Source organism: Clarias gariepinus, chromosome 10 (genome assembly GCF_024256425.1).
Source record: "Clarias gariepinus isolate MV-2021 ecotype Netherlands chromosome 10, CGAR_prim_01v2, whole genome shotgun sequence".
Lineage (NCBI taxonomy): Eukaryota > Metazoa > Chordata > Actinopteri > Siluriformes > Clariidae > Clarias > Clarias gariepinus.
In genome coordinates, this window is record NC_071109.1 from 23354408 (window position 1) to 23642765 (window position 288358).

At 37.0% G+C, this 288358-nt stretch overlaps 1 protein-coding gene across 2 annotated transcripts; it reads left to right on the top strand.

Annotated features, from left to right (window-relative positions):
- Positions 1-41677: 41677 nt before the first annotated feature.
- Positions 41678-236987, top strand: pcdh11 (protocadherin 11). 2 transcript variants are annotated; one of them, XM_053506480.1, is made up of 5 exons: positions 41678-42246; positions 48990-51476; positions 126699-126758; positions 166733-166943; positions 233407-236987. In XM_053506480.1, the coding sequence occupies exons 1-5, from the start codon at positions 41707-41709 to the stop codon at positions 233796-233798; spliced, it is 3690 nt and encodes a 1229-aa protein (XP_053362455.1). In that variant the 5' UTR covers positions 41678-41706; the 3' UTR covers positions 233799-236987. The 2 variants fall into 2 exon arrangements, with proteins under 2 accessions (XP_053362455.1, XP_053362456.1); XM_053506481.1 differs by lacking the exons at positions 126699-126758; positions 166733-166943; positions 233407-236987 and adding an exon at positions 63124-64021.
- The last annotated feature ends 51371 nt before the right edge of the window (positions 236988-288358 follow it).

Sequence of the window (288358 nt, forward strand, 5' to 3'; positions counted from 1 at the left end):
GGTCACACAAAGTCCAGGCCCCAAGGGATCCGAGCTGTTCTGGTGCAACAAAGGGAACCTAAATTCTAGCCTTTTAATTTCATTGTGTTTAATCTTATGGCTGATCAGTGTACATACATGGATATTGTACAAAGACAGCTTTATAGAATGAAGTTACATATGGAAAATTAAAGGAAAACATCTGATGTTAGCTGTCAAGCTGCTAATTTGTTGTGGTTGTTGTTGCTGCTGTTTTTATTATTATTTCAATTACTATGAGAAGTATTCCATGCTGATATCACACTGTGTTATTTCTAGTTCAGTTAGTGGAGATAAACATACATTAAGCAGCCATAACTTGAAAACGTTGATATTTAAACTAACTCAGTTTTTGGGTTCCCCCTGTGCTATCGGTGCAGCTCTGGATGTCGGTCCACTTTGGGGGGATTGTGCTACATTATAGTGTCTGGCACCTGGACATTGGGTTGAGGGGTGTTCTGCTGAACCCCATGCACAGGCTGTGGTGCACTGGGTAATCTAATGTTTTTTCTTGTATGGGTAGCATTTACTTTTTTCTGTGCTTTGTGCCACTTTGGCTTTTTGGTGGGATTGAACCAGGTGGGCTGGCCTTTGGTCCCCACATGCATGGGTGAGGATTGAATGATCCTGTCACAAATTTGCTATTTTATTTTTAGTGATCAGTTTTGTTTTGCTCCCCTGGTGGGGGTAGTAAAGTTAAGGCTGATTGGTGTATATACTATATGATTTCACCATAATCAAATACCAACAAGGCATCAAATGTTGGACTGGAAGTTCAAGAATGCAATGCAGCCACACATGCCACAGTTGTATGTGTATGTATGGGATAAGTATATATAGGATATAAACTAATAGAATGAGTTGCTTAGTATGTTGCTTTATTAGAAATAGAACTATTATTTTAGATTTTAGAGTCTTTAGAGATCTAAAGACTATCTTTTTGTTACACAAGCAAAGAAGTTCCAAACCCTGTTTCCAGAGTACACTCTGTTCTGCATATTTTAGTGTGTTTCCTGCATCCATCACTCCTGACCCTACAAATTGGTAATTAGCTGTACTTTCTGAGTGCAGAACATGACCAGGGTAGGAAAAAGTTGTACTACTGAATAAGATCAAGTGATGCCATTTATGTTTGAATACATTGTATGTGTGTGTGTGTGTGTGTGTGTGTGTGTGTGTGTGTGTGTGTGTGGTATGAATACATTTTCGACACATCAAGCTATGTTTGCAAAGAGGCAATATAGAATTATGCAATAAATATTACTGAACAGTTGGAATTAACCCCTACCAAACCAGGGCCATGTTCATAATTTAAGGTACTGCAGAGCCAGGCTTTAACAAACAGTTCACCCTCACTAATTGGCATTTTTTTAAATGTCCCAAAAATTCATTAAAAAAAGAAGAACTGGTCATGCAGTTCTGACTTGGCCTGCTTGTCCCACCACCATCCAGAACTTTTGTTTAAAAAAAAAAAAAAAATTTCCAACTAAAGCTTTGCATAAATTTTTTTTTTTTTGGTTCTGTTTACAGACCATCTCTTTTATTACCCTTACAAGATGTGCCCTCCAGTTTGTCAGGGCCATAACAGTGACTGTTCTCAAATTAATGTGTTCTGTTTGAAGTGTGTATTTTTCACAAAAAGGGAATGGTCACATCGGCATGGTTTTGTTTCAGACATCTGCATAATATCCCCCCGGTCTGGCAATGAACGTATTGTGACTGGAGAGAAATTCGGATAGGAGATGGTGTGAAGGGGGGAAGGTGAACCTCGACTTGTCTCAGTATGAAAGAAGGGACTCTGTCTTGGTTGGTAAACAGTGCCCCAGGCACTTCTTTCCTTCTGTTTGCATAGTACTTGGGAGTAGCAGTTGTCCTTTTTCGATTCAAATAGTGTAAGCTCACTGAACTCAGCATACACAATGCTAATATCGATGAACAGAAAGTGCATATCGAGACATGAGCAAAGCCTGCATAGAAAACGCCATGTCCTTAGAACATGTCATGCTGGCACATTGATGCTTCTCACACATGTCTTAACCCTCATTCCCATCAAATCATAATTCTCTCACAATTATGCAGACAGTTTACACTTGCTGCATTAACAGTAAGAATTAAGTTGACCACATTGTATTTCCCTTTTTCACTCTTTTTTTTTAAAAAAAAGAAAACATTGTGGCTTTAAGCTCAAGGTAAGTATTTAAAACAATATGACCAACATGATGAAGTAATTATTTTCCCTGCGTGATAGCAAGGTTTTGTTTGTCAAGAAAAGCTTGAGGCTGATATTCACCATGCTCAATGCCCTAAAGCAAAACTCTGCAACACAAAAGCTTAAATTATAATATACACTCTTACCAGCTCAAATCCCCATCTAGTCGATCATAATGTGAATCGTTTGGGTTTAAAATTATCATTTTTTTGACATATTTTCCCATATCATACTTGGTGCAGTCGCAAGTCCTTAGCTCTGTCACATCATTGGTTATCATGATTAGCTGTGAACGATTTACAGTTTTATCTTCCTGACATGCCTTCAGAGTTACCGACAAGTTAAACCACACTCTTTTGACAAAAGTTTTCATGTTCAGCTTACCCTTCATCCTTAACTCACCAGAGAAAAGTACCTGCAATTTATCTTCATCAATCTATATGGACACTCCCCAAAACCCAAAGAGTGGGCTTAGGTGCATCCTGCCAACGGCACAATTTTCTGGAATGGCAGATGCAATTTTATAACTGTCTCTGAAGTATTCTCCAGCTGTTGCTCTATGTGACCTTTCACACTTTCACATAGTGCTACAGTATACGAGGCTTAGTTTCTGCAAAATTGTCTTTTCTGAAACCTGTGTCATATTTCAGTAGTAAAGAAAATAAGTATGGTAAAGAGGCTTTAGTGTTTTAGGTTAACTAATAATATTTAAATTAAATCTAATTTCAAGCCATATTGATTTGGAATGTCAAGATACATGGATAACATTAATACAGACAAAATGCCATGAAGTGCCTATATTATAGAAACTGGATCTTGAAACTATAATTAAACCTACAAACCTGTTTAACTTACTACGTTGTAAAAAGTACAACAAGTAACATATTTAATTTTCCTTGGTGTATGGTCATGGCTTTTTATCATTGGCATTACAACTGGATTAAGGTACAAGCTTGCTTCAAATATTTTTAATGGGTAAAAGATCTTAGTTGTGGGTAGTTAATATAATGTCCCAACCCCTTCTGCCATCCAGATCTGTCTGACTGATCCTGGTACCCACCTTCCAGTTGGAGTTCTTGTTGCATGGAAGCCTCTGGATGCTGCATGAGGATGGCCCTGTATGGTCTGCTAAGGTTGCATACAGTGACTGAGGACATTTCCACTTGATGACCATAAAGATGACCTTGGACTGGGCTAATGGAGGCAGTTTTTCTGTAATGGCTTGTGACTACAGTTGTTTAATAGTTTAGGAATTAAATTCTAATTAACAGTTTTGCCTCTATTAGTGAAAGTGGATTTTTAATAACTAAAATTGTTTTCTGGTATATTGAACTTTTTTTCATTTATAGCACACAGATATATCATGGATTGATTTATGGTCATACTATCTGATATAACGCCTTTGGGTTGGTTCTCTGGGCAAGTATATATGTATAGCACTATATAAAACAATTGTATTGAAATATGGTTTATGTGATAAATAACATGCTTACAGTATTTGAAGTATAATAATGTTCATCAAATGTCAAGAAGTCATGAATATATTTAACCACACCAGACACGAACAGACAGACAACATCAGATGCTTCCCCATTCTCTGTTATTGCCAGATATTATAATGAAAACAGGATTAACCTTTTATTTATTAACCTATTTTCATTGGAGCTGTCATTTTCTGTTGTCATTTTATATTTTTTTATTAGAAAATTTTATATTTTTGTCATTAGAAAACTCTTTATCAACCTACACTCACCAACTACTTTATTAGCAAGACTGCCATGTCATTACCCAATCATCTTATCATGTATTAACAGCTCAGTGCATACAATCACTCGGATAAAAAGCCAAAAACTGTCAGTAATGTTATATTTAACAGTAAAAAAAAAAAAAGACAAAATGTAGATCTCAGTAAGATGCCAGACAGGGTATTTTGTGTATTTTAGAACCTGTGATTCTTCTGGGATATTATGTCCAGCACTCTCTAAAGTTTATACAAAAGGATACAAAAATCCAAACTAAAAGCCTCAAGTACCGTAAGTGGCAATTCTAAAAGAGGTCTTAGGAGAATCACCAGTCGAGTTCAAATGGAGAGGAAGTCCACAGTAACTCCAATACATCTGTGGTGATCAGAAAAGCATTTTACAGCACACGACATGTTAATCCTTGAGGCAAGACCATGTCAAAGAATGGACTACAACAAGACAAAATAACATTGGTTCACTTATCTATTAAGGAAAGCCTTGAACAGGAATCTGAGGCTACACGGGGCTTATCTGGAGAGATGAAGACTTGACAAACTAAACTGCTCTTGTTCCAATCTTCCCCAGACAGGTGGCCCTGTGCCCACTGTAAACCTCTAATAAGATGTGGCCAGTGAGTGTATAATTCTACTATATGCGATCATTGTGATGGCTTCCTTGGGAAGCGTATAGAAAAATGCTGCTCTTTCTTTCAGTTTTATTAAGCAAACTCTACCAAGAAATTCACTAGAAAACGTTGAGCCACATTTTCGTTTATTGCACAGAATATTAAAAGTTTATTAATAAAACATGCAAAGAAAAATGATTTATCTGTCCTTCAGAAAGTGGCTGTGGTTGAAGTATACTCTATAAGATTCCTTAAAAGTACTTTCATAGATGCTGATAGCATGGGTTTCATACTTTTGTACAGGAGAAAATTGGAACAATGATCAAGTCCAAGTCCTCTGGAAATATCACTATAGTTTTACATGTAACACATTAAACTTGATTTTTACTAGAATATTACTGATGGCATGCCTCACATGCATTTGCACTGTGCTGATGTGCCATGATTTCATTGCAAATTCTTTCACAAAATCAAGCTAATACCTACAAAACAGTTACACAGCATTTTCATAATTTATTATTCATATATACACCCCTGATACTGTAGCTGTATTGCCCTTACTGGCAGCTGTGTTGCCTTGTACTTCCAGTAGTTGGGGGTTCAAATCTGTGTGCATGCAGTTTGCATGTCCTCCCTGAACTTGGTAAGTTTTGCTTGAGTATTCCAGTTTTCCCCAGTGTCCAAAAACATGAGTTGTAGGCTGATTGGCACTTCCAAATTGTCTGTGGTGTATGAGTGGGTGTGGAAATGTGTATGACTGTAGACTACAAAAATGTTGAGATTGTAAGCAAAGTGTTTTCCTCTTACAGCAATGAACAGTGGTATGAAATCATTGTGGTATGGACATTGTAGCCAATCATCATTCAGCAATGACAGAACAAAGTAGTTTTATTATTATTTTTGATTATTATTCAAAAAAGCCATGGTTAGAAGCACTGTTGTTGAGAATTTTACATCATGTTATAATGTGACCTTGCACTTACATATTCCTGCACTTATAATGTATACTGCTGAGATCTACATGTATTTACTATGCATTGCTCAATTCCAGAGGGTGACATGCCTGTTTATTTCAAAAGTACAATAAGTATGAACAACAAACAGAAAATGTTTTACTTCACGAGCAATCATAATTAGGGACATATAATAAAGCTCAGCAAAAAATACTCACCAGCCTTAATGTAACAATTTTTTCATAACGAATGGCAAGATTCAGACCATGTTACATGCAGCATTATGCATCAGCTTTAACCATTTACTCAATATTCATTTCACAAGTGCATGTAAGATGACATACATTTTAAAGCCACCATCATGGATTTTGCTGTGAGGCTAAAATTGTTGCCAGATTCACAGATTCACAACAGTGTCCCTGATGCAATGCAGCTGTGAGAGAATGCAATAATGCTTTGTTGAACATTTCAGAAATCAGTTTAAATCAATCATTGCTCATAAATGTAATATAAATTGTAATGTGCCTATTAACATTACCATGCTTTTTCATTTGTTTTAGATAAAATAGACTGATTAAAATTAGCAATGTTGCATTTTATTTTAATATGTACCCTTCCAATCTGGGGCATTTCTAGCATCATACTGGCAAATAAGGCTTTAGGTAGAGATAAGATTATAATGTGTGTGTGTGTTTTTTTGTTTTTTTTTTACTTCTACATACAGTATGTAACTGAATGAAATCCAACCACAATGCCTTTGTCTTTTCAATTGGAACTGATGCCTCTTGAAATAAAGTTCCACAGTAGCATCAGTAAATCAGAATGACACAATAGATACAAGCCATTGGAAGCCATTGTAATCAGATGGCACTCTATTCATCTGGGGATCAGATCATCATAATATTTACAATATGCAAATCCAACAAATTTAAGCAACCCTGAGATAGACACTAAGGAAACATTGGGTAGAATATGTATTGCTTTTCTTTTGTTTGTTCTCCTTATACTTACTTGTTTGTTTATTCCTTATCTAATTTCACGGGTATCATAAAAGTCTCAATACATAGAAGATGCTTGGATTACCATTTTTCAGGTTCTTCAATTGGTCATTGGAGTGGCCTCCAGGGCATCTACATTTTTACTTGTAGAGGCACATGAAGCCCCCAACACCTGCACACACCTGGCAATTTACATGATTTAAAACAAACCATGATTCATTAGACCAGGCCACCTTCTGACATGCCCACTAAAGGTGCTTTCAGCATGGGAGAGAGGGCACTGTGTCTTCACTGGGATAAGACCACACAAACTTTCACTCCCCAAGTGCTCACCCCCAAGTAAGCCTTGGGTACCTATGACCCTTTTGCCAGTTCACTGGTTTGTCCTTCCTTAGGCCTCCTTTGGTATGTTGTAACCACTGTATCTGGAAACACTCCAAAGACCTGCTTTTTTAGGAGATGCTTTGACCCAGTTGCCAACCCACCACATTTTGGTCACTACCTTTAAATGAGGTACCCTTATTACACTGCTCACAATGAGCCCTTCGACATCCAGAAGGGGTCACTATAAAATGTGCCACCGGACAGTGAAAAGCCAGCAAGGGGAGTGAGTCTTATCCAAAAAATAAATAAAAACCGGGGAGACAGTGTCATGTGCTCTAAGAGGGGAGTAAAGTACACTGTGAAGAAGGTGGGAGCAATGCCCCCAGTGGAGCAGGGAGGCAGAATGAGCAGGGAGGTAGATTCATATCCTCGGTAGCACAAGAAGATGAATTAAACCCTCTGCAGCACAGGAAGCAGCACAAGGAGACAGAGAGATACAACAGTATCTGCAGCACAAGAAGATGGAGTGATGCTAGCGAGCTAGCCGGCTGGTCATTTGTTATTACATTACATTATATGAGCTGCATTTAAATCAGAGCTTTAGGCAAATGTTCACAGTCATTTTACTTTATTCATTTGAAGTCTGCAAAACCAAGATATAAGGCCATGTCTAGAGAGTCCTGGCCTGCGACTCGCAGCTGTCCTCTGTATGGCCCCAGGACATAAAATCATCACTGGCAATTCTGCAGCAGCATGAGAGATACAAATAATTGCACTATACTGTACTTTGTTTATTTTTAGGGTAACTGACAGTTATACAACACATACAATATGTGCTGCAGTGCAAGAAGCCATGTCTACTCTTATGCAATTCACGTCAAATGTAAATGATTGTGCTTATGCCAATTTGTTTGCCACTCACTGTGTAAAACTCTACAAGACTTTAAATTGATGTTTATACAGCATACATTTTTTTAGTGATTATCAGGTGTGTTTACATTAACTGCTCCGCTCAAAAACCCAATGATACTTAAAAACTGACTTGCAAGTAAATGATGTATTTTTTTTGTTTTGCAAAACAGTGCACCGCACCTAGATCTAAACAGTGGTGTATTGGTTAGCACTGTCGCCTTACACCTCCAGGGTCTGGGTTCAATTCCCATTTAGGCTCAATTGCTGTCTCTGTTTGCATGTTTTCCCAGTGCTTGGTGGATTTCCTCCCACAGTTCAAAGATATGCAGGTTAGGCTAATTAGTGTTCCCAAATTGCCTGTAGTGTGTAAATGAGTATGTGTTTGTGCCCATGATAGATTGGCACCCTGTCCAGAGTGTACCCTGCCTCGTGTCCTAAGCCTCCTGGAATAGGCTCCAGGTCCCCGCGACCCTGAATACAGAATAAAGTGTTATAGAAGATGAGTGAGTGTTCTGTGATTCATTTACAAATACATGTGTGGCACTTTTGAAGGGTTATCATGAAGATTGTTCCACTGAGAAGTAAATTAATATGTTCATGGAAGGTAAAGTATTTAAAAGAGGGCTAAGGTGATGTCAGAAATAAGATGTATGGTCCCCACAGAGAATGATAAGTAGGTCTAACTGAAAAACCAGCACAGAAGCCAAAGAAAAAAAACTATACCTACAGCTGAATTATTATAGAATGACAAGAACCAAGGGAGTGCACGTGCTGTACGTGCTGTATTCCCTTGTTAGGATTATGCAAATAATTTAAAATAGAGTTCATGTATAAAATGGATAATTATCAAATCAGATATAATGTACAGTGGATAGATTTATTTATTTATTTATTTATTTAATTAAGCAAATATTGATAGATTTTCTGTGAGAAAATGCATTTTTGGAAGCAGTCTTCTGTGTCAGCACACAAGTCAGACAGGTTTATAGGCACTAAACAATATATAAGCTTTTTTGTATAATTAAAAAAAAATAAATAATGCACGCAATGATGCAGCTTCCAGCCGTGAATTCAAACTAGAAGCAAAGAATAGCGGAGCCAATCTACAAACAGAGGATGTGCCCGCCTCTAGTTTCTGATTGGCTGGTATTGCCCCTACTTTAGTTTCTGATTGGCCGGAATTTTGACAGCGTTTTAACACTGCTGCAGTCCACTTTTTGCAATAAAAAAGTCTCAAAACACATAGGCATCATTGTTTTTGTCGTGGTGGGGGTGTACTCAGTATTAGGCAGGTGGTCATTATGTTATGGCTAATCAGAGGACTTCTTACAAAAATATTTCTGATTTTTAACCATCTGTATTCCACCACCTAATTCAAGGATCCTCAAAGAAATGTCACACCAAATACTGAGTTTGTTTCTTTATGTACTGTTTTTTAAAGTCATCTTCGCTTTGCAGCATTAATATATGTATTTTCTTTTGCACACACACACACACACTCACAGTACAGTATATAAATATGAAAGGATGCAGCCTACCATTCAAGCCTGTGAAAGCAGTGTGAAGTGATCAGGTTCTGGGGTCAGGTCAAGTTCAGCAAAGTTATGAGCCCAAAGAATTATGGCAAAAAATTACGGCATCTCAGGTCGTATTCTCAGAGCCTTTACAGACCAGCTAGCACCTGTGTTCACTGAGATATTCAACATCTCTTTATCTCAGTTGGTGATCCCCACATGCTTCAAAGAACCCATCATTGTTTCTGTTCCAAAGAAACCTCATTCTGCTTCCCTCAACGATTATCGCCCTGTAGCCCTCACCCTTAGTAGTGAAGAAGTGCTTTGAGCACCTGGTCATAGACTTCATAATTTCTTCACTACCGGACTCACTGGACCCACCCGCCCGAATCGTTCCACAGACGATGCAATCTCTCATCTCCTTCACACATCGCTCACTTACCTGGACACTAGGAAAGGGAATTATGTTAAAATGCTCTTCATCGACTACAGCTCTGCATTTAATACCATAATTCCCTCCACATTCACCACCAAGCTGGATCACCTGGGACTCAGCTCATCTATGTGTCAGTGGATCTCCAATTTTCTGGCAAACCACAGGCAGTAAGGATGGGCGGACATGTCTCAGCCTCACTCACTCTCAGCACTGGAGCCCCCAGGGTTGTGTTCTGAGACCCACCGCCTTTATCAAGTTTGCTGACGACACTGTTGTGGTGGGCCTGATCACCAACAATGATGAGACGACTTACCTAGAGGAGATTGGAAATCTGGAGAACTGTTGCCAGAGGAACAATCTCCTCCTGACCGTCAGCAAGACAAGGGAGCTAATAGTGGACTTTAGTACAAAGCAGGTGAGGAACTTCCAGACCCCCGTCATCAACATGAGCCCAGTGGAGAGAGTGGACAGCTTCCGATACATGGTCCTGTTACATCAACACCGTAGTGAAAAAGGCCCAACAGCGTCTCTACCACCTCAGACGCTTGAGAGACAGTAGACTGCCCTCTAAGGTGCTCAGGAATTTCTACGCCTGTACCATAGAGGGGATCCTGATGGGAAACATCACGACCTGTTTTGGAAGTGCACCATCCACACCGAGCTGACTGACCTGCACTTGATCTACAGAAAGCGTTGCTGGACCAAAGCAAGGAAGATCGTGAAGGACCTCAGCCATCCCAACAATGGACTGTTTTCTCTGTTGCGGTCTGGGAAGCGATTTCTCTCCCTGAAGGCCAACACAGAGAGACTGAGGAGGAGCTTCTTCCCGCAGGCGATAAGGTCTCTCAATCACACCACCATACAGGACTAATAACATCTACATGATATCATCAACTCCCAACATTGACTGGACAATCATGGACAATCATGGACACATTCATACACACTTGCACTACATATTTATACATCTGGATCATTGCACAAGACACTTTAATAAGTCAATTTTCAATGCACAACCACTGTCACTTTTAAATTTATATATATCCTTTTTTTCTTCTATATTTCTATATTTCTATATTTTGTGATATTTTTATTATGCCTTTATTTGTACAGTTTATTTTACTAGTTGAATTTATTTTTCTTTAGTATTTCTTTTTATTCATATTTATTCCTTACGTATAAGTTTTTATTTTTTTAAGGGCACTGGCAGTCGTATAAGCATTTCACTGCATATCGTACTGTGTATGACTGTGTACTTGACAATTAAAAATTTGAATTTGAATTTAAATTTAAATTACTACCTAAATATACTGAATGATGTGGTTTTTTCCATTAATATAGATATTTTTTTCCTAATGGCATGGGCATATTCAAGATGGCGATACCAGGCTGTGTCGGGCTCAAATTGTAAAAGAGCGGTTCAGGGAATATGAGACATCATTTTCACACATGAATTAAGTACCACAGTTTAGACCTTAAGCACATTGAGAGTCCTTGGAACGTGCTGCAGGAGGCTTTATGCAAAAGTCTGACTTCCTCATCATCAACACAAGATACTGAAGAAATTAATGTGACTCTTGACAGAAATAAATGTTGTTCTTATGCTTTTTCGAAACAAAGCCATGGCTGTAATCAAAGTAAAAGGCAGTCCAAATAAATAAATAAATAAATAAATAAATGCCTTAAGTTTTAAAAGTATTTATTCATGGTGTCCTGAGGAAGAAAGTTTTGTAACTTTGCTATTTTCTTGTTCTTGGTACATTAGGCAGTCCATCACTATGCATTATATTCAGTCAGGCTGAGATGCACAAATGTACCAGTAATGTTTAAAAAACAGACAAAAATAATTTTAATGCATCAGAAAAGGAACACCCAGAACAGTGAGAACGTTTTTCATAAGCACTCTACCTGCTGGATTCAGTAAGCTGCCAGCTGTGTGTGAATTCTTGGCAGCTGTGTGAAAGAAGGCATTAATGCGGTTCAGATAAAAGAAACATTCACATTCTGCAGTAAGATGTTGGATCCAACATTGGCAAGAAAAGCCAGTTTACTGGTGTTATCAATGCCAAAATCAACCATAACACCTAGATTCAGAAATTTACACTTAATTTAAGGAAGCAGCTTTTCTCATTTCAAATTCTTTTTTTATTTGTCTCTTAAAAAAACATGTTCAGTAACTGATCAAGAGAACCTAAGGTTGGTCATGACATATAGTATATATAGCTGTGTATCTATGGAAGTTATTTCCATGGCCACAACTAATGCCTCTATAGTTACATTTACCTTATTTGTCTGATGTTTGGGACAGAATAAAACCCAGCTCCCACTCTACCATTATCACATGGAGATAATCCACGAATAGCCCTATGGTTTACCTGAGAGTGTTGAGCTTTAAAAATGCTCAATTAATTGAACTAGAACTCAGTAGGCATATCTGTGGTTATTTGAGGCCTTCCGGATCAGTCGTAGGCAGCAATAGCCATCATGCATATACAAACACATGCACACACTCTCTCTTTCTTGCACGCACACACTTTTGCACGCACACACATCCACACACTCACCAGTCCTTGTTCTTATCTGTGGTGGGGTCTTCTGTTCCCATAGCCCATCTGCTTCAAGGTCCAACAAGTTGTGTGTTTAGAGATGTTTTTTAGTATACCTCAGGTCCCCAGTAAAAAAAAAAGGACACTTTCATGTATTACAAATATATATTTAAATCGTCTATAGTATATTGCAAATATACTAACAAAAAAGTGTACTATCAGTTCAAATATATAAAAAGTATAACAATATCATGCTTTTACTAATTTTTGGAATTAAACTTTAAAGATACTTTATTTTTAAGATACTTAACTTTTAAGATACTAAAGATAATTGTATTACAGTACCCTTTCGAAAAATATACTTTAAGTAAAAGGTCAGTTTGAACTAATACTGTACACTTTATTCCAATACTAAGTTTGTCTTGTTCATAAAACAGTTTATGCTATATTTGTTTTTGGTTTTTGTGGGGCATCCTGAAGTTTTGTTAAAGATATATAAACTATACAGTAGTACTGTTTTTTTTTTTTGTTTTTGTTTTTTGGTGGGGGGGGGGGGGGGGGTGTTGTAACCTTGTGCAAATTAAATATGTAGAACTCATGAATAAAATCTGCCTCATCATTACTGATATAATGTGTTTCAAAAACATGTTATAATGTAAAAAAAAATGCATTCAGCATTTTTAAATGGTCCTAAAGTCTTTTAGTGTACTGGTAACACATTTGCAATACAGTATTATTGAAGACTGTTTGCACTGTATGATATAATAAAAGTATATTTTAATTAAAAACAAATTGTACTTTTTAGTATTTGTAATTGGCCAGAAGAACGGCATGCCACTGCAATAAGAATAAATCGGGCTACAAGTACACTTAAGTATGCTTTGGTATGCTAGAATTTAATATACTTAGTATCCTTTTTTTTTCATTTGGGTAACAAGATGTTATTTGAGTTACTGTTGCCTTTCTATCAGCTCAAACCTCAAACCAGTCTGGCTATTCTCCTCTGACCTCTAGCATCAGCAATGCATTTTCACCCTGAGAACTACTACTCACTGGATATTTTTTCTTTTTCATGTCTTCCTCTGCAAACCCTAGAGATGGTGGTGTATGAAGATCCTAGAGTAGATGAGCAATTTTGAGAATACTCAGCCCAGCCTATCTGGCATCAACAACCATGCCATGTCATCTTTCTTCTCTGTTGTGTTGCTGTTATCTCGACCATCTCTACATGCCTATATAACTCAACAGCTCGCATCATTACCAAAACCTCCTCTTTCCATCACATCACCCCTGTTCTGCAGCAACTTCATTGGCTTCCCATAAAATACAGAATCAAATTTGAAATTATTTTGCTCACTTTTAAGGTAATCCATAATCTGGCCCCTCCTTATCTACTTGATCTACTTCAAAGTATCACTTCCTCTCATGCTCTTAGATCAACCTCTTCCATTCGCCTGGTCGCCCGTCTCAGTACTATGGGGAGTAGAGCATTCAGTTGCTCTGCTCCCATTCTGTGGAACTCCCTCCCACCTGACATCCATAACTTAGATTCTCTCTCTCTTTAAAATCAGACTCAAAACCTGTTCTCTTAAGCTTATTCTCTTTGAATTCACTGTTTATTGGACATGCTTGATTTTTTCTGTGTTGTTTATATTTCACATTTGTATTGTTATTGTTGTTTTTTTACAGTGTCCTTGAGTGCTTATAATTGTATTATTATATGCACTGGGTTGCTGCAATATGATTGATTGATTATATACTGTGTTAAACGGCAGTTGAACAGGTGTACCTAATGAAGCTGCTGGTAAGACTATTAGACTGTATAAATAGTAATATACTCACTGTATGAATATTAATGTATTGAAACTCACTGTCCCTTTAAATGCAATGTCACCTTGCACTTCCATAGTCGGGTTTGATTGCTGCCTTCGGTCTGTGTGCATGTTCTTCCCATGCTTGGTGGGTTTCCTCTGGGTATTCTGGTTTCTTCCTACAGTCCAAAGAAAGACATGCAGATTAGGCTAATTGGCGTTTTCAAATTGCCCATAGTATGTGACAGTATGTGAAAGAGTGTGTGTGTGTGTGTGTGTGTCCGTACCCTGGCTGCTGCCCAAAGTCTCATGCAAAAGTCTTCAGGCTCCTGTGACCCTGTATGCAAAATAAAGCAGTATAGACAGTGAGAAAGCTGTACCAATACATCAATTATATGAAGGAAAATGTTTATACTTTTACATTTTTATTTAAAAAAATAGTTTTTTAATTTATTTTAACCTGTTTTTGATATATTTCTTTTATTTTTGCCGAATAATTTTAGCCGTTATATTTTTTTATCATATTTTTGCCATACAATAAATTTGTCATCAGTGTGATACTTATGCTTTTACCCATTTAAAAATGCACACTAAAAATGTTGATGTGCATCAATCAGTTTAAAGGGCAGTAAATTCTCTCACTTATTTGTACTGCCTTTTGAAAGCAAATATCTGTTGCATTTTAACACATTTTGAAGGAACACTTTGATCAACTACCCCTGCAATGCACTGCTGCAAAAGTGTCAATGATCTCAGAAATGATAAAAGAGAAGAAAAAGCATTACACTAGTCTGGATAACTATTCGTGTGTGTTTAATCAATCTGATGTCCAGTGCCAGTGTCAGGTTTATTAATGCTGTGGTGCATTACAAAGTCTTTTTGTGTTATGCCAGCAGTTCTTAGCCTTTGTTCCTAATTTCCATTTTCTTTGCCTTGTGTGTTTCCTATTGCCTTTAGCTAGTTTAGGATCAATGGTTTTCCATGATATCTCTATCTGCCAACAGTTTAAAAAAAAATTCTTCTGACTTGTAGACCTCTGTGATGATGAATTCTGCAGTCTGACTGGTCAAAAGCTGTGCGTTATTTTCGTATAGCAGCACAGCACAGACAGTAGTTCCAGTTGCAACATTGATGACAGATTAATGTTGATGCATTTATTCTAATATGTACTCTTGCTTGGTTATAACAACTATAGTAAATTGCTTTTATATTTCTTTAAAATAGTTTTTAAAGTGTGTGGTATACCAAAGTTTAATATATAATCACAGTGGGGCAAAAAAGTATTTAGTCAGCCACCAATTGTGCAAGTTGTACCACTTAAAAATATGAGAGAGGCCTGTCATTTTCATCATAGGTATACTTCAACTATGAGAGACAAAATAAGAAAAAAAATCCAGAAAATCACATTGGAGGAATTTTAAAGAATTTATTTGCAAATTATGGTGGAAAATAAGTATTTGGTCAATAACAAAATTTTATCTCAATACTTTGTTTTATAGGGCCTCCGAGTGGCGCAGTGGTAAACTGTTTGCCCTATCATCCGGAGATTGCTGGTTCGGTTTCTGGGTGAGGCTGTAACTTCTCGCAGCTGGAGGTCTAGAGCTCCGCTGTTGCCGGTTCCCAAGTGCTGGATGAGAAGGGTTTCAATTGAAAAAAAAAAAAAAACAATCGCTACGGAAACAGCGAAAGTCCTCTACAATGGAGAACTCTCGTTGCCCTCTGTGCTGGTGGCCTTACAGTACATACGTTGTTTTATACCCTTTGCTGTCAATGACAGAGTTTAAATGTTTTCTGTACTGTAAGTCTTCACAAGGTTTTTACACACTGTTGCTGTTATTTTGGCCCTTTCATCCATACAGATCTTCTCTGGAGCAGTGATGTTTTGGGGCTGTCGCTGAGGAACACAGATTTTCAACTCCCTCCAAAGATTTTCTATGGGTTTGAGATCTGGAGACTAGCTAGGCCACTCCAGGACCTTGAAATGCTTCCTACGAAGTTACTCCTTCGTTGCCCAGCGGTGTGTTTGGGATCATTGTCATGCTGAAATGCCCTTGCTAATGGAAGGAGGTTTTCACTCAAAATCTCATGATACATGGCCCCATTCATTCTTTTCTTTACACAGATCAGTCGTCCTGGTCCCTTTGCAGAAAAACAGCCCCAATGCATGATGCTTCCACGCTTCACAGTAGGTATGGTGTTCTTTGGATGCAACTCAGCATTCTTTCTCCTCCAAACACGACAAGTTAAGTTTTTACCAAAAAGTTCTACTTTGGTTTCATCTGACCATATGACATTCTCCCAATCCTCTCCTGGCTCATACAAATGCTATCTAGTAGACTTCAGACGGGCCTGTACATGTACTGGCTTAAGCAGGCGGACACGTCTTCTTCACACCAATCTGCTTACCTATTGCAGATTTAGTCTTCCCAGCCTGGTGCAGGTCTACAATTTTGTTTCTGGTGTCCTTTGACAGCTCTTTGGTCTTGGCCATGAGTTTGGAGTGTGACTGTTTGAGGTTGTGGTCAGGTGTCTTTTATACTGATAACAGATGCCATTGATACAGCTAATGAGTGGAGGACAGAGGAGCCTCTTAAAGAAGAAGTTACAGGTCTGTGAAAGCCAGAAATCTTGCTTGTTTGTAGGTGACCAAATACCTATTTTACAGAGGAATTTACCAATTAATTCATTAAAAAAAAATCCTACAATGTGATTTTCTGGATTTTTTTTCTTATTTTGTCTCGCATAGTTATATGATATATATCTTGTACAGTATAGCTATGATAAAAATTACAGGCCTCTCTCATCTATTTAAGGGGGAGAACTTGCACAATTGGTGGCTGACTAAATACTTTTTTGCACCACTGTATTCATGTTGTTAACAATTATAGAATGTAAAGTTTTTAAAGAGACCCCCCCCTTAAATTATAGACTGCATTTTGAGAAAGAGAGAGACACAAGGTAAAAGAAGCTAGTAGGGAAATGACTGTTTATCTCAGCTAAAACATAAGTAGGAGAACTAGTCAACCCTTTTCAAACATTAGATTTTAAAAAGCAAGATATGTAATTTATTGTTGCCAAATTCCTGTAAAATAAAACACTCCTGGCAATGCTGTTATCTGAAAACCTGTTTTATTCTGTTCCTTGGATAACATGTCATACATGTCAGTAGTGCCAAGTTTAATTTAATCACAGGTGTATATTAATGCACATTATTCAACATTCAGTTGTCTCCAAGTAATCTGATTGTATGAGATGCATTCCATGAGTGTTGATATAAATGGGACAGACAGTAATAAATTAAATATTTGCCTTCTTTCTGTTTTTTTTTTTTTTTTTTTGCATATTTCCTCTACTTAAATAATTTAGATCATCAAACAAATTTTCACATTACACAAAGATAACCTGAGTAAATACAAACATCAGTTTTTAAATAATGGTTTCATTTATTAATGGGAAAAAAGACTTTTTGAGTTTATTCGCCACACCCAGGCCTGTGGAATCAAGATATCACATAATAAAACCTGTCTGGCAAGGTAAAGCATGCTAAAAGATGTCAAAAAAGCAACACAATCTAATAATTAACATGTTTCATTCTGAAAAGGATTATCAAACTACTTAGCTATTTCTAAAACTTTTAACCTTTTGGAAGGTGTGCAACACAGTACTTCATGAAAAGAACATCATACCAACAGTTAAACATGGTGGTGGTAGTACGATAGCCTGGGGTGGTTTTGCAGCTTCAGGACCTGGTCAACTTGCCATAATGGATGGAACCATGAAATCTGCAAACAAATCTAAAGGAGAATGCTCAGCCATAAATTTAAGACCTCAAGCTTAAGTGCACTTGGATTATGCAGCAGGACAATGATCCGAAACACCCCAGCAAGTTCACCTCTAAATAGCTCAAAAAAAAAAAAAAAAAAGTCAGTGGAGTGGCCTTGTCAATGTCCAGACTTAAATGTAGATGCTGTGAAATAACCATAAACACCCCATTCAAAAGAATTCTGATAAGAGCACTGGGCCAAATTTCCTTCACAGCAATTTGAAAGATTCATTGTCGGTTTTAGTAATCTCCACTTAGGGTGGCACAACCAGTTATAAGGTTTAGAGGCAATTTCTTTTTGACCTAGGGCGAGGTACTGTAGGTTTGGATAGCTTTTTCCCCTAATAAATGAATTAATCATTTGATTGTCTTTGTGCAATCTTAAAATAGTTTGATGGTCTGAATTAATTTAAGTGTGAGAAATAAAATAAATAAAAAACAGGAAGTAGGCGAATACTTTTACACATCACTGTATGATATTTTTTAATTAACATATCTGGTCACATAATCTAAGGTTAATAATAAAGTGTGTGTGTTTTTGAAGCTTTACTTGCCGGTATGGTGACACTACTGTATATGCAAGGTGTGTCAAGTGCCAGCGCTTAAGGACTGAAGAGTCACTCTCCTCTTTCTTGGTTTTTGTAATATGACAAGCTGCATCTCATTTGCTCAAAAAATGAGCAATGGATGGCCTCATATAAGAATTTTGCAAGAACTAACATTTGTTGGAGTTTCACAACGTGTAATTATAGCCAAAAATGTATGCAATTTGAAATGTACTTTAATAAAGAAAACATTGTATTTTTAACTGGTATAGTGTAAGAGTAATAAAAGACTCTGAAACATGCTATTCTGCTGCAGGATTTCCTTAAGCAGCATGCTTCATTGTGTTTTATTACTTACTCATTTCACCATATATCCAGTTGCTCACGCTTGTTACTGTACAACAGACTGACCTAATACAGTATGTGGTTCTACGCTACCGCTGTACATACAATATGTCTGTATTAAGCTTCTGTTTGCATCTTTTCTCTCATAACTCAAAGAAAAATGTTAAATTCTGTTATCACAGTATATTTTGCATCCACCCACTCACTATGAAATAAAAATAGTGCAATAGAGTTGTTGTTGTTTGCTTGTTTTTTATTCTGTTGGAAAGTAAATTTCCATATTCCGTAGATAAGGGGTTATTAAAAGTATATATTTAAAAAACATAACCAAAACAGGTGTAGGAATGAACAGAGAGGCAATGTTTCAGACTACTGGTTGTGGTGGATTATGTCATTAAAATGGGCAAACTCCAGCTTGGTGTTTTTAATAATAACTAAAAATTATTGCCAAGAAACATTTATAACATGTTTTTTAATCTTTTTTGTTAATTCCTCATGTGTATCTTAAAACTATAGCTCATCACTATCCTCTAAATACTGTAGATTCCTATTAATAATACATTTATTTACTGTCAGTGAGTGCTTTCTATGGAACACCACACACACACACACACACACACACACACACACGCACACACACACAGGCAACACAAAGTGTTGGCCACTCAAACTACATTTTTTAATGCAATATATTTGGTAAAGTGCTGTAATAATAATTGCTTCAAGAGACTAATAATTATATAAAAGTACAGGAGGCAGATAAGTCTCTGTCGTGGGATGTTATCCAGCTCTGAAAAGGTTGACCCGATAAGAGGATTGTGCCTAATTTTGCTTTCATTAAATTGTTTATTCAAAGGAACAATGGGGGAAAGTATGAAATTGAATTGTTGGAAAAGATGATGACAGTATTATGCCGAAGCTCAGGGTTGAGTTAGGGTGTCATCCTATTTCTAGGTTAATTACATAGAGCCTTCATTTCAATTGTCAGAGGAGGAACATTGCTCAACCTAAATTACATAGAAAACCCTGAAGAGAAATTGTCTCATCCATGTAAACCAAAGTCTTTTCCCCTGCGTCATTTCACTGCTTGCCCATAAGCTCCATAAGCACCATTCCACCTCATAACACAGTCATTATGCGTCCTCCATCTGCACACAGCTCAGCTCAAAACCTAGTTCCGGTGACAGAAGAAAAAAATCAAAGTGTCCTGCCCAGACCGCCTCAGTCAAGCTCTGTCTTTGGCATCAGGCACTGACAGTTTACAAGGCATGCCTTCAATTTTCCTCATCAAACAATGGCTGTGTACACAGCTCATTCAAGGCTGTGAAAATGCAACAAAACGTGATTTGAACATCAAGCACTGGACCATCTGTGCAAGATTACCAGTGTGACTGGTTCTTCATTGTCCTAGTAATACTTGTTTTGTCTCACCTAAAACAGTACATCCCACAGAAACAGATTTCTGTTTTATTATTTTCATCTCACTCTCCTCTGGCTGTTTAGCCCTGTCATCTACTCTTTGCCAAAACTCGATGTCATCTACTCTGTTAATATTGCACGCGCATACGAGACATAGCCTGGACTTTGCTTGATGTAATCTTCACTTATGTATGCAATTTATTTCTCCTTCCTTTGTTAGCACCCGGGCCAGTCTAATCCCTAACCTTACAAGGGCTAGTCATTAAGATCGGTATCTTCAGCACATAAAAATTTATTTGAAATCAATTCTGTGACCTTCCTATGCAAAGACAGGTGATGTCAACTCCATCTAGATGAGACAGAGCAACATGCCACATTTCAACTATAACCTTAAGCCTGTCCTCTTTAAAAGAAAATCCTAAAACATGGGATTTCAATAATTATTTTAAAATTGAGTTGTTTTCCAAATTTTAAGCCTCCTTTTACATATGCAAGCTTTATTATCTTTTTACTGTTTGCAATGTTTTACAGTATGCTTTTATGACTCACAATATGTATGCTGCTGTGTATGGTCCCACAAAGATGCCATAAAAATTTTACTTTTTGAAAAGTATTTACACCCATAACTATTTTAGTAGAAATAAATAATCTCACTTATATATTGTAAAACTGTTTCTGTAATCATATACATTGTCTTATGGTCATCTCTATGTACTGGCAAGACGATTTTCTATCAGGCAAACCCTTCTGCAATTTAAACAGAAATAGTCCATCAGCAGCACAAATGTTGAGTGCCCTGCCTAAGCTTGGTTAGCTTTATCCAAATAGACCTGGAAGACAAACATTCAAAACAATCATTGAAATGTTCCCTACAAATGTACAAACTGCCATTTAAAACTTTAACTTTAAACTTTCTCTTAAGCAAATAACACAATGTTGTTTTTTTCTTTAACAGAGGGAAAGAATTTTGGTTATTTTACAATAACGTCTACTTTTAGTAGACAGTAATTATATATTTCATATGGCTTTAACACAACACATCATCCATCATTGAATTATCAAGATGACCTTGTGGAACAAGATAGGCAGCCTGGCATTGCTGTGCCCCATTCCCTATATTGTTTTGCATCCAAATATTAGACTTTTTACAATATTGATCAGCATAAAAGAATTCAGACCATAAAGCATGATTCATTTTCACATCCAATCATCCTTCAATTTTTTTTTTTTCAGAGCCAGCCTATCATCAGTAGTGACCCAATTCTCTGGGTCAGGATACAACCAACAATATGCCTGCTTTGGCATCAGATTTAGTCTTCAACTTCAACATCAATTTTTTACAATACATTATGTTTATGGCATTTGGCAGCCACCCTTATCGAGGACAACTTACATTTATTTTATTATACATCTAAGTAGTTGAGGGTTGAGGGCCTTACTCAGGAGGCAAACAATGGTAGTTTGATGTTGCAAGGGTTTGAACCTCTGACCTGTAGTCCAATGTCTTAACCACTGAGCTAGATTACGTATATAATACTCTTGATTATCATATATGATGTCTTCCAATTATTACTTACAAAAAAGTAAAACATCATGTATGGTAAGATGCATGAATTATTTTTACATTTAGGGACATCAGTGATTGAAAGCTGCATTTGGTGCATTTTTTAATGCCTCACAGTGTGACAAAATTTTAACTCTCTAACTGGTTAGACACATTTCTGCACCAGTATTCAGCATGGGAGCATCATCAGAAGGCAGCAACTATGCACACAAGCAGGTTAAATAGGAAGAGTGGCCCATGCCTAGACTATTTTTTGTATATACAATACAACATGTTTGACTTTAACCTCCCAAAACTGTTCACTTGAATACTTTAACTTAATTAGAATAAAACTTAAATAAAGTGCCCAATTAAAAATAGAGAACAACACAAATGGAATTTGTGATTTTACAAAGTAGTTAAAATAATAGTTAATTTCATAGTTTTAAAAATGCAAGAATGCTTACAGAATCCTTTCAGAATGTTGTGCAAACATGAAATCCTGAGTAACATTAATGTGGTCATAAGCTCTTCATCACACTGTGCATTTAATAGTAAATTTTGATGCCACCCTCTTTCTGACTCTGAACTTACCTTATGTTGACACTAAATCCCTAAATCCACTAAAATTTTCACATGCTCATAACTTTGGATTGGTTGTGTATAATGTGCATATAAATAATAAATGTAAGCAGTTCATTTGAAATCTCCAGTTAATACATTAAAAATGAAAATTGTTTAATTGTGTTGCTAACTAGGGGCCTAAATTCGATTTCCAAATCAATGGAAATATAAAACTGAACCAGAATTGTAGGAGTAACGAGTAAGAATTGTCTTGCCATGCCAAATACATACATACATACATACATAAATACATACATACATACATACATACTTTACATACATACATACATACATACATACATACATACATACATACATACATACATACATACTGTACATACAGAAATACATTACATACTTTACATACATACATACATACGTACATACATACATACATACATACATACATACATACATACAGTACATACATACATACATACAGAAATACATTACATACTTTACATACATACATACATACATACGTACTTACATACATACATACATGCATACAGTACATACATACATACATACATACATACATACATACATACATACATACTGTACATACATACATACATACATACTGTACATAAATACATACATACATACATACATACATACATACATACATACATACATAAATACATACATACATACAGTACATACATACTTTACATATATACATACATACTGTACATACATACATATACACATACATACAGTACATACATACTTTACATACATACATATACACATACATACTGTACATACATACATACATACATACATACATACATACATACATACATACATAAACACACATATTGTGTGTTTGAGAGAGAAAGAGACAAAGAGAGAGCGATAAAAAGATCCAGATCTACAGGAGAACCACATGATGAATTAGTTATGCATGCACACAACAAAATGTCCCTGCACTGTTATGTCTCAGAACACAGATGTTACATGCAGTGATGTACACGGGCAAGCAGCATGACTGTGACACATTAATATTATTTCTCATTCAAATGCAATTCAAAGGACAATCATTGTTTTTTATTCATAGCAAGATGTGCAGATAACTGTAATAAGCTGTATATTTGGCACTGCCTGGCTGTATAAATCATCTAATAAAACATTAAGCATTAAGGACAGTTTTATTTAGTTGATTTTTGTGATATGCAAGTCTGGTCTTTTGAAAAACATCTTATGTAATACTTGGCTACAAAACTGAGACTTGTTTAAATGACCAATTTACTAATTTGTAATAGTGAGAGTGGGTACTATAATATAAAGTTTCTTTATACAGTACAGTGCTGTGAAGTCAGTTCCTGGTTCTTTTTTTATACGTATTTCTCACCCTTAAATTGTAATATTACCCAAAGATAACCAGATTTTAAATGGTGACTTTATTTATTATGCCTGCCCCTGTGTGAAAAAATAATTGCCCCCAAACCGAAACCCAGACTTTTACTAGGAAACTCCAAAACTTTGTTTGTTTGTTTGTTTGTTTGTTTGTGAGCCGTTCAGGGGCAGACTTGTGTTTTGGATTATTGTCCTGCTGCATAATACAGGTGTGCTTGAGCTTAAGGTCACAAACGTATGGTCTGATATTCTCCTTCAGGATTTTCTGGTAGAGTTCAGAATGCATAATTTAAAAACTGCATTTTTTATTTACTTGTGTATGTTTGTTATCAATTAGTCAATGGATTGTGACAAAGTTTATGAAAAATAATTAAAAATAAAAAAATCAAAAGAGGCAAATACTTACACAGCACTGTACAGTAGTTGCAATGCTTAGTATCATAAACCTCCACTCACCATCCACTGGAAAGTCATAGATTGATAAAAGTCAACTGTAAAGTGTGGTTGGATTATTCCCATAATAGCGAAACCTGATGTGGTCTTTAGCTGTTGTAGCTATTGTGTATAGCATTTTCTGCTCACCACAGCTATACAGTTTTCATTTGATTTAGACTTCCTGTCAGCTTAATCCCGTCAGGTCATTCTCCCATGATCTATCTCATCAATAAGGACACACGAATTTTTGTTTGTATGTTTGTTTGTTTTTTTACCATTCTGCAAAAACACTAGAGCCTGCTGTGCATAAAAATCCCAGGAGATAAGCAGTTCCTGAAATACTTAAACCAGCCTAGTTGGTACAAATCCATTTTGATGTTTGATGTGGGCATTAACTGAAGTTCTTGGCCAGAACCTGGCTGATGCAATGCAGTGAGTTGCTGCCACAATGATTAAATGATTAAATGCCTGCATGAATGTTAAAATGGAATTATATCTCTTCCATGAAACTTGCAAATTTAGATTTTTTTTGTGCAAATTAAACAGGCACTGTTGTCTTTTCTTCATAAATAATTTTACAAAGAAGAAAGAGACTACAGTAAGGTTATTTATTTATTCATTTATTTATTTACATAGTGCAAAATGGAAGAAAATGTTAGATGTTTTTAAAGCTAGCACTTTATTAATTAAGTTTCACATTGCGTAAAAATGACTTGTGGCGACATCATTGTGGTAAGATTACATTTAAACAGTTTAACAGCAAAATGAGCCCCATTTTTGCCATTTTGAGAAAAGAATTAGCTTTTTAAAGGATTAAGAAGTATTGCAAACTGATGCTGAATATTTTGTGCATGTTTGCTTGGAGTCACAATAGCGTTACAAAGCATGAGAGCCAAAATATTGCGTCAAAATCATTTGACCTATAAATGTGAATTTTGTCTTTTTCTAAAAGCAATAACTCTATCTCCCACAGTTCTATAACAATGACTAAATCACCCTGCAGGTGTGTTCCTGGTAATTTATATATGCAATTTAGTCTCAATAATATGTTGGTTGAATTCTAATAAACAAATATAAAGCAATATCATGCTTTGATTGTGATTTTGTAGTAAGACAAAGAGTGGCAGGAAATTAGATTATGGGAAATGTTTTTTTTTTTTGCACTGTTGAGCTTTGTTGCACACAAAACTTTTTTTTTTTAATTACCACTGTTGTTGACAATCATACAAAACTTTATAAGCAATACAATATTTCAGTTTACAGCATCATCAGCCTTCTCCTTTACCAGTTCTAGTTTTGCTCGTACATGATGACAGCTCCCTGTCATAGTAAATGTATGCATCGTTTAACATCCATTCATGCATCAACCAAATGCGTGTCTGTCAGTCGTCCCCTAAGGTTTATAATATTACAGTAGCAGACAGAACCAGACAAAGTAAATGCAACAGCTTCCCAATATGCAGTGCGTGCATCAGCTTTCCACACGCAGTGCGTATCTCATGTCTCTTGTACACAAATCGCTTGTGGTTGTGGTTTAAGTTTTGTAATGTTATTTCTCTCCTTCGACACAGTGCATACACTACAGCATCCCATATAGTTTTGTTAAAAATATAGTACTGTGCAAATGTCTGGAGCATTTTGCAAAGTATTGCACATTAAATTAAACATAATGATGTAGCTTAAATGAAAGAAATAGGAACTAATGTTTTACTGCAACAGGTCGGCGAAGTCCCGAAAGGTACCGTACAATTAAAAAAACGGTTGTTTATGTAATAACATCAGCAGCAACCTTATTTTTCCCTTTCGTCTGCTCCAACCACTTAGCATTCAGCACCACCAGTATACTAATCACTGGCTTGATCATCTGTTATCATCTGTACCCATTTCTCACTAGTTCATGCCTTATGTAAAAAAAATTTTAAGCTTAAATGATTTATAGGTCACTGTGTGGTTTAACAAACAAAACCATTCATTTGAAACTGGTCAGATACAGGGACTGAGATGAAAATGAGAGCCAAAAATGAAAGCTGAAAAGTTCTTCAGGGGGCCAGGAGAACAATTCCATAAAAACACAACAAAGTCTGGATCATTAAATACAAAATACGGAGAAACGAGGAGTGGCTCAATACTTCTTCACAGTACTGTATAATATGGTGTTTGAACAACATCCAAATCACATAATGTCCTATTTTGCAGAATGTTTTACAGACGTTAGGCAATTCCTACCTGTAATTCATTACTGCTGGGGTGGTTGCAACACCAGTAATAGAGTGCAGACATCCCTTTCTTGGCCTCAACATTGTCCGAAAATCCTTTAAACACATTTAAACCACTTATGGCAAGCTCATGGTTGCACAGGACATATCCTTTCAAAAATCAGTTTTTGTGCTTTGCTCAAGTGTGGAAGTTTAAAGCTTATTAAATAATATAAGCTAATTATATAGCAGTTAAATTTGGGTACACCAGAAAATAATAATAATTTGCCAAAATGGGTAAAAGCTTGAAACTGGCATTTCTCATATTTCACTGTTATACTGTTTATATATTTCACATAATTGTGTAATTATGTGAATAATTTCTGATCATATACAGTATAATGTGCATCAGAGGTGCCTTTTATATGTTACAAAAAAAATTTATACAGTAGAAATTAGAATTTCAAACATCAAACAAACAAATAAATGAACATGAAAAAATGAATTATGTGATTATAAGTTTGGGTATGGGCAGAAATCAAAGTCCTTGTCATCTGAGCCTGGCATTATGGGCTCTATATGAAAATCAATGCAATTCTTTTTAGTACAACTAATTTATTTTACTTTTTCCAATAAAAAAAAGGCAAATCCAGAAGAACTAATACAAAAAACAACTTATTCTGATGGGGACTTGTGGCATTTTAGTTCAGTATGTATGAAAGTTCAGCTCAGGTCAAAATGATCATCTCTATCTGTCTGACCCTGTGACCTCAAAGATATAGCATTGATCCTCTGCATGTAAGCCTTGACCACCCGACAAACAAACAAATCTCTCACTCAGGTCATTACTCAGGTGACCACACTCACTCACTCATTGTCTAGATCGCTTTTTCATGTCTACAGGGTCACAGGGGGCCATGCAGGAGCCTATCCCAGGACTTACGGCACAAGGCACAAGGCGGGGTGCCAATCCATTGCAGGGCACACCCACATACACACACTCACATGCTCATTCACACACAACAGACAATTTGGGAACGCCAATTAATTTAATTTTCACCTTACTTAGGTGATCTATTGCTGGCAATTCAATGCAGATGCATTCATCACAATCTGTTTTCATGTCATTTGCCTGTGATGTCACATCATAGTCTGACAATGCATCAAACGCTGCTCCCACCATTCCCTAAATGATCTGCTTATTACCCATCACACTTACAACATCCACACCGGATGGCAAAACTTACTGACATTTGGAAATACGGATGAAACTACACTCAACATCATTTCTTTCAGTTTTTCCATATCTCTTTATTTTTCTCTGAAGTTTACGTGTAATCTGTATTACACCTACTGTACACAGAAGGCACATTAAGATAAAGCTATAACTAGTGAAGGTGACTTCATGTTATTTAATTTTATTATTATTTTTTTTAATCCAAAGCATACCTTTCATAAATGCATGGCCTGAATGCATTGAATATGACTATCTGTTTATGTTCTGCCGCTTCCTCACAACAGACGATCATCGTGCCTGAAGGGCAGTTGCTTTGAATGCCTGTCTGCTGCTGCACCATGAACCAAGGTCATGAATGTTGCATGTTTTGAAAGCAAAGGTCAAGATTTATAACTCCTTCGCCCCCTCAGACTCCTCCGCATCTTTGTTCATCTTGTTCAATAAGTGATAGCACAAAGGCTGCACAAAGGCAGCACATAGGCGGCAACTTTTCAATCTTCCCTAAGTTCCACTCCATATTGTTTCCATAGAGATTTATCTTGGCAAGTGATAAAAGGAGATGCAGGTCGACTGAGGTTTATTTTATCATGAAGAAAAATAAATGTGTTACACTGGTGGATTCACCCGCCTTGACTAAAGCAGATTTGCTTTTATTTGGGACTTAAATTAATGAAAAGTAGTTAAACAAACATATACAGGGGAGTCTTGGAAAGCACATTAGGTGTTGTTGCAGCAAAGTTTTGGAAAACGGCCAAAAATTCTGATTATGACTTGTCTGCCTTATGAAAATAAGTATTTAATAAAAGTAAAGTGGAGATGTTTTCACTTAGACTACTTCCTAATCTTGCCTTGGCTCTCTGCCTGCAAAGATCATGGTGAGTAAGGAGCAAATGTAACAAATGCAGTGGTCAGTCTGGCTAACTATGTTTAAAACTTTACTAGCTAGGCTAGATTTTTCTTACACAGTGGATGTCAGGCTTTGATCAAGTTGTTGTTCAGATAGCAGTTGCCAAATGCCTATAGACTTTGACCATCACTTAATGTGATGACTTAATGTTTACTAAAACACATTTTTAAAAGTTTAATGTAAGCAATTGCACTTTTGACTATATAATTATAGAGGACTATAAATTAATGATGGCCCTTGAGTCTGGTTCTTTTAGATTTTTTTTTTTTCAAAATCTATTTTGTTTCTTAAATCAAAATTTTTTTAAACCTGTCTTACTGTAGGTCGGTGAGAGTGCCAGTTTGCATGTTCTACCTGTGCTTGTGCATATGCAAGACAGGCATATTAGGCTGTAGTTTGTGAATGTGTGTGCCCTGTGATGGATTAGCACCCCGTCCAGGGTGTACCTCTCCTCATGCCCTAAGGACCTCCGTGACCCTGTATACAGGATCAAACGGAATAGACGATGAGTGAGTGAATGAGTGAGCCAATTGTAATTAAGTGAAATGAAATGGCATGGATGACTTTTAGCGCAAGTGATGCAACAGGGAATGATTTGAAGCCTAGGTGGCACGGCAGCATAGTGGATAGCACTATAGCCTCACGCCTCCAGGGTCGAGGGTTTATAGAGAGATTGGTGGGGAATGTCAGTGGAATTGAAAAAGTATATTAAATGTGCTTCTTTTTTTTATTATTATTTGGAGGGTCTTTACAATACTAGAAGTTTTTTAAGGCTGAGACACATGAAAAAGAGGATAATTTTTTTCCCCCACACAAACCACACATCAGTGTCTTTAATTGAGCCTGAAAAAAAAAAAAAAGTCGAAAATGTTGAAGATCCTTGGTGTAGCAGGACAGGTTTTGAGTGACTATTGAGCACCGTAAAGAAAGAAAGAAGCAAGTCTTTCTTTGGAGACGGATAGGATAATACACAGGCATGTATTATAGCAGGCAGAGATCAATCCTTCCTGAAAGAACCTGAATGTTAATACACTAAGGCACACCTTGCAATTTACCTCTGCAGCCCTTAGCGGCGATCCCTGCCCAGCTGTGCCAGACTGATAAGGTATATTAGTGTGTTCTTTTCTTCAATGTTTTTTTTTCTTCTTGCTGTTCATAATGACTCATGGATCAGGGAGCGGTGCCAACAGCATGCAGATTAAGGCATACAGAAAAGCCCATTTGATCATATCTGTAGGGACAGGAAAAGAAAGATTTGCACCAGGCTTACCTCACGGGTCTCGCGCAGTGTTGATACAGACATTTCAAAAAGCGCTGATCTACTGTACACTGCTTTTAATTATGTTAAAGAAATTATTTCAGCAGCGAAAGCATTAGTTTAGGTTTTAGTGCAAGAAGTGCAATTAGCTCACCATGTACTCACCTTGACTACACGTGTTGTTTCGATCTGATTGCCAATGAGAAGTCACAGTCTACTGCTTTCTACGCCAAGAGAAACCTCCATTCACTGCTGAATCTAATCTAAAGAATAGTGCACCCAGGGTTTGTCTAAATGAGTTTATTGACACAGATCAATCAAGTAAGACATGGAGAGAAAGAAACAAAAGCAACAAGTAAGGATGGAAAACACATTGATCACAATGTTACATTGTATGCTAAAAATTTACACACACACACACACGCACACACACACACACGCACACACAGACAATGCACTCTAGTTGCTACAGTATATATAAAGGCAGTGAAGAAATAACAGGCAAGCCATGTCATTCTTTTAGTTCATTAGGGAACATACAAATGGTAAATGAAGTTTTGTTTCCTGGAGAGTACTGGAGGGATTTGAGCAAATGAACAGTAGGGATATTGTCTTCCTTGTTAGATTTAGTGAATTTGTACAGTACTAAAACTGTCCTTCATACAATGCTGAGGAATCTAGAGGTACTATATTGAGTGTCACAAAACACCAGTACCTTGGCTAAGATAGCAGGGAATGTCTGTCAAAGCACCTATTGAAAGACAATCTGTATAGTTGAAACACCAAGGACACTAGCACTGATAGAAAAATATCGATCGAATAAACGTATACAAACGCTCCATGTTTGCTGAAGGCCATTTTATACGTAGGAGTTAGCATACACGTGCCATGTCTATTTCAGCATGACCTAAAGTAATGTCCAAAATAAAATAAAAAAAAGCTGCCACTCTGTTTAAGCTGTTGTGTGTGTGTGTGTGTGTGTGGGTGTGTGTGCTTGGTGGGGGTTCAATAACCCTATCACAAATGCATAACCAGTTACTATGAAAGTTCATTTTAAGTAGCAGAATAACCCTCTGCATTATTCATAAGCTGTTTTGTGCCTTTTACATTGCTTTAAGCCTTTCAGATTTGCATTTCTTTAACATGCCTCAGAGAAGTCCTTCAGTGTCATAAAGCATGAATCTTGAAAAAAATACAAAGTGATCAAACCCGTTTAAGCTGTGGGAACGGGATAACCACATGACCTTAAAACGAAACAGAGCTCACTGCTTTAAAATCCTCAAAATGTCAGTTTTCCCGCATAAGAAATTTAGGCATTGACTTCACAGTCTAATTTTATAGGAAACATTTTGCCAGTGAATATTATCATCAGCCCCCCACTGGGCCTATTGCTGTAAGTGGTTGATCATTGCTCCACATTAAATAGATTATGAGGTCAGTATTAAATTGATTCTTATCTTATGTTTAAAACAGTGACGGTTTTCAGTGATGGCAGAGTTTCAGTCGTTACGGTGATAAACTAGTTGCAGGTCATGCTGACTCACTATAACTGTCTATTCTTTACCTGGTTTTGCTCAGCCTTTTCTGTAGATACTGTGAACATTTCCACAGGCATATATAATCTCTACTGAGCTTTTAATTTATAATTTAAGAGCTACAGGAACACATATCGAACAGGGTACAGTGCACAACCCTGCAGTATAACAGGTAAATAACAGGCAGCTGGTGTTACCGAGGTTATAGCCGTTGCTTACAAAAGATGCTTGCGGCTACTTGTAATTGCTTGTGATTTGTAACATATTAGTGATGTCAAAATTTATGGCGTGATCAATGTCTACATGGTGAGGGAGTGACCTTTATTGAATGTAGAATCATGAGTGTCCTTGTGAAGAGTGCAGGTTGACTTTGTACATAAAAAAAATAAATAAAGGTTACCAAAAATATATAAAGGATACACTATGCAGTAAACACATTATTAGGATGGTCTATACTTCCATTTCAGATGAATCACATACTGTGTGCACACACCATCCCTTAGAGGTTACATAACCTCAATTTACAAATGGGTAGTGTTGCAGCCTTGAAGCCACAGGATCCTGAGTTCGATACTGATCTCAGTTTACTGTCTGTACAGAGTTTCACATTTTCTCTGCGTCTCTGTGGGGGTTCTTTGGTTTCCTCCCACTTTTTAAAAACATGCCGGTAGGTTGATCGCATATAAGTCTGTCAAGATGTCTGTGTATTATGGCCTAGGATGCACAAGTGTCTCATTTAGGGTGTATTCCAGCTTTGCATATGTTGTTCCCTGGTTAGGATCAAGATGCATTGACACTGAGCAGGATAAAACAGTTCTGAATATAAATAAATGAAGGAATAAATAAAAAAAATGATGGCTTGATCTTGGTTCCTCATGTTTTTCTCATGTTTTCTCTGGGTTCTCCGGTTTCCTAAAACCTCCTTACAAACCGATTCCAGAGCGTTTTCTTGTTTCTTTCCCTCCGGTTCTTCCCTAATAATGCTCGATTCATGTGCCCGTGACAAGCTACTGCAAATGGATGAATGGATTAAATAATAAAGGTGTATGGTTTGAATAATGGTAAAATGTTTAAAGGTGAGCGAATGACCTTTATTGATTGTGAGACCATAAGAGCTATGGTGCATGGTGCAGTAACAGTAACTTCTGCACCTCAGTTTCCAAATTGCTGGCATATTGCCACGGTCACAACTCTCAACATTCGATCCTGAGCATGGATTACGGTCTGTGTGGAGTTTTTACGTTTTTCTTTATGTCCATGAGGGCTTTCCTGTGAATTCTCCAGTTTCCTCCTGCCCCGCAAAAATTATGCAGCGGATTGGCTGTCCCGGTCAGAATGTATTCCTGATTCCTCAACTCAAACAAATGAATGCATTTGCAAATGTCATTGACTTCTATCATCAGGTGTGTGACTTTCCAAATAAATAAATAAATAAACAAATAAATCCTTACTTGTGCATGCTCATCCATGTACTTTAAATAACAAATGATCAAAAAGAGAAGAGGTAAGAATGTAGAAAGTGACCATTTATTCGCCAAACCAACACTGCCCCCTCTTCCACGGAGTGAGACACGGTCTCCGTCAGCAGTGCGGCTTTTACATGATGGAGGCGGAGACGTTGAGGCGCGAGCCCGCCCCGGTGCGCTGACGTCATTTGGAAACTCAAGGAGTCAGCGGGGCTGGGGGCGTGTCCACAAAGAGCCGACTGAGTCGCGCAACATCGCGGCGATTGTCAGATTGAGAAAGAGAGTGTGTGTGAGTGAGTGAGCGAGTGAGTGAGTGAGTGATGCTGCACCAAGGCGCACTTTCATCCTCCTCCATTGGGAAGCGAGAGCGCTGACAGCAGTCTATGTTCACATCCATTCTGCGTTTAACTATGACTCGTTCCGCCAAACAGTGAGCTTGCCAGGAGAGAGAGCGAGAGAGAGAGAGAGAAGGCGCTCGGCTATGTTCTCAGCGCACCTCAGTATAGTGCGCACTTGTGCGTCAGACACACTAAATTCACCCAAACCTTCCCCGTTTGTTTCCAGTGATGAGTTATTTTCTCTCCCTTCCTCAGTCTTATCCTTTCCTTCCTCTCCATTCAGAAGTGTTGCGTGTTGAGTAAGCGCCTCGGAGCATCACTGTGAGTGAGAGTGCAGTTGAAAGCAGTCAAGTCCATCCGTCTGAGGAAGAGGAGGAGGAGGAGGAAGAGGAGGAGGAGGAATTCCAGGGGAAAAGTAACGCGCGAAGGTTCCAACGCCGTTCTCACGGACCTCTGACTTTTCTTCTTTTTTTCTTTTTCTGTTTTTCTTTTTTTATTCTTCCTCTAAAGGACACGCGTCGCGCTTTTTTTTTTTTACCTGGATACACGCACACTCAAGCTGCTTGATTTTCTTCAGCGAAGAGATTTGTTCCCCTCTTTTCTATTTCACTCCACTTGAGTCTCCTAAAGCGGCGATGCTGCTGCGTGACGCGAATTAAGAAGAGTTTTTTTTTTTTTTTTTCAAAAAAAAAAAAAAAAAAAACCAGCAAAGGTAAGCAGCATCTTTTATATTTATTTGGGATTAATGACATTCTGAATAATCGGTAGGATTTGTTTTGGCGCGTGTTTTATCCTAGAAAATCTCAGCTCTCTCTCTCTCTCAGATCGACCGATAGGTTTCGAGCTGGAACGCATACAACCGGCGTCGGCGTGAATGTACGACTTTTTGTTTTGTATCTTCTGCATCTACGTTCGTCAACATCAGTACATAATGCACGTATATAATAATCTGATCCCACTAACGCTGTTCGATTAAATCTTAATCCAGGATGCCCAGAATTGAGACTGACTAAAAGCCGGTATTTTCTCTTGTCCGTTCCGTCATTTATTTATTTGTTAATTTTCTTTTCCTTTGTAGCCTTCTGAACTAGAATCGACTAGAATCGAACAAACCTCCCGCGTTTTTCTCCATTCTAGAGAAATCCCCCAATGTCCAGTGCTTCCCGTTTGTGTATGACATGAAACGCTATATTTGGAGGAAGACACATCGCGCACACATCGCCAAGACACCGGCACCCTATGGTGTTATTTGCAGCAGAGCAGAATAATCGACAGTAGAAATCGAAAACAAAGTTCAAGTGGCTTTGTGCGCGTGAACATGCAAGGGTTCGAACCCTGTGCACCTAACCTTATGCATGGGCAAAGTTTATCAACTTCCACAAAACAAGCAACAATCGATTCATAACATCAGGTGCATTCCAGGCAGCTTTCTCTGGAGAAATCAATAAATAAGAAAGAAATAAGAAGGGTAAAAAAGTTGCTACAATATACATCAAGAGTCTATCCTAGGGGCTTGTGGATGAATTTAGCCAAAATCACAATTTTAAAAGGCAATCACTAATTTTTATTACTTCTTGATGTAGTGTGCTTTAGGTTGTCGCTGAGGTTCATCCCTAAAAACAACCATTAAGCAATAAAATTGTGTGCAGTGTAGAATTAAGCTATGTAAGCTATATTTCTTAAGGAAATTCCGTGGTTAATATAGACAGCCTACTCAGGTGCCAATGATGCGTCAGTCTATAACCGGGACTGAGACTGAGAGTATTTTCCAGAGGATACAGATCCGCTCTCCAGCCCAAACAACAGCCCTTAAATATCATAACTTACATATGATCTTGTAATATTTTTTAAATAGAATATATCTATGCAAAAATTTTTTATCTGTTTTATTCTTGATTACTGCAAACCAGTGATGAAAGACTCCAGAGAGCACTGGAACAAACAATAATGTTTAAATAAAGAAAAAGATGCATATCTGCATTCTTTGAATTTCTGTTCTGTTTAGCAAAATTCTTAAACGATCGCAGCGCCTGTTAGTCGGTAAGGCAACTCAAATTTAATTTTTGGACTTCTTATTGTTAGATTAGACCCACATTTTAGATGTTTATCTAACAACAAATTTAATTGACACACACATTCACATTTGCATCTCCATGCTGGTCCTTTCAGTAATCAAGTGAAAATGTGAAAAAATATTATAATGAGCCTTAATATTATACCTGGAAAGTATAACCCAAGTTGTAGAATGGGAAACCTGTTGTTATTACCCCATCCCGCTATGCTCCTGGCTATAGAAGCTTGGGATGTAGCCTCAAGGGTATGTCTTTTGTACCAGAGAAAGTGAATGTAATGCACCTTTTAAAAGTCATTAAAGGTACATCTTTGTACCTTACGGGATGTGACTGTAAAACTTGTGCAATTTTAAGGCTACATATATGCTGTTATGCTGTATGAGGACACAAATGTACTTTATCTGTACAGTATCTCTTTTTCTGACAGCATCAATTTCCTTGTGTAACTGTATAAAAGAATCACATGATCACATCACACAAAATTACATTTTGTCTTCCACAGTGCAAAGATTGTTGTTCAACAAGGACAAGCTTTTTTTTAAAACATTTTTATTCATTCTGAAATTTCAGAAAGCTATAAACATTTTACGCATAAGTGCTGGGGTTTATCAAAACATGTCTAAGAGTTGCGTATAATGCTACTCAAAGGATTAATTATCAGATATATATTTTTTTAAACAGCTTTTATGACCGGAGCTGATTGACATTAATTATATAGTGCCATTCCAGTTCCAGCTGTGGTATGATACTTTGCATTGCTAAGCATGTTTTATGATTAATATGCTTGCTTTCATCTTCAAAGTTCTAAAATTTAACTATGCTAACCATGATCTCATCCCCACCACTTGAGTGCCCTCTACTGACAAATCTCTCTTGTCCCATTACGATCGTAAGTAGATAAATAGATAAATAGATAACGAAGGAGTATTCGGATGTTTTTTTTTTTTTTTTTTAATCTGGCAAATAATTGATTACATTCATGAATAAATAGTGATCGATGTAAATGAATTTGTGATGTTTTATCTATCTATCTATCTATCTATCTATCTATCTATCTATCTATCTATCTATCTATTTTTTTTCTTTTATAGGCCTAGAGCAGTTCATATCAGTCTTTGTAGGTCTTCAGGGTAAAATGAAAAAGAAAATGTTATCATTTATTTCGTAAGTTTTTCTATTTGGCCATAAAGAAACAAACAAATCTACATGTGTCATTTAAATCCATCCTTTATTTAAGGTAAAAAAAACCTCCTGTTTTAGAAATGACCCTTTTTGTGACAGTGAACAAAAAAAAAGAGCATTTATCCATACTGTACACTTTAGCTTTTTTGGGACCTTCTGCTCTTTTGCTTTCTCTGTCCAAATGAGTTTATTTCGCTAACCTGATATGTCATCCAGTTGACACCTTTTCCAGTTAAAGCTGCCAATGAAAAATTGGTGGATGCTGTTTTTTTTTTTTTTTTATGCATCAAACATTTATTTAGATGTAAGTTATAGGTCACATTAATACAGTAAAAAATCCTGACTGCAATTAATGCCTTGCCATAATGGGCAAACAAAAGTCCGTCTGCTGGCCGGTTATTGTGTTAGTCCACTCCATGTAAACTTTTGCACAAATTGCCGACACGATTCTTTATCTGCATAATTATTGGTGACAGCCTTAAATCGACTGTGCTGAATTTACCACGTCTGTTTATCCTTTTAGATTGACAGCCTATTTAGTATGCTGATACCACAGTATTGATCATACGCAAGCTTTCTGATCAGTTAGGCAGACCAACTTTTTAGTCGCACTTACGAAATACTTCAACAGATTTGACCTTATCTCTCTAGCAGAGGTTTTTTAAGGCCGTTATTTTTTGTACATCTTTACACTTTTGATTTGAAATGTAGTGAAATTAGTCAGAAATAGTTGTAACTTACTTTGCACAATATAACGTCCACTTAAATATACTAAAAATTCATAGCTGTCTCTACTATTTTCATAGGGTGTTAAAGCAGAATAATGAATAAAAAGAGTCACGCATGGATGTGAAGCTTGACATCCCGAGTAGAGAGAAGGGAGAGCAGGTAAGGGAGGCAGCTGGCAGGACAGAGAATAGCCTCGTGTTGCTGATGGCAGAAGGTTGAGGGTGAATTCAAATAAGATGCTGAAATGTCAAAGAAATGAGGTACATTCAAACCGATTGGGAGCGCGAAGCTCGACTGATAAAATGAACAAGTGAAGTGAGTGACACGCTTTAGGCACTTGTCCCAGATTAACTTCCATAAGCACCTTTAATAATTCTGTGCAACGCCTCCTTGGTTTAATTACAATTCTGACTTTGCTTGCTTAGATGTTATAATCTGTGAATATCATGCAGAATTCACTACCCCAGCTGCTGAGGCAGGAGACACCATACAGACAATTATTCAAAACAGCCATCCCATTGCAATGTAAGCTGAAATGCTCTGGGGCTGCGGAGATATTTTCTTCCTTGACAGCTTGGCTCATAATAAAAACAGGCAGCTCAGTCCATCACATTGTCATGTAAAGCGATCCGAAGTTGGTGTGTTACTCGGCTCTGGCTCCAGAGGGATGGGTGGCTTTTGCCTACCCTGTGGATTCCATGGTCCAGCGCTCAAAATAGATCATCGGAACCCATTGCAGGGAGAAAAAGCATCCTCAGTGACACATGTGATTTCTCTTGACATGAGCTCCCAATGCGCTGGCAAGCTGGAAGTTTCTCAAAGATTGAGAAAGTTGAACCTTCAAAGCTCTGCAAATCTATCTGGTGTGGAGTTTTGAGAGTTATTCCCAAGAGGGAATCTGAGTGTAAAATGGCTATACATGTTTTGGAACAAGATAAACTGTCCTAAATATGGGGAGGAATGGCATGTTTGCTCCCTTGTGGAATTGACTAATCCCAGCTCCATGTCCCCGGACTGAAAAGCTTCTTACAAAATGCTAAACAGTGCTCAGTGTTGAGCGTATGCTGTGTTATGGTGCATATTCTTTCTGCACTGTTGTGTTCTATTTTGAGCCTGTATTGTTAGCAGGACTGTATATGTCATTATTTCGGGATATTGTTGACTATATTGAGGACACAATCAATACTGAATTGTGTCACATCCTATAGTTCGCAACAGAAAGTTTAAGAGTGGTTTCAGTTATGTTCAGTGTATTTTAAAGGCTTTTCAGTGATACTTTTAATGCAAGGCAGAGCGATGTTCAAAAATCTAGATCATCTTTTCATCTTTTATTCACCACACTGTAATGTGTTCCTTCGCCAGCTAGTTCTTTTCATTATACATTTGGTGGGCACAGCCTTGGACTGGCTTTTTCAGGCTTATCATTGTACAGTAGGTGTATAATAATTGCTTCCTCTTGCTGGCCCAAAAAAGGTCAGAACTTCAAAGCCAAACGAATTATAAGCTATGTTTTTTATTTCTTTTAAAGCAAAGGCTTGTACCAAGCTACCAATTTCTAAATCAGTGTAAAGAATGAGATGCTCATTGATCACTGCCATGTAAATACTGTAAACAGAACTCTTCTATCCAGTGAACCTTTAATTAGTTTCTGAAGAGGACTGCTATGGAGCGCACATACAGAGAAACACAACATGCCCTGACATTGCAGACCTGAGCACACCACTGTTTGCGGCTCTCACACATCAGAACAGGCTTTGTGACCCTATATATGTAAAAACGTCTTCCTTTCAGCAGAGAGCTGATGGAATTCCGCAGAGAAATGTCATGCCCATTTCATCAACTTATCATGCATTTTTGATGGAGGGAAGACAATCTTCATGGCTGGACTGTCTGCTACCAAGGCCAGGAATATGTGACTCAGAGATGGACATATCAGTAGTCTCTTGTCTAGTCTGTAAGGATTTAATTCATAGAAGCCGAGACATGTAGGTTTCCCAACCCTAAAAATGCTTAACAAATGTTTTATATGATACTGTATGAAGCTCCGTTTACATTTATGCATCCTACATCTAACATCAGCTCGCGCAGGACCTAGTATTGGTGGAAAAAAATTTTACCCAGCAGGATAATTATTGATGAAATTAATGGATGACAGATAATTTGTTTAGAATTAGGGATGTTGAACAGATCCATAATTCCAGTCCACTGCTAAACCGTCAACTCTCCTGTCAAAAGTAACCTCTTTCAGTATGTGTTTTATTTTCGCCGTGCTTGGCCTATCCTTGCATATTAGAACCATTAATATGCTAAAAGTCTTTTTAATGCACCATTCCTTCAAAAAAGGCAATGCAAGAATCTATCAACTCTTGATGCAAAGCTTTTTGGAGTCGGGCGAATTAAAGATGCATAGATTGCACTTTTTAAACTTTTATATTGTTGCCATTGCTTTGATTAGAAGAAAGAAAACTCGACTAGAATGGCTTTTCAGTGCATCTGGGGAAATTACACAAATCACATTTTCTTACAGAAATAGCACAGCATATGAAACCATGTAGAGGAACAATACCCAGACTTCGGGAGCAGCATCTTTCTTACCAGTTTTCAATTACTTTTCCCACACATAGCAAAGGCCTGTGCACTCTGGCACCATTTATTTATATAATCACCTGATGGTGTAGCTAATTTCCAGGGAGAACAAAAAACTAATTCAGTAATTAAGTCAGTGTACTTCATAAACATGTCTTTGTTTTCTAGGGGGTAATTATGCTTACTTAGAGCAGAGGTCATCAATAAAATTTGATATTGACTAATTCTTATGGAGCAAATACATTTTGAGACTAGAGACGCTTTATACATCCAAATCTTCCTCGCTTACGGTAAATTATACTTTTCAAGTCACCTCAGTTTTTGTAAAAACCCACATGATTTTTTAGTTTATTTTTTACTTTGTGATTCTGATTATGCTACATGCCCCCCGCGACCCCCGCCCTACCTTTATCGTTGATTAGAGCACAAAATGTGGTGGCAGGTTCATGTATGAGAATAATTCCCCATGCTCCCTGAACCACAATTTCAGTCTTGGAATATGCATAGGATACCATCGGGGAAAAAAAACCCTCTAAAAGTGTGATCCTGTGTGTCCTGTTCATTCAGCACATTTAAGTCATCAGTTCACTTCATTTTATTTCCACCTAACCTTGCCATGTCTAGTCCTGACCAACTGAAGCAACCTCAGATCATAACACTGTCTCCAGAGGCTTGTACAGTGGCCTGTATGCACGATGGGTGCTTCGCTTCATGCACTTCCCTTCTCACCCATCGCTCTGAAATAGAGTCAGTCTGAACTCAACAGACCACATGACCTTTTTCATTGATCCAAATTTTGCTCCCTAGCAAAATTTAACTTTTTTTTTCTTCTGACCAGTCTGACCAACAAGTGATTTTCTTATGGCCACACAGCCATTCAGTCCCAAACCTGTGAGTTCTCATCATGTTGTATGCATATTATATATCATATTGTATGCTATGCTCTTACTTCCACTGTTAAGTATAGCTATGGTTTTTACTGTTGATATATATATATTTTTTTACCATGCAACTTAAGCAGGTAATTAAGGTAAATAATCTATAATCATGATTTTTTCCGACCACATTTTCTGCACAAAATTGACAGTTCCGCACTATCCTTCACTATCGCACTATCCTTCAGTGTTGAAGAGTTCTTAACTCAGTTCCAGTAATTTCTAATCTCCTTTGTTTCTTTCTTTGCTTGATGTGGGACAATAACTTCCACCCAGAAATGATGATTTATTTTTTGCCCGGACAATGTGTTGTGGGGCAGTTATCTCCTAATGTTTATTCAGATCAATTTTCCTAGGGGTCATAAATAATTCTAACACAACTTTAAATACGTTCTGTGTACAGTATGTTGTTGGATGGAGTGGAGCTTGAAAACAAAGATGAATAAAAAAAAAGCTTCCTTTTTTTTTAAACAGCTTGCTTTTGTAATAATTGCCCAAAAAGCCTTGTGCTTTTTTTACTGCTTCTTATATTGTTTTATATTCATGGTGCACTTTTGCACTTGTACTGTGAGTCTTATGCAAAAAATAAATGTCTAATTGTTGGATTTCCTATGCCTATTTGTTAGAGCCATTTAATTTGAAAATAGCCAAAAAATAAAAAAAAAGAAAAAGAAAAGGAAAAAAAAAGACAGCACTGGGCTGTACATTTGTTTTTTTTTTCTCTCAAAGTGGTTAACAACATTAATTAGGGTGGTTGTCAGAGTTAAGTGAGCCCATACCAGTTCCTTGTCCATACAGTCATCACTTGATGTGGAGCACCAAAGGTTAATTGTGTTGAACACCATTAAATGTTGATATGTCCAAAGATTTGATATGCAGCCCTTCTCCTCATTTGTTAAGATGTGAAAGGTCATTTATGGGAAAAAAAAAGAATAGTGAAAAGAACGCTAATTATAGCCAAATGTGTAATTGTGTGTTACATGGTTTCGTAATACAACAATTATCTTTTCCCCTTTTCTCGTCTTCCCTTATTACCATAGAAATTACAGACCATCCGAGACAAATCCACACCCACTCTGAGCATGGACTTGTTGAGTGAATCCCATGTGCTGGTGCTTTTCCTCACCTGCCTGGTGTCACTGTGCTGGGCCCAAGAAAAGGATTACACAGTGAAGGAGGAACAGCCGGAAAACGTGCACATAGGGAACCTGCGCAAAGACTTGGACCTAAACCTGGACCCTAATGTTAAGCTGTCATCAGCCTTGGAGTTCAAACCCGTCTATAAGTCAGGAGAAGTTCCTTTGGTGCGGGTGGAGGCTAACACGGGCGAGATCTTTACAACATCGAATCGCATCGACCGCGAGAAGCTGTGCTCCGGAGTCTTCAACGAGAAACGTTGCTTCTACGAGATTGAAGTGGCTGTGTTGCCCGACGAGATATTTCGCTTGGTCAAGATTCGCTTCCTCATTGAAGACATCAATGACAATGCCCCTCTGTTCCAGTCTACTGTCATTAACATCTCTATTCCTGAGAATACTGCCATCAATAATCGTTATCCGGTACCCTCAGCCTTCGACCCTGACGTTGGGCTGAATGGCATTCAACACTACGAACTTGTCAAGGTGGGTGCTCTGGTCTCCTGTGCTTTGTTTAAGTGCTACTTCCAATGAATAGATCTTTAAAGAATGTGAAAAGGTGGCACTGGTTTAAATATACTCAGGGTTCTGCAAGTAACTTAGTGTATTTATTAAATATTAACTGAAATATTGATTGCAGGGAAAAATATGAAAACAATATACAGAATATTAATTTTTCCCTGCCTGAATAATATCTTATTATGCTCTTTCAAACTTGAAACGCGTCCCTTTAAAGCACATAATATGATGGATTCATTCCATTCGTTCATTGAATTTATTCATCAGCTTTTTTTTTTCATTTCTGTGTATGATTCTGTTTACAGTATGTGTTAGATATCTTGTTTTTTCCTCCGAGTGTAGACATTTGCAGTACTTCTTAAAGCATAGAATCTATTCTTACTTAGCTAGTCACTGCATATTTACCTTGGCGTATTATATCGACAGTATAACAGGAAAGTTAATCTTGTGGTTTGATTAAGACTCTAATACACTTTGGAACAAAAAAGACACAACTGCCGGTAATATGTGAAAGAGTAATTTGTAACTTCTTGTGAGAATTAGCAGAATCCATGCCTTGCATGTCTGATTAAGTCACCAATTTGCATTTTTAGGGAGCTATAGCTGCCAAGCCATCTCTAGTGTAACACTCCATTGCATGTACTTGGAAAATGACCAAAGTAAAATTACAACATAGCCTCACTTAAGAATAAATATGTGTAACGTCTGCTTTCGGCTTGATAATTCAGTTTATTCTTTTTTTAAACTTGAGAGCAGGCTCTTAGTTCCAAATTGGATATGCAAGAATGAATCAAAGGCAAGTTTAGTCACGGCTGCAAAATATGAATGCCGAATCCAAGCGAGAGAATGGATGTATTTTTGTCCTCTGAGCTTGCTGCAAACATCACTTGAGTAGCATCTGACCATGAATAGGCTCCTTGGACTGTTTATGTTCCTGTAACAGATAGCAAGGGCTAGCCTGTGATCTCTCACACAGTCCTACTTTACCCAGAGAGGCGAGCTGGTCTACAGCACGGGAAGCTTGATTAGCATCATGGCAGTTTTTACACGTACAGCGAGAGGCTCTGCTCTGAAAGAGCTATGCCAAAGATCCCGCTTTTGCTGGTTGCTTGCTCACGGCATGTTCTGAAAAAGAGGAAGCCTTGACTCATAACACGAGTGTGAATTCCTGCCTAAGCCAGTTTGGTGCCACAAGAACTGTTAAATTCTCAAATATGATTGTAGGTAGGTGTTTAAAAATGTCCTATAACAGCATTGCGCTGTTTATTTATATCATGACATTATTATACGTTTTAGCAATTTATTAACTACTATTATTTTTATAGTAGCGGCTTATTCTTTTCAATGGCAGAAGACAAACATGTTTGATATGTTGAAAGTAAATATAATTATCTATTAATGAAAAATATTTTTACTCATTATTGAGTTAAGAAATTGTATTCAGTCGTATTTCATGCTGCTGTCGTGAGAAAAAGATCAAGTTTTAGGTGCTAATGCCACACATACCTTGTCGCCAATTATTTTCATAAAGCAGCACAGCTGCTGATGATTGTTTTTATATTTAACTGATTTACCATATTTATTGCGCAATCAGTATCAGTGTTGCTATGTCACCTGGAATGGTGGACACGTCAAGGTCAGTCTGCTGAAAGTAATACTATGCATTACTGGGGAAGAGCTTTCCATTAGACGAGATTTTATCACTTAAAGAGAGCCTTTTTTACAAGTTCTGTCTAGAGGCATGTGGATCAGATCAGGCTCATGGGATAAAATTATTGACTTTTCTGTTGTGGGTTCCACCCTACTCATTGTTATTTTCACTCCACCATTTAAGCACTCTAACCCCACATTAAGATACCTATCCCTCCCTTTCCACCACTTATATGACTCCTGGGGGACCTTTCACTATATGGTGGTTCTGTACTTAAATAAAATACTGCGAACGGCTTTTTTTATTATACGAGCAAGGATCTCATTACATCTGATGCTGTGTTAACATTGCTGGTGTGTTTAGACATGTTTAGTTAAGCTAATTAGTATGCATATTTAATTCAGCACTTATGCTGTTGTAGTTGTATCACCGGCAGCCAAGGAGGTGATGCTCTCATTAAAACAGTAATGATAAAGAAGTGACAAGTGAAGAAGGGACTGGCATGCCATGAACCCTTTTTTAACATTTCCATACCAACCTCGTTGTAATGAGCTGTCCTCGTTTTGAACAAACTAATTATCGAAAGGCTTAAAGCTGATCAGTCCAGAAGGTTTGTTACCTTGGGGACAAATAGGTTGTGAGAAAGAGCACTCGAGGTCTGTGGATAGTCATTAGCACAATGTGTTCAGAGCTTTTTTTTTTTTTTTTTTTTTTTTTTGCAGGGCGCTGTATGAGTAAACATACAAAATGGATCAGGCTTAATGCTGATAGCTGACTAATTTCTGTTAGTGCTCTGGACAGAACATAGGAGGCTTCCAGCCATACTGCACACTTTTATTTGGTTCCAGATATCATTTGTGGCTGAGTTTTGGCTGGGGGCTGGTCCAGTGAGACAGCTCTTGTGTTTTGGTCTTTGCCAGATGGTTTAAATTAGATCAGAATCGGTAACAAAACGGAAAGGGAAAACACATGGTCAGATTGGATAAGAAAGTGTTTAAATCTTTATCGCCTCTTTTGCTGGACTCTACTTGAGGACTTGCAGTGTATTTGTTCATATAATGCAATGCCATCTAATTGATCCATAATGCTAGTCTATGGGATACATTAACACTGTTGCATGTATCTCTTGTCTGTCTGTATTATAGGTTGTGCAATTTTCAGCATCTTCCGGGAGTTATACTCCTAAGAAACAGATTCACCTTATGTGTTTCTCTAAATAAGCTGCAGGTCAGTGAGTATAAATATGCTGAGAATCCCACCCAACATGCATATTACTTTCTGATGATTGTTACTTCCCTGGGGCTGATGATTCATGCTCTTTTGACTCTCTCTAAGCTGCCTGAAGGTAATCACAATCCCCCAGCCTCATTCGGTATGGGCTAAACTGGAACAAAAGTGTTGCTTGATAACTCATGCAGCCCTTGGCCACAGGAAAAAAAAGCTAGTTCTATTAGATCCAGTGGGTATTGTCTGTAGCTGTGCGTGTAAACATAACCAGTTATAGACTATGAAAATTTTGAGTGAAATATATTGCATTCACATGCCAAATAACCCATGGCAATGCCATGGAAATTGTGTACATAAAGACTTTATTTATTTATTTATTTATTCATAACTTGAAGAAATCAAATATATATTAAATTTCACATATTTAGTGTGTGTGTACCCTTAAATTGGCTGGCACCCCATCCAGGTGCCCTTAGTTTCCTGGGATAGATTTTAGACCCCCTTCAACCCTACACAAAAAAACATGATAAGTGTTATTGATAACAGATCAATGGATGGATAATATAATAGAATATCTACAGTGCATCATTACATCATTATATTGTATACAGTATATAACCAAATCTGTAAGATGTGCAGTTGTTTCAAATCTATAATGTTTTATTGTTTTGAGGATATCCTTTTGTAGATCCTGTGTTTAAAAAAAAAAAAAAAACTTGAAAAAAGTTATTCGTTGAAATAAGGAGTCCACATACTAAATATTTGAATGGCAGGATATGTGAACTACACTAAAACCCCATAGTAAATATAATCCATATTAATTACTGAGCATGAGGTTAATTTTCTCTGATGTGCATCGGCAATTATTTTTATAGTTCTATAATTAGATCTCTCAGCTCATTTTATGTTTATAGTCCTGAGCCATGTATACATGTACAGATTGCACAACCACAGTCTGTGCTGAAAGCCACCAGAATTGGTTACTTTTTTCACATTTACACATCTCTCTCACTGTGGGAGTCAGTTTAACATATAATATACTGTAAAATGGGAATGTAAAAAAAGGAAATGCTGCTAAATCACCGGCTTATTATTTAGCAGGCAATTAATAATCAGTCAAGATGACAGAAAGAAATATGCATATCCTCGTTAATATAAATATAAGCACAAGGAAAGTTAGAAAAAATCAACAAGGTCTCACGTCAAATAAGAATTTTGAAAAAACTGTATAGTGATGTAAATTTCAACAGCTCTGGCACAGTTACAGCAATTACAATAACGTATAAAGAAAAAGAAACACACCTCACCATGCTAGGCTACCCTACATGCACTGTGCTTTAAGCAGGGAAAATATCCGGGTGGCAACAGATTCAGCTGGGAACTTGGCACTACTGTAACAACAGTGCTCTTTATATATATGTGTGGCCACAACCAACTGACCTCAGGCTTCGTTTGTTTAAGAGGAATGCAACACATCTTTTTTTTTCACTCGTCCCCCTTTATTCAAGGTGTCCCTCAAAGACTTAATGCCTCCAGCTCCAGTCTTTTCTCTGTCATGCTTGCCTCTTTCACCACATTCTTCACATTTCCCCTAGTGTCCTTTCGGTCTCTGTTACCTCTATGTCCCGCAGTGTACCTTAAAATGATCAAAATAGATCAAAACCAAAACCCAACAACTCCGTCCTCCAATCTGAGCTTCTTTTTGATGGAACCTTTTCACATTTCCAGAAGTAGCTTTTAGAAGGTAATTCTGCCTCAGTTACAATAACAACAACGCCAAATGACAAAAAGCCGAATGGAATCAACCACCGTTTATAAGAGGCATTACAGAAAAACTGTGAACCGCGGTGGAATCAAAAGGAACAGCTTAAAATATGAGCACGAGTCGAGTTTTAGTGGCAAACACACTGCAAGTGCAGTGAACAAAGCTAAGCTGATGGACTCCCGGGCCAATCTGTAAAGTTTACCTCAAGTTTGTGTGGCTTCTTAGTAATGGGTACCATCTAGCTTGAGACTCTTAACACAAAAATCACTCACTGTTCTTAATATAGCTATTTTTTTTTTTACAAAAAAACATGTAGCGTACAATGTTAGCATACATGCTAGCAAGTATACTACCTGTGATAAACATGTAAATGTGTGTTTTTTTCATTACTTTGAAAAAAACTTAAATGTGGTAAGCATAAACATAAAATAATATATATGAATTAACCACTCTATTTAGCTTATTTACTTACTTACTCATCATCTACAGTATACAGCTTTATCCTGCGTGCAGGGTTGCGGAGGGCCTGGATCCTATGCCAGGAGACTTAAGGCACGAGGCAGGTTACACCCTAGACAGCATGCCAATCCATCGCAGGGCACACACATACAGTACAGACAGTCACACGCCTTTTCACACACTATGGGCTATAATTTACACTTCATCTACATATTTCTGGTGCTTGCGAAAAAATTACCCATTCACGCAATAATCTCTGTCACTTTTTTCTAGTTAGGCCCCACAGTTAAATCCTTTGCCCTGTGTTTGCCACCCTTATACTTTCCTATGTCACCTGTGACAAAATATGTACTAAAGAGATTAATCCGTTTTGGCATTAAGTGTGATGTGCAGCTTGTATGTAAATGCTTTTTCTTACTTTAGCTTGAATGTGTTTTTTTTTACTGAAGCTGCTTCAAAGAGGCTTATTGTTTCCAGCTATACTAAGACTCAGTAGCACTTTTGCCCGTGTTATCCCTGTTTGCTTTACCTTCAGAAAAAAGGGAATGTGTTGACAGCTTTTAGCGTTATGTAGCCTGATCTGTAATCATAAATATTAGTGCTTGCTTTAAAGGCAAGGCAATTACTTCGAACAGTCGAAGATGGCCTCTCATGGGGATTACATGTGCATTTCTTTTTTATTTTCCTTAGGCTTTAACCACCCTTTTAAGAAAATCTCTTTTTTAAAAAGCTTTTATTTCACTCTGTAATTTATGGTGGTCTTACAGCATATTTAAAATAGAAGCTTCATTTTCCAACTGTCTTTCTATGTACTATAAAGTGGAAGACCTGTTTTCGGTATACTCCATCAGCCTAATTTTAGAATGGACAAAAAGGTAAAACTGAAAGGTAAAGCTTTATTTTAGGTATAGCACAAGTGTTAACAGTGTGCTGAAGAGGGAATCAGCCAAACATACGGTATAACATATTGTATTTAAGCATCAGCTTTGTCTCTTGAATATCAAATACATACAACCATCATTAAGAGGAGAGAGGAAATGCAAATTACCTAAAAGGATATTTAATAAAAGGATGTGTTATAATGACAAAAGCCATTTCTGCATTATTTTCCATTTTTTATTTAGGTAAGCAAGCATTGGAGGAAAATTGAATTCTGTCTGTTTTTCCTTTTTCCATCTTAACTATTTTGATTGTTTACCATATTTTGGACTTGATTAAATTGGATATAAAAAGAGCACAAAACATAAATTGTAATTTACACACTTTATATAAGCTATCAGGTTTTTATAAGCCTTTATAAGTGGAACATATCCCCTGGTTGTGTTTTAAGTCAATACTAATAAGACCTTGTGCACTTTCTAATAGGATTAAAGAACGTTATCCTTAAGGTTTGTTGCTGCTGCCTGCATAAACATCTATTCAAAGCAACAATATATGACAGTCTTTCATATTTAAGGAGGTAATGAGTTGTGCCTGTGTGCATATAAAAGTATTTAATACATACCATGTTATTTCAGAAAATAGTGGTTTTGACTGATACTTTAATATGTATTTTCTTAAGACAACAAGCAGTGCATTCACAAGCATATTTTATTCTCCCTCTTTTAGAGTGTGAGCGAGTTTGGCCTGGACATCATTGAAACTCCGGAGGGAGACAAGTGGCCCCAACTTATAGTCCAACAAAATTTGGATCGAGAAACTAAGGACACTTTTGTGATGAAAATCAAAGTGGAAGATGGTGGCAAACCTCCAAAGTCCAGCACAGCCATCCTCCAGGTTACGGTCTCAGATGTAAATGACAATCGCCCAGTGTTCAAGGACAGTGAGGTGGAGGTGAACGTGCCTGAGAATGCCCCTATGGGGACATCAGTCACACAACTCCATGCCACTGATGCTGATCTTGGCTCCAATGCTCAAATTCACTTTTCCTTTAGCAATCAAATCTCTTCAGTATCCAGACGGCACTTTGCTATCGATAGTTCTACTGGTTTGATTACAATCAAGCAGCCATTGGACAGAGAATCTATCCCAGTCCACAAGCTTATAGTCCTGGCAAGTGATGGTAGCACCACACCTTCAAGGGCTACTGTCATAGTAAATGTTACAGACATTAATGATAATGTTCCATCCATAGATACTCGTTATATAATAAATCTTGTTAATGGGACAGTACTCTTGTCTGAAAATGCTCCTCTAAACACAAAAATTGCTCTAATTACAGTGACTGACAGGGATGCTGACCTTAATGGTAAAGTGACATGTTACACGGATCATGATGTACCCTTTCGGTTGAAGCCTGTTTTTAATGACCAATTCTTGTTGGAAACTGCGGCCCCGTTAGATTACGAGACTACTCGAGAATATGCAATTAAGATCGTCGCTTCAGATTCAGGGAAACCTCCTTTAAACACTTCTGCAATGGTCCTTATCAAAATCAAGGATGAGAATGATAATACCCCAGTTTTTCCTCAGCCAGAGATTCAGCTGTCCATCCCAGAGAACAATGACCCAGGCACACAGCTGATAAAGATCAGTGCCACGGATGCAGATAGTGGTTCTAACGCCCTTATTATTTATACCCTTGGCCCAGATGCACCTGAAGGATTTAACATAGATCCACGCTCTGGTATACTCTCCGTTAGCAAGAGACTGGATAGAGAGAAACAGGAAAGCTATTCATTTACAGTCATTGCCAAGGATAATGGTTCTAATCCTCTGCAAAGCAATGTCACTGTGAAGCTAATTGTCCAGGACCAAAATGACAACAGTCCAGCCTTCACTCATCCAGAATATAATTTCTATGTGCCTGAGAACTTGCCTCTGTATGGCACAGTTGGCTTGATTACAGTTACAGATGCAGATGCAGGCGATAACTCGGTTGTTACCCTCTCAATTATAAATGGAAAAGACAATTTTATTATTGACCCTAAAACTGGTGTGATTAAACCAAACATTACATTTGACAGAGAGCAGCAAAGTTCCTATACCTTTATAGTTAAAGCTGTGGATGGAGGATTAATTCAGACAACTTCATATGCCAAGGTTACTATAAATGTCGTTGATGTTAATGACAATCGGCCTGTGTTCGTCATCCCACCTTCCAACTACTCCTATGACCTGGTCCCCTTCACAACCAGTCCTGGCTCTGTGGTGACCCGTGTGTATGCCATTGACAATGACACTGGTATGAATGCAGAGCTGCAGTACAGCATTATTGGAGGATCACCAAGAGGACTTTTTGCTATTGACAGAACTACGGGGAACATTACTTTGCAGGAGAAGATTGTTAATGCTGACCAAGGTCTTCATAGGCTGGTGGTAATGGTCAAAGACCTAGGACAACCAGACCCCTTGCATGCAATTGCACTTGTTCACTTGTTTGTGAACGATACAATCTCCAATGCTACATTCATTCAGGAGCAAGTTCGCAAAAGTATGGAGACACCCTTGGACAGAAATGTTGGGGACAATGATGTAGTCCCTCAGACCAATAGCTATGTAATTGTTGTCATAGCCATAATTGCTGGGACTATGACCGTCATATTAGTAATATTTGTGACTGCTTTGGTACGTTGTCGACAAACACCTAGACACAAAGTTGTTCAGAAGGGCAAGCAAAGCGGTGAGTGGGTATCACCAAACCAGGAAGGCCGGCAGATCAAAAAGAAGAAGAAGAAAAAGAAGAGATCTCCAAAGAGCCTGCTGTTGAACTTTGTCACTATTGAAGAATCCAAGTCTGAAGACCCTACTCACGAGCACATCAATGGCACATTAGACCTTCCAGTGGAGCTTGAGGAGCAGACAATGGGAAAGTATAATTGGGCCACCACACCGACCACATTTAAACCTGACAGCCCTGATTTAGCCAAGCATTACAAGTCAGCTTCTCCCCAGCCTACCTTTCAGATCAAGCCAGAAACCCCAGTGGCTCCCAAGAAGCACCATGTCATTCAGGAACTCCCATTGGACAACACATTCGTAGTTGGCTGTGACTCTCTCTCCAAATGCTCCTCCAGTAGCTCTGACCCCTACAGTGTCTCAGAGTGCAGCTGTCAAGGGAGCTTCAAGGCACCTGGACAAATTCACACCCGACAGGTAATTCACAACTTTCTTTTTAACTTACTTTACTACTCCTGCTTGTTCTTCTAATCTAACTTCCCCTCTGTTGGAAAGCTTCTGCATGGAGGTTGGCAGGGGCATGGGCAGGGATTCAACCACACAAAAGCTCAAGCATGCATGAATGCCCATCAGCACAGAATACTAAGAAATCTGTTGGGGAAAAAAGCTTACACCTAAGGAGAAGGCATCTGTTGTACTTATGGCTGCTTGCTTTTATCAATCAAAAAAGCATTTCAGTTACACTAAAAATAAAAAGAAAAGATGCTGAGCTATTCATTACTATGCAGGATTAAGAAAACTGTCACAGTTTAGCTTAAACACCAGCTGTAAGACTTTAGGAATAGTACATTTTTTTTTATTATTCAGTGAAAGTATCAAAGTAAAATAGTATCATTTTCTTTCAGAGATGGATTACAATTATAAAAAGGATTTATTAGCTATAGAAAAGTGAGCGCAACGATCCTTTCAGCACTGAAACGGCTGAATATATGATTATGATTGGCATATCAAAACCAAGTGTGCTTGACAGCAAATCAAATCAAAGATTGAGATGCATTCCATGTGCACAGCTGAACAGATGCACATGTTTGAAGCAATAGTTCTTACAATTAAATCTCAAAGTAGTACAGCCATAGAAGGAGGTGTATTTTTGCCACCACAATTCAAAACAGTTTATTACAAGTTGTCTTAGTGGAGAGACATGCTCATTTGAATACTGGTGCATTCTAGCTTATTCCTTTAGGCCTGATATGTGCCAAATGCAAAGTGGCTTACAAATAAACACAGACAAGGGAAATAAATGGAAATATGAGGTGGTAGCCTTGCCATGACAGGTCCTGCCTTGGACAAAGACTGAACTATACAATGGTGTGTCAGAAAGATCAAGGTGAATGCAAACCTTTTAAACTCATAGACTTGAATAGAAGGAGCAGATTCACTAATAGTTCAGTGAAGTTCATTCTTCTTTTGTTTGGCTTTTTTTTTTTTTTTTTTGTATGAGCTTTTGTAGTATTGACTGATTTCAAAACCATAATCTATAGCAGGCTATTCAAAATTCTAAGTTCACTCGATTCTTATTCAAGCAACCTGGGCATTTGAAAAACAAATGTCATTTACAACATCTGTTTGTAAGTTGCTTTCACATTTTCTTAGTCTCTCGGAATAGTTTATTATTTACTTTTAGTGATTGATGTGACCAGAACTATTTATCACCCCTTGCTTTTGTCTTCTTTAATGGGTGTCCATGAGGCAGAAAATCCCTCTCTACATATTCCTTGCAAATTTACTTAGATATAGAGTATTACGTGCACGATGATTTAAGGTGACACCCACACACAGCTAATAGTACTTTCTTGCCATCAGCATTTCTTTCAGAATGTGTCTAAAAGCAAGGCTCTGACACGGTACATTATATATAAGCCTACTTACATGGTCAGAATACTAAATGAAGCATTATTTCTTCTCATAATTCCTTTAAGGTTTGTCGAGACATTGTAGAAACATGTGTCACAATTTATTAAATTAGTAAACATATTTTGTGATGCATTGACTGAAATCTTTCGGAAATGAAATTTACTACATAACTCCTGGTTTCAACATTGACTTGAGTTTTATGTTTTAAAAGAAACAATATAAAAGAAAAAAACAAAACATTTCTTTTAATAATTGCTACATTTAATTATTTTGTACGTTAATGTTAACCTCTTAATGTTAACTATACATATTATCCCTGCCACAAGCCCACTACGTCATCAAACCACAATAGAAATGGACCTTATTAAAATACTAGAAGCATGGCATAAACGGGAAAGATTTCTGGCGATGAAGTCATCATTGAGATGTCACTATGTTGTTGCTGTGTGTGTGGAGTTCAGGCTTGTGCTGTGACCATGGTTGGCCCTTGCCGTGTTGTAAAAGGCCGCATTAAGTTCATATAAATTGCTTCCAATGGTTACCATGTTTATGGTGCGCATGCAGCAGGTTATATGTCTATGCCATTATGTCTATATATGTCTATGTTACTTTCAGAGAATTTACTATTAAATATTACTGGATCCAATTCCTCATACCAGCTCTTTATTTATAAAAAAGCATTGCATGTGTCGCAGTATTTATACTAATCTGCCAGACGCAATAACAAAATAGTAAGTACATGATAAGTGCCTGATAAGAGCACGGTCTGATCCGATCGAAACAGTTATATCTTATTGGACCTGATTAGCATGTGATCATGTACGTGATAGGAAATTAGTGACATCATGATAGACACATTGAACCTTACAGGAATGTGGCTAGGAAGTACAGCAGTATGAACTTAATGAATGCACATTTTCCCATTCTGACCCCATTCCCACTGCGTTCTTCAATATATTTAGGACTCCTTGTGAGTTTTAGTCTTTTGATGCAGTTTTTGGAAGTGCCCTATATGCAGTGTTCCATAATAAGAAATAAGAATAGTATGGTGGAGTAAATAAACTGACATTGATATTAATGTACCAAAAAACAAGCAGAGAACAAGCTTTGTTTTCTGTCAGGAGATCACACTGGATGCAAATGCAGGTTTGTTAAAAGATCAAGTGAACGATCGAGTGAAGCTACTGTAACTCAGAGTGAAAAGCAGGTACACTTGTCAGCATTTGACAAACAGAGGACATTACACTAGAGCAAACTTGTAAACTGTGCATAACCAGAATGTCAATCAGAAGAGCCATCCCTGACTAACTTTGCACTTAACAGCAACCTCACAAAACAACATCAGTGATACATGTGCAAGATTCGTAAGCGTGTGACTTTTGTTATGTAAAAACATCAGGGGACATTGTCTTTAAGGGTTTACCATTGAATCGAAGCTCTTGGGAAATATAGTTTGTATTTTTGACTGATGAGTCGAAGCTGGGAGTGACATAGGCTCTTCGTTGGTTGTTTGTATGGTATGTTGAACACTGTTTTAAAGTAGCCTGTAAAAAAATGATGCTAGGACCATCTGGCCGACAAGAGACACACAAATTACGTAGCATGCAAATTTCCATGGACAATATTCCATGTTGTGATTTATTTTAATATACTGTAGGTTCCTAGCAGGTGCTTGGCCAGATAGCTAGGACTGCCAGATGTATTTATCATGGAGATTTACATTTGCATTTACATTGTCAGCATTTGGATGACACCCTTATCCAGAGCAACTTACTGTATATTTTATTTCATTTTATGTCTCAGTAGGTCGGGGTCAAGGGCCTTGACCAAGGGCCCAACAGTGGCAACCTGGTGGTGCCAGGGTTTGAACCTGACACCTTCTGATTAGTTGTGCAATGCTTTAACCACTGAGCTCCCCCCATTAAGGCTTTAACTTACAAAAAATATATAGATAGAGCCAGGATTACTGTATATTTAATCAGTTTTAAGTGGTGGTAACTATAAAGAACTGCTTGTCAAAGTATCAGGAATAATCAGGAACAGTACAGTAAAAGGTTTATTTGCTATATTCAGTACAGCAAGAACTTCTCTTTCCATTACACTCTTCCACGTACTCATCTCACTCTCATCTCTTTTATATCCTGCTCTCCTGGTTCAGAGCCGATGAATTTGAGGCCAATACCCCTGGTGATAGAGGAGCTTCAGTCGGAACACACACTTTCGGTTGTGGAAGATCAAATAAATACCAAGCTACTTGACTGTTCTCAGACAGAACTGTGAATATGCAGTAGAATAAAATCCAATAAGATTTTTGTTTGACCTATATATTCAGACTGGGGCTGTTGTAGAGATTAGTTTATTTCCCATTATAACCTCTTGTGACTTGTCTTAGTAGAGAAAGCTCCACGTATTGTCTCTATTTTTTTTATAATTTTGGGAGTTTGCACAACATTATTTCTTTTTCTTCTGTATCAAGATTCATTTCATTGAAGTCATCAATACTCAATCACCACTGAGAAAGATTTCACCCAAATCATTGTTATTTAACTGAGACTAAGACTGAAATTTTAGCCTATCTACAATACACTAGGGTACACCATTCTGTTTTATTTTAATTCTGTTGCTTTTCATTTTCCTGAGACTTGGAGTGTCATTAAATATAGCTCGCATATCTGTCTGAGGAAGTATATGATTCATGGTTTAGTAGGTAAAAAGGCATGCAACTGAAGTATCAAGACAACCTTATACCGTATATAGACATAGAACGTATATACACTGCCTGGTTAAAGGTCACACACAAAGATTTTGTTCGACCGCCTTTGGCTTTGATAAAGGCATGCAGTTTGTTGCCCAAGTCACATGTGAAGATGATTTCTCATGCTCTCAGAACCACTCTTTTACAGGTTGAATCCTGAAATATTCCTGGGGTGGAAAAAAAATATATTTATAGTGATACCCTGATCATTCGGAACTTTCAGTTCATCAACTGCCCTTATTTCATTGCCACATTATGTTGCTGAGTCTAGTCTTGACCAACTGAAGCAACCCCAGATCATAACACTGGCTCCAGAGGCTTGTACAGTGGCCACTTTGCATGATAGGTACATCAACACGCGCTTCCCCTCGTTAACTTACACACCCATCACTCTGGCATAGGGTCAGTCTAGACTCATCAAACCACATGACCTTTTTCCATTGCTCTAAAGTCCAATCTATATGCACAGAACTGTTTCATACCAATCCTGTGAGTTCTCGTTGCACTGTGTTATGATTTCTATTCTAACTGTGTTTCTATTTTTTTATGATGCAACTTCACTAAGCATTTCACTGATCTCATTCTTGATTTTTTTTTACCCACTCGTCTGTCACAAAGTTGATGCTTCAGCACTATTCTTGTTAGAGTGTTCTTAGCCCAGTTCAAGGCACTTAGAATCTTCTTAGTTGTTTTCATTGCTTGATGCAGGCCAGTAATTTGACTCTACTGAAATGATACCTGTGTGTGTGCGTGTGTGTGTGTGCGCGTCTGAACCTAGTAATGCACATTCTCTTTGTAATTAGTAATTTGTTTTCTTTTATTCTCTTTTGACACTTAAAGATCTCAGGCCAATTACCTGTCTTCAGTAGCCTAGGAGAAGATATTGTAATCAATTTATTATGACAGTACGAGGGTGATAGGGTAATCAGCAGATATTTTTAAATACCTGCAGGTACTGTATGTAGTTTTTAAATTCTAGGTACAGTTACAGGATGTAAACTCATATTCAAATTGCTGTGTGTGTGTGTGTGTGTGTGTGTGTGTGTGTCTTTTAATTCTTGAATGTAAATTGTTGAATAGAGCTGATTCTGTATGCTACCAGTCAAAAGTTTGGACACACATTCTAACTCAATGATTTTTGTTTAGTGATTTCTTTCCCTACATTCTCTTTTGAAAAAATACTGGAGATTTTAAAACTATGAAATTAAACATATGGCTTTAGGTAATTAAGTATCAACAACAACGACAGTCAGTAGTAATTTTAGGACCTGAAGGTCAGCTGTCATGGAATTTTTTTTTGCCAAGAACAGTATTGTCAAGTGCATTTGTAAAACCCACCAAGCACCATGATGAAACTGGCTTTCATGAAGACCTTTCCAGGAAAGCAAGACCAGAATCTACCTTTGCTGCAGAAGGGAAGTTCACTTAAGTTATGTAAATGTAGAAAAAAAATAAATAAATTGGGCCTCCAAGTGGCGCAGTGTTAAAGTGCTCGCCCTAACATCCGTAGATCGCGAGTTCGATTCCCGGGTGATGCTGTAACCTCTCGCAGCCGTAGGTCTAGAGAGAGCTGATTGGCCGAGCTCTCTCAGAGGGGAGGGATGAGAGGTACTTAGTGCTCTTAGTATTAATCATGGCTCTACAGCCAATCAGGGGCGACTGTGAGTGCTGTCCTCCGAGTGTGTTACGCCGCCACCAATGGTACGTGATCGAAAAGATGCAGACGGCTGCATCTGCATAGTCTTCGACCCTCCCGACTGAGTGGTAGTAGTAGCCTTAATGTGGAAGCCCCCTAGTTACAAGGAGGAATTGGACACGACTAAATTAGGGAGAAAATTGGGGAAAAAAATAAAAATCGGGAAGGACCATGGAATTACAAGGTGTGGCCAGACTTTTGACTGGTAGTGTGTGTTCAGAAAATCTAATACAACTTGACATTTTAACATCTTAGCTAAACGGTGGTTGTTGCTCTGAACACTATCTATTAGTTTTTACTGTCTATATCATTCAGTATCTTATTTATATTATTCATATCTTCCTTCATACATGACAAGGCAGCAACAATTATGTCAATATTTAATAGAAGAGTGTTATCTACAGTACTCTATCCATACTATTCCTATCAGAAGCAGAGTGGATTGGTTAGGAGGTCATTATCGCACTGAATGTATTTTTATATTTCTAGGAAATTGTGTGTTTTCTAGGTTAGTGTTGCATAATTTACAGTAAACTATGCTTTTATTTAGCTGTTTCTACCTTGCTGAGCATCAGGGTTATTGGGCTGATTCTTTCTTTCACACCAAAACAACTATTTCAAACTGAGAAAATGTTTCTTTGAATGTTTGCCATTAATGAAAGCACTGAGCAGTTGCTATGTTGCCTCCAGGTCCAAATAACCCATTTTCAATACGTAACTTGTGATTTTAAACCTATATAGTGCAGTATCTCAAAGATGTTCATTACTGCCATACATTACTGCTTTGCGTTTAATGCCACATGCTTTGCATCAGCTGGAAAATTTCATATGGATGTTCTGTAGACATCCTTGTTGATTTAAAAAAGAAAGAACCCCCCCCCACCCCTTTTTTTTTTACTGCTGTTCACCTTCGTGATTTTGTGAATCCTCTCATCTCTCACAAATATAAACTAGTCAACATTAGATATCAGGAACTTAATCTTCTGTGACTGAAGGGATGTGGGTATGAAACAAGCATTTGCTTCTTTCCCTTTTTACCCATTATGGTAATGAATTCTCGATAGAATGTAGATGACAAGTAAGTCATCTTATACTTTCCCTTTGCCCGTATGTTTGTGTGTGTGTGTGTGTGTGTGTGTGGTGTGTGTCAGTGCTTTTTCTTTCTTTTTTTTTTTTTTTTTAAAAGAATGGTATCAAACTGTGCAATCTTCTCCAGAAATAAAAGCTCATCACCATCATTAAATCAGAACCTCTTGTGTAACTTTTTAAGAAACTAGACACCTCAAGGCGTTTTCTAATATAACCATTCAGCATCCGATGTGCCCACAGCTTTAATTTAGTGCAGCAAAGCAGGCATGCAGTGTCTGTGATTCTCACTTACACAAGCTTGTGATGTGAATAGGCTCTGGGTATCTCAAGGTAGAGAGCCCAGATGTAAAAAATAAATAAATAAATAAATAAATAAAAGGACTGTGCTTTTGTTGACAGTAGTTCAATTTCACATGATGGTGATAAAATGTGATTAGTCGCACACAGAAGCAAGGTATTGTCAGATTATTGTTGCAGGACTTCTTCTTTGACTTTATCTCTAATGTTTTTTGAGGATCCCTGGTCTTTTAATAGAAAGAAGATTTTTATATCTAGCTTAGGCTTATTAGGAATACGTTTCAGAATAATCTCAGAATGTTAATTACTATCATTTTCAGCAGTGCCTCTGCTTCCACTGTCGGGTTTTGTTTCCAAGTTACCACATACTTTCTGTTATTTCTGCTCTCTGTTTCCACATTTTTTTTTTCCTGCTAGACCAGGCTCTCACTCTCACTTCGCTCACCTTCGCTATATTCGCTGCTGTGTCTGACTCAGGCGTCTCAGTTGAGCAAGCATTAATGTTAGACTTGCAGCTTCTAGTACCTGCTGCTATCAGTGGGTCTCTGACAATGTATTACTGTTCATTGCCTGTATATTTTCGGTTAGCACAATCGTGTGGCTGAGATATGAAATAACATGGATATTCTCTAAATGCTGCAAAAGTATACAAACATGTAATGTATGCAATTTATTGGCATACATATAAAACAATAATAATTGTGTAAAGGCCCAAGCCATGCAAGCCTACATTAAGAAAATAAATAATAATAATTATAATAATAATAAAATAATAATAATATCTTGGCTTGATCCTTGCAACAACTTAAAAGTAGGAACAGTATTATATGGTGCAGCAATAGTTTTTTTTTTAAAAATTCCCATTATAAATACCAGTTAGTTGCTAGATGCATTAGCTTTTCATATTGGCTAATCCTCCTGCATTCTTGCACTACACAATGTGAATACACCTCCCTTAATTTGATCTATTGTGTCTGTCTAAGCAGGATATTCATCAAAATCTGTTAGAAGCCCTTCCTATCAAATAACTATCAAATTAGTTACCTGATACTTATTGAATTTGGAGAGGACGCTTATTCAGTGTCTTTATCCCAGACTTGTTCTCTTAGAGTGCTAGGAAGCCAAGATATGACTGTGCAGGTTTATTCTCTAGTTTGTATTCAGCCATCTATCTACAGTTTTCCCACATATTGTCACGTTTATTTGTATGTTTCTGACCAATAGAATATGACATGTTGTGTCCTCAAAAATTTTTATTTAGCTTCTGTGTTGTATTTTCTTAGCACGCTTATGGTCCTTTCCTGGTCAGTTTATAGACTGTCTTTGCATTTTTTGGCCCTCTTTAGTTTTTGAAAAATGCAAACATTTAAATTGCTCAGCTAGAAAGACTGATTAGATTTTGGCTAATAAACATGCATCTGCTTCGAAAGCTACAAATAGGCTTGTAGCAATTATCAATAAGTATTACTTCCTATTTCCACATTAGTCAATTATGTAGATGCATCTGATATTTATTCCACCAGTGTAGCTTAATAAATTATCCATACAGTGCTGCCAAACATGTTCCATCTTTAGTATCTGCTTTTTTTCCTGGAAAGGGCTGCACTAGATCCAGAGCACGAGATACGAATACACACTAAGTGGAATGGGCAGTCCAGGACAGGACACAACACATACACACAAACATACACATAGTTTTTGTGTATTTTTGGCCCCTTCTTATTTTTTGCAAAATTGCAGATGTTTAAATTCCTCAACTTCAGAAACTACAAACAAACTTGCAGCAATTTTTAATAAGTATTACTTCCTTTTTCCACATTAGTCAAACATGATGCATCTGAAATTTATTCTCCTAGGGAAGCTTAATAAATTATCCATACAGTGCTGCCATACAGTACATGCTCCATCTGTAGAATCAGCTTTTTTTTTTCCTGAAAAGAGCCGCAATAGATCCAGAGCATGTGGTCGAATGAGCAGTCCAGTACAGGGCACCATACACACCCACACACGTATGCACATATAGTACATACACACACACACACACACACACACACAACTAGGGGCAGTTTAGAGCAGCCACTCGAAAAAACCCTGAGGAAACCAATATAAACACAGGGAGAAGATGTGATGTGAAACTTTGCTCAGATAGTAACATGAACTCAGGATTAAACCAGGGTTCCTGGAACACTACCCACGGCTCCACTCTGCTCAAGCCATGACGTTCGAACTTGCAGTATGAGGTTCCATTTTTTACTGTTCTACAAGTTAGCACAGGTTTCAGAAGGTCCCCAAAATATGTCTGTTGATGCTCCAGCTAAAATCCCCCCCCACGGAGAACAGCACAGCTAAGCAACAAGGTAGGGAAGAGGATCTTCTTATACTGTATGAGCTCACAATAGGGCAAATATCTCAAAGGCATGAACGGAAAAAGAGCACAAAAAAGCAGAAAATGTTAAAATTTTTATTTTCCTTAGTTAAATATCACACAAACACCTAGAATCCATATGAACAAAGCTACATTCCCAGATATGTTTGTCTGTATTTATCTTACCCCTATTTTAATCAAGAGGTCGCCAAAGCTGATTGCTGCCACTTTGGTCAATGCTTGCAATTCCACCAGGTGTGCTGTAGCAGGTTTCAAAAGCATTCCAGAAGTGTCTTTACGCCCTGCTCCTCTAAAGAAACACACCTAGTCTATTTTTGAAAGAAGATTTTTTAAAAGAGAGGCACTTTCCTCATGGATATTTGTACCAGGCCAAAAGTCAAGTCAAGCAAATCCACTTCTAAAATACTTCCAGTGGGGTATGAAGCCTTGCACAGGATGGAACGAAACCATGACAGAAACATGACATCCAAGATTTGCTATTGGTAAAAATATCGGAATGTCCTTTCTATTCAGTTTTTCTTTACTTCTCATTCTACTGACACACCAGTCAATGTACATGAACGGTTAAAGAACAGTATCTTCACCAGTTACCTGCTGCGATCTATTGTCTGTCATACTGGGCCACTTTTTATCCAGTTTCTTGACACCTAGAGCCCAGAATACAGGTCAGAATACTATGCTACTGGCCATCGAACGTAGCATTTGTACACTAGAACACATTTTTATGAGATGTAAGAGTTGCTTTTGGAGCTCGGCTTTTACAATAACGACTTGTACTCGACACTCAGCTCAGAGAGACAGATTTGAGACAAAGGAAAGTCAAGGAAATCATTTGGGATCTGTGCCCACGCGCATTCCTTATCGCTCTGCATGAAATCCATCTTGGGTCTGTTCTGCCCACACCATTCTGTAGTGGTCCGTGGACTAAAATTCCCCTTGTCACCAGTGGGAGCATCACAATTTCCACTAATGAGAGCAAGAGGCTGGATACTTTGGATATTATTCTTTCTTTGTATAGCAGTTTATGTGCCTCGCCAGTCCATCTTAAAGATGTCTTCTTACTCAGAAGCAATTTTTCTGCTGTAAATATTGCAAGACGCGGCTCAGGCAGGTAGCTTTTTTTTTCTTCTTCTTCTTTTCACCCTGAAAGAAAATTATATGGGTGTAGAATGCATTTTGATGGAGATCCACATTCTGCTCAAAGAAAGAGAAAATATTCACCAAATTATTTGGAATGAGTGACAGTCCCTAAGTGAACAGTTCCTTGTTCTCTCAAAAAACATGGTTTCATACGAAATCAGGCCTTCTCTCCATTAGGGAGATTTTGCCTGAAGGGAAGAGTTGATTTTTTTGACACGTGCAGTGGAAAAAAAAACATGACACCCCTTAAACCGTAATATGTGTCATTTTGAGATTGCAACAGTTGAAGAGTTACTTCCAACTAGCAGAACGTGAAACAAAATCGCCGATCAGCTCATCAGACTGCATGCTTCGAAATAAATTAATAAGCTTTATTTTATAAAAGTTGCCACGTTCTGGGCTCAAACCCTCATTAAGTAGAAGTATGCAACTCTAACTAGCTATCATGTGGGACAGGGCAAATAAAAACAAATTTACAGTGTTCCTGATGTCATCAAAGAATGAGCGATGCTGTAGTGTGGTGGATGTAAAAAATAAATCTGAATTAATTGGATATATAATACCTGCATGCACCCATTAATCTAGCTGATTGCACTGTGCAGCATTCTTCAAGGTAAATCTGCAAAACTGACAACAACGTGAACAAAAAACAAAACAAAAAAAATTAATTACCTGCACCTTGAAGAATGCTTTCTCTCTCTTTATGTATGCATACTATGTATATGTCCAGAAAGAGAGAGAGAGAGAAAGTTTATATCATATTACACAGTACATGCTGCAGATCAGCTACCCAGATGCTATTGTAACTACAATTCTCCCTATATCTGTCTGTCTCTCTATATTACAGGAGACGGCACTGAAACCACCACTCTATGGCACACTCTGTGGCACAGGTACAACTCACTCCCACAGGATAAAAATCAATCTCTAGCTGCCATATCCTAAAGAGAGGGAGAAAGAGAGGGAGGGAGAGGAAGGCACTGACTGAAGAGGGGGAAAACAATCGAATAATGTACACGTTCTGCAGCCTGAAACAGGACCTAGAGAGGAGAGGAGAGGAGAGGAGAGGAGAGGAGAGGAAAGAGGACGGCCAGGCTATTTTCACTGACACACATCTTGTTGCCTGCTTGAAGCTTGTCTGAATATCCGTTAGTGATTTTGTAGGAGATTTGAGATCCTGTGGTAAATCACTTTGTGCTCACTTAATAGCCTCCCTAACTAAGGCACAAGACAGCTCTTAGGAATAGCTTTCCAAGCCTGTTCAATCAAACGGCATTTACACTTTAAAACAATGTATAGCATTCAACGGTTCTTCAGTTGCCCCTACCCCCCTCACCTTAAACTTTCTCTGTTTCCACCCTACAGCAAAGGGTTTTCCTATTAGGATTACAAGTAGAACCCTGATTTGGAACCGAATAACTCTCGATATAAAAATAAATCGTTTAACCCGCACTCCTACAAGTCTATGTATTGAATGCATTAGTCTGTGGCACAAAGTATTTTTTCTTGGTAATAGAAATCATCAAGGCTTTTTAATTTACAATTTACAATGTACCAACTGTCTTGGTACTTGGAACCCTCTTGTGTTCCTAAAAGGTTCTATGGAACATAGAGGAATAATGGCCTACTAAAAGGTTCTGGTTTCCGAATGATATTTAGTTGAAAACACAGAGATTGTAAAATGTTAATTTGTTCAGCTAGTCTGATCGGTTGGATATGAACACACTAAACCTCATTTATGAATAGCTGCAAGTAAATTTAGATAAAATAATAAAAATAAAAAAAAATCTATAAGACATTACTGCTGTATAACAGTCATTTCATCACACTAAATATTCCATAACCCACTATTGAAACTTTATAAGTGGTTATAGAAAGGTGAAATTATAGTACATGACATTCTTCATTCATTGTTAATAATAATTTTTCAAAATGAAATTTTGATTATTTTTGATTTTATTTTTATAAAAGTTTATGTAATTAATATTTGATTGTTGTTCTGTAACAGTTCTACATGGAAACCTTTCAACAGGTCACACTCTGTTGTAGAGTTTTAGCTTTAAGGGTTCCCCAGGAGGGCAACTGAAGAATCCTTAGGGGTTCCAAAGTTTTGGGGATGTAACATAGTTATGTACAGGATATTTATTTCAAAACATGTTCATGTGCTAGAAATTCAGCACAGTCTTTGTTGTCTGGATATTTTTTTATTTGTTTATGAATTAGACAGTTCAGTGTCACTTTGATGTTCTGGGTGCTGAGCTTTTTTTTTTTTTTTTTTGTTCTTTTTTTTTTGGTGTTAACCAACCATTCAGTGATTTTGCTCGGAAAAGTGCTGACTGATGCATTCTCATGCTGCAGTCAGTCCATTTTCCACATGACCTCTATGATTATTCTGTACCTCTTCACTTTACCTGACCTGCTCCAGTGTTCGTCACCTATTGACGGGATACCGATGCAAGTCAGTAGAAAATGCATGACTTTCACTGCGGTATCACAGAGGTATCACTGCGAAACAGCTGGGTCATCCATTTCACATTTACCACATTTGAAGAAGAAAAAAAAAAAAAGCTTTTTTATATGAGTAGACGGACACAGTCAGATTTAAATCTGCTGTCTGTCATAGGCAGAAATTCTGTGACAGAGTCAGTATAACCTATGATGTGTATTTATTTCCTATAATATAGAAAAACCTCAGGCAGTCGATAATATGACTTGCTAGGCTTTAGGTCGAGTATCTACTCTGAAATGTGTCATCCTATTCTGAATCGGACGTGTTTATTCTGCATATGAAATGAGACAGAAAACTGTTGTTTCTTTGTGAAAAAACAAAACAAACAAACAAAAGAAAAAAAACAAAAAAAACAAAAGAATGTACTATTTAAGCTTTACATAAAAAGCAATAAAGTAAAACCAGGATCATCTGTGAGCTGTGATTTATTTATTTATTTTTTTTGTAACACTGAAAGTCTGTACTAGATTAGTACAACTTTTTAATATACCACAGCTAAGTTGATGTAAGGGCACCTTTATGCAGCGTAGTAAATCATTTCCCAGGGCCTATAGATTACCTTGATATTGACTAGAAAAGCTTTCTGGGCACAAAGTGTTAAAGTTTTTTTTTTTTTTTTTTTTCAAGGCAGAGGTGTCAGACGTCTTAAAGATATTAAATCTGTTTCTATAATGTAGAAAACATAATGCCTCATACATAAACTGTAGCACTGTGTAACAAATGGGTAGATTAAATTTTTACAGAAAAAAAATCAAGAGCTATTATTTGTGTGAGGAAGATGGACATTATCACTTGTCAAATGTAAAGTACAATATGCACCTTACATTTTACTTTGTATTTACTTTCTAATTTGCCAATGTGTAAACTGTATATAAATGTTTTGTTAATGTATGTTTGAGCTTCTGAACTTTATTAAAGTCTTTTGCATCGTACTACTTTGGCATTTTCACAAATCATTTGTCTTTCAGCTTCTCATTCAAGTTACCTGTGATACTCGAGCATACTGTAAATGGCGCCACTTTATTTACAGTGTATTATTATAGCGACTTGATTCATATTAGCTCTCTTTTATTTGAATTCTAATGGATTATGTGAAAACATTGGATTTTTCAATACGATATGTGGTGCGTCATGTTTGCATGGTATTTTATTCACAATTATCCTCAATATTAACTCCTTATAGTATTTCGATCACAGGTTATTTTCTCATGCAATTTGCTCAGGAGGAAATTAGTCATTACTGCAAACAGAGTGTGGATTTTTTTTTTCTTTCTGCTCATGAATTCCCTTTGCCTTGCAACTTGTTTTATATTCAAGGTGGTATTTTGAGTGCAATTATATTACTATTTATATGGTCAGATTAATATTCTGTAGCATCAAAGCTTTGACTGTAGCTCTGGGAATGGCTGCTTGTTTATAGTGACATTTTCTGAAATTAAATATTTATTTTTCTTTTTTTGGAAGGAGTCTCTAGTGTCAGCATTGTATATCAGTCAGGGATAAAGCTGCAGCATCATGACAAAAGTTTTGGGATACAATAAATAAAAAAAAAGGTGATAAATGGGAGATGATATAAGTAGCAATGTGTACTAACTTGATTTATGAATATTCCACAACATTAAATATAGCTCTATATAAATAAAAGGGTGATATTAACAATGCTAGTTTTTAATATTAAAAATATAATAATCTTTTTTTTTTTTAATAAATAATAATCTTTGTGGTAGTCACTAATTAATTTCCTTGAATGGTACACCAGTACTCTTTTATTCTGTATAATTTATTCTGTCTATATTTTTTCTCTATCAAAAATGGACAGTACAAGGTAACAGAGATGTTAAACCTAACCTACATTATTCGACAAAATTATATATAATATGAATTACCACAAACAAAAAGAAAGCTGTTCTTCGGTTGTTAGCCAACACAGTGTTGCCATTATTAGACACTGTATAATCAGTGCTTAGTTTAGAACCACATACTTTACCTCTGCTCTACTATTCCGCGTTTCTGCTATTGTGTAGCTGAATTTGATTGATGCAGCAACTTTACAAAAAGTGGCGTGCAAGCTACAATTTAGTGACATCTGTGTCCTGCATTTATCAGTAATTCTCAGAACAAGTGCATTGTCTTGATATAGCTGCTCTTCAATGGTTGGTGTGAGGCGGATAAGGAGCAATGGGAAACAATTTAATTGCTTATCAAAGTTACTCTATAATGCAGGACTGGAGAGCTAATCATTTCCCTTGGGGGAAATGTGTCCTTGGTGATTAGAGAAAATAGCGCACATGGTCGATGTTGTCTACGCTCATCTTTTTTCGCGAAAGGGTGTGCAAATGTCAGCCTACTTTTAATAGCTGAATGTAAACCTGAAATTGTCTCTCATCAACTGGCTCATGGCTTTCGCATAACTGTATGTGAACTATAAGCGGTACTGCACAAATAACACTTTATTATATGGGTCCATACCAAAAAATAAAGCAAAATTAAAAATTCGCAATGAAATTATACTTATTATTATGATTATTATAATTATGATTATTATTATTAATAACATTATTACAATTATTAATATTATTAATAATAATAATTGTAATTATTATTATTGATAATAATAATAATACTTTATTAGTTTTTATTTATTTAATTATTTAATTATTAATTAAAATATTTTTTTACATTTATTATTGTTTCCCTGGTGGAAAAGTGGCTAGGCATTTATTGCAGTGTTCCAGTTAAGGAACCAAATCCAGCCACTCATGGTTGCACAAGTTGTCCCAAATAAGTTGAAAAGGGTTACATTAAGACGGAGGAAAAGCATTTTTAATCATTATGATAATTCTAATTGTGAATAAGCATTTTATGGACCTTCAGAGATAAAATGATTTGATTTGTAAACGATATTAATAATAATAATAATAATAATAATAATAATAGCAGTGTAGGTGGTTAGCACTATAGCCTCCATGGTCGCATCTCTGGTCTGTTTGTGGAGTTTGCATGTTTGCATGTGCTTAGGTCGTTTCCTCTGGGTACTCCAGTTTCCTCCCAGTCTAAGACATGCAGATTAGACTAAATGGCAGTTTGTAGTGTGTGAGCAAGTGTATGTCCTTGTGTCCGCTGTGAATGACTGTCTCTCTGTCCGGGATGTACCCTGTCAAGTACCGCTAGTGCCCTGGGACAGGCTCCAGACTACCCAGGATCCTGTATAGTGGTATAGAGAAAGAGGGAGCAATAGATGAAGACGAAGAAGAAGAAGTAGAAGAAGAAGAAGCTGTTTTACTCCAGATTGGATTCCATCTGGGGCTTCTGGCAAATGTCTGTATCTCTCATTCGCAGACTCTGGCTCTTCATTGCTCTTTTTTCTTTTTTTTTTTGTGTGTGTACGGGAACATCCTGAAGATATGTAATTTCGCAATTATTGTTCGTCCTCATTTTAAATATTGTGTTACAAGAGAACAGAACAAGCGATCGGAGTTTTATCTGCTGTAAGGTGACTTTCAGAGGTAATCCAACAGTTGCCAGCGTGCCAATGGCTTAAAGCTATTCGAATGCTCCATCGCTGACATGGGAGTGCATTATTTATGAGGTCCATGTATAAGCTTTCATCGTCAGATGGTGTGCATGTAATATGCAGAGCCCAGATCTGTTGAATCTTTGTACATGCACTCATAATAAGCAAGTGCTGATAAGGAGACTGATTAATGAAGCCTATAATGTAATGGTTCAGATAATGGAGGAGGCTGCTTAGCCATGACCGCTTAGCCACACTGTGCAACCTTGAAAATGTTAATGTGTGCACTCAAATGATTGCAGCAGCAGTCAATTGAAATCCACTTTTTAAGATAACTGGAGCTTTGTGCATAAAAAGATACACACTGGATTAATGTCAGAATAAATCCCAAGACTTAATGCGCGACTTAACATACCTAGTCAGATAATGTCTAGTGTTTATTTTTATAGTTCATTGTAAAGTAGGTTTAACAATCCACGTTAGGTTAAAACATGCGGCAATAAATGCAGAGAAATAAGAAATAAGTGAAATAAAAGTGAAATCTAGCAGGGGATTGTGTTAACGACCTAATGTTTACTCCAAGCCTTTAGGAAGCTTCCTCTCAACCAGGTAGACATTGCAGCATAAATCGACGGTGCTCATGAATTAATAAATTGGCTGGGTCTCGCGATGACAAAATGCATCTCGAGGCTGGCCATCCACCATCAAACTGCTGAAAAAGTGCAACAAAACACATGTCCTAAGATGATATTCATAATTCATATTGATCCGATCCTGTATCCTCTGTGTTACACAACACAAATGTAGCGGAACAGGGCCGGGGGTTTTGTAGACCGGGCAAAGCTGTTCATTGTTATAAATGATCGGATGCATTGGGGAATTAGCAGAGCAGTTACTGCGGACTGAGAGTAATGGGCTCAAGCCTCAAAGCTTTGCTGATGGCTGGGGTAGCACTATTTATGCATGCTGTGTGTAGCAGTGCAGGAAGCAGGAAGAATCTCACTCCCTTTTTTTTCTGGCACTCAGGGCAATGCTGCAACCTACTGCTGCCAAATCTCTGCCAAACTGAATAATTCAATCATTCCTGTGCCGCTGTAGTGCACCTTTGTCTGCACAACAATCAGCAAGTGCTTTATAAAATTGGGTTGAAATGGTGCATATTGGTTAACACATGCAGGAATATACAAATTAATTTACAGCACACCGTGAAGGCTATTTTAGGCTGCATTGATTTCCATACAATTGCTGTATGATAAGGTATACAAATATATACATGGCATCTCCGAGTATAATAAATCAACAGTTCTTCGTAAATATGAATATTTGTTGAGGTAAGTTGACATTTGCACTTTACGATTGTGCTAATGCAAAGCAGTATGTGTAGATATTGGGGGGAAATCCATCGGCAAAAAACTGTACTTTTACCTCGGGGTTGACATTAAAGAACACAAAATCCTCGATTTAGCTGTTGGCGAACTCCAGAGATTACAGATTGCTTTTGAACACGATTGTCACTCATGTAGATTAAGGATCAAGAGGTTGCAGATGTAGTCTGTTCTCTAAAAGATAGGCCTCTTTAGGATGACAAACTCTTAAATGAGCGAGTGTTATTTGTGCAGAAGCTATTGAAGAAATACATTCCACTCAAACAAGGGATCAAAATTCAATTCGGTGAGCTTGTTTTGCTTTTTTCGTCAGACACGTTCTCTTGTATAGTTCCCTTACTGGAGTGCCAGATTTTTGCTATAGATTATTCAGTATTATAGATTTAGTTGAATGCTCTTGTTTATATTTATGCTTTTTATATTATAGCAAGCTTTTTTTTAACAAAAGAAAAAAAAACCTCCATCATGAAGTGTAGTGTCTTGATGTATCGTAGTGTCACTGGTGTTAAATATTTGAGATCATATCTTGATCTTTTCTTACTTTATAACACTGTATCTCTTCATGGTGAGCAGATGGGAAGTCTCTCTTAGCAGCGGCAGCTTATAACCATGTTTTGACTGACCTTGATTTGTGCTATAGGCTATTGTATAGTTTTTTTTTAAGTTACTATTTAAAAAGAAGGTATGTACTGTATCTGTCAATATTGAACATGGTTGCCAGATCTCAAGCCAAACAATCATAAAAAACAGAAAAATAAAGACCTGAAATTAGACCAATAAAAATTGGCCATTGGAAAATGGAGACAGATTTTTGTCCTTTTTATTTTATTTATTTATTTTTTCTCAGCCTTTGCGTGGGAAGCAAGGTCACTGATGCCCACGCATTTCTTATGAATGGATAATATGCACTCCAACTTTCTGTCTCCCAGTCTTTGCAACATATTGTACAATAAAATATTACTCTGCATCATATACATACATTATTTGCATAAATGCATGCAAAGTGCAAAATATTGGCAACTATAGGATAGTGTTTTTATTCCAGCCGAATATACAACCCAGCCATTTTTTTTTCCTGCTCCGCCCTGCAAGCATGGAGTTGTGTGGTTCTTGTCCCAATGGGCCCCTAGTTGGAGCTGTAGACTTTTCTTAATTTACTTTCGTTATTACTGTACATTTCACAAATGTTCATAATTGCTTTAGCTGCATTCGAAATGCATATAATTGTACTAGAGGACTTTTTAAAGGTTGATATTTGTTGAATGGATGATAAGATAGAATAGTATGGCCCTATGCATGGGTCACCACTTGTGGAGTTTTAACTGAGTCATTCATGCTTATTCATATTGAGTCTCTGGTATAATATATTGTAATAAAATTAAATATAAAACTACATTTACCTGCATATCTTAAATAAATTCAAGTGTTCTCTGGCAGCTCTGTTCTAAATAAGGCACACAGTGACTCTGTGTTTTTCTGGGAAGTGATAGCCAGCTGGTGTTTGAGAATATTCACACAAAAGCATGGGCACATGTTTGAGCATAGGCTTGGATTAAGGCAGGTTACAAGATGCAGAAAAAAAAGCCATGATTTTGGCCACTGTAATCTGGGTAATCCAGTAAAGAGCTCTTAATTTGCCTTCGCCCAAGAAATTGGGTGACAATAAGAGCACAGGCCCATCTTGGAATAGTTGGTAATCTGGTTTGGATACAGGACTCAAGACGGTTTATCAAGCCTAACATTTGCTCAAGCAGATGGTAGCAAGGGGGGTCAGCGCTACTGCCTTTCCTCAACTGACCATTGAAAGAAGGAAAACCAAAGGACATGGAATGATAATCAGAGTTGTTTATTTTACCGCTTGACTCCTTAAGTACTTACAGCCAGATTATAGGCTTTCCCGGGGATAATCAGAGGCACTGGACAATTGCCTTTTACGCACCCTGAACACATCAACCTTGCAAATGTGTAAGGGTGCACATAGGCTCTTAATTCCTGATTAGTCCTGATCCTAACCCTGCTAAAATTAACTGGTAGGGTGCTAATCACCACACCTCACATATAGTCTCCCAGCTCAGCTGGCTTCTGGATGTCACATGTGAGGTGCAATTACAAGAAATCTCACTCACTCACTCATCTTCTATACCGCTTTATCCTGTATTCCGGGTCGCGGGGACCTGGAGCCTATCCCAGGAGACTTAGTGCACAAGGCAGGGTACACCCTGGACAGGGTGCCAATCCATCACAGGGCATTACAAGAAATCAAATAAGAATACATTTTGGATAAACATTTTGCAGGCCTTATTGTAGAGGTATGCATATCACTTAAAACCAAAGCCAAATTTGAGCTTTCATATTCTTATTCAGTAACTGCCTTATTCTGGTCAGGGTTGTGGTGAATTCAGAGCCTATACTGGGAATACTGGGAATGAAGCTGAAACACACTTTTGGTTGGATGCCAGTCCATCCCAGGGCACTATGTGCACACCCTCACACCCACTCATTTTCCCACTCATTCACATTTTGGGGAAATATATAGCGCTGCCATTGTACTTTCTCAACTCTAAGAGGTGAAAAAGAACCTGAAAAAACTTTCGAAGTTGCATGGTTGAAAAAAACAACAACATTGAAAACTATAGCTATGTTTAATAGTGAAAGTAAGAGCATTTACACACACCCACACATACACACACACACACATTATGCAAACTCATATAATGGGACTAAACAGCTGTGTTACAATAACACACTTCTTAGTGAGACTAATCAGAAAAAAGGGTTTGAAGTTGCTATGGAGCATAAAGATTGGAATTTGAAGCAATGGAAGAAGGTCATGTGGTTTAATGAGTTCAGATTGACCCTCTTTTAGCGAGAGGTTGCACCAGGGTAAGCAATGCACTTATCATGCATTGTGGCCACTGTACAAGACCCTGGCAGTGTTACTGTATGATCCGGGGTTGCTTCAGTTGGTCAGGTCTAGACTCAGCAATGTTACTGTTATCTGGAAATAACATGAAGTCAGCTGATGACCTGAATGTACTGAATGGCCAGGTTAGGATATCAATGAAGTTTTTAATCCTGATGGCACGGGCATATTCTAGGATTTAAATTGAGAACATTTTCACACATGAACTGGCCACCACATTGTGTGCTGTAATCAAAGCCAAAAGCAGTCGAATGAAATCTTAGAGTAGGAGTTTGTACAGTCCAAGCAGTGTACATAATATGTGCATGTGTGTGTGTGTGTGTGTGTGTGTGTGTGTGTGCGTGTGTGTGTGCGTTTGTGTGTGTGAATTATGTAAATTTTTTGCCTGACTCTGTATATAGATATAGTCAAAAGTATACACACTCTAAATAAAGTAAAATAGTGTGATGTATAATATTAATAATATATTATATTATATTATCATACTATTAATCATAATATTACCATATATATTAATATCTAACATATTTCTCTTTTTCTGAAGTGTATATTAAATTTTTTGGCTGACTGTACAGTATATATAGTATCAGTCAAAAGTTTTGACACTAATTTGGATATCAGGGTATAAATAGGATATATTTTCTACATTCTAGAACAATGCTGGATTTTTTTATATGAAATAACACACATGGAAATAGATAAATTGAGTAACAACAACAGTCAATTGTTATTTTCGCCATGAAGGTGAGCTCTGGAATAGTTCATGCAAAAACATTATTGTCATCTTGAGCTAATCTTGGGTCATCCCTAATTTCTTTAAAACTTTAACTGTGACAGGCTTCAAAATGCCAAAAGATACAAAAAAATTTTTTAACAACCTTAGAAACAATCAAAATTTCTTTCTCTTCACTTACAACCACTCAGCATTCAGCATCACCAGTACTTATCTAAAACTGTTTCTCACTGGTTCAGTTTCATTTTTTTGGTTTTTTTTAATCCATGAATGAGTCATAGATCAGTGTGTGGCTTTACGAACAAACAACAAATATTTAATTGGACTGGAAAATGAGTTTAAAAAAATCCTTTAGGAAGGCTAAACCACAATTCTTGAAGACTACATTAAATTACAATAATGTCTGGCTCTTTGGGTGCAAAACATGAAGAAATGAGAGATGATTCAAGAGTTTTGCACAGTGTGGTAGATGTATAAAATACAGGGCTTGAAGCCTAATCTTGGATCGTTCTGTTCTTTTTTATCTTTTTTTTTTGTGTGTGTGTCACCAATGTATATTACATTTCATATGCATGTGAAAAATGGTTAAGTCTGCATACTAAAGTATGTTTTTGTGGGAATCCCCCTAGAACCCCCAAGGAACCCCTTTTGTGTAATGATGCTGACTACCAACAGAGATTTTACATTGTTGAATAGAATGCATTTAAACTTTCGCATTTCTTGTGAAACCCTTTTTCTTAACCTTTATCCCTCAGCAGTCATCTCTCAGGGAGTAGACATCTGCAAGAAAGGCATTTTTCCCTAATTAGCCCAATGCATTGACTAATTGGGGCTTCAAGCAGTGAAAAAAAAAATAGTTTTGAGTGAAGGATGTTTGCTTGTCATGTAGCCAGAAGGCGGTAATGATACACATGCAGGAAGATGAATCTCACTCTAGTAAAGCTATATTTTGTGTTAATTCAATTAGCTCATTCTTTAATAGCAGAGGAATGTTTGATCATGGATTGAAGACTGTTTCAATCAGGTATTTTTCCCCCTAGTATTCACCTTAATGAGCATCAAACCCAAGCTTCAGTAACAGAGGAATTACAGATGTTACAGAGGTTATTTGAACACCAATGTGGTGATCAGGGAGCATGTATTAGCCCTTTATGATTATTAAATGCATAACATAATGCCATTATCAGTGTCTGTACTAAGACCAGTGTAGTGCTCCAAGCTGTGTTGGGATTTAAACCAGAAGTATTTATCACTGTTCTTTCTTTCTTTCTTTCGTTTCATAAGATAAGCTTCATATCTGTTTCCTTTCTTGTGCCTATCTGTTTGGAACACATTTTCTCCTTCCAAATAATACCCCCTGCAGCCGGCGAACCATCAAGCAATTAACATCTAAGCACTTAAAGGGAATGGAGAGTTTTCTACTAACTGCACCCTTCATTGTTAAGTTCATTGAGGTAACAAAATGTACCTACTCTTATTAACCATGTCAGTTTTATTTGAAGATACGTAAGAGTCCGATTCCTTGCAGTAATTTAAATCTGCTTTAAGAACTTTCAAAACATCAGAACCTCTTGGTAATGAACAGTATGTTTTATTTTTATATCTTCTAATTTACTTTCTGCAGCTTCAGAAGCTCTTTGCTTGTAAAATTGATTACAGACTTGCGCCCAAATGTCCTCTTTTTTTTTCTCTGGAAATGGAAACTTTATATACAAAACCAGCCTTTTTAGCTACTAATTACGTATACTGCAGTTAAACTTTTAATAAGAATGTTACTTATGCAGTTATACACTTACTGTATATCTCTCTATTTTCACCATTGTGATTAAATCTAGCAGTAAGTATGGGTCTAAAGAAAGAAAAAAAGAAGAAGAAGTAAAAGAACGAGAAGAAGTGGTGGTAAAAAAGAGTGGTCTTAGGTATTATACAGCAAAACAAAATACCGAACAACTCATCGCAGGACACTTTTAGTAGCATTACATGTTCATAATATTAGACTTAGCTCCAGGCATGTGGTTGTTCAAAAAGCAGGCTTGATGTTTGGGTAAGAATGAAGAACAGCAGGCGTAGGCATACTGTTCTCCAGATTGTCAACCCCAGAGAGCTGCCCTACAAGACCCCAAATGCCTTTGCATGCCTTCTTCTTGCCTAGTAATCACTTTCTAAAGCTAGTATTTAAGTGCCCTACCAGCACTCTCTTTTATTCTTACGGTACTGTCTCTTGTCACACTTGATAGGTGTGAAAAATCTGATCTATTTCTAAAATCAATAACAAAAATAGCTACAATAAAATCAATGCACAGCCTCGATGTGGCTCTGACTCTGAAATAATGAATATTATGTTCCAGCAGTATGGCAGAAAGCCAACCAATAACAATTTATTAAAAATGTAACATGCCCACCTATACCGTATATGCTATGGGCAAATGCTGAAAAATAAGACGAACGGAGTGCAATAGTTAAAAATGAAAGCTTGAATCACATTATAGTAACAGTGAAGCAACAAAAACAAAGTATGAGGGAGGAGACTTTATATTGTGTGCTTTTAAATTATATAATTTTAACAGTGTATCTTACGTATCTTACACAACATGTATTTAACCATTTAAAAAGGGGTAACCCATGTCTGGCCACAATTTAATTTTTTACATGGTTTCTTTGCGAACAATGCTTCTATTTCTCTCATAAATGAGTTATAGGTATGCACTAATTCATATTTCCTAATGTTTAAAAGTGTATAAAAATAGATGTAATGTATTATCAAAATATTAACTATAAAAAAATTATAGTGGCCTCACACCTCCAGGGTCTGGGTTCAGTTATACTGTATATATGAACTTGGTTAATTGTAATCTGTTATAATGTCATGATGACGTTCAAAACTTTATAATGATTTACTACTTAAAATGAATTTGTAATTAAATGATTCAACACATTTTTGTAATTTTACAAATAATAATAATAATAATAATAGTTATAATAACAACAAATTTGTAAAGTATGCTTAAAAGGAAACATGAAATTCAGCCAACTGAAAAAAACAACAACTACAGTAAGTGGTGATGTAAAGCACAACAGTATTGGGACATTTAACTATATGATGTATCACTCAATGCCACAGGTGTTGGCATGAAAAAAAAAACACATCTGATAAGATTATGTCATCTTAAACAACATTTGGCCCCCCCTAGTAATTGCTTCTAAGTAATTATGTTGTTCTGTTCACAGCTAACTGTGAGAATCCCAAATTCCCATCTAAGTCCTGATCGAAAGCACTACTTGGTGTGTGGAACAAGGGATTTTACACCATATACGTAGTGCAATAGCTTTCCATTTAATGCTATTTGGCATTTAACTTTGGAACCTCTGAAGCTGGTATTCTGAAGCATAATAAGAGGATAATAAGGTAAAAGTTTCTTAGCCCGTCCACCACCTTCATTGTTTATTCTCCTCATCTTTTTGCTACATATTACTACAAAACTACTTTCATTCCTGGTAATTACAGTAACTGTCAGTCACCAGCTCAGTGTTAGTTCCACCAGTCATGGACGGATACAGTATGTGTTGACGGAGCGAAATAACTGGTTAAATAAACAAACAAATCATAATCTGTGGATAATTATAGCATTTCTAGAACTGTTGTATAAAAGCGATATCACACTCGAGGTCATGCTGTTGTGCTGAATATTCAGTGCAATAGCACTCATTTCCTCTTCTGTGATATTGCTTAAGTGTATTAATGTAACAAGTTGAAGTCATTTGTGGTAGGAAAGATGTTTGATGTTAGATGTTAATGGATTCACTCATTAATTGGGTACATTAATATATATATTTTTGTTATATTTTAAGATAACGGGCAGTTTATATGGGCTGGGAAATAAAAAAAAAAAAAAAAAAGATTTAAATATCATATGATCTTTGCCCTAGGTAGTGTATTCATTTTAATCACACATTGTATTGTTTCCCCCCGCCTCCTCTCCCCCTCCCTTTCCGCCTTACCCACTTTTAATCCCACCATGTTTTTAAGAAGCTTAGATGCAAATGGGCTTTGACTGTTCAGCAATCTGTCTGCATGGGCCCAAGCCTTTGGAATGCCATAGGTGGTGGCTATGGTGCATCTCAGTGAGCAGATGCCAAGCATATTCACAGCTAATTTCATTTCTCCCTCCGAACAATTACTTACTGTCTTAAGACTGAGTGAGCTGAACAAGTCTGGCAATTAAATTGTTTGAGACTGTTGTGAGCGCTGTCAAACAATTGTTAGGGACGAGTCACTCACGATCATGAATGATTAATGCACAAAGGCGGTGAAATCTGTCTCGGGAGGTGCACACATTCTTCAGATCAGTCTCATGGATTTTGACGTGCCACTTTCGAGGCAGTTGAAGACAGTGCTACTGCTTAGCTGCTTAGATGTTCATTATAAGGTGATATGCATTCATCTCAGGGTTCGCTGCCCTGGTTGTCACTTTACCTCAGTGACAATTTGATCTGTGACTGTGGTGCTGTCTAGTTTTCTCTGTACAGGATTCTCAGTGTGCATTTTTGATTTTTTTAAGAAGAGTATTAAAGAGTCGATGACAAAAATAAATGCATACGAAATATCTAACACCAAAATCTCGCTCATTGGGATGCATGTGCTTTCAATAGAAGACATGTGGATACATATATGGTCCTTTTGTAGCGAAGCATGCTGTGCTGATGAGTGAGTTTAGAGCCAATATGCGCTAATTAAAAAGGATGGGCCACAGAGCTGGCGGACTGTCAGCTTTGTCTAACTTGATTTAGAGCCTGCTAATTCCAAATCAACACTCTAAGGGCCAATCAGATGTACAATGTAAGTGGTCACAAATGGGAAGCTCTGCTCAAATTTAATTGTTTTGCATGCAAGCACCTGGACAGAATGAAAATAAATCCCAAGAAGCTCTTGTATGGATAATCTTAGAGGGTTTATCCTCTATTAATGTTATGTGTGTGTACCAGACAGACGTGAAGGCATAATGATTATCTACAATCATTTCATACATCTTTTATCAAGGCCACGGTAATCACCCACTTTAAAACAGGATGATCTCTGGCATAATTAAAGCTTATTTTGTAAGCATTTTTTGATCTGTGCCACCAGCATGTCTGACTGATCTCGTTCTCAATAGGGGTTTGATTCTATACTGTGCCAAAATGGTCTCCAGCAGCAACTGCCACATTTCTTTTGGCTTATTCACGCCACAGATTAGCGCATTACAGGACTGAGAGAAAGAGAAAAAAGAGAGCGAGGAGGCAAGAAAAAAATAAAGAAAGGGAGAGAGAATGCATGTGTTCGGTCCAAGGAGACAGGCAACACTGAAGTGTGTTGTGAGAACAAAGCTCATTTTATTGTTCGGATGATTGGGTTCTCCTGCCAGAGATAATGACTGTGCCCTCCTTTGACTTTGAGCCAGTGACCTGGAATAATGCCCCACTAGTGAAACTCGAGCCGACCTGCACCCGAAAGTGATTAAGGTCGCGCCATCACTGCGCATTTGCTTGACCTCGTGCTCACATCAACCACAGACTCAATTCATCGAGGAGTCTTTTGTGGTCCATGTCAGGATGCAAACACCAACACAAGCAGTATGCCACATACTTCAGGAGCGTGTGCTTATTGATGTGCTACTTATTTATGACCGCCTGATAATGGTGATAGTGGTTTTAAACATATATCACACAGGGCCTTCCAAAAGTAATATATTAATACCTAAATGGTGCTTTAATGATGGTACATTTATACATATCATGATGTTTTAGATATCAAAGTATAATGGTGTGTATACTTTAAGACTATATACTGTACTGAGCACCTAAATACTATTAATAATAATTATTATTATTGACTATCGAAATTGTGTTTACGCATACTGTAATTTAATATAATGGCTTACAATAGACAGTAAGTAAAGATTACTTTACCAAGGTATGGTCTCACTAGTCACAACTGGATGTTAATTGGGTGTAAAGAACAAATCAACACAAGCACTTGATAATATTTTCATGCTGTGACACATTGTTTAAGAAATGTCAGTACTATTGTACTGTAGTGTACTGAGAGACAATGAGTCTAGTTACAAGGTCTGTAGTAGTATTAGATCAAAATGAAATGCTAAAAATGAATACTTGTATTAAGGACTTAAAATAATAAAGCGTCCTAACCTGCCTGGAAGTCAAAATACACTCCTGGCAAACATGGTCAGTAGAAGTGCATTTTATAATACATGACATGACTTGTTGAAACTGAACAGTCAGTGAGTGGGAAATTGTCATCTGGTTTGACCCAGTGATGGTCAAAGTCGCTGATTACCCTTTTTTTTTTTTCTTTTGTTCTTTTTACTGATGTTTGATGTGAGCACTGATTGAAGCTCTTGATCTGGAGCTTCATGATTTAATGTATTGCACTGCTGGCATTTGATTGGCTGATTGGATAATTGCAGGGGTTAAGGTGTTACCACTTAACGGTGGACTGTGTGTGTGTGTATGTGTGTGTTATTGTCTCGTCATCATCTATACAGATTTATTCTTTATACAGGGTCGTAGACCCCTGGAGCGTATCCCAGGACACTTAGGGTACGAGGCGGAGTACATCCTGGACTGATGCCAACCCCTCGCAGGGCACACACACACACACACACCATGTTATCTATATATATCTATATCTATATAACTATAGTAGCCTAACCTACATGCGTTAGGACTGTTGGAGGAAACCAGAGCACCTGGAGGAAGCCCAGGGAGAACATGCAAACACCATGCACACAGACCTGAGGCAGGAAACGAACCCGGAACCTGGAGGTGCAAGGCGACAGTGCTAATCACTAAGCCACTGTACCTCTATTTACAGTATTTACACACACACACACACACACACACAAATACTTTCAGTATTTATAGATCATTTATATATATATATATATATATATATATATATATATATATATATAATCTGTGCACTATTTGCAGCATGTACCGAGCTTTCCCAGCTGAATACAGTGTCTAGTGGGAGATTTATGAGTCCCGAGCCCTGAGTTCACTTTCAGTACCAGTGATCCAGCTTGAAAGTCATGCATTTGTAACTTTCAGGTGTCCTGTCTGCGTTGGTCGAGCTGGAGTGGTGTAATATAACTGATGACTGTAGCACAATATCTCAGAGCTTTGCGTCCAGCAGCATTGTTCTCTCGGTGCTGACACCACAGGGCAATGTACTGCTGTCTAGATTACATGATGTAAGCCATACACACTTGACACCTCAGCTCTTCTGACGTAACCATAAATGTCAAGGTGGAAATTTATTGTTTGTAATTAACGGTGATTCAGCCTTTCGTTTAATTACCTTACGACTGATTCGGACCTCGCACTCATATAGCGGTCATATGCAAAGCTGATTTCGAAACGCATCCGTGCCAGTGTTCTGTTCACTCTGTACTTTTGATGGTAATTAATAATTTAACCCTCGAGTCAAAAGAGGGTTTTTTTTTTTTCCCTCTTGCTGTCTGATCTCATTGGCATGCCCCAGAATACTTTTATGCTTGAGGGAAACATGGATAACACGAGATCATGACCAACCCTTGAGACTGCAGCATGCAAAGAGTAGTCTTACAATTTCTAATCTTTGGCTCCCTTAGCTTGAGCGTTTCTGAATGGATTGGAGAGCCTTTACGTTTCTTTACAACGGGAAATGTGTTTCTTTTTCCAGTTTTGCCAAAAACCTGACATTTTGCTTCATTTATGTGTAAGTACATAGTCTGGGTGAATTTAGTATCCTTAAGTTGGAGATACCAAAAATGTCTTTCTTGCCTGTTGCTGAATTTTAAGCAGGTGACTAGATTATTTTTAGATGTAATGATAGTTATGACGGATCTGTGCCAAAGTACACCTTATCACTAGTCAGCAGGGTCATTTTTTTGCCCAGCGTGCTACATTGGTATTTTTTTCTTTCTCGCCACATTAAAGACAAACCAGCAGTGACCGTAGATCAGAACAACATTTTGATCTGTAGGAAATGTCACAAGTACACTTAACAAAATGAAGGCCCTAAAATATGCACAATTTTTTTTTTGATGAAAACAAACTATTGCCATATTCTTTTTGTACATTTTCTATTGAAAAGCTTTTTGTCTGTGTGCTCTGTAGTGTGTGTCTGTGTGTGGCGTGTGGTGTGTGAGCGCCTGTTTTACAGGTGTGGTTTGATGTCATTTACATTGACCACCAGTCCAAGTGGTTCTTTGTGAAGCCACACAGGTTTCTCCTGACCTAATAAAAACCACTGTCTTTTGTGTGTATGTGTGTGTGTGTGTGTGTGTGCGAGCACATCTGTCAAAAAATAATCTAGCACTCAAATTTTGGAGATTCAAAATCATCTGCCCTTGACCGCTTATCTTTAAAGAGTAGACATAAAAAGACCGAGCACGTCAGGACGCATTGAACAGCCTGGACTTCTGCCTTTTATCTATTTGATTTTGCACTCTGGTAATTTTTCTTTATTTCACACTTCAAACATCAAGGGACAACTGTGTTTTCATGTGCTGGAGGCTACGAGACCGAAACAAAATCATTTGACCAAGCACAGCTCAGTGGCGGGAAGAAGACATGTAGTAAGACGGCATATGGATGAGAAGGGGTTAGGAAGACATGGTTCGTTATATCCACGTCTTTCCAGCGCTTCAGATAATGATTGGCCCGGCCTTCATAAATACATTAAAAAGCATAATAATTAAGCATTGTGAGGTGGAGAATGAAGGGTTTTCATAGCCAACAGGTTTGTCATAAAGCTATTTGATAATGTATACAAATCAAGCAGATTGAAAGTAGTTTTATCCTAAGTTACATATGACACAGCTACGTGACATTTATTACAATACAGTATGAATCTTTGTATAATTGAAATGGGGATAATTTATAAGCTTCTCTCTGCACTTCTGTGATATTAAGATATTGAGTCAAGGAGTTCACTCACAGCAAGATCCTCATCATCATCATCATCATTCTTATAAATTATAATAATAAAAAAAATATATTATTATTATTATTATTATTATTATTATACATTTAAACATTTTATTGTAATTAACCTCTCACATAGATTATGTAGCATTTACTGTAACTAACATGCCTATGAAACATGTATCCCTTTTGAATGAATCTCCCCTATAATTAAGCTGTATCACACGAAGAAGTGCCGAAATTCAGTACAACAGCACAACCTTGAGTGTGTCGTTGCTCTCATCTTATGGTTCAAACACAAACATTTATTATCAACAGATTATCATTAATTTATTTGTTTATTTAACCAATTCATTTTCTCTGTCAATACATATCCTTCCACAACTGGCAGAACTAACAAAGCATCACTGGAGCTGGTGACTGAGAGTTAGTGTAAATGACAGGGATAAAAGTAGTTTTAAATTCTTACTCTAAACCATGGAGGTGCTGGAGAGTCCTGAGAAACTTTAAAGATTTACTTTATATTTCCACTTATTCCGCTTTAAAGTACCAGCTAGCTTCCAGTTTTTCAGGGTTGAATCTCAAATAGGGTAATACGGACAGCAAGTGCACTATTTAGGGTGTACAACACCTTGTTCCAGAAACGAAGTGGTGCCGCTGATCAGGGATTAGAGAGGAGTATGGGAATCAGCCTTGTGTTACAGTAGTAGCTAGTTATCTTTGTAGCCTAGAACAAAATTACACGAATGGTTCAGGGGCAATTCCCAGCAACTTAAAAGCAGTTGTTTAAGAAGATATAACGTTATTAGTTAAAAAAAAAAAAAAGCTAAAAGTGCTTTTACAATTAGTGTACTGTAATAGATTTAGTATTTGATCACCCTGTGATTTTGCAAGTTCTCTTACTTAGAAATCATGGAGGGGTCTACAATTTTCAGCATACTGTAGGTGCATTTCCACTGTATGAGACAGAATCTAAAAAGAAAAATCCGGAAATCACATTTTATGATTTTTAAACAATTTATTTGTGAATTACTGTGTCAAATAAGTATTTGATCACTTGCTTATCAGCCAGATTTCTGCCCCTCAAAGACCAGTTATTTTGCTTTTAAATAGTCCATATGCTTCTTACAGAGCCACTCCTTGGTTTTCCTGGCTGTGTGCTTTGGGTCTTTGTCATGTTGGAAGACCCAGCCACGACCCATCTTTAATGTTCTGACTGAGGGAAGGAGGTTTTTGCCCAATATGTCACAATACATGGCCCCGTTCATCCTCTCCTTAATACAGTGCAGTCGTCCTGTCCCCTGTGCAGAAAAACACCCCCAGAGCATGATGCTTCCAGCCCCATGCTTCACTGTAGGTATGGTATTATTGGGATGATGCTCATCATTCTTCTTCCTCTAAACACGGTTAATAGAGTTAAGACCATAAAGTTCTACTTAGGTCTCATCTGACCACAGGACCTTCTCCCATGACTCCTCTGGATCATCCAGATGGTCCCTGGCAAACTTCAGACGAGCCTGGACATGGGCTGACTTAAGCAGGGAAACCTTCCGTGTGATGCAAGATTTTAAACCATGACGTCTTAGTGTATTACTGATGGTAGGCTGGGCTGATTCTTCACCATTCTTAGCATCATTGATACCCCATGTATCTACTTAGACTTTGGCTGATTGTGGGGTGCACAGGTGTCTTTATGACAGCTAACAACCTCAAACATGTGCTAATAATTTAGAATCAAAAGCAGAATGTAGCTGGCCTATTTAAAAGCAAAATAACTGGTCTTTGAGGGTCGAAAATCTGGCTGATAAGCAAGTGATCAAATACTTATTTGACACAGTAATTCACAAATAAATTGTTAAAAAATCATACAATGTGATTTCCAGATTTTTCTTTTTAGATTCTGTCTCTCACAGTGGAAATGCACCTATGCTGAAAATTGTAGACCCCTCCATGATTTCTAAGTAAGAGAACTTGCAAAATCACAGGGTGATCAAATACTTATTGACCTCACTGTATATATATATATATATATATATATATATATATATATATATATATATATATATATATATATATATATATATATATATACTGTATGTGTCCTGTGATGGATTGCCACCCTGTCCAGGGCGTACCCTTTCTGAGTTGGGCTACGATTAGTGACTGTAACATAATTATTCATTAATTCATTTATTCATTCATCTTCTATACCGCTTATCCTGTACATTGTCATTGCGGGCTTGGAGCTTATCCAGACTTTGGTGCCAAACCATCACAGTGCACGCACACACGACAAGCAATTTAGAAACCAGCAGTTATTCTAATCTGTATGCTATTGGAATGTGGAAGAAAACCATAATACCCCAAGGAAACCCACCAAGCATGGGAAGAACATGCAAACTCCACACGTACAGACTGGAGGCAGGAATCGAACCCTCGATCCTGGAGGTCACAGTGCTTAACCACTATTCCCCAGTGCTACTTCATATCATAATTACGTTTTATTAATTTAAATCTTGGTTTTAAGAAACATCAGCCAAAATGTTATACTGTTTGATTCCTGCAGCTTGGCCCCTGCATGTGGCGTTGTAGACATATGTTTCTACGGTCTTTAAGTTATTCTGTGTAAGAAGGATGTGGTAGTGAATGGACAGTGCACCTGCCCTGTTCTGCACCGAGTCAGTGTTGCCTGTCTGTCTGTCAGAATGCAGCACTACTCTTGGGGCTGAAATAAACAAGACTCTCATCCTGTTTTTCATCTCATCTTTTTTGTTCTTCAGACCAAACTTGTGTTGTGAACAGGCTGTACTGTATGTTTTATTAGACATAGGCTTGCTTGGTTCAATAAGTTCCTATATATAGCAATTGATAAGATATTTAAGCTCTTTATTAGAAGGGCCCCTTGTGAATGCTCCACCCCTTCTGTGTTCGGAGAGTCTAGCTCCACCTTATTTAGTGTGCATATTTATACACTTCTCTGCCTATTTTTTTTCCCTGCACATTCTAATATGTCATTGGACAGCTTTTGCTTTGACTACAGCCCTAGCATCGTGTCAATAAGCTTATGCAATGTCACAACATTTATTCCTACCAGAGTCAAGTAAATTATTCTTTAAGATCTTTAAGTACTGATAATGGAAGATTCTGACTGCTGCATAAACAATTCTCTGGTGCGTCACAAAGATTATTAATAGGGTTAAGGTCTGGACTCTGTGGAAGCCAATCCATGCATGAAAATTAAGTCTCATGCTCCCTGAACCACTCTTTCAAATTTGAGACCGATAAATTCTGGCATCATCTTGGAATATGCCTGTGCGACTGGGGAAGAAAAAATACATCAATGGAAAAACCTGGTCATTTAGTATATTCAAGTCGTCACCTGACCTATTTTTTTGGACAGATAACATTGCTGAACCTAGCCCTGACCAACAAAAGTAGTCCCAGATCATAACACAGCTCCCACAGGTTGGGCAAGATGTGTGCATCACTTCATCCCCCTGATGCGGCCAACAGTCGGAAAAGCAAACTTGGAGGCTTTTTAACCTGACTGGCCTCAGTGAGAAGTGTTTTTTTTTTTTCATAAGGCTACACAGCTGTTTAGTCCCAATCCCCACAGTTTTCTTCGCATTGTGCATGTGAAATGATCTCACTGTCACCATTGTCGGTCTACTTTTTTATTTTTTTTATATTAATAAGTGGTGAAGTGGTGTAGTCTGGGTTCGATTCCCGGCCAGGTTCGATTTCCGTCTCTGTATTCATAGAGTTTGCATGTTCTTCTCGTGGTGGGTGGGTTTCTTCCAGCTACTCCAGTTTCTTCCCACAGTCATTCCCAAATTGCCCATAGTGATTGTGTGTGTGTGTGCCCTGCGATGGATTGGCACCCTGTACAGGGTGTACCCCGCTTTGTGCGTAAGTCCTGGGATAGGCTCCCAGAGGGCCCCCGCAACCCTGTATACAGGATAAAGCGGTATAGACGATAAGTGAGTGATTTTACTAAGCTTTTAAGTGTTCTCCCTATATAAATGAATCGTCTATATTAATTTTTCGATAACATGATGGGTTAACACTATACTTCCAGGATTGCTTTTAACAATCTTCTTAGTTTTTGTCTTTACTTGATGCAGTAATGTGTTTCCCACAACCACAGAATATGTCTTCTGACACACAATGTGTTTGTGTTAAAGCCAACTAAGAAATGCAAGAGCCCGCACAGCGTACACCTCTCCATCCACAAATGCTTACATGGTGCACTTTAACTGTTGTCTTGTAAATCTTTGATTAAACCTATGAACACAGCTGTTCAGAAGCAGTCCTAACACAAGCGCATGGTCTTTTTTTCTCCTTAATAAAAAAACATCAATATCCATATGTTAATAATTTACACAATGATTACATTGTTTTTTTTTTTTTTTTTTTTTTTGCTGCATTGGGTAATAAGCAATATTTAAAATAAAACAAAACAAATGAGGAAGTGGTCCATGCATTACAGTATTGTGTGAAACCAAGTGCCCTAACAAACATAGCTACACTGTAAAGTTAAAACAAAGAGTATGTGCGCTGGGGGGATTGGAAGATAAATGAGGATACCTCGTTTACAAGACAAAAGATGATCAGAGGTGTGAATGTGCTTCTCCGCTTTGCTCTTCGGTGTGTGTGTGTTTCTGTTTTAGGTTCCTAGAGGTGCATTCTTACAGTCAATTCAGTCTGTCTGTCTTTATAAACGCCAAGTTGGGGAAATCATGTTTGAGAAAACGACAACAACAAATAAACACTTGATCATTTGCGTCTGTGCTATTATGACCCATATTTATTATTTTCTCAGTTTAAAAAATGCTTTGGGTTTTAAGAACTTCATTAAAAGAACAAGGACAAACTTAGGAGGAGTGGACGGTGAGAAAGGTAGGGTGAGAAATCTCAATTAAGAATGTACTGACTTCCCCCACTACAGACTATTAGATGGTGCTACAGTAAGATGAGTTCTTTCAACCTGCCACGCGCAAATGTGTTCGTGTTAAAGCCAGCTCAGGCATACCTGATGAATGCAGGAGCGCACACACACCTGTGGCACTTTAACCGTTAGTGCATCAATGTTGTCTTGTAAATAGCTGATTGAGCCTAAGAACACAGCTGTTCAAAAGAAATACTAAACAGACACATGGTCTGTTTTGTCCGCAAGTAATATGCATCAATACATTAATAATTTACACCATGATAACATTAGTGCAGAAGGATCTGAGAAGACTTGTCTTTGTCTTGATTTTGTAATTGAGACCCATGGGCTACATTGAAATAATTTTTATTATTAGTAGTAAGCCAGGCTTTAGTAACCTGAGATAAATCACAATATACTGTAAGCCCTCTTTTGCGCACACGCTCTCTCTTTCACATACACGCACACACACAAACAGCACATGAAGTCGCGTAAAACCAAATGAAACTATGGCAAAAAAATATAAACAGTAAAAAATACAGTAGTATACCGTAGGTGATTCCTGTCCTGCGATAACGCGCACTAACCCTCTGGAACTGTTTAGTTCTTTTAGTATTGTTTTTAAGTGTGAATGTTTATGGGGATTTAATCTGTCTCTGCTGCCGCATCTATTCACAGTTGTGATAAGTGATTAATGCCCCATCAGATTTTTGATGGGAACGTTATGTATGGTTCCTTTACCAAAGATATACTGACTATCAGTGAAAAAAAACATCAGCAAAAACATTAAAATATAATGAAAACAAACCCAAGCAGAAGTTACATTTTGAGTTTACTTTGCAGCAAAATATTATCTACCAGTCTATTAAACGGAAATAGATAAAATACACTATAATGTAAAATACATAGCCTGCATTTATAATCCGTACCTACAACGATCGGTATAGATAAATTACAGATGTTACCGTGTCTTTTTATTATTAAGGATGTCTGGAAAAATATTGCAATAACTAGTTTAATTAATCAATGTTCTATTTCACCACTTGTGGAATGCCTCTTGTTTATTCAGTTTACTATTGTAGATTTGAACATATAACATATTTTATATTACACTATAAAATCTTCAAGTTCTTCACTTTTTTTTTTTCATGTTTCCATTTAGCATACAACATTACAACTTCGTCTGCTGTCATCTACATCTCTGTCAGTGTATCAGGCAGTGTATGCATTGCAGATAATTAGACAGCTGGTATTTACACTGTTTACTAAATGAATGCATTAGACTTGTGTCCATTTCACTATGGCACATAACGAACAACTTAATCAATGTGTGCCGTTCACTGCATAAGAAAATCACACCTAACAAACAACTTTCGCAAAATGACTTTTTCAGATAGACTGACTGTTTTTACAGCTGTGTTTGTTTAATTTACTTGTTTATGAACAGGCGAGGTTATGAAGTACATAATTTTGATCAAATTAATTATGCTTTCTTGTAGTAGATGTCACACTATGTTGTAGGCAGAAAAATGATTTTGGTTAAAACTTTTTTTTTTCTTTAATAATTCAGTAACAACAACATATGATGATTTTCCTAGACTGCCACAATCTATGTAATAAATGACATAAAATATCACACAGACAATAACTTGGGCTGAAAATCAAACCTGGATTTTTTGGTTCTTGGTTGTATGAGATGCGAAAAAAAAGAAGAAAAAAAGTGCTAGGACTCTTTGATATGGCAATCAAAATTTGGGTTTGGGTGGATCCTCTTTCGATCTGAGATATGGGATTAAAGCTCACCTTTGGCAAACTAAGTTGATTGGATCACTCACTTACTCTTCATCATTACTGCTTAATCCTGTATTTAGTGTCGCAGGAGTCTGGAGCCTATAATAATAATAATAATACATTTTTATTTATAATGCACTTTATATTTGAAACAAATCTCAAAGTGCTACAAATTAATTCGTCTGGGTCTGGAGCCTATCCCAGAAGACTTAGTGCATGAGGCAGGGTACACCCTGGACAGGGCGCCAATACATCACAGGGCACACTCATTCACACATTACAGGCAATTTGAGAACACCAATAAGCCTAACCTGCATATCTTTGGAGGAAACCAAAGTACCCAGAGGAAACCCACCAAGCACAGGGAGAACATGCAAACTCGAGCCTGGTCGGGAATCGAACCCAGACCCTGGAGGTGCAAGGCGACAGTGTTAACAACTACACCACTGTACCGCCCAGGTGATTGGATGTTATATGTAAACGCACTCCTCTGTATATATGTATATATTTCCTTTTATAATATATATTTAAAAGTGGATATCAGAAAGAGAAAGGAAATCAAGCCACGAAAACTCAAAAACGTGTTTGTGTCTTGTAAACCTAAATACATGTATACATTATGATCTCAGTAAATAAGAATAAACAGCGTTATTACAATAATACAGTATTTATCTTAGTGTGCACTTTAGACTTCCGTGAGACTGAAGTAATCTCACTACCTGTATGTACAACTCAAGGTAGCATCTAATACATTAATTATTGCTCGAAATACTCGCTTACAAGCTCAATGGCCTGGTAATTCCATGTGCGATATATATATAAACCCCAAAACATATGTTTACAAACAGCTGTAAAAAGAAACAGGAAGCTTAAGCCATTTTTCGCCCCAAATTGCCCTCAGACACATTTCACGCTTCTGCCTTCGTGACACCTCACAGCCATTTTGTTTAGGTGAGCAATCACATTGCCCTTGCAATGACACTCCACATAATTGCAGGCAGTTTGGTTTTGCTGGCCGAAATCGGTGTTTTAAAAACAATGTCATAGAAGAGATTAGAGGTGCTACATCACCGCTCATCTCCGGTGTTTAAAGCTATGGTGGCTCTCGTTCTTCATTTCTCTTAGTCGACTACATTCTAATCTGTATCTTCACCTCTTGTGGAACACTGAGCCATTTATTGCTAATGCTGATTCTGATTTTTAATGCTAGTACCCGGCTAAACCAATGTGTTTTTTTTTTTTTTTTTTTGCTTTTTTAGTGAGGGACTAGTTTAGTCTTCGCAAACTAGGAAAACCAAACTTTGTCTTTTATCCCAAAAGTCATAATTACAGCAGTCTTTTAGATTATCACATGTCACATTGCATGAGATGATCCCAATAAAATCTCAGCCAAATTCAATGACAGCCTGTGTGATAACTTGTGTTCTTCGTGTCAGATTATATGATGATCCTCTAATAATAGACCTACAATTAGAGAAAATTACTACATTCTACTTACGTCAATATGAGTGAGTTCCAGGCTCGTGCAGAAAAACGGGTCACAAAAATGTGCTTACGAATGATCTTAAGGTAATATGGGTATGTGCTGTTTATTAGAGTGTTTTGCATTGACCACTACTACAGTACCTTTTCAGCTGTACTGTGAGTTTTGTGTCATTCTTTGTCGGCTTCATTCGTATCAAAGGTGGTGCAAAAAAGGTCTATCAGATGCTTGAAATTGAGATAAGCATAGAAATGTTTCCCTCCTTATGCTTTAAATTGCAACATCAATGCAGATCAATGACATTTTTATGATACGGTTTCACCCCATTGATCCTCTTTTGTAGAGAGAAACCTGAAATTTTGCTTAACTCGACTTCAGAGGAGCATCACATTAATTATTGTAATACTGCCATCAAGTACACTTTTGTGCAGCGACAAAAAAAGGGCTGATAAACATACATTGTAATGCTGGCTTAACCCACAAGTACAAAAATTAAATCCGCCCTCTAAGTGTTGGAAAGGCACAATATAATGCAGCCTAATTGGGTGACAAATAAACCCACTTGCATCATACTGAGCAATGGGATCTGAGCTGTTATACAAAACTGACTAATGCACAGCTGTTGTGTGCCAGATGAGTCAACTTCAATCAACTTCCTGATCGTTAGTTTGCCTTAAAGATTCACAGGCCTGAGTGATTTTAAAACGAAATAACGGCAATTAATTGTCATTAAACTATGAAAATTGGTGCGTAGTGACCATTAAAAATGCAAAGACTGGTGTAGAAGTCTGTAATCAGATGTGTGCTGAGTGAAAAATAATTACAGTATATGGCATAGAAAAGGCTTCTGAGTCATTAATCTGTGAAACATACAGTAATTTAGCGAGTGAGCTTCAAACTACAGACGCCTCTAATATTCCTGGAACAAAGTTGCCTTATGCAGCTAATAACCTGCAGTGCAGTGCGAAATGTACAATATTGGATAGAAATGCAGGACAAACCATTTGCACTTTCCTTAAACCTAACAGACAGGAAGCCCTGTAGACCATCTGATTCAACCCAGTGCTTATAGCAGCACTCTGTCTGGAGCAGAGGCACAAATATTTCTTATGAATATTGTTTATTTGATATTGCTTATCAGATTGAAGGAGGAAGAAAGGCACATGGAATGTTTTCCTGTCTCAGATTTTCATCCATCCGTGAATATCTAATATATCAGTGCTGCTTAAACAGGCACGCTGTGTTCATTGGAGAGAGAGAGAGAGAGAGAGAGAGAGAAAGAAAACAGAGCATTATGCGACGAGTGTAATTCTTTGCACAACTTACTCTTCACTAGCCTAGGGGAAGAATAGAACAAGGAAGCTGATTCTTCCTTTTGGCTGGCTTTACAACAGTTATCTGGCTCACCCATCCTCTTGTTTAGCATTGCATTCTGTGCTCTGATAACGCTTTCTCGTTAATCCTTCAAGTGAAAAGATTCAAAGCAAGATTATGCACCATTTGTACAAATGCCGGGTGATGATTCACAAACGCTTGAAAGCATGTGCCAGGACTCGTTCGGCATCGCCATCAGTTTGATGTCAGAGCAGGAAGTTCAGGATTTCCCATTAGTGCCATACACACACAGGAACCAAGCACAACAAGCACAAAAAAAAAAAAAAACATGACTTTTTTGGGGGGATTTTAATGAATCACTCAGTAGTAAGGCGGCACCGTGATGCAGTCCATAGCAGAATCTGCTGCTTTGTAATTAATCTTTTATAAACCTTCCTGAAACCTGAAAATAGGCCAGAGTGATTGGCTGTGGATAGATGCAAAGATTGATGTCCTCCATCAGCACTTACTGTCTCAATGCTAGATCATCCACTTAAGAGTCCAGCTACCTTGCAAAGCTATGGAGCTTCCCATTCCAGTCATTCCACTTCATCCGAAGTCAACACGAATGCTCAATTCCCCCATATCAACTATGCATGAATGCATATAGCTTGATCTTACAATATTTAATTACTCTGCTGGATATTTTTCCCTTCATCGCATTATATGCATGTCATGGACTTGAGTGTGCTTTTTGGCCTAAGGCTCTTTCATTCACTTCCAGAGCGGGTGTGCGCGTGCTGAGGTCTCATCCCACCATCTTCCTTCAGCGTGCCCTGCAGATGAACTGCGGCAATCCTCATTGTGATTCTAAGCTCACGGTTTGTTTTTAGCTTCTTTACTGAAGCCCCCCACCAAAAAGGTGGATGGAAAGTAACACTGAGTCTTTAACTCAGTCACAATGATTTTGAAAAAAGCGATTAATCATTTGGCTGTTAATTGAAATCTCAAGGTGAGCAATTCTTGCTTTTATATGCCTTTCTCACCATGCAGAAGCTGGGTAGTCTGTTATTTCCCACAAGGCAGCTCCAGAATGCATTTATACACACTATATGGTCATGTTGGTTGCCTAGTAACATCAGCTGTCTCCGTAAAAGGCTTTTGTATTATCTTGTGTAATTTTATTTTATATATTTTGTTTTTATTATTTTTATTATTTTTTTGTAAGACCAATAAACTAAACCAATCCGAAGCAGTCACATCGAAAAGTCAGATATTTTTTTCAAGAGCTGTCATTGGTTATTATGGTTTGCTGGTTAGCAAAATACATTTGCAATTTGAAGAGCATCTCGAGATATTAGTGGCACCTAATTGCATTACCTGGAGGAGAGACGGATGGCGCCAGCTAAAATGGCTGGCTGCAGCTCAAGCTGTGCTGAAGACAAGTGCATCTTTACAGCTTTCACTCCAGCATCCAGCTGGGATCTTTTATTGTTGACTAAGTGTTTTTCCAACAGATTTTAGACACTTCCTCCTATGCTTTATCTGAACATGATCTAAGCCGCCAATCCCTGTCCTCTCAAGCATGTTAGCTGTCGTCTTGCCATAATTGATGGCTTTCAACCTGGCTTTGTTTAGAGGATGGTGTGGGAAATTAAGTTCTGATTCAGGTGTTCATTCATTATTTGTTACAGATTGAAAAGCAGGTCTCTTTTTCTCCCATGAGATATTGTTCCTGACGTGTGACGAACCTTATATCTGGAGCTTAGAGTTCAAAAGAATGTGTTCTGTATTATGTGCGGCTGTTTAAAGTAGAATCCAAGCAGTCTACATTGCCAGGGGTGAGGAATCAAGGTTGGAGTCATTTCAATTTTTATTGCAATGCAGAGTTTGCAAGCTTCCAGCTTCTAGCAAACATCAAATTACCTTTCTACATCTTCTTGTAATTGTTGACCTGTCAGATAGATTCACGAAATGGCAGTACAGTTAAATACCTTATTAGTTTTTAGTGAACATATTTTGAAAATTTCTCAGAGGCAAAGCATATTTTTGATATGTTGGTGTCTTTGAAATCTCTAAAAAATAAAGTTTCTGAGCCAGGGTTACTCTCTGCAAGTAGTTGTGCTTGTTATGCCTGTTTCTTGGTAGGTTTCATTCAGGTTCACTCGTATTCTCCCATCTTCCCTAACTGGCAGTAGATAGCTTAGATACAGGTAAATTGCCCCTAGGTGTGAATATTTATGGAAATGGCTAGCCTTCAATCCAGGGTCTACTCGTTTCCCATGGCCAGTGTTTCGGGGATCTGCTCCAGATCCACTGCAACTCTGTCCAGGATAAAGTAGATTCCACGGCTGAATGAATGAAACCATTGACCGAAATACTGTATATACCACATACGAATCTATCTGCCTCTTAAAAAGAAGCAGTTTTTCTATTATGAATAATAGGTTACGTTCACACCGAGACACCAGTCTGTTTCACTTTTCGTCAACACTGAAAGCCAAGTGCAATAACAAATTGAACCCAGTAGATGTGCATCTCCATATGACCTTCTGATAGCATAGCTCTTTACAATATTGAATTACTAAGCACCGAATACATTCTTAGAGATTTGCTAGTAATAAACTGGGCACATGTTTCATGGAGTGGAGGGTTATGTATAACCTGAAGACATAAACCTCATTGTTTATAATGCCAAATCCACTGGTGTTTGCAGCTGTCAGAAATTTGAATATGGGAAATTTATCCTTTTCTTTATTTCCTTGTGCACTCCAGACCATGTTGAGAATTGGTGTCTATAGTCTATTATTTAAGACCAACAGATATGTTTAATAGTTACACATGGAAAGTTGCTCGTAGTTGGGCTACACACAGGAGAATGCAGGTATTTCTGCATGAATATAGTATTATTTTCGCATTTTATAATATTTTATATATTGCTGAATGAAAAATCCTCATTTAAATTATGCCAATAATCAGAGTAAATTTTCTTCAACCATTATGCATCAGCACCCTAAAAAATAACATTTTATCCAGCACACATTATTTATTTTTTTTGCATTTAATCTTATACACACATGCATGTACTGTACTGCTTGCCCATTTCTTTTCTGATTCTAATACAAAATTGAAATACAAAATTTTGCTTCAGGGAGGGACAGGTGCTGCTGAATATATCCCACCCAATAATCAGAGTATTCATGGTTGATTGGTGTATATATGTATGTTTGTATGAATGTATATGCATAAATATTAATTTGTGCATTCATTCATTCCTTCATTTGTTGATTGACTGCTTGATTCTCCTATCAGAGGCATTTACCTTATGCCCAGCAGCTAAACAGCATTAAAATATATAATGCATGAGGCACAATGATTGCACTCCATTGATTAGCACTTAAATAAAATGAGGTGAAATTCCATTAACCAGCCAGGCATAAAGTGAGCTTAATGTTTAAAAATAGTGCCACATTCTGAATGTAACACCCTTGGCCTACTTGTGATATATTCAACACTATTAGAAGTGGCTAAGGTTTGAACAACATTCACAATTACTGAATAATTGAAGGCAAATGTGTTTTATGTGTGGAGGATTATATTAATTGAAAGGACATGATTTTTTCCCTATTTTTTTTCTGTTAATTTTGCGAGTCCATTAATTTAGACCTGATTAAAGATTGTTCATTTCTCCTTCATTTGGACGTGCACGGCTGGCTATTTTCTCTTGTTGCTGAATGAAACACATTTGTCCATCACGCTGAGGTTTCTTGGCTCCTCTGTTGTGGCGCCTGTCTCTCTTAGTCATCGTTCTGTGGGCTTTTCTGCCTGCCCGACTTCCCCCATGGCCAATCTAGCCTTCATTTCCTCATGCTTTTACATGTCCTTGCAATTTATACCAATTAGGGCTTCACGTCATTATGACAGCTGGTCTCCATCTCCCGAAATGTACTTGTAAAGTCTGTATGTCTTCTCAGTTCTGAGTTGACAAGGCCCTTCTGTATGAAGAATAATTAGGCCAATTAACTTGAGTGGAATAATGATCCAACATATGCGTTTATTATTATCTTTTTTTTTTATTTTATTTTTTTATCTCTGTGATTTGATCCGGCAGAGTTGTGTCACCCCCATCCCACACAGGTCTAGGGCTGACCCGAATTAAGGCGTAAATGTGTCTCTTTGCTCCATTCCACCTTCTCTATAGTGCTTAGCCAGTACACAGATCTAATAAAATGCTAATGATAATGACAATTGGTGCAGCAACAGCATTGTTTAGTTCCTCTACAGGGGGAGAATAGCAAGTTTTTTTTTTTTTTCGAGAGAGAGAAACAGAGCGAGAGAGAGAGAGAGAGAGAGATTTTGAGTCAGAGTGTGATCATCCCAGAGCTATTTACAACCTCAAAATGTCAGCTTGCACTTTTCTCTCTTCCCCTCACTTTATATTGTTTATTGTTTTCTCTCGTGAATGAGTGAGAATGTGTTTTTGAGTGTACAAATGCTCTAGTCAGTGTAATTATCATTGGTTACCAAGAATCTGCCAGATTTGGTTGAATCATTACATCGCTAACATCCTCTTCAACACTGTTATGAGACTACTGACTGGAATATTATTAAAAAATTGAATCTGTGCATAAATTTTTACCTCTGGAGGCAATGCTGTCACTGTTTATTTCAAATCCTGATTGTTTCTTTCTTGCCTTTGTGGGTCCAGCGCAAATCAAAGGCATGAAACTGATTTATCATGAATGTCCAAGGTCAAGTATCTTTTTTAAGGGAAGCTGCCGGATTATACCGGCCACACGAACAGACCTTGTGATTAGGTTGTATCTGGGAAAGTATTGTTTGGGAGGAAATTTTGCATTAAAGCTATTCAGTTATTCATTTTGAAGAATATCTTTATGTAACCCTCTTTTAAATTATTCAGTAACTACAGTGAAATTAATAGCAATGGCTTGTAAGCCCATTTATGATGTTCTAACTATAAGAGTTGAGCCATTAAACTCTCAGGACTCATTGGTGGATCGAGGCTTACATTCTTCACTTTAATACCTAGGGTATGCATGCTTGCTATTACTTTCAGTGTAGTTACTGAATAATTCATTGTAGTAACATAATATTTTGAAATATCCATTTTTAGATTATAAAATATGTGTTCAAATGGTTAATCATAATCACTCAGGCCATGTCGTCTGTCTAGAACTGACCACCTGACCAAATGGCTTGGATATTTTATTTAAAAAAAAAAAAGAAAAAGGAAGTTGTTTTAATACTTACCCATATTTACAGGTCTGGTGTACCTGCAATGCAAAATCCTGCTTAAAGGTGCCAGGCTTACAATAACAGCAGTGTTAGCTGGTTCACCTATGCAAAGTATTACCATGGCAGCGGTGTTGACAATTTGTTTTGCCTCTAACTAAATTTGCATTCTGTGTTATCCCATGTGAATCTATCTAGATGAACTTTATGACGTGCTGAAATTTGGGGAGCTATAACAATAAGCTGTTTTCTAAATCGTTTTGTTGTTCTCAAATGTTTTGTACCTAGGGAGCACTTTAACTATCAAGCAAATTCCACATGCTGATTTCATTTATGAACATAATCGATCTATTCAAATATCGGGATCACTGTTTAAATGAGTACATTGATATTTCAGATATATATTTTGGTCTCACAGAACAGGTTTTTATTATGATTTTATTTAAAATATTTAATTGACATTTTTTATAGAATGATGGGAGTTATTTTTTTTAAGAAACATCCAATTACTATTATAAAACTTTCACAGGTAACATAATGATATTAGTCAATTGTGATTTTCACTATTGGCAAAATAAGATGTCCCTCTGGTTACAGGTCTATGCTCTAGACTAGGTGAGACTAGAGACCGCTCTCTAGAGCACCGCATCACATCGCTTGATTCGTGATCATAAATATAAGTTGCCTGTATGATTTTTTTTTTCAAGTCAAAAACATCTTTTTTTTTAAACTTCTTCACTTTGTGTCACCTTTTGGCTTCTCACTGCAGGCAAAACAAAACACATCGCACTCCAGCAGAACACGGTGCAGAGAGAATAGAGAGATGAAGCAGGAGTAAGATTCCTGGTTTGTGCATCTTGATCTCTGTGTTTTCTGGTTGGAGAAGGAGTACTAAAAAAGATGAGGTCTCTTTTGAACCTACTTTTTTTCCTAGCACATATAACACGCCACAGCCTCAGTCTACAGTGACACAGAGAAAGTGAGTTTCTCTTAAGAGTTCTTCGGATAGAAAGCTACGTGGGCGACCTGAATCCAGACTCATTTAATAGAAGTCTTGATTAAATGAAGTGGAATGATTAAACTGTATACAAATCAACAAAAGACCTGTTTCTATGAGATTAATGATATTTTAAGTGGATTTAGTGGCGCATTTTATTGGTCTATAAATTATCTCATGGCTTTTTTTTTTTTTTTATCAAATGCATTTCAGAGCTTAAGATAAAACTGTGAAGATTATATACCATTAATTAAGTAGTAAAAATGAGGCCTGAAATCCTTCTTTTGTTACAGATATCTCCTAACAGCTTGGACAGTCCCGGTCATTCAGCTCAGACCGGGAAAGTTCAGCTGCAAGACTGACTTTAGATGAACATAGTGCCTAGGGCAGATGTAGGGTGTTCTCAAAGAGGACATAATGAGGACATGTTAAACAATGCTTGAAGAGGAATACATTTCCATATACTTAAATATTTCCTCATTGCCAGTTCCAATGTTGTACATGTTAAAATCCCATATAGGGAATTTTTCGAAGCAAGGCAGACAATGCATGATAATCTGCAGACAAGGCAGACAATGCATGATCATCTTCTAATCCGAGTCGTTTGTTCTTTTTGTCATGTGAATCCCATAGACGCTATGCAGTGCAATAGATCCAAAAATCAACGACTCGGATTGAAAGACTTATGAGAAGAACCGTTCAATTCTGTTTCCTGTGCCCTGCAGAGAATCTATGAGAGTCACGCGACAAAAGAACAATTGATTTAGACCAGAAGATATGAGTGGTGCTGCAAACTCTGTTTATCATATTATGTCCTTAGCTGCATTGTAATATTTTCATTACTGTAACTATAACCAAACCCCGATGTGCTGAGGTCTGTTTATTAATTATGTAACATTTTATTTTATTTCTGATCAAAAGAATAAAATCAACTAAATAACTCAAAAAAAGATTTATTCATTTTGATGAACGAGATAAAAAAAAGTCACTAAAATGATCCAAACTTTCCATCACTAATTCATAGTGCTTCAGATCATTGTCCTATTGTGTGAACCAACTTCGATCAAGTTTTAGCTGTTGGGCAGGTGGCCTCATATTTGCCCCTAAAATACTCTGAAAACTCTGCAAAAACAATCCCAGGTCATTACCTCTCCATGACAATTGACCGCAGGTATACAGCGTTTCCTTGCTTTTTCTTGAGGCTGAGGAGCTGTTCCTTAAGGCCAGGCTTTCTCCTGGTAACCCTTTCAAGCAAACCATACTTGTTCAGTCTTCTTTTAATTGTGTTGTCAAAGACTTTATTTAACATGCTCAGTGAGGCCTGTAGGGTCTCAAAAATGGAGAAAATTTAAAATTTTAACAGTTCTAATCTGGCACCTTTTTTCAGTGCTTTCCACTTGTGAATATTCTTTATCACTGTAGAATGTTGAACTCCAAATTCTTTTGGTTTTACACATCTTTTTCAAATATTTCCAATATTCCATTTATTGATCTCTTAAGTGTAGGTTTTCTGCCTTTTTTTTTTTTTACAATAGCAGCCTTACTGTACAAAATAAAGCAATTGCACTATTACAGGTTAACTTATAATTAGAAGATTTGATTTCAGGCTTTCTTTATTCCTTTGCTTTCGTTTTTTAAATATAGTTGCGTTGTCTTTACCTTTTACATACACAAAAATGAATAGAAATAAAAAAAGATATAAAATTGTTGGTGCAATGCATAAATGAATTTATCTAATTTGAGTTAAGTCTTGGATTTTAAAATGCTTTGATTGTTATCTTAACTTTTGATTCCTTTTGCTAGTCTTTTCTACAGCCCCTGTAACACCCACTAACTTAATAATAGCCCCCAAATGTAATGCAAATCTTCAGCTTTTAATATAAAAAGCCCACAACACTTCCCACAAATGTGACGACTAAATTTACATAATGAACAATTGTAACATTACATTTGCAGGACTATTATGTTTGTGGGAAAATTATTATGTTTGTGGAATTATTACATTAAAAGCTACAGATTAGGCCTAAGATTTGTATTATGCCTATGGTTTATTATGTTTGTGAGCTGTTATTGCGTTGGTGAGTGTTACAAGCTCTATGTGTTAAATTCAAATTTAACATGCTACTGTATATTGTAGTGCAACATACCAGTGTTATAAGTTTAAGTACTATACTTATCCTTCTCTTTCCCACCGTCAACTGCAATATACACATTACCTAAGGCATAATGGTTGATAGTGGAGGAATCCTTGTTACATGGTTCATCTCTTTAATTGTCGAAATTGAATTTTATCCATTCTTTTTATTTTAGCTATGCGGAAACAAAACAAAGAAAAGGCTAATTGGTGTAATCAGTTTCCTTTCCTGATTTCCTTTGATCTATTTTCAAATGTAAAATACTCTACTGAATGCTGGAGGATCAGTCTTGACTGAGAGATACATACATATTGCCTTGCATTAAATATCAATATTGAATAAATAGTTGAATAAAATCTTGCATTAGCCTAAACTGCTAACTAAACCATGCCTTTTTTTTAAATTAAGTGCCCCTGTGAATGTCATTACACCCATATGTTGACTGCTCCCTACAGAGGTTGCTGCTGGAAAGCACCAGGTTTGTTTTGTGCACCTTATTTAAAACACATCTGCATGTACGACACAGTTACAGTATCTTTTTTGAACTAGAGTAAAAAAAATATGAAGTTTGAAGTTATAAATCCTTACTAATAATTGTGTCATGTACAATGAAAACAGGGGCCGGCAAACAAGCAAGTCAAAGTCAGACCAAGAGTCGCACGGGTAAGCTAGGTCAGCAAGACAGACAGAGAAAGATAGGCTGCGAGCTAACACGCCGACTTATCCTTACTGTTGCTGACATTGAACTTAGAGACTTGGGAACATAAGCTGACCTGATTGCTTTACCCCGCAGTTCAGTCTCATTGTTGTGTGTGTGTGTGTATGTCCAGAAAGATAGTTTCAGTTCATCCTCTAACTGAGGTTGTCAACATTGACCCGCGCTGTGATACAGTATGAGGTAGAGGTGGAAGGAGGCCTTGTCTCAACTTGTGTTGTGCAAAATAACTCTTTAGTGTGTATACCTGTTCCTTATGTATCAGTTCACTTAACAAGCTGTAATCTTTCCATACCGCATTTCATTATGTTAGCTAACTCTTAGCATAGTCACTGAGGTTTCTTGCCAATATAAATGGGACGGGGCAGCACACTGGAGTTTGCCTGGTAGGTTATTTGATGGATCTGTCCTCCTCCGTACCATATTAACATAGTGATATCGATTTGGTGCAAGATGTGCCAGTTCATCCTTTTAAAAACAGCTACTGGTGCTCTGGCTGTAGCACAGTAAGCTTGTTGTCTCCTAAATGGTTCCTTTGGGTTTAATGTAATCTGAATGAATATAAAGAAGATTGCAGTTAATGCAGTTTGGAAGTTGTGGTAACAGTTGTTCTAGTACTACAGAATAAATTGTCTCAAATGGCCATTAGATGTTTAAAAAAAAATGTAATCAATCTGAAGTAAATGCGAGGACTTAAAAGACCCTTCAGAGCAAGCTTTTCTTACTGAACTTGAAACCCTTTTTTCTTTCTAAAATGAAATCCTATAGGGAACAAGCTGATAAATCGATGGTGGTGAAATTGGAACATCTTCAACTCCTGACAACTTTGAGTGCTCAGACACATCAAATAAAAAAAAACTTTTTTCAAGTGTATTTCTACCTTATTTCAAAACAAATACTTTGTGTGGACTGCATTAAGCGCACATTTACATATGGTAATTCTGCATTAGGTTGATTTCATTTTAAGCTTACAGGCAGAGAGTGTATTCTGAGGTAGAGAAGCGTATCCTGCGTTTAGTGCGTGTCAGGCTGCAGCGTAGTGAGCTCTTTGTATTCCTGGTAAGAAGACAGCCGCTTGACAGTTTGTTTCAAAGAATGTTTCAGAATGTTTCAATACCTAAGGGGAGGTGTGCAAGGAAAGCAATTCAGTTATGCAAATCACATCACATGCTTTTCATTAATCCCTTCTGAGCAGTACAAACTGCCTGCATAGGACCAGTAAAGAACAAAGCTGCTCAAAAGTTTCGCTCGCTATCACTGCGCAGTTATTGTAACATGCCAAAATGATGACAGCCTTCTAAGAACCAGCTTTGTCATATTTTGATTATCTGTGTGATACATAGGCTTTATTCATCTAACTTAAACACAAACACAGAAAGAGTTCACTACATGTGTTGATTGATTCAAAGAAATCAGACTTCTGAATATTTTATATTTCAACTGTAATTATGTAAGACTTCTGAAGATATTTCCCCTGCAGTCAGTCCATTAGGTAGTGCTGTTTTATTTATTTATTTGCAGCTTTCTTTGAAGTGAAGATATTTTGAAAAGTGCTTTGACCAAAACAAACATAGGACAGAAATTGGGCACATCGTTATTCAGACTTAAGTTTCAACTACAGACTTATGACGTATAGTAAGAATTGCGTGTCTCGGTTACATGCAATTCTGATCTTTGGGCTTAAAGACAATGAGGAGCAGAATTAAGTCCAGTGCAACTGTCTTTTTTTTTTTTTTTTTTTAAACAAATTCGCAGTGATTAAAATGATGATGACTCAAGCCATAGGAAAAAATGGAAGGGCTGCGTCAGGAACAGTGTCTGGTGTAAAACATTCCAAGACACAAATGAGCCAATCAGATGATCTGCAGTGGTGACCTCTAATGAGCGCAGCCAGAACAACAATAACAACAACACCGTGAACAATATGATGATTACTTTTAGGTATTATACATAAAGAAATGTGCTATATTGGTGATACTAAGAGACTATTAGATGTTTGCCATCTTTTCATTTACATCGTCAATGCATCACAATACATCAACCATAACATTACAATACAAAGCATTATGCCCAGTATTATGTAGATTTCCATTGGGCCGCATAATCAGGACTGGCTTCTTGGGGTATGACTGCACAAGAACTCTGGGGCGTGTACTATGGTGTCTTGCACGGAACACTAACAGTGGATCCAGTGGTTGAGGGTGCAGGCTCTGTGTATTGGACGTGTTTGTCCGGCAGCCTTGTTTTCTTTGCCTTCTAGGCCCTATGCGTAGCAGGCTGTGGAACGCTGAGTGTTCTGGTATAATTTTACTGTGCACATAAGTCTGTCACCAGTTTACTGGTATATAATTGCTTATCATTATTAATTTTATATGATTTCATAAGATTATATTAGGTTTTTTTTTTTCCATTTACAAATTTTCTCTTGTATTTGATGTGCATCAGTTTACATCTGACAGCAGTTTATTCATGCTTAAAGGTGAGCACTTGTTTTTAAAGCAGGTGGTATAGCCTTCTATTGAAAATCCTGTTTAAATGTCTAACCAACTTCTAGAAGTAAGTTCCCAGTGGCTCAGCGAGCTGAAGGAATTATAGCATAATTGAAATCATGCATTTTGTTGTCACTGTCAGAATGGAACACAACTGACCTGTCCTTATACTTCGGGATACAGATACGAAAAACCATGCTTTACACCAGTGAGGATAGAGCGAAATGAGGGGAAGAAGTGTGCTCTCACCGCTCCACGTGGCTCTGATTAAGTTTAATCTGGCAGCCCTCCTTTCTACTATCTCTTCTCCAGGCTCTGCCTCTCTGGCTCCACTGGCTCAAAGGCAGTTATAATGAGCTGCTGAGCCACACACTGGATGCCCTGGACTCCAGTCCCCACAGAGCTATAATGAGAACTCCAGCGGCCCCGACGCCGCAGCCAAGGGTGCCAATCTTCCCTCCCTGCAGACAATGGAGTGTAGGTGGGCATCGCTTGTTCCCTGTTCCCCTCTTGGGGTGTCCCCGGGGCGAGGAGAAGTTGGGGAGGCATGGCCCAAAGCTGGCAGCTGGCAAGGAGTATCTGGCAGTCAGAGCTGTGCCTCTTTAGCTGCCAACGGCTTTCGGCCATATCCAGCAGTAGAGCCTTGGCGGGATTCGGTGTGGCCATGCAGTGGAATAAAAGAGCCAAGACATAAAGAGAAACAGGAGGGAGGGAGAAAGAAAAAGACAGTATAGTAGAGGAGAAGGTAAAGCAGCAGACAGTAGAGAAAAAGAAAGAAAAAAGATTTAAAAAAAAAATAAAACAGAGATACTCATCACTCATGCCCACTTACTTGTCTTTACTGTCCTGAAGCATGTAGGAGGGTTTCTATAGTCTCAGTGTGTGCAAGATGGACCTAGAAGCACTGATTTGGTGGAGAGGGAGAAAACTTATTTACTTCTCAGATGGATCTGTAATAGACTCTGCCTCCAGATCATCGGTCAAAGGGCTGTGCAGTCCTTTCATTTCATTCCATTCAATGCTGCCTTCTTGTGCACTGTTTTGATTATCTTCATTATTTAAATGGATTTGCATAACAATTGGCACGATTTTATTAGCCGCGTAGATGCGGATAACAATCAGCACGATGTTGTCGCAGGGCTCTTAATTACTACTCTGAGTAATGTCAAGCAAATGAATCAAGCCAAGCACCTCTCACATCAGGACAGGGGGAAGCAGGGAGCACACTCATTAATGCTGGAGAGTGTGCGGGTCGCTGCACAGGGTCCAAGGTGATATTCAAGCATGCTGTAGGTTAGCACCTCTCTTTTACACATTTATAAATATAGGTGCATAATGTGGAAGTGTATCTCTATTATGTGTTCTGAAATATGGCCTATTTATATATCTTCTAACTATTAATGTTTCTCAGTTTATTTCTTTTTGCGTTGAGATGAACTTCCTCTTGCTTGCTCTATCCTTCCCCGTCTGGGAACGAGGATTGAATGGTTATTATATTTGAGGGGATTAAGGATTTGTGTCCTGCATGGGAAAAAAAGACAAGTAAAAGTCCCCATGTTGTTATTACACAGGCTTTATTGTTCCTTTTGAAATAATCAGTAAAAACGAATTGCTGTGTTCTGTAGTATGCTTTTAAACTTGGTAGAATGGTCTAGTAAAAAATAAATAAATATATATATTTATTATAAATATTTTTTATGAATTTATATATTATAAATGTATATATATAAAGTTTCTTGATTCTGACAGATAAAAATTTAGAAGAGAAGAGATAAAAGTAAAAAAAAAAAGTAACAATTTCTCCTTTAATTGAAAGAAAGTAAAACAAAAGAAAAAAGGAAGGAAGGAAGAAAGGAAGTAAAGGCTTGCACGCAAGTGGGACTCAATATTGGAATCCCGCTGGCCACACATGACCTTTGGCAGTGTGGAAAGTTGATTTGATCCGTTGCGTTGCACTGAGGCCCACAAAGCCCATCCTCATCCCTGCCCAAAGCCATTAGCTTACCGCCTTACCATTGTAGTGGGAAACAAAGGTAACCACCTAACAGTTTATTTGTGTGTATGTCAACAAATTGAAAGCCCTGTTTCTTCCCTGTATTGTGCTCTGTTCACTTGGATGGAGCAGTAACATTAATAGAACTATGCAGATGTAATCAGGCTAATCATCATGAAGGACAATAGCATAAATGAAGATGATGGTATGTTGTCTTTACAAATGCGCTCTTTCTTAACACAAGGGTTAGTCATCTGAGGAGCCAGACACTGAGTCACTCTTCTTTTCATAGCAAACTATTGCTTGAATCTATGGACACACACTTACTGGTAGAAGGATGGTCATTAAAAACAACTGTGGTTGAGTTTTACGTAATGGTTTCCAAATAAGGTGCGATATTAAGGGATATAGGAACACATATAATAGCATCCTTATAAATATAAACCAGTCCTGGACGTGCTACTGCATATACTTTATAGAAGGAGGTGTATGCAGCTTATACAATGTTTCTCAAAAATTCTGCATAGGGGAAATTACTGTAGCTGGTTATGGGATATGGGAGAAAATGAAATGTTGGACCTGTTTTCTTTGAAACATTTCTTAATGTTGACATTTATCCAAACAAACTGCAAACAATATCCATTCCATTCTTGCTTAAAAAGGATGGAGAGAAATATATTTTTCCCTTGTTTGTAACTGCACAAAAAGAAAGAGTGCTTTTCTTCTTGAGTATGCTCATGGTCCAACTGCATGGTCATTTTTAGAGATAATTTTTTTTTTTGGAGTTTAATTGTTGTTTTTGCTTTTTCTTTAAGCATAAACTAGGACCCGTAACCTCACTACCATGCTCAGCTATACAGTTTCCTCCCCTATACCTCCAAACTCAGCTCAATGGCATGTCTGATCCACTCATTCGACATTAAAACAACTTCTCTGCTAAAATTGATTACGGGTCCGGGTCTTGGTAACAAACAACACATTATCTATTAAGGCTTTTATTGAGCACGATTATTTTATTGAACTGTACATTTCTCTTTACTTTAATTCACTCATTTATTGTCTATATCACTTATCCTGTGTACAGGGTGACGGGGGCCTGAAGCCTACCCCAGGAGACTTAGGGAACAAGGCGGGGTAAAGAGACATCACAGCCAAAAAGAAATAAATAAACAAATAATAATAAAAAAGATTGCTGACTGTTTAAAAAAAAATGTTTTTTGTCAAAGTGGATGAAAAATCAAACTTCATTCCATTTGTTCTATGCACATATGGAGAAGCTGTCATTTCAAAGATTGTCCTGGTTTGATGTTTCTCCAGAGACCATGCTGTTACTGAAATTAAATAAATACCATTTAAGATAATAAAAAAGCTAAACAAAATATAACTGTCTGCTCATAGTCATAATTGAGCATGCTTGTCTTATTTTTTTTATAAAAAAAGTATAAAATGAAATAAAACAATATAAAAAAAAAATAACATTTATATTTACAAATCCTCCACCAAAGTTTTCTGAAAGTTTCCCAAAAGTGCTTATACAGTTCATGTGTTAAGGGCCCAGTGTGAGCCTCCTTTAAATAAAATGTTACTGAGGGAAAAATAAAGCTTATTGTTTAATTACTAAAATAATACAGAGCCATATAAACTCAGAGGAGATATCTAGCCAGAACATTTTGTAATGATTTTGAAAAAAAACCAAAAAAAAAAACATGTTTAATCTATGGGCAGAATTGCCACCCAAATATGTAAGTTGAACAAAAATAATTGATGGGATATAATGGCAAAAACCAGTACAGTACGTTTTCGTTTGAACTTATTAAATAGAGTTAAGTACATTTAAAAGCTTTAATTATTTTAGTGATTATGACCTTGTGTGGATATCCTACTATTTGGACAAGATTAAGAGCAGTTTAAAAAGTTTTGAAGATATTATTTCTTTAAATGATTTAAAACATCCTTTTAGCAATACTTAATAGTTCTTATAGCACAGCTAAAGAAAGTTTAAAAAGAATGAATCATACATATTCTGTATTTTGTTATTCAATCTAGAAAGGATTTAAATGATATAGTGTATAAGACATTGGGCTAATGGGCACAATACTTGCAGTATTTCATTCCAGGCTTAATAGCACAGTCTTACTTTTAAAAGATCTAAATTTCATGCATTTAAAGAGAGACTGGGTATGTAATTTAGACAGGAGGCAGCAATTTACATATGCAATTATTAATTTCTTTTCACTTTTCTTTATGTTTTGATTGATTCTTTTTACATTTCGCATTCCACTAAGGTCAGCTCTGATCTGGTCTGAGCTACTGCATGAAACGACACTCGGAACTGAGTGGGTTATGATTGAACATAAACGATTCTAAATTGTAAGATGCAACAAGGAAAAGAAAGTATAAAGAGCATTAGAAGTACTTCACCTTTGATTTGAGAGAAGATATAAGAGTAACAACTAGTGAGGATGACATATTCATTAAACTCTTAGATAATAGATGGGTATAAGTCAGGTTTGGGGAGTCATGCTATTTAATTTAAACATATTTAAATAAATTTAAATGTAAACTTTTTTTTTTTTAATTCACTTGATGTGGCTTTACAAATGAAGATCATGATTCCCTCAAACAATCTAAGTTTAATCTTGGTAGCAGTTTGTTTTACAGTATGCTTAGTAATAAATAGTGTTTAATGTGTAAGTGTAAGTGAATGGTTAGTAGTAATAAGTTAGTGGGTGGTAAGTATCTATCTGTATGTAATCGGTCAATATATGGTAATTATTTAGTATTTAATATTTTTACATTTTTAAAATTATTAAATTAATATTTTTAAAAATATTAAGTTAAAGTTTTGGTAGGGGATTAGAAATGTAAGTATGGTACACTGTACATACTACTACTTATGTATACATCAATAGTACTATAAGGAAGTGCTACAGGAACAATTGCCCAAGAAAGAGCATTATTATCACATACAAAATGTACTTCATTTTCCAATCCTTTTTTTACTTTGCATTCTAAACAAATATCTTGCGAATGTCTCTTCCCATTCTAATAACAAAAACAAGTGAATAGTTACTGTTTAATTTTGATGTAAAATAATCTTTATTTTATTATACAATCTGCTTCCATTACAGAGGAGTTTTTGTGTATGCATATTTGTATATTTACCTGGAAATATTGTTTAAATTTGGCAGTTTTCTAAATACCACAAGGATCTGTATAGTTTGTAATTAAGTACCCTCTACAGCATGCATTATTTATAGTCATATTGCCAAAATGTCACAGAGCACTCACTGCATCATTATTACATTATGATACCAAGTAAAACTATAAAACATGCTACTGTATGTAGATTATTCTATGTAAGTTTAGTGGAAGTATTACTACAGTTATTGTAGTAACACTTTCAGTAGAATATCCAGAAAAAAAATAATTATATAATACTAATACAGTAACTTATTATACATTTTCCTATTAAATAACAGCTACTTACCATAATACATACTGTACTTGCCTATTAATTAGTGGTTAATAACCACAAAGCAAAATAAGTTTGATTTTTTTAATAAAATTTTTCATTCAGCAGTTATATATAAGTTTATCCAATAATAGAAATTAAAAACCAGATAAGCAATTATAATAAGGAATAATTAAATAAATGTGAAATAGAATAGGCCACATACATATACTATGAGAGAGAGAGAGAGAGTATTGACACAAGTATAATATTATATATAACAAAAAATATTGGGCTAAAATACAGACAATAAACTGATATGAATGATGAGGACACATGAGGAATGATTAAAAAACAGTAATGCTAAGTATACTGCATGTACTTTACTGTAATATTAAAATAAAATCTTAGGCTACAATATTAATATGTATATCATTAAACACAGCATTTTATCATAGAAATTCTTTACAGAATGAACATCCATGAAAATACACAAAAAACATATTTGGCACAATCACTGCTGGAGTGTTAGATCATGAATGCGAAGCATTTCTATTTAGATGTCTCACAGAACAAATACTTCCAATACAAGTTACATCAACTCTGTGGGATATGTGACTCATTCATGTAAAATGTTGATTCACTCAATAGATATGTATTTAAAACACGGGGTAACATTTTGAAAAACATATTAATCATAACCTCTAATCTTATGACTGTATAGTGACTGTATAGTTACTTAGAGTTTCAAATGTTTGTACAGTAAAGACTCTCAAGCCCCATTGATTCTTATTCTGTCTAAATTTATCCTTGAACTTTAGTCTGTTTTTTTCATGTATGCCTTTGGATCTATGTGTAATCCTGATATCAATAATCTTTGGCCACTTGCCTATTTGTGGATTTTGAGGGGATTTTAGACTGTTGGCATTCAAAAATATTTTTTTTTGTACTTGCATCCAAACCTAAGTGATTGTCGAAAATGAACTTTAACCATTGTTTATGAAAAGTTTTGTCTTTGGGAAGAAAACTAAAGATTTTATTAACTGTTTTGCAGTAAAAAAACATTTTCCAGGGCTTCATGTACGTTTTACATTTTGAGATGTTGTTGCGTTTTCTAAGGGGCGTTCAATATAAACCTGAGCATATGTCTCAAATCGTACACTCATTTACAGTACTTAAAAGGACGTGAAACCAGTATGCATATATTTTACACTATATAATGGAGTATGCACTTAGCAAAGCTACATTTAGGACCATAAAAAGATTCCTTTGCTTGTCTAGCTAGCTAAAAAAACCTTCCACGAAAATTTCTTTGAACAACCACTTTGGAAATTGATAGAACACTTTAAACATCGTAATGACTCTTGAGGAAACCTTTCAGAAGAGTATTTTTAGATATAAGGCAATGCTATGCAATTTTTTATATAAAAAGAAAAGAAATGAAGAAACAGGCAAAAGACAAATGGCAGCTACAGTATGGCATCACTTTATGAGTATAATAGTGTGAATTTTTGTAGTTTTTGTTAAACTGTGCTGCTATATTACTAGCTCACATTTATTATATAGTTCTAAATGTTAGAATTATTTATTTGGGTTACAAATGTCTCAATAAAAGTTTAGTGCAACATTAATGTAAAAGTTTTTTTTATTACTATTATTATTATTGTTTTTTTTTTTTGTTTTTTTTTTGTGGCGCTTTTAATGGAAGGTGGCCCAAAACACCATACACACTAAAACTGCAACTGTACCAGTGTGTATAGTTTTATTATCTAATATGTGGTCTGTGTCTGTCAAATACATGTTTACGAGCAAGACACACACACACGCAATAAAAATTATGATAAAAACAATAACAATACACATTTTATAAGTGTCTATTCAATAAAAATAATTACCAGCAAACAAATTAAAAAACCTCCATGAATCTTGAATGCATTGTTCTTACGTATTATACTGTCATATACAGTCATATATTGATTGACTCTCATTTGTTTTTTACCCTCTAACCTTTGCTCTGCCTGGCTGCTTGCTCCTGTCTGTCACTCTGTAGCTGACCTTCTTTAATGGTTAAATGTCATACAATATGTCAAAGCTGGGCTATGATATGTATGCAAATTTCCAGCCAATCGTAACAAGACAATGCTAACTGTAAAGTATTTATACAGACATGTCAAGGTGTCTTACAGCAGCTGAGCAATATGTTATTATGCAGTAATTTTGCCCTCTGTTTAAATAATAATCATTATGGGTTTTTTTTATTTAATATTTATAAATCATATACAATATAGCTTTAGGGCCAGCAAACTATTCAATCATTCCAACAATTTAAATGACAAAAATATATATTTTCTAAATCCATAATTTAAAAGTGCAATCAGTGCAGCTGATTGCGCCCTGCTTCTCTGTGGTTTGTCAGTGTATGTTTGAGTACTTGACTATCATTCTAAGACAGCATTATGCCATTTTCTAGTTTCATTTAAGCCAATTCAAACCAGACATGTTTCTAAAGCATTTTTGTAGTGATCGTGACATGCGTCTCAAACACGCCAGTATCGCTTCCATTTTGACAAGTGCATCAATCCACACCAGCTGTGTAAGAGACATGTAACATGTGAGCTTTGTCTGTGCTGCGCTTGTTGCTGTCTCTCTCTCTCTCCCTCTCATTCTTTCTCTTTCCTTCTCTCTCTGTAACTATATACTGTATATATATATATATATATATATATATATATATATACAGTATATATATATATATATATATATATATATATATATATATATATATTTTTTTTTTTTTTTTTCCAAAAATTTTTTCTTTTAGCTGATGTTTTGGTAAGGATGGTAAAGAGTATTGTAAGCCCAAATCTTGCCCAGCTTGAGATTTTGTAACTCAGAAGTCCATAGTATACAGTATAAATTATATAATTTTTATACACACAAACCATATTTTAGCCCTTGTGCCCTGTAGGGTCAGGGTCATCGTGGAAGATACTGTCTAAGGGCCCAAGTAGATCCAAAACATGCCAGTGAAATCCTCATCCTCCCATTACTATCCCTGAAAAAGCAAAATATAATATTGCGGCCTTTTTCAAACACTGGACATGGACTAATCACAGTAGTGTAGAAGATTCTAATGCCTCTCTTGTTTATACCCCGTCACACTCTGATGAAGACCATGAAGCTCACACTGTGCCCTAAAAATATCAAAGGAAACAGCGGGACCGGCGTCAAAAATGGAAAAAATGGTCATTTATCCTTCCTAGCCACGTCCCAAGTCAGATTCTTGATGCATCTATCTTGTCGTCACACATTTCCTGTTGTGCATGTGATCAGTTCCATTGAAATCAAACTGAGTTATTACTATGTTTAATCCAATCTCACTGCGCTCTTACCAAGCACTTATCATGTGCTTACTATGTTGACAATGCTGTTCAGAACAAGATGACAGTGTGAGAAATTGGATCAAGGATTTGTACTAAATTCTCTGAACATAACATAGATGTGCTGATAACCTGCTGCAAATGTGATAAGCACCAGGAGAGCTTAATATTAAAGCAGTCGTCTAGAGCATGGCATGAACCTATCATGATCATACTGTAGGACAATTCTAAAGAGGCTGTTGTAAGAACAACATTAACATACCAAGCATGCAGTGACAACTTAGTTAGAAAACCATCCAATCTTACCCATGTTTGCAGTACGTGAAAAAAGTCCCTAAAGAGGGACATCATTTATTTTATCGTTCAGTTTATATCAATTAATTTCTGCCGAGTTGCTGCCAAGTTGTACATTCCTTCTAAAGTTCCTACTGTACTGTTTCTTTTAGGATGAATATGGCTCAGTATGGCAGGAGTTTTAACATGGATGAAGTGTCTCACACTGTTAATATCACTGAAAAATTGGCAAAATTGTATAATATAATTTTTTTTGCGCTTTATTGTCTAGAAAAAAAGAATGCAGGAAAAGGCCAATTTTTACAATATTTCAAGTACCACGTGAAGCACTTTCAAATACAACATGAAAAGGATTGAGTAAAACCTTAGACATGACTGCAAACAGTGAAGTATATACTATCACATAACTAAACATGCACAATATATATTTTCTTTATGCATTCTATTACAATTGTCAATTATTCAATGCATCCGAATGGCCAAAGAGTAATAATTTCTGAACTAAGACCCAAACAACACTGGAGCCTGAGAGAGAGAAAAAGAAAGAGAAAGAGAGAGCTGTATCGTATGACACATATTCCAGTGACTGAGCTCTTTACTTGTATAGTGGAGAAGTTCTGCAAAGCCTGTTCTTCTGTTCCTCTCCCTCTGAGACAGGCATCAGCAGGCACAAGCTCTTTTGTCCCTGTGTGATGTGTGTGAAACACTTGGCCTTGTCCCAGGGTGCAGCCAGGATCAGAGTACGGCCATCATCTCAGCGCTGGCAGCACACAAAACGGGCTTGGAATGACAAATTGGTCTGAGCCACTGACAAGCACAATGCCAGGAAAGACCCTCTGCACCAAATGGGCAATCTAAACTAAGTTTATGCAATCTGAACACACAAGAGCCGTTCCAGTTGGCACACTCTTCATTATTGTAAAGGACTGATATACATAATCATGTCAAAGTTGTTCGAGGCAAAATTGAACACACTTGGAGACGAAACGAATTGTGTAACAACGAAATTGCTGATAAAACTGGGGTTTGTAGGCACGAAGGGATGTGGTAAAGCCAGCTCACAAGTAGAAAATCGTTTTTTCAAATGTAATCAAACGCTGAGTGTTTTTGAGACACAAAATACGAATGTGGTAAAGGTGTTATTTGAAAAGATTAGAAAGGCTGTTGAAAAAAGAATAAAACTATTAGTGAAATAAAACAAATCAGCAAATTGTGTTTATGGTGCTCTTGTTTTTACTGGCTTTAACCAGCACAAACAACAAACTCTGCAAGCACACATCAAGTAAATCTCATTCGAAAGTCAGGGCCGAATACCAAAAAAACTAGGACGCTGAAACCTTGTTTTCACAACTTTTTAAAGTAGTCACATATTGAATGTCGTCAGATTTCCGCTTTTAGACTCCAGCCACTGAAAATACATAAAAGTACATAAATAATTACATGAATTCAGGGTCTGTCAATTAACCTCAGCGTCACTGCTTAAAACTATCAATGTTTAAAAACTAAAACTTTTTTCTTTACATCTGGGCCTGAATATGGAATATTTAAAAATATTGATTTTTAATACTTTAATTGACACTTTTTCCAAAACAAACAAAGTAGTAGCTTAATTTAAATCACTGCAATGCTGACCAGGCAGCAACTAAGGACTAGTGAGTAAGTGAAGGAATTAATTAATTATTGAATGAACGCTCTATGTTCATGCTAATGAACTAAGTCTTTGTTCGTTCTGTCTGACTGCTAATTAACATTCACAAACTCTTGCAACATTTTCTTGTTGTTGTTGTTGCACTCCTAATGCACACCTTTATTCCCAGCCAGATGTCATGTGAACCTCTCTGGCAATCTTTAACAAACACAATCAAATCATTTATTTGTTTGTTTAGTACATTTTTTCATTCCTAATAACCTATATTGATATTTTATTATATGCAGAGTGATTAAAACAATGAGCAAAAGGTAAACACTGCAGCATTAAAGAGTAATAATACAATGAGGTTAAGATACTAATTACAGACTAGACAATGTAACTTTATTGCTTCAAAGGATCTCTACCTGGATAAAAAGAAATAAAACAACAATCGTACTTTAAAAATGTTTCGTACATTAAAATTGGAATTTGTTTCAAGATGTGAGTCGTGTTATCATCGGCCTGAAGTATTTTTTTTTCTATTTCCACACACTTTAATCTTAAAGCAGGGCATATTGGTAAGGCAATGGCAAGACCTAGAGAGTATATATAGAACTTACCTGCCAAGCTACATCAGACTGAATCTATGAGCTTAGACTGAATATGACTGACAGGACCCATTTCACCGTGTGACAGATGGCTGCTCTGACTCTTTTTCCTCTTGCTATTAAAGAGATATTCAATCAAGCACTGATGACTTGAGCCTGAAACCACATCCTAGCACAACTTCAGGTGGACTACAGTTCCCCTGATTTGTGCTATGTAGGAACTTGTTTTTCGCTTGTCCTGGATTTTATTCAAGGATGTAACTCATTGAAGGACTTGAAAATTATCCTGCAGGATGTTGCACAAAAATGTGAGATAGTTTTTTGTATGGTACTGTATGTTAACTTTAGAGGTAAAATGCAAACTGTTCTCTTATTGCTAATCTTATTTATTCATTTACCTTGTCTGGAAATGCTAAATGTACAGTATGGCCTCTTGATTGCATGGCCAAGACAGACGCTAAATTATACTGCACAGTCTGGGGTCCCAGAGTTGCCTAAGGCTTTGAAATTGCTAATGATCAGCTGCGGAGAAGCTCTTTGATAGCAGTGCCTGGGGACGCTGAAGCGGATCTGCTGTTGTGTGCTGAAAAGCCAAAACCCTTGTTTCTTTCTCTTGCTAAAAATGGAGGTGGTGGAGGAGTGGATTTGGCAACTAAAAAGAAAAAAAAATGCAAAAAAAAAAAAAAATCAGGTCAAATAATAATAATAATATTATTATTATTATTATTGTTATTATTATTATTGTTATTATTGTTATTATTATTATTACTAATATTGTGGTTTTTGTTCTTCTTCTTCTTGTCATTGTCATTGTTGATGTTGATGAGGTGATGCTATTGTTATTTTCATTTAAGCTAGGTAACAAAACACTGAGCAAGTAATGAGAATGAAGCTAATTTTTTCTTTAGTGCTCTTGAGCATCAGCGGGAAGTGAAATGCACAAAGCCTCTCAGTGTGTGGTGAATATTACTGGGCCAGGCAGCCTTGCAGTGCCATCCTGCCAGAAAAGTGCCGCATTCCCTCCACCCCTGACTGAATAGGCTACTTGTTTGTTGGTTCTAAAAGGGGGTCATCTAAGAGGGTGCTTAATCTGGTCCACCTGGTGTATATTGAAGAAGACAAGTTAATGTAACCATGTTCAGACCTCCTCCCAAAAACTGCTTTTAAGGCCAAATGGTACTGTAGTGCTTATTTGAGTCGAGTCTCAAAGCTTTTGTTACAGCTCATCGTAGACATTTTCCCTTGTAGCCACAGCTGGTATTAAATAAAAACAACAACAACAACAACATGTGATTGATCTTTAAAAATTCCTAGACATATTGTAAGTATTGCTACTAAGGTACTGCTACTTTATTTTAGGTTTAGAAATGTAAAAAAAAAAAAATGTATCACCATAGTATAACAAATTGATTAGATCATTTATCATTTCCCTAGTTGCATAGAAAGTGTATGCTGTGTGTCATTTCCCTCTTATTTCATAATGAATGCATATCGTATACACAGCTAGGTTGTAATTGTTGTGATAAAATATTCCTGCATTACATTTAAGCTTCTCTAAAGCAGTAATAAATGACCAGGTTTTTTTTTTTTTCATAAACAGCTTTGTTTTGTTCTGCTAAAAGAATGAAATGTGATTTTTAATGCTGTTAATCCCTTTAAAACACATAGCAAACTCATTACCACCTGAGGATAGGGTTTGTGTGTATGTGTGTGTGTGTGTAGACATAAAAGCATGCTTGTGTGTTTAGTTGTAAACATGAGGAGGGTGCGATTATCTTTTTTTAACAAAGAAGTGCATTATCCATTTGATCTCAAATACGATGTATCCAGTAGAACAAATGTACATTTAAGTATCCGGTGTTAAGACAAGATGAAAAAAATATTCCGCACTTCCTTGAGTTGTTTTTAAGCTGTCTAATTTTTTTGCTTAAGTAATTAAACCTTTTGTTTAAAGAATGGCAAGGTTTAATAATGTTCATACAGGTAAAAAAAAAAAAAAAGAAAAAATGTAAAAGAAAAAAGAAGTCTGTAGTAATGCTGCAAATGCTATGTAAAAATGTGTAACCAGGCACCTAGCACAATAAACACTTTAAGAGCTCAGTGATGGCTCATAAATTAGCACAGAACCGATGTACAGACTTTGATTGCACAGTTTAAAGTGCTAGTCAGAGCATATAATTTCAGTTTTTTTGTCTATATATCCTTCTGAACCCTGTTGCTGTTCTGTTAATGAGGAGAAATTTGTGGTTTTATTTCAGTCATTTGTTTCTTTAAACTATTAAATACATGACTCACAGCAGGGAAACTTCTGCAGGCAGTAGTGCTTTAAAAAAAATACATATATATGCACTAATGACAAGAAATACAGGCAGAAAGCATCAGGTGTAATATGAGACCCCTTACTCATTCCTCCATAGCTGGTCTAAAGATGTTTTTCTCTCTAAAATGGATGCATTTGCAATTCAGAATTGTTACGAAGCCTTAATTCAGACTTTTCTCTGCACTCGAGCACTGTCTCAAAGAAGGGGCTTCACACTGCTTAGGAAATGAGCACACCATGAGCAGGGGGCTTTCAATGTTTTAATGCACTTTTGGGAAGCTGTCATTTTTAAGAGCACCCCCATTTTTAGCATCAGCTTTAACGCGGCTAGCAGGGACATTAAGATTTTGTTCGGTCCAGTTTTCAGACCCAATTCTGCCTCTGCTGAACCACTGCGAAGCTACACAACATAAATGCTGATGTGTGGCATTGTATTTCAGCTCATGATATAATTTTTAAAAAATCTTGAAAAATATCAAAACATTAATCATATTTAGATGCAGACAATCATTTAAGCCCAACAGGGTGTTCCTAGTGCACAGTTGTCACGGTGTCCCCCCCTCACGGCATGCCATTACTATTAGTGCACGCTGCAGCATACTTCTGCATTTTATATTGTTTTCCTTGTCTCATTTTTTTTCAATTCAGTTCTGGATTTAACCCCCCGCCATCCTTTGATCATCGTAGTTACTGATTGTACTACACCTTGTTTGTGTTACGCTATGTATTTTAGATTCCAGTTTTAGTTACACATTGCATATCTTATGTCCCTATCATGCTTTCATCTACTTACTGTACCCTAGTGTATGCCACAGTTTATAGTCGAGTTGCTGTTCCTGTTCCTGTTAGTTCTGCTTGTCGTAAATAATATAAAAAGGTTGATGCTTGCATCCTTGACTCCTTCCTTGACAGAATGCTAGCCCTACTTAAATCCAGCAGACATCTGAAAAGAGCATAACACAGAAATTTCCATGCCAGCATTTGGCTAGATACACTTCCCTATAAAAACTTTTTTCATAGACATTCATCCCTACAGTATATGATGGTGTCCAAAGCGCTCCTGATGAATTTCTCAGTTTAAAGGACTTCTAATGCTAGTTTTCCCAGTGTGAGCCATCCTTTAATATTTTTGGTTGGGTGTGGCTGGTTGTTGACCAGTGCAGTGCATTTTGGATAGGGAACAATGAAGCAGCAATGATAGCCCTACGTTGTGCAGGGGTCATACAAGCAACCTCCATGGCCCTACTTTCAGCCCAGCTTCCTGTGAAGGTCAACCTGGTGACCTCCATCGCCCAGCTATCTATGATGGTAAACCTTTGTCCAAGCCATGCTCTCACCAGAGACTGAGAAGGCAGCCTCCCTAGTCACAAGTCCATGTCATGTTTCAGCCAGACTCTCACTAGAGGTGAAAAAGGATGGCATTTCCTGTCACAAGTCCATGCCATGTCCCACCCAGGTTCTCACTATGCCAGATTGTCCATCAGAGGGGTTTGACAGGGAGGCTTCCTATGCTGTGCTTTGCTAGGCTTCCTATGATAATCAATACAACAGAATGACCTCAAGTGTGATATTGCTCTTATACAACAGTTCCACAAACACCATTTATTGTCAACATATTATGATTATGATATTTTCCTCTACCACAACAAATCCGCAGTTGGTGCTCAAATGAGCTTTTAAATAATAGCTGGCAACTGACAAGAAGTTTCTTTTACTATGAAATTCTTACTTTTACGTTGTAGCCAAAAGGTGAAGAGAATAATTCACCATGGAGGTGGTGAACTGTCCTGTAAATCTTCTAAGCTTCTTGTTATGTCTACTCTTATTCTGCTTTAGAATAACCTCTTGAATCCCAAATAGTGTCAAATAGCAAATCTAGTCTGCTATTTAACTAACTGTTGCATGTCGTGCAATAAAGTTTGGGTAAACAGTTAAGTTTAGAAAACACACAACTAAGGCCCCCGAGCCCTTTCATCTAGAGATAGTGAGTTTAATTCCCGGTGATGCTGTAGCCTCCTGCAGCCGAAGGCCTGGACAGAGCTGATTGGTGGAGCTCTCTCAGTGGGGTGGGATGGGAGGCACTTAGTGCTCTCACATCAACCAAGGCTATACAGTCAATCATCATCTGTGAGATCACGCAAGCAGAAGGAGCTGAGTGTGTTACGCCCCCAATGGTGTGTAAGTGAGCAGTTCGAAAAATTGCGTTCGTCTGGCATCACATGGTTTAGAGGAAACATTTGATAGTCTTTAGCCTTCCCTGATTGTGTAGTACCCTTGATGTGGTGGACCCCTGACGGCGGGTGTGAATTGGATGCAACTAAATTAGGGAGAAAATCCCCCCCCAAAAAAAATCCCTAAAAAGGAAAAAAAACAAATATTCATCACTGGGTTCAAAACACGTTTATTTATTTATTTGTTTGTTTTTTTGAGAGAGTGTTTAAGTGCGGGCATTTATATCACTACTGTAACAATCTCATGTGCCCTCCTGCTTTACTAGTCTTGTTACGGTTTATAAAAAAGTGAACATTTCCCTCCCACAAAACGACCCCCACTAAGGCAAACGACCCCTTATTAATATAGCAAGTCTTTGATGGCACATTGGCTTATGCATAGTCTATGCGTGCATGGGTATTTTTAAACATGCAGGACTTTATATGTTTTGGCCTTCCATCCACAATAAAAAAAATTGCTTTTTGTTAAACCCGTTCCTGCTAGTTTGGTAGCTTTGACAGCTGTTTTTTTTTTAGTTTTCATGTGATCTGTTGCCTCACACCTCCAGTGTTGTGGTTTGAAGCTCGCCTCCAGGCTGTGCGTGTGGAGTTTGCATGATCGCCCTGTACTTGTTGAGTTTCTGCCGGGCACTCTGATTTACAGTCCACAGACATGCATTGCATGCTGACTAGGGTTTCTAAATTCAAAAGGCTCGAATTGGTCATTGAGTGTGTGTATGCCTGAGGGTCGCCAGACGTTAAGGTCCTTGCCCACCCACAACTTCCTTCACAACAATAAAGTCATGGACAGGTTGTCATTGCAGTGCCACATGTATGGATGGATCAAGTTTTATGGTTATTGTTAACATCTTGTTTATTAAACTACCCACAAAATATCTACTTGTTCAACAAAACTGTATAAAAGTAAAAGCTACCACAACTGTTGTCATCTTCAGTACAGCTTTAAAAAGGATGAAGAGTCTTTTATGTCTTTCCTTTATATGGGTTTTCTCTAGAGTTTTATAGGCAAAATGTCCCTGCTCAACAAAAGATACAACACTAGACATACTGTGGTGAACACACACACACATACACACACACACACAAAACCATATGCTTCCATTAAACATTGCACATATGGACAATAATAAGATATCTAACGTTATTCCACTAATATTTCTGTCCTACAGTACAGCCAGGTAGGTCATAAGTATACAGACAGTGATATGATTTTCATATTTTTTGCCTTCGTAAACTTCAACAATTAAAGGGTTTTTTTTAAGCAAATTTTGAGCCATTATTTGTCTGTAGTGGTGAAATGATGTGGTACACTTGAGCCTTCAAGTGTACTGTACCACATGAGCTCTTTCTTTCCTTCTGCATATGTTGCTCTTCTTATTATTCTGGTACAAGCTTGGTTTAAAAAAATAATTCTGTTTCAGACCTGGGCAGAGTTTTTTTTATCTGGTTTTTCTGTTCTTAAAGTAAAACATCTGTTTTTTTTCTGTATTTGTGAAAATGTCCCTTAATTGTATACTGAACCTTGCGTGTGACATTCCTACCTCTTTAAGAGTGACTTGGCTAAATGTTGTAAAACGTTTTTTTTTCTTTACAATGTAAAGAGTTTTGCAGTCAGCCACATTAGTTGTCTTTCATGACCTTCAAGGCCTTTTGATGTTGCAGGCTCACCAGTGCATTCCTTCTTTTAAAGAATGTGTTAGATTATTGATTTAGCCACTCCTAACATTTCGACCGTCTCTCTGATGAGACTATTTGACTTTTCCAGACAAACGATGGCCTCCTACAGTTGCATCTGACCTCTTTGGTCCGCAAATTGAGTTCTGATAAAACAGCTACCCGATGCAAATTCGACTCTCAGGATCTATGCTAGATGGTTTATCTCATTAATTTGTCATGAAATAACTAGGAAACAGGTCACAACAAATGTGTAAATAAAAGGGCTAATAATAATAATAATAATAATAATATTAATAATAACAATAATAATAGCTGTAATTCCTAAATAGTGATTGCAGTATGTTTGTTAAATGCCTTGACTAAAAGTTGGAAGTCTATCCTCTAATCCCCTTTTAAATGCTTAATTTTAAAGAAATCATAGTGCTGTACAGAAGTAAAAATATGAAAATCATGCTGTTGTCCAAATACTTATGGTCCTGACTGCCATCCTGCCATTACTCATTGTATTTTGTAAGGACAATCGCTTTATATACTGCACCAGTCCTGCATTTTACACATTTCTTTTATACTGTATATCCACAGTATTTACTGCCCGTATCATGCTGCTACAATTTATGTACTTGTCACATTATTAACGCTCCTACTGTTATAGTTCTGTTCATATTTATATATTTCTCGCTTACTATTTTTATATTTTTATCCTTAACTGTAATAGTTTATTTCCCCATGTAGAATTAATAAAAGATTACCTGGCATGCACCTCCAGGGTCCCGGTTTGATTCCCAGCCAGGTTCGATTCTCATCACTGTGTGTATGGACGTTCTCCCTGTGCTTGGTGGGTTTTCTCCAGGTTCTCCGGTTTTCTTCCCACAGTCCAAAGCCCAGCTGAGTCGACTTATTAACGTTTCCAAATTGCGTGTAGTGTGTAAATGCGTGTGTGTACAGTATGTGTGTGTGCCTTGCAATGGATTGGCCCTGCCTCATGCCCTAAGTCTCCTGGGATAGGCTCCAGGCCCCCCGCAACCATAAATACAGGATAATCCATGTACAAAATGCATGGTGCACTAGCTTTAGTGTATCAGCTGAGTCTGGAATAGCTCAGTGGTTATGGCATTGGACTATGGTTCAGAAGGTCCCAAGTTTAAATCCCATGATTTTAAGTGTTGGGCCCTTAACCCTGAACTGATCACATGTAAAATGAAATACAAAAATGTAGGTCGCTCTGGATAAGAGCATCTGGCTAAATGTAAAACACACATATAACAATCTTTTTGCTTTAGGTAATTTCATAAACAATTATAAATCAATAATTGAAAATGTACATGTCATGGAATTCATTTAGAATATACGTTTTACGAAATGTATCTTACGTTCACTATACCGATTATCCTGTACAGGGCACTTGGTGGGCAGGGTGCCAATCCTTTACAGAACACAAGCACAAACACTAGCTCACACACCCTCTTACACACTATATGCAAATTGGAAAAACCAGTTAGCCTACTCTGCATATCTCTGGACTGTGGGAGAAAACCGAAGAACCCTGAAGAAACCCACCAAGCACAGGGAGAAAATGTAAATTCCATGCAAACACCACGGAGGTGGGACTCAATCTCTTGACCCTTGAGGTGTGAGGCTACAGCGCTAAATACTATGTGCTGCTTATCTTACATTATATAATTATACAGTACATGCCTTCACAGTATATTCCAAACCACAGAATGTATCATAATCCGTAATCTAATGCTTTTACATCACAGACTATTCTTTGGATTTTTTAAAAAAGGAACTAAATAATATTATAATGCATTTTCAATAAGGTATTTCTAGAGATTGTCTAAAGTATGTCTAAAATATTTCTATCAATTCCAGTGTCAGTTTTTATTAATGAAAAAATGTTAAATGTTAAATCTGTGTACTGTAGCCTAGGGGGACAAAATCTATGTATGAATTACTGTATTGCGTAATTCGATTGCAATATTAGATGCCTAGTAATAAAGGATGTGACGAATGTACAAAAAACAGAAAAAGACATTTCTAAGGGTTAATTCAATATTAAATTGCCTAGATATTAAATGTAAGTACAGTCAGCGTGCTCTTGTGTTCTTGTCTCTGGTTTCCTTGTTAAACTCCCAGAAGCGTTGCCAGTTTTTAGTAGTTCACAGGCACTGCATGAATAATGGAGTGAGTTGACAGGATGCGAAATATTCCCCCACCCTTCACAATTTGCAGCGTTCTGACACAATCTTTCCATTCTCAGTTAACAGAGTTAACAGCTCACCAAAATAACAGCCGACCACTGAGACGTCAGCTTTGACCCGCCTAGTTAGAATTTGCATCTCCCTAACTTTTCACTGCAGTGGATAATTCCACTGCATATCAGATTGAGGGCACGGCACACAACACACCGGGTCAGTGCAGGCTTGGATAATCGTGTCTACAGCTCAGTGAAGCCTCGGTGGAGAGGCTGAGTGTGTGTGTGTGTGTGTGTGTGCGTGTGTGTGTCAGATTCTATGTGTGTGTATGTGTGTGTATGTGTGTGTGGTGTGTGTGTGTGTGTGTGTGTGTGTGTGTGTGTGTGTGTGTGTCAGATTCTAATAGGGACATGTATTATTTAAAAATATAGAACAAGTTAATACAGCGCACATGCCATACCTGTCATGTGGAGTAATTACCCATGGGTGCTCAATATGTGTGCAATGAAAAGCAAAGCATTACTAAGAATTCTTTCACCACAGGCACCACTGAGATTTCAGTGTCAGCCAGGAAAATTGTAATCCTAATCAAGAACTTATTTTATTAATGAATCATAAAAAGACGTGCACGGTGCATAACTATTACAGAGCAAAGGTGCAATCTTGCTGGCACGAATATAATGTGCACTGATGTCATCTTATCAGTATGAGTATAAGTATGAGTAGATGTTTTTATTTTCATACTCATTAGCTCTATACATGGACGATATTTCTGACTGAAATCATCCTGATTAAAGATTCCTACTTACAGTAGCTGTTTACTGTATATACAGCAGACACTGATTTGTGTGGTTACTTGCTCAAAGCTTTTAATTAGAATTAAACTTTTTTTTTTTGACTTGCTCAGAGTGGTTCTACTTGCTGGGAAATGTTTAATATAGAAGAAGAAGAAGCATTTTTCCCCAGCTTTAAGGTTAGGTTGGGTTTCTCATCTTTTCCGACTTCTGCGTTGTGATCGGCATTCTGATCAGGCCGGATCAGGCTTCGACTGCAGTGTTTACATGATGCATTTTTATTCCTATTGGGCTATTATTCTGATTATTAGTGAAATGTTGAAGCTTATACTAGATGAGCAACCTATTAAGTAATAATCACTCTCAGTCATCGGCTATACCACTTTATTCTGTATTCAGGGTTGCGGGCGGCCTGGAGCCTATCCCAGGAGAGGGGGTACACCCTGAAAAGGGTGCCAATCTATTGCAGGACACACACACACACACACTCACTAGGGTCAATTTGGAAAGACATATTAGCCTAATCTGCGATTTTTTGGATTGTGGGAGGAAACCCACCAAGCATGAGGAGAACATGCAACCTTCATTCACACAGACACGGGAATCAAACCCGGCCCCTGAAGGTGCAAGACGACAGTGCTAACCACTACACCACCATTCCGCATCCTATTAAGTATTAAACAATCATAATGCATGAGGGCAATTTATTTAGCTCCATGCATATTTTACTGGTTTAAATAGTGCTTATGAAAAGCATTATTTAGTTGGAATGGCGCAAGGGTTCGATTCCCGCCTCGGGTCTGAGTTTGCATGTTCTCTCCACACTTTGTGGGTTTCCACTAGGTACTCCTGCTTCCTCTCACAATCCATACATGTGTGAGCATATGTGCTCGTGCCCTGTAGATTTGTACGCAGTCCAGGGTGTATCCCGTCTAGCGCTCCGAGACCCATGGGATAGCCTCCAGGCCTCCTGTGACCCCGTATTAGATAAAAGGTGTAGAGAATGTAGAAATTATTTTAAATTGTGTCGGAATTAATCCGGTAGCAGCTAATCAACAAGAACAACATACTGAGTAAAAGGTGGGGTTTTTCCCATTCACCTATTGTTGTGTCACCTTCCCGGCATTCACTTCTAGCGATGAACTCATCGTGCTTGAGGATTTCGTTTAAGATGTTTTGTCTGGTTACTTGTATTATAAGAAAACATTGTGGTTCTTTCCTTACTATTTCTGCACTGTGCTTAGCGATAATTCCACGATTAATCATGGAAGTCTGGATCGCTGTCGTTTCACGGAGTCTGTTTAGTAATGCGACGACATACACTCGGCTTACCTCGGATTTTCGTATTAGATCCTTTTATTTTTTTTTCAAGCATGAGTAACCGAATACAGTATCAGAAAAAAACACAGCATCACACACATCCCTGTTTTTAGCTGGAAAAGACATCTTGGTTTGCAGTCGAAAAGCAGGTCAGTATGAAAGATGCTGACAGTGGCACTCCAAAATAAACATGTCCTCTGAGCTGCCCTTGTGTCCACAAGAAGGTGTACGTCATTAGCCTTGCCTTCTCCACTACCTATGTCGGCGGTGCTCAGGTTACAATGACACATATTTCGTGAAACACACTCATTAAAAGGGAAGCTGTTGCCACGGGTAAACATACGGAAGCATAGAGGTGCCAGGCAGTAATTGGTATTTGGTCGCAGAAATTAATAAGCCAGATTATCGTTCCTGAGCTTTCTTGGAGACGAGTAGTTGCAGGTGTGTGACTAAAAAAAAAGAAAGAAAGAAAGAAAAAAAAAAAGAATAAAGCTCTCGGTTCTGTGTTGAAGTGAGGCTATTGAGTGCTGCTGCACAGAGCTTTTGCTTTTATGAATCTGTGGGTGTGAAGCTAGGTTACCCCATGCTTCACGCTGACTCCACTAAGTGGTAATGAAATATAGATGTCGAATCCTGGACAGTTCAATGTTTCATCTCTCTTGGTGATACCATAAGGAAGCCATTAATAGTGTCAAGGTGCATTAGCTGTGCCACAGGAAGATAATTGGATATGAGAAAATGACTGGCGGCACCTGCTTAGAATCAACTGGGCCTCCCTGAAGTAGTTGAGGAAGAAGTTTGTGAGGCCATTGCTGCCTGTTGTGAGTGCCACGGAGCCTCAGGACTACTTTTTCTCTTTCTGCCTTGTTTTTTTTTTTTTTGTACCTGTGAGGTCATCTGAAAGAAGGTGCTTTTTGTGTGTCGCCTTCCGTGTGTAGAGGCCTTGCATCCTGCATAATCACAAACAGCAGGACCATCTGTTGTTGCCTTGTTGGCTTAGCTAAGCGTAACCTTTTTAGTGTCGCATTTCATGTATCTGTCTGATGTAGAAGCATATTTACAAAATGGTAATTGCTTAATGAAATCCTGTTTTGGAGTTCCTGCATATGTTGTATGGAAATGGCGTAATTATTAGTAGAGTCGTTAATGTAGGAGGAGAAAAACAGCGCCATGGCTTTCTCAATTTCACCTCCGGAGATTAATGATCTTAACCTTTACACACTTCTTTTGTTTTTTTTTTTCTTCAGTATTTCTGTGCAAGCAATAGGTCATCATGTTTCTTCTAAAAAACAAGATGTTATAAGATTTATTTTTTTCTTTTATGTCTCTAGATTGCCAATGAATTTTGGAAATGAATTAATCGGATTTTTTTTTTTTTCCTGCAGAACCAGATCCAGACCCCAGACAAGACACTGACTGTCGTTCCTGCCACTTGTCCCCATAAGGTGAGGCCTTTTCCATCTCTATTTGGATTTGTGATACAGGGATCTGTTGTGTAGTAGCCAATGATCATATCATACCTTGGTAAACAACAAGACCATAATTAGCATTCCTGTCTTCATTGCTAGATGTTCCAACTGCTTGATTGAACTTGGTACAAAGAATGGGAGCTATTTCTTTTCAGCGATTCCTCACACACCTGCATATCTTAAATTATCTCCGCCGTTCAAGAGTGGCAAAGATTTTTTTTTTTAATCTGTTACCTCAGATGTCTTCCTCAGCAGTGTCTTATCAAATTCTGAAAATAAGATTTGTACCACTCGATTTAAATGACAAGATTATCATTCATGAAGGCTTGGGATTCATCCAAACATGAATAACAATCCACAGTCTCATTACCAGGAACAGAATAATCAAGCATTCAGCGTTTTCTAATGTATACATTTTTTTTCTAGTTTTCATGGTTTCCTTTTTTACTTTTTTCTTTTTTTTTTTTTAACCACTACACTTTGCAACCAAAAAAAATAAATAAATCCCTCGGCACTTTGGCATGTCTGCATGAAAATGTGTTAATGTGCTATACTGCAAAAACTCACACTATTTTCAGTCTACTAACCCCAAATCTGTCAAAATGTTCATGTCCTTTTCTGGTTGAATAGTAGGGTCAAGAGTAAAGACTTCACTGGAGTTACCGAAAAACAGCAGTGATGTCTGACAGCCTGTCAGCTAGTGGTCAAAGTCAACTCCATCATAAGTGTACCGTCTTAATACACTGACCACTATCTTTTGAAACTCTGGAGTCACAGAGGTGAGCTGAAAATAATTTAGATCTTCTTGCCTCATACGAAATGGCACCAGCACTTCATGTGAAGCAATTTAGAAAAGGCAATCAGCTTTGTCCAGAGCCTGTTGACATAGATGCGGGCTTTAATTGCTGGCCTGTCCTTCACACCAGCGTGCACTATTTCTGTTGACATCACCTCTAATGGCACCTTCCCGACATCGCTACTGCTCCGTGAGTCAACAGTGGGCTGTCCAGGTTGCCGAATACATTGTCCTTGAAATATGCGAAGCCCTGTATTGCTGTCAAATCCCCTTGAAACTCCGGTGCTGGACCCAGGTAATGACGGTATGCAACAGATTTGTGATGCCTTTAACGGTTTCCTCACATTCACCGGAACATAATCTTTGTCTCGTCTCTTTCCATTAGTGCCTGTGATCTGCACAAACCAATATGCAAAGAAAGCAATGGAGCGATGGAGTAATTTGGTGTGTCACTCAGCACCAGAATGAAAGTATAATGGCTAAATGCTTGGATATGATTTATATAATAGGAATGTCTTATTATGTGGTACTAAGACCGTTTCTATTTTCTTCCTCAATATTGTATGCATCCTTGATGAAAGGGAGCTAATGAACAGCTTTTAAAGGCTTAGTGATTATATAAAACAGGACCAGAGGAGAGGGAGAGAGAGAGAAAATAAGGGAAAGGTGGAAGAGAGACAGAGAGTGAGGCTGACTGGCAGGAAAGAGAAAGAATCAGCATGAGGAAAGCAGAGTAGAGGGTGGAGACAACATTAAGTATACATAATTGCTGCCCTACACATTGGCCAAATTTTGCTACGGCAGTATTGCAGTGAGGATGATTAACGGCTGTCCGCGTGGGCAGGCTACTTGGTCATGCAGGGACTTCGGTTTCCATAGCGATTCTAGTCCAAAGGCTATACATTAGATGATGAAAAGTCCCAATGGCCCGAACATTGTTAAATTACACAATAATATCTTACATTATGTACTTTGTCCTCTCTTCAGTAATTCATTCCTGGTGGCTTTATTCACAGCAGGTCAATAGTGAAAATAAAAAGACTCCCATTTGCAGGTCTCCTATTCGGCCAGGAAGCATTAAACACCTTAACGTTTAGCGCTGATGAAGTGGTCTTGGATCGAGGACACAGATCATTTGGCCGAAACAAAAACATGCCTTTCTGGGATATTCACCCAATGACCCTGACCTATATTTCAGCTCTGGCTTTACTCTCCATCTTCTACAGCACAGGGTTAACGTCACCATCGCCACTGAATTTGGCAGAAATGCATACTGCTATCCGTCATGTTGTTGCCAGAAATCAGATAGCAGATGGAGCAGGATTTGACCCCTCCCTCCTTGAGTATGGTCATGCTGAACCTTGGCATTGCCTGCTATCCGAGCCTGGTTGGACCGCAATACAATTTTTCCACCACCAACTGAAATTGAAACAGTGTGGTACTCCCCATTCCATAACACCAGAATGAGGTTTTTGTCCTTTTAAAATTTGTACTACGCACATGACTGTGCGCTTGTACACTCGTCTGCACTCTGACTGAGCATGCAACGATCTGGGAGAAGGAGGCAGTGAATAAGTACATCTTAATAATGATTTATACTGTATGATAAGTGGAACTCCACTGGGTGCCTATCAACAGACTAGTCATGCAGAGATTAACTACTATTGTAACATGTAAAACTGAAAGCAGTAGGTTTTTAAGTTCTGCACTCTGTATCTATTCACCATTCAGAGCTAGTAGGCATGATTTTGGAAGACAAGCAGTGAAATGTTGCACATATACACAATGGCGCTGTTGGGGTGCCTGGGGAGGCTTTGGCAGACATCTTCAGACAAACAAGTAATGAAGCTAGTAAAAAAAAAAATGCAATCAGAAAGGTCAGCGGTGAGCATTGGGTGCAAGGCCTGTCACTACTACTCACAACATGTCCATGTCAAACAGAGAAAAAGCATAATACACACAAAAGGCTCGGCTGAACCACAGGTTATGTTTGTTATGGACTTGTTTAAATGTGTCCAGGTGAATTCATGGATATAATTAAAACATAATGGTTTATTATGTGGTTCATTTATTCGTCTTGAATTCATGGACAGACAAACAAGTAGCTTTATGTCATATCGTCTCATCTAGAAACGATGGTATAAATTGAAATCTGTGACATCACAAAAATTTGTTGCTAAATAGATAAGATCATGCCATGTGAAATGTATCACTTGTACTTTTTTCGTAAACTAGTTGACAGCAAAGAACACTCTACATCACAGGTTGTATGAATAAACTCTCCAGCCTCGAGAATCAACAGGGGGTTTTCTTTGATTTGGATGGACGCAGGCAATTTCTAGAGCAGCTCCATTCCTAATTTGGGTATGCTTTGCAGAAAATTAGTCTTATTTACACAAGTAGCTTGCTGAATGCCTTCCAGCCTTGGTCCATGTCATCATGGAGATATTCCTGGTATCTCAGTAATATTCCCTGGCAGCCATATTTGAAGTGCCTGCCAACATTGCAACAGCACAATGTAAACTGCAGATGTTGTACACATCCTGATACAACATTAGAAAATGCTTCAATTATACACCAAAATTGTGCCAATGTATTGTAGGGGTTGCCGAGATACAAGTTACTCATGAATCTGCTGAATAAATGTTCAGCAAATTAGATCTTATCATATAAGAGGGGTATAAATGTATGCTTATGCTAATGGTACATCTACTGTAGGTCTAAGCCAGAAAGCACCATATGTCTTTTTTTTATCCCAAACAGTTGGCACACTTTCCTCTTTTATACGTTTTAACATCTTTTTAGCATGTGAATACAGTCTCCCTACCGCTATGTTAGGCCTGTATTTGGCTTTTCTCACCTCTGTTAATTACATCTGAAGTGTTAATGTGGTGTCTGTTACTTGTGCCTTAACACAGACCACCGAGTGCATTTATAGAGTTGCCTCACAGAGGGTCTTGGTTCAAGTTGACCTTGTTATGAACAGATGAAAGGAGTGCTAACCTGTGGAATTACTGCTGCAAACCTGCCCCTATTTCATGTTCCACCATGTTCAAACTAGATTCATTTATCTTACTTTTTATGTATTGATATTAATCAGTTGGATTTAAAGCCATAAGCCTCATTTCACCTGAGTGACTGTACCTAGCCGTCTCTGAAGCCATGGCATGTTTCAGCCTCTTTTCACTTAAACCAATCAGGGATTTCAATGTCTCCTATCCAATCAATTAAGCTCAAATAAGTGTGCGGCCCTTTGATATAGAATCATTTATCAAAGGACCAGCTTAGACAGAGTGCAAGTAGTTCAGAGACAGAGGCGTGCCATTCTATCCACCTGGAAATCTGTTTGTTCAGTTGGGCATTCCCAGTGTCCTACATCCTGTTAATGGGGTGTCATTGTGCTCACTGGATTTTCCTCAGCTTTGCTCCATAAGCTTTTTCCATGCATTAGCCTCTTGATTACACAGCTTAACCTCTTAATTTTTTGAAAGCCGTACTCAGAGAAAGCATGGTGCTATTTCACAGAACACCAGCTATTAGGATTTAAATCCTTTACTCGGTGCCATTGTGTGCTTATTGCATTTGATGTCACCTGATACTGCAAGGTACCTTTAGCATAACATGAATGCATCAAGCATAATCTAATTTTCAGCCATTATTTGGTCATTTGTGGTGGAAGGTGAGAGAATTCTGCTTTACCTTGGCAATCAGTAATTGTTGATGGTGTTGTTCGAGAAAGCGGAAGCTCAGAAGAGTTATTAAGATGGATTTGTGTGCTGTGTGATGATTCACTCGTTTTTCCTTTGTTCTGATTGCTCTCAGAAAAACTTGGGAAGGAAAGTTCGTGCAATTTCCCTCTGAAGTTCAGAGTTTAATTTAGAGTGGCCTAGAGTAAGGCTTTTTTTGTATTTTTTAGGATTAAATAACACTCTTCAGAGGCCCGAATTCCTTTTGAGCAAAGAAATATGATTCCTTTAATTATGACAGCCATGAACCCAGCATTTTTCTGATCTTTTCCTATGTAGTTCTTTTTTATTGCCATTCGATATGCATAAATCTAATGCAACAAACTGACACCAGTGTCAAATTTTCATTCTTTGTAACAAGATCAACTCCTTGATGTATCTTCTGCACGGCTCGCTCTATAGATGAGATACAATACAGAAACAGCAAAAAGAGAAGCTCAAAGAAAAGAAATATGTACAGACAATAGATGAAACAAAAAAAGATATCTGGTGCATTGATTGAAAGTGTAACTGAAGTAAGAGATGACCAGAAAATGCTTAAGTGATCACATTTTTCCATAATACGCATCTGACCCTCTATATTGTCCAGAGATGCTGCACTGTCCTGTGTCTGCATTGCCTTTGAGTGTTTAGATTTTTGGTTACAGCAGAAAACAAAAGATGCTTTAAGCCTGGACAAAGTACTTTAAAACACACATATCTGGGCAGCATGATGGCATAGTGATTAGCATTGTGGCCTTGCAACTGCGGGGATGGGGTTTGATTCCCGCCTCGGGTCTGTGATCGTGGAGTTTTCATGTTCTTACCGTGCATGATGATTTCTTCAGGGTACTCCAGTTTCCTCCCACAGCCCAAAGACATGCAGAGTAGAATAATTGTCTTTTTCAGATTTTTCAGATGATATAGAGTGAGTGAGTGAGTGAGTGAGTGAGTGACTGACTGACTGAGACCTACCAGTATCTATCCAGTGGCAGATTTAGTCATTTTGGGGCCCAAGACAAACACAGGCAGGGGGCCCTTCACATCCATTGTTCTCCACATTTATCAATCCTTATTCATCTAAGAAAGTTACACAACAATGATGTCCAGATGTCTGAAACTGCATCTGTAAAAAAAAAAAAAAAAACTTAATAAAAACATACCAAAAGTTTAAAAATTGCACTCACTACAAAAAAAATATTTTTACAAACAATATATCTGTAGAAAAATAACGTACATTGTTGTCCATTCACATGGAAGATCTGTCACTGGTTATTATCAATGACCTTGAATTTCCAGCAGAATTTTGATAGAAGTTGAAGTTTGGTCTTAAGCTAACTAATAGAAGGTCAATTATGGAGTAAAAATTATTACCATTTTTTCTCGCCATCTTCTTCATTATCCCTGTATTTCCCTTCTTCATTGTCAGTTTTCTCTTTGAATAAATTTTGTTTAATGTCTCCCTCTCTTCCTTTGTCTCTGTCTTTCTGCTCTTCTTCTTCATTGGCCCTGTTTTTTAATTCTGTCCCTTGTTTTGCACTGTCAGTAGAGACTGGTAATGCTAGCTTCTCAGTAGTAAGAGTACTGTACCTTCTTTCTGCAGTTGACAACATTATTGTCAGTGTTTGCTGGCATGTGAAAAATATTGAACCTGTTGCAGTGCAGCTATAAACTTTTTACTCTCTTTTTACTTATTCCTTATGCAAAACGGATAGCTTTGCTTTATATTTGCAGTTACACATTACGATGCAAAGCATTGTACCCAGTGATGTGTAGGTTACTCTTTTCTCACCAGGGCAGATTTCGCGCAACCAAGTGTGATTTAAGAGGGTCTGGGTTTTTGCTGTGGAGTCTGTCTTACCTTGGGCTCTTTGTTTCCTGGGCCCCCTGGTTGGCAGGCCTGTGGTGCATTGACTTTTTTCAGCAAATTGTGTTGAAATTAAATGAAGGTCATTCAGTCTGAAAAATCTCAAGAACTTTAAATGTATTTTTAAGTGCAGTCGCCAAAACCATCAACCCTTATGATGAAACTAGCTCTCAGGAGGACTGTCCTATGAAAGGGAGAATAGGAGTCACAGTATGTCAGTTGCAAAAGATAAGTTCATGAGAATTATCTGCATCCGAAACCAGCAATTTACAGCACCTCAGATACATACATACATACATACATACATACACACACACTAGTTTGACATGCATGCCCCTCATATGTATGGTTCAAGTTAATCTGGGCCTAAATGTTTTCTTAATTTTTTTTTTTAAGCATATACAGGTAGTGCCCGACTTAAGTACAAACATTTGAGTTACGAATTTTCTCAGATACAGATGGACCGTGGTTCTACTCCTGTTTTAAGCACGGAAGTATCTTATGTGTATTGTACAGAAAATAGATAAAAAATAAAAATATATATTTTCAGGTTGTAAGTGAATGTATAAAATGTCTAAAGTCTTGTACTGTATATTGTATGTGTGTGAGTGTGGGTCCGTGAGAAAAATGAGTCAGTTTCAGTGAACTAAGAAAATGGGCTGTAAATGGCTAGATAAAAAAAAAAAAGGCTGTCCTGTAAAGCTGTCATGATGGTCAATAATCCTAGTTCTTAACAAAACAGAGTTAACAGTCTAAAACAGTGGAAAACAGCTAACAAAAATTGCACTCAGGATTACCCTCAGGATTTAAAGGCACAGAGACAACGCTGTTACATAACAGTAAAATCTTTGATTGCAAGTGACTTGGTTTGCAAGTGTTTTGCAAGAAAAGCTAATTCTTTAAATAGGTTTTACCTTGATAAACAAGTGAGGTATTGCACTACTATCTGAGCCTATGGCTCCTCTCTCTCTCTTTTTCTCTCTCTCTCTCTAGCATTAAGGTTTTTAGGTGTGTGTGCGCATGTGTGTGAAAGTCGTCCTACACAATAAAGCTCCCACCTCCTTCTCATTTTCTCCCCTCTCTCGTCTCCAGTGCAGGTTAATTAGTTTTATTTTTACTATAAATTAAATTAAATTTTTATGAATTAAAAAAAAAAAAAATTTATGAATGTTTTGGGGTGTGGAACGAATGATTGGACTTTTTCATTATTTTATTCTCTCTGAGACACAGTGCGTTCCAGGATTCCCCTCGCGATGTAAAGGTGCAGAGACGACACTTGCGTTTTATGTGAGATTAGATGCAATTACGTTTTTTGGCTACATGATGGCAGTCTTGGGAAAGTGGACAGAGATTTATTTAAATGGCTTGGTATGCTTGGTGGCATTGTATATTCATGTCAACAGCGAATAAGACTCACTTTGTCTGACTTAAAAACAAATTCTTATGAATAAGCTTATGAATGAGCTCCCGTAAAAGGAAAATGTGCGTAAGTAGGGAACTACCAGTATTATTTATACTAGTGCATATTCAGAGAATGTTTATTGGTTTCCATAATATTTATTGTAGCCTCTGGGTTTTATTTTAAATAAATTTATTTGTATTATTATAGTTTTCCTACTGTACTGTATATGCACATTTATTTTATATTAAACTTTAATGTCCATAAAGATATTGTACAAAACAAAAAAAATCCACATGATTTACATTTGTGCAGTAATAGTGCACTAGTGCAGTAATATAAAATATAATTAGTTTTCAGCCATTTTTCTGAGTTTAAAAGCATTGATAATGGTAGGCTGTAATTTTCATGGTTGTAAAAAAAATGAATAAAATAATGGATTCCCAGTCTATGCTGCATCTACCCATGCATGTTCCTTTGTGTTCTGTTGAGATCATGGCTGTAGATGATACATTTTTAGCATTTTACACTTGCCTTGTATCCATCGTAAGCAGCTGACCATTAAAACAATGTTGCATGTGCAGTTTGTGCAGCTTCATAGTCTGTTAAGCTTCCTGTTACTTTGTTATGATGCACGAGGTAATTTCAATGTCAAAAAAACAAACAGCCAAAAGGATTCATCCTTGGATACGCTTTGCGCGTGCGTTTACAGTAGTAAGGCATTCCCTATAATATAGTGTAATGATCCATTTTTGGAAGTTATTTTTCTCTGGGTAAATTGCTAATGAAACTGAGTCTCTGACACCCAGAATGATGTTTTGTCTCTTATAGCAGGTGGTAGAGAGTACCTAGTGTGCAAGAATCTCCCATAAGCTTAAAAGCAAATTAATGCCGCTCACCTTCACGCAACCTTTCCTTCCCCCACCTCTTTATGCTATTATTCATGGGCCTCGCACTGCCAGGTTTGGAAATAATTTGTGTACTATTCTTAAATATGTCCCCAACCCCTTTTTCTGAGAGGTGCTGGATAGAATAGATGAGAAACAGGTTTGCACTAATATTTAATGGCAATTTTCGGACTGGCATAATTGCTTTGGTTCAGTTTATTATGAAGAATTTATGACATTTGAAGGTCTCTCTCTGTTCCTCCTAAGGGAAATTTCCTTGAGAAAGTTGAGGGGAAATTGCATCCGTATGATCATTAAGTGGATGTAAGTGTTCAATGCAAAAGCTGATAATGGCATGTCATTGGACTAAAATATTCCATTTGCTCTAAATATTTCAGTATGTCCCTTCCTTTTGGGGCTTGTACGAGCTTGTGAAGGAACTGAAGTTAAGCATTTCGAAAACAAAAGGACTGAAACATTGTAACTGCTCAGTGACCTCATTAGAAACAACACCTCCAATTCAGAACATATGTAAGAAGTAAAAAACAATGTGTGTGTGCTGTTAAAGGAGAATAATAAGTGATAGGGTGGCATGATGAGACCTGACACAAAGCAGAGTTATTCAAAATTGAATTACTGTTACTAACTTAAATATCAGTATTCCTTCTATAATATGAAATCTTAAAGTGTTTCTTTTTTTTTTTTTTTACATGAATTTCCCTATTCAGTTACAGTTATGATTAATGTTGTGGAATGTCTACAAAACAAGTTACTCCTTTTAACACTCATTGACTCACAAGTCTCTCTTTCGTACTTTGAAATCATGAGTTAAAATACAACAAAAATAGCTTGTTAGTGAAAAAAAAAAAAAGCTTAAAGACAGCCCTGAAAATCTAAAAATGAACAGCTTTACCATTTTTGTAATGGTAAAAAAGGCTACATTAAAAACAAACCAAAAAAAAATCTTTAACTTACAAAAAATAACACGTTTTAAGTCTCTTTATGTGACCACCATGTAAGTCCCTGTCAATAACCTTTTACTATAAAAGTGAAAGCATATTTGCACATAAAGTTATGTATCTAACAGCCAGGACTGTTGTTAAATTTCTGCTGTTATACAAAATGTATCCAAAGCTTTTACTTAAGTAATCAACTAACCGAGACTTCAGCGGTGCAAAAAGTACCTTAACTTATCATTTATGTTTATGTCCAGAAGAAGGTGGTGGCTGATAATAGTCCTTCTTGAATAATCAGTTCTGACTATGAACACGACCAAACACAGGAGTATGTTCCATTTACTGAACTCAAATGGATTTTAACACTGTGCACTGCAAACAGCATATGTCGATAAGGATAGTGGCCGCCAAGAAACAGCATGGGGCCTGGAGTAGAAACCATGGAGTAGTGTCTTTGCTGCATATGTTTAAGTCATGGGCAACATTTAGCACCACTGATGTCTTTAAATAAATAGCTGTCATGAACTTTTCCTTTTGCCGCAAATATTATATTACATTATTGGCTAATCTGTTTCACTCAATGTATAAAGGAAGAATCACTCAGATAAAAAAAAAAATCAATCACCTTGTCTTTAATCCACTGTGGAGAACAATATAATATATACATAGACATATTTGCAATATTTCTGTCGACATCAGGCTGTAGTGGTTAAAAGAAAAAAGAAAAAGAAAAAAAGTGAATTATGTGATTGAAAATATAAAAATGATATATATATATATCAAAGCTGAAATGTATTGTTTAACAACAACATAAAAAAATACATATTGTTAATAATGGTACTCCAATGCCACATAATCCATTACTCCTTACTTTACTAACATTAGCAAGCCTTGTCTTCAAGCATGATTGAAAGTATTAACTTTTTAGTAAAAACTAAAAATTTATGAACCAACACATAGCAGGAACACCAGTGGTAAGTAAGGGGCGGATTTTTTCAAATCATCCTTGGGGCACAGCACTGTGCACCTCGAACCCTCCCACTTTTATTCTTAGTGAATCAATATTGTTTTTGAACATTTGGACTCATGTTATTGGACCATTCTTATTATTAATGGTCAGCAGATAGTTAGTTAATGTATTGAATAGTTTTTAACGTGGAAGCCCGCTAAATATGAGAAAAAAATCAGTAACACCCCTTCGCAAGGTGATCAGACGAAAAAAACAAAAAAAGGTAAAAAGCTTGGACTAGATCGACCTGATCTTCTAATTAAGCAGCAGTCAAGTGATCGCGGCCATGCTTACACTCGGTACATATGGCTATTTACAGGCGATTATTAAAAGTTCGATTTTAATTTTGTTTGCGCGAACACCGCACCTCCCCACCCCAAAAACCATTTTTTGCACCAGCCGCCACTAATCTTATTAAATTACCAAAAAAGATGGATAGATGGATATAAATAGACAATTTAATTCAATTATAGTTTAACCAATTGTATTATGTGTTATATAGATCTTTAATTAAAATCTTTTGAATAAGGGAGTGCCAACACACTGCCAGCATAGTTTGAACCTGGATCCTCCAAAAAAAATAAAAAAAATAAATCATAGTTCATCTTGAATGTAGCTCGAGCACACAACTTTTTTTAAAATTTTATCCAAACTTTCATTTACAGGATTTATTTAATGAAATTTTATTTTTGTTCAGCACACCTGGTGCTCAGTCATTTTATTAAACATTCTATTATCACAGTCGGGTGACCGCACTGCAGTTATGGGAAGCCAATGTGGTCAAACTTGGTAATATGATGAATTCGCGTTAAAAGAAATTGTAACACGTAAATTACATTTCTAGATTAATCACATTTGTTAATGCATTCATATTGACAGCCTGGCAACTGATATATATATATAGGTGGCATGGTGGCTTAGTGGCTAACCCTGTCGCCTTGCACCTCCATGATCTGTGTTCAATTACAACCAAAGGTTTGCATGCAGTTTTTTTTCCCATTACTTGGTAGGTTTTCTGCCATAGTCCAAAAACATGCAGATTAGCCTAATTGGCATTCCCAAATTGCCCGTAGTGAGTGTGTGTATCTGTGTGTGCTCTGTGATGGATTAGTCCAGGGTGTACCCTGCCTTGTGCCTTAGTCCAGGCCCCCCTGTGACCCTGTATACAGGATAAAACGTTATAGATGATGAGTGAATATGTATGTGTATATACAGTATACTGTACTGGGGATTTACAAACTATGAAATTACACATATATCAGCTTTTATATTTTTGCAAGAACAGTATTGTGCATTTGCAAAACCCATCAAGCAGCGTGATGAAATTGGCAAAACCTAACTCTGCTGCTGAAAAGTTACACTACTTACCAGCTTTACATAAGTAACAGCCACATCTCAATATCAACTGTTCAAAGGAAATTTTTTTTTTTTTTTTACAATGTAGAAAGAAATAGATATCTAGAAAGAACATTGATTTAGAAATATTGATTTATATGAAATCCAATTTGGATAAATCTGAAATGTTAAAAGATGAAAATGTTTTAATGATAGTCAGCAGGTAGTGGGTAAACATTATTTTAAAAATTTCAAATGTGTAGAAACATTATTTATATGCATTTAGCCTCCACTACAGCCCTTGTCCACATAAGGAGTCTTTCTAAGGACTATTTTTTCTTTTCTTTTCTTTTTTTTCTTTTCTTTTCTTTCCTTTTCTTTTCTTTTCTTTTCTTTTGTAACTGGACTCATTTTGTCCTCTCTAGGATGCTTGTTCCACTTGGAACATGGATAGAGAGATATATCCTGCAAAGCTGTGGCTATATCACACAGCAAGAGCAAAAGTGCCAAGAAAACATAATATGACTGAATCCATTCTAGTGCTTTTTCCAAATATCAGATGCCATTTCTAATATTTTAGCCCTTGAGTCCAGTGTTCTTAGGGTGCAAAATCCATATTGAAAGGCTTGTTTGACTCTTTTTGAAGTGCTTTAACTGAAAAACGCTAGTTTCAGAAGGGCTTTTTGACAAGCTATTTTGCTGGCAGGATTGTATTCTTCACAAAAGACTACACGCATAGGCAGCTTGGGACAGCACCGAGCTTGCCAAAAATCACAGGCATTTACACATTCTCTCATTTCTTACCCTTACTTAGCCTTCTTGCACAATAAACCTTTTTTTTATTATTTGTTTTTAGCATTTTATTGTGAGGCTAAGAAGACATTTATTTATTTCAGCATTATTGGTTGTAATGTTTTTTTTAAATCTAAAGCTACACTTACAAATAAAAAAGGTCTAAGGAAAGCATGTCCTTTTTTGTTCTACCGAATGGCCTGTTGATGGTCATCCGTCTTCTGCCAACTGCAATTACAACACTGAAAAAGACACCAACATAATAAGCTAAAAGAAAACTTGTGTTGCCTAAGAGAGGCCCAAGAATACTTGCAATGCAGCACATGGATGGCTGTTATTGCTTTAATTAGTCTGGGCTTATTAAGATCTCCCCTCCATGCTTTCACTCTGTGTGTAAATTTCTTATGTCTGCTGTGACTAAGCATCTTTTTCCATCAGCTCAAAATCAATTTTAACAATCAATAACTCTTGCTATAAATGTTGGAGGTCTTAGAGCCTAGTCAATACCTCTAAGTGTATCAGAAGTGTAAATAAACGCTTGAGAGGTTTATATCAGCTTGACATGGTCAAAACAAGCTGATCTAAACAAGCCACTCCATGTTCTTGTATAACTGATGATTTACTTAAATATGCTCAAGACTTGCTTTAAATGTGTCAATTAAATATCATTTGAAAATATGATGACTATAGGGATTTTTATTTTATTTTATTTAAACAGAAAGTTCATTAAGGGACTGCCTTGGGCAGATATTAAAGTGCTGATGTGTAATCAGTCTTTATAACTAAATTTATTAAACGTGACTTACAGTATGTAGGTGTTTGCTTAAACGTGACCAGCTACCTTAAAATATTTATGCATTTTATTTACTTATGTAATTTCTTATTTATATATGCGCTTTTGTTAATTGATGGGAAATGAATGACCATTATACTAGATATCATTTTCATATTCAATATCTAATAAGAACAGCCAATTGTATTAAAATTATCCCATCAATATAGTTTATATTATCAGAATTAATTTTGTTTCATATTAATTCATCATATCTATGGTGATCTGATCTGGTTTAATCCTGAGCTTGAGTTTTAAGTTGAACATTTCCATGTGGGTTTAATCCGACTTCTCTAGTTCCACCACTTTCAAAAATAATGTTAGATTGATTGCCAAGTCTAACTGGTACCCAGCAAAAGACTAGCATTCCATCCATAGTGTATTCTAGCCTCAGACCAGGAGTTCATGGAATACACTCTGGATTTACCACAACCCTGAGTATGAAAGAGGAGTTAATTAAGATCAATGCATTGGTATGTTTGCACATTAGGAGCAGTCTCTTGTGTAGTTTGTCTCAATGGGCTTCCAAATATTGTAATTATTGATGACTACAAATAAAATACAATAAGAGATTTTCTAGATTAAAATAACATTTACAAATATTATCTACAAATACTATTTTCAAGAATTATTTATTGATGGAGTAGCAAAAGTTTTATATTTTAAGTAGTTTAATTAGTAGCTTTATTTTAAAATATTGAGCTTTCGACTTTCGAAATTTTATATGAATGGAGAATCTAAGGTAAATAACATTTCAATGTTTTTAATTTTTAAATGATGCATCAAAGCAATGGAATAATTTAGTTCATTTATTTACTTTTTTAAAAGACTTTTTCTAAAATAAAAATTAGCAAAACCTTTACAATGTCAAAACACACACCATGAACAAACAGACATACAAGTAATAAATATATAACTTGACACATGCAGATTTTCCGTTATTGCCCACCATATTTCACCAAGCACCTGAATCCATCTGGTGCCCATATGTTTAAGTATAAATCAGATAGAACCTGACTGGTCCTCTTGCTGCGCTCACAAAGTTATCCAGCACCATTAATCAGTGTCCCCATCAGGTGGCTTGTTTGCCAGACAAGGCCTAAGTGACAGTGATAAGTGATCCTCCTCTTGTTCAGACATGAGCCTTAATACAGTGGGCTTTTCACATTATCAACTGAAGACAATGCCAGTGTCACTCGAAATGAACAAAAGTGTCAGGTCACTCGATTGGAGGAAGATCAAACCCATTTACAATTTAAATGTCAGGTGGAAGAAACAAGCGCTGAAGGTTGAGGCAGGCCTGAGCGTCTCTCCTACCTCATCATCCCTCCCTGCTTGTCAAAGCACTGAGGTTCATGACCTCTATGCTCTCTCCTTCACTATTGTCCTGAAATGACATCAACCAGGTGTTTGGTGGGATAAATCAGTGCCACATGTAAAACAAGGTCTGACTTTAGCTTTGATGAGGTGTTCCAGTAACATAGAGGGCAAGGGACAGGGAGTTCGAATGGGTTCAGCCTCTCATCTCAAGCATAGCAATAACTTTGTTTTTTTTTGCCCTTAGCAACCTGATAACTTCATGAAAGCTTTATTTTGTGCTCCATCACCCCATCAGTGAACATTTCACTTCAAGGAGTACTTAGTCTGTCTGCTGAAAATGGTGTTTGATAATGCCTTCTTCCAGTACCAACATTTGAACATCAAAATCCAGGATGTTTTTGAGCGAGGCATAAATGTTTAATGCTTCTTTTTTTTCTATTTAATCCGCATTTCACTGATTTTAATATGAGAGCTTTATTAAGTGGGATGCCACATTATTATTGGAGATGTCCTTCAAGTATGCCTGCTTCCAGGGGAGGTTTTTGACAAAACTCACTTTTGAATTTTGTGGAAAGCATATCTAATTGAATTTTAATACTTAATTAAATCAAGCAATAATTCCCTTCTTTTCCCTCTGCAACTGACAATTCGAAGTTCCTGAGCTGATCGCAATGAAGTTATTAGCACCAAAATGGCTGAATACCCATGAAAGATGTCGTGAGACCATTTGGAGGACACCTGTCATGCGAGGACAGTGATACCGCGAGGACAAAATCACCACTAAACCATGTAGCAAATTTCATTATATGTTTATTCCATTTAATTTCACAAAAAAAAGCAGACAGGGAGGTTTATCCACCAAAAACTCCCAGAGAGCATTGGACCGTTCTCTTGATGAAGAACCAGATCAAACTGGTCTAATTTCCTAAATGAATTCTCCAGAACTATTACAGGCGAGCCCAACCTCTGCATAATGTGATGAGCAAAGGGAACATTGATGAACTTTTTTAATTATTATGCCGCCTGGGAATTTGATGCTGCCAGTACAGGGATCTACACTGTCAGGCTTTTTTTTTTTTTTTTTTTTTTTTAATTAACCTAATTTGTCGGTCCAAATGAAACACCACAAGGTTAGAATGTGGAGAAGTAATTAACAGCACCAGCCCTAATGAAATGAAAGGATGGTGTGTACCATGAGGATCAATACAGGTCTTTAAGTGTGGCCTGGCTAGGAATTGTACAGGGAAATACAAGTCACTTAATAGTAATAAGCTGATGAACTAAGTCCACATGTGCTAAATGAGATGTCACTTCAGTGTGCTAACATATTGAGGCAAACTAGCAGACTATCTCCTCAGATGGATGTAATTAAGTGATCCTTACAGTCAAAGTCTGTAATTCTTTAATCCAAATTTCTTATATTGAACACATTTCCTCGGCTTGATTGCATTAGAAAATAAATTACAGGGAAAGTGAAGTAGTCATTTTGTTATACAGAAATAAAATCAGCCACTAAATATGCTAGTATGTATTGCAAAATATGTTCAGTCAGGTGTTAGTTTCAAGCTGCTGCTTCATTGACTGTCAGCAGGATCTTCAAGTCTGCGGACTGATTAGCTTATCACACTTTCTATACATACTGTAGTACGAGTACGAGTACATACAGTAAGGTTATACTCACTGGTGGAGTATATATATTTATTAAGACTGTTAATCAATACATTTTTTTTTTAGTTAATCACAGTCATGGTCTGTGATTAATCACAATTGATTACAATTTTAAAATACACCAATTTATTAGTATGCATTTTCATGCATTTCTTTATTCCAGCAATACTTGTACTATTATATACTGTACATGTATTGTTGGAATAAAGAAATGCATCACAAACTGGTTAGAGGACTCCAATTATACAGTTTTATAATATCTCATACAATAACATTTAACAATTGTTAAATTTAAATCTGTCCAAAGGGATCAGCACTGAATGCCGTGGCTGGGTCGTATGGGGTGTGGCAACCAATCCTGCCCTAACTGCGGGACACAAACCCAGATCATCAGATCCAAAAATCAACAACCTAGAGCCTTAGCCGCCTGAGTTACCACTCCCACATCTTATATTTAATGTATTCTTGAAAAGGTAGTTCCCCTTGAAGGTAGCTGGAGCACAATTTTTTTTTTTATCAAAATTTTTTTTTTTTATTAAAACTTCTATCTAGAAACATTCTAATGCCCTTTGTAACTTGCCATTCAGCACACCTGGTGCTTTTCTAAGTCATCTTATTATTATTATTATTATTATTATTATTATTATTATTATTAAATGTGCCATAATCACACACAACAGCGTAACCATGCTGCGATTTTGGGAAGCCATTACAGTCAAACTTGGTCACATAATTAATTTGCTTAAAAAAAATAGTAACATGTTAATATTAACATGTTAATCGTGTAATAGTAATAGTGCAATAGTAACATCGTGCAATAGTAACATGTTAATCATGTGCGGTAACACGTTAATATGGACAGCCCTTTTATATACTGTGTGTGTGTATGTGTGTTTAAGCTCTGACTTTTTTTATTAGAGTTCCTACTTTAGGTTAAAATTGGAATACTGGGATGTGACTGATGATTATTGTATTAACATAATGCTGAGAATACACACTTGTGTCCTACCACTACTAACCATACATTACGTTTAGAGTAGGATACTTGAATACCTTGAACATTTGATTAAGGTTTTCTGTTAGCTTAGTCGGTTATTCACTTTAACATTCATAAAAATTTGTAGTACTCTTAATGGATACTGGAAGCACATGGTGGTGGTCACACCACTTTTATGACTTTTATGATTTTTATGGTCGTACTATTCATATGAAATTACTCTCCCTCATTAGATTTGATTAAAAAAAATGTGTGAACTTGGGTAGGACTGGTACACTGGGAAGAAAGAAAGATTCTGTCATATAAGCCACTTTAAACCAGAGGTGGCAGACATTGGAATAAGAATGCGTTCCAATGTTTTAGCCCATTTGATTACCTAAGCTATTGTGTATTGCTGAAATATCTCCGGTAATAGAAAGTGTGAGATGCCTGTACTAGATGAAAGGTTTAAATACACGAGAAACTGTGAGATGTTCTCTCACACTTCTGTTCTTTCTCTCCTATTATTGCAAAGCTAAAGGAAGTCTATTTCCGTACTTTCTTAGATTGAGAGAAAATGTGATATGGCTACATGCCAAAACATACTTAGCAAAGCAGCAAAAAAAAGTGGTAACCTTTAAAAGAGCTTAAACACAATGTGCACGAGAAATAATGCTTGAAAGAAAGTGCGAGACAAAGTGAAACACATCACTGAAACACATTTGTGTGGCAGTAGAATATTTTGTGTGAAACCATTATAAAACATGGCCTCGAAATGTTGACTTTTACCCTCTCGGACTAACATCAGAAAAAAAACTAGCAACATATTCGTCTGAAATGGCATAATAAGATCACACGGCACTAAACCTCCTGTCGACATGGCTCTCTCTATTAGTCTTAATTTTCTAAATGAGTATTTATGATATTAGAATGTGAAGAGCATGTGTGCGTGCATATGCTTCATCTCTCCATGCCTGTGTGTGTGGGTGGTTGTGCGTGCCTCCTTGGCACAAGGTGCAGCGAGTTATTGCGCTCTGAAAGCTGTGCCCGTATTTCACATCAGGAAAATACAGGCACATAAACAAGGCTCGGTGGGTAACTGTCTGATAGCAGGCCGCATGATTCTCTCACCTCCACTTAACAGCTGAGGTGGAAGTCCAGGGCCTGCCAGGCCGTTCTGCAAGGATGAGCTGCTACGACAGCTTGCTCTCGACCGTCATTTCACTGCTTTAACACACCGAGCCCCTGCTGTTCTTGCTGCCAAGGAGCTCCCAGTCATAAGTGGAGTTAGCTGAACCTGTGCATGTAGCAGGGATAATAAGAAACTTTCTCTGGTTTCACTTGTGTTTGGACTAATGAGCTGGAGGTAGAATTTAGGAGGGGACAAGTGAATCATATCCTGTGCAAAACGAAATTGAAGGGATTTGGATGAAGGTTTTTTTTTTTTTCTTTCTTTCCTCAAATCTACTCAAAAATGAATAATTGGGTGTACATTGATTTTGAGCTATATTAATTGCAAATGAATTGAATTTTCTAATTCATTTAGCCACGTTCAATTTCCTTCCTACAGCTGCATTGATCTATTTTTTTTTCCAGGTCTCTTTTTATCTGACGTGATCAATATATACGTACTAGGGCAAAGAAGAAATATTCTCGGGGAGAGTTTGACTGTACAAACACATTGTTTTAGCTTTTTTTTTCCTTACAAAGGTTGAACACTGTGAAACATCATTCATCAGGGAGAGGCAGTCCACGGCGACTGTTATTGAGGAAGGTTAGGCTCATTTAAGGCTTTGTCCTACATTCACGACCACTTTGAGATGAATAAGAATTGCATTTGACCAAAGCACTTGGCTTTATGGGTGTGTAAGCTGCAAATCACAGCTGGGATTTGGGGGTCCCAGTGGTCTGAACTTAGCCCAACCATCAACAGTGTTGAGCCAGGCTTACAGTAAGATCTAAGTAGGGTGGTGTAACTGGTCCATGAGGTTTTTTTTTTTTTTTTTAGGTCCAGAGAGACAGCTTTGGTAGGGAGTAAGTTGAAGTTGAAGGACAGTACTACAGAAGTAGTCCCATGAGGACATAAAGTGAATGTTTCCTTTGCATGGGAGACATCGCAAGAGGGCCATGACACCAGCAAGGACATCTTACACAACAGCATTACACAGGCATGCATAAGTACTGCAGACACCCCAGCCATATGGCTACCTAACGAGCACACCGCCTATGTTTATTCATGTGTGCCGAAGAAACAGAGTAGGAAATTGTAATCTGTAATAAATGTACAGTGAGTTGACGGGAATAAAAAATGGGAAAAGGGAACACCAGGTGTCTCTGGTTGTAAACATTCTCGGATGGCAAAGCATTGTGAAGGTGCTTAGACACCTCACTATGCACTATTCATCAGAATAATGCACAGAGCTATAAATGTACCTGAGGAGCTAGAGATAGATTAGCATGCCTACACATTTCAGTGGTCACTTCCTCATAGCTGAAGATCTGTGCTGAAATGCTAGAAATGCTGGTTTAAAGCCAGCATTTTGGGCCCAAAAGAATCTTCCATCTGCAGTGTATCATTTGCATTTATGGAACTTTAACAAGAGACAAATATGGTTGGTATAAAACTTTTGCAATCAAAAAGAGAGAGAGAGCGAGAAAGAGAGAGAGAGAAAGATAGAGAGAGAGAGAGAGAGAGAAAGAGAGATTTACAATAGCACATATTGTTCCTTATGCAGTAGATGAAAGGCATAATACCTTACAAAAAATTGTTTCGAGCAGTACTAAGAGATCCTGCTACATGATTAAATCCCTCTCCATGACTGCAGTTTCCTACATCACTTATATGCTTAAACACATCGCATACCTTTCAGTTGCAGTAGGCTGAGTGTACTGAGTGATTGACAATCATATTAAGACGATGAGCAGCAGGCTGTAAAGCCAGTGTAAAGGCATTTGATTATGCTATGTTTATTCACTTTGGAAATAGAGTAAGGACTTAGTGCTTAGTGTTGTATTACAAGTTGTTTTCAAATGGCTTTTTCTGTAACTGAATGGTTGTTAGCCTAAAATCTATTAAATATCATATATCATTTATGCAGGATTCTTCGTATCACTGGGAAAAGTTGATTATATTTCCAAGATAGATGGTGAACAATTATAGTAAAAGCAAATCATTTTAGACCCTAATTACATTTATGTTCAAAAATGTTGTATGTAAAAAAATAAAATAAAAAACAGAAAAATCTGATCATAGTAGGTCTTGGTATATTAGAACACAACCTCATATAATTTTTTATACAATGTATTATTAAGTTATACAATATAAAACTTTTTTCGCCATGCCATAATTTAATAAACAAAAATAAAATGTCATTTTCTTACATTTATTGTAATTGTAGTTTAAAATATAGGTGGCATGGTGGAGTAATGCTTGGCACTGTGGCTTTGCACCTACAGGATCAAGGGCTTGATTCCCGCCTTGGATAGGTGTGTGTTGGGTTTACATGTTACAGGTGTCATTTAAATGTTTGCTGTGAGTGTGTGTGCTTATGTGCCCTGCAATGGATTGGCACTCTGTCCATGGTATACCCGGCCTAATGTCCCGAGTTGGCTGAACAATAAACTATTAGCGGTATAGAGAATGGGCGAGTGAGTAAGAGTGTTTTAAAAGTTAGATAATATCAACAATTAAAATTTTCAAGTGGCAGATATATACTTTGCATGAGATACCCATTAGTGAGGTTCCAGACAATTTTCTCATTACAGCAGTGTTTTAATGAGCAAACCTTTTAAAATACAATATATTTTATTGGTGTGGGGCTGAATTGGTTATGATGTATATTTAACCAGTAGTTGGAACAGTGTGTAATTAAGTTTATCTTATCCACACCTTTTTTTAGTATACATGTGCCCTGTCAGACAAGAATGGGGATCTGAATCTGCATAGTTAAAGATTAGGAAAATATCACCTGGACTATTTCCAGTACTTCAATGTCACTAGGCAACAATTTTTAAAACTTTCTTTGCTTCAAAGAGAGAAAATAATAAATAGTTTGTATTTAGAAGAAATTAATTAAAAGAGGTGATTTAAAAGTACTGAATGGCTAAAAAGATTTTCAAGATATTTGGGTTTTCATTTTAGGCCTATATACAGTATACCAGAAGGGGCAAGTAACAAAGTACAAATACTTCGTCACTGTACTTGGCTATTTTTTTATGCACGAAAAACATTTACTTTTAAGCACTACGTTTTAAACAGAGACTTTTTTTACATGATGATCACACAAAAGTGCATTGATTTTCTAATTTAATCTTAAGTGTTCATGCTGTCACTCACACCATACACTGTCACTCACACCATACACTGTCACTCACACCATAGGCTGTCACTCACACCACACCGAAACAATTCCACCAATCATAGTTTACAGAAACGACTGGCAAGTCATTATGAAAGTGCTGATTGTTTAGCGCATCAGTGATTGATGGTTACCTGGGCAACGGATCCCGCCCACTTGGTCTCTGGGCTTCCGATTCTTCTGGCTCCTTTTTAAACATCTTGAACGTGCACACATACTGTATTAAGATAGGATTGGAAGAGATCCAGCTAAATAGTTAACATACTTTGCACAAGATTTGTGAACACTTTTGGTTTCAGTTTCATGGCAATAACAACATTTTTTTTTTATAACAAGTCTATAAAGTTTTGACTCGCGCTTTAGTCTAATTGTGTTCTGTATGCTTTCCATACAGTAGGTGTATGTATAAATGCTTAGACTACTTGCTTCACATACAGGGTAACAATGATAGCAACTATCTAGTTTAAGTAATAGTAATGAAAGTTGCTACCAATGCTGCCTGCCATCTATTTAACTAATGTCAAATGTTATCAACAAGTCACTGCATCATGTCCTTTACATTAGCTTCATTAACAATATTCCCTCAGCTATCTTTACTTCTTTATCTGCTGTTGTAGGGGAAAAAGCATATTTCTCTCTCTTCTTTTTTTATTTACAAAAACTAACAAATTTTTTAATCAGCGATCTGAAAAGCCACAACTCCTTTGAAATACAACTACAAGCACGGCAGAGCAGCTACTCGCACTGTTTATTCAACATTCCAACTGTAATGTTCTTTGACTAAAATGTATGCAGTGTTCGCTCCTCTCTGTCCAGCCATGTCTAAACCAACCAGGGAAGTAATTAATATAACTTGTGTTCAATATTTTAAATAATTTGTCCTAAAACATTTGATTGGTTGTAATGGGTTCAAGGTTTCATGAACTTGTAAACCATCTGAACACACACAATGAAATTTTATTTATTCATTCATTCATTATTCATTTATATTTTGATTCTGTTTAAAAATGACAAACATTTTATATTCCTGCAGAAAGCAAACCTCTACTAGACTTGCGCATCCACGGTATCAACAGTATCAAACTTCTATTGTTTTTGGTTTATTACTAATCCGTACGATAGATACAGTATCTAGAAAAATTATTTCATTTAGATCATGTACAGTACATGCATTTTAGAAAGTGTGTTTAGTATTTCTACTTGAGTAAAAAAAAAAAGTGGTTCTTCTAGTAGTAGAGTACATTTTACGCAGGTACTTGTACATTTATTTTAGTACTGAGTTTGTGTACTTCTGCCCTGTAAGTGTACACCCTATTTATATGTATTATCATTATATGTACAGTATTATATACAGATAATACATTAATTTCTAATAAGAGACGAACGAAAAACAAAGAGACACATTTTGGGTACTGAATTAGAATCTTTAAAAAAAAATAAAAAATTGGCATAACATTATTAGTTCAGTAAAAATCTATATACATATACCAACTGATGACTTTAAAAGACAAGAATCAAATACATCACAAGACCTGTATTTACAATTTCTTATCAATACTGTATATAGCCTTAAAATGTAAATCGTAATATCTTGAAAATGGTAGCCGATCAATAGATTTATTGTTCATGTTTTAATTCAGCTCATCAAAATACATAGTGTAGTACTTAGTAGCTCTTCTTTCCAAAGCAAAATAATTCTTAAAAAAATGTTGTTCAGTGTATTTTTTTCCGAATGGAGCATCTGTTCTTACTCTTCAGCAGTAAGTACCCTACAGCTGTAATCATTCATGGACTCCATTTGCCTTGATACCTTAGTTTCATAAAGCTGGTAAATTAGTGTTAAAAATCTGACTGAAAGTAGCAATTTAGTGCCTATATATTTATATATTACTGTACACACATGTATGTGTATGTGCGTATATATATATATATATATATATATATATATATATATATATATATATATATATATATACTGTATGCTACATTAGCAGGACTTGAGCACTCAGTTGTTCTCAGGCATTCCCATCAGGCTTGTTAATAATAGCACAGTAGCGTATCTTGAAAACTACATAACTACAAGCATTGTTTTCATTTTCAGCAAACCCAAATTAGTCCAATTTGCCTATTGTTCTTTTAGAAGCATTTTGGTTGTATGCCAGTATGTGCGGTTTCATTCATCCTGGGATCTCTGTTTCGTTAGACAGCTGTTTTGGCTCCCAAGATGGATCTTGCCTTTTCGTTAAGAGTGTGCATTTACCTACTATTACTTGAAAACCCCTTTCTATTTTCTGCTAACCCTTTATGTCATATCTATCACTAACTATACAGTATGCTTTATTTTTTATATTTTGCTTAATTCCTTATAAACTCTAAAGACAGATGCATAACTCTATTATGCATCAGCAGATCTGACGCCAACTTCCATGCCATGCTCAAAGCCACTGTCATCCTGAGTTTGATGTAAACCTTCACTGAAGCTTTTGACCTTAATATGCATGATTTTATTCATTACGCTGCTGTCACCTGACTGGCTGATTTAATAATTGCTTTAATGAGCAGGTGTATTCCTAATACGGTGTTTATGAGTGAGTGAGTGATTGAGTGAGTGAGTGAGTGAGTGAGTGAGTGAGTGAGTGAGTGAGTGAGTGAGTGAGAGAGTGAGTGAGTGAGTGAGTGAGTGAGTGAGAGAGTGAGTGAGAGAGTGAGTGAGTGAGTGAGTGAGTGAGTGAGTAAGTGAGTGAGAGAGTGAATGAGTGAGTAAGTGAGTGAGTGAGTGAATGAGTGAGTGAGAGAGTGAGTGAGTGAGAGAGTGAGTGAGTGAGTGAGTGAGTGAGTAAACCCAGTAAAATGTGCATCATTTTGCTGTTCCACATTAGAAACATTTTGGACCATGATTGTTTAGATTTCATTCACAATTATAGTTTGTAAAGATAAATAAATGAACTTTATTTTCTAAAAGTGCTGTCTCCAAAATGATGTCTGCAATTTTTTGTCACTGTTCTAGCTGCCTTAATGTTACTGATCATGATGGAGGCAAGTGATTGTTGATTGCTCAAAGTATGTAATCAGCGTAACCTATAATAACAGTTTTTCTGTGCTGCCAAGTGTGAAATGTGTGGTGTTCAATAAACAACAGAAACTTGAAATTGTCACAACTTTCAACACCCAATGTGCCACTATGTTTATTGGAGTTTTCATATCAGTCATGGCACATGGAGCATAAAGCTAGTTGAAATGATATTCACAGAACAGAATACAGTATAGTTAAATAACAGTAAAACAGAGATTATATTTAATGCTTTATAAAGTACACTTTCTAGCCAAGCCAGTTTAGTCTCACCAAAATAATCCAATTCAGCTCTAAACAGAATAAGCAGTGTAACATTAGTTCTTCAACAATGCACAAGATGTCTGTATAGAAGTAATACAGCACAAGTTGCCCCAGAAAAATATGTTGTGCTCATTTTACATTATTCTAATTCAGTGTAAAAATCGTATAATCTAGCTAGAATAATTCACTCCTTCTCAATGACTCCTATTTGATATTATATATTTGCTATTATTTTCCTGCAATATAGCATGAAATCTCAGGAGCATGTTCTGACCCATAGAGGCTAACCCCAGCCTCCAGGAATACTGTAATACAAAACATAGCATATATTTGTATTTTTGTATGTACGAAACTTTCTCTGCATGAGGCCCCTTGGTGAGGAATGACCCTGTTAGACCCTTCCTCTTTGCTCTTTGTGATTACTCCAAAAAAAAAAAAAAAATCATTATTATTTTAAAATGCAAATGAATCCATCCTCCCTCGCACTTTTAATAGACTCTAAATGCTTAAGGTTAATGTGATGTTATGCAAAACACTAATATTGCTATACAATGCACGGTTCTACCAAGAGCCCCATTCAAGATATAGCTTTATACCGTTGTATCTTTAGCCTGCATTTATTCATTTGAAGGAGAAAAAAAAACCTTCTCAAGGTTGAAATAAATTGGGATCTAGAGACACAACACAATAAGCCCTGCTGTTTTTAATCAATTATTCATCCGATATTTTAATGATCAGAAAGCTGGAGATGATCAAAGGTCTGGTTCGTGCCTCTGTGCTGTGGCTCACTGAGACATGCAGCCGTGCTTTGATGTGCTTCGCCAACAAATGCACTTGTCTCTACATTTCTCTTGCAGGGCTTTGACAGCGCTGGTCTAAGGAGCCACTGTGGATAGGCCAGGGTCAGTGACCCATTATTTAAACATCTAATATACAATGTTGAATCTGCACAACGTGGCCCAGTAGAGAGAGCTGTGATTCTTTTTTCGTTTTACTTCCCTCTGGCCTGAACTTCTCACAGATCCTCATGCTACCTTAATGTCAAGGGAATATGGTCAGAAAACGAATCATTTTTAATCACTGGCTGGCCTTTTGTATGGATTTTATGCTACAATATAACCATAACATCTATCTTCTTTTTTTTTTTGCTATTTTTTTTCTAAAGACACAGGAAGCCAGTGTTTAAACTTAATTCTTTCGTATTTATATTCAATAACCATTTCATCCTAATCAGCACTAAAGTGGCTCCTATTCTCGAAACACTGCGCATAATTAATACAATACGACCTGGATGGTATGCCTCTCTCACACACACACACACGCGCACACACACACACACACACAGAGGCAGACAGTGATCAGTGCTCAGGTGCCATAGTGCTTCTAAAGTTGGAATTTGGTCATCATGTTTTAAGTGAGGTTGAGGCTCCTATTAACATGTGTCTCCTATTAGAATAGACTCGTACATCGAGAGCGTACAGTAGTTCTGTTCACAATTTTTTCTTTTGCCTAACGAGCTAATTAAAATGCTAATTTTTTTATTTTGTACCTTGAGATACTTTGTCGAGTAGAAGTGTTTGTATCCTCGAGAAACCACATCGTTCAAGGGCAATAAATCTACAAGCAGGGATGGCTTAGTGGCTGCTGATGAGCCAATCCAATCTGTGTCACGATGAAGAGGTGTCAGAGAAAGCAGTTCTGCCCCACTGACAGCTTATTGATGCTCGGCATTTACAAAGGCTTACATTTTCCCTCTGGACACACAAAGCCAAGCCTCTCTGAACAGGTCAAATTAATTGTATAGGAAAAAGGTTGCATTTTTTTCTTAGAAAAATACAGGATGTCCCAAAAGTCTCCGTACGTAAGGGAAATTAACACTTTTTAGCCATGAAAATGTTCATTCGTTTGTCGAAAAAAGATTTTTAAAGGGGGTCTAGAAAAGAAAAATCAAATGTTAACTAAGTATAAATAAAATTAAAAATACACAAAATATTTAAAGACTGCTAAGAAGATTTTTGCCCCAAAAAAAAAAAAAAATGTAATTTTCACCTATGTACTGTATGGAGACTTTTGTAACACCCTGTTAATTTTGTGTCTAAGAACAGATCACTAAATGAATCTGGTTATTGGCAATTCTGTTTCTCATCTGTTGTTCATTGGATCTATCCTTCTTTTAAATCATTCATCCTGTAGTGTTTTAAGGTCTTAAGGCACAGATTAAACCTTCGTGTTTCATAATTCACTGGATATAAAAGTTTTGTGGAAACATTTACTATCCACTGGGCTTTGCCAGAGGCACAACAGTCACTATTGAAATGTATGTCTCTTATAAATGGCCAGTCTAGAGGTCTTTGCTTAAATATTTGATCAGCCTGATGAATCTCCGTTGTTTTCCATGACAGATGTAATTATGCCGGTGGCATGTGAAGGACTGCATTTTTACATTTTAGCCACCACTGTCGGACATGACATGGAGCCTCACCGTCGCTGTGCCATCTGTATCCTTGTAGACCTGACAGGCCACATCAGTCAGTGCATCCTGTGCACTTTGTTAATGCCTTGCTCTGCTACATGCTCATGGTTGGCCTCTGAGCTCCTCGAGTGATTTGTTGATTTGTTGACATGAATATTTCGCCTCCTATGCACTCGGAGCTCAAAAGCCATGAGAGGCACGCGCGTCGCCCTGCAGTAACTCCTGCTCCGTCACGTTCCGTTTGGTGAGAGCTGGTGGAATATTTTTTACAGAATGCGGCGCGAAATCAGTGATTAATAATTAAACACATCTCTCTCTCTCTCTCTCTCACACACACACACACACACACTCTGTTAGCGAAATTATACATTCCGTCAAGAGACAAAACTATTTGTTCTAAAAACAGTCACTCTGTGCTTCCCATTCAGGCTTTTTGTAATTTTTTATTTTTTCATCATTCACTGTATATGTGATGTTCTGATGGCTTCATCAGCATGTCAGGGGCTGCCTATCAAACCCCAATGTCATTGTGTATTCTACTATGAGACATGTCAGAGTTCTAATGATGTAATCACAGCTGGATGACACATCTTTTGTGAAATCGATACACAGTTGTACACATGATGTCTAAACCAACGCAAGCGGCTTTCCAAGCATCCACCTATACTGTAGTACTCCATCTGGTTCTCTTACTGTCAATATTATATGTTTGAGCGCAGAAAGCAGCTGAGTTCATATTTTATAGCATCTCTATAATAGTCAGTGTTCCAGGAAGTCTTCTGCACTGTCTGTGGAAGAGCATGACCTTCTTCCTTTTGCTTAACTCACTGTCTCGGTTTTCAAGAAACTAGCAATAGTCTAGTCTTAACCTTGTACAATGGCTTTTGCTTTTACCATGTATTTTAGCTCAGCACTCCAGGTCAATGACCTTTTCGGAGGAAAAAAAAATCCTGCTCTCACCTGTCACTATCAGTTTGTAATATGGATGTGGCACTAGTCACAGTAGCTAATGACTTCTATGGTTTAGCCTTCTGATGCTTAATGAAGTGACAGTTCTTTTGCATATCCTTTCTCCTGTAAGGCCACAAAGGCTTATCCTAGCTCTAATGAGCAATTTTCTGATTTCTGTTCTATCAAAAGGCATTTACTTTAAGCAAATGTCACTTGCAAATACATTGTGACTCAGTGTGCTCCATCAGGGGGAAGAGGCCTTAAGCACTGTTGAGATTGTCTTTTCAGTCTCTGAAGTGCCTGTTCCAGCACAGACCGGCTCATTTTTTCATTATCACGAACCGCTAACATGGTGTCAGACGTTCATCTAAGTTATGATTAGAGCGATTTCTAATCTCGGGCATTTAGTTAATTACGATGCTCTCTAGGTTCAACTCATGTCAGCTGTAAATCTGTTAAACAATGTATATTGTAACCCTTGTGATCTGAACACACGTTTTACATTTAAAGTCATTCTTTTTCCTTGTTATGTATACTTATGTCAAAATTCTGAAAAACACAATTCTCATAACTTAACATATGATTTTCATTCTTATTTGAGAAGGTCTATAAGTAATTATTCTTGCAAAAAAAATAAATAAATAAATAAATTATACTGTGTGTAATATCCTTACATCCCTAGTGGACCTAACTAACCCAGACTGTCAGAGTTATAGACTGAAAGTTAGTGTATAACAAAAGTAAAAACACTTTCGAGTTCTTACTGGTACTATGCATCCATAGATGAGGAGAATAAATTATAAGGATGCTGGACAGTACTGTAAATCTCATAAGTTTCTCTTTATATGTCAGTTTGTTAACTTTTAGGTTCTAAAGTTATCTAATGGTTACAACTGTAAACTAGGGTGTATCTTGATTAGAGGATAAAGAATAATGTGGGATTCATCCTTCTATTAGAAGAATCTAGATTTGTAGCTCACCTTAGGCCTAAATAAAACAACATGGAGGCAATTCAGACCGATTTATTACATAGACAAACAGTTGGTTAAGATGACATAATGTTATCTGATGTTTTTTCAAATTACTTAAATAGAACAAACTGTTATGTAAGTATACAATAATGTATAGCCCATCTGGTCTGATCACACAAAAAAGTCCCAAGGGTGACCCTACACAATGCTGAGCATAATGTTTTGTGTTGTATGGCTGCTGATATATAATAAAAAAGAAAAAAAGCTCTATTCTGACCTAAGCAAAACTTGAAAGTTAAAAATGATCAGAGCCTCCATCTATAACCTGTTGCTCTTGCCTGGTATGAAACCATTTTCAGCACTCACATTTGTTCTTGACATTTGATTTCTCACTGAGCCCTGTAGCACAACAAGCAAAGAAAAAAGAGAGAGACTGCTTTACATTAATAAATATGAGCCTATTGCTTACAAGTCCTTTACTGACATCTGATCTTTGTTTCCACAGGTTATTTACCACTTTATGACACTAAATGAAGCCATATATACTACTGAATATACTATTTTGCCAAAAGTATTTGATCACCTGCCTTCAAATGAACTTGAGTAATATCCAATTCTTAATCCGTAGAAATTAATATGATGTTTGCCCATCCTTTGCAGCTTCAACTTTTCTGGAAAGGCTTTTTGCAAGGTTTAGGAATGTGTTTATGGGAATTTTTGGGGCATTCTTCCAGAATTGCATTTGTGAGGTGAGACACTGGTGTTGGACAAGAAGGTCTGGCTCACAGTCTCTGCTCTAATTCATCTTAAAGGGGTTCCATCAGGTTGACGTCAGGACTATATGCAGGCCAGTCAAGTTCTTCCACACCACACTCGCTCATCCATGCCTCTATGGACCTTGCTTTGGGAACTGGTATGGTCTTGTTGGAACAGAAAGGGGCCATCTCCAAACTGTTCCCACAAAGTTGGAAACATGAAACTGTCCAAAATATGTTGGTATGCTGAAACATTAAGAATTCCTTTTAATGGAACTTAAGAGTCGAATCCCACTCACAATAAAGTCAGACAAGTATTGTTCTCCTGGCAACCGCTCAAATCAAACTCATCTTTCAGATTGGCAGACAGAGAAATGTGACTCTCCACTCCACAGAACTTGTCTCCCCTGCTCTAGAGTCCAGTGGCATTGTGCTTTACACTACTGCATCTGATGCTTTGCATTGCACTTGCTGATGTAAAGCTTGAATGCAGCTGCTCAGCCATGAAAACCCATTCCATGAAGCTCTTTACGCACTGTCCTTAAGCTATTCTGAAGGCCACATAAGGTTTGGAGGTCAAGTTTGTAGCCATTGACTCTGTAGAAATTTGCCGACCTCTGTGCACTATGCGTCTCAGCATCTGCTGACCCCACTCTGTGATTTTACAAGGCCTACTTCGTGGCTAAGATGCTGATATAACAAAGCTTCCACTTTGTTATAATACCACTAACAGTTGACTGGAATATTTAGGAGCGAGGAAATTTCACGACTGGATTTATTGCACCCTACCACAATAACGCGCTGGAATTCACTGAGCTCTGAGAGCAACCCATTCTTTCATAAATGTTTGTAGAGGTGGTGCATGCTTAGGTGCATGTGTAGGTATACAGTGTTAGGATCTATCCAACGATGGAAAGCACCGGATAAGAGTGTCTGCCATATGCTCAAATGACGGTGCCTTTCTAACACCTAAATTCATTGATTTGAATGGGTGAGTGAATTCTTTGGCTATGTAGTGTGTGTGTATATATATATATATATATACTGTATATATATATATATATTGCCGGTTGGGTCGGTACATTATTACACTTTGCTCCCCCATCTGCTGAGTCAGAAGCTTGGAAAGATAAACTTCAGTATCTGCAGGTGCCTAAAATAACAGCTGCTTCACACCAACTAGAATTTTATGTTGCTGAGGACATTTCGGTCTTGGTTGTTCAGTTTCATCAAGGGGAAGGCAAGGGGGAAAAAATGAACAGGCCACATATGTTTTTTTCAGCTGAGTAGCTCCACGCACAGATCTGGAGAGAAGCCTGTTTGGTGTCTTGCTGGCTTTTGAAAAGCGCCAAACGAGAAAATTAACCGTAATTCTATTTCACGGTGCTCCACAGTTGGAGATCAACCCTGCCTGCTTTCCATGGAGGCGAAAGGCAGAGCAGTAGTCAGGGTCACTCTGCATGAGCACTCTCATATTAGTTATCCTCTCATTTCCTATTCATGGGAACAAATTAAAGCAGCACAACAAATTCAAACTGAACAAAAAAAAAAAAAAACAAGAGTTGGGAAGTCGACTAAATTTATGAAGCTGAGAAAAACTTCATGCGATCTCTCAGAACAGCATTTATGCGGTATTAACAGTTTACTTTCGCAGGTGCTTTGGACCTAAGGCTGCACAAAGCTGAGAAAAGAAGATTTTTTTTTCTTCTTGACACATTTAAATAGAGAAAATCTGAGATGAGGTGTAAAACTGGATCTCTGCTTCTTATATGAGGTTAAAGGGCTTAAAAACAGTTGTAAGACATCCATGAATAATTCAAATACTTTCAGCTCAACCAGGTTTCAACTTAAAGAAGGTCTTATTTTTTTCAAAGAATATTGTCAATTTTACAATTCAGAAGAATAGATGACTTTGGCAAAACATGAGAAATTACATTTTTGTGTCATTGTTATACAGCAGCACAGGATTAGAATTAGAATGAATAAAACATAACTTATAAACATAGGATTACAGGATTAAAACTAAGACTGTAGTGAGGCTAAGTTTATTTGTCATCTGGCAGACGATTATTTCCATTTCCGTCTTCAAAAACATGGTGGGCATGGGTATAATTGCTGTTATCACATGCGCTCGTGTTCAGATAACACAGATGTGATGCTCATAATTGTAAGGGAAGTCTTACTCTTTTTTTCTACTTTCTAGTCTTATTTTAAAGAATTGACTGTGAATTAGCCTTTTCAGTTAAATAGATTTTTCAAAGCTCAATTCAGCCCTAAGGATGGGTCTTCAGCCAGCCAGCCAGTCTCTGGTGATCTGCTCCTAAGCTGCTGCTGTTTGTCACTCAGAATGAGGCTGGACAGGCTGCACTTGCCATCTCACATGGAAATTGAGTTTTTTTTTTCTTTTTTTTTCATTCTTTTTGAATAACACTGACTTTCCTAGGAATAGAGGACATGGTGAAGCACTGATCCACGACTTCCCCCTGGTGCAGGTCACTGATGTTCTTCCTCTCTCTCCCCTCTCTCTCCCCTCTCTGCATTAATATAAGGAGCACATAATCTGTTCACGGGCCAATCTGGCTCCATCTGCACAGCGCCTGGGTCGCCACTAGCAAGAAGCATTTGGCAGTAGCTGGCTTAGTACAAAACTTGGCTGGCTCCTCCCCTTTATCTCTATGCACATACTTTTTATGGCAGCATTTCATCTGATTGGACAGGCTGTGTTTGGTCTGGATATCTGCTTGAGCAGCTTATGTTTGCAATACTAAATTTTGGCACAAGGTAATGCCCTACATATGCACCTTAACCCGTCTAATGTTATGATATATGTTTGTTTATATTTAGGTCACAAAAAGATTTTGGTTAAGGATATTGATGTTTAATATATAGTAGGAGAAAAAGTTGTGTGCGCTTGGTTCATATGAGAAGGTGACAAATAATCTCTATAAATTTTTTAGACAACTTTCTAACTAACATTGATTAGTTAGTTAGTTAGTTAGTTAGGCAGGCAGGCAGGCCAAGGTGATGTGAGTGCTAAATGCTAGCAATTGTATTAGGTTAAAACAAGTAATCAAAAATTTTGGGGTTTTCAGGGAGATACAGGTGTGCACCGGCCAACATCCATGCTGTGAATCCAGACCTTATGCACTTTCAAAGCTAAGCGAATGGTTAAGTGGCATAAATGCTATACTGTAAATATAGATTAATATTGAGTTGTTCTCCTACATAAAAAAGAGAGGCCTGTAATTATCATCATAGGTATACCTCAACTATGAGAGACGAAATAAGAGAAAAAAAAAATCCAGAAAATCACAATGTAGGATTTTTAAATAATTTATTTGCAAAGTATGGTGGAAAATAAGTATTTGGTCACCTACAAAGTAGCAAGATTTCTGGCTCTCACAGACCTGTAACTTCTTTTTTAAGAGGCTCCTCCGTCTAATCCACTCTTTACCTGTATTAATGGCATCTGTTATCAGTATAAAAGACCCCTGTCCACAACCTCAAACAGTCACACTCCAAACTCCACAGCTCATGGCCAAGACCAAAGAGCTATCAAAGGACACCAGAAAAAAAATTGTAGACCTGCACCAGGCTGGGAAGACTGAATCTGCAATAGGTAAGTAGCTTGGTGTAAAGAAATCAACTGTGGGAGCAATTATTAGAAAATGGAAGCCATACAAGACCACTGATAATCTCCCTCGATCTGGGCCTCCACGCAAGATCTCACCCCGTGGGGTCAAAAAGATCACAAGAACTCACAAGAAAAAATCTGAGCAGAAAGAATGAAGTTGAAAAGAATGAGGGTGTTGAAAGTCTGTGTTGCCCAGCGACAGCCCCAAAACATCACTGCTCTAGAGGAGATCTGCAAGGAGGAATGGGCCAAAATACCAGCAAAAACTTGTAAAAACTTTCTGTCATTGCCAGCAAAGGATATATAGCAAAGCATTGAAATGAAATTTTGCAATTGACCAAATACTTATTTTTCACCATAATTTGCAAATATATATATATATTTTTTATTCTACAATATGATTTTCTGGATTTTTTTTCTTATTTTTGTCCTTCATAGTTGAGGTATACCTAAGATGAAAATTACAGGCCTCTCTCATCTTATTAAGTGGAAGAACTTGCACAATTGGTGGCTGACTAAATACTTTTTTTGCCCCACTGTAACTGTATACTGTCTAAAAACATCATACAGTATTAGGGTTTCTGCTGGGAAGTACCATCATGAATTCATGCAGTTTTGACTAGTGATATATGACTAGTGGTATATGATTAGTATCCTGCATATAAAGAAAAATGTTATTTACAATGTAAAGAGTATTCTAATTGGTTGACCACATTTTTGCAGTTTTTACATTTTTTTAGTATTTTAAAATTACTAATAATATTTTGTGATTGTTTTCTGTGCGTCACAGTGGTATTAAAAAGCACAAATGTCCTAAATCTTCAAAAAGCAATAACTTCACCTCCCACAGTTTTGCCATAATGGATAAATCAGACTGCAGTTGTGTTCATAGTCAATTAAGTGTGCAATTTAGTATCAGTAATATATTGGTTAAGCTTCAATAAAACAAATAGCACAGTCATACTTGGGATGGGGTTTTGTAGTGAGTAAAAAGAAAGCAGGAGCAGCAAACTGGATCAAGGGGAAAAAAATTTGAGTTTTGTTTGCACATAAAATCTTTTTAATGACAAAGACTGTGCAAAACTTTGGTCTGAATGATGGTCAGCTTCCTCCTCTACCAGTTTTGGTTCCGCTACAGTGTATGATGAAGGCTCCCTATCTTAGTACAGGTATGCACCAAATAAACAACAGCTTTCTACGCTGTGTTTGCATTTCATCTCTCTTGCTTGTGCATGTTTTAGTTTTTGTAATCGTATTACTCTGATTAAGCACAGTGCTTAATTTAACAGAACATATTGCAGGTATTAAGCGTTGCATAGCGATAATGAATTACAGGTATGCCACCTGCATAGTCCTCTTCTTATCTTTAACATTCACCGAAAAACCATTGAACCATTGCAGCAGCCTCTGTGTGGTACAGTTAACAGAAAGAGGGTGGCTATGTGACATGATTTGCTCAAAAACATGAAAGTTTCAAGCTTTTACAGGGTTTTTCACATGAAACATTTTATTATAGGCAAACGTGTGTCAGAGAGTACTGTGTACCTGACACCTAATGTTACTAATTACTAATATTGAAGTGTAATGATCATTTGCATCATAATGTCTTAACATCTACTTGACCAGATAGGAAATGTATTTTCCTTCCTTTCATTGTCAGTAGCTTCTTTAGCTGAGGCCAGGTTGGAACATGGGCCTACACTGAGGGACATGAGAATATTCCCTGGATGTGAACCATGCAAACATATTTACACAATCATTGATATCTAGGAGCAAATTTGAGAAGCCAGGACACCTACACATTTTTGGGAAGTGGGAGGAAACTGGAAGACCCATGAGAACCCACTGAGAGCGTCTGCACAGACAGTAATATACCACAGAGCTGTAAGGCAGCAATGCTACATGCTGTGCTACCCTGCCACCCATGCAGAGTGACATGTCACTATATACATTTTTTCAGTCATTTCAGGCATTGCAAGTAATACTCGATAGTGCATTGTTTGCAATAATAGTGACACCAGCAGACCAAATCTAAACCGTTCCCAAGTTCTTTATTTATCCCTGGCTATATTTCTAGTCAGACCCCTAAATAAATGACAGCACATCTGTTGGAGCATAGCTGCACAGGCTCTAAATTATAGAGCACATAATTCCACATCAGCATCCTGTTGTTCTGTCAGCACAGATCAAAGATAAACCAGTCAGAACATCACCAAGCTCTAAGGTCTCAGGTCATGAAAATGGCACTGTGTGCTCTGACAGCACAACTTCGATCTGGTCTTTTAAGGAAAGGTTCCAGACAATGGGGGGTAGGATTGCACATTGCTTTTTGAATTTTAATTCCAATCTCATTATATCATCTGGTGGTCTCTAAATGCTAAATGAGATTAGTATTTATGATATTGTCAGAACGAGAGAGCATCATTATAACTTGAATGGAATGAATCAATCGAGTTTAGAGGCAATCTTAGCTGATAAGTCTATCTAAGATCCCTTTTATGCATAATCCATTAGTACAGTGGTAGATTTCTCTCTCTTGACTTATGAAGGATTTTCAGAGGTGGCGATATCAGTGTCTATAGCACTCTCAATAGCCCAACTCAGCATTCAGCTTGCCAGTTGTAAGGATTTACTCTAGTCAATCCACCGATAGTTTGTAAATAAAACGGTAAGCTCTTTGGAGATCTGTGGTTTTGGCAACAGGCAGATTGCTTGTATGCCAAGATTTTTTTTTTTTTAACAATACAATAAGAAATTACATCTGCATATCAACATGACACAAGTGTAATATTTTGTAAATGCTTGATTTATCTTTCATGTAATACTTCCTTACAGACATCCAAGAAGTAATGATTTTCTAATTCAACTGGAAAAAAAGGGAAGAAAAAAATCATACTTCATTTATATATATATATATATATATATATATATATATATATATATATATATATATATATATATATATATACTGTTTTAATAAACATTTTCTTTATTAATGTTTTTCATTGAACAAAGTACACAAACAAAATGCTGTCCCCCTCAAAAATACAGACCTTGTTTTCTTTCCTTGCACAGAAATGGTTCATAATATGAGTAAACACAAGCACATTTCTCAGCATCATTGCTTTTTCATCGGCACAAATTTAGGGTAGCAAATACGAGCATGTACTTTGTCACTTTTATTTGCACCATAACAATGTTACAGGAAGTCGTCCAAGAGCTGCAAATGAAAAGGGAAACAAATGGGTCTTTTTAGCTTTCAGTCTAATGTGAACACAATGTAAGAGAGAGAAAGAGCGAGAGAGAGAGAGGAACATCCAGTTAGTTCTGTTTCATAAAGAATCAAGCAAAGCTGTGCTTGCCTTTGGGTGTTTTCTTACTTCCAACAAATTGACTGTCTGTAAAAAGGTCATCCATTCAAACCTCTGCAGCTAAGTCCCCAGAGAGACAGGAGTGCTCCTTCTTTGAACGAGAAAATCTCTATAACGCTCCTGGACTCGTCTGGTTAAGGCCACTTGATCCACATCCTTCTCCTTCCTCTAAATTGGGCCACTGGGTCGAAAGCGGTGGAGCCTAGTGAAAAGGAATCACCATTTTTGCATGAAGGTGGGCAATCTCCATCAATGAAACACTGAACATCCGAAGGGGAGATAGCAATTATTAGCCTTTATATAAATTATTTTGTACAGCATGATGAACATCATTATCTTTTTTTTCTTTCTTGTTGATCATACCAATCCTAACCTTAAATGTCATGACACCACAGGTTTGAATCCCATATAAATCTAAAAGCTGTAGAATGTCCCATCATTCAGCAGTACTGGTGATGTCCAAGACTATTACTACAACTGGATGACTGAGTATCTTTAGATTTAACTCTTAATTTGGAGTTGTAAACTGTACTTCCTTTTATTTATACCAAACATTTTTCTGAATTATACACTGGATGTCCACTCCAATGTTGGATATTGTTCCAAGGCATGTACTCTATTTACATTTTAAAACTAATATTTGAACTATTGAATGTATCTTAACTTGTTATAGGGAACCCACTGAAATAGTTATACTCTATGTACTAAATTTCAAGCTGTTTTTTTTAAGCCTTTTGTGTATTTTATTTGTTTATTTGTTTTATTATAATTTTTGTACTTTTTTTTTCATTGTTGTCAATTTTATGTTGCCCATCTAGGGTAATATTTTCTCTTTTCCCGAAAGGCATATATGAACCACAAATAAAGTCCAAGGCACATTTATTTAAACATAAAAATTTTATGTTCTCCATTTTTCTCTCTAATTGTGGCGCTGGCACCGGTTTGGACTACCAAACGTGGTTCTTCACCTGATTAAGGGTTACATTTTTCTCAATTATTAAAATAAACTATAATTGCACATACATTGTTTTTAATCAAAATTAAATAAAGCTTAATTATATTTTAATAATATTAAGTACAGAGTAAGGGTAAAAAGCAAAAATTCTGCTGTTTCCAGACTTTAAAGGATCCATTTTGCTTTTGTTTTTAGTTCTACTTTTTTTCTTATTGTAATCAGTTTCAAAGACTGATACTTATGAAACACAACATGAAAACACTGATTTACTAACAAAGTCTGCGATTGATTGTATCAATTAATCAAAACAAACACAATGTCTTGTTTGATTTCGGTCTTAAATAGTATGTAATTTGGTCTGTCTGTAAAATATGTAATAATGTAGTAATTTGGTCTGTCTTAACATGTGTGTGTGTGTGTGTGTGTGTGTGTGTGTGTGTGTGTGTGTGTGTGTGTGTGTGTTTGTACCTCAGCAATACCCAGTAGAGTAAAAGCTACAGCTTATAGCGTATTGGTATAGTGTAGTGAGCTTTAGTATACTGTAATTGCTTTGGTTTCATGCCTTAGCTAGCAGTCCTGAGTCTTCATAAGATGTAATCTTCTCCATGCAAAGGGCCAGATTGGACTGAGAAACTTCCCTAATAGTGGCTGCCAGGCTGATTATCCTGGCCAACAACTGCCTTGCCAGAGATTGTGTCCTACACCATGCTGGCCAAAATCTGGTGTTCACTACTACAGTGGTAACAACATTGAGCTTGGCACAGATTGTGGTTAATCTCTGACCCAGGCAATTCTGACTTTATCAAAAGCATGCCAGAGGAACTGTAGAGCAACAAATAGAACCTTTTTTTCTCCAAAAGATGCTTTCAGACAGTAAGTACTGGGCTCAGTATTATAAACTGAACTATTAAAATAAAATACAAAAACATTAAAATGTAATACTGTAGGGATTTCGGTTGTAAAGGGAATTACACCATGTTTCTTTTTCTTTGCTGCTTCTTTAACTATAATCCACAAGTCATTGTACACGATACTGTAGCTACACTGTTTATGTACACTAGTCATTAGAATACACTGGTCATTGGAATAACTCTCTTCCACAGTCGCAGTGCAAAGCAAGTGTGTTTTTAATTTGGAATTTACAACTAACTACTGTAAAGTAAAGAGTCATTTTTAGCATGTAATGCGTAACTTAATATTAACCCCAACCCTTATGTCACCTAATTACCTTTGTAAGATGCACCACGGTTTGTACGTGGAATAAACAACCTTGTCTTTTTTGTTGTTGTTTTTCGATGTCCATGTCCTATTTTAATGCACCTTAATACATGTTTTTTTTTTTTTTACTTCCTGCTCTAGATGAGCATAATGTAATATAATTATATATTTGGGGTTCTTTTGAGAAATTGGAATAGAAATAGATCACTTGAATGTAAGAGTTACATAAGCTGTGTTTCTTGTGTGTAGCTGCAGAGTGCCATACCCATTAACAACATTATTCCTGTCTCCACATATACCTGCCTCAAAGCACAAAGCCATTGTCTGCTCATGCTGAACAACGATTGCGTATGTGTTTGTGTCTTTAGCAGAGTCAGCGGCGTGTGACCTTTCACCTTCCGGATGGTTCTCAGGAGGGTTGCAATGCCACTGGGCAGGTGGAACAGGAGGTGGGCAGCAGTGCCAGTGCCACCAGTACCACTCAGTCACTGCCACTGGGATTCCCACAGGATGAGTACTTTGAGCAGACATCGCCCAACAGCCGCACTGAGGGTGATGGCAACTCTGACCCCGAGTCTAGTAAGTGCCTGATACTGTCTGTTTCCACCACACGCCAGGAGATGTGTTGAGCATTTAGTTGATGTACATTGGATACTGTACATACCACTATGGGGATGATGACTGGTGATATGTGGGTGTGATTGTGTGTATATTTGTGTGTGCGGGGGTGGGAAGGAGGTGTTGGGCCGATAAAACAGTGCATCAGAAAGTGAAGAAATTCTAGAATCAAAATCCAGACAAAAGATGATTTTACACACTATTTTTCATTTGGTCCAAGACTAGAAATTTAAAAAAATTATTTTTTGGCTTGATTAATTAGGCAATAATATCTTTTTAATTCCACTTCCAGCCAACTTCTAAAGGAATTCTGATCAAACCCATCCTCTTCTATCTTTATTTTAAAAGGTATTAAATAACATTATATGTTATTAAAATATGTATTACCTTCCCATTATATAGTCAATTTGGGGTCCTTGATAACTCTGTTGTTAATACTATATTATCATGGAATATTCTTTGAGCTGATTTTATGTTATCTCGAGATGAATGTCTACGTATTGTACCTACTATATGTCTGCAAATGACCAGCTACTTTTACAATCACATTCGAATTTATGGCATTTGTTAGAGACTTTTATCAAGATTGACTTTATTCTTAGAATTCATCCAGTATATAAACACAAGATAAATAGTTTTTATAAAAACATTAAATTACAAAGTGCTGATGAAGAGGCAGCACTTTGGTGATTTTTAGAAGTCAGTCAGAAAAAGTTCTTTCCACTACCTATGTGACAGGAAAGCGAAAAGCCTTGGTGCATGTCTGAAAAACTGTGGGTCCAATCATTATATTTAAAAAAAAAACTTTACTTTGTGGCCAAATGTACATGCATCTCTGACTCTTACTTTTACTGCATATACAGCTCTGGGAAGAAAACAAAAACAAGATACCACTGCAAATTAATCTTTTTTTTTTTTTTTTTTTTTTAGGTGCATGTACTGTATTTTTAAAATTAAAAGTTTTTTTTTTTTTTTTTGGTATGTGGCTGCTGACAATATTTCTCCTAAATTTAAAATATAATAATTGTTATTTAGAGTGTATATTTGAAAGAGATAACAAGATCACAAAACATCACATCAAACATAACCCAAGATCATACAGTATTTGCAGAGCTTTAATAACTCAAATAACAAATGCAAATAATTTGTAAGCAAGTTGTGGTAATGCTTTGGCTAAATATCAATAAGAAATCAGTATTTGGTGGAATAATCGAGATTTGCAATTACAGCTTCCATGTGTTTTGGCATGATCTCCAGTAGTGTTTCACACTGATGTTAGGTAACTAAAAAACAAACAGCTCAGCTTTGCTTGACGGTTCGTGATCCATCTTCCTCTTAATGGCTTGATGAAGTTTACTAGAGTAAATTGCAATGGTCTCTTTTTTTCCAGAGCGGTATATTCTTTATATTTATCCAATTTCAGATTTAGTCCACTGTTTGCTGTTATATAAACCACTTGTCTGGGAAGGCTTTTCATTACATTTTGGCAAATAGTTTAAAACATTTCTGTTCATTCAGCCACAATGGCATTATTAAAATTGGGTGTTATTGTTGAGTCAGAAGGCCTGGCATGCAGTCGATGTTCCAGTTCATCTCAAGGTGTTTAGTGGGGTTGAGATCAAGGTTCTGTGCAGGTAACCCAAGTTCCTCCACTCTACTCCTGGCAGACAATTACTTTATAGACTTATAAAGTAATTGGGAGTATTATCATGTGGGAAAATGTTTGGAAAATATAATGCTACATTATACAAAGACAGTCTAGACAATTATGTTCTTTCTGCTTTGCAGCAACAGTTTCTTTAGGCTATGTAGTATATTTATTGACAAATACATTAATGACACTTAATCAAAGATTGAAAATCATCTACACACCAGTCACGTCTCCTCAATTATGTGATAACTCATCGTGGCTGCACAATAACTAATTGCTCTCCTCTTACATTGGTGCTGAAATAATCTCTGATTAACTTTAAAAAATCCTGATTCGTTTTAGTAATGTTTATGATCCATCACATCAAAGCAGGTATTACGTCTCCTGGTTGGTTTGGATACCAACTCACTGTATCATGTCAGTTTGCTGATATACGGCTAGTGTAAGTTTGTTTATGAAAAAAAAAACTGTCAAAATCCTATTTTTTTTTAAGGATATAGCTAAAGCTTTTTTTTTTAAGCCAAAATGTATTCGAGGTTGATAGTGTTACATAGAAGCACTTAATAAAACAATTTAGTTGGAGGATTAGGAGGATAAAGTATTTATCAACGATATTGACTGAAATTTAAATTTTGCCTAACACCTACTTTTTATGCAAACTGAATCTAATAGAATTATTCTTCATTAGTTCGACTGGCTGTTTAATTGATATCTTGTCTCTAAACAACTAGCAGAGGCACTTAAAATGTATATAATTTTGGGAGAATAAATGTATGGATTTATTAAAGCAGGTGTATTTCAAGAGTAGTATAGGCATGTTATATGCAGTTAAATATCTTCACATGGCCTTTCTTAGTCCTGCGAGTTTTGTAGCTCTCCTGCCAGCATGACATAAGGGAGGAAAGCCACCTGCACCTGTAACTTTTCATTTCGGTCCCCCAAGATTCCAGTGCTGATGCACACCTCGAGTTTATTATTTTTGCACATTTATTGCACTGATTTATTTGTTTTCATCTTTAATAGTGTGGCCTAAAGAAGCACTGAAGCTAGAAAATGAAATTTGTAGCCTATGCATGGCTGCTAATGAAAGTGCAGTTTGACATATTCTTTGCTGTTGTTTATTAGTGTTTACCCACACTACTAGTAAAGTTAAAAATTAGTCATGCCTTGAATCAGCTTTGGCAGATGGCTACTTTTTAAAATTACTGTTAGACTAGTAAAAATTGATATTCATGCAAACCACACTACAGACTCACACACACATTATAGATGACGAGATTTAGAGCGCTGCCGCTGCCCAGATGATGATAGGCAGGCCATGCCTGGTGGATGCTGCATGGCTTGCCATAATAGTGCTGAACAAATAGAGCTTGATCAGGGGGAGGGTGTTTATTTGCTCAAGTCGTTATGGTTTAATGAGGCGCGGAAAAACTGGTTAGCATTTGTGTGCCACTGAGATGCTGTATATATTGGATGGCCATTAATGTGACTGACTGGCAAAGTCACAGTGCTAGCATGCTAGATCTCCTCCCCCTTGTAGTTATCTGGTGGGCTTTACAAAATCTGGTGTTGTAAAGCCACTGGAATCAGACAGTGGAACTGTCAAATGCCACTGTCGTAGGCTTTGATTTCCGCCGCCGCTCCCGTGTCATAATCAGGAAGCCAGTGGGCCGACTGTGATCAGCGTAGATCTCTTCATCCTGCTCCAGCCTACACATCAATGATATGGGTGAATTACCATAGCATTGCTCCGGTTGTCAGAGGCGACACAAGCTCTTTTTTTAAACACAGGACAGGGGAGGAATAAATTGCCTGGCATACACCTGCAGATATCCTTTCAGCCTGGGCCGTAAATGAGACAACAGCGTCTCTGGCCGTGGTTGCAAGCTCGTCTTTCCCCTCTGCATTGCAGCAGCGCTCTGACAGAACCTGCGGTGTCTGTGTGAGAATGAATGGATTTGTGCTGTTCCCCCTGCCTGCCTATTTCCATACCCATGATCACCAATCTATTCCCTTAGATTAGCTGTTGTCCCACCAGCCCGCGTTCTATGATAATGACCTTTTGCTGCATATTGCTGGCTGCTGGCGCATAATCAGGTCTTTTAGATGCACTGTAAAAGGGAGAAAAAACAGTGTACAGGCTCAACACTGCTTTATATACTGTAAATATTTCCTGCATTAATAATATTCAATAGGAGACATTTATATCAGCCTTTCTGCTGTGAAAACCAGGGTAATTATTTAAAAAAAAAACATTTTTATGCAATCACAGGCCTATTTCCTTACTTCCAGGTAATTCAACTAATGCTACACAGTAGCAAAGAAAAAAAAAAAAACACTGTGGCGGTAGATCTTTTGTCATCATAACCACCCTTTTAATTCTTAATTCCCACATTTAAGCAAACTGGTCGTTTGTGTGTTAAATGTATCATTGATTCTATTGTCAAAGCAATGGTTAAGAACCCACTGTGTGTGTTAGAAACCGAAAGCCTCCCAACTGACAGCCATGAATAAACATGAGCAATCCAGAGCTGCTCGAAAATGAAAAACACATCATGCACTCTTTTTATCCTGCAAATTATTTGCAGTTGTGCAGCACTTGAAGAGAATTTTTGTCATGTATATATAATAAGGTTTGGGGGTTAAGCACTGGGGCTTTGAAACAGAGAATTTGACAACTCGGGATGTGTGATGTTGAAGTCAACCCGCTTGTTCATCCTCCTCGTTTTCTGACTAAAAAAGTTCACCGTTAAAACCTGACACTGTGGTTGAGAGTTCAAAAGGAGAGATAGATTCCTGCTCTGTTGACAGACTGGGAGACGAGTGCATCGGTGGTGTTGCGAGCCCGAGACGGATTAGATATGGTTTTATCAATGAGCAGCAGGCTGCCGGAGCTGTGGCAATCGCTTATCTTGTCGTCTCAATTTGAAAAGAGTGAGAACAAGGGACAGAGGGTGATATGGATGGTAGGAGAGAGTGAGAAGAAGAAAAGAGAGAACGGTGAAAAAAAAGGTGGTGCTAAACAAAGCATCCAACCTCCCAGTCGTTATGTCTACGTGGTGGTATGGCAAGGTCTGTTATGTCAACTCTCTACTGAGAAACAGCCAGTGCAGAAAAGCAAGGGGAAATGGCCTTCTTATGACAATGAATTTCTTCACTCCTCTTTAAAACAGCCTCGTTATTACACCGTACTGCTCTTGAAATAAAGTTCATATGACGTTTATGTTGCTGTTATTTACGAGAGAGGAGGCTTTTTCGTTTACGGCTACTTTATTTATTTATTTATTTATTTATTTATTTCGCTTTTTCTCCTCCAGCATCGCTTTATCAGACAGTGAGCAGTCCTTTTTTTCTCATCTCCACCACACACACAGGTCGAATGTGCCATGGCCTCTGGCCGATTGTCTAAAAGGCTCGATTTGCTGTGGCAGAATTAGCATGGATGCGCCTTCTTCTCCACCTCCTCTCTCATTCCCCAAACAGCTGGCGGAGGGGGAGATGCACGTCTCAAACAATTAGCACTTTTAATTCTGAACCGTCCCTCCAGGCTGTAGCCAAACCTTTGTACTTAACATCAAACAGTATAATGCATAAAAGTGCATCTCGCCTATAGCTGTCACCATGGTGACTGTGGCTGATGTGTGTGCTCTGTAGTCTTTCTCCTGTTCTCGTGTCATTTAGACCGAGTAAACAAATGCAGAAGAAGTGTAACTGGATTGGAGTAAAAGGACCTACAGTAATTGATGCAATATTGTCACAAGCCTCATAATTTAAATAAATTAAAATTTATAATATAATATAATATAATATAATATAATATAATATAATATAATATAATATAATATAATATAATATAATATAATATAATATAATATAATATAATATAATAAATCAATTTTACATACCGGTTATCCTCTGTATGATTGTGCAGGGCCTGGATTCTATCCCATGGAAATTAAAGAGCACAAAGGCAGGGAAACCCTGAATGGGGTTCCAGCCCATCAAAGGTTCTCTCTTCCAATACACATACAGTACAGACACTCACGCACTCACTCACTCACTATGTCTAATTTGAAAACACAAAAATCTCCAATACCAAATGTTTGGAAAAAAGTAAACCAAAAGATTAAATTGTGGCCATAAAAGAATAAACTAACAATGTTCAGATCTGATACAGTCTTTGGCATAATAAGTGTAACAATTGATACAGTCTGTGCTGAAAAAAAAACATGGCCCACACCATTACAACACCCGAACCAGCTTCAACTGTCGACTATGACCGTAGCTTCATGCTGTTGATACCTATTTAACCCTCTTATAAACTACAGTCCTGTCACAGCAGAATTTAAGATACATTTTCACCTGTCCATGTTGGCAAACCTGATCACAGGAACCCAAGATAAGTGTTGACAGGAGTGTAACCTAACATGGTCTTCTACTGTTGTAGCCCATGTACCTTCCAATTTTGCAGTCTGATTTGTTTTTCTGCCTAGGTTGGTTATGTGAGCTACTATACCTGTGCGTATTTTTGTCATCTCTTTTATCAACGACAGTTTTTTTTTTTTTTTTTTTTTGTAGAACTGCTGCCGCATGAATGCCTGATTACATAATTTTATTAAAGAGAAGCATTCAGGACTTTAAAAAAGGGTGTAGTGAGTATATTAAGCACATACAGCCATAACTGGCATAACCAGCAAATAAACTGAACAACATTGATTACCAACTATACACCATTAAACTGGTGACAGGGTCATGGGCAACCAAAGACTCACTCATGCCTATGAGGACCAAAAGCCAGCCAGTTTTTTAAAGAAAGGTCAATGGGGAGTCCACCATACATGGGGCCCCAACAGGCAAGAATCTCAAGGCTGCCAAACCGGCCATTAAAAACCCAAGATCCTAATCAGATCAAGCACCCATTGGATGTGCTAGACAAGCAAATCTGATCCACAAACATCAAACGCTGCAACCTACAGCACCTAAAGCGTATCCTGCCAATGTCCCAGTGCCACCACACCTCCAGAGGTCATGTGTACCCACGTCTCGATGGTCCAGAGCTGGCCCAGTGGCATAAGGACATTACATACACGTTTCCAAGCAGCTACACTCATTTACACTTTAAAATGGTAAACCAGTACTCAAGCACCCCCACTGAGCAGGTATAGTTCGTATGGTGCAACATCCACAGCAGTGACATTGAAATAAAGCCCTGATAGCAGGTGTTGCAACGCCGTGAGCAGATTAGTCATGGCAGTGTTGCTGCTATTTTTCTGGGATGGCACTGTTGGGTTGAAAAACAGTCTATTAACTTCTAGGCAACAGTGATGCTGTGGTTACAAACTGATTCTAATCAAGGGCTAGTGGAGGCTTAACAAGAACTATTTCCATTTGTGCAAATAGTATTAATTGGGTTAAAAACACCAGCAGAACTGTTGAGCCTCCTACACTGGCACAAGTGCATCACACAGTAGTGCCACTGCTATGCTGAAAATGTTCTAGAGATCTTAACCCTCTACTGCCCACACTATGACCGTCTTAATGAAAATAGTGGAACAGCATAAAATAATAAAAACCTGGCATTTTTTTCCTTTTATTGCTAAAGCAGAGGGAGACACGTTGCATTTGGAGCATTGAACTGGGATTTTTTTTGCACTCTTAATAAATGGAATTTTCTAGTTTCAATCTTCTCCATACCTTTTTTTTTTTCAAAACAAATTCTTCCCTCTCACTGAAACATGAGAGAGTTATAGTTTAAGTAGAGTAGGAATTTACACATCATCTAAACAATCCTCAAAGCACATACCTGTCTCTCGCTTTTTCAAAGTATTGCCACTATGATCTTACCAATTTTTGCTCTTATATCTAGGAATAGCCAAAGCATTCCTCTTCATACCCTGGGCAAATAACATTTTCAAATGTCATGTTCTGTATTAAAAATTAATAAATAAATAAATATTATTCCTTTAGTACTGCATCATTTTGCAAACACTTTTTCTAAAGAACAACAGGTTAGATGTTTTCTTTTATTTACACGCTATATAGTTATGTTTAATATTGTAAAATGTCTGCAAAATGATTCTGTTATCTCTTTTTTTTCTGTGTCATCAGATATATGCAGGTCTTAAATTAGTAGCAGAAATTCCCAGAACAAAACAATGGTGCTCAAGTATGAGAATGAGATTTACATACGCTATCATATGAGTGCATAACTAGTACAGCTAAAGCAGAAATAAATAAATAAATAAATAAATAAATAAACACATGCTAATTAGTATTTTATAATGATTCAAAGATTTCATTCATTATTAGTGCATATGGTAAAAAGGTTGTCATAGGGAATAACATATGGCTGTAAGACATAATAAGCAGTATTATGTTTTCCAGCCCCATCTTATATTTCATATTTTAAAGATTTTAATTAGGTCACAAATAAATACAAAATAATAATAATAATAATAATAATTCAGGCAACCCTTAAACTAACAAAATAACCTTTTTTTTTTTTGGAGAGTAATAAGGTTATTCTTATTGTACATTTCCCTAAGTGTATTTGTTTTTATTGCAGCCTTTTGAAGCAAATAATATACACAAATGTGGGTTGACCCAAATGACCCCATCTCTCCTTTAGTTTCATCACAGTTTGCTTTCCTTTTTCTTTTTTTTTTTTTTTGTGAGTGAGACAGTAGCTGAATTAGTACTGATAATAAAGCAAGACATATATGATCCAGTGCCCACACATTAAAAAGTGATGATGGTGCACTGAGTACTCAGTGAAACACATTTTTATTAATTCCAGCCTATTTATTTTTATGCAATTAGCATTAATGAATGTGGTGCTTAATTACACTGAGCTGTGTAAATCTCTATTACTCACCAAATTTCTCTCTGGAAACATTTTAACACCAAATGATGGCATTTCATGAGTTGAAAACCATGAAACAAAGACAATACTAATTAGAAATGGAGTGCTGTGAACATCATGGGAGCAGTCGCTCTTTATAAGGACAGACTTGGCAGTTGCTGTAATGTTGCATTACATTTGCTTGGTCAATTATACCGGTCACTGTGCGTTTTGTTGTGCTTTATTTCATGATCACTAGCAGCAGTTCTATCCTTAAAACTCTAATCTATCTTTTTTTTGTATGTTATTTCAGTACCCCAGATGTTCACAATTTAACCCACCAACCTGTGGCATAGTTAAACTATTCTGTGAAGCACTCTCAGTGTATAGATGACAAGATAAAAATGCATTATAGTGATGTGATTATTTCACAAAGATTTACACCTCATTTCATTTGGCAATTTGCTTTTCTTTCTTTACAGAATTTTCTTCTGAGAGTCTCTATGTGCTTCAGGCAATCAGAATTTTTCCCCAGCTGCTGCACTGGTCCTAAACGATGCACCAACATTATTAACCCACATACAGTGTCAGTTTCTTCCTTTTGCAGATTTCAAGTCTTTTATTCCTTCATCTTTTGACTCTTTCAGGTCTCTGGCTGTGCCAGATGGGATTTAAATGGATTCATCTGTATATCCATCGTAGCAGCTGGGGTTTTAGGGAAGCACTCGTGCTTCCGAGGTGATCTAGAGGGGCACCTGTGTTTCGTCTGGATCAAATGCCATTGATAGTCATCTTGAGGAGACAGCCTATTGATTTGGCGAGGCGAGTCAAAGCTCTGAAATTTCCTCAGAAGAGACTGGGGAGTGTCATGTAAGACAGCTCATGCACGGTGCATTAAGTGTCCCTGGGGAACAGAGTACATAATGAACATCATGAACAAAGGAAATGAGAAAAGAACTGTGTAGATAGTCTAGATAATTCAGTATGAGATCTACACGAACACCTGTTAATACTGTATGAAGTCAATCTTGAGATGGTCCTTAATAGGTCCTGCATTCATTATGCAGCCTTCACTATAAGAGAATGAGAGGGAATGAGAGAACACTCCTTCTCAGAAGCATCATTAAAGATAAATACATGTAAGCCTTTCAATATGTTGCAAGAGCGTGGTTCTTTTATGAGGTACATTTTAGTGTTAATGCAGGAGAGAAGGTTCTTAAGCATGTTATTTACTGACTCAAAGTGAAAGATGCACATTTCACCAGTGCAGAGACTCCTGGCTATTAAGCTCTAAGGCTGAAAAAATGATCTGAACATGATTTAAATATATTGCTTTATTTTCTTAAACATTTTCTAAACAATATTTGCAATTTTTCTTGCTGGGGGTAATTTTAATAGGCAATTACAAAAAAAATAAAAAATCAGAACCCCAAATAGAAATGTTAAAGAAGTTAGGTCAGAGGTGACACATCCAGGGTTTCCAGGGAAATTTTCATATAATATAATATATATTTTTTTCAGAAACAACAAATTTAAAATTTAGCTGGCCATGTGCAACTTTCATGTCCGTGAAGTGAAGAGAATAGATATGAAGTATATTTAGAATCCAAGGTACCCTCTTAAAAGCAAAGTGCATATAGTATTAGATGTACAATGGCAGAATAGAATTTAGCAACTTTTTCCTAAAAACTAAGAGCTTTAAGTTGCAGTTTCAAATGTTTTAAAAGACAAATCTATGTGCAAGAGATTCAAAGACGGTTCTAAATAAAGAAAGTGGTAACATGGCTGTAATTTAATGTAGGCATTAAGCCGCAGGTCTAATCACAGCTATACGGATATTCAGTATAACCACAGAGCTGAAAATGCAAAATTGATTTTATACAACTGTTCTATAACCATGAAATTGAAAGGTAAATTTAAAAGTTGCATTTAGATACACTTTGGGAAAATGTTCTGTGCATTTTACTTTGCTACAGCAAATAGTTGCCAAAAAGGACCGTTCACTTTATAGCACATGAGCTACAGTAGCTCATGCTTATTTGTACACCACTGTTAAAGACTGTGACCTGTAAAATTCTGATGAGCATTTATATTATACAGTATACAGTCGTGTTTAAAAATTAGTAACCCTTCTTCAAATTGTATTTGTTTTTTGTATTTTAAGCTGATCATCAAAATAGGAAAGAAAGGTGATTTAAGTGACTTTGAAACTTCTGATTTCCTGGGATTTTCATGCACAATCATCTCTAGGGTTTACAGAGTATGGTCTTAAAAGGGGGAGGGGGGGGGGGGGTATTCACTGAGCAGAATTTTTATAAACAAAAATGTTTTATTAATGCCAGAGGTCAGAGGAGACTGTCCAGAAAGGTGCAAGCTGATATTCAAGCTGTATTGCAGCAAGCAAAGAAAACAACTAAGGAGGTTGTAGAACATACAAAATTTGGAAGGATAGTGGTGAACCATCATCTTTGAGGAAGAAATGTGTTTGGAAAACAAAGGGAGATCACTTAAATGTTTAGCTAAATTAAATAATAAAAAAAAGAAAAACAGTAGAACTCATGGCTATGTGTAATAGTGAAAGTAAGAGCATTTCCACATGCACATTGTGAAGCAAACTCAAGGGATTACGACTAAACAGCTGTGTAGCCTTAAGAAAATCACTTATAATTAGACTCAGATTGTAAAAAAGTAAACATAAAACATCATTTTTACACATGGATTGCTTGCCAGAGTCCAGACCTTAACCCAATTGAGAATCTTTGAGATGTGATGGAGAAGACTTTTAAGCATTGCATAATTTTATTGAAATGATGCCATGGCTGTAATCAAAGTAAAGGGATAAATATTAATGTGTGGGAATTTTTCTTTTGGCTAGGCATTGTGTAAGTGTATATTTCAAGCATTTTTTGTTTTCAATTTCATGATTAAGGCTTATAGCTCATAAAAATCCTGTATCTCAAAATATGACGTATTACATATATTATATACACAATCACACATTTCACACATACAGCATTCTGCTCTAATACTTTGGTCAGACTGTGTGCTCTATACACTGGGTAGGCTATCTTTGCTTTCTATGCTACTCTGAATTACACTTTTCCTACCTAAACTATGGAAACAAAAGAGATTTTTACAGTTAAAACAGCCATTGGCAACTTGTTAAAATGTGCACTAAGTCATCTGTCTGAGTAAAAAGCCGATCAATAGTTGCCACATTTGATTGCCTCTCTGGACAATGTATTGTGAACGGTGTGACAGAACTTCAAACGCCCAGCATGTGAGCACCCTCTAACTGCCTATCAAGTTGGTATGCCTCATTTTTCTGACAGGAACTGAAATTCAGAAAATCGAAATCACCTGGCTCCAAATACCCTGAAATTGTGAGGAGGCTGGCTCCCACAAGTCTACATTCGAATTATCCTTAAAGTAGACTAACAGACAGGCTTACAATTCTTAATGACTTTTCTCTTAGGGTATTGCATTTTAAAGCATACACAAGATAAAAAAAAAATCTTCCACTGTAATATGTATTATAAAAACTGCTTAAAAAAAGTTCTGATATGGACATCTTCATATATGCTGCCAAAACCTTTCTGTTTACAGACCTTCTTTAACAAAGGGCCAATGTGATATACCCTCTTCCACCTGGTGTTATTTTAATGACAGCATTCAGACATTATTGCCAAAAGAACAGGTACCACTCATTATAAGTATATAAATACAGGGTTTTAGAAGCAGATTTTATGTGTGTTTATTATTTTAAAATTTACCAAATTTTAGGAAAAGGATCTCTGTTCAAAGAATAATCCATTGTAGATAGAGACATAGAGACATAATAGATATCTGAGGAATCTAAGGAGCTGGAGAAGCCATGGTGAGGTGTGTGGCCAATACAGTATTTTTTATTTTACCATGGAAAAGCATAGAGAAGTTGGGAAAAAAAAATCAATCTACTGATGTTTTATGAAATACATTTGGATATAAATAGGTTCCAGCAAAAAGTGTTTATTTTACCCTTAATGTAATTCCAGAGGAAGCAACTAGTCTCAAAACTGCTGTGAACTAAAGCTTATGTATAAATATTCATAGCCATGCTTTGTTAGCTGTCTTAGCCCTTGCATTTCGCCTGTCTTTTTGCTGTACCCTATTATTTTTTCCAATTTTCTGTGAAAGATGCTTTTTTGTCAGCGTGATTTGCAAACAGCAAGTCAGGTCAGGTCAAATTTCAAACTCAATTCCGGTCCTTCACTGATTAAAGATTGACTTGGATAGTTATATGTGTAGAGAAACAACAAAGGCTCAAAGCGGTTATGGATTAAAAAGAAATAATTCAGATTAACATTATTTCTATTACTTTAATACACTGCGTAGCTAAGAACCAAAAAGTCACAGCCTCAATTTTTTTATTTTACCATCTTTAGTGTTGATTATGGCATACAATATTATTGGCTAGTTTATATTTAAAAAATATTCTTTATGCTCCAGACCCATTTTTCACAATGTGAGCCCTAATATATACCTGTGCCATCAGAGAAGAAAAAAATGCATTGATCATTGGTCATTTAGTAAGTACATTTGTGCAGTCAGCTGACTCTATTTTATTGCTACATAACTTGCCGAGCGTAGACCTGACCAACTGAAACAACCCCAGACCATAACACTCTCTCCAGCGCTGTGGACTGTAGACACTATGCATGAAAGGTGCAACACTTCATGCGCTTCCCTTCTTACACTGACGCTCCCATCGGTCTGGAAAAGGGGCCAATCTAGACTCATCAGAAGACAAGACCATTTATCCATTGTTCCGAAATGCAATCTATGCTCCCTAACAAATTGAAACTTTTTGTTTTTTAATTAGCCTTACCAGCATGTGGTTTTTTTTATGGCCACACAGCTGTTTAATCTCAATCCCATAAGTGATCTCTGTCCATGATTGTTTTTTTTTTTTCTGAAAACATTTTTTGAAGAAGTTGATGGTTTAGCACTTGCCTTCCAAGTTTTAATATTGTAAATAATTCTAGCAACTTTAAATATCCTTAGCTTGATGTAAGCTAAAAAAAAAATTACCCTTGTATCACTTAATAAATTACCGATATGCTTGTATCAGCAGCACACTGTTATAAATGCTTTTTCTTTACATATATCCTGGCACTGATTATACACTTCAGATTTTTTTATCCATCAAATAGCCAAATTGTTATGTACTGCGCAAGTATTTATGTTTCTGAAATCTTATATTGCACTTGCAATTGTCCTGACTTAGTGTTTGGTCAGCTTAAAAATTTGATAACTGTCAACCTGTGACAGACCATCATATATCATGACTGACTGCACCATAATGTCTATCTAAAATAGAGATATGCCTATGGTATAATATCATGACCTAAGACGATACTGTGCCTGCCACATGTTACGGTACACAAATTATTATCATTTCACTCTTTATGGTGGTGTTCTTTCCTTAAAGGTTGCCATGGACTCTGGGTTGTTTTTCTTATCTAAAATGGATTCAACACAAAGATTTTCATTGTGTTTGGAAATTAGGTCAACTGTTGGTTTCAGAGTAATTTGGTTTAGACAGTTTAAAACCATGGCTCTGCCAGATGAGAGTAAAATCGCTTTGCCTTCCCAATTGCAGGCTGAAAATCACCCATTTCAGATCCACTGTCATTTTGGACAGCAGTGGCTTTTTAAAGCACCCTTACACAGCAAACAGCTAGACCATCTGCACTTAACGCATGTGTGATTACGCACAAATTATGCCTAGAAAATTTTGTGGTCTGACATCAAGAGAAAATGGTGGCTTTCTTTCTTTTCTTCTCTAAAAAAAATAATAGAACCAGTGAGAGTAAAAGGTCAGTGGCATAGAGAGCACAATCAGTGCCCATGGAGTGGGGGGCATGCCATGATTGAAGTTCTCGTGTAGGAGCCCTATCTAATAAAATTCTTATAAGTTTCACACTGCATCTGTAAATAGCTGCTTATAGAATAAGCGTCGATAGCATTGCACCACTTTTTTGGCACGGCAGAGCTCTGGGGTGTGGCTTTACCGAAGGAATTTTATTCAATATAAGAAATCTGTTGCATTATAGAAAGCCTTCAGACTATTGCTCAGTGTTTACATTGAGAAATGGAAAATTGCTAATATGCACTTGTGAGAGAAAACAGTTTCTGTCACTTTCAGTCTACTGATTTCGCTTTATGCCTGAAAGAACTTTTTCAATCATGCTGTTTCAATATTAAAGTACTATTTGAATGGCATAGGGTTCCTGAACAGATGTCTGTTGAGTGATATTGCTGGAAAATGTCTGCAGTAATTACGATTGATTTACACAGGCTAACTGATGTTTGTATTAATCAGAGATACTGCAGGAGTGTCTTCATGATGGAAACATGGTGGCCAAAAAAGGAGGTGGAAAAAATGATCATTAGTAGGTCACATGTCCCATGTATGTAATCGAAACCTAGAGAGGTGTTGCTTCTTTGACTTTCTTTTAAACACTGTCTAAATTTTATTATTCTGTTCTATCATAATCTTGGCAAATACTTTGTTTGTTTTGGTTTTGGCGAGAGATAATAGACAAGTGTGCTTCCTGGAGTGTCTCCATATTGAAGAAAACGTGTGAAACTTCTTTTCCCACAGGAAATAATGCAATCTTTCCCAACATGTCAGTTTGGAACAGATCTATATTACCTTGGGTTATTTCCACTGGTCATTTAATAGAAGTTAAAATACAGTGCAGTCTTCCTAGACACATAGACGCATAAAAAATGACTGACAACAAATTCACACAGGGGTAAAATCCCAGAGATACTCTGGTAATTATTGCAATACCCCACTTCCCTATGTAAAAGTAGTCCAGACTGAATACGGACGTGAATGGTGTCGGATTATGAGTTTGTTTCTATGAATGATTTCTTCGTTCTATTTAAAAACTCAAGAGGCTGTCAGTACTCACTTAAGTATTATAAAATTTAGAAACAATGAAGCATATATGCGTTTGTGCCTGTAGGCGTAGCAGTGTGTAGTCCATAGACGCTCGTTCCTGTGTGGTACGCCATGTTTACGATCCGTCTGCCGTATTCAAGCCCTTGTTTCAAACCTTCTGGGTTGGGGGCCCACAGACTTGTAAAAAGGTCAATTATCTCGAAGGAATTATATGTAATTATGCTTACCATCTGATTGGAGTACAGCTAATGTCGACACAAGGTGTGTGCCTTCTGCTCTACCATATTCCATGGTGATTAAAATGCATCCAGCTTCTTTTTTCACATAGAGTCAGCATCGGGGATAAAATTGGGTCTGGTCAGATGGACTTATTGACTTGCAATATGTTTCCCTAAGGCGAAACAGAGAAGATTTTTTTTATTTATTTATTATTTTTATTTTTTGGAGGGGGGGGGTTATGACCAAACATAACACTGTTGACCTCTGTAATGCTTACATCCTGTTACCAGCTATCACTCCAAACATGCACTGCCACAATTTTAGGGAGTTTGGCTGCCAAGAGAAATCCTGTTATGAGAATCTTATTGCAAATTCAATGACAAAGTCCAAACAACAAAATAGTGTATAGAATATCTGTAGCTTTCATATTTTCTTCCCGGTCTACTGAAGAAAACAGCATGAAAGGCACATAAAGTATGTTACAATATGGAAGGGGTCAAAAGTGATTTTGTTTTTCAGGCCTTCGTGGACAGGTCAGTTGGATTTAATCTTCGCGTGTGCGTGCGCATTCAAGAGCTGGATTACTTAGTGGCAGCCCATAGTCCGATTGATCGATGTGTGCTGTGATTTGTTGATAAATTTGCATTCTCAGACAAATGGATGAGTTCAGAAAGAGCTCAAGGGGCTGGCTAACACAGACGGATGGAGTGTGTAGGGACCAGGGGAGGTTTGCTGAGTGAAGGAAAAAAGGATTCCGGTTATTCCAGTTGGGACAGAGAGAGGATGGATTATGCTCACCCTTGCAAGAAATGTTTGCTCTAACTGAGTATGACAGGGAGCTTTTGAGGGCTTGACAGTGAACATCGAGACCTGGCAAGTGCTGTGAGTGCAACATAGATGAACCAGCACATTCATCACATTTGCCATGGTCAAGTTGGTCACAGCTGAACATCTGCAAAACCTCCAGGCTGAACTGGATCAGGCCACCAGCGCGAAATGCCATCGGCCACCCGGCCTGGCCATTTGGTCCCTTTTGCCCCACTAACTCAACACACCTGCTTGGCTGCATTGATTTCCCCTCATTCTAGTCGAGCATAACTCCCTAGGCTCTCAACTCTCTCACATCTGTCAAACAATCTGCTTTAAAAAAAATAATAAAAAATGCTGCATATACATCTTTATTGACAGTAGTGGTACTGAGTAAATGTTTTAATTAAGCATTATCTGACATTATGCATGATCTGACATTAACATAGTACTTTATTAAGATTCAAATATAAAATTGCAATTTGCTAATTATGCTCTATTTAAATGAAGTTTGCTGCTTAACTGTCAGTGCGTCCTAACGTGCAGTTGGCTTAACTCATGGGAGGCAGATGTTGTCTTGTGGCAAGGTTACAGGTGCATCATGCCCCAGAGCTTGCTCTTTCTTTCACCCAGGCTGAGAGGCAAGTCTGACAGCAGGGGGGAAATGCCTATTAGACTCAGTGAGCTATAATAATTGATGATCAGGCCTGCTGTCAGTATAAGAAATCACTGGTCCATACAGGAAAAAGCGTGCTAGTATGACACCTGACACAGGACTGCTTCTTTTTGCTGCATGGCGCAGGTATTACACCACAACTGTGTAAACATCAGGAGGCCTATTGTACTGCAGGATGAGCGTTTTGTCCTTCAAATGGCAGATTTGCATCCTAATGATGTGCTCGAGGCGCCTTGATGTGCTTCAGCCCATAGATCTCTCCTCCACCTCCTCTTGCTGAAGTTCCAGTTAATTATGCGTTTCTCTGAAGTGACACTGTCTCCAATAGCAACGTACGGGAGCATTGCCATGAACAGTTTATTCACCATGGCCCTTCTCTTCCAGGAACGTTCTCCTTCGATATCGCCAACGCTTCTTTAAACATTGCTTTGAGATGGTCTCATAAGTTAGTAATGAGTGGACTTGAAAGAAAGTAAATACGGCACAACTGAGACGATTTATTTTTTCTTCCTTTGTTGTTTAGGAAAACATTTTAGCAATGTGCAGTGAATCAAAGAGCAAGTTTGTTTATTTTGATTAGCCTGTCCCATGGCTAATTATTCCATTAGGTTTAGGATTAGCCATTTCATTATGCCCAAGGTATTGTACATACTCAATTCTCAGCAAATATGTTGTACAAGGTGTATCTAATTAGCCATTTTACACTCCATTTCTTCACAGTAAGAGTAAACGCTCCTGTGAGCTGTTACTGGATTACGTATCGTGATGTGCTAGTGATCCCGCGCACCTGTTTCCCCCCCTCTGTCAGAAAAGTAAAGTGTAGTGGAGCAGAGAACCCAAATGTGTCGGGCCACTCAGCGTCACAGAAGACAGAGATAATCGTTCTCGGCGCCAGGCCCCAATCTTTTACATCCCCTTGTCACTTCATGAGCCATGTGGGACTTAGAGTGTGTGATGTCCCTACTGCTTTTGCTTTGCAGAGTGATTATCCCTATTATTTCTTTGCTTAAATGCCTATAGCTGCACCCGCACAAAGTCAGGCCCATCTGTTTTACCTTTGAGAGCATCTGTCATGGCTCGCAGGGACGTCCACCTCACCAGTCAGAGAGACACACGGACATCTGTCCCTACAGACAGCAAATCAGGATGCGTCGCCCGCTCTGTGCATGCTCCGCCAGGCCCAGTGATGCGCCTCCGAACATTTGCTACGCTAGATCTAAGCAAATTGCATTCCTCAGTGGACTTGGTGTTTCCAATTCCATGCCTGCAGCCACTCCGCTCCAAGATAATTTGATAAGTCTCGTCATAACGATGCTACTGGATCCTGATAAATGTGTCTAGTGCATACCGTGGCCTTGGGAAGCACAGGCATTAAGGTAAATTAAGGGCTTGACAATTTCCTTTTCTTTCTTTTTTAATAAGAACAATGCAACTTTGTAATCCTTTTGTGGGCCTTAAATGCCAGCGTGCTTTCCAGCATGTTAGCATGCTTTATTACAAATATCAGGCACATGAATAGCTATCAAAACAATTCATTCTTGCCATTCTCCTGCACAAGTGTCATTTCATTTTCTCCCCTTTTTTTTTGCATGCAATATATAAAAGATCTGAGGACACCTTGCACAGGGGAATTTATTATATTTGCTTTGACATCTACCCATTACAATGGCGCATACATTATCATATATAAATGTCCCCAAACACCCATTTCTAGTATATCATTTCATAGCAGTTAAGATACTGCCTGATTCGAAGGCATTGCAGCTGCACCAGCATCGCTTTCTTTCATTCAGAAGATCATTTTCAAGTCTAAACCTTTTACTGTGAAAACCACCCAAGTACCGACCTATGAAGGCACAGAGTCATAGGCAGCCTCTTCTCTTCCATCTACTTTGAGTTTAATCTGCATCATATTTTTCCTGTCTGGTAAAATATGCTGTCTGTGGCTGCCAGTCTCCATGAGAGTAGCTGCTTAATCCTCATGAATACATGACTTTGTGTGCATGAATAAATAAAAAGCTGCTTGGCGGGTAATTGAGGTGCCGTGCCACTAACAAACGAGGACACAATTTGTAAATGAGATATTTCCCCATCTAGCCCTAAGATGATTTATATCAAATTAAAACATTTACTGAAATCATGTGATCTGGCTTGCAGCAGTCGATTTTTTTAACCTTGTTCCTTCTTTTCCTCTCAGTTTTGCAAAAGCTGAAATACATTTCAGGAGCTGCAGCTCATCAGTATCACTCCTATTTTATGTTAGCGGTTCTGTCAATGCGTCCTGTTTACACACCCACACATATTGTCATGTAAGTTTTTATCAAGAGGTGTTAATACCTCGCAGGGCTGAGTGAAAACATCTACTGTACACATGCAGTCATTAAAGAAAAGTAAATTTCCTGATTGCAAACATTTAATTATTATTTTTCTTAACTCCAGACTTGTGTGTGACTATAAATTAGGCGGAATGTTATTAACACTTTGATTTTGCTTAATCTTGCACTGAAACCTGCAGGATATTCCAATGGCAGTGATGTTTATTACATACAGCGGAAAATTACTTGATTATTTTTTTATTTCAAAACCACTGTGGATGGTACCATCATTCTTGATACATAAACATATTCCCAGAAATGAATGAATAAATAAATAAATAACATCATAAAAAGACATTTTTAGTCTTAACAGCAAGATTTCCTATTCATGACAGCTGTATGTGTGGTGATTTTTTTTAAGTACCTAAATTACTTTTTAAGTCAAAATTATATTATGCCATAAAATTATGCATAATTATGGCCAATTCGAGTGACAGCTACATTGCCAGGTGTCAAACCACTAGATGTCTTTATATCGATTAATATATACATTAACAGGTTCATTTACATTTAGGCATTTGTCAGACACTCTAATCCAGGGCGACAAAAGTGCTTAAGGTTCAAACGTGCTTAAGGCTCAGGTGCACTGGAAGTACACTACTGTGCAAAAGTCATAGGCACCATATTATCTTTAGTACAAATTTGTTATGTTTATCATCTGTGCATTATTTTGTACAAAACCATTTAATATTTCAAAATTTTAAAATAAGTCTCTTTATAACTTTAACTCTAAAGAATATTTACTGTACATGCCTGTAAAGAAAGCAACATATTATATGACAGACAAGTTTTCAGATTAACAAACAAACAAACAAACAAAAAACAATGTTGACTCCTGGTTTTGCATAAAAATAGAAAGGAGCAACGGTGGCAAAATTAATAGAAGAACTTTGGCATATTCTCCAGCATGTTCAATAAAATCTAAAAGTTGTTTTCATTTATAATATTGTACAAATCTGTTTATAACACTACTGATTATTTTGAAGTCAACAGTTTACACATAACATATGTGTTTGTTTAATTACTCTTTAGTGACCTTTATGGAAGGTTTTCTTCTTCTTTTTGTCGAAATACTTTTAAAGGCATCTTTGCTTATTGTTTTTTTGCACAGTTTGTGCACAAGAGTTTTGAACAGTACTATGAGTAAAACAGCTGTTAGGTTTTACTCAGTTTACTGGAGTTTTTCTGTTAACTTTGTCACATTTGCTTCTTTCTATTTTCTTGCAAAATCCAGGAGCCTATATTAGGCTTTTTCCCCATCTGAAAACTGGTCTGTTATGTAATATGTTGCTTTCTTTCACATTCATGTGAATATTCTTCCGTAATGTAAAATTATTTAATTAAATTTATTTTAAGGTATGTTTGTAAAGGGCTTTGTACATAATGATGCAGACATGATAAATATATAACAGAATTTGTACAAAAACTTATGTGGCGCCTAAGACAAGTGCACAGTGCTGTATATGGTTGAAAATCTTTTTTTTTTAAAAACTTCTTTTTCTAGTCTTAAACTGGAAGCATTAGATTTAACATCTACAATAAGATTGTTACATAATTCCTATTGTTCCTATCTTCCATTTGGTAGAAATTGAAATAAATTGCTAATCTAACACCGCTTAACATGAGATAAATGTCTTTGAGTAGTGTCAGTATTGACATTTTTAATATCTCCTCCTGTATAAAGGCCTTAGATTCAAACGGCAAATATATAAACCTAAAAATTAATGAGTGAAATGTCCTCGAATTATTTTTCTTACAAAAATGGATGTTTCTGTCAAACACATTCATGTAGTGTTTTGTATGTATTATTATAATTTTTTTTTAAGAATTGTATTCAAATATGCATTTTATTCATTGCATTATTCTGATCAGGGTTGCAGTAGGTCTGTAGACATTCCAACCACAAAGCATGAAGAAGAAATATAAAGATGCGACCCTGAATAATTTAATAAAATATTTTTCTAATAGACATATTAATTAAAATATTTGAACCATATTGTGCCATATTATGCATTTGTATGTGGCACTTAAAAAAAAATAATAATAATTAATCAGCTACCGGGATCAATTTCTAGGATCAATTTCTAATCTTATGACTAATCTGGGATTTAATGATTATTATATAGTTGTCAGTGTTTCTTGTTTCCTGTTGATATTGATTGGAATAAATGTAGCTGCTTTCTTAATTTAGCACTGATTAACAAGGCCTGGAATATACCACCTTTAACACAGTGCTTCAGAATGAGCAATAGTGTGCTCTAACTGAAAAGCAGTCTAATGAGTAAACAGCTGATGAGCCCAGAATGTCTTTTTCCTGCCAGTAGGACGCCTCAAGGCAGCAAAGGAAATGCTAAGTCAAGATAAACCTAATTCTGCTCTGTATGGCAGATAACAAGGTTAACCTAGAGCAAAATGGCTTATCTGTACACACCTGTAGTGAGCAGATAGATGTTTCAAGTAGTGCTATGGCTCTGTTTAGGGCTGAGAGCACTGGTGGCTATATACGTTTATCCAGGATGAAATAAATAAATAATTTTGAGCTGTTGGAGACCCAGACTGTGAGTCTGATGGGATGCTTGTATTTGCAACAGTGACAGCTTGTCAGTAAGGTGAGATATATGAACTCCAGTGAAAGTGTTATAAGAATCACAATGCAATAGTTCCGTTAACACTGGAGCTTGTCTTGGGCTTTATTTTTAAAGCTTATAGTATCTGTGCACATTTACCATTTCATCAAAAGGCTAGGGATAGTAAATAAAGGCACTTGCTTAGATGATTCATAATTTCAATTTTATATATACTGTATATACATTAATCAGTTTTCAGAGTGGTGCAAACTCAGTTATGAAATCCCCCTATATATACTTAGCAGTTTTTGCCATTTTCTATTCCAAAAAATGTTTTTTCATAAAAAATGTATCTTGTATATATGACCCATCATATTAAATCAGCTATTAAATTTACGTTGATTTTCAGATTCCTCACTCAATAAGCGCGAAGCTTATTACTGTATCATGTCCAGTTGCTGAGATATGGCTAGTGCAAGATTGTTTATGAGGAAGGCGTGTAATATATTCTCAATATTTAAATGAGAATTCTGTGGCATAGTAAGAAAGATGAAACCCTCTGACTCATTTTGACACCAGGATTTCCCTGCTAACCCAAAAGATAACTTAAAATAATATAAAGGAGGCACTGTAGACATTTGTATTCATGAAATAATCCACAACATTTTAGCTTTACATACTTAGTTGTGTGAAGCATGTAGGCTACACACCTAGTAAACTTATCAGTTCTGTATCAGTTTCAGAGAACTAAGATAGATAAATAAAACAAATCACAATGTAGTTTTACACACCAACACATCTAAGCCGTAGCATATTATTCTGACAGAGTGATAAATGTTATCTAAATGTCCTTTTGGTCATGGTTACCTGCAGTCCTAGGCATTTTCTGTGTTGCAGTTGCATTTATCACAAAACAATTTGCTACACATTGCAACCAACTGAGGGTATTGCATCATTTCCCCATCACGTTTCTGGTTACAAGCCACTGTCATGGTAACCACTATGGCAAGCCAGTTGTGACATTGATCCTTTAGCATATTTTTGGGCCAACAACAAAGTTATAAAATACCATAATCAAATTTAACCACATATCAAGCAAAATACTAACAGTATTTGAACTTAAAATAACAGAGGCATTTGTGAATGGGGACTGTTATTTTAAGCTCAAAATATGTTCCATTGGCATGTTTTTTGTTGTTTTATATATATATAGGATTAAACAGTCTGAGTCACATTTAAAATAATATGTTTCCTGCAGTATAAAACTTAATACATTTGAACAGCATGAGAATATTTTAACAGCATTGTTTTTTTCCTATGTCTCACACAGCCATGTGTACATTTTTTTATGTGCACCAGCAGTTTAAATAACTATTGCATCCATTAATTCATTTACCATCCATTCATCTTAAAGATGTGTTTTATAGTGTTCAGGGTTGCTGGAGATCCATCGCCTATGCTAGGACCAGGAATACAACCTGGATGGGATGCCACACTACAGATGTGGATTTTTAAAATGCTTTTTTTACCTGTAGTAGCCGCATTTATCAACTCCTTGTAGGAAATGTTTTTATGTGGCGGTTTTCCAATGCAGGAAAATTTTGTCTGCCAAATAACAGACTTGTCTATCTGGAAGGGATTAAATTTATAAGATGACTACATAGTTTGTCAAAAACAGTAATTTGGTGTGTCATTTTCCTAGGGGAGACTCAAGACAAACATGGCCAAGAAGGAAATAAAATTACAAAGTAGCGCATACAAATGATGAAAGTGTAACGGTAAACCAAATCCCATTCAAATAGGGTATACTTACATCCAAACAGTGTATACTTAACATCCAATGTTTCTAGAAAAGTACAAGTCAAAATAACAGGTCAAAATAACACTCCAGATTATGAGGAGTCAAACTGTGGTCTCTTATGGTGATGGACAATTTAGTATTTTTAGCCTTTATTTTTCCTCCCAAAATGTATTTTTTTTACTGTGGGTTACTGACAGTGCTGCATATTATTATTATTATTATTATTATTATTATTATTTCCAAAAAGCAAGCAGGCTTTGAACACATTATTGAACCATGAAACATATTTTGTTTTCCTGGTCTTGGGGTAAGGGACATAGTTATTTTATTACAACTTCATATTACATCCAACAAAATTGTTCTGTTTTGAATTTTTACCAAATTTCAGATGATCTTGGATAGAATGGCTCATGTGTTGTTACAGTGCAAGGCTGTCTTGAACTATTGTGTCCAGTGTAAGCTTACACACAGCAGGCTGCTATGATTAGCCTGTACATGGCAGAGCTGAAGAACAGCACGGCAGGGAAACAATATGATCCTTGACGCCTGCTCTGTGTTTAAATGACTCACCAGCACAAAAAGACAGGCTAATCAAAGCCAGATATAAAAGATAATGCCCCTTTCCCTGTCACTCACCGTTGTGCTATGCATTTTACAGTGTTCAGTATCTTACAAAAGTAGGTTTTGTTGAAAAAGACATTGATTTCAGGGGTCCTCATCGCCAGCTTATGCCCTTATGCCTGCTGCTTGACCCACTTATTTTCTCATCTCTTCTGCTTTCCTCATGAGGGTTTAGCTTACTGTCTACTTTCCGCAGCACACAATGGATGGTCGCCAAGCAACCTGCACAGCATCTCTGCGAATTAGTTAGATGATACCAACTCAGTTAGTCAACATCATAAATCACTAGACAGTTTGACAGTTTTGCTAGAAGGGAAGTGATCCCTGAAAGAACCTGGCGACCGGCAAAACCTCACAGTCATCACGATGCTGAATGAATATCGGCAAAGCAGTAAGTTTAAACTGAACAAGAACTATAGCACTTAGCCCATCTGAAGTTTATCACCTCTTAATGGCAATAGGTGAATTAAAGGGATCACAAGCCCTGCCATTTGTTATGTGCTTCCCAAAGCTCCAGCTGTTATAAGTGGGTTTTTGCTGTAGGGATCCAACTATGAGTGCACCTCATGATCCACTTCTGCTTTTCTTTCTTAGCTGTTTTTTTTTTTTTTTCCTCACTTGGCCTAATTTGAATAAGGCAGTAATTTAATATTTTTGATTTACTTTTGGAAATTATTCACAGCGGGTTTATAAGAGCATCATCACCAGGACATATCCCCATGTTTTTCACTGCTAATTAAAGCAACCTCTCATGTCCTATAAAAACACAAATGCTAATGATTATCTCTGTTAATGTGATTAGAATTTATGAGTGCTAAAAAAAACCAACAGTTTTTTGAATGAACTCCCCAAAGATAATTTTTCCTGCATGGGATTTAGATATCTTTGTTCATGTTTTTGCAGAATTTAAATGCTCTGGTGTTTTTAACGTAAGATCTGGAGCAATTGTGGGGACAAAATGTCTATTAGTGTTTGAGAATGTTCTGTCATGTTCATAACAAACAATCAAATAAACAAAATTGGTACTTAATAATAATAATAATAATAATAATAATAATAATACATTTTATTTATAATGCACTTTATATTTGAAGCAAATCTCAAAGTGCTACAAATTATTTCAACCCAAAAAACTTTAATAAAAAGATTTAAGATTAAAGATTAAGACCAGATTTAAAATCATCAACAGTCTGTAGCGTCCTCGGGTACTCTGGAAGAGCATTCCATAGTCTAGGTGCCGCTGAGCAAAAAGGCCGATCTCCCATGAAGCTTGGTCTTCGGAGGTTTCAGAAGATGAACTGAGACATAGCGAACGTCTGTCCCAGATTGTCTTAGATTGCACGTCTTCCAAAGATTCAACTCCAAATGCAGTTGACATAAATACCCTAAAAAGGCATGACTGGTCTTTTGTTGAAAAATGGACCATGATGCATACAACAGAGTAGCCATAAAAGCTGTCCTGCTGGTTTCTCATAAATGCACATAAAATATTTCTCCCTTTTTTCTTTTTGTAAGTAACCTTAACTGTTTAGATACTGTATAACTAACCAAAACTAATGCTATCCCAAAAGCTATTGTTCTGTATATGCATACATATTTAAAGTGTCTGTCAAAAGTCTGGACAGAACCTAGAACATAATGTTTTACCTTCTACACATATGGAATTGTGTAATTAAGTAACAACATCAATAATAAATAATTGTTATTTAAAGACATGAAGGTCAGCTGTTCTGGAATATTTGTTAAACAGAATTGTCAAGTGCATTTCCAAAACCCATCAATGGGTTTTCATCATGATGAAACTGGCTCTCATGAAGACAATCTCAGGAAAGCAAGACCAAAATTTACCTCTGCTACAGAGGAGAAATTCATTTAGAGTTACCAGCCTCAGAAATCAACAATTAACATTACCTCAGATTAGAGCTGTTATAAAGGATTTATAGAGCATAAGTACCAGACTGTTTACATACCAACTGTTTAACTGTTCAAAGTTTTAGTATTGCACATTTTGGAAGCCTACAATGTAAAAAGAAATAAAAATCAGGAAAGGGCTTTGAAATAGAAGGTGTGTCTAAACTTTTGACTGGTACTGTATATGCTTTTTCCATGATTGAATGGCTAAAAACAACAGTGGGCTAGAAGTTGGAAAATAAGTTAACATTTTCTAGAAAACTGCATTATACTGAAAGCAGACTCTGGTGTAGTGTTAGGTGATTTCTTTATCTTCAGCCTTCCTGTTATTCTGTGATGTTAAGTTAATTCCTTTCATGGAAATCAAGGGAATATCTGAAACAGGAAGGCAGGAGGAAAAAAACATTTTTCATAACTTTTTATATTTAATATTTAAAAAAAAAAAAAAAGATTTTTTTGAGTATCAAGAAAACGTAAAATGGTTTTTAGCACTTAAAAAAAAGGAAGAAAAAAAGCCTCTCCTACCTTTTAGTAAAATTGTATTGAGGATCTAAGATATTTAATATCTTTAATATACTTATAGGATACCCCTTTACTACCTGCAGATGTTGTTAATTGTAAACATTAAGTATGAATGTCACTTAATCAGCCAATTATGTGGCAGCAATGCGGTGCATAAAATTAGGTAGATACTGGTCAATGTATTAAAATTGCAATCTCAGTGATTTTGTGATAGTTGGCACATGCTAGTTAGATTGTCTTTGTCTTTTATAAATAACATTCTACAGTTTCCTACATTTAAAAGAATTAGTGAAATTTTTTTAGTAAGCAGCAGTTCTAAGTATACACTGAACCATGTCAATCACAAAGCACCATGCACTGACATTCCAACCTAAGCCGGTCCACCTACCTGCATGTTTTCAGTAGGTGGAGGGAAACTTGAGAACTCTGAGGAAATCCACACATGCAAAACTACACACAGACAGTAATCTGAGCTCAACCCTGCAGTCCTTTAAGCTGCAGCTCTGTAAGCTGTGAAGCAGCAGTGATATAATTTACACAATCCATATTTTCCATATTTGGTGCCCATATTTCCATGCAATTACAGAAGAAACAGATTTAATGTAAAGAAAGAATATGGGTTCAGAGACTACTGCATACATCGGATTTTAGTTGAATAATATTCTCAGAAGAGTGTCAATACAATTAAAGTAAAATACATGGTATGGTACATTATTATTATTATTATTATTATTATTATTATTGTTATTATTATATAACAATAATAATTTAGGGGTATAAACCAATAATATATTAATTTTTTATATTTAATGTTCTAAGTTTTGCCAATTTTGACAAGAATTCAGTCAACACAATAGACCGTTGTTGAACTGCACTATAGGTATTGCCCCTCTCTTCTCTGGTTAAATGTTTAAAAAAGACAAGCAATTGGAGTTGCTGCTGAGCTCATCAATATGAAATTGGTGCAGAGCCGAGTGGGGAAAAAATAGCACGAGACATGCTGACGCACCTCCCATCCAAATCCATACTCGATCCATTTTCTGGAGGCTCCACCTGTCAAGCTTAGAAATTGTAGGAAAACAAAACTTTTTAACATGTGGTCAGAAAAAGGAAGAAAAAAAGAAATACTGAAAGACTGATTTCAAATGATATATTGATGTTGAAAATATATGTTAACATGCATGGGTTTTTAAAACTAACGTCATTAATGCAGGGTGCATGAGCGTGTTTGTTTTTTAACTCAAATTTAAATGCTGTGTTTGAAGACATATAACAAACACTGTAAATATGATAAATATATTCTTAATGTTGATTTCTAATATTTACATGACAGGACACATTCTTGCATCTGGGTAGCTAACAAACAGACTACAATGTTAGCATTTCTAGCAAACAGCTAGTACAAGCTGTCAATATTCTAACTGTAAACTTGCAAAGTTAGCCTCTGAAATAAAATAATAGCTTTACCAGAGCTTTTGACTCTCGTGCATTGAGCGGAAGACTCACACAATCACTTATCTTTACATGCTCTCATGCAACACTTCCGATTTCATATTCAAAACAATTGTCCATGGAGAACGCAAGCAAAATCATTGCACTTCAGCCTTTTTATATAAAGCTATAAATTACTTTTATTATAGAGTCAATTCGCTACGCAGTCAATCCCCATGCATTTCCTCATTACATAGGTGTAGTTCGGCGGGAGCACACCGGAACAATGCTCTGCTCATTTTTTCCCCCCAAGTGACGAAGGATAATATTTGTGTAATCTGGTTGAATTTACCATTCATTTATGGCTGAGTGAAGGCATCAGTCAAATGCAAAAGGTGGGATATTGGAACAGTGCTGACCAGATCAACTATTTAATGACATAAATCAACATTCGTGTGCATTTACCATACAGACTTCTGCAAAGTTACATAAAAGTTAGAGCGTGAGTGAGAGTAGTGACATGGTATGATTTAAATAAAAAAAAGATATATTTACTGGGTCATTAAAATATTTGCATCATGTTTAATCATACACACAAAAAAACAATGTAGCATTGTTTTATATTTATAAGAACACTTAAAGACTAACAAATGTGATTAAGACATGCAGTAATTAAAGAGAGAACAAAGAGATTTAGATTTATACATGCAGCACAGTTGCTGTTTTTATTCACTATATTGAAGCCATGCAGGGTAAGGTGTATTAAAATAAATTTGCATCGTATGGTAATAAAATAGTAGAATTCCAACAAGTTTTTTAAATGCCAGTGTATTGTTAATATAATAAAATGTCAGTAGGTATTAAATAAATATTAAATATCCTATCAGCTGTAATGATTTTATGCGCTATGTTATATCTACCTACGTGGCAAATGAAATGCACTTTTTTTTACTAGTAGACTTGGGTTAATTTATTTCAAGAAAGCAAGAGGAAGTGTCCTCTGGCTCATTAGTACTGTATGCTAGCGTGTAATATTAGTATTCTATCCACAACTTGTGCAAATAAAACAGTGTGGTTGTTTATATATAATCATTTTATTGAAAAATTTCCGTACTGTTCAATTTATAGTAAAATGGAACCTGTATGCTAACCTTAATGTCAGTCATTCAAGTTAAAATGGTTCGAATCTTAAGTGACTTGAGTCAGAAGCAGAAGCCTGAGCCATGTTGGGAGAACAAATATATTGATGTGATGACTTGATCATTCAGTACTTTCAGGTCATCAGCTGACTTCATTTTATTGCCACAGAAAGTTGCTGAGTTTAAACCTGACCAACTCGATCAACCCCAGATCATAACACTGCCTCCAAAGGCTTGTACATGAGGCCAATGTGCATGACCTCGTGCACCCCCTGGTCTAGTATAGGGTCAATTTGGAATTATTAGACCCTATGACCTTTTTTAGTCCAATCTTTATGCTACCTAGCAAATTTAAACCTTTTTCTGACAATTGATTGATTATGGCCACACAATTCTGTGATTGTTCATGTGGAAATAAACTTAAAAGAATGTAATTTTAAGATGTAACTTTACCAAGCCTTTAAGTGTTGTTCACTCATAATTTTTATTCTAAACACATTTCTTTGATGAATAATATTTATACTTCTTAGTGTTATCTATGGGGTGGGGTTTTGATCATTTTAAACCTCCTTAGTTGTTTTCTTTGCTTGATACTGACCAATAATTTGACTCTTCTAAAGCTATGATTTTTTTTTTTTTTTGGCGAGGCAGTGCATCAGTTACACCATATACTGTACGTTCTACATAAACTCTTCTATCAGTATCTATCTTTCATCTCTTTTGTCATATTGGAGGTTTCCAGGGTAATTTTATTGTAATGTGAAATGGTTCTTATTGATGTTTCTGCATTGATGCAGACCTGTTCCATTTTGACTCTCTTTAGAATGCAGCAAAATCAACATGCAAGGATTGAGGCTAGGCACTGTATAGCTATACGTTGCTTAAAAATCCAATTTTTGTGGAATTGTAGCTTTAACCCAGACAGATGGCATTACTTGCTGGGATATTGTAAAATTTATGTTCATGTTCCATCTGAAAACATAAAGAAGTTCCACTCACTATGCATTTTCTCTCAAATGCCACATTCGTATTACCCAGGCTCTGTGTTCTACTCGACATCCTGTGTTACGGTGAACACCATGTGGCTTTATCGCTTCACAGGATGTCCAGTCTGTTGATGGAGAACATAAATAAATGTGTCACTTTTATAAATCACACATCAATCTCCCAGTAATATCATCTCAAGTTATGTTACTAGAAACCCTTTTTGTTGTGCCATGCGGTGGCACATTGCGTAAAAGTAGTGTGCTTTATTCCCAAGGAAATCTGCTTTTAGCTCATCACACATAACTCTTGTCAAATGCTAATGACCTGCTCATAGTTAAGGCAGCTGATAAAATGAATAGTATAGCTTACCGTAAAAGAGATGTACAGTTAGCTGTGACTTTGCATTGCTCAAATGCATCATAGTGATATTGATAACATCAATCACATTGATTGGGTTGAGCTTATGAGAATGAGGGCATTGCATATCAAGTGGCAACTATTTGCTGGTCATTTTTGAGAACTAGTGGAGACGAACAGTCTCTGTTGTGTCTCACGGGACACTAAGTCTGGAAGGCAGTTGTCTTAAGTTAACATATTCCATCGGGAGTGACTTTAATATACCTGTGAGGAGCTTGTCTCGGGCTAGTCGTGCCCTCTGTGAACAACGCAGGTGATGAATCAGCCTTTATGAGCCTTCACGATGCCACTGAGACCAATCTAGAGGAACAGCCGTTAAAATAACACATCACATGACTGAGTCCCTTTAACAAGCTCTGAGTTGAACGAGGGGTTGTGCCGAAGTGGGGACTCAGGTGCACACTTGCGTGTTGTAAACCTTACATTCTGCTATTCCCCGGTTTCTTCCAACACTTAATCCATTTCAGCATGTTGTTCCAGGAAAGGTTTGTTCCACTTTTACCTGTTTCTCCCCTAGTTAGACATGCACTTATGATTTAATAACAATTATGAACGCATAAACTTTGCATATATAGCATTGCCTTAAGTTACAGTACACCATTTCAACAAATACCCACAATCCTGCTATTCCTCTATTGGCATCTATTAGCTGATGAACTAATCTCTTTGAAGTCATGCGCCTTTCATCACCGAAGCGCCCATGCTGTGCAGCAGTCGAAATAAAGACAAACTAACTCTGCTCTCACAATAGCTAGTGTTTTAAGGATTCAGGATATTAAGTATATAGCTTGTGTGGCTAAAAAGCTGCACATTATGTGGCTAGGAGCCCGTTGTAAATGACTGTAAATTACAAAATTATATCTTTTTACTAAAACATATATATTTTTTCACATGTAAACAATTACATTTTCCAATATTGCTTTTAATTAAGAAAGATGTTTAAGATGTTAATTATAGCCATTATAGCCAAGTACAATTCACTCACTCATTCACTATGCCGTTCATCCTGTACAGGGTTGTGGACGGCCTGCGGCATACCCGAGGGGACTCAGGGCACAAGGCAGGGTACGCCCTGGACCTGGTGCCAGTCCATCACAGAAAGTTCATAGTCTAAAAGACAGTACACATATTGTTAAAGAAATTTGCATTAAAAGTTGAAAAACAGTATTTCTGCTTTCACAAAAAAGAACAGTGAATAAGCCATGTTTAAGTATTTAATTTTTATTTAATGAACAACAAAAGGCCATAATTAATCTCTAATAAGCTTTGCGTAATACATTTATTTGTAAACTTTTCCAAGCCTGATAATACTTTGATATGCATTCTTCTTCTCCTTCTTCTTCTTATTGTTATTATTGTTGTTATTATTATTATTATTATTATTTATTAGTGGTGATAGTAGTAGTGGCATGTAAAATATGCTCTTCATGCATGTAATTTCAGGGCATGACAGTCTGAAATTACTGCATTTTTATGTATGTACCGTAGTAAACAAACACCTACCCAGCCCCCCTGCCCTCCAACCCCCCACATACAGTATACACACATTTTGTATGTAAGCCCCACTACACCTTCATGAAATTTTTTTGCTCACGTTCTCTGACCTTAGCTCTTACACGCAGCAACCAAGGCAGTTGACTGTTACTTGGCTCGTGCACGCTCTGATCCTCGCCTTCAGTAATGTTCTCGCACGCGCTTATACTCTGCGGAGGGCTTTCCAGAGAGGCTCTGACATGATTGATAGGAGCATAACTTGCCAAATGTATAGCTTTGATAGCTATGATGTCGGTGATGTATTGCTGCATTATCTGATTGCATCATGCAGCTGAACAAAAGCATCGTGTTCAACCCTGGAGGTGCTGCTATGCATTGTCAACTAATGTATTCCTGGGATATTTTTGACACCATTGTGTCAAAAGTGTGTTTGGCAGCAAGGAGTAAAATGGTTATTGGTGTAATTCTTCTGAAAGTGTATTCGGATGAACGGAATATGTTTGGTGTTGCAAGCATGGTTTTATCTTAATAGCTTGTTTTATTGACTACTGTATGACAGTAAGGGTGACAATTGTTCACCCTTGAAATATTAGGCACAGTCGACTGATTTGTTTGTGTTTATTTAGTAATCGAGCTCGGCTTTGGTACAGTACTAGTAGATATTGTTCCAGCTGCCAAAGGCGTGTCCATTGAAGCCATATGGTACCTCTACAAATCACAACATGACATGCACAAACTCACGCACACACACACACACACACACACACACAAATGCACAAGGCATTCTCTGTTGTCTTGTTTTCTCAATAAACAACTGCTTTTACGCTTAGCTACTGCTATTGTCATTAATGCTTAATTGCCTTAACAGAGCTGGTAAACTAATCAAACTCGAAAGGGTCTCAGTGGCATTATTCACATTCCATACAAGTAATAACTTGTAATGAAAAGATTATTTTTATAACAGTTTTGTGTCTGAAAAGACCAAGTGTTGTGTTGCTTTTACAGCTCAGTGATTGCATTAGAGCTCTGTGAATTGACTGTTGTCATTCTCCGACTAATTATAGTGCTTAAGTGAATTCTTAATAACCAAGAATTACGCTGCATGCCTCACAGCGTCCGATGAGGTTTAGTGAGTCTCAACATCTTGTTGTGTACTTGCAAAATCTGTGTGTTTTCTTCCTGCCGTCAGGAATAGTGCCTAGCAAACTGGTAAAAGGTGGGGGGGAATGGGGTAACTGCAGTCGTGTTCGTGATCATTCTCAGGGGAGGGACTTGAACAATGATTGCATTGGAACATTCTTTGCCGAACAGTGTACCTTGAGTTCTCTTTTGTTGGTTAGGCTCATCTCCAAGGGGTTTTAAGGACCAAAAAAAAAAAAAACTTGGCACCTATTCCAAAAGCGTCTCCGGATATTCCGAGCTGACGCGTTGCTATGGCAACCGCACGGCTTAATGGTCGGCTTTTTACCCATTAAAACAGAAGCTGGGTTGATGGACGAATGAATGCAACCTCACATCTCTTCAGGTCATGTGTCCTTCTCCGTCAGATTTGATTGCTGGTACACACAATTTTTTTTTTTTGAAATGTTTGCTATTTATAAATACCATTTTCAGCTGCCAGCCTTTAGACCAGCTTGGCTTATGAAGCAACAGACTGTAGCAACTACATTCGACATGCAAACTTCCTAAAACAACTACACTGTAAAACATACTAATTTAAGTCACACAGGTACTGAAGTGCAAACAAAGTGTTCGCTGTAAAGCTATAGAATTAGAAAGCTAATTGGATCGATTGATCCCCAAAGGGATTATGACTCATATTGTTTTTACTGTCTTGCCTTATACTCTTATATTTACACTTTCTCACATCTGTGTTGTTTCCCTAAGTTCTGGGTTCCATTCACATGGTTGAGAGTGCAGTAAAGGACAACAGGTGCCGTTTCATTGTACTTCCATCATTATCCTGAACACCTTGCTGTCTAGACTTTGTAGCACTTCCTCAAAGTGTTATTGTACCTCCATTACCTTTGACATATTAAAATATAATAAGAGCAACACAAACAATAGTTTGTTTCCTTATTATTCTGCACAAGTCACAGAAGGTCATATCTTCATCCAAATATCAGCTAGTGTAGTCTTTTTGTAGGGCCCTTTTTAGAGCCCAAAATGCTTTTCTTTTTGCTAAATGTCACTGTCAGTCTTTGACATAAAAAACAGGGTTAAACAGCATCTAACCTGTCAGCCCATATTTGTAAGCAACGGTTACGATGGCAGGAAATGACTTTTGACTATAGAAGATCTTTTTTTTTTTTCTTTTTAAAGGGAAGCCGTCTTTCCGTATGACCTAAATGCAGAATACAGAATGTTTTTTTTTTTGTTAATTGAAATCCTACAGAGTTTGATTTGCTTCAGTTGAAGATATGGATCGTTCTGAGATAATTGACATTTATCGGGATCCTAAAAGGCTTTTAAAAGAATGTTTATACATTTCCCCCAATGTAGCTTCTTCAGGCTGACATGAAAATAAATTTAAAGGAATAACAGGAGACTAATGTTACCAGGAATTATAGATTTCCTGGAAGTAGACTATCAATCGTAATATTTAAAATCCCAGGAAGTCCCATCTTAGATGTAATCTAATAATTGGCAAATTGGCTTTTTATAATATGGATAGAAAGGGGAAATTACATTACCGGTAGCCCCCAAAATGCGGAGTTGTGCCTAAAAACATTATCATGCTGCTAACCATCACCAGACTGACACTATAAATGGTTCTTAGGAAGCAGTTTTCAGAAGTTCAAGCTTTTACAGTCATGACAAATCCCACTTGAAATCATGGGCGAGAAGAAGGGGAGGACCAACAGACAGTGAATGATAGCAAAGATAAATCTTCCTGCCAATGAGGAAAGAGAACTGGTGTGAAAGAGTGATGCCCTTTTGTTTCTCTTTCATTGGTGTCTGTCCTAGTTAGAGGTTTAGCACCAGTGAAGTACAGGCTTCCAGCCGACTAAGTGAGATTTCCTTTCTCTGTCATTGCCCCCCCTTGCCCTCACCCCCCATCCGTCTGATCAGGACTTGGCAGGGTGTTGATTGTTGTTTCTGTTTTGCTCTAAGTGTTTCTTGTAGGGACTAATGGCTATTTAGTGTGCAGCTATTTCCTCAATTGGTGTAATTAATCTGGTCCAAACATAGTGGAACTCCTGTCATTTCACACTGATGCTGAGCTGTCTGCAGCAGACATCAGCGTTTTGCTCGAGCTCTTTGGGATTTATTGTGTGTGGTGTGTGTGTGTGTGTGTGTGTGTGTGTGTGTGTGTGTGTGTGTGTGTGTGCGTGTGTATGTGCGCACAAAATTTGTGTGTGTGTCTACACAATTTGGAACTTCCAGGTTGAGGTCTGGCTGTCTCACCTTAGGAAAAGCAAAAACATCAGCAGATGGCAGGCCTTTAGGGTCCATAGCACATTGTCGCCACCGAATTACAGTCCAAAGGGAAATGAGATGCCTAGATAACCTCCATCATCTGCTGAATCCTAAAAGCAAGGACAGTCTGCTCGGATGCACAGAGTATATTATGTTCCTAATAAAGGCGTTATTTCTGCTTTGCTGCATCAAGCAAGACATTTCGAGATTAGACATGAAGATTCTGGCATGTATTAGAGCTGTATAACACACTGTCACTATCTGTACCCTTTACATGTACTATGCCTGTCTTCCTATTTAAAGGAAAAAGGGGTATGACCTTAAGATTGATGGGAAGGTGACACCATCTACTACGGTATCTACTATGGGGTTTAGATGCACACCTTAAAAGGTTGTTTAAATCATTGAAGTATGATGTAGAAAGGAACAGATGGAGAAGGGGAAGAAGAAACTTGACAGATAGTAAGAGGGATTGCAGTGCTAGGCGATTATAGTTAGACAAACTTACTGTATAAACATGGGTGAAGAAGGCTGGGATAGTCCAGTACCACTAAAAGATTTAATGGTGGTATACTGGAAAGAGGGAAAAACAACTGTCTACTGTATCAAAACCCATATTCCAAACCAATCATGGTAGCATTTTCAACAAGAAAATACATATGATAATGGTATGCCTTCTTAAACAACACTTTGTCTTCATAGAAAAGTCGTTCCAAATTGTACACCCTACACATCTTCCCATTTATGCTATTTAGTATTTAACCCTTGAACAGTTACTTAGCTGAGGGTATTCTAAAGCAGAATAAGTGCAGACATAAAGAGATTTTTTTTTTTTAATAGAAAGAGAGATTTACTGGGCTGTCCACCACCTCCATGTTTACTCTCCTCACCTTTTGGCTCCAAAGTACCAGTGAGACTGATAATAAAAAATAAAAATAAACTTTCTCCTCTGCTAATAATGATAAATAAAGCAGGTCCATGTAACTCAGCAGATCAAGACTGGATTACAGACCCCGATGCACTGCACTTACACACACAGACAGTGTAAATTATCTGTCTTTTGGACTAAGTGTATACTGTACACTTTGAGTGCGTTTAAAAGTTATAAACCCTCAGTAGCTCATAAGCTGTTTAAAAGTGGCTGGGTGCTGCCCCTTCTTATTCATAAGCCAGAAAAGTGTAGAAGTACAGTGACAACTTCACAGGTAAGATGGCACTCCTTTTTATGTAAACCAAATCAACCATTATTTTATTGAGTTATAGGTAATGGGTTTGATCAGTCATAATAATAATAATAATAATAATAATAATAATCATCATCATCATCATCATCATAATATTTGCAATAGAAATACTTAAAACGTGGGTAAAAGCCAAAAAAAAAAAAAAAAAACACTTATTACATAGACCTGTTTTTTCCTACTATCATTGACCGGCCATGGTGAAGATTTTCAGAATCAAAGTACAAAAACACAACACAGCCTCCAGGAATACTGGATGGGGTGCCAATCTGTTGCAGGGCGCAGGCACACACACGCACCCAATCTTGCACTATGGTCATTTTGGAAACACTGATCAGCCTACAATGCATGTCTTTAGGGGAGGAAACTTTGGCAAAACTCACAGAAACTCGCAGTACAGACTGGAGGCAAGATTTAAACCTCCATCCCTGGAGGTGCGAGGCCACAGTGCTAACTGCTGAGTCATCGTGTCCCTGGGCCTAAAAAGAAAAAATGCATATACCTTTTTCCTTAGCACAGTTAGCACTACTATTCTCAATCACATAAATAAAGCTCATAATTGCACTTATGTTTATGCATACTTTTTTCCCACTTACATTTTCTAAATCTAGACCACTCTTTTGGCCTGACCAGGCAGTTACTAAGGATAAATTAATGAGCAGTGTTAATGAGTCGTATCGATATCGTTAACCAGGGTCTTTCTTTGTCCTTCAAGCTTCATATATGACCGCTTACACACACATATCTTTCTCAATCAAGATCTGGAGTAGGTTGCATCATAGCACTCTATATTCTCAACTAAAGTGGACTAGAAAGAAGACGCTCATTCATACAGTGTGAACACCATTTAAGAAGAACAAAAGAGACTTGAATAGAAAGAGATGATTACAGCACTGAATTGTTCAACCTCCCTTAAAAATAGGAATTGCTGGCTGTCTAAATATATGCAAAACAGCTCATTGTCCGTTTTGCATGAGAAGGTGGTTTGTTATAGTGTTTACTGTAACTACCTAACCAGCTTTGCGCCACAGTAGACCGTCTTCTCCTGATAATTTTCATCAATGCTTGTATTGCATATGAATGGTAAAGGGGAAAAAATGGCATATGTAATTACAGTACATCCGGGGCATCTCTCTGCAGTGCTGATAAAATCTTGCAGCAGTTGTGTTTGTCCTTTTTAAAAACAAATAGCCATGAAATTAATTTCATGATTGTTCCAACCCAATAAATATATTTAGATAAGCACAAGTTATAGCATTAGAAAAATGGACATCCTGCAAAATAGATGGTTTTGTTTGGGTCATTCCCCATCCTTTTTATAATGTGCTTGTATCAAGAGGACGAGTGAGACAGGACTTTTCCCTGTCCACCGAGGACCTTAACCAGCCGTAGCCTGTCCATAAAATAATAATAATAAAAATGTAAAAAAATGAAACAGCTGTTTCCTCTTACATAATGCATAATGCCAGTGAAATGTCACTTCATATTGTGGGTACTGAGAGAGAGCATGGAACATTCAGGCCTGCAGTAACTGCACACACACACACACACACACACACACACACAAACACTCACAGTTGGCTGTTTACTGTAGCCATTTTAAATCAGGTGGCTTGCAACTTCACAGCTTTACAGTGACTTTATCTCACCTGCTACTGTTACTGACACTGGCATCCTTCACCACCTCGTCTTCTGTTTGCCAGCTTAACTGTCTCTGTGACTGGACTAAACTCGAGTGCAGGTGCCATATCTGCCACATGTACACTGTGTCTCTAGGATTTTAACCAGGAATACATGAGATGCAGGAAACATTCTGAATATAGAGGCTTTTGGTAATAAAATATGTATTTGGTAATACATCAGTATAAAGGCTCACATACTGTATAATTTACATACATTATTTAAGCACATTTACATACGCAGATTAATTCATGGTTAATTTTGTATATTAGCAGTTTGTCATGAGAGAAAGAGAGACGGGGGGGGGTAGTCTGAAACTGTTTTTTAAATAAAAATAAATACAACTGGCACAGGCAAATCCGTAACAGGGTCAGACACATAGTCTGGCAAACAGCAAACATAGAATCAAGACAATCCCAAAATTCACACCAGCATATGAAATACCGAATGCAAGGCTTGGAAGGTTTGAGCAATGACTCACTGAGCATTACTTTCGCAAAGATTCAATGTTTGTTTAAAATGGTTGCAAGGGTGATTGGAAACAGGTGTGCATGAGTATTCAGGTGACTGTGAATTTGCGGCTGTCACTCTGGAGAATGAGGTCCATGGTAGCCATGTCTATAGGGTGGAGGTTTTTGTGTTTTTTCTATTGTATTTCTTTTTTATTCACTTTTATTTTTAAGGTCACGGGCGGTTATATAAGCATTTCACTGCATATCGTACTTTGTATGACTGTGTATGTGATAAAGAAAAAATCACATTTGATTTAATTTGAATAAGCACTGGTGTGACATAATGAATACAGCAATTATTTTCCAATATTAATTATGATTGCTTCTTATTATATAATACAATTCTCATATTCCTACATTTCAATACTTATTTTCATTAATAACTAATACCCAGGTAAACATTCAGCAAAAACCTAAAAGGATAATTATAATTAATAAAACAAACAAATTCTAGTCTCTTATTAATTTTTGAATCTTTAAAACAGTTAAAAGCAGTTAAGTTTTTAAGCTGGGCTGCAATGTATAAATACTGTAAATTTACACTAAATGACCTGCAATTGGTTTGTAAATTTGTATATACTACTTCCAGGGATTTCCTGCAAATTTTAAATAATTTCTAATTCACTACATTTGCGAAGCAACGTACAATATTTGGCAGGATACAGCTAAGCAGTAGAAGGGTCATGGTCTTGCTCAGGAACCCAGCCATGGTACTCACAACCCTTCTGAGCTGTGCAGTAGCTTAAAGGCGTAACCACTGAGCTCTCACTTCGCTCAATAGCCTGCTCTGATTCAACCACCGCTATTAGGAAATGAACTTTCACTAAAAGTCAAATTAAATAAATCAGCGCTTTACCAGAGTTGACTAGTTTATAAATTTTCATGAAGGAGGATTTGTATTTGCTAGTAATATTCAAACAGTTAACCGCTTTTATAAAGACTGTCCATTTTGGTGCGATTTACTGACCTACAAATATTCTAATAATTCTAATATATCTATTTATCGTGTTTTTAAATAAGCTGTTCCAGTGGCTTGCACATTCTTAAAAATAATAATAATAATCATTTAAAAAACTCATAAAATGTTATAATTAATGTTCATGTGTAACCATAACAACAGTTGGTAAAGACAGTTCTAATCAGTCATGCTTTTTTATATACACTGCATATAGCATTAATATTATCTGCCCTCTACTGGCCATTAAAAGGTCAAGAAATCTGCTCAGTAAACTCATCCCCCTTTAGTGCTGCATCCAAACACTCAAGCTTCAAAATGCCACTGAAATGAGGCACTGTGCTGTGGCTGAGTGGTGGCCCTGGCAATCAGATTTGAAGGCTAGATGATAAAGAATGATTCGTGTTTACTGTACAATGAGACATCCTGCCATTGATCAAGGGAATACTGTTTCATCTGTGTATAGTAGGGAGGCCATGCTGTGCGTGACTGGGTTTCATTCTTAAAGGAGCCCTCATGCATTCATGCCAGCACAATGCGCCTTCTGTTCCTGCACCATGCATGCTTTGTACAATCGGGACTTTATTACAGTCTAAACCACAACTGGCTTCTTAAACCACCTAAACCTCTTAGAGATCCAGATGATGCTGAAAGGTCATATGATGAGATTATGCACTTCCAGATAACCCTGGATGAATCCTTTTAGACATTTTGGAGTAGCACCAGCATGTTCACAGCTAGAGATTTTTTCTTAGATGGTGCAGATTCATGCGTAGCGTGCCGTGCCAGGTATAACCTGTAGAAGATGTAGAAGGTGTCTGACTGTGAAAGATGAGCATTGCCTCAGATAGCAGGAAGATTAGGGAGAAAATTCAGCATGACGTTCTGCCACTGAGTAGCGTACTGGATACAAAACTTATATTCTCCTCTGGTGGGGGAGAGTCTGCTTCCTTTTGTTCCCTCCATGTTGTAATATTTCTTTCATGTGGCATTCAAATATTAATGAAAGGAGAATCTAAAATGCCATGAAGTGCCTGAGCACCACTTGGAGCCTGCCTATGGGTGTTAAATGGAAAAGATAGGTAATATTTGCAGACCATGTCTGAAAATTGCAGCACTATTTTATCATTTCTGTAAGATTTCATGAAATGTAGAAACCTGAAGTCTTTAAACATGCATTGCTTTGAAGTTATATATACACTTACTGTGTCATTTAATTGCTTTTCTACTGCTCTCTCTGACCCTACATTCATGCAGGCAAGTGACAAACAGGCAGGTGGCCATTCATTTGCTAGGCATGAACGTGACACAAAGTCACAAATTCAGCGAAACTGCCAAAAATCTGATAATGTGGCATGCAATATTTGAGTCTGCGATTTTCTAAATTGTGTATAAATTATCATTTTTAAAAAATCCAAGTGAGGGGCCTGAATGATTCCTTAGATCAATTCTATTGTGCATTTTCTTTCAGTTTCAATAATCAAAGTTGTTGTATTTATATATATACACACTACCGTTTAAAACTTTTAGAACACTTGCAAATTTCTTTTTTGTTTTGTTTAGTGATTGTTTGTTTTGATTTATTTTCTACATCCTACAACAATACTGGTGATTTCAAAACTATAAAATAACACATATGAGATTAGGTAATTACGTAACAACAACAACAAAAACAACAGTTAGTTGTTATTTTAAGACACAGAGGTCAGCCTTTCTAAATTAGTTCTTGCAAGAACAGTACATTGTCAAGTGCATTTGCAAAATCCATCAAGCACCATAATGAAACTGGCTCTCATGAAGACCATGCCAGGAGGGCGAGACCAAAACCTACCTCTGCCGCAGACGAGAAGTTCATTTAGAGTTATCAGCCTGAAAAATGACCAATTAACAGCACCTCAGATTAGAGGCGTTATGAGGTCTTTACAGAGCATAAGTAGCAGACACATCTCACCTTTAACTGTTCAAAGGAGATTAATGCATTTTTTGGACGCCTTCAGCATTCCTTTACAATGTAGAAAGAAAAAAAAAATCAGAAACCTTCATGGAGTTAGAAAGTGTTCTAAAACTTTTGAACGGTAGTGTGTATATATATTGTATACACACAGTATATACTCTTATTATATTTGTATAGAGACATTTCTAAGAAATATAAAAAATCTTGGAAGCAAGAGAGTGTTGATTGCTTCTATGAGGCGTAAATACCAAATACTTTTTAGTTGCTTCACTTACCTGCCAACAAGGGTGATACAAAGCCTGGCACATAACATTTCAAATTAAACAACAACTTTTCACGTTTATTAACATGTTATTTTTTGTGTGTGTGTGCGTGCGTGCGTGCGTTTGTGTCAAAATAATTATCTTTAAAATCTGTATTTATTTCTTAGGGCAGTGCACACAGAAAAGCAATCAGAACACAAAACAACAGACGAACTACAAGCAAGTGAGAATGTGGGAAATAAATAAAAATTATGTTCTGATAAACCTAAGTCTATAATTTTCCTGCCCATCTCTGTAGTGACTAAACTAGCAAAACAGCTCCGGGTTTCAAGACTCTCACTATATTTTGTCGTGGGCGTTAATGACTTGATAAGCTCAAGGGTCAAGGTAAATTAGGCTAGTGATTTTCTAACCTGTACCACTCTCATGCCATATTAGGTTTATTGACCTAATTAAAACTAAAGGCATAACTTTTCACAGAGTGGCTCATGTCAAGCCTTGTGTTAAGTCATGTAAACTTATTATGCTCAGTGCAGGGTTTTTTGTTTTTTTTTTCTCATCAGGAGGAAAAACAGCTTCTTTACTGCTTGACCTTTCATGGTGGTCATTCACAAACCTATGATCCAGTGCAGATTTCATTAGGGGAAAGAAACTCATCTTCATTGATCCAACTGTGAGCAGGATGGAAAGGCTCAGCAGGAGGAGTAGCCCGACACTGATCAAAAGAGCTTCAACCACAGATCCACATGTATTTGCTTTCCCCTGCTGCACTCCAGGATATACTCATGCACTTGTTATGCACAACTGTCCAACATTATGCACCAATGCTAATCTGCAGTCCCTTTCTTTTTCCTACCTTCTCAAGTAATAAGTGTGTGTGTGAGAGAGTGAGAGAGTGAGAGAGACTGTGATTATGAACTGTTTAAACCAAGGAGCTAGACTGCATTACTTATACTAGACTTTACATTTTCATTTTTGCCTTATTTATTCTTTGTACAGAACAAATTTCCATTCATCTCTAAAGAACACTTCTTATTTATTTACTTCACTTCATTAATAGATGTTTTGTCCATGAATTTATAGACAGCACCCCTCTTCTATTGTTCACTTCATTTTGGATTGACTAAAATGGTGGACAAAAACATCAAAGCCACATTCAAGGCAACATGACTTAATTTACAATATGGAATAAATACATGCACGCACAATGAATATGGGCAATTATTATTCGCCCTCAATACACTTATCACAGCTGTGCAGACATTGATGCGCATCTCCTGAGAAGTTGTATTGACATGAGCAGGCACAACATTTTCTCCCATTGAATGGAGAATTATCCACTTCACAGACTTCTTTAGCCCTCAAAGGGTGAGCTAAAGACATGCTGTTAAAATATTCAGGAAAGAAATTTGCTGGGTGAAAATTAATAATGCTGTAAGCATTCTTGGCTCCTGCATTTATAACTCTTAGTATGGTGTTCTTCCTGTGTGTTAAGTTGAAAAGACAATAAAAAAGGATGGCGTGTGTAAATTTGACAGTGTTCCCCTGAGCTTCTGACTTAAAGTTAACTCTTTCACTGACTTCATTTTTTTTCCTAGGGTTCAGCGTATATTCATGTTTCTTTAATAGAAGTGCTCATTTTCTTTGCACTGTTTCATCAGCTTTTGCGTTAAGTGCCTTGACTGATGTCATAAATCATAGCAGAGTATAGTAACATAATGTATGTATAGTATTTGAACAGTTTGCAAAAAAAAAAAATTTTGCAGATTTTGATATAAATGAAGATGAAGCTTTTGGAGTAGTTTTTAATGATTCCATTTTACTGCCTTTTTTATGAGGCATTGACAATTGAGGCATTGGAGCAATCCGCGCCCATTTACCAAGTTCAATAACCCACGCCGTTCCTACCAGTGTGACCTCACTCAATATGTTGGGTAATAGCAGAATGTATAGTACTTTTTCGTATAAAAAGGCAAGTTGGTGACAGGGGATGCAGCAAAGGCCGTGCAACCACTATAAATGATAATTGTCCTACTATGTGCATAGTATGAAAAGTTCAGTTTATAAACCTTAGAGATTTCCTTTCCCCACACATTTCTGTCAGCCAGGTTGGGGGAAAAGTCCTACTATACAGTCTCTGCTTTTTAAAGCATGCCCACTATCATGACTTCTTCCTTCCAAACAATTGGGTGGAGTGGGAGCATGCTGTGTTGCTCAGGCTACATAATTCTCCATCATTCTCTTAACGCAGGGGTTTGATGCCTGAATATATTTCGCTAATGGATCATAAATAAAAATGACCTAGGTCACCCACAAGCAAATTAGTAAATTACTTTTTAGCTTGCCAGAGAGATGGATAGGCCTTCATCAACCTACACAAGTCACTCAGAATAGTGTCAAGAAGAATGCCTGTGCTAAAGTAAATAAATAACTTCAAGAAACAAAGAACAGATAAAAGAAGTCTGTAAGAAAAATATATATATGGCCATAGAAAGGCGGATGAAAAGCAACTGAGAAGAAAAAAAAAAAACTATATTTGATTCAAATTGCTGTTTTCAGCTTTATGCAATATTTGGCTGACGATAAATGAGTATGGTTTAAAATAAAATCAAAGTCTTTATTGATGTACATTCCATATTTAAAATAGACTTTAGAAAGTTGGATACATTATAGAAAGTCAACATGACTATATATAGATTTTTTTTAAATGAATTCCAATGATTCACTAATGCAATTCTCTTTTCATTCATTCATCTCTGTTTCTACATAATCTACACTGGGTGTAGTGTGGGGAAATTTATCCCAGTTGTACTCTTGTTTATTACAGTGCAGCGCACACACACACACACACACACACACGCACACACACACACGCACACATTCACACAATCACACAATCATCCACACCTAAAGGCAATTTTGTAAAGCCAATCCGCCTACCTGCAGATTGTTTTTGTACAGTGGAAGGAAACCAGAGAAACTGCAGGAAACCAGGCGACTTTCTAAAATAGATTTGCCAGCCCGTCAGCCTGGGTAAATGTTATTTAAGCTGTGACTGTTGCCTGGTCTTCCTGTGCACTGTTTTGTCAGTATCATAAATACCGTATCATCAATTTTGTGCCAAACAAAGGCTGGAGCATGTTTACTAGGGATATTTGTGTAATTCATGAAGCATTTAATTTTCTTTTACAGAGAGCATGTAGGCGGCACGGTGGTGTAGTGGTTAGCACTGTCGCCTTGCACCTCCAGGGTCTGGGTTCGATTCCCAGCCAGGCTTGATTCCTGTCTCTGTGTGCATGGAGTTTGCATGTTCTCCCTGTGTTGGTGGGTTTCCTCCGGGAACTCCGGTTTCCTCCCACAATACAAAGATATGCAGGTTAGGATAATTGGCGTTCCCAAATTGCCCATAGTGTGTGAATGTGTGTGTGCCCTGCGATGAATTGGCACCCTGTTCAGGGTGTCCCCTGCCTCAGGCCCTAAGGATCCAGGTCTCTGTGACCCTGAATACAGGACAAAGCGATATATATATATACGGTGAGTGAGTGAGAGAGAATGTACATGGTGAACAAAGAATGAACTACCACTCAAGATTAGTGATGAACATTTCAGAGAACCTGAGATGCAGTCATGCAAACAAAACTAAGCTGTATAAGACTATGAGAGAGACTATGCATGACTAATTTTTTTTTTTTGACAAATGCAGGGAAATAATTAAATATCACACTAGACTTCACTAATTGCATTGTAGAATTAAGGGAACAAATATCCTGTAATATTTTCTTGTAATAACCCTAGGAGTTATGCAGTAGAATTGGATGAAGCCTGTCAATTAGATTTTATCTTTGCATTTGTTATAATAGTCAAGTAGTCAGTGGTTGAACAGAAATTATTTGCAATAACTTACACAATGCCATAGATGAGAGGTAAATAGAGGCCCTTATTAAAAAAAACTTGCTGGGTAACCACTATTGCTATGTTAAGTGGTAGAGTGTTTGGATAAAAGCTTCAGAAAATCTGATTATGACTGTCAAGATCAATGTGATATAAATATTGTGTAGCCATTGCAGTACTTGGCATATACTTTAAGGTATGTATATCTTTTTTGGCATACATTGCTCATGAATAGAGCCAGTTGCACTAGCCTGTTGTATATATGATTTCCCAGTGGACTGGTGCGCCAATGCACCACCATTGTGCGTGAGACTGTGCCTGGTCCTGGGACTCCACTTTGGTGTACTGGGTCCAGGTCCATAGGTTTAAGTGGATTTGAAATGCATAACGTACTTTTTGTACTTGTTGAAAAGTGAGCTATTTTATCTGAATATTCCTAAAGTTATGGAGGAAAAAAAAGGTTAATGGCAAGCATTATTCTGACATATTAAATATCTGACTAGTTAAAATGTCATTTAACAGCTGGGTCGTGTAGACCCTGGTTGTAAAGGTGGGTAAATTTAGCAGTATGCCAATACCCCATAAGGCTAGTCCATGAGGTCCAAGGCTGAGTTGTATGTTGTTCAAAAAATATCAAATTTACAAGACAATTCAGAACAAAAAGGGCATTCAGAGTAGCTTAAAAAAAGTCTTACTGTAAAAAAAATATCCTTACCCTCCTTCGAGCCTATTATGCCACATAATTACTAATTAGCTGAAGCTTATTTAAAGAGACAGCAAGGCAGCCATCCAGCGACACCTCACAATAGTCCCTTCTAGAAGTTATGGAAGCATTCATAGCTTCTCAGTGTCATGTAAGTTTATTTCTTATTTTAGTTTTTTACATGTTAACATGTCTTTAAAATGTTACACCCATAGAAACAAATGATAATCCAGATTCTGATTCAGAATAGCCATCAACATCTAGGTTAAAATTAACTGTGGACAAGGTTGTTCAGAATTAAGGAGAAGAATGTTTCTAGATAACACAATGAAAATATTTATTCTTTACCTTAATTCTGAAGCAACCTTGTACACAATTAATTTTAACCTAAATCCAAAAGGATCAGATATAAATGGAGGATAATATGGAGCCAAAAATGCATATTAATTGTATTTAAAATATTAATATAAATAATAATATGAATAATAATAAAATAATAAGAAATTATATCTATTATAATAATATATCAATAAGCTCTGAATAATTACTATTGTATACTTACTGGTAATAGTATGTCAGTTAAGATCTAAAGCAAAAAAAAACAATGTATCTGTAAACCTACAATGTTTTCAAGTGTGCTTGGTGAAATGTAACAGTCATATAGTCAATAATATTACATGCTGCACTCAAATCCAAACGAATAAAGACAGGAAAAACCTAAGACACGCAGGCACATGTTTTTGCAAACCAGACTGAAATGCCTTATGTTTTGTATTTTTTTTCCCTAACATTAATCAGCCAATTATGAGATTTAATTCCTGATGCCATTTCCATTACCAACATGAGGCACACTGGAACAACATCACATATTCAGGAAATCTGTTTGCCTAACAGTCCTCTTTGTGACTGATTTTTCAATGAGTTGTGGATACTTGGTGTGAGACTCCGCAGCCACACCTCACATGAATTTCCATCAGCACGTTTCTGCTGAAATGATCTTTTGTACTTTCAGCATGTGATCACACTCCATTATTCTGGTCATGAACCAGCCGTTGCAGGTTTAAGGCGCTGATGAAGTCATAGTACAGGGAGAAATAAGAAGGAAGGCATTAAAATGTCAAGCCCAATAAATTCATCTTGTGGCTGATATAAACAGAGTATAACTCAGAAACAACCACCCAGAGCAGATTCAGACTTTTAATGGCCAGTGTATTTGATTATGTGATTTAGCTGTACAGTAAAAAAAATCATATTGTTCTAGTAAAGACAAAAAGGCTTGAAAATTCAATGCACTTTTAGGTGCAGGCAGTGACCACTGAGAAAGGCTTGGAGAAATTAATGTCACAATCAGTTTGCAAGTGCATCATTTCACATTATTGCTGAACTGAGGGATTGAAATGAACACTCTTATCTACACGGGCCATATCGATTGAAGGTGGTAAAGTAAGGGTTTTCAGATAATCAATTACTCCATTTAGATAATACTGCCTTTGCCATTTGTTCTGTCTGGCTGGTCTAATCACTGCAGAAAATAACATTTTTATGATGTTGTCATACTGCTGTTAGTGTGGCCATTTTCATATCTCTTCTCTTACCAGCTCAAACAAACAGATCTAAATGTAAAATGTGCAGTATAAGATTTCAAGTCTGGAACAAATCGCAAATCATTTTAGTCTTTTAGTCTATTACTGCATTATCAATGTATAAAGAAAAAAGCTGCAATAAGCAAAAGTAGACAGTTAAAAATAGGGAAAAATACTGGCTGGATTTTGGTTATCCTGTGCGTGTTCTTAGCCTGCTGGTGTAGAGCCTGGTGTGGTCTTCTGCTGTTGTAACCTGTTCATGTGAAGACTTAACATAGTTCGAGAGATGCCTTTCTGCTTATCACAGTCGTACAGAGTGCTTGTACAAAGTGGATATATATATCTATATATGCATACATATATATATATATATATATATATATATATATATATATATATATATATATGTTTGACTAACCACATAATTTACCAAATGTACAGTTGTTCCTTCAAGTGTAAGAACGTATACGTATAGAGTGTCCTGTGCTACAGTATCTCTGCATATACTTGATGTACTGTATGTGTGCGTATGTATTGTATAGGTCTAATATATGTTTATAAATTCTTGTTTGTAATTGTTTTTATTACATTTTGTATGTAGTTCAAGCAGTGACTTGTAACACATTCCATACTGAGAAGCTGAGGAGAATAATCAACATTTCTCCCTCCATCTTCTCCAAATTCCTGCACCATCTCTGATGTTTTTCAAAATGAAAAAGCAGCAGCAGCAGCAGGGCTGAGTAAACATTCATCTGATTGGCAGCACTGTCGGAGGCCAGTCTGATTGCACAGCATTTTTATATTAGCAATTTTCAGCATTACCAAAAACTTTTGATTTATTGGAAGAAATATTGGCACTGTGCTAGATGTAGTATTGATATGAAATGAGACATGACTTTGGTTTAGTTGCATTGCACTTTCTATGAAAGAAAGATCTTTTCTTGTTCTTTTGGATGCATTTGTCAAGAACAAGCCGTTTGAGATTTAGGGGCATTAGTGTTTATGCTGAGATGTTTCTTTTAGCTCAGGAGCTGTTATTTGCTCATCTGTTTACTATATCTTAAACATTTGTCATATTTAATGTTCTACCAGCTGTGTATCTATTTTTAAAAAATAGCAAGACGAAAATTTCTTTTAATTTTTGTGCAGCCTGCAATTATACCTTTCCAAACCAGGAGCCAGACAGCTATATCAGCCAGTGACGTGTGCCTGGGGAATGGTAAACAACTGACCAAGTAGACACCTGATTGGTTGGGTTGTTATGTTAATGATAGCAGGGACCCTGCTGTCCTTCCACCCTAATGAGAACACGGCCAATTGTGTGCCCGTGGCTACAGATGGCACAGCTGCAGTAGAAACTCAAGTCCCAGTGGTGGTGCACTTCTCTTTGCTGGATGCACTAGAAACCTTAGTCCCAGTGGTAATGCACTGCACTTGCCTGCACAGAATGCAATAGAAATTCCAGTCCCAATGGTAAGACATTTCTTTGTGCTTTAAATTGGTCTCATGATTGTAATTTTAGAAGAAGAAATGTAAGCCAACTGCTGTGAAAAGTTTTATAGTTAACTTTAGTTTGAGGGACAGGGTGTGCTCCTGGCTATCTGACTTGTTCATTTCTGTAAAGTTGTTTTTTTACTTCTTAGATAGGGTTGCTACAGACACATATATAGTATGCCACAACATATATTTAATGTCACATTTCCATTAGAGTTATTCCTTATGTATTTTATCCAACTGTAATTTTGTATTTGACATTGTCACTGATATCTGACAAATCTCATGGATGTTGGTTTAACCCAATGACTTTGTCTAAGTTTTAGTTAAGTCTTCATTTGTTACATATACCTTACTGTACAGTGCAGTTCTTTATTCTTCACGTATCCCAGCTTTGTTAGGAGGCTGGGGTTAGAGCACAGAGTCAGCCATTATACGGCACGCCTGGTGCAGACAGGGTTAAGGGCTTTTCTCAAAGGCTCCACAGCTGAAACCGCCAACCTTCCAATTAGTAACTCAGAGCCTTAATGCACTGAGCTACAGTACCACTGCCCTACTACTGTTGGAGGGGCAAGCAAGGGTGGATAAAATGCTAATCTCCATTCATCATAAATACCAATGTGGTTAATGATATATGTTTATAGCCATAGTAAGGTTCCCAATGTACAGTACATAAAAGGTACATGTGCATTATTTGTTTGTTGTCTAGCCAAATGTAGGCTACCACAGCATATTAATAGAACGGTTTGTTGTGATTAGTGGGGAAAAGGGAATAGTTAGCTTCTTTGTTAGCTAAACTAATTTATTCCTCGCCTTTGGCCATTTAAATTTGTAGTCTGCAATAAATGAACTATGAGTACAATATTTACAAAGTTGTTCCATTCTACATCATATAACATCAAAGACAACTGCACTGACCACTACCACCACCAATAATAATAATAATAATAATAACAATAATAATAATAACAATAATAATAATATTAATAATAATAACAATAATAATAATAATTATTATTATTATTATTATTATTATTATTATTATTATTATTATTATAAGCAGTGTAAAACTTGACTTGTAATTTTCTAGATTTTTTTTCTATACAGCATTGACTAAAGGTTCAAATAGTTCATCTGTTGATTTGCATTTAGTGTTAACCTTATAATCTTATTACTAACAAATATTAAAGTTTGTTTAATAAAGTACTATTTGCTGTAGAAGGGTTAAAAAATTGAATCAAAGTGTCTCATGACTGACAGGGGAAATTTGGATGTCTGATTACGTGATGAAATATTTGGTTCGTGTGGATGCCAAGTAATTAACTTTTGATGGAAAAGTCAATTATAGCATGGCATAATGCTGATAATAATAATCATGATGTGGTGCAGATGCCAAAACTGTCAAACTAAAAAAAAAAATTAAGCTTTGGCCACCCATTTGTGGTTAGTTAAATAAAGCCCTAAGGACAGAAACAGATTTATCAAAAAGTTGTTTTAATCATGTTTCTATTATGTAAAAAATAATAACCATAAAATAAAAACAGAAATTGATCATGACGATTTCCATAAATCCTATTTTACCCCATCACTGTGAGTAGTAAATAGATTCACAGATCAGTTAATGGGTCGTGCCGCTTTATCATTTTTTTAAACACATATTAAGTTTCTGATATATTGATCTAAAATCTAATCACACTATTATGTATTATTATAAGGTCTGCACATTGCCAGCTCATCAGCATGCCGTGTGTTCTCATGAGAGACGAACATAATTTACAACCTGTTTCTGCAAGAGTGCCACACAATATCTGGTCATAAATGTGTCATTCAGATGGCGTCCAGTCATATCCCCTGAGTTAATTGGGTCAGCTTCAGTAATTACATTAACATTTATCCCAGTCTACCTCATGGTACGCCTTCAGTCTCTATGAAGGTGAATGTGCATTAAGATTAGATGCTGAGGGGGTTCAGCTTTAAATTAAAATGTATTTTTAAATGGCACCTGAAATGTCCATGCTGAACACTGATCTATATAGAGCATTCCCTTGTTATTTTCAAGGTCACAAGGGGAGAAGGAGTTTTAATTGAAAACGAAATTGTCTACCTGATGGCTTTACCTAATTATCAAATATTAGAGTGGAGAGCAGTGGGTCTGGAAAGTGAAAAATTATGAAGGGATCACCTTGAATATTATGGGCCATAGCATGCTCTGAGCCCTCACGCTGACCAGTAGCAGCTAATCTTAGCACTAAATTAAAGCCTGGGCTGCCTGTCCTAAGATTGGAGCAGCAAACTCCATGGAATAATGAATGTAATCTAAAAGCAGCTGTCTCTCCAGAATTGCCTCCCAACCTGTTTGCAATGCCTGTGGAGATCTACTGCATGAGGCACACTGTCATGGGTTTCCAATGTGGGAATAAAAGCATTATCATACATACTGTATCAATATCAGTGTGTGTTCATGTGGAGATTCGGAACAGACTGTGTACGGAGGAGACAGAACGGTCTTTGACAACAAACATTGATGCTGAGCGTATGATACGATGACAAAAGTCCCTGACATTTGGTCTGCAGAGCTTCTGTCTTCCCGTGCCGTCAGCACGTACACTAATGGGTCCTGACATTACAGCTGTAAGAGATGCCAACCATGAAATGTGACAGACGCAGGGTTATGAGAGAAGAGAGCGGGGGAAAAAATCCAAGCTGAATGACACGTTCAAGCCATCCTCTTTTTCTGGAGTCCATTGACCACTATATCGTATACAATCCAGACCTGGACACATCCATAAATCCACTGCACTTGTGGTTAATTTTTAATAGTAGTCGCCTCAGGCAAGACACACAGGCACAAAATAAAACCATGGCAATGAGGCCAATAGGTTTCAGGCAGTCTACTGAGCACAGGCCCTGTGGCTATTTCCGATTCTGTTCACCGCCTGTACGTCGTGGCCTTTGGAGCTCTCTGCAATGCGGCCGTGTGCCGTTTCCTGGAAGCCGGCATGTCCGCTCCTTTAGAGATCACTCATCTATTGATTTTTCATGCTGTATTTGTATATGTGTAAAGTTTCCACTTCTCTGAGCACAAAGCAAGTCTACGATGCTGCTAATAAGCAGTAGTGGAGGCATTATATGAGGAGTTGGATGGCAGTGTATATATTCCTGATCACTACTCACCGCTTGGTATGAGAACCATGAGATGGTATATCTGGAAGTTACACTCCTACTGCTTTTATTTATTTATTTTTTTTAGAAAAGGTATGGGGTTGTAATACTGCATCTAGAATGCTAAAAGAAAATATGCTTTATTTATAAAGGCAATAGCCTGCTTTGCCCCTCACCTCCCCTGTTGTCCTGATGTAGAAATCAAATGGTAGGAAACATCAAAAAGCAGCTTTCCCATTACTACAACCGACCATGACTTTTATGATGCAGCCTTCACATCTTCACATCTATTCCCCATGTTGGGTTTAAAGTAATATATAGAATAATTGTGAGACTTAAAAATAAATATTTGAAAAATTGAACAAAAAAAATTAAACCTGGTTTGATTTTTTTTTTTTTTTACACAAACTGTCCGAGAGGGTTTTTTTTTTTTGTTGTTGTTGTTGCCTATTACTTCCTGTTGTTACTGAGGTCTAAAAATCCATTTCACCTTCTACTGCTATAATTCTTCAGCATCTCACAGTAAGTGCCCCTGGCGCAGCTCTTACATTGATTGCTCATATGTGGAAAAAATAGCCCTAAAATATTTTCCTCTACTCACATGATGCATTTGTCGCCTTGTTCCGTGTGTGTGTGTGTGTGTGTGTGTGTGTGTGTGTGTGTGTGTGTGTGTGTGTGTGTGTGTGTGTGTGTGCGTGCGTGTGTGTTAGAGAGCGAGATTAATGTGAAGACACACTTATGAATGTGTAAATAATGTGTATGCATTTATCTGGCGGCATCTTGTAAATGAATCTTCTTATGTGCAATCACCATCATCACTCTTTTTAGCTTACATATACTATATTTATTTTAAAGCAGGCATTTTTGACTTGCAGCAGTAGATACTGCAGGTTTCTGAAAGATAGATATGTATGAGGATAAAAGACCACAGGGGGAAAAACTGTAAGGTATAGAAAGATTCGAAGCTGTATAGACACATCGACTCCGTCTTGAGATTTTGATAAAGAATATGTTAATGAATGATTTAAGTCATCACTGTTCATTCAGTTTGTGTGGTGGAACATCAAGGTGCTTGAACGTTTATCATTTTGGTGTACAGTTATAGATTATAACATTGGGTGTCAGCTAAAATCCATTCTTAAGCCTTTAGCCTAAACAATGAAAATATTAATGTTGAGCAACGTATAATATCCTGAGGTTGCGTAGTATAATGTTAGGTAGTTTATTTTACAGTGTATACACGCTCAAGTAAGATAGACAGCAGCATCAAGACTTCGTTTTTTTTCTAAAGGGTTTCAAATATGTAATGATTTACTGTTCATGCCATGCTTCCTGAGTACCAAACATGGTAAAGAAATAAAAAAGAAAAAAAAGAATATAAAGAAGAAAAAAAAAAGCTGGTGCAGAAATTCATTCACCCTACTGTCAGGAGATTGCGAGTTTGAATCCCGACAATGCCAAAGCCATCTGTGACTGGGCTCCGAGGGAACAAAATGCTTTCTGGCCATGCTTTCTGGGTGCGAGGCATTGCATATTCTTCCTCTCTCTGTCAGTTAGAGTGACACCAGACAACTGTGGACATTTGTAACTTCATGTATGTGGAAGAGCGAAAATATTGCTCTTGAGTGTCACAATGCTGAGATTCTGCATGAGCAGCAATTGGAAAAATATGTAGTCAGCTGGATTCCTGTGTCATGGAGGAAGCACATCACTTAAGGAGGCTTCACCCTCCCTAACCAGATAGCAGAAGACACCGATCCGGATGCAGGTCTGTCGGAGGCAAAGTGGAACCGAGTCGGAACCGGTTTGAAGTCATCCGCTGGCTGGGTGCAGTAGTTGTTTTTGTTGTCTGATAGAAGAGAGCTTGTTGGCTGGCTGGTTGGAAACTGGCAGGTGAACAACTGGGTAGAAATAGAAAGCAAACAAACAAACAAACAAATAAATAAACAAATACATGTGCTGTCAACTGCCCTTTGGTTTAATCGGACAAAGTAGGGGGAGTCTATTGACCTTTAGTTCTACTCTAAATTTTAAGGAGAAGTTTTAATAAAGTGAAAAAAAAAAGATTTCTCATATTTATTGCATCTGCGACCGTATTCCCCATGCGCCTTTTCAATTCAGTAATAACGTCTTGAGTATAATTATATCGATCTAAATTACCCTCAATTCAATTCCCTTAAATACATTATATTTGTATAGCGATTTTAACAATGGTCATTGTCTCAAAGCAGCATTACAGAATCAAAAGTTATGGAAATGTGTATGAAATGTGAGAAAATGTGTATAAATCAAAATGATCAGACTTGTCTGATGAGTAAGCTGAAGGCGATAGTGGCGAGGAAAAACTCCCTGAAATGGGAATAGGAAGAAACCTGAGTGGGACCTCAACAGGGAACCCGTCCTCATAGCAGGAATAACGGATAGTCAGAATTAGCCTGACATGTCTGTCAATGTAATTTCTTAATGCCATGCAGTCTGTATTTCTTTAACCCACTGGTGGTGCTGTTTAACAGTCCAAAATCTGTCCTTGTATATTGTTTAACAGCAATCGATCTGATCTGATCTGATGGCAGAAATGAAACCAGAGATTGATGGCTTTTTATCTTGGAAAGTCAGGGAGCTTAGACCTGTAATGCTTGCAGTTCTAGTTTGATTGACTTTGACTGTTACTAGACAACCAAAGAAAAATAAACAGCATCTCTACTCTATATTCTGTACACTTATAAATAACGCTGAAAGTTTTCATATTTTCTAAAGTGCTAAAACACCAAAAAAAAAAAGGTTTATGTATAAAAGAAAAAGGAATAATGTCTTTTTTTAAAGAAGGTGAATGGAAAAGGATGAGCGCAGCACAAATGCAAATGTTTTCTGATAACATTTTAGGACTTCAATAAAAAATATATATACATACATTTTCTTCTCTTATGATTTGATTTTCGTGTTTCCATTTTCTTCGAGATATGCTGGACCACCTTTAATATTTAGTGCACTGCTTGTCTGTGACTGTTATAGTGCATGTTAACCTATCATAGAAAACCTGCTATTCAACCATGCTTAAAAGAAAAAAACAATCAATTTGTACATGCTTCAAGGAGTGTCTAATCCTCATGAAACAAGTCTGTTAGCAGACTTGTAGAAAGTTTATCAATGATCTGATTAGAAAAGAAGAAAAAGAAGCAGAAGCATTTCAGTAAGACGCCTCGGAGGAACTCAAGTTATTCTTAGCACATTTTCACAGAACTGGTTTGTCTCTTGAAATAATCAGAGGCCATGTAGCAAGTACACTGGCCTCAAGGATATATCACTGACACAAAGAAACTGCGTTTTTATCGCTTTTTTTCCTGTTAACAGTTAATTAGCAGACTTCTTCTCGCCCAATTCACAATGTAACAGATTCTGTCCTTTTCAGAGACATTTATTTTCGAAGACAAAGGAGCAACTGTGGCAAGCAGCTTTCTGTCCTGCCAGTAACGTGTTGAAGGATGGCCTCTTTTGATGCCATGTACTCACTATCTCTCTGACCATAGCAGCAGTTACAGAAATATATGGCTAAGGGAACAAGAACAAATCACAAGTGACTAACAGATATATTGTGGATCCAGAGGCATAGTTTATTTCCTCACACCTCGAGGGCGCTTGCTATAGATAGCCCCAAGAGTTAAAGGCTCTTTTTCAGGCCAATTGTATACCATTATTGGCGGAGTAGAATCTTAAAGACATTTGAGCTGATAAATGAGTGCATTGCATGTACACAGTGATTCACTCGAAAGAGGACCCGAATATTCTGTTATAACTCTTGCTATATACGTTACATACCTTAATGTATTTGTAATGTATTGCATTACATTCAATGCTGGAAGTGATCTCCCAACATGTTACCACGCCGCATTCGGGAACCATGTGATGTTCAATATTCTTTCGTTGTCCCTCACAATCGCCTGGAACCAGTGACCAGTTTTCTCCGTATCGTTTGCTTTGAGCTACCGAACGATAGTGACATGATATACCTGCAATTTTGTTCTTTTTGCAGCTCTCCGACATGTTGAATAAGACCTCCAAGTGTCCTGTGTGAGATGAAGTTGTACGTCACCCGATTGTGTCCTGCGACATTTTCGGACGGCCTGCGCCATGAGAAGGGATCAATGATCTCGTCGTTTTCAATTTCCGTACAAACCTCTGAATAACTCTTTGAGGATAGGTCAGGAACACCATATGTCTTTCTAAATTCACTCTGACAACGCTTAAACCGATTGGTGACCAAATAGGTCCTCACTATGAAGACGCGCTGCTCATTACTGTACACCACCAACCCAATAAGAAGTTGAGTGACTGATGAAAGGGGTACAGTGTTAAACAGTGCAATGGCTGTCTGGAGCCTACCTTATCGGTCCAACTCAGGGGCATCCTGGCATGTCCGAAGCTCCACATAATGAGGAGCACATTGTAGGGTGTTTCGTTCAGATTGCTTCGTCCTAGCGAGAGTTATTAGAGAATAGCAAATAGAGAGTAATTAGCAAAGTCTGTCTAAGAAAAGGTAATTAGACTAATATGTTGTATTTTATATAATATGCATTAATAGTAGAATGTATTGCTTTTAAAGGTCTGGATTAGTAAATACTGTGAAATATGCTTAAACATTAGTAAATATTATTATTATTTTTTAAGACTGGTTAAGAGAGGTGGTTCACATTACCACTTATAACTACACCCACAGAATGTTTTTTCTCTACACCAGATACGGTAAATAAAATAAAAATTCTATGAAACTACTTATATACATATATTTGCATGAGGTCCCTAAGGTCAAACCTGGCCACCCCACAGAACATTCCCTTTTTAAGTGTTCGATATGAATGGCGAGTGGGTTTAAGAGCAGGCAGTGCATGGCTCTGTCATTGCCCTCGTCTTCACAGTTCCCCTTAATCTCTTGCACATATTGCTTCATCCATCTATGTTATCTGTTCATAAAAGCGCCCTCTCAGTATACGAGGTAGAGTTTTCCCCTCGTCCACGAAATTGTTTCCGTCCTTTTAGATTTCAAAAAGCATTATCCTAAGAAAAGGTCACTTCTGCTGCCAAATTTCCACCTGCATATTGAAATACATGTTTCATTTTTTTTTTTTTTTTAAGGAAAGTCGTTTTTTCTTTTCTTACCTCTCAAATTACGGATGAATTTATTACTTCTTTTCACATGCCGACCTATCAACACAATAACCACTCTTGGCAAGCTGGGAGAGCGCGGCATGGATCTTGTAGCGCTCTCCGTGTGATTATCATGATCAGTGCTGATTGCTGATTGTTATGGTGTTTGCGCCTCTCGTCTATTCGGCGCACGCTGTGTGTTTGGGCAGTGCTGATTGTGTTGACGCTGTGCACCCCCCACCCCTCCTCCTCCGCACTCTTAATGGAGGAGAGGCCTAAGCGGAGGAGAGGAGACAAGAGGCAGGGGCCATCAGACATAATGAACACCACGCAATCAGGCCCATCAGCCAACAGAATCTAGCTAGAAAAAAAGTCAAGTAGTCGGAAAACAGAGTGCAATGACATAGATGTGTGTGTGTGTGTGTGTGTGTGTGTGTGTGTGTGTGTGTGTGTTTTTTAACCGATGTAAAAAAGTAATAGGAATAAGAATGTGTTTAATTTACTGTTCATTCAAATTTAATATGTTTGCAGAGGTATATGTTTATGCAAAACAATATATATCAACACCTGATTATACAAATAACATGACCACATGATGGTACTTTTATGTATATTCAAGTGAAAACTCAAGTCTGTGAGCCACTGCGTGTTTTTAATCAGCACTAACAAAAGAGAAGACAGACAAGATCAGCTGACCTGTCATGTTCTAGGTGACTTTTTTCCTCCTGCACCCTGTCCTTGATGCTGTTCCATTATTTGTTTTGGTGTTTTAATCTTGGCTGAGTCAATAATATTCTTTGTCGTTTGAAAAACGAGTGATCGAGGAAAAAAGAGTGTCTTTTTGTTGGAAGTGCCTACCTGTGACTTCCATCTGTTCGGGCTCAGTAAATGTTGTATCATTAAATGTTTTTTTTTTTTTTTCAATTACTTTAAAGTTTCATCAGGTCATAGACAACATGGACACAAAGACGAAAGAAAAGGGTGAGATGGAGATGGGAGTGAAAAAGAGAGAAAGTGACAAAGAACTAGAGAGGTGTGAAGCTGGGGCTTTCAGGCATTAAACATGCTGCAGTTTATATATTCCAAACACTGAATGACTCACATTTCAGTGTTAAAGCATTTTGTGTGATTGTGTGTGTGTGTGTGTGTGGGTGGGGGGGGGGGGGGGGTTATATGTGTACTGTATATATACTGTACATACTAGTGTCATTAAAGAGAAAAGAGCTTTTGAAAATATGTATGTATAGATAGATAGATAGATAGATAGATAGATAGATACATACATACATACATACATACATACTTACTTTCTTCATCCCCATGGGGAAATTCACAAGATCCAGCAGTCCAAAGCTCCTGTGCATATTATTGTGCAAAGTGGATTTTTGCATAATGTGCAAAAAGTTTGTTTAGCTTTTAGAGACGTGTTGCGTCCTTCTTCTTGCGGCTGAAGAGCACACTCGCCACCACTATGGTAAAACACTGTCCTCATTTTCTTGCAGATGTTAAAAGATGCCAAACTTCTGAGGAAGTACAAGCAGGTTTGTCCTTTCTTGTACAGAGCATCTGTCCAGCTGCACCCCCATGTCCTCACAAGCTCCACACAGTCATCCTTGATAGTCACAGGTTCTGGTTGAGGCCTGGGTCTCCTGAAGTCATCCACCATCTACCGGGTCTTAGTGGTGTTAAGGTGCAGGTTGTTTAGGTTGCACCATGCAGCAAAGTCCTGAATTAGTTTTCTGTACTCCTCCTCCTTTCCAATCCCGATCTCACTGTCATTTGCAAACTTTTGTACGTGGCAGGACTCTGAGTTGTACTGGAAGTCTGACGTGTACAGGGTGAACAGGACTGGAGAAACCACAGTCCCTTGTACTGCTGATCACTGCATCTGACCTGCGGTCCCCCAGCCACACATACTTAGGCCTGCCTGTCAAGTCTGTGATCCAGGCCACCAGCTGTGAGCTCATTCCCATCTCTGTCAGTTTGTCTTTGAGGAGCAGTGGCTGGATGGTGTTAAAGGCACTGGAGAAGTCCAGGAATGCCCCGATCCAGGTGAGACAGAGATCTGTGGATTATATAGGTGATGGCATCCTCCACGTTTACCTTCTCCTGGTATGCAAACTGTACAGGGTCAAGAGCATGACTGACCTGTGGCCTCAGGTGATCCATCAGTGTTTGTGATCTTGTGATCGTTGGTCTCCCCAGGGCATGATTTCTTTGGTACTGGGATGATCCAGGATGTTTTCCACAGGCTTAGGTTGAAGATACGCTGAAGAGACTCTCCCAGCTCCAATGAGCAGGCCTTCAGTAGTCAAGGTGATACTCCATCTAGGATGGCTGCTTTGCTGAGTTTGTAGTGTTCTGAGTTGCAAATAAGTTGGTATTGGGAGAGAGGGAGGGGTGCACGCAGGAAGGGGTTGGAGGTACAGTGCTCTGAAGTGTGAATGAGTTGGAGTGGTCAGACCTATTGAAAAAGTTGTTAAACTGGTTTGCTCTCCCCATATCTCCCTCAATGGTTTCACACCATTTTGAATGGCACCCAGTGATTGTCTTCATTTCATTCCACACCTCCTTCATACTGTTGTTCTGCAGTTTCTGCTCCAGCTTCCTCTTATACTGCTCCCTCCCCTGAGCTGAACCTTTAGTTCCTTCTGCAAGGATTTGTTTGGAATTCCTTCTTCTTCTTAATCTCCTGCTGATCACCACTTTGCAAAGCTCTCTTTTTTATTCAGGGGAGCTTTGATGTCACTTGTGATCCAGGGCTTGTTGTTTGCACAGCGTACAGTTCTTACAGGAACAGCAACATCCATGCAAAAGTTGATGTAATCCGTCATGCAGTGTACAATGTCCTCAATATTCCCACTGTGTGACCCTTGCAGTACGTCCCAATTTGTTGTTCCGAAACAGTCTCTCAGAGCGTGCTCTGACTCAGGAGACCACTTCCTGAATGAGCGGATGGTTGTGGGTAGCCTCAGAACGTTTGGCTTGTAGTGAGGCTTAAGCAGAATGAGGTTGTGATATGATTTCCCCAGTGGGGAAAGTGGAGTGGCACTGTATGCATCCTGTACATTTATATTTATGATGAATAATAATTACATAAATGTCATTAAAGTTCTGACTTCAATAGTTTAATATTAAAATTTTTTACACATGTACAAATTATTCCAAATAGTCATAATTTCAACATTTTATAAAATGTAGTATTCTTGACACTTATCATCAACAAAGACGTCTTTTAGGATTTCTCAGCAGAAAAATATCATGAAGTGCTTTAAAGTATAACAACATCTTCTGCAAACTGAGAATTCACAAGTTGTACACATGTGCTGCAAGCAAGATTTTTTTTTTCCATACAGGTGTAAACGATGCTAAATAACTGAGGAGCTGAGAATTTTACCCGCTGAGCACTTCTGTTTGTACATTATGAATTTGGAAGACATTCGTGAGACAGATTTGCTGAGATTCATTCAAGTACAGAAGCCACACATGGATGGCCCCTGCTGCTTTTGACTTAGTTCTTCTTCACCATCAGTAAGCGTTAACAGTAACAGATGGTAAGATGTGTATGCGTGTGGAGGAACATTATCAAAAACTGTAATGCATTTTGCAAGACAGCAAAGTATATGTGAACGCCACCAAATTGCACATGGGTTACTAGAATAATCATCACATTTTTAATCATTCAGCTAATGACGGGAAGTCAGATTCTTTTCATGTCTTAAAAAGCACTGCGATCTAAATTTATCCTTATCCATTTAACAGTTTTGGAGGATAAAGATTACAATTGTCATTAATCCTCAGAGTTATAACCAATATCCCCTTTGATGGCTCTTGGCAAAATAGCCTCTACAGCATCCATTTTGTCAGAGAGCGTTACTTATGAAGCCCCGACTGAGAAAACCTCAGACCACTCCGAAAGACAACCGCTACTTTTTTATCTGTCAAGCAAAAACGGCTGCTGAGATTTTCCCATATCTCTGTGAATTATGTTGTCAACACTCATATGTCTATGATATCTTTTTTTCCACTTTTAGTACGTTATTTGGCCTCACTTGTAAATTTTGTTTGCAGCACATGTTATGCTTTAATATCTGACATGTACATTTGTACCTTCAAGAACTCATGAATAACTTAATGGGGAAAAGCAGCGCAAATTCATATAAGTCATTCTTCAAATATGAAAGTATAAATCACACATTATCAGTGATGAAGTAGCAGTGGAGGACCTGGAGTGAAATCGTGATAAAATCCATCCGTCCTGCAATAAGTGGCCCTTTTCTGCTGTGTGAGAATGAAAAGTAGGCCTCTTCTTTCACCTTATGGTCATGTCCAACATTTGAAAAATGGCATCGCTCCCCTTGTAAAAGGCCCATGGGGTTAAATGGCTTCATTATTATTAATGATCACCCATTTGCCAATCCAGATGTAGAGGCAGAGTGGCGCTGTAATAAAACGACAGTCTGGGCAATTACAAACTCAATTATTTCATTCAAATTTCATTTTAGCTGACAACATGGGATCTTTTAAGAGCACATGTTCTTTTTAAATAGAAAGTTTATTGAACGCATTGAACATCGTGTTTAACCGGGTTTTTTTTGTTGTTGTTGTTGTCTTTTCCTATATTCCTGAACATATCCACTGACTTGATGTTAACACATTGCCCAACTGCTGTATGGTTTAGATTTAGATTATAAAACTTTTGTTCTTTTAAAGGAATTCTTGATTTTTTAAAACAAAATAATCTCTATTCAAAAACCACTGCATATAAATAAATATAGTTAACAGCTTTAAAGCTGTGTTTGAATCAGCCAATATTTTCAGTACTCTGAAATTTAAACCATTAGGTATTTTTGATGAGGGGAATGTAGCAGAGTGTGCACAGACCACTGACATCTTTTTAGCTTCATAAATTTTATGAAGAGTCATTTCTACTTCATTTGCATACGAAAAGTGGTGTCCTTGAAAATGTCACTCATGCAACAACCTATTAAAAAGCTTGAATAAGTCGAGTTATATTGCATAGGAAACAACCTCTAATGACTATATGTTCGGAGAGCATGTTGGAAAAATATCTGATTAAAGTGCTTTTTCAAATATATAATATTGATATTGTCCATAAAAAGCTATTAGATATAGCATAAACAGTTTGATAAATCCTATAAACGCATAATATTAGCTTATTAAAATTCACTTAGTCACTTTACACCTGAATTTACAGCAGTGTTACTCCAGTTATGGTGCACAAGCTTTCTGTCCCACCAGAGACTGTTTGGAAGGAGGGGAAATAATGTTCTATATTTATGCAATTAGACCTCTAATTGGTAGTAATAGGTATGCACATGCTACCCTAATGAGATGAGTAATCATCCCTCGTCTATCCATGTAAATTCCATCAGGTCGTGCTGTTTTCCCGAGCAACCCTGTTGCTATGTGTCATCTGTGTTTATTGTCATTTTGTCAGACACGAATGCTACATAAAGCTTCTAGATTTTGTGAAAATATCCTTATGTTTTTTTCATTGGGTTCCTTTCAGTTCCATTTGTCTGCTATGCAGTTCAAGCCGGTTTTAAATAAAAGATAAGATAAAGATTTGCATTTCATTAAATGATTCCAGCATGTCTATTTGTGTCAGATGTTTGTTGACAGGAAAGGCAAATGAGGACAAAATCTTGCGTCTTTTTTTTCTCCATGAGGTAAGGCCTGTAAACTATATAATAATGAGCTCGCAGTATGCACCAGCTGAGTCAAAAGGCAAGACCATCTGATTAAGAGTCAAGGAACTGAAAACAACATTTGCAGAGAAAAGAAGATGAAAAACATCTCCAGACATTTGTACTGTACCACTGTAATTACCATCCTGAAACGGCCAATGCCTCAATCAATAGCAACTGGTCATTTTACAAAACGTTTGCAAGCCGCAATACTCCAATCCACATAATGTAGCCGAGAAGCCAATTTCCCTTTAAACATGGGTTTTTCTAACATCTCACAGTGTATGATGTCTGACAGACTGTACTATAGATAACACATATTTCATACAATATTCAGATTTTCAAATCACTAGGAGGTCTTTGCTTTGCAGAAAAAAAAAATGGATAACTTTCAGATGCATTGGGGTTGGACTGTGCATGTGGTATGAGCAGAAAAAATAATAATAATAATAGTGGCAGGATAGTGGCAATTACTTCTGAATGCAAAAGACACTTAAACAGCATCAGAGGGAGCTGCTTGCCTCTGCTTTACGAAAGCCTTCAACACAGTCACCCACATCAGTCAAGCAATACTAGTTACTGTGAAGATAAGAACTGATACCGACTGCATATTTGGAGCTGTTTAATGTGAAATATCAGATGCAAAAAAAAAAAAACAATAAAATAAAATAGTAACACTGCTGGCTGTTGACACAGCGTCACTGACAGCTCACGCTGCGCCTCTGCAGAAAGCACCGAGGCACTGAAATCACCTTTTATGTATTATATAATTACACATGAGCTTGTGCACTTTGGGCTGATCTCTGCTGTCTCTACACAAAAGGCAAAGTTGGGAGCACAGGTGAGCACAATGCGAGTGTGTGAGTTTGCCAGCATGGCCGAATGTGTCTATTGTGGCGTGAAGTGTTTGCTCCTGTGAAGAACAATGGCTTGGAAAGACACCTCCAATTTCCAAAGCAGCTTGGAGGTGATTTACAGCGAAGGCTGTGAAAGCGCTCTGGCCTCCCGTTTATTCTGCTTGCGCAGAGAGTGAGTGAGCAGCATCATTTTTCCTTAATGAAGTTAGTGACCCTCTGAAAGGTGACACATTTACCGCACGGCTGATTTATGCACCGATTCTCAGAGGCACGCTGGAACAGTGCAGGACCAGAGGGATCCAGCCACATGTCTGTATCTCTCTCTCTCCATCTCTCTCTCTCTCTCTATCTTTTTCTTTCTTCTCACTTCTCTTTCTTTCCTTACTGAATGTGCCCCCCCCTTTCCATTCTTCTCATTTGCGCATCCTAATGCTGCAGTCAAATGAAATGCAAGATCTTTGTGATTTAATAGATCATATGACAATTATTCTGACTGACAATAAACCTGAATGCTTATGGATTTAGTGTATCATAATTTCTTTGTCTTCCTTCCTCCATGGTCATAAACATGATTAAATCTTTGGGTACGTTGACTGGTGGTTAGCAAATAAAACTCACCAGAGCATGCAAGACCAGAGAACGTGAGGAAATCAGTGATAGAGTCCTGCTCAATTATTGATAGCATACTTACTCATGCAAATATAATAAATTATTTCTACATGACAGCTCAAAGTGAAGGCCTAACAAGACTTATGTGTGTTCCATTTTCTTAGTAGGTAAAGTAACATAAGACTGCAGGCTCTGGAAATATTGTTTTACATTCTAATTATCTGAGCTGACAATGTAGACAGTAAAGCATGTTCCTAGATCCATCAGATGTATGATGTCGGAGCAGGCTTAATGAGGTACGATGTTGGAGAACCTTCCAGTTCTCTTCCTCAGTCGAAATCAAATGTGGATTCTCAAAGCTCCACATCGTGCCTAACACGTTGTCAAACAAGGTCAAAGGACGAAGTCAAGTACTGCCGGTGTATTTTCAGAGCTAATGATTGGATTTTTTCCCCTTATTTAGCCCAAATTCATAAAATGTGGAAAAGACCTGAAGATGTAAAGTGTGCCACATTGACGGTTATTAAAATAAACAGTAGGTTGTGTGAGTTATTCAGAGCCACTACCACACACAAATGAGACGTTCTTTTTTTTTTTTTAAGTACTTTAATTAAGCTACAGGGATTTTAGTGCATACTGCAGGTAAACATTAAAGACCATGGGAATATGGTGCAAATTAAACATACTGATTGTGTTGTACTCATTAAGAGACAAATTAAACATTTATACCTGCTGCACTTTAGTTAGCTACAGCTAAAATACATTTTAAGGTCAAGCTTGTTTCTCTTATATTGAGAATCCCTGAGAGTTTTCATCCTGCCATTTTTCTTCCACAGCTATTGAAGTGAACCTGCAGAAGGCCATGACTGAGGCGTCGGAAACCTGCACTCAGGAATGTCTGATCCTTGGCCATTCTGACAGCTGCTGGATGCCCCCGGCGGTGACCCAGTTCCAGACAACTGCTGCTGCCACATTGCCCTCATTCAGCCTTCAGCAGAGCTGGGCACACAGCGGCGCCATGCCAGACGGGCGTCACACCCTTGGCAGATCTGTGCCCAGAGATGATCTGGACAAAGGGAGCAATCGGCCCCAGTTCTACAGCACGCTGGATAGACACTGTAGCAAGAAAGAGGACGCTGTGAAGGTCATCCCTCTTGCCAGCTTCTCAGCTACATCGAGCCCGCAGAACTCGGGTACTGGCGCGTTCTTACACGAGCATCAGCTGTAAAAGGAGCAAGCATCTCCTATAAGTTACAGCGACAACGAAAAATGAGTGATGAGAAAAGCATACCTAAGTTGACAACTGACAAAAGAAAATCTTGACAAAGTTTATCATCAGTCTGTATTTGCAATGCTTATAAAAGGATTTCTTTTTTTCTTGTCTTTGTCAGGATAGAAATCAGTTAAACGAACAGACAGTCGTAATACTTTCTCAACTCCAGACTCTTTAGTCATCAGACTGCATAATCAGTAGATTTAAACCAAAGTAGCATCTCAAATGAAAAACTAAGTAAAAAAAAAAAAAAAAATAAATAAATAAATAAAAACAAAAACAAAACAAACAAACAAAAAAAGCTGTGTCTCTTTGGTAGGTAGCGGCTAACGAATCAAGCTTCAGAAATGATGTCAATGTTTTTGAGCCTTTTAAATATGATGTAATTATAAAACACACATAAAGTATATGCTGTTGAAGAAATTAGTAAGGTGTTATTTGTGTGAGTGGTTGCAGTGTAAGCTTCAGTGAGATTCAGTGAGTATATAGTGTGATTTTTGATTTTATTTTATTTCTAGCAAACTCTTCTTCTCATCTAAGTGCTATAGAGGAGCTGTCCAGACAACAGACATGTTATTACGCCTCACTGCAAACATTTCTCTTGCTTTCTTACATATAGAAAGTTTTTACAACTCCTCTCTTTTCTTGTGAAATCGACTTCTATTTTTCTTCATGAACTAAAAGTGAGGCTTCCTCTGATGACTGAGATTTCATGCTTCTGACACCCTTTTTTCTTCCATTATTAGGAACCTAGTCATTTTCTTATTAACCAAGCCTGGGAAGGCACAGACAGATGTGCTAAGGAGCTATCCTTTGTTTTCCTTCTCTCCTACATCAAGTTTCGCTTTTGAAATATACAATTTATGCACCATAACAAGTGCTATGGAACCAATTATGAGAATCTCCTGATAGTATAATTACTTTGATCTGTAATCACCGTAGCAGCCATAGCTGTGGAAGACTGCTCTGTAATAGTATAATTGGCTTACTTTTTCTTTGTATGTGTGTCTGTGTGTGTTACCATTGTGGCACATTACTCTTTCCAAATCTATAAAAACATAACGCTAGGTCCCTGAGTTCCTGAATGTGGATTGTTCTTTGTTTTTTTCGCTTCAGTCAAGGACCTAAAGATTATTTGTGAACTGTATGCTTTTTTACTGCTAAATAGTACTAGAAGCTGTTTTTTTTTTTAATTCTCTCTCACATCCACTCTGTAGGTTTCCATAGGTTCAACTCGTAAAATAAAACTGTGTTCATCATGTGGACTTAAAGACAATGTCGATCATAAGGCCACAAAACAGTAACAAGGACAGAAACTGTAATTATAAACTTCAGAGTGCAGTTAATTAAGCGTTTCTCTCTTTTTTTGTTCTTCTCTGAATGAAATAAAGTCACATGTACTTTTTTTCTATATTAATTTGGAAATAGGCAGAACCCAAAGAGCCAGCTTCAGCAAGCATACTTTCTTTAATTCAGCAATTCTGCTTAGTACATACTGATGAAACCCAAGCATTTGAGTTAGTGATCCAAAAAATTACTTTCTTACAAATTAGGTGGAATAGCGGTGTAGGAATGCCAGGAGAGTGGTATGATGAGCCTGGGTCTGCTGTATTGCTCATTGATCTGAGAGAATGCACAGTTGCATTGGCAGCAACTCCCTGGACTACAGCAAAAAAAAAAAAAAAAAAAAACCCTTAATGCTGTTAATCAATGAGAAGAACTATAGGGTGTTACTGCATCAGAGCGTAATGCATTGGACTAACTGTACAGTAAAACACTTTCTTTTTTGCCTACCAAGACAGTATCATTTGAATAGCAATTTTTAATGCTTGAATCCTAGCTGTACTCATTAAAAGAATATATCAGTAAAATTGACACTTATTTATGGTGGTCCAGAAGTTGATGTTGATTAATCTGGTAATTAGAATGAGCAAATATGTGTATATTATTTGGTGTGTTGGATTCTTCTTCATCCCAGTTCAGTCTAGAAAAAAAAAATGAAAAAGGTGCGTGTTGTTTTCAAACTGCATGATTCCAACATTTTTTTTTTCTTTTAACAACATTGAAACAAAAAACAAAATGCTCCTTCAATGCCATGCAATGTCAATTTACCACTAAATATATAGTAGTAAATTGACATTGCATGGCAAATGTAACTCTACTAGCTCAGTAGAGTTACATTTGGTGCCAAAGGTCTTGCAAGTGAAAATTCACTAATAGAAAAAAATGCATACTTTAATATATTATACTATCCTATGTTCATGACCATTCTCCCTTTTAACACTTTTTATACATTTTACATAATTAAATAGGATGCATTGTGAAAGCAACATGAATCAGTAACATTAAACTTAGGCATTTATTTTTAATACTCTGGATATTGTGGAGGAAAATTTCCATCTCTTATTTTTTATGTTTGCATGACCTTGAGAGAAGGTTGTGACCTTTGAAGCTCAGCCCATGTTTGATGGTGATGCAGTGCATTGTGTAGCCATGTGACCACTCTTGGATTGTGTTAGAGATCTGAACTTGTCGTGGCAGTAATAAATACTGATAATGCAAGCCCTCCCTAATATCAATATTTCAAAACAGGATCATATTATTTATAAAAACGCAAATCAGCTTACATCATGTGCCAAAAAAAAAGAAAAAAGCAAAAGGCACTAAATGAAAAAAAAAACATGTACATATATATTTAGAAGTAACCTTGGATGACATTATCTGACAAATTGTTGGCAAAGGGAAGTGCTTGGTGTGTCTTGAACGTATTCATAAAATACATAAAACAATGAAAATTAAAACATTATGAGACAATCTTCATCATAATGTAGGAATTCATTATGCATATATCAGTGTATGTGTGCGCGGGTGTCTTTGTGTGTGTGCATGTATGTATACTGGCATAGAGATGGTCAGAATAATGTACACACCATGCATCTTGTATAAAGCAGGAAAACTATATGAACCTATTGCTATACTAGCTCTGCTTGTAATTTAATTATTTGTTGTGTTTTACAATTGCTTTGAAAGATGACAGCTTTGATATGTGCCAGCAGTACACTATTAAACAATAAAAATATCCTGTGTATTGTCTTGCCCCTGTAAAATATCCCTTTAGAAACTATGAAAAAATGCATTAATTTACTTTTGGTGTAATGATTTTTCTTGTCTTGGAATTTTACTTGAATCATTAAATATTGTGTATCTTTAGACTGTTTGTGAGTGCTAATTTTTTTTGTTTGTTAACTATGATGGCGTGTTAGTGGAAAAAAATAACATCAAATAAAATAAAATAAAAACCCTAATGCAAATAAAAAAAATAAAGGCATAACAAAAAACCCAACATCAAAAATTAAATAAATTAATAAACCATGAACATCATAAAAATGTAACAGCAAATCAAAAATCCAACAGCAATAGCAAAAACTTCACATGAAAACCAAAATCCCAATTTTAAATAATAAAAACACAAAAGTAAAAACACATTTTCCAAACCAAAACCATAACAGCAAATTTAAAAACACAACAGCATAGCAAAAACACATTCACAAAAAAGAAAACTGCAAAAATAAAAAAATAAAAAAAGAAAGATAAAAAAACTAAAGTAAAAATACACATCCCAAACCAAAAGGACTATAGCAAATCAAAAACACAACAGCACAAATAAAAGCAAAATCAGTCACAAAAAAAGAAAACCGCAAAAAAAAGTAGAAATATATTCCCGAAAATCAAAAGAAGAACAGCAAATCAAAAACACAACAGCAAAAAAGAAATACAACAAATCAAAAATACAACAGCAAATCCAAAAACATGACATTAAATAACAAAACACACACAGCAAAGTAAAATCACATCTTCCAAACCAAAAACACATCTCTGAAATCTAAAACAAAACAGCAAATCACAACCATTCCAGTAAAATCAAACACACATTAAATAACAAAAACGCGAAAGGAAAGTAAAGGTGCATCTCACATATCAAATTTCACAGCAGCAAATTAAAACCATGAAAGAAAATCAAAAAGCACAGGGGGAAAATTACTACCAGCAATCCTGTACAGGGAGCCTGTCCCTGAAGGCTTTGGGCACAAGGCAGGGTACACCTGCCTTGTGCCAGCTATGATAAAAAGTGCCAGTCCATCATAGGATGCACACACACATATTCATGCACTACTGTGTATTGGAAAGCTAGTTAGCCTACAGTGCATGTCTTTGAATTGTGGAAATCAAATCAAATCAAAGTGCCAAAATTACCCACAAAGAATCGACACTGGGGTTGTGAGACATGTAAAAATAAATAAATAAATAAATAAATAAATAAATAATGAAGTCTATGCTAAATTGAAACAGCAAATCGAAAAAACAAAAACATCATAGAAAAAAATTAAAGCAAATCAAAAAACACAATATGAGAATAAAAAAACAATAGCTTTATTAGTTCTTATTTTTACAAAGAACATTCATATTATGTCATTTTGGATATGCTGTTAACATGACAGTAATTAATATGGGTAAGCGAACATTAAAATCAGACCTAAAGAAACTAAAGAGATTTACCGAAAGAAAAGTGTACTTTTGATGGTCACTGACCGTGTCCATAATAAGGAAATTTAATAATAGGCCTACCCTTCTCTTGTTGACTTTCCATGTTTGATGTTAGAGGCATTGATTCAAGCAGAGGGGATCCCTATAGCTTACCTGAGAAGAGTTAGCAGAAAGAAGAAATGTCACCTGGGCATGTTCCAAAATGATTTCTAAATATTTATATCACCACCATAATGCCTTTCATGTCACACAGCCCTGGATATCAGCTAAGATAAAAAGGGGCATTGAAAAGCCAATGAATAAACATAACCCAAGTAAACACCTAAGTATAATGCAAGTACGATGCTGACAATTATAGTTCCTCTGCTGGTTGTAAAGTCACTTTATAAAGGTTTGAATCCTGCATGTGTGCCAATGCATATATGAATATGTGAACACAAGCTGATGTATGAGTCTCAAAGGCAGGCACAGGCTCGGTGGTCTAAACTTTTTTTTTTTTTTACTTAACTCTTGAGCCTGAAATGGAGTACAAAATATCCAATCACAAGCAAATAGTTAAAACACATATGGAAGATTTTTTTTTTTGCATTACAACTCATATATTTTAAGGATTGAGGATATGCTGGAGGGGCAATTCAGCAGACGCTGACTGACATCGTCAATAGATTAATATGTCTGAAGGCAAAACCAAAAAGTTAATAAGAAAAGAGGTTTGGGCAGGGCTTTTTTTTCAGAATACCCTCTCATAGGCATTGTGCTGGATGAATGAAACGTGACTTCTCGCCTTTACCGGATATAGAGCTAATCAACCCAGTTTCATAAGATCATTTCCACAGAGGGATCAGAATGGCTCAAGAATGGCTCTTGGCCCTCATCGCTATTTCTAGGAAGCTCTGAACTCTCCAAAAGTTTGTCTGAAGCACTCTCTGTAGACACAGTAATCTGAGAAGAGGAGCTAAACAAACTGTGTGAGATTAGTACAGAGTGACACCCCTTCTGATGGTGTTGGAGGAGCTAATCAAGCATTTCTTGGTAGGGTCTTCATATCATCAGCATGGTGCCACTTTATTGGGTGCTCATGTGGACTGCTCCAAACATTAAAGATAAAGATACGTAAATACAATATTAGATATCACATCAAGCATATCAGTGACATATCCAAAGCAAGCCACTATCAATATCTGAATTTCATGGCAGCCTGTTTCTTAACAAACAATTGAGTGACGTATCCATTTGAAAGTACAAAAAACACGTTTTTGGTTTCCACTTCTGGTACTGTAGGCCACAAGCACAGTTGTTAACTTTGTAATTATGGTTCTTTAGTGGTGAAAGTACATTTAGTGATGGGCAACAACTCAACATATAGATAGTGTCAAACAGTGTGCTCATTTTAAATTGTAATTAAACTGGCCATCAGGTACCTTGAGGCTGTTTGGTCAATAACAGGATACTAATTATTATAAGATGACCTTTGGAATAATATCTGGTGAATAATTCATAATTGAGGAAATTGCTTCTGAGACATTCATTCTATATCCAGGGGAACTTTATATGCTCAGAACAATCTGGCATATCCAACAATGAATTTCAATATTCCACTTTACACAGCTAAGTAAAGAAATATGTAATGTGAGTAGGATTATTTTATAGTTGTTTGTTTGAACATAGGGAGTAAACTAATTTTAATATATAATATATAAATCTTTCAATTAAAATTATATTTTCACAGGTTTTATTTAAATAAAGCATAAACGTTGTCATGTGGGATTGGTAAGGGAAAGTAAATTCTTTTGTAACAAACCATTTAGCTAATCACAGATGCATCTGCAACATGAAATTGGTAAAATATTGAGAATAAGTTTAATAGAGCCATTTATTGTAACAGACATATAATTAAAATATACAAACTTCATATTCAAACATTTGTTTTCAATTTCATGTTCCATACACCATTGACTAAATTTATTAGAAATATATATATATTTGATACTTGGTTTGTAATTTTTTACAACACATTTCCCTCAATAGTTAATATTTTAATACTTTCGATCTCTACAAATCTATAATCACATAAGGCTTTACTATATAACCTGTGGCTAAAAAACAAACATAAAAAAAATGCACTTTATTTTTCTCTTTCTCTTCTTTTCTGCCTGTCTTGGCATTTGGTCACATAGTGCCATAATTCAATATTTGTCAAAGCCTTACTTGGTAAACACATTGTGCTCCCATCAGTCTAACTGGGTTTTCTTCTCTTTTCTTTGCTGACAGCTATTTTAAATTGTGCTTAAAGCAGGTCAAGCTAATTCAATTATTAGCTTCAATCCACCCACACTGGCTCATGCCCTGATACTGTAATAGTGTTATGTTGTCTACTTCCCCTTACTTCACACACCATATTTAATTTTGCCAGTCTAGCCATAGGCCAATTCATTTTCCAGTGGCGCAAGAGTGGAGGAAAAAAATTGACATCTAGACTCAGAAAACATTTGTCATAATTTGCGATGGTAATACTGGTGGTTAGAACATGTGTTTCGAGATGCACCATGATTCATGTATTCATTGTTGATTCTATACAAGTGACATATCTATAATCTATAACTTTGGCTGCAATCACCTCAGAGCTTAATTATCACAAATTACTGTCCAGTCAATCACATTGTTACAAATTAAGCCATGATTGCTTGCATAATGACAGACAAAGTATAAGCTGAAACACCCACACACAGTAATTCTCCACGCTGCATGAAACCCCAAACAGAGAGCAATGAAAGTCTGCAGAGAGTTTTATGAGAGGGGGATAATCAATTGTAATTATGTGCTTTGATAATGGACAGGAAGGTGTTATTTTGAAACCCAGTTAACATACAACAATTGCTAGGGGCACAAACATTTGCTTGTCTATAATCTGGCACATTTGGCATAAATATCAAGACAAAGAAAAACAATATATACAGTAGGTATCATTGTTTAAATTTCCCATTAAACATTGGGGAAAAAAATAAATAAATGAGATCGGTTAGCAAGATTTGGATGGGTTGACTTAAGCTGTTTCGTACAAAACAATAAAACAGATTAGTAAGAAAGGGAGAGAAGCCTTGCTTTCCCCACCAACCATTCAGATTGGTAAATTCAGGCCCAGGTCAGATGAGTGTGTGATCTGGATGATGAGGTGCCAAATCAGTCCATAATGAGCTGGCAGCCTTGTCAGCTCTCCGACAGCCTTCAGTGAGCACTGATTAATGACTGACAACTGCAATGGCTGATTTAAATAATGCAAATCAAGCCACGGGATAATGATCCTTACATTTCCGCTAATTGGAGGCGGAATGGATTAGGGAAAAAATGGGAGCTTTGTACTATTAAACATGCATTTGTCATTCAGCAGATGCTGAGTCTACTATTACAGTGTTGTTAATAACACTTCCTGTGTCATAGGTAAACCTAAAACAATCCCACTGGGTTGGTACGACTCTGTTTACTAAACTACTCATGTTTTAAAGTTAGAATGGCAGCACTGTCCAAGTTTTCTTCCAGAAAAACATGGAGCAACATAGCCAGTATACCGTACACACAGGAATAAATCACATACTAAACAATCATAGACAATTAAAAGATAATGTGTTCAATATCTAATTAATGGACTAGTTTGTTTATTTTTATTTATGTATTTGTTTATTTTCATTATATCTAAATTTATCCATAATCCCTACCAATGTGTACCAGAAACTCAGGGTTTGGCTCTTGTGCTATGGATTAAAACATCATTGTAGCATTGTAGCCCTGATAATTATAGCTTGGCTTAAGCTACTAGAAGATTATATTTAGGGAACATTTACAGTGGGGTGAAAAACTATTTGCCCCCTTCCTGATTTCTTATTCTTTTGCATGTTTGTCACACAAAATGTTTCTGATCATCAAACACATTTAACTATTAGTCAAAGATAACACAAGTAAACACAAAATGCAGTTTTTAAATGATGGTTTTTATTATTTAGGGAGAAAAAATCCAAACCTACATGGCCCTGTGTGAAAAAGTAATTGCCCCCTGAACCTAATAACTGGTTGGGCCACCCTTAGCAGCAATAACTGCAATCAAGCGTTTGCGATAACTTGCAACGAGTCTTTTACAGCGCTCTGGAGGAATTTTGGCCCACTCATCTTTGCAAAATTGTTGTAATTTAGCTTTATTTGAGGGTTTTCTAGCATGAACCGCCTTTTTAGGGTCATGCCACAACATCTCAATAGGATTCAGGTCAGGACTTTGACTAGGCCACTCCAAAGTCTTCACTTTGTTTTTCTTCAGCCATTCAGAGGTGGATTTGCTGGTGTGTTTTGGGTCATTGTCCTGCTGCAGCACCCAAGATTGCTTCAGCTTGAGTTGACGAACAGATGGCCGGACATTCTCCTTCAGGATTTTTTGGTAGACAGTAGAATTCATGGTTCCATCTATCACAGCAAGCCTTTCAGGTCCTGAAGCAGCAAAACAACCCCAGACCATCACACTACCACCACCATATTTTACTGTTGGTATGATGTTCTTTTTCTGAAATGCTGTGTTACTTTTACGCCAGATGTAACGGGACACGCACCTTCCAAAAAGTTTAACTTTTGTCCCAAAAGGTCCAAAAGGTATTTTCCCCAAAGTCTTGGCAATCATTGAGATGTTTTTTAGCAAAATTGAGACGAGCCTAAATGTTCTTTTTGCTTAAAAGTGGTTTGCGCCTTGGAAATCTGCCATGCAGGCCGTTTTTGCCCAGTCTCTTTCTTATGGTGGAGTCGTGAACACTGACCTTAATTGAGGCAAGTGAGACCTGCAGTTCTTTAGATGTTGTCCTGGGGTCTTTTGTGGCCTCTCGGATGAGTTGTCTCTGCGCTCTTGGGGTAATTTTGGTCGGCCGGCCACTCCTGGGAAGGTTCACCACTGTCCCATGTTTTTTGCCATTTGTGGAAAATGTCTCTCACTGTGGTTCGCTGGAGTCCCAAAGCTTTAGAAATGGCTTTATAACCTTTACCAGACTGATAGATCTCAATTACTTTTGTTCTCATTTGTTCCTGAATTTCTTTGGATCTCGGCATGATGTCTAGCTTTTGAGGTGCTTTTGGTCTACTTCTCTGTGTCAGGTAGCTCCTATTTAAGTAATTTCTTGATTGAAACAGGTGTGGCAGTAATCAGGCCTGGGGGTGACTACAGAAATTGAACTCAGGTGTGATAAACCACAAGTGAAGGTGGGCAATCACTTTTTCACACAGGGCCATGTAGGTTTGGATTTTTTTTCTCCCTAAATAAAAAAAAAACATCATTTAAAAAATGCATTTTGTTTTCAATTATGTTATATTTGACTAATAGTTAAATGTGTTTGATGATCAGAAACATTTTGTGTGACAAACATGCAAAAGAATAAGAAATCAGGAAGGGGGCAAATAGTTTTTCACACCACTGCTGGTTCCCTAAATATATACAAACTAGAAACTTAAACCACAATAAAATGCAGGTAGCATGACCAGGCAGCTACTAAAGATTCTGTAAATCCAATTTAATTTTATTTAATTTTATTTGTATAGAGCTTGTAACAATTGTCATTGTTGCAAAGCAGCTTTACACAATCAAAAATTATGGAAATTTGTATGAAATGTGAAAACTGTGTATAAATCAAAATGATTAGATAGTCCCTAAATCCATTGTGCTGCATGTTATAAAATACAAAAGTAAAAAATGAAAGGCTTCTAACTTTTTGGTTGTGTCCCATGAGATTCCTTCAGACTCAATTTCCAATAAACCATTTGGCATTCTTTGCTTCAGGTACAGTCAGGTACAGTCGATCACTGTATGAATGAAAGAATTCATAGCAGGGTGCTGCAATTCTTGTACATAAATGTTCTGCAACTCCTTTTTTTATATAAACGAGTGTGAATGTGTGTATTTCTTTTTCCCAGCAGTTCAATCAAACCTTTTGAAATGGTCAGACTATGAAATCATTACAGTCCTATTTCCATGCAGGTAAGCACACCAGAATGTACAGTACATAGGCCTTAAACACATAATGTCACCCTTACACTCTTTTTCACAGAAGGCAGGATAACCACAAAACACTCTGACCTCTAAAAATTTTACCATTGTTTCACTCTACCTTATATCATTTATTTAGTAGACAGTTAAAAAAAACACAGGGAAAGAGAGAGACGGACAGCTTTGATATTGCAGTGCTGTCTCCATGGCACTAAAGGTGGATGAACCTCTTGACTAACTTTACCGACGCACATAACGTGCCGCTTAAGCCGTGGCTTGTTGCCATGGCAGTATGCTACACTCCCTCTGAAAGACAGGCTCATTGTATTCTGCTGAGAAAATAGCATCAGCCCTGAAATATAATTCATCTTCTTAGGCCAGGAAAGGTATGGACAGAAAAAACAAACCAGTCAACAACAAAAAACTGGTCTCTTTCCTAAATGATAAAATAAAGAAAATGGATCATGAGTGATACGGAGTAAATAATAGTTTTTTTTGTTTTTCTGGCCACTAGTGGTTTTGGTTGACCGTGTCGCTCCACCTCTTCAGAATTCTCAAGGCCACTCCCTCACCAGGTTTTCTGACTAGATTAAAATTTTCTGGTAGCCAGTGATAGGTTCATGCTGAGCATTTTGCATTGCCATTGAAGTCCAATTCACTTTATTTCTAACTGTAGCAGTTGTTTTGTTGTGTGTGCAATGTGTTTTTTCTTCAGCTGTTCAGTTAACTTAGAGTGTATTTTTCTTTACCTTTCTAATGGGAAAAAAAATCACATTTTCCAATCTTCAGCTGTCCAGTTTCAGTGAACCTGTACACTCCGAAGCCTCAGATTCCTGTTCCTGGCTGACAGGAGGGGAACTCAATGGGGTCTTCTGTTGTTGTAGTCAGTCTGCCTCAACAGTTCAGTGTGTTATGCATTTTGAGGTACTATTATACTCACTATTGCTGTAAGGAGTGGGTATTTGAGTTACCATAGACTTTCTGTGAGCTTGAACCAGTCTGGCATTTCTCCCCTGACATCTCTCTTCAAGAAGGCGTTTCCAGAGCAGAACAGTAGCTTATGGTGTTTTTGTTTCCTTTTTCTCTTTTTGGGTGGATGGGGTAGGGTTTGTGAAGGTGGGTTTCGCCCTTTGTAAATGCTGGAGCTTATGTATGAAACTAACAGAAGATCAGCAATTTGTGAAATATTTAAACTCAGGGTTACTAAGAAGACATGGTATTTGTGAAAATCACCTGTATCTGCTTAAGTTTATGCATTGCATTTCTATGTTAATGGCTGGTGGACAGGCATAATGGTCAGGTGTCCTCATACTTCCGGCATATATAATGTATATTGACTTGTTTCTTTAATTTACATACTTCATGAAAAAAGTAGCAAATAGAGAGTCCAAGGCAATAAAGTGAACATCAGCACAGTCTAGAGACTCCATCTTAATTACAATGAATTGAAAATTAGTTTTCAATTGTTCACCTAAAATGAGTAGTAATTGCATGATATTTTTGCACAATAGGAGCTAATTCAGAGGCATGAGGAACTCATTACCTGAAACATTAATCACACAAATTATTATTCTCAATAGCTCATGTACATGGCACATTAGACAGATATGTCTCAACTCTTTTTCAGTATTCTCGAAACCATTCTAAGAAATGGTCAAAGAGTATGAACTATTGCTCTTTACAGAAAACTATTCTGCTCAAAGGCAAGGATAGTCAGTCTTGTCCACTCAATGAGCAACAGTGATTCCATCTATATTAATATCGATTTATTTATATTTACTATATTTATTTGAAATGTTAGTTAAAAAAAAAAAAAAACTATAATGATATTAAAAAATTGTGACAGTCTATTGTAACTAAATCTACTGTAACTCATAGTGAACCTATTTAGACTTGCTTGTGTACAGTATGTATGCTCATTTATGTGCAGGCTGATTTTTATTTACTGTCAGGTCAAACCTAAGTAGCATAATCCATGCAACAGGTAGGCGAAAATTATAATAATATAAATAGTCAGTAATATATATCGGTTCAGCTTTGATGAAATTGTCCCAAATGCCACATGATTTAGGTTTGAAATTTGATTTTAATTACAAATTTCCAAAATTACCATATTAATTAGTTAAGTGAATTTATTTAAATTGATGGATGCAGGTAAACGTTAGTTAAAAAAAAAAAAAAACTATTCTCTGCTAAACCAACAATCATACAAATAGGTAGGTATGTAGGTAGGTACGTGGGTGGGTAGATACTGTAGCTAGCTACAGGGGGGCGGGGGGGGGGGTGTATAATGTTTAAAATACTGTCCAGAACTTCAGATTCCTAAAGTCAAGTCCAATGCCGTAGGCACAGTCAGCCCATAAAATGACTATTTGGATCAGTATGGAGGGGCAGCAATTTCTAAAAGGCCAAAAATAGCAGATCCAGACTGCATTCAGTTCTGATGCTTTCAGAAGTGTTGTTGAAGTGAGTTGTAGTTGAAAAAAAGCCCTTGAAATGTCAAAGGAATCCTCAGAGACAGAGGAAAGGGTTTAATGTTGCTGCACATATAAAGCCACATTTTAAGCCCTTTATTTTTAATCTGTTTTTTTTTTCTCTAGAGAATCCTCTGCAATTCCCCGGGGTATAATTGTCATTTGTTCATATCATATAGGTTGAATCATATACAATACTCTAAATTAGTCTTATTTGTCATTTTTTTTATTTACAAATAACAAATGTAGTCTTTTAATATGAATAACATTATTCAGTAATGTAAATTAAAACTAATATTTTAAATGAGTTTTTTTGTTCGTAAATCCACATAAAATAGTCAGAAACATAAAAATAAAAAACAGTGTTGTAGGTTTAATGTTCATGTTTGGCTTGCATTCAAAAGCAAATGTATTGCATGACCATAATATATACTGTATGTAATGTGAAGTATGGCTATGAGTATACCAAGGTCTGGCCAACAGTTTCAGAAGATTGCTTTATTACACTTTAATCTTCAGTTGTCAAATTCAATATGGAAACAGTGTCATCCTGATGATGTAGAAGCAGATTGTAGTCTATTATGTGGGGAAAAAATAGCTTTCCAACACCTAATCAGCAGTGATTATTAGTTCTCAAATGACCTCAGGACAGCTGGGAAGGACACTACATCTGCCAGCAAACTATATAGTTCAATATATATATAACTTTAACAATATTAGACTAGAACTTATTGTTAACAATTATGCAAAGCATATATTATAGGTTAACATTTGATTACTGTACTGAACTAAGTCTTGAGCTACAGTACCGCTCATTGGGGTAGCTCAGTGGTTAAGGCATTGGACTACGGTTCGGAAGATCCCATGTTCAAACCCCACCAAGTTGCCACTGTTGGGCCCTTGAGCAAGGCCCTTAACCCTCAACTGCTCAGATGTATAATGAGATAAAAATGTAAGTCGCCCTGGATAAGAGCGTCTGCCAAATGCCTAAATGTAAATTTCTTTGTATTAAATTTAATTAAATTATGTAGATTAATTCAAAGAATTAGGATCTATAATAGACTGCTAAGTGCCTAAAGATACAATAAAAAAATATGTTACTTCATGTTACCACCTCAGCAGCAACCTCATTTCCCTTCCTGTCTGTTCCAACCACTCATTCAGCATTCAGCATCACCTGAATACTAATTACCAGCCTGATCATCTGCGTTTGTTTTTTACTGGGTTATGCCTTAAGTTTAATCTTTGATTTTTTTTTTTAATCATTCATTTAGTAAGTCACTTTGTGGTTTTTACCACATAAAAAAACAAACATTCCTCTGTAACAGGTCATGTACTGGGACTGGACTGAAAATGAGAGCCAAAAACTTTCCAAAAATGAAAGTCCTTTAGGAAGCCTGGAGAGATATTCCTCAAGACTACATTAAAAATACAACAAAGTCTGGCTTTTTGGTAGCAAAATATAAAAAAATGAGGCACGGCTTAAAACTTTTGCACAGTGCTGTAGCTTAATGTTGTATCTTATAAATTTGTAAGTGAAAAAAAAACTAATTAACTGCTTTATCATAGTCAGGGTCATAGTGAATTTAGACACTCTCCCTGTAATATTGGGCACACTGTCTGGAGAATTCACTCTGTATGGTATGCCAGCACATTGCAGGGCACTATACAGACACATTCATACCCATAGACAATTCAGCATGGAGCAAAACAATGCATGTTCAGAAACTTCACACAGTCAGAAACCCAAGTTCAAGATCAGACTCCTGAAGCTTTGACTGGGAACATTACCTACAATGCCATCATCCTGCCCATGTAAGAGCATATGAAATAATTTTGAAATGAGTGTTGGCAGTCTGTAAAATTCAGACTTTATTTTTTTGGCACTGAGGCAACTGAAATAAAAAAAAGTGCAGGATAAATGAATGACATACATTGAATAATTTAGACTCATAACTCATTAGTCCTTGCTTTGTTAGCTTTATCAGCATGATATATTACCTATTGCAATTTGTTTAAACGTGTAACTAATGTATTGTTTGTTTATTTTCTTAACTGTATTTATACAATGTAGTGTATATATTTGCACTGTGTCTGTACTTTATATTTACACATTTTTCTTTGCAAATAACATTTTTTTTGTAAATAACACATTTTCTTTGCTGTTACATAGAAAGTTCATTCTTGGACTCTTGGTTTAGAACCAAGTTTGTGAACTACTGAGTTAGACTACTGGATCTCTATGACTAAACACTTTAATTTTTTCATTCAACTTTAAGTTGTTATATTGTGCAATGTTTCTTCTTAACGACATACCTTGATCATGATAAGGTTTACTATTAAAAAGTAACAAGATTATGTATGATTAAGTAATTCATTGCCTTTTGTATGAACAATATTTTGTTTTCGGTTTAGTTATTTTGTTTTTTAATTTGTTATTTTGTTTTCGGTTTTGTTATTTTGTTTTTTAATTTGTTATTTTGTTTTCGGTTTTGTTATTTTGTTTTGCACTTTTCACCCCCGTAGATAGGGGATCAAATCTCAACCCTGGTTTACATGCATGGAGTTTAGCTGTTCGCTGTCTGCTTGGTGGGTTTTCTCCAGGTACTATGGTATCTTTTCACAGTCCAAAGACCTGCAATCTAAGTTAAAATTATAGCTCATAGTGTATGATTGGTTGTACCTGTGCATTGTTTGTGATCATTTAGCCACACAGAATTAGTCATCTGGGTTAGACGTCACACTATGGGCAATTTCAGAACGCCAATTAGCCTAATCTGCATGTCTTTGGACTGTGGGAAGAAACTGGAGTACCAAGAGGAATCCCACCAAGCACGAAGAACATGCAAACTCCATGCACACAGACCTGTGATGGGAATTGAACCCAGAGCCTGAAGCTCCAACTGTTAACTGTAACTAACCCCATAAGCCACTGTGCTGTCTGATCAGTTTGTAATAATCAAAATACTAGATTTACAAAGCAGGAAAAATGGTGATATCTTAACTATGAAACATTTCATCAATATGTAATTCACATTATTATTTTCTTGTTGAACCTAGGTTTCAAACAGAAGTGATAGATGAGTCAACAAGTAGAGGTCAGGAATCTGTCCATTGATTTCCATATTCATTTACCTGCTTAAAAAGAAACAAAACAAGAATTGAGCTGATCTTTTATTATTATTCCTTACAAAACACCTGTTTCTTTTTTTGATAAAGAATAAATGCTTGAGTCTGGTTAAGTGCAGAAATAATTCCACCCTATGTTGGTAAATAGTTTGAAGGCTCTTCTTAAAATTAATAACACTAAAGTCAGTTGATGTCATTCATCATGCATGTCCACTCTGCACATCTCAGCTCACCGATGCATAATCACATAAGCCTGCATGCAGCCGTGTTCGGTGGTTCTTGGGCTTCCAAGAGGAAGCAGATTGGTTCCAGCTCAACGGATCCTCCCCATTATTTAATGTATTCCACTCTATTACTACTCCTTGCTGTGACACCTCATTCTTTTCCATCAGTATATGAGAGGTCATTCAATAACTGACACCACTCTTCCATTCCATAGTCACATTTCTGTAACTGTTTTGGCATGTGTCACAGCTGTGAATGCACAAATTCAAAGATATATCAGCTGACAGAGATTTCCCCCACAAGGACCACAGCAAATGTAATTTTCAGTGATGCCAGACAGATTCTGTCGAACATCATTGATCACAGCTGGAACAAGCCACAGAGGTCAGTTAGGGAACAAAAAAAAAAAAAAACATGTCTGGAATTAATGACCTAATATGCTTTTTTTTCAGCTGTGGTGTGGAAATGTAATTGAGATCTGTTTTCTTATTCACCAACCAAGCTTCATGCAAAATTCATAGGAATTTTAACAAGAGCAATTTCATTGGATTTCATATGAATGAAGTCATAAGGAAAGCTACAAGCACTAAACCACCTCTATCCATTCGTAAATTTTATGCCAGTTGTACATCACTGCAGATGTGTCATTGTGAATTTGTCATGCTACTCAGTTGTACTTTTTACAGAGAAAATAGCACAGAAAAAGCATTTGGATTAATCAGTCCTATTATATACAGCACTACAGAAAACAGGACAGGAGAGTGACAGCATGTTTTGTGTATTATTTTGTACAGTTTCTTACAATTCAGCTAATTACAAACACCTTGTTAGTGCTATAATCTGTATTCATGGTTTTGTAGCACTGGAATCATTTTCCTTGTTACTCCTGCACTTGGTGTCATTGCCTTATTTTAAGATGCAGCGCAACCTGCTTGCTGCAAGCCTGGCAACACACTTGACAGCTTTCTCCAGTTGGATGGGAGGAGCGGAACTGTCATGAAGCAGGTGTTTAGGGAGTTCAGCTCTATTCCTCTGACTGCAAACAACTGTACACTGGGACCTTACATATGCCACTTAGCATTCACAAGTTCAAAATTCATTAGGGGTAGTGGTTAGCACTGTCGCCTTGCACCTCCAGGGTCCGGGTTTGATTCCCGGCCAGGCTCGATCCCCGTCTCTGTGTGCATGGAGTTTGCATGTTCTCCCCGTGCTTGGTGGGTTTCCTCTTTTTTCTCCATTTCTTCTTGCCCTTTTTCAGAGGTTAAGGTCTTTCTGCAGGTCTAAAGATAGAGGTGGTCCAAAATAAACCTGTCTGTATGGAGATGATTGAAAATTGATGGCTGAGGATAAAGTGAGATGTGATTGCAGAGCTGATATCTGCTCCACTAGAGTGCTGTGTGCTTGGGCTTTTTCTTTTTTGCCTGCATTTTCTCTCTCTCTCTCTCTCTCTCTCTCTCTCTCTTTCTCTCTTTCCTAGGAGGTGAGGTGGCATGTTGGCACACAGCAGGCATACAGCAGGCATCATGGGAGCAAGAAAGACAGGCAGACAGGCATGTGCCATATATTTGTTAACCTTTCAGAGATAGGAAAAAATTGACATTAACTTTCTTCTAATATCACATGCTTTTAAATAAAAAATAATTTCTCTCATTCAGCAGTTGAGTTTTAACATTTGAGTCGCACAAAGGATACCTGTCAATTCATGGCACACAAAGCATACAATTTATAGGCTGGATGTGAACATGTGGTACAGTGAGTATGTGGACAATTTTATTTGGTGCACAACTTGTTAGAAACATCACAGATGAATCGTGGGAAAGAGACTTTGCAGATGGAACCTCTCTTTCATCTCCTCTCCAGATGTAATCACTGACAGAGAGATAAAATGACAATAAAGAAACAGAGTTAAAATCGGACAATCATTAAATATTGAAGCATACTGTAACATGTTGGGACAAGAGGTAAAATTTAAATGTCCAACAAATGTATTTACCGAATGACCAGGCCTTTATTATAGGCTGTCGCATTGAAACGTGTTTAAAATCGAATTCTGCTTACCAGTGTTTGTCTAGCAAGTGGCAATTTTCGGTGTTTGTTCATCTTAAGAGGATACTCCATTTTCTGTCTTGTCAACGTTTTGTCTCTGCAAACATAAAAATCCCTATACAAAAACAGCTCAAAATGAGCTATTGATTTCCCGCTTTCTTCTTTCTTCATCACACCACTCCTACCACCAACAACCACCCCAACAGCACTGTCATTCTAGAGTCTAATTGAAGGTCAGCATAGGTTTCCTTGTTAGAGTTGGCTTCCTGTTATTCTATTCAGAATTCCGCACAACAAATTACCTTAGTTTAAACCACATTTTGTGAGTGATAAAGCATTTTTTCCCTGAAGAAGAGCAATCAACAATAATTCTTTGTCTCATTTTGCAAGTATGTGCACTGTCATTATTCCTGAACTTGATTTTTGTTTATTTTTTTAGCTATTAAAAATGAAGCACAACTGTTAGTCAAAAGTTTTTAGAACTTTGAATCAATGAATCATGTAGTTTCATTAAAAAAATAATTAAATAAAAAGTCACATGTTGGTAGGAGCTGCTACTCATACAATGTCTAAATCAACATCTGTAGCTTCTCTACTCTTTAAAAATAAAATATTAGATAATTGTGTAACCATGGTTAAACAAAAGTAAACTTTTGTATTCGGTTAAGCAATAATTAATAACCAGAGAACAATATTATAAGTTTATTGTGCGTACTTCACAGGGGGGAAAAAAGAAAAAAAAAACTTTTTTCCATTACTTATTGATTAGCCTTATCATTACATGTCTTTTTACAAACTTAAAGCCTTTTATAAAACTATGCATTTAACTTGATTCTGACACATCAGTCACTGCCAAGAAAATAGTGTTTAAGGATATTATGTGGCATAATGCGGCTTCTGGCGCCCACGCTGTGAGTAGATGCCAAACCCCCTAGTAAATCTGAGCTGTATTTTTTCATTACAAAGTACTCTAGCATGGACATGCAGATGTGTTGCATGCCCTGTGAGAGTGTAGCTAATACCAAGAAGTAGGCAATCAACAGAGGAGAGTAGCCACATGAAGTCAGTGCCAAGCAGCCTGATACAAAACAGGAGTGAACGAGAGTGTGCTTTTCACAGGGGAGAAATCCGGTTAAGCAGACTAGGCAAATGCCAAAGCAGTTGTAGGGCTCAGAGTGGGAAAGGGGGAAATGTCCAGAAGTCCAAGTTTCAAACAAACTGTCAGATGCTGCTGTTAAATTCCACAGTTAAAAATTTCTGAACCTCTGGGACATTACCTGAGGTATTGTGAAAAGGCTGAAAGAAGAAATAAAGTCAGTGCTATTATTTGTGTTTAAATACATACATGCATCATACATCGATTAGCCATAATATTAAAATTCAAAGTAATAAGCTTAATATTGTGAAGGTTCCCCTTGTAATATATTGTCCCATCAAGTTGACCACAACCAACCAGACGCCCATTACTGACTAGTGCCACTAATGAGAGAGTGTGACCAATCTGCTCTCTGCACTCCCAGCTACAGATGGCTGTGGCATCACCTTGGAATCGAACTTGCAATCTCCAGATAATAGGGCAAGCATGCTGCCATTGTGCTAATTGGGAGCCGCCTGATTGCATTTCTTACAGGTGAGTAAAAAACAAGGCAAAAAAAATCATTTTACAAGTGAAACATCTTAAATAGTTTTGCTCTTATGCTAATCATATAATTAACTTTACTTCCTATACAGTCTAATGGAAATGAGTGACTGGTCCTTAAAAAAAACCATTGTGGAGAGTTTTGCACAATATCACCCACTGTTTCATTAGTAGTACTCAAAGGAAGAGATTTTAGTGTCCAAACTATACATGTACAGTATATATAATAATTTAAATAATGAATTCACGGAATCCATCCCATGACAGTTGAAATGGCTTTAACATCCAACCCCACTCAAGGTGAATATAAACAACATGCTACCCCGCAAAGTCTTTGCATATTCCGCTAACTTATTTATGGTTTACTGAGCAGGTCACTTCTCTGCTTGCTTGAACAGCTGCTGCAAATCTGACCCTTTCCAAAAACACTGTTTTAAGGACAAGTCTTGCACCACTTGCTGTCAGTTCTCTCGGGTTTCTCATTGCTTATGAGGCTTTATGTTGACCCTCTCAGAAGCCTTTGCCTGGGTCACATGAATAATTTATCCTGGTTTTAGCCTGGGTGTAACATGTAAATGTTTGATACCCAGGGGCCCCTGCTCAGCACTGTTTATCCAACTCCCCACTTCCCCACCCTCAAGTGCATCCACAGTCCATGACAATAGGCAGAGTCATTGTGTCTATGAAATTACTTGAAGCAATTTTTCTCTGCTTTATATGAGTGTTTCATTTGGAAAATACAAAAGAACACACAACACAAAGAAAACTATTTTAGCTTTATAGATCTTCCACAAAATGAAAAAAAAAAATGCAGAGAGCTGTTTGCATTGCAGCATTTTGTCTTTTCCCCTTATAATATCTAAATAAGCTTCTGGGTGCCAAATAGAAAAACTGGACTAAAATATTGCACAGTAACACAGGAAAGTTGAAACCCGGTATCTTGCATGCATATTAGAAATCGAATTCAAATTATTATTTTAGCAATTGTAGCATGTAATGCCTTCATAACTTTTAAATACAGCACATTCTCCCAGACGAGCATTGCAAATTAGCTTTGGCTATAAGTGCTATAGTATTAACCCGTTAAGTGTTCCTACTTGTCCCTGTAAAATAAATAAAATAAATAAATAAAAAAACCTAAAAGCACAAATGTGTGTTTGACGAATTTTAAACAAATTTCTTAAGTTACAACAGGTAGATGTAGCATGAAGAGTGTTTGCCAATATGTGATCAAGACGTTTGCATTTCAAATGAATATGCCCAACAGACAATGTTTGGACAATGAGAAACTGTAGAATGAAAGGACAATGACAAGTACTAGACCAATTTGCACATAGGGTTTATTAACTATAATTTCTAATTTTGCATGTGTATAAAATGATTATACATGATTAAAGTTAAGAAACTGTAAGATTAAACTAAAGGCAAAAAAATTCAGCTAAATGATGGCGGCTGTTTAACAGATTTATTTTTTTCTACAGGCTTTTTTCATTTCAGAGGGGTTGCCACATTGGATCATTAGATCCACAAGTTATTGGCACAGGTTTTTCACTGGATTTTTTTTTGTTTTTTTGTTACAACCCACTTATTCCTCTAGGCTTGAGATAGCATCTCTAGTGGCTGGGTATTGGCCAATACAGGCAACCCTGTGGTGGATGGAGCTCGAACCCCCACTCTCTGATCAACCACCTACTGTAGAGCTTCTCAAATGCCACTGCCCCAGCTGATTAGCATATGATGAATGCAAACAACTCCCATAATCTCATGCTTATCATAACGTCATCAAACTTTCCCTTTAATTGAGAGTGTCTTAGTTGCAGAAAAATACTATTGTGCATTAAAGCAATTTGATGCATATTTATTTCACCTGTAGCATCTTCTCTTCTGTGTTGCAAGCAACTAACTGGGCACCTGCCCAATATGTGCAGTAGCGGCTTCTGGTAGTGAGCTGACTCCAAGCTGACCTTGTTGAGACATTCGATGAGCTGGGAAAATTGAGCACTACACATCAAAAAATATCTGTGTATGCTTGTCTGACATTATAAATAGGAGGCCGGCATGTCTCTCTAAAGCAGACATTCCACTGTGAGGCTGACATGACCGAGGCGTATACTGTATGTGCTGTCGGGGAAGGAACCAGAGAACCCAGAGGAAATCCACTTGGACATGCATAGAGAATTCATGCAGAGTTTAATACTCAAGAGTGAACCAAGGTAAGACCCTTGAATCTGCAAAGGGCTGCACTTCCATGCCACCATAATTATTATACCGCATTTAACTATTATGTTTATCTATTATATTTAGCATGTAATGGTAGTAAACTGGTAACCCATATCTTAAAGCCATAATTACTGTGCCTTAGTCAAAAGGGGAGAACCTCTTTATTTGTGCATCTAATTGAAAGGGAGTGATTAAACAAGTTGAGCCTAAATGACAGTGTCAGGGTGCAGCAGCTTCCTGTCTGCTCGCAGGTGGCATCCTTGTGGGAAAACTGGGAAAGTGTTTCAACATACCAGCTTTCTAATCTGACTTTTTTCTGCTTCTTCAAGGACATTCCACCTGCTGCCAAGAACTGTCAAACAGAAGCATCTCAGTATAAAGAGGTGAGAGGACACCAATTAGAAAGCAATCTCTGACCAGAAGAGCCAGCGACACAGCTTGCCACAGGAAGTGGGATGCCTGACTTCCTGCGTGGGGTCACAGCTGTTTATAGAGGCACTGATATCACAGGCAACTAAAGGGGCTGTTTAGCATTGAAGGTTGCAAAACTCATTTGAATAGCAAAGTGCCACTTCAATGTCAGTACGATTTTAACATTGTCTTAAACATCTGCTGCAGGAACAAGGACTTTGGTGAAATGAGATGAGCATGTGGGTGTCAGAAGAGTTTATGCAGAACAAGAGGTGAATGCTGTGAACAGGGTGTTATAGCTTCCTTGGAGAGGATTCTTGGTATGTTTAATTGTTATTATTTGTTCTAATTATCATCAGTGATTTGCTTCTGTATGCTGATCTAATTTTGCCTGTTAGAATATTATGTTTATCATAGGAAGGCTGTTGTTAGCTATAAATTAGCCCAACTAGTTTTGGAATAAAAATCAGAACCCTAACTTACTCAGTCACTTTAGATAGGAAACTTGACACAAAGTTCACAGGGTTATATAAGGAGACCAATTATAAACTCATGTGAAAAAGCTTAGGTTCAAGAGTTGAAAAAGTTGAATAAAGTTATGTTTTGCAAATTGCAAGGAACTAGGGCCATGGTGGTAAGGTTCATCTAGCTAATAAAAAACCTTTTCATTCTAGGTTACATCAACTTCCTATTTAAGTGTAAATATAGATACTGATATGGCATTGTCTTACACATCTACAGTAGGACATCTAACTTCTGCTAATCTTTTCATTCTGCTAATCTTTCTGATGAAACCTCACTACCTAGGGGCAGCATACTAACTTTGGTACGATACCTTTACGTGAGCCTTAAAATAAGTGAACATCTCCATTAGTATTTTCTTAAGTAGAATTTAAACCACTTCAGTGGTTTAAAGTGCATACATTGGCAGCCCATCATCACTTGGATGGTGCTCCACTTACCTAGCATGAACTACTACTGGGATGACAGAGGGTGATTGGCTCCTGCTATGAGCAGCTGTCCATGACCATTCTTGGCCCAGGCCAATTATACTTTGCGATTCCCGGTCGCTCCACTGCTATGTAGTCAGAGCCATTAATCTCCCTGGTTGAGTGTCATGCCATGTGTTAACAGGGAGGTCCCTTCCCACTCTGCACCTGGCCAGTGCAGTCAGAGCCTTGCCAGTCATCCTGACTTGTGCTTATCCTTGGGCCAGATGTGATGTGCCCTCTGATTACTATTAACAGTTGAGCTTTAATAACACTAGATTGCTACTGTGGGTCACTCTTAAATGGAAACCCTGCATTATAAGGCAACATTAATAAAAAAAAATCTATATAAATTAGCAGAAAATATTTTATCATTTAATCTGTGATCATAAATTACTTTTTTAATTAATGTTGAGCATGTTCTACAAATGCAAAAATGAAAATCTGTAATCACTTTAATGGCATTAACATTCAATTAAAAAAATCTATAAATGTATAGAATAAGCAAGAGGTTAAGTTCGAGTTTTTCATCTCAATGTGAATGTTTTTATAGTCATGTCATAATTACTGGGTAAGATGTTAGTCTGTCTGCATTTACCAGAGCCCCCTGGCCAGCAGGTTTGTAGATGAATCCAGATAACCCTTTATGCAAACCATAACCGCCTCGACAGGTCAACTACCCAACATTCATCATCCTTTCTTTCCATCCTGTACTTAGACTGTTTCCAGCTTTTGCAATAAGTTCGGGGAGTTGGGAGGAAACTGGAAATCAATGGAGACCCATACGGATATAAAGAGAATATGCAGAAACCTGTGCAAATAGTAATCCTGATTAATTTTTCCAGTAGTACCCACTGCACTGACACGATGCTCCAGAAAGACGAATAAAAATACCACTAGGAGCATGTACATTGTTTACATTATCCAATAATGCACAAAGGAGAGTTCAATGCTTTAAAAAAGTATTGTTTGTGGATTTATTAATGCAATAGAAATATATTAAACTAATCAATCTTTTGGCAAAACTGCAGCCATAAATTCAAGTTCAATACGCAATTTGGAAACTGCTGCCTAAAGCACAAAGGTTTCACTCCTAGTGCAGTTTTAATCAATTTGCATATAAATGTTTCTATTTGAATATTGTTAAAATGCTTTAATTAACATAAATGCCACAACAGTGCCACAGTAGTTCCTAATGCAGTGCATAACTACACTACCCAACATCCCCAAAACATGCATAAACAATATACATGCTTCACAGAACACCAACACATGTTTTACTTGTTTTATCTAACTAACTATTTAAGATCTTTATACTCCGTCTTCTGTTGTTTTCTATGTTGTTTAGCCAACTTTTTGTTCATGGTTCTGTGTTTAAATATAAAATCTTTTTTTATTGGTTTCATTAAAATAAATAGATTTCTGTACTTGCATCCATCTCTGGTATAAATTCCTTACTAACAGGTAACATAGTCCTTTTTTATTATTTTTAAAATAAAATGTTTTGAACCTGATTGCGGATCTATGTAGATTATCTCCTCTCTCTCGCTCTCTCTACTTTTCAACATAAATTGCGTTATAAAGGTGAGAGCAAAACCCCCTCAATATTGTGCTTTCCATTGTGATTTGTAATTTACACAGAACCCACGAATTTGACAGTCACCTCAGTGTTTGCTTTCAAGCAGTGCATCGCATTACTCTACTAAAGAAGGCACGTCTTTAACAAACCCCATCAGTATAGTGTGATGTCCAAAATACCACATGTACCTTTTTTTTTTCTGCATCACTTAATGCTAAAAGGAGCACAGTGCTGTCTGTGGCACTTTAAAACACTTAAATATTTAAATTAAATCCAAAAATAAAAGCCTGGCACTGCTGATCAGTCTCAATATCTGCTAATCTTTTATGTTTTTGTTTAAATGCTGCAGCTTTTCACTGGTCGAGTGCAGTGAATACATATGATCTACTCTGTAAAATATATTTGTGTGTTAGATGCTAAATTGTAAGAAATCGCCACTAGAGAGTACTGTTTTGCCCTTTGTAGTTTTTGTTTTGCAGACTCAGTTTCCCAGAAGGCACCTCTGTCAGGTGATGCGGGTGCACACCTGAACCGAGGTAGGTCGTTAAATCTTCAATAAAAAGCTGATTAGGCTGAGAAAATGGATCGAGCATTGAACGTTTGTATGTACTGTCAAGTGGGCATTTTGTTTTGTGTATTGTTTTTCTTTGTTTATATGTTGGTTTATTTTATATTGTTATTTTTTAGTTCATGTTAACCTATAACTACTAAGCATGTCCCCAGGCTAAATGTGTTTGTATGTACATCTTTGGTGTTCAAGTGTGTGTGGAGCTGATTTGGTGTTGAGTCATGTTGTGTTGTTAGAGAATAGGTAAGTAGTTAGCCTCTGTGTGTCCCTTAGCCTAGCCTCTGTGTGTTTCTGTGTCCTGAGTCCCGAGTGTTGTGGTAGCTATTTGGTAAGTGTAGCTATGTGCATGTTAGGCTAAAGAAATGTTTAGCTAGATGTATGTGTAGCTGACTGCCATGGTTAGCTAATGACCATGTTTAGCTGATTGCCATGTCTTTAGCCTTAGTCCTGTCTTGTGTCTTTAGTCTTTCCGAGTCTCTTGTCCCTGTTTTCAGCTCCATGCTTAGCTTTAGTCTGTGTTGCGTCTTTAAGCATGTGTCTCTACATAATGCTTATATTTGTGTAGTTGGTGTATTAGTGTCTGTGTCTTGTCAGTTAACCAAGTAGATCAGCATAATGCTTATGTCTTGTGTATTGTCCTATAGACTGTGTATTGGTCAGTTATGGGTTGTATAATTTGAGTGTATGTTTCTTTGTGATTCCAGGGGTCCGTTCTTCGTACGTCGCTTGACACATCTAAGATGAGATCATCGTGCTAATTACGATCCTGCTTATTCAGTTCTTCGAGCTCACCTGTTGTTGATGATTAGTATAGCTGGATTGAGTTGTCTAGGAATATTGCGCGCTTGTGCGTTGGTTTAAAAGGCGATATGCATCGACAGTAGAAACACTGATCACAAGCCCTGCAATTGGTTGACGAAATGGAAAAAGAGCAGCTCAACTTTTTTTTGGTAACGTGTTATGCGCTGAAATTCCCCCACTGCCATGGATTGACCCTCCTACATAATCGCTATTAAATTATATTAGAACATAAATTCATAGGTTAATGGTTTACAAATTACATGAGAAAATAAAATAAGCAATATGAAAATGTTGTACCTGAAAAAATAGAAATATTATGTATACTTTTATATTGTTTATTTTATAATAAATTAGTTTCATCCAATTTATCATTATAAAATATTTATTTTTATTTGCATATTTTTATGACAAACCCCTGAAAAATAAATGTGTTATAAAATAAACATTATACAATAATTTGTATTAATGGTCTTGACCGCTGTCTCGTGCCTAGGTTTATTTTATAATAGTATCATATTTGATAACAATAAACCTATGAATTTATGTTCCTATATAATATTTGATAATGATTGTGTGTGAGGGGGGGAGTCCATGGCAGGGGGCATATACTTTTCTTTTTTCACGTGAGTCAGTCGTGCTCTTTAACCAATCAGATGTGACCTCGCCATTTCAACCAATCATAACCCGCCAGGAGCGCAGGCTAAATCCTGTTTACATGAAATAAACCTGCTCCCGAGCAGGTTCAAGCTTACGGATATGTTGCCATGACAACAAATGCTAGAAGCGCATTGAAGAATGAAAGAATCCAAGATCAGGACAAATCCACAACAATCAAATCCAGCTACCTGAGTTAGCGACGTATGAAGAACGGACCCCTGTTTTGTGGTTATATCCTTATTAAAGACTCTTTTGTTTAAAAACACCCCCCTGTGCCTGCCTTTTTCTGCCCACGGCAGTAACATCAGCCAATACCACCCAAACTTGACATAAATGTATACCATTGTTTAAATCTCCCAATGGCATGTCACACACATTATTCCTGTCCCAAAATGTGGGCTTTCTTCTTTTCACACAGATTACCTCTCATCCCTGTCGCTCGGATTAAAGGTGCAATAACAACCCCAGATTTTGCCCCAGTATATTTCATGCAGAATGCTGAGCCACAAGGACAATATTCTACTATGGACGTAATGAACTAGGTGTGTGAATAGGGCTTCTCTCTCTTAATCTCAGTTAATATACGTTATGTTCTCTTTGCCATATTATTAAAATGAAGAACTGTTTAACCACTCTATATAAACATGCATTATGTGTAAATTTTATTATTTTTTCCTGCTTATAAAGAGTTCAAGCTTGTTAATTACTGTAATCTAAAACGAGTGCAGCTATCTCGTTTACTGATATGTAATTGTGTAAAGGTGGTGAAAATATTGTAGTGAAACACCAGAAAAATAAACTTTGCTAACTGCAAAACTACCAAACTAAAGAAAGAATAAAAGGTCTGTCCAAAGAGGATTAATCTTATGAAAAGGCATAAATGTGCAAAAATGGACATAAACTGTATTTATAGAAATAAGTGTATGGAGAGAAAGCCATGTACTGTGGGTTAGTATGTAAATATTGAAAAAAATTATGAAAAATTAATGTAAAACAGTAACAATAATAAATACAAAACAAATGTGTAGACATAACCAGAGACAGACAACAGAGTAGGGCATTTTATAAGATGAGCAAAGACCATCCACCATTCTAAAGATCATTCTAGATCATACCCATATTTACTTCTTAGAAGCCTTTTTTTTTTTTTTTTTTTTTTTGCAGCATGTGATATAGCCATATAATTATAGTTACGATAAACCCAATAAATGATTTGAGGAGCTCAAATACAAAAAAAGTGACCTTAGATAATAAGAATAACATCCTTGGATAAAAGTCAGATAACTTTCCTGTTTATCTGTGGCTTTAAAAGGCAGACATACCGTATAAGAAGTCAAGTAATATATAATCTTAAACATATTTTTTTGTGTATGTGCTGTATAGCATATAGGTGCAATATTGGCAAGATGTTCTCAACATGTGAATCACTTAAGCTACTTTAGAGAGATGGTTCAGTGACAAAGGATGTCTTGTAGTAAATATATTTGTCCTCAATTCCTGTCCCCATTTCCTTTCTTTGCATGCTTCCCTAATATTTTCAGAAGAGGGAGCCAAGATGCAATGAAGGCAAATCAAGGAATAGAAACAAAGAGGTACACTTGAAGAAATAAAAAACATATTTGGTGTCTGTAAGCTTGGGGGAGTGTTTGGTGCACATGTGACTGTAGTACTAAAAATAAAAATAAAATAAATAAAATAAAATAAAATAGAATACACTTCCAGCATTCCATATTTTGGAGATGAAAGGTGACAATGAAAGGTCTTAAGTATTTTTTTTCTTTTACATGTGCTGTTCTTCTCAATAAATAGTTAATTACAATTAAAGTTCATGCTTCCTATACAATACAATTTTCTTAAACTATTTTTTAAATTATTTTTACTGTAAACAGATCACATGTAAAGGTTGTTAACTTGTTTTCAATTATAAAATATGCTAGGTTTGTAATTTACATGTTTTTAATCCCACTCACATATTTACTATTGTAAACAACATATTTATATTCAGTTATATCCATAAAATGTAACCATGACATGGCATTATTGTTATTAAATTAACTTTGCTGAGCTTCGTATAAAGCACTGCTGTTCTAGACTTGTGCTATTTCTTCTGCAGTTAGTAGTTTACAGAAAATGAAGGAGGCTTTTATGCTTGATATTGCTTTGGGTTTAGAAATACTCACAGTGATATTATACCTGTGCCTTTTTCACTGGCCTGCCATTTACTTTTTTTCTTTTTTTTTCAGTAGTCAAGAACATCAGCTTAACACATATCCTGTCCAGAAAAAAAAGGTTATTCCAATATCAGTCATATTTCACTGTTTTCAATTATTAAAACAGTGATTAGCTGGGGTAATTTGAGGCAATTATCCTTTAATAATACTGTGAATTAATAGACACCCAGTCCAGTGTTAACTTAGAGGCCTTGGTGTTGCAGTGTCCCAAAGGTATGGTTTTGCACAGTTTTTAAGTTCTGTCAGATTAGGGTCAAACAATGCTTGACTTTTCAACTAGGAAGAAAACCTGGTAATGCACATTGCATTAGGCACCTAACATTAGGTAAAGGCACCTTGTGTTAGGATGAATCATGTTTTATAATATGTTTGCTTATGCCACTTTATATCATGCAATATATCTTATAAAATATCATGCAAACTAGCTTCTGCGCAGAAATCATAAAACAGATGAATGAATTTAGATATGAGCATTTTTGTTGAGTAGAGTGGTGTACACACATGCATGTAGAGAAAAATGGAAGCATAATGCATAAGGATACATAAAACATATCTAAACTTTAATCCATTATAAATGTTTATACATTGGTCTAAAGGTTTGTGCAGACCTTGCCTGGAAAGCTGCTTGTGGTACCAAAGATTTGCTGGTTACTATATAATCCAATATGAAGAAAAATACAGTGTGTGCTTCAGTTCAGTTTAATTAAAGCTAATTACTAATAAAACTGCACCTGTTCAAATGTGCGTGGGCATGTCAGATTGCATAAAGATTGGCAGATGGCAATGGTGGAGAGAGAGCAAGTAAGAAAGACAACAAATGGAATATATTCTCAACAATTCTGTTTTTACCCAAGTCAATAACATTGTGGGTGTATTTTATACATATATCTAGGGGTACGGTGCTCGGGGCAAGCAGCAAAAATAGGGTCGAGTTGTTTGTTTGTTTTTTGTTGTTGTTTTTTTGAGTTGTGACTTCTGCCTACCTTCAGCATCCAGGGTAACTGTTAGAGATTTCCTTCTTATAGGCCAGGCACTTTAATCGTTCACATTCTTTCAGTGATTTTTAAAGAAAAAAATCCTGGATTTATTTGTCATGACATTGTTGGTACTTAAGAACTATACAATATATATAAAACAGTATACAATATGGTGCAAAACGTCACCATCTATGGCAAATAGTTAAGCAGTGTTGGGGAGTAGTTAACTACAAGTAGCGACGCTACTAACTTAACTACATTTTTCAGTAGCTTGGCAGTAGCTCAGTTGCTTTTTAAACAGTGTAGCTTTTCCAGTAGCTAACTACTTTTTGCAGCAAGTAGCGGTGTAGCTGCGCGAATCAGCGCGATGCAAAGATATTCTTCTTGTTAGATTACAAACTCATTTTTTGCCATTACCGCCACCTGTTGTTTAATCACGCATCTTGCGGCTAACGGTTCACTGACGTACAGAAGTGGGTTGACACACCCATCCATGATGGAGCAAGACGTGGCGGCAGATTTGGAGGATGGAGAAACAACTAACGTTAATTACCCATGGCCTTATTTGTCCAAGTTCATGTCTCTCAAAGAAACAACAAGTAAAAGTTACACTTTTGTATGCAATCTTTGCAAACCAAAGTTTAAAACGCTGTCTACGTCGAAGACCTCAAGCACAAATTTAAGGACGCACATACAGGTGAGTAATGGCCATTTTAAATGTATTAATTATCCTGCTTTATTGCTCTCTATGTTACATCAAATTTCTATTTCTGATTTAATTACAATGACCCGCCATGATCTGTCTGCCAGTTTGGTAATGAACATAAAAGACCACTAACGTTAACGTTTGCGCCATCGTGTTTGTCAGTTGAACAAAAAATGTAATCTTAGTTTTTTATTGCACGACAAAGGCTTTGATCTAATTAAATTGCTGTATAGATTTGTTGTGACTGGTTTCAGAGCAGCTGAACTGCATGTGAGCGAGTTTAACGTGCATTTTTCAAATAGCAGTTATGCTGTTTAACATTCACATAACTTCCAACATTTGTGTGGGCAGCCAGATAATTACAGCATTTCACTCGATTTGTCATATAAAAGCGTTTTTAATGTTATAGAAACGTAAAGGTCTCGTCACAGTTTTCCGCCAAAATAAAAGCTCAAGTGTTTAATCCTTTCAAGTGGAGAAATTAAGACAAGTGTTATCATTTAGCTACCTTAGTGTAAAATGGAAATTAATATATAACAGTTGTTGTTATTTGTTTTAAACACTAAATATTTTACTTCATTCCTCTTTCATTCTACATTCCTCAGACACTTATTCAGTTATTTATAATATACGTTGTTCAAAAAAATCAAAAGTAGTTTCAATGTAGCTAGCTACTTTTTGATAGTAACTTGTAGTGTAGCTAACTACTTTTCCAAAAGGGTAGCTTGACTGTAGTTTAACTACTTTAACTTACGAGTAGCTTGTAGCTTGTCAAACTACAGTTTCAGAGTAGCTTCCCCAACACTGTAGTTAAGAGCCTATAGTTAAAAGCCTTCCTTTGAATAATTGCTGCCGAGATGAATATGGTTCAGCTGGCAACAAGTTATTAAACCCAAACTGATGCAGTGAGTAGCTTCTCATTTCTTAAACAACCATGTCAGAAGACATATATAGGAAATTATTGTCCTGCATCAAGAAAACAACTAAGTATGTTGCTAAAACTATAAAAAATTGGGTTAAAATTATCCACTGCATTATTAAAACCTAAAAGGATAACCATCATCTTCTAGGAGATTAACCATCATCTTCTAGGATAAAATGTGAGTGAAAAATTTTAATGATAATGATCACTTAAACCGTTGATGATATCAAATTGTATATATAAAAAATTGTACCTCACAGCTATTTTTAATAGTGAAAGTAAGAGCATTTTCTTCTGTGCAATGTGAATAGAACTCAAGAGAGTGGGACTAAACAGCTAAATTTTAGTGTGGCTAATTGGAAAAGGCTTCAGTTTGCTAGGGATAGGCTGATGAAAAAAAAGGAATGTGGTCTGATGAGTCTGGACTGACCCTATTCCAAAGTGACAATGGTGAGAAGAGAGGTGGAGGAGGTGATTCAATGTGCCTACTGTACCTTACAAACCTATGAGGACAGTGATATAATCTGGGGTTGCGTCTGTTGGTCAGGTCTAAGTTTAGCAATTGTATGTGCTCAAAAAAATTACTGAAATGAATGAATTTCTGAATGAAAAGGGTTTGTATTTATTTTATATATATTCTTTTTCTGATGGCACAGGCATCAATATGGCAATTCCAGGATTCAACAGGCTTAAATTGTAACATTTCACAGAGCATGAGACATCATTTTTAAAGATACAATGGCCTCCACAGAGTCCAGACCTAAACCCTATTGATAATCTTTGGTATGTGCTGGAGAGGACTTTACCAATGGTCAGATTCTCCCATCATCCATACAAGATTGTGGAGAGAAATCAGTGCAACTCTGGACAAAAGGCATGCCATAATCAAAAAAAAAGGTGCCTTAACAAAATATTCGTGTGTCTAACTTTGTTTTTCCCAGGCAGTGTACACATAGACACACACTCTCACATCCACCACTTCATGACGTACACCTTGCTAGTAATAGGTTGGACCCAGGTTTGTCATCAGAACCGGCTTAATTCTTTTTTTAAATACTGTGGATTCAACAAGGTGCTGGAAACATTGCTTAGACATTTTCCATATTTACATGTAAATTTGGGCATTTGGCAGACGCTCTTATCCAGAGCGACTTACATTTTTATCTCATTACACATTTGAGCAGTTGAGGGTTAAGGGCCTTGCTCAAGGGCCCAACAGTGGCAACTTGGCGGTTGTGGGGTTTGAACCTGGGACCTTCCGAACTGTAGTCCAATGCCTTAACCACTGAGCTACCCCTGGCCCCTGATATTGACATGATAGCATCATGCAGTTGCTGCAGATTTGTTGCCTGCACATGCATGACACAAATTTTACATCACTTCCTACAGCTGTTCTATTGAATAAGATCTGGTCACTTTGAGGGCTATTTTATGTACAGTAAACTGCTGATCACATTCCAGAAACAAGTAAGATTAGTTTAGCTTTGTTTCATGGCGAGCAGATAGTGAGCAGCAACACTAAGGTAGGCTGTGGTAATTAAATAATGCTTAATTGGTAATAAGGGGCCAAAGGCGTGCCAAGAAAATATCCCCACACCATTATGGTACCAACACTAGCATGAATTGTTGATGCAAGCCAGAATGGATCCATGCTTTCATTTGTTTATGCCAAATTCTGATCCTACCATCCAAATGTTAAAGGAGAAATTAAGACTCCTTAGAACAGACAACATTTTATAAAACCACTATTGCCCAATTATGTTGAGCCCATATGAATTGTAGGCTCATTTTCTTGTTCTAAGCTGACAGGAGTCACACCTGTTGTGGTGTGCTGCTGCTGTAGCTGTCTTGTGCGTTGCGCAGTCTTAGATGCTCTTCAGCCTACCTTGGTTGTAGCGAGATTTTATTTGAGTTATTTGAGCCTTTCTGTCAGCTCGAACCAGTCAGGCCATTCTCCACTGACTTCTTGCATCAACAAGCTATTTTCACCAAAAGAACTGCCACTTACTGGATAGACCATTCTCTATAAACCCTAGAGACGGCTGTGCGTAAAAAATCTCAGCAGATCAGCAATTGTGGAAATACTCAGACCATCACGTCTAGCACCAACAACTATTTCATGTTCAATGTCATTTTAATTACCTTCTATCCTCATGCAGATGCATGGTTTAAACTTCAGTAGATCTCAACACCTTAACCATATGTACTGTACATGGCTAAATTTACTGAATTGCTGCCATGTGAGTTGCTGATTAGATGTTTGCTATAGCAGTTGGCAGTATAACAGGGATAGCTAATGAAGTGGCCGGTGAGTGCATTTACAGTATACACACAGGCACAAAATTCCATATTTAGCAATATCACCAATTTTTTGTTAGATTATCTAAATGTGAAACCATTGTTATATGGACATCCATCATGAAAAGTTTCAGTGTGTACATATACAATAAGTATACAAAGGTATAAACATTTACCTCCACAGTTATAGATTTGCACCTACTGTAGAACCTGGCACAGAATATGCAGATCTCTACAAGTAATCTGACAGTGGACCAACTGTTGTTTTGGCACAGTAGTCCAGCACATTTAACAGCACTTACATTTACTTAGCTACTTGTGAGGTAACTTTTCTGGCATGGATTCCAGGTTTCAGGGTAAGCATTTATTTTTTGTCTCAACATCAGAATATATACTTATACCACATATAAAATATACAAAATATAATTAACATTTTTGTATCCAGAGAGACATAAATGAGTATGTTTACATTTTCAGATCAAATGTTTGGTACACTTTTAAAAGCTCAAGAGTGCACTGGTTAGGTTTGTAACAGTAAGCAGTGCAGTAAATCATAAGAGACCACAGTGGTGGAGGACCAAAGAATATTTTCTATCACGAAACAACCTGCAGGATGTAGGCACAGATATGTCAAAGATTACATGAAAAGAAAAGAATACACTTACATGACCTCAGGGGGTTCCACACAAGGTGCAAGACACAGATAAGCCTCAAGAACAGAAAGGCCAGGTTTTGGTTTGCTGAAAAGTACATAAAGAGCCAGCAGAGTTCTATGACAAAGTTTTATGAAGAGTTAAGATGAAGGCCAGCCTGTACCAGAAAAGAAGAATGTGTAGAGAAAATAGAACATAATCATACTCATAATCCAAAGCGTACCATCTCATCTGTGAAACAGGGTGGCATAGGCATGTATGGCTGAGAGTGGTAGCGGCTCACTTGTTTTTACTGTCTTTTTGCTTGATCTGTCTTAACTGCTCAGATCCAATCAAATGTCTCACACTGCAGCAAAATAATGACCTCAAACATAAAGGGAGTGGAGACCATTTTTAGAGCCAAAAGTGGAATGTTCTTGACTGTTAATCACCTAACTTGAACTTTATGGGGGTTTTATTTACTGATTGCAAATGACGGCATTACAGGCCTGGCAGAACTCTGCTTTAGCAGATGTGTGTGCATACTTTTAAGAAGAAAGAAATTGCTGTTAAGTACTAAATGTGTCAACTTTATTTTAAAATATGTCTAATTACTTACAGTCTTTAAAAATTATGGTTGCACTGGTTTAAAGAGATTGATTTGTAATATGGTTTTAATTACAGTACTGCAATGTAGATGTATATACCGACAAATCAGCACTAAAAGTTTTGTTTCTTTACATGCAAAACCAAAATAAAAAGGACTGAACAAAAGTTTTGCACCGACTGGTGTTATATTAATGCTGGTTTACAGTTGTAATCATGGTAGTTAAGAACATGACTAGTTTGTAGGAATGAACTATAGAGTTAACAATGAAGATTTTTCCTGCGAAACAGTTATTACCCCCTTTTTTAATAACTACTGTTTGTATCTTATTTGATCATAGCAGGTCTTACAGTAGTATTAGGCAAACACAACTGAAAACATTTTTTCGCAGTGTCATTATTTGTTTAACAAACATGAAGCGAAAAAGAAAACACAAGATTCCACAAGATTTAATAGAGTAGGTTGCAGCCAGGTGCTGCTACAGTAAATATCAGCCCTTGATTAATTGATCAGCAGCAGGTGTGTAGACCTCTATAAAAGCAGTGGATATGGCTATTTGCTGGTCTGAAGCATTCAAGTGTGTGTTAACACAATGCCAAGAGGGACAGACAATTGTTGCTGCAAATCAATCTGGAAAGGGTTATAAAATCATTTCCAAACAAATTAGAGTTGTACAGTGAAAAAGATTATTTACAAGTGAAAAGCATTTAAGATAGTCGCCAGCTTCCCAGGAATGGAAATTCCAGCAAATTCCCCCAACGGTCGGACATGCAATGTTCAGAGAAATACAAGCTACATCTCAGACCCTACAGGGGTCAATATATACAGCCAAATCAGACCCTACAGGTCTGAGACCCTGTCAGAGCCTACACCTCATACCCTCACTGAGTATGTTAAATTTTAAGGTTCATGGCAACACACAATCAGAAGAAGAATGAACAAGTACAGTTTTTTGGAAGGCAGCCAGAAGTCAAGCCTCTTCTGCCCCTTCTGGTTTGCAAATCTACATCTGAGCAAACCACAACCAAAAGTCCAAATGCTCGGTGATGCTACTGTATAGCTTCTTGCAGACAGGATTCTAGTGAGAGTTGATTGGCCGAGCTTTCTTAGATGGGAGGGATGGGAGGCACTCTAGCGCTCTAACATCAGTCACAGCTCTAAGACACGTATCGACAGCACTATCCATGGAAGGATCGGATAGTGCTGTCCTCCAAGTGTGTTATGCCACTCCCAATGGTGCGTGAGCAAGCAGTTTAAAAAGATGCAGTCGCCTGGTGTTACATGGCTCAGAGCAAACACATAATAGTTTTCGGCCTTCCTTGACAGGTAGGTAAATGCCTTGACGATGGGTGGGAATTAGCTATGCCAAAAAAAAATAGAAAAAGAAAACACAATGACTTCCAATGAACAGATAAGAGCAAATTGCAGTTGTTTGGCCTTTATACCCAGTACCATGATTGGCAAAAACCAAACACACCATTTCAGCAGAAACACCTTGTGCAGCACAGATGGAGGTGGTGATGAATTCGGCTTGTTTTGCAGCCACAGGACCTTGCAGTCATTGAGTTGACCATAAACTCCTCAGTTGAAAAGCTGTGGATAGAAGAACTGTGCATATCCGAATGCTCAAAAATCTCAATGAACTTAAAGCAATGTTGTGAAAAATCATGTGCCAAAATTCTTCCATAACAATGTGAGAGACTGATTACGTCATACAGGCAATGATTACTTCGATTAGTTTGATCTACGAGCTAGTGAATCATTAACCTAATATTAAGACCCCTATAATCAGATGACTTTTGCTATGCTTATACAGAAAAAAAACCATAGAATTAAAAGATGGGTTGCTATCTTTTACACATGACTGTATCTAATATGGCACAAGGGCTAATTAGTAATAGGAAAATTACTTTCTGTATTATTGTCTTGAGCACATTCTGTACAAGAATGTTCTGACCTGTAATGTCATGCCATAAAATAAGTGGAAGGAATGGATGTTAAGAGGTGTATAAGTATTTCAGATTTTTCATGTGAAGACTCTTATCATACAAAGAGCTAAGCCTCTCTGAAAATGTTATCACATAAATGACCTAAAATCTTGCAATACAGTAAATTAGGTAGACAGGAAGGAAGACAAGATGCATGACAAAACTGAAACAGAATGCCAAATTCTCCTCTGTCTTCCTCCATCTGAAAATGCTGTGAAGATCCTGTCTTCAGCCATCTGACTGAAGTGTTGTTCTGGTGTAAGAGACAACATAGCAAACCAACAATTAAAGTGAGTTCACTGTAATAGACTAGTATCAGTCTTGTGCTGAGAAGGATAATGCTCACCCCTGTGCATGTGAATATTAATAGATGACATGAAATGTTGACTCTCGCATCTCTTGTCATGTTCTGGCAAATGTCTAGTTCATATGTTAAATGTGTAATGATGAGGTTGGCATCAGATGGATGTTACATTAGTAGGTTAATTATCTTGTGTGAATGAGTGTGTATGTGCAATAGCATGCTCATTGTCATGTGGAGTCAGGTGTAGCAGCTTGGTGCCGTGGGCAGTCAACTACTCAAGGCCAAGAATCCTGCCAGGCCTCTAATTCAGCTATTTTTAAATCACCCATGCATCCTTTTGCCTTTAGAACTTTATTTACTGATTTAAATACAAATGCTTTTTGAAAGAAAGAAAGACAGAAAAAAAGAAAGAAAGAAACCTTGTTTGAGGAACTTGGTGATGAATGCTTGAGATCATGATGCTTTTTCGTGCAGAAACACTGTGTGTAACCATGGGAGATATGTTCATTTAATGCACACAGGTTTTATTTGTGACTAAATGTCTTTTTAATTAGCCAATTTAACAAATGAGGTGAGGGCTGTCAAGGGGCTCATTACACTGAGTTAGCTCTCAAAATCCCAGTTGTGTATACAGACCTTTGCATACTGTTGTGATGTCATGCTGAGTCTCAGATATATTTCTTCACGACTGTTAGTTGGTATTCAGTGTATTTATCTATGTCTGTGTGCACTTAAGCCTCAGATTTAACTAACTGCTGAATATTAGATAATGATCTAATTTTCTCTGCTACTTCATATGTTTTTATGTCTCATTTACTTGTTCTGTAAGCACCACTGATCATGATAGGTATTATGTTTGTTTATGTCTGCTGGATCCCTTTTGTCTAACCCTGTCTTTGTCTGTCCTTTTAGTAAAACTATTTATGGCATTTAAGATTTAAACCCCACCAAAAAGGAAAATTCCATAATGGCAAATTAGAAATCAGAGGACATAGACGGGATGAATTGTATTGTCTTATTGAACTGTAAACTGCTGAGGTGCATATTTTACCTAGTTGCTCTATAGATTCATACAACAATGGCATCAAGGTCAGTGAGTCAGGACGCTCTCAAATGCCTGTTCCTGTGTAGCACTGGACAAACAAGCCGAATATAAATAATAAAAAATAAAAAAAACACTGCACTGAGCACATTTACTTTTAGGCCACTCATCAACACTGTGCACCCCAGAGAACATTTCCCTGCAGAGAGGAAATTAAGTTCAGGTTTAGCCATCCTAGGCGAACATCCACAGGTGTTTATGTTTGCAGCCTAATTATTTTGGGTGGCTATGGAGAATTAAGGCTCCCCGCCATAATCCTCCATCACCCGGCCTGCTTATTTTCCTCATCACCTCTTATGTTCTTCGTCATTTGTGGTTTTCACTTAAGGGCCTTTGCTCATCCACACTTAGTTTCTGTGTGTACACTGCAGAGCCAAACAACAGGAGAAGCCCCTGATGAAAATCTGCTTTGTGTTTGCTTTGGTTGGTCCTGAAGGATCACTCTGCTCCAGAAGACCCTGTCGCTTTCGGCAACAACATCTGCCTTGTGAGTTTGGGGCGAGTCTCTGTGGAGCTGCAATGCCATTTAACAAGGCATGAGGGATTTGAGTCAATGAGTTCTCGATGTGGTGAACTTCATCACAGCAATGAATCTTTTCAACTACTGTGAAAGCTTTTTCAGCTGTGAAAGCTTGCTGAAGTGTCCTACATTCTTATCATAGTATTTTTGTGGCTTAAGTGGGACACCCTGCAGAAATAAAAACAAGATTGCTTTTATTTTATCCAATCCAATTTTAACCAACCAGTGTTGCATTGACATTTCAAAACTAATTGATCAGAGATCACATGAACATGCTAAATACTAATTCTATGTTGAAACTGTTTCAAACTACCTAAAGTAAAATGGCTGCTTTGCCAAGTTGTCCTTGCAAAATACAATAAATTACTTGCAAGGATGAACATGCAAAAACTCAGCACCATTTAACCAAAGCCTAAAGTACATTAATTAAGACATTTACTGCATTTCATTTTTAATAGGACATAGACATGTAACGCACCCATGATGCATAGAGGATTAAACCTCTGATGTAACCAATGCTCATGTGTAAAAATGCACCATGTAATAAGACTGGCTTATGTAAAAGATTAGAGATTTTAGAAATTACTCTGATGAACATTTTTTGTGTCCAGGGAGACATAAATGAGTATGTTTAATGGGCAACCAATAAACTTTGATGTTATAGATAAAAGAAGCTGTTCCTTTCGTCCTAATGGAACTATTCCTTATTCCTTATAATCCTTTATGCAGAAGCTTGCTGATGATCAAAGTAAGTGAGTGTTGCTCAAGGTGATAAAATATATATATTAAAAACTGAGATTGATATTAACTGGGTTAAATCATCAAATTCATTTATTGACAGGCAATATAGAGGATTTCATAATGTATATTCATAAATGTATTCATAATTTGTAAGAAATAACCATTAATGTGACTACTTTAAGTACTAAAAGTACTAAAAGATGCTGGACTAAGAAATAATGGTATGTTATACAACTTTATTACTGCAGTAGTTTTGTTTATCAGAAATCAAAATGTACAAAACTGGCCAATCTAGATAGAGAAAATTTATATAATATACTCCAACACTGTGGAACAGGTAGCATTGTTTGATCAGTGTGGAATTAATATATATTTACAGGAAGTTCACGTTTTCCCTCTTATAAAATATTCCAGAAGTTAAAAGATCTGGCAAAGGTAAAGATCAGTGGGGCCAGAAACAATAGTTTATAAATATGCTGCTTTCTGAAATATAATATGCTTTCTCATATATAAACATAACTTAACCCTTACCTTTTATGTCACGGACAGCTTTGTATTGCTTTATATTGCCAGTAGGTTAGCACATAGCTCTTGGAGCTAATAAGAGACAGAATCTATAAAACCGCAAATGTGTAAGAGTTCATTTAAATGAATTGTTGTTGGACTTTCGGCTGTTCCCATCAAGGGGTTGCCACAGTGGACCATCCGATCCGCACACAGCTTGCCACAGGTTTTATGCTGGATGCCCTTCCTGACACAATCCTGCCATTTTATCTAGGCTGGGGACCAGCACTGCAGGGTTTGAGGTTTGGCCACTGGGTGGAAATTAAACCCAGGCCTTCTGCATGGCAGATGGGAAACCTACCACTGAGCCACCAATACCCCAATTGATTTAAATTAATAAAAAATTTAAATGATTAAAATTACTTACTAATTTTTTTATTAAAATCATGATTAGCTGAATATTTTATATTGTCTACACTGAAATATAAACATTGTTTTTGCAATTGGTTGTACTTGTGTAGCAATGACCTACATTATGTACCTATATTTTAATAAAGTTACCATTTAAAAAATATGTTCCCTACCAAATTTACAGCACAAAGGATTTTGGTAAAGGCAATTAGCATCATATTCACATTCAACTTTTGACAAATCACCCATACACAGATTTATGTACAAAGTGATTTTTTTTTTCCTGAACCTGAAGCGTGTTGATTGAAATACCAGAAATGTATGAATTACAGCTCTGACAGGTAGAGATCAATAGTCAAAGGTTTTAATTCCCAAATATTAACCACCATAGCCCTAGCCAGGCAGTTTCTATGTAAACGCATTGTAAAGCACAACTTGTGAGTATTAAATGTCCTTATATGTCCCTCTAGCATAATGCAGCATGAAAGTAAAAAAATCTGTCAGTTGTGCACGTTTTACTGTGGTTCATGTTTTTAGTAGTAGCAGAGGTTGTGATGAAGGTGAGGTGTCATGATTCAATATACATGAGTTTATGTCATAACTCACACTTGACAAATAATCTGTATATACTGGTAAAATGCAGTAAGAGGTGCCAGTCATTCAATTTGCAACCTATCATTCAAGGGTAAATTTAGAAATATATTGTATCCAAAAATTACCCAAATTCTGTGAAGATACAGTAAAAGCTTTTTTTTTTCCTGAACTGCTTAGATCAGTAAATTCCTCTGAAGCTGATTAAATTCCTTTCTATCCAATTTAAGAAATGACCAATAGAACCACAAAATTGTGCTGCCCGTTTTAAGGATTGGTGCTACTATAACATAATGCAGCCATATGTGTCATTAGTGCATAAAAACAAGCAAAAGAATGAAGCATAAAATGAAGATGTGCAAACGGACACATTGTGCAGATGTTTTTCACATGTTGCTCTGCTGACTCTATTATTATATTATGTCCCTTAGTAACCACTGCAGTGTCAGATTTCAGATTCCAATCCTGTAGTTACCATGCTGAAAGCTCCTATTTAACAATATTGTCAATGTGATGGCTTTCTGACACTGCTGTTTGGTGTATAATTTCAGTTATTGAGGACTAATTAGCTGTTCAGAACTACACATGAGTAATTATGTGTGTGTGTGTGTGTGTGTGTGTGTGTGTGTGTGTGTGTGGTGTGTGTGTGTGGTTGTGTGTGTGGTTGTGTGGGTGGGTGGGTTTTATCCTGTGTTACTTGCATGCTGTACATCAGTATTCGTTTGTTTTTGAGGTTTGGTGAATATCTTGTTTTGATGAAATTATCAAAATGATAACAAATACTTTGCAAAGCTTCCTGCAAATAATGTCTGGTACTTTGTAGATCCTACGTATTCTGAAGAAAGGACGCTGTTCTACAAATCTTTATACTTGTTTGTACATTAGAGGAAAACAGAGGAATCATGTTTATTTAAATCAATTACTAGTGGCATCAGAATTCCTTGTATTTTGAACTATCAGTTATTATCTTATATATGATTTACACTAGTGTTAACCTCAACTTTATCATTTCCTATGATTAATGTGGGATTTCAATTGTCCAAATAAATCAACACTGAAATACTGTATATCCTAAAACAGGACATAGATATGAGAATATTATTTATGAAAAGTGATGAATTAAATAGTGTAAGAAATAATTAAAAATAGTTGCTACGTCAAATTAAAAAAATAGTGTCAGATAACTTGTCTTTGCCACAATAATATAAATATTTATATAAAATAAATACTGTTTGCAGCAGTTAAAATGAAAGATTCCTGGCTTGACGTGAACACTCACTCATCTTTTATACCACTTTATTTTGTATTCAGAGTCACGGGGACCTGGAGCCTATCCCAGGAGACTTAGGGCACAAGGCAGGGTACACCCTGGACAGCAATCCATTGCAGGGCACACACACACTATGGACAATTTGGGAACGTCAAATAACCTTTCCCCCGGAGGAAACCCACCAAGCACGGGGAGAACATGCAAACTCAATGCACACAGAGACGGAAATCGAACCCAAACCCTGGAGGTGCAAGGCAACAGTGCTAACCACTACACCACCGTGTCGCCTTGAACATGAACACTTTTAGATAAAAGTGACAGTGGATAGTGGAAAAGAGAGAGAGAGAGAGAGAGAGAGAGAGAGAAAAGAAAAGGCTGCATTTTAAAACTTGTGGGCACTTTATTGCTGGGTAGTAAATGAGAATATCGCCAGAGAGGCACAATACACGTGCAATAAAACAAAATGAGATCATAAAGGGTAAGCAATGATGCATCACTGAGGCAGATTAAATGAAAATCAAGGCACCAATAAGGCATGTAATAATACGCTCTATCATATTATGATATCATATTATGATGACTCTGGGGAACTCAGTTTTGGATTATGTGGATTATGTCTCCATTTGTGAGTATTGATCATGACAAAAAAAACATCATACTTTTGTGATTGGTTAAATGTTGCTTTTCTTCGTGTTACAGAGACCAACATAATCATTGCGTCAAATATTCAAAATACATTAATTTCTATCTTTCTTTGTATCTTGAAGATTTTTGAGGAAAGACTGTATTAGACAATGGCATCATCTGGTTTTCTTTTTTTCTTTTTTATTCCCCTTTAAAGGTGTGGTATATTACTGTAGTATATATAAGATAAGTTGATGTAAAGATACCATCCCATAGGCTTGGTTCAAGTGCTGATTCCCAGTAACCCTAACCAAGACTGAGTACACACACAGTATACTGTGCAAAAAATTGTAGACAGAAAGAAAGGGAAAGTACACACTCTGTCTTAGTACAAACTTTTCTATGAATTTGTTTTATTTTTTAGTTTTAGGACTTTATTAATGAGTTATTACTAAAACATTTTTGGTTTTCACACACCAGTATACCACCATGAAATTTAAAGTTAAAGAAAAATATTTGTATGCCAAAAAAAAGGCAGCACATTATGTAAAAAAAAACATGTTGGTTGGTTGGTGGGTGGGTGGGTGGGTGGGTGGGTGAGTGAGGGGACTTTTGCAGACTTTTGCACAGCATATACTGTAGGTCTTAGGGGTCATTAATATCTCAATTTCTCTGTCTTCCCCCATCGGATCTGTTTACCAATTAATCTCAGTGATACCTTAGTGTACCTAAGTGTAGATCCTTGAGGTTCAGTAAAGTACACAAGAGCCCTCAATGCAAGAAGTTTTCCTTTTCACCAGAAGAAAGATGCTACATGTCATGCTGTACTGTTTCAGGCTATGTGTACTTTATTGTTATAGGACAAGCCTATGGCTCAGATGTCCACCATTTGTCAGCAATGCCAGAAAAAATAAGAATCAGATGGTAGAAATGAGTTGGAACGGTGGCATAGTGGTTAGCACTGTGGCTTTGCACCTTCTGGGTCGAGGATTTGATTCCCGCCTTGGGTCTGTGTTTGGAGGTTGCATGTTCTCCTTGTGCTTGTTGGATTTCCCCTGTGTACTCCAATTTCCTCCCACAGTCCAAAGGCATGCAGATTAAGTTAATTGGATTTCCCAAATTGCCTCTAGTGTGTGTGCCCTGCAATGGATTGGCACCCTATCGAGGGTGTACCCTGCCTCGTGCCCTAAGTCTCCGGCTCTAGGCCCCTGTGACTCTGTACAGTATAAGCGGTGTAGAAGATGAATGATCATCAGTTAATTGCTACAGGTAATTTTTTCTGACAAAAAAAGATTCTGCTTGACTGACTTTGCCATGTCCCATGTATTATGTACTACAGTGATCAGCTAAACATTATCAGCCAAATATTATTCAATATGTCATCGAGCAGTAATGGAATATGAAAGGCAATGTGTCCTAAAACCTGTTTAACATGCTCTTAATTGAATATTTAACTCTGGATTCCCAGTAAAACGAGGTCATGTATTTAAATAAATGGGATCCCAGAACAAAACTAAGTAGTTCTAATTAAACACAAAAAAAGACTCCAGTGAATTAAATCTTGTAAAAATGTTGAATACCCTGTAAGAACTCAGGTCAGTAGACACATGGCCAAGCCTACATATTTCATTTGCTTCAGAAGCAGTTACATATGCTCTCATCACAATTTCTTTGTGAAAATATGAAGCTGTCCCTGGGCATTAGGCCAATAGGTGTGCATATACAGTACACCATGATCTCGTTGCAAGGCTGTACCATTATTCATCTGTTGCAATCAATTTTCAAAACTAGACGAACCTGCTTTTTTCCTTACATTTTGAAAAGATAGATCTTTTCTGTTGTTTGTTTCCATGGTGACCCGCTCCTCTGGCCAAAGCTTTATTGTCACGTACTTACGGTCATCCAAAAGCGCCTTTTTAAAAGTTAGTCACAGCAAAGTACTCAGACCAAGGTTATTTTAAAAGGTGAACACAGGCTCATTTTACTGTACCTCCAGACTCACAGATCTTTTAAACTTCTCCAATCAAGAAAAATAGGGAAAGGATTTTGATGTAAACGATAAATGTTTAATGTTTCTCATGAAGTTGTTTAACACAAATTCTATGGGTTTGCTCTTTCTTTCTTTTTTTTTCTTTTTTTACTGGTACTTTTCAAAGACCTTCTGAAGAACCTTGTGCTCACAATACACTACTGCACCATCACGTGTTTGATCAAAAGGAAATGTGCTGCAGGGCAATCCATACAGTAATACTCAACATGGTCAACATCCTTTATACATACATTTACGATATACGTAATCATATAGGAATATACAGTACATAATCATAGAAAAATACATATAGTTCACTTTAAAATGATTGGAATGGAAATATTATTTGTTTGCTATACATTGACCTCATTTGCATTTGCTATTAGAAAGTAAATATGGCATCATAAATCCAATTTTCAGCTTTCATTTACTGATACTTACATCCATAAGGGATTTGGCGCATGGGCGGCACCACAAACACAACAAAATTTTTATTTAGAAAAATAGGGAAGTAAAAAGGTTTAAGCAGGGAAGACATAAAGAAAGGGAAGGAGGTGTGTGCACATGCAGGTCTGGTGGCAGTGCCCAGCCGGCATGCAGGCACAAGCTGGTGAGCGATGGTGGCGGGCAAAGTGGGCCTGCGTCTGCAAGAGTTGCGTCTCCAACCTGGCCAACCGGCTCCTCCCAGCTCTCCTTCGGACGTGGCCTCAGACCGGATTCGCTTCTGATGTCCGACGGCTTGTCAGCATTTCCCGGCTGGTAACTGGGGCCTAAATGTGGATGTGCAGTGGCCTTTTTTCCTCGTTGGCGGCAGTATCCCGAAGTCTGGCTTTACTAGACAACTAGTAAAACAACTGCTTTTGTTTCTTTGAAGTTCCCAGGCCGTGACCATAACCCCACTCGCATGCCACTCTTCTGCGTTTTTAGTATCTGCTGCACGACTGCTCCGCAGATTTTCACTGCTAAACCAGACAGACCCTGAGCCAAACTCCCCACTTGGTTTCATAACATATCCGTTAGCAGTGATAACCTCAGCCGTGCCTGTTTTCAGCAGCCCTGCCCGTTCGCACACATGCAGAAGGGGAGGCTGTCTACCTAGTGTGCCTACGGAGTGAGTGAGGAGCAATAACAGATTGAGGTGCACGACGTGACACATCTTATACTTACTTACATGCCACCTGTGCTGACAGACCACTCATTTATTGGTTGAGCAAAGCACATGGTCTTAAAGTAAATAACATTAATATTTGGTTTTATATCTCCTGCTTGCAATGACTGCATGCAATGACAGCAATTACATATTTCACAAAACCGTTGCATTCTTCTTTTGTGAAGCTTTTTCCAGCTGGTCCCACAGCAGTGTAATTGCTCCTTTCAGTGTCCTGTTCATTTAAGTGAAATGCATGCTCAAATGGGTTAAAGACCATCTATTGGGAAAAATTCCTTTTTAAATATTTTTGACATTTGGTTTTAAACACCCAAAATATATATTAAAAGAAACTTAATTAAGTAAAAGTAAAATTTATGTGGGTCACCACACAGCAGTTTGCCATTGTGATTTCCTTGCACAAAAATAAAAATCACTGCTAAAGGCACAGTCAGTGTTCTGGTGCTGGCTGTAAAACAACGAATACAAAACTCTTTTTTTACTCCCATCCTCTAACAAAGTGAAAAGACAGTAAATGCCATTAATTTATGGTAGAGATGTTCTGACAGCCATCTACAGTACAAAGTCTTGTCTACTTTTTCAATAAAGGTCCCTGACTTAACTTCAAATCAAGTTAATTGGTCCAACCCAGCCACATGAACACAATGGTAGCTTGTATTGCACACTCTTTTTGGTTTTAGTATTACAATCTGTGTTGTTAGAATTACAAGGAACATACATGATCTTTGCTGGTTTGTGTTTGTGCTAAAGCTCTATTTAAAAAATAACAGTACCAAATTGCTTACATGAAAATTTATAAAAGTACAGTACAATATATGGCTGTCATGTTGAGGATAGTAAAATTCATTATTGAGTTTTCAGTGGCAATGCACCTGATTTTAACATGACTTCAGGGATGATTTTGCTCTGGTAAATATGTTTATCAGTAGTGTTAGCATGATGTTATTTAAAAATAAAATAAAAGTTACAAAGTTTGACAAACCTTTATTGTCTTTTGGATGCAAAACGGAGCACTGTACCTTACAGTACATGCATGATGACAAGCAATCTCACAACGAAAATACTAGGCATGTACATTGGCAGAATAATTCCAGCTAGGACAGTAAAACTAGTTTGCCAGTATGACTAACCCAGTGTCATCTGATGTTAATGTAATTTAACTATAATTTTACGTATTAAAAAAAAAAACACCTAATATAATCTTTTGGGTACAGTGTTAAAAAATGATCTGTTTACCTCTCTTTTTTGTCTAAACTGGTTAACTTTGGTTTTGATCATTCTTATATTCCAGAACATGAACTGCTTTTTTTTTTTTTTTTGGGGATATCTGGATTTTAGAACAATGTGTGGCATTTGAAATTGTTGCACTGGCTATGCCCAATAGCTCTAAACAATTATCAAATTCCCTCTTTTATTACTTTAATATGGACAATATGGCTTGCTGTTATTGGTGCCATAGAAAACTCTGTGGTTTACATATTTGGTTATCCTCTTTTAACCTTAAATCTGTAGGAGCTTATGCCCAAAACACATCAGTCAATGACCAATAAAAAAAATATGGGCATTTTTGCAGTGTGTGTAAACATGGGAGGCTTCAGACATCAAACATCAAAGGTATCATTAAAATACGCTTATTTGACCACTACAGGAATATGAGATTTTTGTTTTTAACAAATCTAGATGTAGATCTAAGGAAATAAAGTTGAAATTCTGATTAATCATTTTAATCAGTCAAAAACAAATGTCTTCAGTGTACAGCAAAAACAAAACAAAATCGACCTTGTTGTTTTAATATTTTTGGCAAGAATGTAAATCAGTTCAGTATGTGTAGCAAGTCAACAATATGGGTATCAGCAAAAACTTGACAGATTAACACTATGGACAAGGACCACACCAATCACATGGGGTAGTAACAAAAACATCAACAAGTAGTCATGGCTCCAGGGCAGAGGCACAGCCAAAACGCTCATGGCTGGAGGGCAACGAGTGACACAGTCCTCAATGGATGTGGGCTCATCAGAAGAAAAATAAAAGAGCTGCTTGCTGGAGGAAAAGGGAGAAAAGATGCCAGAAGCACAACAATCTTGTGAAACCATGCAGTAATCCTTATTTTCTCACAGCCTCATGACAACTGCCCTCCAGCTCAGTGCTGCAGTCTCCTAAGTCTAGCTAAAGAAATCCCCAGCCCCAATGCCATTTCAATCTGTTAATTCCAGCTACTACTGTTTCACCACTCACCTATAAAAATTAAGGTAAACAATTTCCCTTTTAAAAAATTAAAAACTGTTTTCACATAAACACTTATGTTTCCTACTTTGAGATTCAACTTGACCCAAGACAACATCCTAAATCAATGTGTATATACACATATAAAAGGTGGACCATAATTTTCCATAAAAAGGGAAAAAAATATTTTTTTATTAAAAATTTTTTTATCTTTCAAATACCCTATGCATTTGACAAAAGAGCAACAAATGAAAATCAGACTGATGGCCACAGAAGCATGATTGCAAGTAAATTTAACAGAAAACATGGCATGAACAATAATCACCACACTGTAAAAAATCCAACTAGATAAATGTTGAATGAATTAATGTACTTCTTACAGTGGAATATTTGTTGAGACGACATTTGTTGAGACATTGTGTTCTTGAAAACTGAGACACAGACTGAATAAACTAAAAAACTCAAGTTGAGCCAGCAATTTACCTTCCCTGAGATTAAATCACATGATTTTTAAAAAATGGTTATGATAAGGTACTGATAAGCATCTGGTGTTATTCAGGTATTTTATTAACCTTTAAACAAAATAGAACCTGTATTTTCTTGTTTTATGCAGATCACTGTTTTAACTTTAACTAGTTTTGGAAGAATAAATGTTTTTTTTGGAAGTAATGTTTGTGTGTTTTAATTATTGGGGTATTATTAGGCTAACCAACTACATCAGTGGGCTAAAATTTTGTGTAGATGAAAAGCTGGGCTAAATTTACATTTAGGCATTTGGCAGACGCTCTTATCCAGAGCGACTTACATTTTTATCTTATTATACATCTGAGCAATTGAGGGTTAAGGGCCTTGCTCGAGGGCCCAACAGTGGCAACTTGGTGGTTGTGGGGTTTGAACCTGGGATCTTCCGAACCGTAGTCCAATGCCTTAACCACTGAGCTACCCCTGGCCCCATGTAAATCAACCCTTGAGAAATATAATGAATTAAACCCACAACCAATACTACTTGAGCTGACTTAAATATTTGAATTACAAGTTAACATTTAATTATGTACTGGATACATGTTGTGTCAACTAAACGGCAATGTGAAATATTTTGTTTGGCCAGCAAATTCCACAAAGATTTGATTAAACTTAAAAAAAGATGTGCAACATCTTTTTTTTTTTTTACTAAACATTTTTACGTTGAGGGGGCCTGTTTTTTTTTTTTTTCAGTATGTAGAGCATATTATGTAGAGAACAATGGTAACCATGTAGCATATATTATATTAATTATATGAAATTGTTCCTTATCCTGTGTATGGACTGCATGTGTATATATGTATGCATATATATCAATATTCGCAAATATTACATTACATACAGTAATTCGGGGAGACATATAATGAGTAATAGAACACATTAAGATTTTTTTTCCAATTTTTGTCTGTGTGTCTGTCTGTTTGTGCACTAAAAAAAACTAAAAGTGAAATGAATTTAATGGGGTTTTCACAGTTTTTACAGCTTGAAGTAACACATAAGCATTTGTTCATCACAATCGGCCCACAGGGAGAGAAGATATGCTAATTATTATTTTTTTACTTAAAAAAGCGTTAGTTCATCGCAAGATAAAAAAATTAGATGTGCTTAGGAGTATGCAATTCAAATCATCTTAATGAAACCGATCTCGCACCTTAATTTCAACTCAACATTTAACAGATAGCGTTGTTTCATTATTATTTAGCGTTGTTTTAAATATATAATATACATATACATATACTATAATGATTAAAATATAAAATTTTATTATACTGTTTTCTACTCTTATCTTTTTATGAGTTTGCACTGTTCTGCGCTTTTACTTCTGAAGAGAAATGGTAGTACAGGGTTGCCAGGTCATAATAAATGAAACATTAAAAAACCCCTGCAGTCAAAACATTTGTTTTCATCCTGTGTGGGTTCACCAAGTGCACCATGGTATCCACACATTTATAATTTGTTATAACTACACTATATATTTTTACCATCATAAATCCTTCATAAATCTCCTTTTTTTCCCTTTTCCTCAGTCTCTGCTGAATTTCATTGAACCAGAAATGGTTCTGTACTTTGTGGATACACTGTCTGCACTTACTTTTTAGTTGTGTGTGGAAATTGATTAGATTATTTCTATTATTTGCTTGAAAACAAGGTAATTATGACCACAGAATATTGTTAAAATAACCCACAATAACTGCGACCACAAACCTTGGGTTTTTACATTCATCAATCTCAATTTTGCATGAAAACCATGACCCTGGTATTTCTCTGTTAAAAGTGTTAAACACAAATAAAATAAATTAATTAGCGGATAATTTTTTTTATTTACCTCTTTCATACTATATTTCAAAATAGCTTGATTAGCAGAACAACAGATTAAAGCCTATGAATTGAGAATTGGATAGTACTCAAGTTCATATAAAACATTAGGCAGACGAGCAATGTTGGCCAATCCTTTCCAGATAACAGCTTCAGATATTCTTAGGTTTAGGAGTGTGTTTATCGGAATTTTTGACCATTCTTCCAAAAGCACATTTGTGAGTTCAGGCACTGATGTTGGACATGAAGGCCTGGCTCGCAGTCTCTGCTACAATTCATCCCAAAGGTATTCTATCTGATTAAGGTCAGGGTACAGTTTTTCCACACCAACTCACTCATATGTCTTTATGGACCTTGCTCTATGCACTGGTGCACAGTCATGTTGCTGGTTGTTAGTATAAGTTGTGCAATATTTTCTTATTTTGAACAATTATGTTTGCACTGTTTGCACTTTATTGTTTCCCACTTCCCACACATTCCATTGAGTACTGCATATGGTTATATTTATTATATTAAATTGTCTTTTGTTTATTCTTTAGTTTATTCTTGCATTTCCTATTGCTGCTAGTCTCTGAGAGTTACCAAACAAATTTTGTTCACTATAATAACAATAAAGTATATTTATCTTTATCTTTATGTTGGAACAGGAAGGGGCCATCCCCAAGTTCGCACAAAGTGAGGAGCATTAAATTGTTCAAAATGTGTTGGCATGCTAAAGCATTAAGAGTTGCTTTTACTGGAACCAAGGGACCAAGAAAAACCCACATCAAACCCCCCCCAAATAAAAAAAAATAATAATAAAATAAAAAAAAAAAGAAACTTAAAACATGGCCCAATGCAGTTAGACAAGTACTGTTCTTCTTCTGGCGACCGCCAAACACGGAATCATCCATCCCATCGGATTTTAAGACAGAAAGGTGCGATTTGTCACACCAGAGAACACATCTTCACTGCTCTAAAGTCCAGTGGCGGCATGCTTTACACTACTGCATCTGATGCTTTGCATTGCACTTGGTGATGTAAGGCTTGGATGCAGCTGGTTGGCCATAGAAACCCATTCCTTAAAGTTCTAATCTGAAGGCCACATGAAGTTTGGAGGTCTGTAGCCACTGAATGTGCAGAAAGTTGACGACCTCTATGCAATTTGTGTCTCAGCATCTGCTGACCTGGCTCTGTGATTTTACGTGGCTACTCCTTTGTGGCTGAGATGCTGTTGTTCCCAAGTGCATCCACTTTGTTATAATACTACTAACAGTTGACTGTGGAATATTTAGTGGCAAAGAAATTTCAGGACTGGACTTATTGCATTGGTGGCATCCTTTCACAGTAACATGCTGGAATTCACTGAGCTCCTGAGAGAGACCCATTCCTTCAGAAACTGGTCTGCATGCCTAGGTGCTTGATACTAAACTACTAAACTAAGTGACTGGAACACCTGAATTCAATGATTTGGATGGGTGATTAATATATATATATATATATATATATATATATATATATATATATATATATATATATATATATTTTTTTTTTTTTTTTATATAATTATTTTTAATTTTTTTTTTTTTTTTTCTTCTTCTTTTTAGTGTGTTTCAGTGTCATAACCTGATCACAACAAGTTGATTGTTTAATCTTAATTTTAAGAGTTAGACAGTTTTTCCGTTGAATATTCTTTCATTGGAAACACTGGTTCAGCAACTACAAGAGCTATTATGATAAGTATAGGTCAATGATTCTTATAGAACCTCAGTCTCTTGAAACTCTTAATTTTGAATGAACTGTAAAAGTCATCACCCTTATGTGCATAAATGTGACAATGTTTGTGATCTGCTTGTCCTTTTTCTTCACAGCCCGTAATTTGAAATGATTTATTTGTCAAACAGCCTCATCGAAAGTGACCTAAAGGGTCATTCACATTGCATTCTAGCATATAGAAAAGCAGTTAAAGGTTAACACCTTGCTTGAGAGCTGTGATTTAGTTCTGTATGTTAACAAATTTCCTTCGGAAACAGGAAGAAAAAGCAATGGCATTTAACTAGGTCAATGGAAGACTACTACATATTTTAATATTTTTCCCAGAAGTAATAAAAATAAAAACTGAAACAAAATCATCTACCAAACTAGATTATTTCTTGGTGTCCATAACATTGGGAACAGATGTAAAAATATTAGAAACATCTAGTTGATTTCATTGACACTTTAAGGGGCCAGTAGTTTTTCTTCTTCCTCTTTTTTTTTTCCATTTTTGGCAGCCCTGACTTTTGAGCTGACAACCTCCAGCAGCACATATCACTGTTTACCTGCTGAGCTTTCCCTGCCTCATGTAAAATACTGTAACCCTGCACTAGCATCTTAGTGATTCCACAAAATATGTTAATACGACATTCAAAATTAGCCTGGTGAATTTTGACTTTGGTAACTGAGTGACACCCAGTCACAGGGGATCTTGGCAACAAAATGTATTATTTGTCCTCAATTGATGGCACTCTTCACACTGATTGCTGAGTGACTCATCATTTTGAATAAAACTGCTATCTGTTTTCATCCATCAATGTTGCTTTTTAACTACAGGGCAGTGTCACAAAAGGTCATAGGAAATACAGTGCAAAATTTTGCTTCTAAAAATCAAGTGACTTTATGAAACAAAGAAAATGATCACAGAGTAAATAAACCGTATTCAGGTGTAACCATGTATATAATTCTGTGAACTAACATAGCAGGCAGCTGCATCAAAACACGCCATACAAAAAGGGACACTTTAATCTATGACTCGGACAGTTTATTTACCTAGATTATTTGAGTCTCTGGGTTTCATTGTTGACATGGATTTTTTTCCTGCTACTTCAAAAAGGTTTATTATTAGATGTACTGTATTTACACAGTTTTATCTGTACAAAAGCCAAGGCATTTACGTTTATTAAGTCATTCACTTACCTGTAAGAACACTTGATGGGGCCACATAATTGCAGAATTTGGAATACGAATCTTCTGAAGATGGGTCGTGGATTTGTCTTCAAAAGCAACAAAAGTGTGG

Excerpts from the sequence above, each read along its gene's own strand:
- pcdh11 (XM_053506480.1), top strand. The coding sequence starts at position 41,707 with ATGGACTTGTTGAGTGAATCCCATGTGCTGGTGCTTTTCCTCACCTGC. Across the intron at positions 42,247-48,989 it reads AACACTACGAACTTGTCAAG|AGTGTGAGCGAGTTTGGCCT; the intron begins GTGGGTGCTCTG and ends TCCCTCTTTTAG. Across the intron at positions 166,944-233,406 it reads CAACTCTGACCCCGAGTCTA|CTATTGAAGTGAACCTGCAG; the intron begins GTAAGTGCCTGA and ends TTTCTTCCACAG.